This window comes from Ostrinia furnacalis, unplaced genomic scaffold, assembly GCF_004193835.3.
Source record: "Ostrinia furnacalis isolate ACB-3 unplaced genomic scaffold, ASM419383v2 OfSCF0710, whole genome shotgun sequence".
Taxonomy (NCBI): Eukaryota; Metazoa; Arthropoda; class Insecta; order Lepidoptera; family Crambidae; genus Ostrinia; species Ostrinia furnacalis.
Window position 1 is genome coordinate 1,200,921 of NW_021130949.1, and position 288,358 is coordinate 1,489,278.

Sequence of the window (288,358 nt, forward strand, 5' to 3'; positions counted from 1 at the left end):
ACCTTGCGGTTAAACAGTCAATACAATACACTCTTTAAACGCACTCCATTGCTTTGGCTTAGGATTATATTTACAATGTAACTATCTATGTAGCATTTATCTTATATTTAGCAATTTGGCAACATTTTTAACGGTAACATTTACATACGACATTATTTTAAAACTATAATTGACAGAATAAATTGGGTTTCAAAATTATAACCTTGGGATAGGAAAATGTAGGAATCGTTTAAATAATTTTCTTTTCTAAATAAATATTTAATGGAAAATTTTGACGTCATTTTAAGAAATATATCAATAGATTTCAGGAAATTAACTCAAAAACACACTTCAACCAAAAACTACATGATTTGGAAAGTGAATGACGTATCACAGCGAATATGAGGTTTACACAAGCACATACTAATAATATTATTTAAACCAATCATTATATACTGCTCCCTAAAGACACGATTGTATATACTTCACTCAGTCTTACTCTATATACAAAATAACTGTTATGATATTTAGTGCACTTTATAATATTTTATACGTGTGCAGTGACTTTGCTATAATATAATTCATGGCTTAGCAGATTTCTTAAATGGCAATTTAAATAAATTATATCATTCAACGAATAATAACAATATCTCTTAAGTAAGATTTGATTAAAAATCTGCTATACCATAAAATTTACTTACTCGAGGAACTGTTGTTCAATATAATAATTTTGTATAGTGTATATTATAATTAACAACAACGTTTATACATATTAATATAGTAAGATTGAAACTGAACTCTATCAACTATTGTATAAGAATGATAACGATGATGTCTACTATATTATAATTTATAATAATTTACCTGTTTTCCAAGACAATCATCGGATCTATTAAATTCATTACATGAAACTAACGACTTATCTTTGCATTCACAACATATAATAAATTGTGTCTACCTTAAGTTGTCAATAGCCTACCTATCTACAAATAAAAATATTAAAAGAGCGTCATGGGAATAACCATTAAAGAAGACTTACAAAAGTCCTGATTCATTTTGGCAAATATTTAAAAAAAGAAAATGGTGGAACGAATCTGTCTGTATCAGAAATAGAACACCTAAATGGCTAAGCTGACAAAAACGGATAGAAACATTTTCACACTGATCGTTTGTTAGCCTCGTGTGACCCTCAGTCAGCAAGTATGAAAAAAACATCCACCGATGGAAGTTATTGCCTCCCTGCCCCGTTACTGGGGAATGAATGTCGACACAATTTGACATAGATGTCCGTACAATAAATTGCTCCATTTGTATTGCGACACGTGTCCTAGTGGCTAAGAGGCTTTATTAGTACAGTACAGTCGATGGCAATAACATTACGTGTTGGTATGTCAGCTGAAGTTAAGTCTCTACTTATCTTGTCTCTACAAGATCTAAAAACATCGCATTTATGGAGTTAACTATACTTAGGTGTATGTATGATTTGCCGATAGACTTTCTTCAATTGAAATAAGCAACTTTTTTGTGAAATTAAATTATCTTTTGGTTTACATTAGCGCTACCATGGTATAAGCTCTAAGCTTTCTTAGACATATAAAATGGACAGTGTGAATTTGTATGTAAATCTGATATCTTAAACATATAAGGGTATTATTGTTAAAAGCAAAATAATGAAATGGCTTCTCCTCCAATCAGCATTATCTGTAAAGACGGATAAATTATCTTAATAAATTATTATTTGAAAAACAAATGATGTGTCTGATTACTAAGATTAAAGTTACATAACTATTTATTTTACATCAAAGGAGCAATATTGTAAAGGATCTTGCAATAGATCTTAAAAAGAAAAATTATATTTAAAAACAGTAGGAATCTTTTGAGAAAAACCTTTCAATTATTATTGCTACTTGTATATACCTAATATTAACTGACCTGTGACTTGTGGAGCACCAACCCAGTTGAGATGCGTTTTCCCGCCACCCTCGTCCGTCTTTTGTTTCTCCTTATCAATCTCGTTCAGATTCGATTGGTATTTTGTTCCTGAATAAGAAATTATAATTTAGTCACAAAATAGTAATAGTTTTGAATAATATAACGGTCCACAGAAAAGCTAAAAAATCGTAATGTTCATGAGATAATATTTATTTCGTACTCGTAGTAACTAGATACTTGAATGTATTCCTAAGTCATGGATTTATAAGACTGCAAAATTATTTCAAATACTTTTAAGAGTCCAACTCATATACTAAATCTGAAATGGATCATAAAATGACCCACATGCATGCTTATGTATGAGTAGTTGAAAACTTTTTCAATAAACTTATCGTAAAAGTAAAATCACGACAAAACTACGCAAAGAAACCATCATAAACGAAAAAGAAAATCCTTAAAGATATGATAAAACTCGGTGGGTAAAGGATTCAATATGGCTAGGGTTGTTGCGGGCAGTCACCGAACAGTTATTGAAAAGTTGCGCAATATTGTCGAGTGGCCGGGCCACCCGTAAATTCGTAATGGGCGCAAAAAATAAAACACGAGCCAGCCCGCGCGCTCGCAAAAACAACCCACGGCAAAACTTACGCCCTGCCGTCGGTATCTAATGGATTTTTCAAGTTCATCGGTGCATCGCATGCTCAAATGATATGCGTCGGGGACTTTTTTCATCGTCTATCTTGATGTTGGAAGCGTATTGCAGCTTGTGCAAATGTTTTCCAATGACGTTTTCCGTTTTTAATGCTTTATTCCAGATTTTTTCAGCTGTGTGGTTTCACATGAGACTGTTTTCTTAAATCAAGTTACAAAGGACTATGTAGGTAAGTACTTAATTTTAAGTAGTAAAATGATTCGCCCCCACAATCGTCATAAGTTTTAAAATAAAGTCCAGGACCAAGTCCTTTAGGTTTAGGTTATTCAACATTGATTCAAATGTGCCTAAGAAAGTAGATAAGTTTACACAGTTTTATAGGGCAAAGTTATGCAGACGTCCGTGACGGGCGCAATAAGGAAGCGGGATGAGTGGACACACTTGTCCGTAATAGGTTGTAGCAAGATGTCGTGCGCCGCCCAAGTTCCCAATAACAGGGTAATGACGCGAGACGGCTGCGCTGGCCACATCGCCGCCGCTTATTGGCAACAACTAACAATACTTGTAATGCGGGCTCAAAATTTCTATGTCATTAGGTGACTCTGTAAAGTCCGGCAGGCAAGAAATGGGACTTGGGGTTTGCAAGATTGCGCCCTGGTAAATAGGAGGTAAAACATGAATTTTGGGTAAATATAGAGTTTCTTGATGAGCCACGTTTTCTTTAGAAAAGAGAATATTTCCTGAAACCTATTCAATGTAATAAATTGCTTTCGCGTTTTAAATTCATCAAGTTTTTCTCTTCTGTTCTGGACAGTAACAGTAGTTCCGCATGATCATATGTATTTTGTAAGGAGCCAAAATATCATTTTACCTAACTATTTTCGTATCACATCAAACAAAACGTTTAATTTCTTTTATGATGGCCATTAATTTAACCAAAATCTACGAGACAAATGTTTATCATCAGAAGCATTTAAAGAGTGTCCATAAAGTTAATAAAAACTTATTTAATTGCTCCGAATGTGAATGCATCGCGTATTATGCCACTCCATAAAACGTTTGTGTATGATTTGTTAATGTTTTATAGCGCCATAACGCCGGAGCGAGTTAACAAGGTACATGGCGACAAGCAGATCGCCGTAACTGTTTACGATCTATAAACAAATATAACGGCCACTAATAATAACTGAAACAGCAACAAACAGTGAAAACAAACTGAACGCTCTCGGGGATACAACTCGTAAAGGTAATATTATCTCTTAATAAACGAAATCGCCGACGTAAAAACGTTGTATCGTGCATTTTATCGATGTCAGTATCAGATATTAATGGACCGTCCGACCGCCGCGTTGGTAGGCATTTAATATCAGGGCGGTAATTTAGTTTGTTTGCGTGTGATTTAAGAGTTGTAATAACATCACAGTTTTATTCGTCAGACTTTGCTTTCTTTGGTAAATGTTTGTGAAACATGTTGATGTGTTATTGATCGGGCAGTCGTTTCAATTTATGATTATCTACTATATTATGTTCAGTTTAATGTCAACACGGTTTTCGTATGAAAAACTTATTTTATTTTTCTTTAAGTTCTGTAAATGATGATATAATGACATAGGTATTTAGAATGTTGATTTTTCATTATGCTCTTTCATTTCTTCTCTCGTAAAATATAAATAATATAGTTTAGGATTCTTTGCGTAATCCCCTAGCTAGGTGATCTTAGTTCTTGCCACTAGTCGTATACTATCCCATAAAAAGTACAGATAGGGGGTAAAGCAAAGGTAGAAGAGGGGTTTGAGGTTCATATCCCCCCGAAATGCCTTAGTCAATTTACCGTATTATCGAATTTACACTTTATCATCGAAATGCATACTTTTTGACTTTATTTTGATTCTCCTGAAGATAATATGATTGGCGACTGACAGTGATAAATAAACAATGTATAAACGGGACTATTCCCACCGCTGCAACTCCTATGTAGCCAGCATCTACAGCTTGACCGCCAATAAAAACCCAACCATTCAGTGATTTGTCCCGGGGGAAAGTTAAACTGTCATTGGACCCGCAACGAAATTAATCAGAAGAACATAGGAGGAGTTCGAAGTTAAGTCAACAATGTATAGTGTACAATACCTTTGTCAGAGAGAGGAGTGTCGCGCCGCGGCGGCCGGGACGGAGGCGGCACGGTCACGGCACGGGGGTCCGGGGTGGTCGTCGGAGGCGACGAGGCTGTGGACAGGATATTGTGTTTGATTCGGCATGTACATATTCGATCAATTACAAAGCTACGGATCTCCAGTCCCTTTGCTTGCGTCATCAAAGCAATTAATAAATGATTACTGAACTCAAGTGTCCTCTATCTCTACATGTGGAGGTGTAGATTTTTGTAAGTATTCATAATCTGCATATATTTTTTTAGTGGTTAAATAGTAGGTACTTGCTCATTATTTTAAATAAATAGCAGCTATTCATGACACAAACCAAAAATCATTTAAATATTATTTTAAATTTTGCTTCTTAATTCTTATAGAAGCTTGTACAGGAATATTACACAGGAATAAGCAGTAAGTCAAAGGGTTAGAGGAAGCATTAAAAGAATTGTCTCTTTTCGAAATAATTCATTGTCATTGCGGCGCGTTCTCTTGGAGCACAAAGGAGTGAAATCTTCTACTTACTTCACTAATTACATTATTTTCTCGGACTCCTGCTTTTAGTTATACATATTTGTTAGGTAGATAGGGTTTGTTCACAAATATATTATGACATTTGGTAAGACATATACTTAAGTATTTATTAAGTAGTCATTTATGATTTTGTTTGAGACCAATATTAAGTGTAAACAAAAAAAGTAAAGAATATAACTTACTGTACAATCGGATCGTTCCATCGGACTCCCCTCGTGGATTTTTCGCCACGCATTTGTAAGTGCCGTAGTCTTCACTCGTGATGTGCCTGATGAGCAGTCTCATATGGGTTTTATATGCAGGCTGACCCACAGTGTTTTCCATATGATATTTGGAGCTTTCATGTATCATGTGGCCGTCGTCTCTAGTCCAATAGTTGAGGGATGTCGGATGAGCCTCGGTGAAACATTCAAGGGTAACGTTGTAGGCTAGCGGCGCTCCAACCAATTGATGAGGAATCCACAGCATTGGAGGGACTGAAAATTATGATTTTTATGAAAAATGCTCTTGAAATTTAAAGACAAAGGATTGCCAGCAATTTATCTTAACATTGAAATTGAGTCATAAAAATATGAAATTGAACTCACAATCAACGCTAACTTTAACCCGCTTGGAGACAGTGGGAGGAACGCCATTACTAGCAATGCAGAGGTAAGCGCCCATGTCCAGCCGTGATATACGGGCCATCTCCAAAACCTCGCCTTCCCACTCGGAAACTGAAAAAGTCATATTAACGTTAGATAGCGATTGGTGGGGTGTGAAAAAGGAAAATATTTTTTGCGGCCATTAACAAAATCGACTTCTAACCGGTGTGCCCTTTGCTGATGGATATTTTTGAGTTGTCGTCGCGTTTCCACTTGATGGTGGGCTTAGGGGAGCCATTAGCGCGGCACGTCAGGGTGACGTTGGCGCCCTCTCGGACGATAACGTCGCTGGAACTCAGCGAGTCGTCGATCGTCGGCGGCACTACAAACAAAAGTTAAAGCCACTTAATTGGACGTTAAACGACACTANTGGCACTAACAACGCCGCTTGCACAGCTGAGTGTCTGTCTAGCGTAGTTGCATTTATCAGAGCTCAAGATAGAGCTGGACGAAACTACTAAGTATTGTTTTCAAGATTTGATAGTGTTTTTGCGTATCTAACATTAAACTAACTTTAAAGTAATTTATTAATAGTACGCTGTTGATTTCAGTCCGTTATTTGATTAATAAATTCGTGATTACTAAACCATTTTTGAACATATATTTTTATTTTTAACGCAATCACGCTTTCAATTCGAATAATTTACCTGCATACCAAAATGTTTATAAAATTATTCTATCAACTTGAATAATTCAGTTAAAATAATTTTGTTCAATATCAATGCCGGTTTCGTTATTCGTAAACGCATGATCGCCTCGGCAAATATAGCATGGATTGAAATCAGAGCTCTGTATATAGTACTAGCGGCCGCCCGCGACTTCGTACGCGTGAATCCTGTTTTTCCCGCTAATTCCCGTTCCCGTGGGAATTTCGGGAATTCCTTTCTTAGTGCACCTCTACGGTATCTAAGCTACGTCCCTTCCAAATTTTAAGTGCCTACGTTTAGCCGTTTAGGCTGTGCGTTGATCTGTCAGTCAGTCAGTCAGTTTCTCCTTTTATATATTTAGATATTAACAGAACTGCCCCTTTATTAGGCAAGTTGTATTTGGCTTCGTTCCCACTCAACACTGAGCTAGTTAATTAATTGACTTAATAGTAGCAAATGTTAGTCTCATAAGCTCTATCACTCTTATTTGTAAAAATAAAATGTAGGTGTAAAACCGACTCAATAGGACATTACTTTATTACCTCTCTTCTTTAGAATTTACATATGACAGAAAGTGTAAAACATTGCATTTTTTTTAGCTAATACAGACTGTCTCTACCATAACCGGTATTGTTCGTTTGTTCCCAACGGATTTTTTAAAGTATTTTTCCCAACGAGTCACTGCACCTAAACTAGTAACACTGTTACTCAAACTAGTAACAAACGGTGTGTTGTTGGTATCTATAGGTAGAGCTATAAATAAGGGAGTTAGTATGTATTACACTTACCGACAACATGTAGGTACCCAAACTGTGTCTTAGCGGTGACAGTGTTGATTTGACACATGTACCTCCCGCGGTCCTCCTCGCGCACATCCGAGATGTGCAAGAACCAGGTTCGGTGCTTGTCGTGGGTCACGCTGACCCGAGGGTTGCGCGTGATCACGTGGTTGTGTACTGTTAAGATGGCCGACTGCTCGAAGTGCATCCATGCCACCTGGAACAAGTATAGTTACTTAGGCTCAGTTGCACCACCTAACTTAAACGGTAACTAATGACTACAACCGGTGCGTTTTGTATGGAGTTTCACAGATTTATGACTTTTGTAAAGTTCAAGTAAGATGAAGAATGTTTCGAAAGACATCGCACAAAATATAGCAAGATTCCATAATTGAGTTACGTCTAATAAACTTTTTTTCAATATAAGTAAGTAGTGTTCTTTTACTAGTAGAGAAAGTGTGTTAAAGTTTATGATATGAAATTACAATATACACGCACTTTCTTTTGAATGAAACACCCCCGCTACTGCGAGGCAGACGCGGGGTGTGGAGAATGTCGTGCCTCAATGATTTCCAATCGTTTTTCCAATTGGACCAGTGACGTAACGGAAATTAAAGAAAGCAACGATTCTTCTTAAATATTTTTTCTTGCTAAATAAAAATACATTTTTCGTTTTGCTGGGTTGGAAATACGTCTTCTTAATTGCAGGTAGATGGGCACTTCAATTTCGGTTGTAAACACCGAATGGGCCGTGTTGAGTCGTTATTCTAAGACCTTTATTTAGATTAAATGCGTATAATATTACATTATGGAGGCAAAACGGGACAACGGCAAGCGAACTTGAACTTTTACGAGTCGCCATTAGTTGTTAGTGGAGGGTCGGTGGCGCGGCATCTGTGTAATTGCAGCGAGCTGCCATCGCGTCCCGCTTCGCACCAATTTCCACGGCATTAAGCGCTCAAAATACATTTCGCAGAGATTGTTACACTTCCAGCCATCTCGCCACTTTAAGCTTTTTACACGCCAATTCAAAAACGCAAACTTTCCCTTAGAATTCTAATTAGCTGCCACAAACTATAAAACAGAACGAATCAAATTCAAAGATTAGCTCAAGTCTTAAGACAATCGAGAGTTATATTGTTTGAAACTTAGCCATCTTCTACAACTCATCAAGAAATTAAGTTCGCGGTTCAAAGTAAACAATTTTAACAAAGGAAAGTTTCTGCAGCTAGTTGCGATTTTGCTCCGATAAAATGGCAGTTTGACGCACGAGAAGAAATTTTGAAGTAAAATGTTATCTTTGGCTAGAAATTAAGAAATGTGGGATGCCGAAGCCGAAAAGTTCGACGTGCATCTTTTATCTCTTAATCCAGCTTTAAGTTTGAATCATGGTAAGCGGTAGTTCTTTTATCAAGATTGCGGCGGTAATATAGGGGAAGTTTGGCTGAAACTCGTGCCGGGTCACATCTTACCTATCTTAAGTGATGCGGCTCTCAGCCGCTGTCTAATTTATAATGGACTTGAGGAAACTTCGCCCATTTTATTATGCAATGGGACGGTAACCCCTCTAATGACGGCGACCTGACTCGTCGCCGTAACCTGGGGCTCAAAGATATTAAACAAGACTTAATATTTCATCTAATTTATGTTAAAATAATCGCATGTTAATGGGTGTGTGTTAACAAATCGTAAACTTCGTTCTTGTCAAATGTATTTTACTTACTAAACATATTTTAAATGTTTTAACAATGTTTATTCTGTATTCAATCACCAATAAATAATGGTGATTGATTACAGCTAAGCTCACCTACGCTAGAATACATCTAAAAAGTAGAATGTAAAAAGTGTAAAATATATCAACTTTCGGTGTCATTGTCATTATTATCATCAGCTCATTAATTAGTATCCACTGCAGGAGCACGATTTTCTAATTTTTAAAACAGAGGTAAATGGAGGTTTCCGAAAGCGCACCGAATTTTTTATCATTACGTGCGGAGAATAATTCAAATTAGAACAAACAGTTGAAAGTCGATGACCATTTAATTATACACATGAAGGTAGCAATCAAGTCAAACTACATAATGAACAAGCGGCGCGGGCGCCGAGGCGGAGAGGCGCGGAGACGGCGGATGTAAATCCGATCTGCCTAATTGTGGCCGGCGTCTAATCTAATCCCCGTGCGGGTGTCCCTCCGCGCCGCTCATTCAATTACAGCCGCAGCTTGCTACGTCGCGTTATCGCCGACCCGCCAAGGAAGCCTAATACACTGACAATTATTAATTGATGGAAATCTCCTTCGACAAATTGCCTATTTAAATATTTAAAAAAATACTACGGTCTCGCCGCTCAAACCCATAATGCTACCCGAACTAGACTCTAAATTAAACGCAGCTCTACACTATGCTGTTAACAAGAACAGATGGTGGCATTTTGTAAAACGACCCGCGCAAGGATTTACGACGACTCCATGAGTGATCAGACCCCTAGAAGCCCGTTTCGATAGAATAATAGCTTCGTTCATTAAATTTGACTAAGATTGGAAAACAAAACCAATATTGTTTGGCAGGAAAGTATTTGAGAGGATTACTATCGACCGATAGAGCATACAAGCGCTGCTGCCAAGATTGCTCATTTTTATGAACCTCTCTTTAAGCCGTGATTCACATAGCTTACCTAAATCTGAAATTCGCTATAAATGGTTATCTCAAATCCATAAACCATAAATGATATTTTCAAACTTTGCTTTTATTGTTTTGACAGTAAAGATAAAATTAAGAGGAAATCAAATTTTGGAAGGTTAAGAGATAAACGTGAACTTAAGGGATTCTGCATGTTCGGATTCGTACGAAATATTGTGGAATGTCCCAAGTTTGGTAAAATTAGGATTATAAAATTACTTGGTCGGGGTTGGAGAAAGCGTTAAGAACTGAATTGGCCCTTTAAACGAGCTTCGATTTCTCCCAGCTGACGTTACAAGTTGGATCATCTATGAATATGACTTTGGAACTAAGTATTTTTGTGATCCAAGTAGGGACCTAATAATAATAATTCATGATTTATACTTTTTCAGCATATTATAACTCTACCTAGTTATTTAGCACTGACTTGATTTCTCTCATTTTCTTTATATAAAAACCGCGTAAATCTGCCTTTTATTTAAAAACCGCGTCTAGTATTTATTAATGGTAATATATTCATAACTACGTAAAAACCACTGCGTTAGACCAAGAGAAAACAAAATAAACGTTCATCAGAGTTGATGAAGCTAGTAAATGCAAATATGATATTAGAAATGGCGGCAGCGGCTAACTAATTTCATTCGTCTGCGGATCCTAAACGAGTTAGGGACAACGTCACTCGGCTCGTTCCTGCCGGCTGTACTGCGTCTTGGTTAATTATGCAAAATTAGATACAAATTGGACAAGTTTCCCGATGTTTAATTTGTCGCAAATTGTAATGAAACGCAGTGGTTTTTTGCAGTAAAAAAAGTGTTTATGAAGTGGATGGAAGTTTTAAATAAATACCGGACCCGTAATAGCCTAAACATAACCAAGCGTGTGCAGAGATGGAGTTGAGGCTGCTCGCGTTTTCAGAACTCTTTTGTTATTGTTTCCAGAAAAACCATGTGATTCTAGACGTTTGTATGAAGTTCCCAAAATATATTTCTGTTTACACTGCCTTCGGACAGGACTGGTTCAAACATTTCTCTATGAATCACGTTATCGCAGAAGGTAAAGTGGTGCGCAATTAGGCCAATGGTCTGCCGTTCAAAATCAGCGCGTCCCAGGGAAAGTTAGAGCGGTCTATTAACTCGTTATCATTTAACCACCTTTAATTTTGGCCCTTCTTTCTTTTTATCTTAATTGTTGAGGCATTAAGGAGGCAAAGTTGAAGTTCTGAGGCGCGGCGGGAGGAGCTGGCGTCCCTCAGGACATGCCTCGAAGGCGTCGTTTGATTTATAATGGACTCGTTGCAAACTTTGCCCATTCTGCCGCGCACCGCACCGAACCTCTTTAACGACGGACCCTATCGCCCGAAGAGATGATTCGTAGACGTGTTTAATAATATTACGACAGATTTAATTATGGAACGTTTAAGGAGCCTCATTTTACGTTAAGTGCTTGTTTGTTTCAAGTTATTTGAAGCTTCTTTGTAAGTATTGTGTTATCAAGTTGGTTGCTCCACAATATTGAACTGATGCTACAAACGCAAAGTTAGGTTGCTAGTTGTGTAATTTATTATAAAATCAGACGTTTACGGTGCTGGTTAGGCAGATTTGAATCAAAAGCATCTTTTGTTTACCAACGCTTTCAGTTCGCTTTGTGGAGTGATTTATTTATCTAAAACCGCGAGCACTCACGCTGGTATTTCACACAGAAAATGTTTGATGACAGCTTTTCACGTTTTGCGGTACAATATACTCGTATAGTAACACTACCGTGGTGTTATACTATTTTAAAATCTTGATGATTGATTTTAAATAACTTTTTGTGATTTGACATAATCTTCAATATTTTTATTAGTAGTACCTATGTTCAAGCTCATTTTACTCGTATTAGGAAATCTCACATCCAGCAAGAAGGATATAAAAGGTCGACCATGAAATATAATAATACCATGTAAACTCCAATAAAATTGCAACGACTGTCAAAAGTATTTATTTACACTTTAGACCCTGTCGTAGGTATTTTTTTTTTTGTAAGTAAGTGCTATTGGAATGCACTTGCAATTGGAGCTAGTGGAGTACTCCAATTGCAAGGCAGTGATTGATATTAGAACTGTATGATTGTTTAAGTTTTGTTAAAATCTTTTAGACTGCTAACAATGTATGATACGTAGACTATTATTATTATTCAACTCAAGAAGTAATATTTATTTTTTGCATATTTAGATGCATATTGCATTAGAACCATTTTCAATCGGTGTATAATAATACCTTACATACATGCAACATCAAACGCTCTTCCCAAAATGTGCCATTAACAAAACATCTGCAGGCGATTTCCAAGCACTTTACTTTATAGTTTCCCGCGCAGTCGAATGTGACAAAACGTAGAGTTGACGCACTAATGCAGTAGATAGCAATGAGCTAACATCTCGCACGAGACGGTTTAGCTTACTGCTGCTAAAAGCCCACTTAGAGATCTCTTCAGATTCGGATTTACGCCGAGGGCACTCCAACTTTCGCGGGATCTTCGGCCAATAACTTATTTTCTGATACGTTTACTTTTTGTATTTTTGTAACCCTGATCATTATGTTTTGACATAGAAAACAACGTTTCAAAGAGTATGAGACATTTAAGTAGGTAAAAAGTATTTTCTGACACTGTTACACATATTAATTATACCACTACCTCCTGTAATGAGGGTATCTTGGCGAATTCATTACAATTTATGTTAATGCCTGTCCAATCAACCATGAGATTAATAATATCCCCTCCCTTCATTTCTTAATATGCAGCTCTCCATTTACATATTAAGATCGATTGAAATAACAATCTGCCTTTCACAATGTTATCTCAAATATTCTCTAGCGTGTAAACATTATTGCGAAAATGAACCCTCTTTTCATAAATTGGCTGAGGTAAGCCTTCTCTTCATTAGCACGTGCAAACGCCTTAATTAAAACGCGAATCGGGATTGACTAATTCCATAATTGCGATCATTCCAGCCGCGGCCACCGAGTGGCACGGTCGGTTAGCACGCTCTTGACTCCAGTCCGTATTACGGCACGAGAAATATGCCAGTATTCGAACAGCCGGCGCACACACGCGAGTGTAACATAGCTGCGACTCGTTGCGGCATGTTATTGCAAACCCACATACGTGGTACTGCCGACTATCTGACATTTCATGCCGATGAACCGGCTACGTGCGCATACTTCCTAACATTTGCATAAAATACACAATCCATTCGCATTACAGTCATGTCTATTGCAATATCTGTCTGCCCGTCATTCCATTATATCAAATTTCATTTGCTTTCAGTATCGGGAAAAGGGTTTTCAGTAGAAATATTTATTTTTATTTAGCGTAATCGAAGCTCTGCCTAGTTGGAAAATTAGTTTTCATACCTTAATAGAAATAGAGCCGTATTCGAAAAAAAAACTATAATGCCATAATAGAGCTCGTTGTTCATCGCAATATTCCGTGAAACTCAATAATTCTGAAAAACCGTTGAAAAGGCAAATCTTTTTAAGCGATGCGGGAAACTAATGGCAGAGGCGAGGCTTTCGGGAAAATCCGCTTCTTGTTGTCAATACAGGGCAACCGTGATGGCTCCCTCAGTTAAGCCTTTATTTCAGAACACTATTTTGCCTTTTATTGCGATCGCGTCTGGGAAGATGGTTGGAAAAACTCACGTGTATACGTGGTTTTTGATGTTACGTGTTACAAAAGCTTATTGTTGAATCAAAATTGTAATGTTTGTTGTTAAAATAAGTAATAAAATAGTGGATGAGCATATTTTTCTGCACCGTTAAAATGTGATGTGACTAGATACTAGTTCCATATGTTTATATTTAAAATATTCTGTAAAATAGTAAAAATGGCATGCCTTCAATAGTGACTTAACAAACAAAGCAAATGTAAAGGATTAGAATTCAAAGCTAGTTGCTTACTACGATCGTAATCTCGTAGTAACCGTAGCTACGAGTGACGTAGTACGTAGTAGCTATGGCTGCTACGAGATTGAATGAAAATTTGAAAGTACTGTACCTAGGTTACCTATGTAAACAAATACTTAAACTGATCATAACTACAAAAAAATAACGAAGTAAACTATTTGTAACCGAATCGACCTTAAATCCAACTGCTAACTACGATAGTAGTCTTATAGTTGCTACGGCTACTACGAATTAGAATGAAGACTTAATTCTCACAAATATCATTATGTAGGTACTTAATTTAATAAAATACAAATAAAAAACAAATGTTTAAGAAAAGATGTTTAAGGTCATATAAAGCAAAGCTTGTTACAACCGAGTCATCTCATAAAGTTGCCATGTAAAACGGGCATACTCGTAGATGCACGTTTTTAAAATTCACTGCGACCCACCGTGCTTACATTTTGAACTTCTCACCTCACCAGTTGTCTTAAGAATTACGATTCCTACGTGAAATTCATATCATTGCGCATTTTGCAGAATAAAATATTCAATCCTTATTTGAACTCTATAAATAAGACCACTATTCCTACTTTTTGTATTTTCAGTTGTTTATTTTGTGATATAAAATGTATCTTGTTATCTAAAGACTGATTTACAGGGTCAGTGGTAGTCATTGACTATGCCTCTACCGATTCTTTTACTATACAGATTCCAATAATAAACCTTTCTACCGAAAGCTAATCCAATCATCACGCACAATCATTACTCTTAAAACCAAAAATGTATTCTACAAGCACGCCGCTAAGGTTCACTTTGGTGTGCTATTATTCTAGTTTTTAAACCGTCTCAGCTATGCGAGAGAGGTGCAAACTCGACGTAGGGGTTGTAAATCATATCTTTCTCCATTTATATGGACACTTTATTACGACGGCGCGTTCTAAATCAAATGATAAAATGCTTCTTATTTTATGTTTCCTTTCGCCGCTCCACGCATATTGTCGTCTACCCCATCGCGGAGTGTGTCTGCGGTCTAAGTGGCGTGCCCCCACAGACGTGATTTCGTTCGTTTTGAGCAAAAATAAAATGCTTTCAGATATTTTACGAAATTGACTATAGCTTTTTCGTTAACTGCTGTTGGAAGACGTTTGATCTATATTGGCTGCTAACTATAGAAGGGAGAGGTTTGCGGAAACTTAAACTGTGGGTTAGATTCAATGTTTCTGTGTTGAAGATCTGGTACCTTTCTTCAAGCCGGAAATTAAAGATTTTCTTACAGTGTAGTAAAAGCTTTTTTTGGGTGACGAGATGATACTAAAAATATCCCAAGTCGATAAATAAAGTTTTTAGTTTTTGGGACAAATAATTTCTAAGCTTTTGAGTTCGAGATGTGTATCTTTATATCAATGTTATTTAATTAAGGCAAAAGAAAAACGGACTTACTTTATAAGAGCCGAGGTTCTTGACGGAGCACGCCAGCCGGACGCTGCGGCCAGCCGGCACCGTCACGTTCTGAATCACGTCTGTGAACTCCGGCTCCTCCACAACTGCAACAAAATAACCTCTTTTAAACTTCATACTTTTACTTAGCATACAAGCACAAATTCTTTCTCCCGACGTTCACGGACGGCAACATATTCCAAAGACATAAATTTCGATAAATTGGGAAGATCTCTCCCCTAAACCTTATCAAGACGACAAGACTTTACAGTTATGAGGTCATTTTTGTGTCAGAATACGATTTGTAATTTTCAAATTATCAAAGCAGAACGCTTTTAAACAAATTGAGTGGGCGATAAGGAATAATGTCGTCGTTTATCAAGCTCCAAGATAGATGGCTGCCGCTCTGCTCTGCCCATTTTAAATGCGTTTGTCTTCGACTTGCCAAATTACCACTCATTGTTTTCCTTTTAAAAATTTATTTACGTATCGACTCATATTGGTAGCTATTGTTTTACTTGCTGTTCAAAATATGTTGGAATAGATGTGAGAGGATATTGTGCAGTTTGAACAGTATTGTAAATATGATGTTATCCGGGGGTGGCGTATGTAAACATTTGTCGTTTGTGAGTCGCTGTAGGTCGGAAGAGCAAATGCGGACGCAAGCGGGGAGAGCGACCGCGCGAACGCAGCGACTGAATGTTTTGAGAATAAACTCTCTCGCGACGTCTGACGATATTCCGTCCAGTTCACACTTGTTTACGTATCACCGTCTCCCTTAGACCGACACCAATAGATTTATAGATCCTGTTCGCCGAGACTAGTTTTGTGTCCAAAAAACAATATCTTTGTCTGTTTACACATTGTTAGAAAAGTAAAAGCTGTAGTATAAGTCTGTTTATTGGAAACTAGCTTTTTCCTGCGGCTTCACCCGCGTGAAATTTAGATTGTCACATATCGTCATAAATTATAGCCTATATGTTATTCTGGGTTATAAACAATAATACTGTGAAGTTTCGACAAAATCCGTTCAGTACCTCTAGTAGGAAAAACTTTCGAGTTCGTTTCGTTGCGTATTCAAAGTGTCATCGAAAAATTTTGTATGAAAAATTAAACAGCGCCCCCTATATTATAGCCGCCCTAGGGCACACATACTTTCGCATTTATAATATTAGTAAGATTGTTATATGTATATTTGGATTATTAAATTATTACTTTTAGCCAGCTACTTTATCCTGTGTTTAAACCACCTTATTACATATTATCCTATATTGTAAATTTTTCAATGCGACACCGCAGGTATGCAGTCGCAGACGACTACCTATCTCATATTTCAATTTACACATTAATAGAATATGTATGACTACAAAATCAAATTAGTCTCGTGTATAAAAACAAAAATCACATGAGCACGTCGTAATGGAAAAGGGTTGCTTATTTTCGGGTTAAAGTTCGTGGATTTCTGCAAAATTAAATACGAATGCGCAATTTTCATGTGGCAACACACGCAGCTACATCTTTCGGATTCACACTGTCCGTGTGTGACGATACTCGAGTGAAGATGAAAGCCTCGCGTTACGTGTTTGCTCACGTGATCGTATTAGCTCTAAGCACCGCTCCATTTTCTACCCGGCTGCCCTGACTCAACTGATGTAAATCGTGCATTACTATCCACAGCTCACCCTATTAGCTGTCTATGCGTTCGACTAGTCTCAACGTAGTTTTATTGATTGCNTGAAAATTTAGCGTTCAATTCATTGATTGGTGAAAATTTAGCCTTCAATTCATTGATATTATAATTTTAACATTCGAGGTAGTTTTTGTGGCTCTATTTATATACAGAAATGTTATTGTTGTAGAGCTTAGATTAGTTTCCAGTTAGTGGTTTGTACGGACTTAGAACAAACGTAAAAATATCAAACATTACATTATTAACAGCAGAGCCTTACAGATATAATTATTAATTACTTCTTAACCCATTTACACATCATTAAAATTGTATTTACCTTTGGGTTGTGGCAAAACAAGACAAGTAAGCTTAAATTGGTAATCCTAATAATGACACACAAGTACGTGCAAATGAACATTAGGTTAATAAGGAGCTCGTCTCGAACAGAAGTTCTATTTGTTTCAATAATACCCTACATTAAAATTAACAAGGGTAACGTTGGCAATAATCTTACACACCGCATGAGCGCGGCATGCAGGGGTATTTAGGGGTTAATTAAGAAACCGCAGACAGCGGGCGTGCGGGGGAGTAATCCCTTTGTCACCGATGGCAAGACGTGGCTCCGGCGTCACGACAGTACGTAACATTGTTGTGGAACCAATCTAGCGCACGTACCCACGTCTATGGAACGGCTAGCACGCTCCAGATTTTCCAGTGCTAGTGCGCCGGATGTGTTATTGTGTGGCGCCTAACGTGGGGATTAAATTCAATGTAACATGGAGATTGATTAATTTTAATTGAACATAGGTACGAGTATACTGTCTTGTGGTAGCTTATGTGAATATCCTGAATTGGGTATTGGGGTCTAAAAATAACAATCCATAGGTCGCTGGTTCATATCCGGTTCGAAGGACCATATTTGTCGGGTGTAAGTCCAACAAATTAATAAGTATGAAATAATATAAAACGTCAAAATTGGTTAAACTTGGTATATTCGTAAAATGGTTAAAAATGGTTAAATGGTATGCTGAGTACACGCGGCGATGGTAACCGAACGCGAACTAACTTAAAGATATTAAAATAATGAAAAGGTTAAAATTGGGTCAGATTGGTAAATGCTGACCGCGCGCCCGTAAGCGGGCGAGTTGAATGCACTGTACTTCGTACATCATTTTAGGCCTGAAAACAAAATGAATTATCAAGGTATCTTGAATTTCAATTATCCCATAAATAATGATAACTACTTACAGAAAATTCAAAGCCTTGTAATAAAACTTGTAAATATAGGAAGCAATATTGTTGTTTACATATTATTATTGCCAATTGCCATCAACATCGTTACGAAACACAAATGTAAAACAAACTTCCGTGTGAGACTCCATAAACCGTTTTGATTGTTTTAATCGTAATTGGACAGCAATCGAAACTCGAGTGGCAATTCTAATAACGACTGGGATTGGGTCTACTAAATATTCCGAAACTAATAATGAATGGGACCGCTTCGCCGGGCGGTCCTAACTCGAAAATAATCTCATATTAAAGCCAGAGCCCTTATGCAAATCCGAGGCGGTCACTCGGAAGTCATCAGCTCGCGGCGCGGGCCGCGCTCGCCGCACGTCGCCGCAAATTGACAGACGCCCGCTCCCCGCCAGATTGATTGTGGCGGCCCAGACACCTCGTTATAATACCTTGACGTACTTGCCTCTAACAAATAATGTATCGCTCCTTTACTATCTACCCTAAAGCTGGCTGATCTTGTTATTCGGACGTGCTAGCAATTTAGTTGTTTAGCATTTTCCTTCAAACTACACGTTTTGAAATCAACTCGTTTCAATTTAATTTCAGTTTTTATCAAAGTCTAAATTGATTTGGATTTCAAGACGCCTACTTTTTTCCGTGGGCGATTGGTGTAAAGAAGCCAATTAAGCTCCAATTAAAATGTTTTCATGATTCGTTTTTTATTTTCTATACTAAAGTTTCATGCGACGCGATATGAAAAGGCGTTGACAAGTGTGCTAATGTACCCGAAAAAAAATTTGTCATTGTATAATTCTAATCTTTTAAGGAGTTAATATTTCTAAACTAAATATCTTGTTGCTAAACTAAAACGTGAAAGATTTCTATGAGTTCATACAAAATAAGAAACTTTCTGAAAAACTTATTTGATTTGTCTGCAGCTGCAAAAGTTTTATTGGTTTTATAAAAGTTCTGAGATGAAAAACTGCACCACGTTTCGTATACAAATTGACACCTCTACAATAAAATAATCGCGTTCAGTTTCTTAGCTCTCGCCGTCACGTCGGTGCTCTTCAAACAATGGGGAATCAAGACCATTATCCGCTTGTGAGATAAAGCTAGAGTGAGGTTGTTCATTTTGTACCGGGCGCCGGCAAACGACGACACTTTTAATTCACAGCTGATTAAAACAGTTTTTAGTCCATTTAAGATGGCCACTTTTAAATGTGTAGTTTTTTACTTTAAATTTAAATAGTGGCTAGTAACTAGGGGAAGGGGGGGCATAGTGGAGTACTTAACTTCAATCGAAAAAATAAAAAGAACCAGATAAGTTACGAAGACTAGTTTTAATCGAAATGATACTACAAGTATGGTATTATAGATAACTCTAAAAAAAATTTACGAATTATTCACTATTTTGGCACAAAATAACTTTTTTTTATAGTCTATAATTTTCCGCTTTGCCCTTATCACAAGGGTAAAGTGGAATTGCACTTTGGGCAAAGTGAAAAAGGCACTTAAAAAGCGTTTATCTACTATATTTGAGCATATTGCTAATGAGGTCAATTAAATGAAATAACATAAACAACTTATTTGGTAATTAGGAACTGTTTTAGGCCATATAAAACGTTGTCCCTTACTACTGCAAGATCATATATTTTTTGCTCCAGTTTTTTTGAAAAATACTGGACGAAACCTATCAATCTTCTTCGATGCATCACCAGATTTCAAATGACAATGAAGAGTTCCAATTAGGATACCATATTTTTTGATGCCGAACTAATCGTAGTAAGACTCGCTTCCTCCATCGCTCTTCTCATTTGATCTTCTGTCCATGAGCCTTGGTTCGTTTTACTTTTGTAATAATTATGAACCATCTGAAAAAACAAATTAAATATTTCCTTGTGGGAATCATTCNATACTCTCTAATCTGTGGTCTCATCTGTGATTCGCAAGTGACATTGCTGCATTGACAGATGACAAAACGAATTATTTTCATTCATTATTTCATTCAATCATTTTATAGATGACCCACGCTGAACTGTCCCACCAAACTCAATGACAGGGGGGCGCTACCATCGTTCAACTATATGGTTTCCAACATGGCAAAAATCTGAACCAGCGATCCGGTATTGACGGTGGCGCCCCACTGTCAATGTCATCGACAGGACAGTCCAGTATTTTGGAACTATAGTTTTGTCATCTGTCAGTACAAACCTTCTTAAAGATCAAATACACTGAATTGTCCCACCCGTGACATTGACAGGGGGCGCCACCGTCAATACCGGATCGCTGGTTCTGATCTTGTTATTCGGACGTGCTAGCAATTTAGTTGTTTAGCATTTTCCTTCAAACTACACGTTTTGAAATCAACTCGTTTCAATTTAATTTCAGTTTTTATCAAAGTCTAAATTGATTTGGATTTCAAGACGCCTACTTTTTTCCGTGGGCGATTGGTGTAAAGAAGCCAATTAAGCTCCAATTAAAATGTTTTCATGATTCGTTTTTTATTTTCTATACCAAAGTTTCATGCGACGCGATATGAAAAGGCGTTGACAAGTGTGCTAATGTACCCGAAAAAAAATTTGTCATTGTATAATTCTAATCTTTTAAGGAGTTAATATTTCTAAACTAAATATCTTGTTGCTAAACTAAAACGTGAAAGATTTCTATGAGTTCATACAAAATAAGAAACTTTCTGAAAAACTTATTTGATTTGTCTGCAGCTGCAAAAGTTTTATTGGTTTTATAAAAGTTCTGAGAAGAAAAACTGCACCACGTTTCGTATACAAATTGACACCTCTACAATAAAATAATCGCGTTCAGTTTCTTAGCTCTCGCCGTCACGTCTGTGCTCTTCAAACAATGGGGAATCAAGACCATTATCCGCTTGTGAGATAAAGCTAGAGTGAGGTTGTTCATTTTGTACCGGGCGCCGGCAAACGACGACACTTTTAATTCACAGCTGATTAAAACAGTTTTTAGTCCATTTAAGATGGCCACTTTTAAATGTGTAGTTTTTTACTTTAAATTTAAATAGTGGCTAGTAACTATACAAGTAAACTGTGGTGATTAAATTGCTTTGTCGTACCTACAAAATAAATGAACTGCAAAGTTGAGATATAGAGGAACATAAATATCAGATTTTTCTCTTTTTCAGTTCTGTCGCTCTAAGTCCGTCGATATAAAATAATTAGGCATCTATGTGCAAGAAACCTGCAGTCAATTAGGCTGCGAATCCACCTTATAAAAGAATTGGAGAAGTTCCAAGTCTTGGACCTCACGTGGCTCTAGATACGCTGAGTTCATTATTTGCCTTTTCGATAGTTGGGAAATGCTACAGAAGTTTAAAATATGTAAGAAAAATACATTTCCACATTTTCACAACGACGGTTGCTGGGTTTGAGTGAGGTACAAAAAACCGCTAAGAAGACAAAAGACAAAAACCATGTTTATAAAACGTTTCCAATTTTATGTTCAAATAATTTGCCTCCCTCCGGTCAAAGGTAAACACGGTCTGTGGTTGACCAGATGATTTTCTTTATGTTAAGTGCGTCCCTTTTATCCAAATATTTAAGTTTATACGCCCCTCGTCACAGATGTTGCTCGTAATATTCTCGTATGCGTTCAAATTCTTTTAAGAGATCCGTAGATAAAGAACACCGCGGCGGGTGTTGGCCGCTCGGACTTTCACTTATTTGTATGCTTTACCCTGCCCGAGAGGGGACGTGACTATTCGAGATACATAAACCCTCAGTGAATACAGAAAATAGAAATAAAGTAACATATTATCTTTTAGTGGACGGATTGTGGAAAAAATACATATTTGTTTTATTGCGTACCGCGTCATGGTTTCTATTTGAAGAATTGGTTTTCTTTTATGTAAACAAATAGGGATAACGGAAATATGTTTTATGTTTGCCTTTTACCTATTTGGCTTAAGGAATTGTAGGTAACTGTTGTTAGATTAAAGTTTGATTTATCAAACCTTAAATAGATTTTATACTGTTAATATTTCGATTAAGTATATTTCACATTAAAAAAAGAAACGTTTTCCTCACTATTTACGTGTTGATAGCAAAAACACACCTCACAATATTGTAAGCTAACTAAAACGGAGAGAAGATTTCTCGGTGTGGGGACGGGTCATGTCGCGGTCACATAGAGCGGAGTTGACGGCTGCCCGACTTCGTCTATTCAACGCGAGGTAAATACATCAAGCTGTCTTCAAAACTAGGTGAGTTTATTCTGACTGACGCGAAGTATCTTCTCGCACTAAAAGCAAATAAATATTTTAGAGAATATGACGTGATTCTTTACACATCCAAAGAGAATATTGAAAAACAAGACAACTTTATTTGAACTAATAACGAACGTTTTTTTTTACGCTACGAACACTGTAGCACTCGTAGTGAGCTATAGCTAGTTAAACAGGCGTTCGCATAAACCTGGCTCACTAATTGAACAAGTGTTTTGCGGCTCACGGGCGCAAGTCGGCGGATCTAATTAGCCACCTACCGCCCCAGTCGGCGCCCATTACCACGCCTCCGAACCTATTAGCATTGTCTCCTCGAGGGCGATACTTATCTTTATTTAAATTCACTTCTTGGTAATTGGGTTGACGAGTCGACAACGTGATTTGCATTGATGAAAATTGGCCGGTGCGCCCGGAGCTCGTAACTTACTTGTCGCCTAATTTGTTTTTATTGCGTTTGCACAACCGATTTGATGCTAACACCGATACGATATTGTTTACGCTAGATAATAGGAATTTGTGTTCTTTATTTGTAATTACAAAACACTTGCTTGCGTCGCAGCTTTTTCTGTATTAAACTTAAATATTTACGGGACTAATACGTTTAGCTATTATGTTCCGCTGCCTCAGGAAATAAGGTACAAAATTCGTCATAAAAGTTCACATAAAACTAAAGTATGAAGTTAAAAAAGCACTTGCTTAAATTTGTGAGGGTGCTCTTGCAAGCTTTGGCGATGTTTATCTCTTGTCTAAAGTGTAGTAGCCATACGTACTAAAGTAAATTACTTTATTCTGAAACATGACATTAATTTTGCTTCCTCTGTTTCACAAGCTTTTAGAGTTTCTTATCAAAAAGTTAAATAGTTGTACTGTAGATTTTGTGTATGTAGCTGACGCACTCGTAACTACGTGTTTCTTTCACGATGTTTTTATTCGAATTCAATGCGCTCGCAGTTCGACACGTCACGTCGCATACCTAAAGCTGTCACTTGTAGCATTTTTGCTGGCAGCGCTATACGAGTGCAGTCAAAGAGGACGCGCTTGGTTATTTCTCATTAAGGCACACGCGATAAAATCACACAGAGTCGTTGCCTCATTAAAATCTTCTGGTGCGCGCATCTGTAAGCCTTTTGTGAAGGCGGCAGCGCGCCGCTCTTGACGGCTTTCACGTGTCATTTCGGCACAATGCCGCAGACGCCGAGGGACGACGCCTGGCAATTTTTGTTCCGACACGCCCGACGTTTGCTTTTTATCAGTTTATCGAAGAATATTTTATGTGAATACGCTGTTATTATATTCGCCTCACGTTAAATCCGTATTCCGCGGATATGAGTGACATATCTCGCGGCGTGAGCGAACTATTACATTTTATCCTCGTAATACGAGCATGGTGCATGTGACTTTTATTTCACGATCTATATTTCTGGTGTTTCAAGTCTAACATGAAATATTATTTATCGAATGCTCATCAAGCACGATCACACTAAACACACAAGAGTAGGTATATAATAATATAGATTTTCAATGAAACTGAAATCTAACTTCAAAAAGCATGCAATAAACATATTTCACATTCAGACCAGTTTTCTCATTTCTCAGCAAGAAGATAATTCAAACTTTTTCTTCAAAAACAAACTAAACGTGATTAGAAAGATAGTGTTCGTATCTGCAAAGAAAAATGTTATTTCGACCAATCTCAAGCCAATGAGTGATAATAATTTCACATTTTCTCGGGATAACTGTATTTGACTTAGATTTTACTTTTTCACATTAAAATAGTTATCTGTTTATTATTTATACAAGTGATTTTTCTTAAAAAGTATTTCTTTCAGGAATATTTTCATGGTGAATTTTTCTACAATTCGAAAAACATGAGTATCAAAATGTTTCGCAGGCGACGAGTAATAGCAAATTAACGTTTTGAATTTGAATTTGAATTTGAGTTTTGCAATTCTTATGCTTTTCAGATTAACGTTTCTTTGGATTCAAGAATTTCAATGTGCAAGGTGTTTTCAATTTGTCGTTTAAAATAGAAATAAAACATTTCTAATCAAAATATTTCAAATAAATGCCTGAAATGTAACATAGCTTTCTGATTGGATAAAACTTGACGCACTAAATAATTTTAACACGGATAACAGAATTAAATTGCAGATTGAACTCGGTGCTGAAACATAAAAAACACTTCTTAGAGACAACAGCTCTGTTAGCTTTTAATTTTAATCAGGAAGAGTTCGTGAACTCCAAGCGAAGGTGTCATGTAAACAGCAGTAGCAGGCATAAGGTCGCATTTAGGCACAATACGGTGGCTCAATATTTAGCGCAGGCCGCTTTGCATATTCACAAGGCGGTCGCGCTCACCTGCCGACTTGGAATGGTAATGCGCCATTAGCCGCCGCACCGCACCGCGTCGATTACCTATTACCGGCGTTCACTGATCGTATCGCATTTATGTCTTTTTAGCCACTTATTCGACAACCGTTTATTGGTTTTGTAAATTTCAATGCTCTAGTTTTAACTATTCAATAATCACAGAAGTGTGACTAGAACATTTATCTTGTTTGTTTTTTTTTGGCTAGGAGGCAGTCCTCGTGTAATCTGTAGTGCTTTCTTTCACAAAGGTAGGTAGCAGATATTTAAGGTATAAGTTATGAACCTGTCTCTATGCAAAACTTTGAGTAACTAGGCTTGTACTCGTAATAAAAATATGTATATTGTTATATGATTTGCAGTCAGATACTTAATTTTATAAAACCTATTTGAAATGAGTAAAATCTTTAAATAAGTAAAATTTCGTAGTCGTAGTAGAACATTAATTTATTCGAAGCCGCTTTCCATATTCACAAGGCGACTCGCAATGGTAATGCTGCTATAAGCCGCCACCGCATCATGTCGAACACCTATTGCTAGCCTTTTTCAGACCACAAATTAGGACGTTAGTTCGACTGACATGGGTCACTTATAGCCAGTTATGTTGAGCTAGTCAGCTAGCTAATGCTTTGTAGAGACCTCTTAGGCTAATTTGTTGATCAGCTCAAAGCGAAATGTGGTAAAATGTTAGAATAAAACGATACTTCAAATCCAAAAGCTCTACATTTATAAATTATAGCTGTACCTCTAGCATGAACAACTTTCGTCTTCGAATCGTTTGAGTACTCGATAAAATTCGATACTCAATCTTCGAATTAGACGATAACGTGACAATTTTGATTCTCAAAATAAGTTTCGTGCAACCACATCTCATACTAAGTTCACTTTACGACACGTTCAAAAGGGCGCTGTTGAAGTTTTCTTACTAAATCTTTTGATGGCGATTCGAGTACGCAAACGATTTGAACTCGAAAGTTTTTCGTGCTAGCCGTACTGATCATGGTATGGTAACTGGTATCTCATGTGCTGTTTACAAGAGAGTACAACTGCAGCACGCCCTACTTATCCATAACAACTACATAGGTAAGTACTCTTAGATTAATAAAACCTAGATAGATAGTCAGTGCACGAAAGGTGAGGCAGATTTTAGTGAGCCAGAATGGCTTACTCGTAAACGTCACATGAACTGTCAAAGTGAAAAATTGGTAAACACGTCTGAGGACTTTTAATTAATTANTTGAGAACCTCCTCCTTTTTTTGAAGTCGGTTGAAAATTGACACTAATGACATAAGATTTTTGCCTCACTCTTGACGAAGCGTTTGTATGAAGACTATCCATCTAGGTTTTATTAATCTAAGTAAGTACTACAATAAAATATAAATTCGCAACTTATTTGGTTTAGCACGTATTTTTATAACAGTCTAACGAAAAAGTACAAAAATCACATGAGCTTCAGAAAGATAGCAGTGTGTGAACTTATAGCCTGACCAGGAACATACACGAACATGAGTGTACCAATTAATATATTCACTGCTTTTACATTAATAACAGAGCAATACAGCCAATATCGCACGTGTGCGGGCNATAGATAGCTGATCATCTTACACACTGTACAAGTGTACACTATACTGTGGTAACTGGTACCTTGTATGCTGTTTACAAGAGAGTACAGCTGCAGCACGCCCTACTTATCCATAACAACTACATACTACAATAAAATATAAATTCGCAACCTATTTGGTTTAGCACGCATTTTTATAACAGTCTAACGAAAAAGTACAAAAATCACATGAGCTTCAGAAAGATAGCAGTGTGTGAACTTACAAGATATGAGTGTACCAATTAATATATTCACTGCTTTTACATGAATAACAGAGCAATACAGCTAATATCGCACTTGTGCGGGCACACATCGATAATGCCGATTTAATCGACGTAATCACACACAGAACAACTCCATTCGGGAACTTTGCACAGCGGGAAACAAACAGTTTTTTTGGTCGGTTCATGCATCGCCGCGAGCGATCCCTGCATTGCGATGCCGCGCACGGATGCATGACGCGGCGTCTCCGAGGAATCAACGCGGGCGCGGACTCACCCTGCGCCGTTGTGTACACTTCCTGATTCGATTCAGTCAGCGAATATAAAAATGGATATTATCACTGCTGAATAATAAGCTCGACGTGTAAGTGTAACCTACACCTTAATCCATTCTAGGTAGTGCAGTGATATGCTAAGAGAAAGTTTCGAGATTTCTCAATTTTACTGTTCTTTGTCAACTGTAATGTATGTAGGGCAAACTTGCGGCAAGGAATAAATGTAGTAACTGAAAAGATAATATATTGAACGTGTAGCTATCGATATGGCAAAATGAATCAAGCGGAATGTGATCGCGACGACAACACTGACTGAGCACTTTCTCCCCGCTCGATATAGGGAATCTGTTGTGTTAGATACCTTTGATAGGCGAGCGTTCCGTTAGCATGTAGATCTATGCTTAGTGAGTGCAGTTACGTATTCTGTCGTCGGCAGTGGATCGTTATCTGTTTCCACTAAAGGAAACTGGCTTTTCTACGAAAGAACCACCCCGACGGTTTCGCCTTCCCCCCTCGTTCGCCTCGACTTCTCCTTTTTGCGTTATTTCATTTTTCTTTGCTAACGTGCACCTGCTAGTTAGCTGCCGCGGGCTCTCATTGCTCCGCCAATGTTGGCTGGACGATTTCTAGTATCATAAAGAAAATATAACTTGTATCATTTTTCAGGGCTTACAGAAATGTAACGCCATTTTAAAATGTATAATGCTTTGTAATAAATGTTTTGCTCCTGATAAGGTAAGAACAGCATGGATATCGGAGGCTAATCGTAAATGATTTCAAAGTTTAAAAAAAGAGTAAAGAAAAAGAAATATTGTATTGCATTTTTATTTGATTATTGTTTATAGATTTCGTCGATTCAAATCTTATCTTATTTATTATCTTCAAAGCATATTCCATCCACAAAACCATATCATCGGTTTTTCAAATAGTTTATATTATATTTTCTAGTCCCCTACTGAATGCATCGAGTGAGTATACAAAGTCTACGTGTTTGCGAACACTGGCCTTGTGTTTGGTATGAAGTTTAATGTTAGATGTCAGTACAAAGGATGGCTCTCTGAGAATCGCTAGAGCAGTTTCCTGATACATTTGTATTCCTTACAGACAAGTAATCAATATCCGTTCCGCCGCCGTACCGCGGACAGGGATGTCTCCTATACGGGCCGATTTTTCTCGTAGTACGTGCGCTGGCGCAATAGAGAAGCGTCGCTACGAGTCGTAGCTACGACGTAGCTAATGAGTCAGTGTGCACTTATTTTGCGCGCGATACAACGAGTATAGTATAAAATCTGTTATACCTACTCTAAAGGGTGACGATACGATATTGGTAAATTACGAATAGTGGGTTCTCAATCATGAAATATTAGGATAGTACTCCACTCAATGGTACCTTTCCTTAAAAGTTCTCAACCGCTGATCTTCCATTTAGTTACTTTGATAAATTATTATTATACGTGTGTTACTTTTTTCTGACATCGAAGACAACTCACCTGCATACTGTATGAAACATAAACAAAAATAAAAGACGATTTTGTTTGTCCAATAACTATTATTTTATGGATACCCATCCCTGTATCCGCAGCGTATAGTCAGAACAATATGATATTCTTATAACGTGAAAAAAATAAAGTCAGTGCGGCGTCACGCGTGGCAAATAAAATAACAAGGACAACGTGGTGCGGATGGGGCTTGATACATATTTGAATACATTACCGAACACGCAGATAATGCCGACGAGCCGTAGGTATTCATAACGCCTCTCCGCCGAGTATGAATACAGATATCCACGGCCACGGCTAGACCAAAAATGGATCGACAGGAGCAATGAATTTGAAGAGCTTAATTATTAGATTTCAGCTCTCTTATATTTTTTTATGTTAGAAAAATTACACAAAGTAAAATTAAAAAGTTAATTTTCCTAAAGGTCATAATTGATCCAATTCTATTAATAGGTAGTTAACAATTTTATTCGCCATTTTATCCGACCAAACAGGAAACAATACCCAGTGAATATACCCACCAAACTATGGCGTGACAATGTGTAAAATAATTAAATATTTTAATTACATGCTTCAAATTATTATGACGTTGCCTCTGGACATTTTAGCAATTTATTTATTGAGTCAATCAAGAGGATTAATAGTGAGAGTATAGCGAAATCGTTAACGGTGATTAAGGCCCAGAACAGACGGTGAAACGCAACTGCAACGAAACTGCAACATTGTGATGATTCTGATGAATGAAACTGAAACTGAAAGTTTCAAACTGGTCGCGTCATGTGTGGTCTCTCAACGGACGCTATGGCAGAAACTTAGATGCAACTCAAAAGTAACTAGCAGTTGCAGTTTCGTTGCAGTTGCGTTTCACCGTCTGTTCTGGGCCTAAGTATTTAAATTCATTAACAGTTTTTCTTGTACTATTTAGCAATTATTGAAATTAAATAATTCAAAATAAATATTATGCTTAATGCGGATCATAACGTAAATCAGCTAAAAGTAGTTGGAGCTTCCTATTGAGGAACTATAGTTACTTAAGTTTGCTTGAGTTAGTAGCCCCACCGTGGAGTGCATAACAGGGTTACATGAAGTTTATAAGTAATACCCAATTTACGTCATCCCTAAGAAAATACTACGTAGACTGTGATTTGTCGTGAACCTTTATACTCGTATGTATGCTAGTTACACGTACAGAAATAATTCTGAGAATTTCTTATTTGCCATAGAACGCTATGAAAGTCTTTGTTACGAGTATTTATTTTCCCTACTTGGAACTACAGTAAGAGAGAGCCTCCAATTACGTCAATACAGCTGCAGTCTTTGACTTGTTTTATTTGTTTTTGTCTCTAATGTTTTTGTTGGTTAATTTAGTTTCCATGAAAAGATAATTATAAGTATTTACAAATCACAACACAAAAAGTGGATTTTTAATTAGTTCATATAATTTTCGACCGTTTTTCGGTGTCTAGTGTACCTGTCTTATTTATGGACAGAGCATCTTCTTGCGTACAGAGAATCACCCATAGATATGTAACTTGCCCGTTGAACAGTGTTATAGTAATAAGAGTATCGTGTAACGTATTTGGCACAACTCACTCTGAACTCGCCTAATGACAAATAGTTACTAGTATATTGTGCATGAGCTCAAACTGTTTACGCGTGTGACGACGCTCGGGTTGCGCTCCCTGATTTCCTGTAAACACATCCATTGTGTGCTAGACGTGTAGACATCCCTCACACCCTTTGAAAAGCATTCAAATAATACCTACCTGTTTATTTATAAAATGTTCAAATCTCATTCACCTCATTTTTTTTAAACCTTAACACTTCAATGACAGCGGCCAGGAAATTTAATTTTCCATTCAATCTATACCCCATTTAATGGTAATTGTATATGCTCTGCGATTAATCTCCACTCGTGCGAAGAATTAATTTTAGCAAATGAATTGAAATCGCTTAATTATCACTTTATCGTTCACCAGATAATTAATTACAATATGGAAAGAGGTACCTACTTGTTACTTTGTGAATGTAACGTGATTTTGTAGTCGATTTATAAAGTCTTCGTTTTACTAGGCAGGAATAAAATGTGCAAATTACTTGCAAAACCTTGATCCCCGCCATCATCATCATCATCATCATTTCAGCCATAGGACGTCCACTGCTGAGTATAGGCCTCCCCCAATGCTTTCCATGTTGATCGATTGCGCTTCCCTGCTACCTTTATGATGTCGTCGGTCCACCTTGTGGGTGGACGTCACGCTGCGTTTTCCGGTACGCGGCCTCCATTCCATCCCCGCCAACTCGTAGAGTAGAAGTCAATCGTTTTATTTCTCCAAAAATACCTGTGAAGAAGCTTATAAAACATAAAACCTTAGTAGGAAAAGTGTCGGTTCCCTCTCGAGTCGATTGATGTTTTTATGCAAAATATTTTACGTTTCCTCAATCAATTTGTTGCCAAGTTCCTTTACTTGATCATGAGAGCGGAAAGCGCGAGTGGATCGGTGAGAAAGGGTTAAGCTGCGAAGATTAGACAGGGTTGTCACCTTTTGAGGAGCTCTCACTGAAGTGGAGTGGCCCTTGAGACGGCCCGCTCCCCGCCCCGACATTTGTGAGCAAACACAGCCCTGTCAAAATATGCAGAACACGCTCTCAAATTAAGGTCGGGCGTAGCTATAAAACATAAGTATAGTTTAATTAAGTCTCCTAAATAATGCATTCCGTCAAACACAACAAAGTACACGTGTGAACGTTGCTGTAGGTAGACGTTTTATGAAAATACGGAATTACTTTCGTCGATGTTGTGCCTTGATGATGTGGTTTGATTACATAATTAAGTCTTAACCTGCATAATGAATGACTGACTTCGAATTAATTTTTGCCAATTTTTCTTGATACTGTCTTTAGTTTGGGATCATAAGTGATTATTAATTCCCAAGAAACAAAGAAAACAATATAATTAAATCTTGGTAATTAAATACAATTCTAGTTTATTCACAAAATAAATTGCAGGCTAGAGTTTGGATTAAGACGAAATGCAGCTAAAATTTCACTTAGAGAGTTTCCTGCATCTGTGTAATCCACTGAATCTCTGTTTCTAGTCCACCTCTGATTGCGCGCGTTCTATCGCAATAAACATTTGAGCTGGTTGAAAGCGGGGCGAATAATTAGAAATGTTCAGGCGCAGCGTCCGCGTGATTGATGTAGTGGAAGCCGCGCGCCCCCTCCCGATCGCCCCGCGACAACTTGGAGACATTAAGAATATTTAAATTGTAAATTGCTCCCCTGCACTGAATACCTATTTGCCGAAAGTTTGCCCTTTACAAGTCGCGCAAACGTCGGATTTTTGGGTTAACGAACGCAGTTGACAAATAGCTGTTTTTAACTCTGTTCTTGTAGGTGTTGTTACCTACTTCTGGATACCTTTTTACATAAGTATCTCGTTTATAAAAGAATATCAGTGCGAAAATCACAGCAAACAAATTACCTGTTACAATTGAATAAACTATTCTATTTTGTATTGTGACCGGTCATAAATATTCAGACCGTTAACAGATACTACACAATCATTCTTCAACAAAGCATTTTAAAGACGCGAACAAACCGAAACTATTATATTTCGTTCAGGCAAAGAAACTAAACAAAAACAAATTATTATAAGAGACAGAGTCTGAACGAAATGGAGCTAAAAGAGAGAATGCTGATAACAATAAGACTGGATGGGCGCCTGTAACATGAATATAACAAACTAAAGAACCGGCCTGATTGAATCATCCGCCGTTCTTTGTCATAAATCCGACAACGGCCAGCCGTCCGACAATGCGTCCTGAAATCGTTCCATTTCTCATTTTGTTACTCTCCCCTTTAATCTCGCAACCGTAGAAAAGTGGATCAGCTCTGCAAAAGGGCATTGCAATGCAGACGCGCTTCTGATTAATCTATTGTGCGAGTATTAGCCGTTGTTATATTGTTACTTAAACAAGCTTCAATGTCACGTCCATTTGTGGGAGCACAAAAGACTTCTGAAATTGAAATTGGGATATTATAGCTTTGACTTTCGAGATTTTTACTTTTCTACTTTTAAAACTTAAATGTTTAATTTGTAAATATTGTACATATTGCAGATATCAGAGAATAATAAACAATAAATATCACCTCTATATTATAAAGATGTAGTACAATTAATAATGATTATTAAACCAAGTACCTAACTATACAAAATAAATAATAATCTATTTTTATAATAAGTACGATTATTACCACTTATTATCACGTTCACTTTCCCGCGTCTCAAAAACCAACACCCCTTTTGTTGTAACGCAGAAATAACGTTTCAAATCGCTGCTTCTGACGCAATTTGCTCAGACTGCCTCTGAAATCCACAAAGGTGTTTCCAAACATAATGCGACAATGTGAACGGTTAGTCCCGAAACACTATCCCAACGGCTGCTCTCACCCTGGCAGCGAACAAGGAGCTTTATTTTGTCGACCCCACGTAAGGTTACTTCCCGACGTCACATTCCAGAGGTAGACGTGTCGAGTCTATACTCAGTGTTAGTGTTGTTGGAGTATTTTAAATAAGAGTTTTGATTTATTATTTAAGTGTTATCATACTTTCTTAGCATTTGAAAAGGTAAGGAAATTATGTACTTAATTGTAAACGATTAAAAGACGATTACGTCTTTAACCATAAGATTAAAAGAAGAAATAACCATTTCTGAACAAGATTTCACTTGATACCTATTGTTGATTATAAAATTATATCATAATCATGTAGGTAATCATTTATATGTTTAGTGCCTAAAAGATAGTTTTGACTTGATGTAGAGCTCACCGAAATAATGAAATCTATAAGAATTAGTAGCAATCCCCTACGAATAGTATTTGTAACAAAATACCTTGTTCAAATTGTGTCACAATTTGCAGCGCATTCTCGCTCAGGAGCTATGTCAATAACAAAAAGAAAAATCTCAAAAATCCCTATAAATAAAGCTGAGCGGAAGGAGCATGGGAAAGCCACATAATTGTATAATTCCTGCTTGCAAAGAGCAGGAAATCCGAGACAGCCGAGATTACAACCGTTAACCAACTGATCCGGGGACGGAAGAAAACAGAATGTCTCGCGAGTTGGATAATGTTAAATTTATTGCAGCGCTAAAATGTTTACGGATATCGTGTGCGGGAACGCCCCGGGACGGCGAGCTCTACTCACCCTTGTAAACACGTTTTATTGGCTTTATAATATGTTTTACGCGTGACGTTTTACAAACGATCCCCGAGGAGCGTCGAATTATTTTTACGGCACGTACATACTCCCACCCGCGCGAAAACATCGGAAAATTCGGTACACGAGGGATTTTGTAATTACACCTCTTGAACAAACACTTTTTGTTCTTTGATGCGTTATGAGAGTTGAATTTTGGATTTTCGGTTCTTAATAAACAAAATGTTTAATTTGTTTGGATTACTTGTAACTGTATACAAAAACCTATTTGCGAAATAAATATTCATTCTTCAAGATTTCATAGCTTTTCAACAATTTCCTTTTATTGAAAAGGACCAAAAATACGTTTATTTTAAAATTTTCCGTTTACACAGTAACAGGAAAACCATTTATTTTCTTTCTATGGTTCTATAGTCAACAAGTTTTGCAATTATGAGCCCTTCTCAGACATGGGTGCTAATTTGTGAAATCACAGAGTGAAATATGTGTTGTATAGAGTGTGGAATGCGTCGTTGTGGAACAATTGCACGGCCTAATAGCAGTCAACCGCTTGATGAAGGTCCGTCCCGGCCCCCGCCTCCCCACTCCCCCCAACGAGGCTCCTACATATACTTGAGACCCTCTTTCAAAAACAAACACTAACAAAACATAAAAACAACATTTAATTTATATTGTAGACTATTCATGAAGTACAGTTATCGCACTTTGCGCGACCCCGTTTTGCGGTTTGGTTAATAGGCGATTATTTACTGAGCCGTGAAGCGGAGAGATTTGTAGGTTTGCATATTTTAAATACACAGTACAGCATTTGTACAATTACGCTGTTCTACTAAAATGATATTAACTTTAACCTGTGTTGTCTTTAATTTCATTTCAGTTATACTACTTTGCTATTTAAGAATGAATAATCCATTTTCATGAAGTAATCGTTTTATTTCAATTACAGCACAGAAGAATTAGATTAAGAATTCAATCACTATGCTTAACACTAAAGCATTTAATTTAACATAGGTAGATAGTTACTATAATGTTAAAATAAATACCAATATAAAATCACACGCAACCTTGCTTTACTTCTTAGCTGTCAGAAAGCGTCTGTCACCTTGTGAGCCGTGTATTAAGGTGAGAGCTGTTTATATAAATGCAAAACAGTTCGGCAGCTTGTCATATCGGCTCAGTGCCGATCCCAGTGATCGAATATGGATTTAGAATCTCCCCAGCCACCCTCCGGCCCCATCCGAGTCGGACAACCGAAAATAAATAATCAAATAGTAAGTAGTGAAGCCGTAGTCGAACTATTTTTCAGCCTGTAATTATAGGAAATGTAGAGTAAAAAATATTGTTGTTATGTAAAAGTAGTTAAAATTTAAGATAAAGAAATTCGGAGAATCTCATTTCGTCATCGTTTATTTACTTTTACATCAACACACTAAAATAAAGTGTATGTAGATACCTAAAATATTTTTGCACTCATATTATGGCTTATCATTCCAATATAAATAACTGTTTTCAGCCACAAATTTAAATCCAATTTATAGACCAGCCACCGAATGCAATCTCTACAAATTGGCGAGTTTATAGAAAATCCGATAAACATTGCGAAAAGCATCATCTGGGAGCTCAGCTGATTTGCTTATCGCAGATATCCGCATTTCGCGTTCAATGGTGAAACATTTCCCTTCAATCCGACGGCCGTACCTTCGTCCCTGCTTGTGGCTGAATCCAATCGGAGGGATATTAAAACTTTCCGTCCGCACTCCGCTGGCCCTTTGTACCTACCAGAGCGCCCCCACACCCACCCGTCTGCTTTTTAAAAAAATGCACAGAATACATTTCGCTAATACAACCTTAAATTAGATTACAAAAGTTAATTCTGCATTTTATTAACTTCCCATAATTATACAGAAAAAAATCTACCGTTAAATTAGACTAGCTTCCTTATCCCGCAGACATATTTTAACGTTTTTATTTTAAATTTGGCGCAGTGAAGCAAGAGTGTGTTCCTTATTCAGCCTGCAGCGCATAAATAATTAAGAAACCGTTCGACGCAGCCTGCCTCGCCCGGCCCAAGTGAGTACTAATTAGAATTACAACCTTCCTTTTTTGAACTTTGAGATGGGATAGGCAATGAAAATTAAATGCAAGAGCTCATTAGAAGGGATTACAAGAGGTTTTGACTCCCTTAACGTCTAAGACGTGCTTCACTCTCTTTTTAAAAGAAATAAAACACGTACTTTTAAGTTAAGGTAGAGAGACTTTTATAAAAAACGACAATAAAATTTGCTCAGCCAACATCAGTAAACTGTTTAAATTTTTAATCGGCTTAAAGTGGACTAAATAAAAACGTCGATATCAATAAAAGTGCAGCTGTAAATAACGGCCCGGGTTTAGAACTAGCGATCTCAAATCCAGACATTGCACACATTAACTACTTTTGCGAGAGCGAAGTCGGCTTCTTAATTTGTATTCGACCCTCGACCCGCCCAGGAGGCGCAAGCGTGTGCTCTTTTCTTTTGTAGCTTCAGAAACCAATTTGTATACTAGTAAGAAAATTAAAACTTTTAGTTTTCCTAGTAACGTTTGCCTGATAGAAGCGAATAGTTCCGATGCTATTTGAATATTAACATCGATGGTGTTTTTGTTTTTCTTAGATTCGTAGAGATCGAAATTATAAAATCCCTACTAACCACGAAAGACACAATATTTATGACACATTAATCCTATTAAAATTGATATCGACGCATCGCGTCACACATAGTCATAGTGGAAGCTCAATGACAAAAATGCAGCCCATTTAGTTATTTATCCTTTAAAATAGCATAGAACAGTGCAATGACACGACAAGAACACAATCACTATTACGAGCAATTGAGACAAGCCTGAAAATGAACATTCTAACATAACACCAAAGAATTTCTGAATTAAATGTAAAGTGACGTTAAGACAGATGTTAAGAGCCAGAACAATAATTAAGAGGCCGTCGGTTTGAAACCGCGTCGTCGGCGAGATTTAATTAGTGGGAGAACAGTACGGGCAGAGGACGGCGAGAAGAGGCGGCCCGCGGCCGGTCGCTCCTAGACGACTAGCGCAGGGAAGCCGCCGTATGCATCGATAGTACTTTCGAATATTCGATGGCTTAGATATGACTCTTTCACGCACTGTTCGGGTTGCCAAATGTACCTAGGGTGCATTAGCCGTAAAAGAAGTATCGCTTTATGATACTACAGCCTTGGCCAAAAGTATTGAGCACCCCCTAAATACTGCTTATACATGATAACTATAAAAGATACTCAAAGATATTTGATAAAAACCTTTCCTTGACAGGTTTTGAAACATAAACTCACGGCACAACGTATAAATTAGTACAATCTTTACCAAAAAGAATTTCTGCAGTAATTAAGGCGAAGGGTGGTCCAACAAAGTCTTATTTTTTTGTTGTAAATAAACAATATAAAACTGTTAAAAACTGTTTTGATTCAGACACATGTATAATTCCTTCAAAATTAATAAATAACATGGGTGCTCAATACTTTTGGCCAAGGCTGTATATTAGTTATTGTTGTTAAAGACAGAGGTACCTATTAGTACTATTAATATCACCATGACTTTAAGAAAGTAGGCTACTTTATTTGAAAATTATAAATAACTTGAAAAAATGGAACTGCCTAAGGCAAGAATTTTCAAATTAGTTTGAGATGCGACTCTTAACGCTAAAAAATTAAATAAATAGGTTACTTTAGTAAAAAAGAGATCAAAAAATATTCAAATTCTTTCTAGAACTTTCCTATTAGGAACAGATTAATTGATATCGATATGATCAAATTAAGCTAATAGCTTTTCCGATAAATATTTAATGCAACAACATTTGTATGAACTATCGAAAAACAATGATTATTATTCGGAAATAGTTCATTTGGATAACCTCGCTTTGTACATTTGTGTCCGAATAACTGAATGCGCAGTGATTCGTATCTGCAAAATTATACAAAGAACATGCTTTCGGATTTAACATGTTTAAATATCATTTTATCTGTACGAAGCCATACGTAAAGGGGATATAAAAAATATCAGTGGGCAGATAAGAGATACGTCGTACCTATGGTAGTCTTGTCTTATTAAAATGTAATAGGTATGTTTTACAAAAAGAGTCCGATAATACGACACGTCTGAGACTACTCGCAAATCCGATTTCCCTATCTCCCCATATTTGTATTCGAAGCCCGATTCATCTAATATTTCCTTCCAACTTCGCCGCGCGACGCTTTCTGCGTTCCTTCCTGACACTGAATCTAATCGGAATAGATATTAAAACTTTTCTTACCACTGAATCGTTCGCTTCCTGACATTGGTTAAATTACACCTAACAAAGTTTTCTTAATATATGAACTAAAGAGATTTAAATTCCAATTCTATTTACGATTATTATACTGGCTAAGTCACGATGATTCTCGTTGAAATTTAATTTGAATAGTTCCTATTTCAGAGCCCGAAATAAAATTGCGAAGGAATTGAAAGAGTCCTCAAATACTTTGGTTGAATAAACACTCAAAGGATGAGGTCTTGATTAAATGAAGCGTCCAAGTTTAGAATCGCGCGGCAGACAGTACTCGCTCCCCCTGTGCAGTCTGCGGTCGCTAGCTTTGTGAGACTGCTCCTCGAGGAAGTGATAAAAAGAAAACGCTTCTTTGATTTCCTGATTTATGCAAAACAGTATCAGCATACCTACAGTACACGTCAGGAGCTTGTAACGGTTCCTTGAGATTAACTTATTTGAGTTTCCTTTTCACATTTAAAGAAAATACCTCATTTCCGAGGCCACCGCGCTCTCCCTATATTATCTCGGTTGGTCGAACGAACCGTGTACATAATTACAATATTTTTGTACAAGCGTAGCCCTGATTCAGCGTAGCGGGTCAACCGAATACTGCGTAAAAGTGTTGACGTCACGGAAACTTGGTAAGTGCCTTCGTCGGCTTGTATCCCGTCTTATCTAATTTATTTAACTGTTAGCGGGACCGAACCGAAAACAAGCTTCCTAATGCTAAAACGTGGAAAGGTATACTCGAAGGTTTTCTTCTATCTGGGCGTATTTGTTCTAATTAACTTGCATCTACATATGATTAGTGTTTTAGATAGTAACTTCACTATTCAAAATGTATTTATTTAAACAGGAACCCTGGGCAGAGGGGACAGCATTATTTATTCTGATAAAAGCGTTGTTTAGTAAATACGAGAACCTTTATTTTAATATTGCACATTGGTATGTATTAATTTAAAATAATTTTTACATGAGGTGATATGCAGGTCAAGAGTTTCCTTCAAAAAAAGTAGTCTACGACATTTTGTCCACTGAAATAAAACAGTTTTCAGTTTTAACGTAGCACAAAACAACTACAAACCCTTTTTACTTTCAAACTAAAGACAGTGAAGAAGCAAGATGAATATCAATGACTAACGCATAAAGGGGATCCGAGAAACTATTTTAATCTAAACTAGAAGAAATATTGCAAGTTATGTGTTGTGAGTCACGCGGGGCATAAAATATTTATCAAAAGAGTCCCGACTGTGTCCGGGCCCCCGGGAGCACACTCCCGCCACTAACCACCTCTTAGCACCTCTGAATAATGATTTACCTCTCAGCGTGTGTGAATGTGATGGACTTCGTTGCTCGCCGTGATGAGTTACATCCTGGTAATCACGACATGGATATTTTGAAGCAATTGTAAAGCCGGGATATTAAATTTCCTTTGGTCATGATATCTATTCATAACATTCATGTAATAACGCTTCTACACCGTCTGCAACACTGTCCACGAATGTATTAATTGTAGTGAAGCTATAATGTATTATTTTATTNCTTTTATCAATTTATCCCCAGGATTTATTGTTTCTGATAGCTTGTTAGCCGGTCGTTTCATTCAATTTAACTTATCCGAGTACAGCCGAAGGCGTAATCAAATTGGAATTTGTCAATATTTATGCAGGTATCGCTACCCGTGAATAGGCCAATTTGTGTGGTGAGCGCTATTTTGTTTCAGTTAAAGGTCGAGAGGCGGAAAAACGGCGCGGTGCAGCGGTGCGGCAATGGCCACCGGGCTGCTTTGTATGGCGCCACTGTTTGGCTGAGTGCGTTGCGCGTTTCGCTCGCTCTTGGTTCAAAGTCACATTTATAATTGTTAGATTGCGTTTAAAATAACGATGCATTTTTGAAAACACCACTAAAATATTGATATCCTGGAATCACGGGTGCGGAGTGAATGCAGAGTGTCGTTTTCATTCATCACAGATATGCAAATTAAATCACGCTCACATACTGATTAAATACCCACTGCTTGACAACTTTACTTGCTTGAAAGATTTGTACTGGTTATCAATAAACCTTATTTTGATACTGTAAAATTAAAGCTTTGATAATTAATTCAACCCCTGATCTGCATCGATACATACAGGTTTACCTAAAACTACGTTCAACTACTACAGTTCAATCGCAAATAGCTCTTAGTTGATCTATTAAGTAGTTGAAAAACTTGTCCAGAAGGACATGGTAATAAAGTAAGTTTCGGAAGAGCCTGTATCTCCGGGGAAGTTATTGTCGATGTTTCGTCGCCCTAGTTTGTCGAACGCGGGTGCTCATCTGCCGGCCGCCGTCGCGGCTCAGAATACTTCGGACGCGGCGTTATTTTCAATTTAAATGTTACATAGAACTAAGTATCGATACTGACGGGTCTTTGCTGAGGTTTCGGAGAGCTATCTGAGAATAACAGTTATCAGTTACTGATGATTGGAAAGTTTTCAGGATAAATATTGTATGCATAGCATATGTGTAGCATAATGCCAAAGACATTGTAAAGAACCTATTGGATTAATTACCAATTTGTTCACTAGGAATCAAAATAATAACAAGCAATTCCTTAAAGGCGACCCTATTATGTAGCTCTAAAGCTTTAGTAAACAAACTTGTTTTATTGTAAAGCTAAAGTTTCATAGCTTCATGTATCTATTGAGTGCCTCACGGGTTGTCTCGCGCTGTTCAGCGATCAACTCCGAACTTTTTAATTAGTTTAACGACAATAATCGAAGACTGTCTTGTTACCTAGTTCGAGTCTTCGCTCCCGTACTCCCGAACCTCGTTAATGAAATCATTGAAAACTTCATAACTACTCGTATTCATCACAGATAACAACGTCGTTAGCAGCTGTATAATATTTGTTAAAAACTTTCCATGAAACTCACACATTCACTTTAACTTGTTACTTGTTAACATTGAATAGTTACTAGAGGTAAACAAAATCAAAAACAAATAAATACAAGGTGAAAAGAGCTCGAAACCTCTGTTCAGACTGACAAAAAAGAAGGTAACATGCGCATCGGCGTTTTGAGTTAACATAGCTGTGGTAATTGTTTTACACATGAGCACACCAGCGATTTCATGAATTTATGTGTGGTGCTAAGGGCGGGCGGCGGCGGCCGGCGGCGAGTCCGCGAATGAATGGCCATTGGAAAGTCATCAGTTATGTAGGGCGCACCGTCGCGCACCATGTGGCCGACGCGACCGCTCCTCTACGTAATTTTTCCGCGGGCAATTTTCCGCAATTTCCCAAACAACCATCAGCATCGCTTTACCCTCGCCCTTTATTTAAAAACGTACAAAAAGCACGCTTCAAACAAAACGTAACGTATCGCAACCTTTTGTGTGCGCAAAAAAAATATGCGTGCTGATTGTGTGACAAGATGAATGTAATCTAAATATATTACCTCTTAAAGGTTAACGAGGGCGTATCGCTGTAAATACGAAGCGAAAACATTGAAACGGAACAAAAATCAACAGGAAAGTACGTGTAAGTATACATAACAGGTAGAAATGAATCATTTTACCATTCTCTCGGTGCATGAAAAAAGAGAAGTAAAAAAGTTGCACACCAAAGTGATTGGTACTCGCATATTGGTTAATGGCTGCAACTGGACNACTGGACCACAGAACAGATTCATAATTATACGGATGTGCATCGATAATATGAGAAATTCATAAAACACGAGCGAGTTCAACCGCAGAACCTAAATGCCGCAAATAAAAATGGGTAAAAGCAGAAGCTCTCTGCAGTGGACTAAAATTCATGCAAATTGAATGAAATGTATTGATAGCACTTTGGAAATATTTTCTGTTTTAAAGTGGAATGTCAAATATAGGTATTTTTAAATGTTCCGTGCTTCTATCCATTTGTCCATTTTTTGGCTAACTCAATTATTTGCTTTTTATTTAACTTTCTTTCTTACCCATACAAGTAATATCTGCATACTTGTATTTTCCAATGTGACTAGAAAATGCTATTTCAAATTGTTTCTACACATTTGTTTTCTAAAACAACTCTAACATTTTTGATATGCAACGAATTTGGACAACATTATAGTATCGTCCGCCGCACAGGCGAAGTTTTATTAGAATTACCTAGTCGAAACAAAATTCCCATAAAAAGTTATGCCCCATTTAGTTCCGTCTAATCCAGCTACAGTTTAGGGCGCCGGTGCAACATATTGCCGTAGAAAATTAATAATATAGGAAAATGAAAAAGGCACCGCTGCGGTCTCCAACAAGAAATCATTACGAAACTTTATCTACGAGCCACAATTTGGTCGGTCGGTGTAAATAAATATTGGGAAACTTTATTAGACGGCATACCTTTTAAGAAATATATTTTTGATATAAAAAGAATAATGTATAATTTTACGATCAGAAACGCTGACGTATCGATATTGCAATCACAGCAAAGCAATACGGTCATGCCCCCATAAGAAATACGAAACGAGTAGAATTTCAGTTTTCATTACCATGAATCCGATGTTGAATGCTACGAAATTGAAGATTACAATCTCATACATGCATCTCTCATTCTATAAATGTGTACGAAATATATCAAATCGTCGTCCTTGAAATTTTTTGAAATATGCTTATACAAATGTAATACGTACCTACTTAGTACCTAACAAAAATATTAACATTTAGTAATTAATCGTAACTGAACTTATACTCGGTCAAAAGCTGAAAGTCATATAAGCAGTTGAAACCGTCTCGTGAGTCAGCGAGTTACATCACAAACAACGTACCTATCTATTGTCACGTAATTAATGTTAATAAATTAATCTGCTGTTACCCGAGACAAATTAGACGCAGGCTGCTCGACTAACGACGGACAATTTGGATTAAATGGGGGGTTGATGTTTATGATTTACGGAGGCCGGTGGCGGCGCCGGCGGCGCGGCGGCGACGCGGCGAGATGCGTGCGTGATACACTGCGCACTTACTGATTACACGCTCAGTAATTAATTTTCACTTAACACTTCATCGAGTACGACAAAAATTTATTAAACTGCCCGTCGTGAACACTAATGTAATGTAGAGTCAGTTTTTACACCAAGTAGAACAGCCATGTTTAAAAAGCTTACTCAATCATCCTTTGATATTTGTTTTTAGGGTTCCGTAGCCAAATGGCAAAAAACGGAACCCTTATAGATTCGTCATGTCTGTCTGTCTATCTGTCCGTCCGTCTGTCCGTCCGTATGTCACAGCCATTTTTTTCCGAAACTATAAGAGCTATACTGTTGAAACTTGGTAAGTAGATGTATTCTGTGAACCGCATTAAGATTTTAATGCAAAAATAAAAAAATAATAATAAATATTGGGGGCTTAGAACTGAAACTCAAAAAACTTTTTTTTCATCATACACATACATGTGGGGTGTTTATGGATAGGTCTTTAAAAATGATATCGAGGTTTCTAAAATACTTTTTTTCTAAACCGAATAGTTTGCGTGACAGACGCTTCCAAAGTGGAAAAAAGTTGGTCCTCCCCCCTCTAACTTCTAAAATAAGAAAATGAAAAATCTAAAAAAAGCATTATGATGTACATTACTATAAAAACTACCAACGAAAATTGTTTTGAACGACATCTAGTAAGTAGTTTTTTTTTTAATACCTCTTAAATCGTAAACCGCTTATTACCGCGTAATCTTTCATACAAATAACTTAAATTAAAAAAAAATATTTTCATAAATCAATGGTACGGAACCCTTTGTGCGTGAGTCCGACACGCACTTGGCCGGTTTTTTTTTAACATTACAGAGTAATTAAATTATTCGTAAAAAAAATAATTTATATAATATTAAAATGACATATTAACGTACCCACCCCCTTTACTAATTCAAGTTATTTACTTACATTACTAAAAAAAATGTTGCTCAATACTAAATTCGCAAATAGACCATGTTATTTTAGTTTTTTTGCTTAACCGTCTAAATTTATTCCGGTATCAAATCAGTGCTGGGTTTACTTCGTCGCCACTTCCGCGCCGAACTTTGGCAACAAACTTTTTAATTAGTCTGCGAGGACAAACACGCTGTCTCCTCTTCGATACATATGTATCTATTTGTCTTTTCCTTAAATAGAATAACTTGCTTCCTGTTACTTGTTTTAGGTGATTTATTGAGCTACTTGGAAATAGGTTATTTCAAAATTGGTGTTTGTTACAAACATTAATAAAGTGCCGTTTAATTAATTAATTTACAGATAAATATATTTTGAAAAACTGTTTGTTAACAGAGGAGGTATTGGAGGTTTGTCCAATGTCCATGTCCATAAAAGTTACGACTCTACATAAAGTAAAAATTGCCTAACCTTTTTCCTAACTCCGATAGATTTCCATTCACCACATTTTCAGCCTCTAAAAAAACTAATAGCTCTAATTAAGTTAATTTAGCTTGCGTTTCTCCTCTGCGGAATCTAATAACATGAGGTTTGTTTGCCCGCGGCGCGATGCCGTAATGAATAGTCAACAGTCGGTGACGGTGAATTGTGTTCGCTATGAACTTGATCGTCGTTATTTTACTATCATAGAGCAACGATTTAGCACTATTACGCATAAATATGAAGCCGTGCAATGTGTCCATTTCTTAGTAATTATCCTATGCTAATACTATATAATATAGCCTATAATAGTATAATAATGAGTATTGGTATTAGGCTATCGCTGTGAGGTATCAGTCAATATGCATCCCCACTACAAAATGCAGCTACTATCAGTGTTTTTATTTCTTCTTTAATGCCATAAAACTAGTACTGATAGCGAACTTAATGCCATTGGGCATTATCTGCTATTTATGACACTTGGTTGCTCTAAGTTCTGATCAAATACAATATGTAAAAGTAGGGCAATCCTTAAAACATAGTTAAATCAACATTGAGAGAATTATGACAATACACATCTTTGGCATAAAATTGTAAAATTCATTAAAATTTACATACCTAGTTTTGAAAATAGTTTCAACAAAATTTTTAATTCAATAAAAAGCTTTTACATAATGAACGAAAGGAAGAAAAGTCTCGATTCAGCCAGAACCGACGGTGGAATCGTAAAAATTAGTTGATATCGGGTTGATTTAGCCATGGCGGCGTGAGACTCGTCAGGCGTATGAATATGTATGGGCGGGTGGACACGATCCTACAGATAATGGAATCTGCACACGGAAGCGAATCAGATTATTCCCTGACACAATTAGTAGACGCAACAAAAAGATTTAAAAGTTGCCATTATTATGGGGCGGTGTTGGAGTAGATTAGGAGGAATGTAACAGAGTTACGAGTATCATATGATTTAAAATACACTCTGTTAGAGCTTATTTAGTCTTGTAGCCTTTTTTTTTTTGTTTTATTTGTGCACTGATTAGGCCATAGATAATGTGTTAAAAGTGATACTGCGTGAAAGGTTTAAATAAGGTAGGTTCGTTCGTTTCAGCCGAAAGACGTCCACTGCTGGACAAAGGCCTCCCACACCACAATACAATAATACTGCCTAATTTGATTGTCATTACAACTTAGAAATAATAAAACTATGAATTTGGATTAAATACTTATGTATATTTTAGGGTGAGTCTACACGATAGCATATAACGAAAATGCATAGAGGGGCCGTGTGGCACATTGCAAACAGAATGGAACGCTTGGCCGCAGTCTTAAATACCGCAAGTGCCACTTTACTCGTGTTCTAAATGTATTCAAATTACACTTTTAAACATCCTTATGGGTGGCCTAAGATTTGTGGGTGGCCTGGAATATGCGATAGTACGACCTCGTCGTAGGCACGTTCTCAAGACATTTTGTAGAGCAAACTATGTGTGCTTTCCCATCTTGGTTTCCCATAAATTATTAACAACTGCTAGTTTCATTATAGCAATGGTAGTTAGTGACATGATAATGTCTATTGGGCTATATTATTATTTACTGATAGTAAGCATTTGTCCTAATTTGAGTTGGTATTAGTTTTGTAATAGAAAAATGTCATTGTATTGGATAGATAGTACGAGTACTGTACTTTACTGTGATTTGACAATGGCCTGTGTATCTTTCATCCCACTTCTTAATATTTAAAATAAAATCACAATATTATTCTAAAATACCTAATAGTCTCGTCGATCAAAGTTCACCAACCTTCTATAACATTCAATTTTACTTTACAGGGTCGCAATATAAAATATCCCTTTGTCCGACCCAACCAATTTGTCCGGCGTAATAATATCCAATTCGTTACTAGGGTTTCTTCAATTATTGGTCGGCGAAACGCAGCGGGCACGTGCAATGTGGCTCCATATTGCTAGGAAGTCTGCGTGGGCCGCCGACGACCGACGCCGAGCGACCGACTCGAGGCGACGCCGCGCTCCTGCGAACACTACGAGCCACAAAACCGTCCTGGGCGCTAAGCCCACTGGTACGCCCTAATAAATTGCGATTTAACTTGTCTCCCGGATAACGCCAACTTTTCCGCGTTTGTTCCGCACCCGACACTTTTTTCCGCCTCTTCATTTCCTATCTCTTACTTTTGTATTTTCCGTTCTTTCCTCGCCGAGATAAACAGGCGAGAAACGCTGAAAGGGGCTTTACAAATTCAAATTGAACTTATCACACAACTTTTTACATTTGTTTCTGGTCTCGAGTTCGAGGGAAAAGAGCGAAGAGGCATTTAATAGTACAATCTCGGGAAAGATTGATGATTTTGTATCACACCTCGCTTCGGGCGGCTCGTAACGAGTCGGATGGCTCTCGACGTGGGTCGTGCTGCGTCTTATCTGGAATGGGATGCCGCTTTATCTCAAATTACATATTTTACTTGAGACGCTCCTGGAATCGCCGGTTTTTTCTTGCCGTATTAACATAAGAAAAAACTTACAAAAATTTAAGGGTTCTGGGGAGCCAAATTAGCTTATACGATATCCGAATTGTGCGAATATTTTATGGATGGTCTGATGGAAACGTAGCCACATGAAAAGTAAGCTTTTAAAAGGCATTACATGAAGACAAACAGTTTTAAAGGGTACCTACCTCAAACACACACCAAGGTAAAGAGATTTGAATACACTGGATGTGTATCCTAAATGTGACTTTAATTCGACTCCCACGGAGCGTGTCATCACCTATTATAATAATGATATGCAGACGGCGGCGCGTCGCCTTTGTGGGAGGTTTCGTCCCGGACAAACATGTTGCACTTAATACGGCGAAAGTAAACACAATTAAGTTAATAAAACGGGTAAGAAAGTTGGAGCTCGCAGCAAATAGCGCTCGCTTAATTTGAGGGCCATGTGGACACATAACCGCGGCATATTTATCCCATTATGCACGGCACGCGGCCACCGCCACGATGCGAGTCACGTCCCCTGAAACGAATCGCATGTGACATTATTTGTGAAGATCGTGCTCTATCTTCGTCGGCGACATAGCTGAGACGTGGAGGGATTACTCACAAAGAAGTACGATTTCAACGGTACGATAAAGAAGCGAGAAGTTACACACCGGCTATATTCTCTTCGGGATTAACGCACGGTTAGCATTATTTTATTTCTTGTACATGACATTGATTCGCCCTTTATCGATTTGTTAATTTCGGCAGTGTGATTTGCGCTATACGAGTATGTACATTGGATATCAAATTCATTGAAGTAGATGCTATATAGGTACAGTGTGTCCGGGCATGTAGTGATCAAACTTTAAGGGCGTAATCTATGGGCAATTTTATCGATGAAAATACTTCAAATTTGGGGCTTGACCCATTTCTCGCAAAATTACAAGGATTTAAGTTTTTAATTCTTAGTTTTCACCTCTTCCTTTAAAAACAAGTGAAAGCGTGGGTAACTTAACACTAATAAGCAAAAATTTTATATCATGCGATAGCCAATAAAATTATCTATTAGTAGAAGTAAAAAACAAACACAAGTTTTATACATTTTAAAAGAGTAAGAATGGATTTAATTAGAAAAAAACATGACTTTTTTCAGTTATTTTCCAACACAAGAAAAATCGGGTCGTTAATGTATGTTTTATTTGCATTGTATTTTTAGTATTTGAGCTATTCTACAAAACGAATGTAAATTTATTAGTCTACTGCCCGTTATCATCATCAATCCTTAATTTTTAAGTGACCCCTATGAAAACAAAATTACCGTTATATGTTACCATAGGGGTTACTTAAAAATTAGGAATTGATGGTGAAAACGGGCATACGTCTATTAGTTTCGACGCAATTGTTGAACAAAGCTACCCCTTCCCAGCCGGTTCCATAGCGCTGCTAACATGCGAAAATGCACTGCCTGAAAGAATCACACAACCTATTCCGATTACTATGGAACCGGCTGAGAAGGGGTATCTTTGTTCAACAATTACGTCAAAACTAATAGACGTAGACTAATAAATTTACATTCGTTTTGTAGAATAGCTCAAATACTAATAATACAATGCAAAAAAAATATACTTTAACGACCTGGTTTTTCTTGTGTTAGAAAATAACTGAAAAAGAATTGAAAAAAATTATGTATTTTTCTAATTAAATCCATTCTTACTCCCATAAAATGTATGAAACTTGTGTCTGTTTCTACTTCGACTAAAAGATAATTTTATGGGCTATCGCATGATATTAAATATTTTTTTATTAATGTTAAGCTACCCACGCTTTCACTTGTTTTTGAAGGAAGAGGTGAAAACTAAAAATTAAAAACTTAAATCCTTGTAATTTTGCGATAAATGGGTCAAGCCCCAAATTTGAAGTATTTTTATCGATAAAATTGTCCCTAAATTTCGCCCTTAAAGTTTGATCACTACATGCCCGGACACACTGTATATTAATACAGCTGTCTTGCATTTAATCCCACCTTCTTAAACATATAATTATACCTAAAATAACATACATACAGGTATCATATTAACTAACCTCAGCAATGTGGTGCCTACAATGCATTCAGTTATTACAATAATATAATTTGAATATCAAAACACATTAGGCATTCGATCATCATGGTGACATTCCGCAAATGTGTTTTGCCTCGTACGTATAATATGGTGCTACCTAATAAAAATGTTTTAAGTACAAAAATGTATTAACTCTGAAAAACAACTAAATAGCAAAGCTTTTTTACACTGATATTGATACGTATGTAATTATATTATATTCAAGCAGCAGAACCACAGGTTAAACTATCTTGTAGTGCTATATGAAGTGTAGTTTATGCCAATTTTTTCCTTTACTTGAATTTTTAGCTATTTTTTAGCAAACTACTCTTAAAAAACTATTTTTGTGAACATTTTAACTGCAACACTATATAGGTACAACCAATAATGGACAGCTTTGTTTTGTGACTGAGCAAATCAAAAATCATCAAGTAAACATATACACTACTATTTATAGCAGTCATTACAGATAAAGTCATAAATCGTAACCCCTGCCTAACATTCATTCGTACATTTCAACAACACAAACACATGCAATGCATTATTATGAAGCTCTACGTAATATAATGCGTCCGTGAATTCCTATCCCAACCGCATCCATCCGAGGGCATGCATACACGTACTGAATCACCGGAGCAGCGTCGCAATAACCCGTGTTATTATGCTCGTGTCTCAATCAATACCAAGCTATGTGTGGTCAGGTTTACAACACAGCTTACATTGATGTCCATCTACAGAAACACAGGCTTACCAAACTGTTTGGGCATAGATTTGGTTCTAGGCTGGAGCTGCAATCAGTACTGACTATACGATAGACAACAGTATAGTTAGTAAGATAATGTATCGTAGTACGAGTATTATTAAAATGCTAAATAGTTATTGCGTTGCTCAGAATTTCCAGGAGTTTAGATGATTAACGAATATACGCAGCGATTCAACCTATGCTGGATACACGCCAACAAATAACACAAAAGAACAAAGGCGCAGACTGATTGTTGCCATTACCCGACTAAGCCACAGTAACACCGATTCCGCTGGTTTGGCTTAAACTATTTTGACCCAATTTCGATAAACTTGTAGATAGAACACTTCTAACAGAGCATAGCGGTATACGAGTATTTTAAAATAGCTCGATCTCTTGAGTCTTGCCAAGACTTCCATGGGTATTACGCGTTCTATTTTTTTAATTTATCTAAGAAAATATTTTGTTAGTAGGTAGGTAGGTACGTCGATATGAAATCAGCTTTTTTAAGGCTGAGTTGTACCATCTCACTTTAACTTTGACAAACGTCAAAAATCTGTCAAACTCCATACAAAAAGCACCGCTTAATGTTAATGTTACGTTAGCCTAAGGCTGGGTTGCACCATCTTACTTTGACGTTGACAAACGTCAAAAACCTGTCAAACTCCATACAAAAAGCATCGGTTATCGTTATAGTTACCATTAAAGTTATGTGGTGCAACTCAGCCTAAGATTCCTATTTTATAAACAAATAACTCTATAGACATACGGCGTTAATCATAATATCAAATGTCATCGAATTAATTGTTCTTTAACCCGTACCATACTAATAAAAAGCGAACGTAATGGAAGGCACATTACCGGCATGTGAGTCAGCGTAATATTGGCGAGGTGGGCGCTTGGTATTCCTCGCGCCTGTCCGCACTGTGGTGATTGCAAGATTCGAGTATTTTATTGAACAAATACGCGCAGTCATCAGTTTGACCAACGATATTCAACCTTTATTGAAGCCACAAAGAAGTTTTATTTATGACATAGACCTTGATCTCTCGGTGACAGTCTGGGCTGTTTATTCACACGATGACTTTTTGGTAATCCTATGATTTGTTTTAGTTCGAAGGTAGTTGACCCAATGACATGGTATATGGCGAAACACGCTTAATAAGTGGGTATCTAGATTAGCCTTATTTACAGACATTTTCCTAGAGTTTCAAACTAGTCTGCTTTTTTTTGGTTTCTCAAGTAGAATAATTTGAGTGTCAAATATAAAATGTCTTAAAACCAGTAAATGCTCAAAAATATTTTAAGTCTGGTGGACATACATCGACTGCCCACTACACCTCGCCAAGGTGTGCGTTTGGTATTCCTCGCGTGGCAGCGTCCCGCTCGGCTTTAGCTATTATGTTACCAGACATAGCGCTAAACACGTAATGCACACATTCACTCGCCTGTTTGTAAGGTCATTGTTATAGCTAGGGCTGTCGTGACAGCAAGTAGAGCATAATTTTATCAGTCAGATCCAGATAAGTAAATGTTCATGAAAGAATACAGTGTGAGTCACGTTAAAGTGTACATATGAAAATAGATGAAACTAGACCTATTTTTATCGACAAAAAAGAGGTCAAAAAATTTTTGAGATTTTTTTTAATTTTTTTATTGAATTTTTTTTCTTCCAATTACTTATTGTAAAGAAAACGTAATAACTTTTAAACTAAGCGGTATATCCTGATAAAATAAAAACAGTAATAATGCTAAATAACAGGCGATACTAAAAAAATACATAAAATACACAAAAAAAAAATGCCAACAAATAATAAAAAATGTTACTTTTTGAAAAAAATCTGCTTTAAAATTCGTGTTTTTTTGGTTATTTGATAAATTTCTCCAAAAAATGCCCCTATAACAGGTGGTTTTTATTACTTTTTATTATTTTCTATCGTATTATCTTTGTAAAACCAAAAATCGCATGTCTCTATCCCTATCACAACATTTGCTATGAACGTTTGAACAAAGGCCTGCCACAACATTATTCTCCGCTACAGGTAGAGACTATTTTAATTTTAACTAAAATGCTTATTTTACTTCGAAATCTTTTGTTTTTATTTGAAATCTAACTTGTCTTTATCAAAATTACAAATCTAGAGCCATTTTCAGTTTCGTTGATAACGAAGCTTTGAATGGCGCGCCCGGAGAGGCTTAGTTCAAACGATCATTGCAAACGTTGTGATAGGGATAAAGACATGTGATTTTTGGTTTTACGAAGGTAATACGATAGAAAATAATACAAAGTAATAAAAACCACCGGTTATAGGGGCATTTTTTGGAGAAATTTATCAAATAACCAAAAAAACACGAATTTTAAAGCAGATTTTTTTCACCAAGTATCATTTTTTATTATTTGTTGGCCTTTTTTGTGTATTTTATGTATTTTTTTAGTTTCGCCTGTTATTTAGCATTATTACTGTTTTTATTTTATCAGGATATACCGCTTGGTTTAAAAGTTATTACGTTTTCTTTACAATAAGTAATTGGAAGAAAAAAAAATCAATAAAAAATTAAAAAAAAATCTCAAAAATTTTTTGACCTCTTTTTTGTCGATAAAAATAGGTCTAGTTTCATCTATTTTCATATGTACACTTTAACGTGACTCACACTGTATATTCTACTTCTCAATTAACTTTGCAATTTTTGTGAGTGATTAATATTTTATACTAGCTTTCTGCCCGCGGCTTCGCCCGCGTGGAATTTTGTCTGTCACATAAAAACTTTATCGCGCGCGTCCCTGTTTCAAAAACCGGGATAAAAACTATCCTATGTCCATTCCCGGGACTCAAACTATGTCCCTGCCAAATTTCATCGAAATCGGTTGCGAGGTTTAAGCGGGAAAGCGTAACAGACAGACAGACAGACAGAGTTACTTTCGCATTTATAATATTAGTTGAGTCTGGTGGACATACATCGACTGCCCACTACACCTCGCCAAGGTGTGCGTTTGGTATTCCTCGCGTGGCAGCGTCCCGCTCGGCTTTAGCTATTATGTTACCAGACATAGCGCTAAACACGTAATGCACACATTCACTCGCCTGTTTGTAAGGTCATTGTTATAGCTAGGGCTGTCGTGACAGCAAGTAGAGCATAATTTTATCAGTCAGATCCAGATAAGTAAATGTTCATGAAAGAATATATTCTACTTCTCAATTAACTTTGCAATTTTTGTGAGTGATTAATATTTTATACTAGCTTTCTGCCCGCGGCTTCGCCCGCGTGGAATTTTGTCTGTCACAGAAAAACTTTATCGCGCGCGTCCCTGTTTCAAAAACCGGGATAAAAACTATCCTATGTCCATTCCCGGGACTCAAACTATGTCCCTGCCAAATTTCATCGAAATCGGTTGCGAGGTTTAAGCGGGAAAGCGTAACAGACAGACAGAGTTACTGTCGCATTTATAATATTAGTTGGGATGGGATTTCAAGTAAGTAAAATGGGGCTTATTAAATCAACTACCCAGACTAAAAGCAAAGGATGTTCATAATAAAAACTAAAATCAATAACGCGTTGTATCAGTGTAGGCTCGCAATTATCGAAATAGTCATTCATTTTTCGGCCACCACGCGCGCGGCCATGCGTGCCTTTGTTTTTGTGCGTTTACTCAGTGTCTGTGCGCTTTACTGCGGTTGTTTCGCTGTTCGCAACCATTGCACAGATATAACACCAGTCGGCATTTATAAAGTGATTCGGACGACCCGAACTATTTACTTAACAGACTGTTAAATTTTGTTTTTATTAAACGAGTTAGACTTTGTGATTGCTTGAGGTTTTGTTCTTGGAAACTCACATAAAGCGTACGAGCTCGGAATATACGATGAAAAGATTGCACGATTCAATAGATTCAATAGAACAGATCCCTAAGTCCCAAATTAAATCATGAAACATCTTTGCACCTGGTGGGAGCTCCGGGGGGCACGCTCCGCGCTCTGACTGACGATTTGTTTTCATTATTTCCTCTCTGATTCTTGCCAGAAGCAACATTGTTTCAGATTGTTTGTTCTTCATAGAAAGACATACATTTGTGTTTACTCAACAAAACAACGCAAATGGCTTTATCATCTCAGCGACGTTTTATTTGTTCGTCTATTTATTAATTAGCTTAGTCATTGTTTTATTTTTACTAACTGCAAAATCTACATTAAACTTTTTGAAAGCAATGAGTATCAAAACAAAGGAAGTATTTTGTTTCACCCGTCGTCGTGTAGGTATATCAGATTTGGCTAAATCGAGCTGCAAGTCGCAACGGAGTTGAGTGTTAAGGATTTAGAAGGCGATTCGCCGGGAGGGACTACTATCTCTACCCGTCCATCGGGTGGGAAAAAAGCTGCGGCTTTAGCGGGACAAATTCTTTTCGATTCGGTCACGTAACGGCCAAATGGGCCTCTTAGCAGATTTGGTAAGCGTATGTTTAGGCTTCCCTTGCTGTTTATTGAAAGGGGCCGAAAGGAGATCTACGTGTGTACAGGCTTTGGTAAGCATTAATCGGTACGGTTTGCTTGTTGCAAAAATATGAATATCATTTCTCTGACCAAATGTAGGAATAAAATATTATAAGAAAAATAATTTTATAAAATTATATTCACTTAAGTACAAGGGTTTTCATATTTAGGATTGCTCATGCTAAACAAAATAAAAATACCTGTACATACGTCAACAATAATAAGAACTCATGAAGAAAGAAGAAAATGTTTAGCTCTTTCATATTAAAATGTAGAACAGATCATCGAAAATAAGCGAAAGCTCAACTTAAAACAATATGCGTTTCTTGACCTCTCACAAGCAAGTTTTGCAGGTCATCTAATAATAAAGACAGTTATTACTGTAACATTTCCAAGCAAACAAGATTACTAGCTCTAGTATGTCATGTGGCATGTAATTGCGAATTTGCGATGCGCAGATGTCGCGCGGGCGTCACGTGCTACGGACTACGAGTTTGCTACGGCGCGCTACGGCGTAGACAACGTTAAGTAAAGACGTACTCGTAGCTTCTTGATCTTTACTTAGTGAGAGTTCATAAATAGAAAGGGATATTATAAAGACAAACATTAGCAAATGTTATAGTTAATCCGCTTTGCATCTATTTTTTTGTAAAGAAAATTAATTTGATAAATCAGTGTTTATATCTTAGCGCACAAACAACGGTGCGGTGCAGTGAAGTACGAGTAAAAGCTCCAAACTACGCCTAAACTATTTGAGGCTGTTTTTGTACACTGAATAGTTTAATATTTTGACTACTTAAATCAAATTCAAGTTCCTTATTTGTGTATTTTTTTACACTAATGTCAGAGCACTAACATATCAGTCACTAAATTCCTTTGTTGCTAATCCATATCAACAAACAAAACATTCGTGTTTCAAATTCGACAGTTCACGAAGTCAAACATTTCCGAACTGGGTAATAGAATGTACAAAATGTAACAGTATTGTTGTTCACGGGAAACGTTAATGGCACGACGCATCGCCACCAGCGGTGCCACGCGCTGCATCGGCAAACATTCGTTATGAACTCACCTCTACTTACGGGAAATTGCAGTGCCACTAAGTAAACTAAGGAAAAATATACGGCGCTCCAACCGGGACACTTTTCAGAATTCGCTACCGAGACAGTGCTCCTTTGAAAACGTCTCAAAGAGCTCCGTCTACGGTAAATTAAAAACAAAAATACGATACTGAGACACATTAGTGCTTCTACAAAAACCTTAAGACTTTGCAATGTTTCCCAACGTAATTAGTGTTAAGTTATTAAAAGAGAAAACTAAAATGTGTACGAAAACACACGTGTTTGCTTTTATTTTATATAAATTAGTTTTAAACCATTTAAACATTGTAAAATTTTGCTTTAAATGTCCACTTTCAATGTCAAAATTTATTTTAAATGTAGCGCAAAACTTTCTGTGAGCGTACAAACATAGATAATTAAGGGGCATGAGATTTTGAATATTTTATGAATGAGAAATTAATATGTATGAGGACGTGGCTACTAGACAGAAATTATTAAAATTTGCATAGTTAATGAGTGAGTTTATAAATGTAATTGGAATGTTTAATTATTGTCTGTAACCTGTAATAAAAAGTGATAAAACAGAATGCCATAAAACACAACATTATAAAAAATGATCGTCAAAGAATTTGGTTTAGATATTTTTTTTATTCTTCATCATCATCATCATCATGATCTCAGCCAATGGACGTCCACTGCTGAACATAGGCCTCCCCCAATGCTTTCCATATAACCCGGTTGGTAGCGGCCTGCGTCCAGCGCTACCTGCTGCCTTTATGATGTCGTCGGTCCACCTTGTGTGGACGTCCCACGCTGCGTTTTTTTTTATTTTTATTATCTAGTCCTAAAGCACATATTATTTTAACTAAACATTCCTAAAGGATATTTACCTATATTTACATTCAATTAAATTCTTATATCTACATTCAATCCATTTTTTTTTGTATTTTAGACTTTAGTCGATACTACGCTTCCACGCAATCTATGCACATGTCGTGGCAGCTTTTAATTAAGGCTACACTATAAACATGTATTGTTTTCAATGTTTTTTTTCCTGTTAATTGTGTATGTCTTGTTAGCTGTCCTTAAATAAATAAATATATTAAACGGCTAAAGTTAGTGTTATGACTTATCACTCATAGGCCAAGTTAAGGTTTATTGGCTGAGTTTTGTCAAACAAAGAATGTTCCTAATCGGGGAAGTCCCGTCATAATCCCGGCGCGTTCCAATCTCGATTCAAGCGAGTCATTTCACGTAACGTTCGTTCATCAGCGGTAGACATAGTGATGAGAACCAACTCGTCCTTAAGAACTTCAAATAATAATATCGTCTACAATTCAGACTTTTTTTCTATAAAATAACTTATTTTAAGTCTAATAATATAATCGTTTAATGATTTTATTGATTAGGTATGTAGTGAAAGTTGATAGATTGTTAATATAATTTTATTCACAAAAACTTTAAGATTCGAATTTCAATTCGCTGTGATATCGTTGAATATAATTTTTGACAGCATTCCTAAACATTTACCTATTTTACTCGATACCAGAAATTACCGACACGGCACATCACTAGTCGGCGAGGCAACAAAACTATGTCGGCGCTCCTGGCACATTGCGCGTGTAATTGCCGCGAACGCGCGACGAGCCGCCATTAATCTCGGTAACACTCGATAAAACGCAAGTCACGATATAATGTAATACTTGCTCGGTACGCGCAAAGTTGCCCCAGCACTGAGCATATTCTGCAAAACTTTGACGATTCACACGACGAATTGTGGTGACTTTAATATGTCGCGACGTCACTATACTTCATCACAAACATTAATTATTACCTGCTTGTTAAATGCTAATTATTACATGAAACTTTTACAACAGAAATGCTTTCAAATTCTGTGGAGATTTAAAATAGGCACAAAAACTCGCATCAAAAACGGAAAGTTGTCCTGTCATTTGCGCAACCTTTCCCCGAAGTTGTCAGAAAGTTTATTCACAAGTCGTTTCGAATGCAACCGCGGTGCGGAGTAATTAATTACGGAGTCTTTCCGTGGGGTTCTTATGATAAAGGTATTTGACAATTATTGAAAGAAACGGGCAGCTCAGCGTGGACGTAGCCGGGCCCCACTCTCATGGAGCATTCGGCGCAAATTGAATTTGCGCGAACGCCGGCGACGAGCCAGTTTGCGCTGCTAACTAGCTGAGACGTGAATGCCACCCCTGTGTTCATATTATATCTATCTAACGATTCAGTCTTCGTTTCCTCTAACATATTCAGTGCGCACCGAAAAGTGTGGAATTTCTAACAACGTTATTAAAGTTGATATTCATAAAGGGAAGTATACCTACCTAGCTAGTACCTGAATGAATTGACTTTAGGTAACGTCTAATTGAAATTATTTTATGGAAATAAAAACTGACTCGACAATTTTAGAATTACGTAAACGAAGTATTTTGAGGTACAATTCCAAACCAATCAATTGTATTCATATTCTGTTGCACGTCCACAGCGTTAAAACCAAAATACGACAAAATGGAAATATTGATTAAATAACGCTGCTCTGCCGCGTATAGAGCACGGACGTGACAAGTTGAATAGAACCACGAACGACTATTTGTTACACAACCCACTACAACACTAAACCGCTGCCCGCGAGCTCTCGACAAAAATGAAAACGAGACGTGCGGGCATTTGTGTCCTTTACCCTATAATAACCTATTGTTTTCAATCAAGACCCCGGCGGCGAGCGAGCCAGAAAGAGTCTAATAGTGAGCGAGAGAAAGCACATTTGTCTTGTCCCGGGCCGTTAGCGTATATTACGCCGCTGAGACATTGCCCCTTTGTCCTTCGTTTTTCATCGTTAACGAAAAATTAGCAAGTTCCGAGCCAGTTTTGATACTGTTAGTTGAGTGCTCCAGTTCGAACGAAAACACAAATGCATCTGCTAAAATGGGTGCAAAGCAGCTTATAAATAGAGGCAAAAGCTCTTCAATACTAATATTATTTATATTTCAAGTTGCTTATGATTAAATAGAACTATGTATAGTTACCTTACACAGTAACAAACTTGGTATTAAAGTAGCTTTTTCTAAGATAGAAACGAGATTTCATTTAACTTATCTAGTCTCATTGCAATTTTAGTACCTACGCTCTGGAAGCAGAGATTTTGGCTAGCAAAATACTAAATTAAAGATTATACCTATTAGACAAAACATATTTTCTTTTAAGGCTTTATAGAAGTTTATTTTATTTATTTAGTGATTATAAGATGTTAGTAAACTTCTATAAAGCTAAGTTACAATAACTACTTTAATTAAGTAATTACAAAAAAAGTCGACAAATCGGCTTTATTGATAAGTTGTGCTGCTAACAAGATGCGCATGGTGCACGGCTTATTAAAAGTTTGTTTTTCAAATAAAGCACGTCTAGTGGTTAAACTTTGTGACAACAGCCCGCTTCAAGAGGCCCTGTAATGAGTGGGTAGGGGTGGCTGAGTGTGCTTGGATGAAAAAGTTAATTATAGACAGTTTTCTCAATCAAAGCTAGTCGGTATATTTTGACGTTACATCCAAATAATACATGCAATTGTTTAAAATGGTTATGTGTGTGTAAAATTGCTGTCAACCTTTTTGATAGTAAGACTGCTCAAGACCCCTGGTGCGGAATAGGCGTTTATACAAGTATATTTACTGGTATTATAGTAAACAATACATATGTCATTGATAAAATGCTTTGTTTTTCTTACTTGCACATATGACATTACTGGAACGCTCGGCATACCCAACTTTAGCGCACCCCTACCCTTGTCACACTAAACCTCGCTCCCCTGACGCCATAACAACTAACTACTGATCACTCCGAAAAGTATTCTTTATTATTATTCCAACGCTCATGTAAAACTCTAATAATTGTTGGAGAAGTTAAGCCAAATCTTATTAGTTAACTTTTAGCAAATTAAGAAAAGAAAAAATATTGTGCCGTCTACAAATCCATTACCGCGAGTAACAGATGGCATGATCAAGATTTATGCCGTAATTTACTCAATCGACGCATAACAGCTTTCCCGTTTTACTAACTACTACATGAAAGTAGTTATGAAAACGTTGACAATGTTCCCGGCGCCACGGAGTCTACTCACTTTTGTCCCCTCTAAATCTTGTAGCAACACCGTGTCATAATGCAAGCAAGACACAAACATCCCTACGTGCGCCAAGCTGGTTAAGTGGTTTGGAAGAAAAACATCACGAAAACTTTTTTATTGTTGTAGGCCATTTAAGCCATATCGTCTTAGAGGTGAGTAGTAACTTTATGTAACATCTTTCGCACCACATTTCCCTCCAAAACCTTATGCTAAACACAGTATCTTTCCAAAATTACAAAACAACTTTAATTACTAAGACGGCGAAAGATCGTCCGGTATCGCCCTCAAAAGTTCGTTAAACATCCCTCTGCTGGCAGTTGCCTTTTTTTGTTACCGGGACTTCGTAATAATAACCTTTGTAATTCTTCAAGTAAAACTTCATAAAGTTTGCAAGTGTACTGTGCCCAAAACGAGTTCCTCTTCTTTAAATATTAAGGAGAAATTATTTTGGTTTCAAATCTCTACATTACACGTGGGACGCTTTCGGACTATACTGTTTCGCAGTAGTAAGACAAATCTAGATAAGATTTTGCGGCGAAATGACAAGGATGCAGTGATTTCATCTGATGAGGAAGAGCGATAAAACTTTACGGTTTTCAAGTAGGTACTCGTAAAAGGATTGGGAGGTAATAAATACCGACTTTCAAAATCCCTTTTTTATGCAATCGTTTCAAATTGAGAATTTCAAATACGAGTTCCGACTACGAGACGAGGGGTGATGATATAGGTACATGTACATACCTACGTATATCTCTACATAGCGCATTTTTGTAAGTGGGGATAGATGTTTCGTATAAAAATCTAGTGTTTACATACTGGAAGAGTAATATTTATGTATATGTTTTGTGTGAATTTTTTTTTTTCATTTCACTCAGCTGAAGAACTTGCGAGAGAAACCTGTTTTTCTAGAAAGTCAACAAGAACCGCCTCAAAAGACAGTTACTTAATATAAAAGCTGCATCCAACCCGGTATTTGTGAGAAAACTAGCAGTTAGCTTGCAGCTGGAAGCCAGTGTGGAATGTCTCGAGGCGGGGTCGCCGGTTCGCACAACGCGAGACGTGTGCTCGCCGGCAGCCCCGCCGCCCGACTGAAGCGCCCGCGCCCCAAAGCCGACCCTGGCCCCGCTACACAGAATATTTTTTTGTGGGGACATCATAATAATAGCTCTGTATTACTTCAGGAGAAATTCCAAGAAGTTTATAACTCGAGATGAGTTTCGTGTTCCTTGTCATAAATAATAAAGCGGTCGTCGACGACTACAACCTTGTGCAGATTTTAAGTGAAGTAAAAATTCAAGAAATAATTTTTCACTTTTGGGGCCCAGAGTCAGAAGGACATTGTTGGAAGTTTCTTAAATTAATGAAGATTTCACGGAGATTGTGACTTTCAGAACCTTTGCTAATCGAGGGAAATTGTTCTTTTTGAGTTAGGAAGAAGAATGATATTTGAAAACATTCCAAAAGTTTTTGGTTGGACGACTGTATTGCATATTGTGAAAAAGTGACTCGCCATTATTAGACAGCTTACAGATGTCGTGAGCCACATTCTTGTCAAATTGAATACGTGATAAATAACTTGCCATTACTTCCTAATAACCATCCCTTTGTTAATCACAAACACGGCAAAGTAAGAACAAGTATACTTAGTGCGTATTAACTCAACTATCAATCTAACATCATAAATTTTGTTTAACGCTCAAACTCCTAACACGACGGAGGCACTATTCTCCCCGTGCTGTCTACAGATTCTACTTAAGTTAATGGATAAGTTGCGAAGGCACGGAGTTTACTTTGTGTTTTCAGGTAGACGGACTTGATCGAGAAGTTTTCTTCGTTAATTTGAACTAGTAAAGAGCTTCACAAAACTGACAAGGTAGTTTAGAAACAATGTTATCAGTTTGTCATGAATCATAAGAAATATTTAGCCAAGTTATTCAATTTACCTCCAATATTATTTTATCTCCAAGGTACTTTATATGCTAGTTATAGCACAAGTTTAATCAAATTATCTGATTAGCTACTCGGTTGTTACTCTTTTGTTCATATTCATACAAAGTTTCCTATGAAAATTCTCTAACATATTCAAGTAAGCAGGCAAGTATTCAACGAGCAACAAATTACGAGTGAATTACAAGTTATTTCCAAAAAAGCAACTTGCTCGGAACTCCCCGCCTAAAGAATTATGAAGATTAGCATAACAAAGTAAGCTGAAACTGTGTTCTGGGAATGCGTCGCCTTTCGGAACTTACAAATCTGCTACCTACTTTATTTACGAATTTTTAAGCTCGACAATTCAGAAAGAAACCCTACCAAATGGTAAAAAAGTTAAACAATAGAGGGTGTTTTAAATGCGTCACTTATTTTCATTAATAAAGCACAGATTCACTACCTTGTTTTTCAAAGAAACTCTATAATTTACAATGCGTTCGTTTTTACACAGTATGGTGCAATAGTTTTACAACATTAATCCATACAAAAAAAAATACTTACATGCTGCTGTAGTCAAATGCCTATGTTTTTTCAACGGAAAATCAGTTGGAAAGTATACAGTCTAATAAATTAACCATCGAAGCAGTACCTAGTTTCTCTAGTATAGTGCGTCAAGCGTTATTATAAAACCTGCTCAGAGCGTCGCGTGAATGCGCTGTCAAAGGGCTTCTTGATTAGCGCGTACCAAGAACGTGGATAAAATGGGAATTTAATAACTTGTCAAAGAAGAACCTAAGCTTTAAGAAAAAAATATACCTACCTAGTTACATTTTTTTTATATATTTAGTGATGGCACTATAAATAATCACCCCTCGAGCAACTCTAAGGCTGGGTTGCACCATCTTACTTTAACTTTGACAAACGTCAAAAATCTGTCAAACTCCATACAAAAACCATCGGTTATCGTCATAGTTTCCGTCAAAGTTAGGTGGTGCAACTCAGCCTTAGTTAAACCTTGTTTTACATCTAGATGTGCTGTAAAAGGAACAAAATAGTTTTCAGTCTGATTAAATTTTATAAGCTCTCGAATTTGGCCAGAAGGAAGTCAACATTTGTCCTGTTCAGAAAAAGTCTTTGTACGATTTTCTTTAGGTCTCAAAGCACAAAGCTCAGGTCAACATGTTCAAAAAGTCACGATACGAAGGTCCTGAACGTCTGATTTCAGTCACAATAAACATCGAGTGCAGTCGGCGCAGGACGCTGGTAGCGGGCCCCAAATGAAATAAACTCCATTAGGTAATTGGTAGCGGAGGCGGAGGCGGAGGCGATATCGAGGGGTAGCCGCGTGGTGCTGCTGCCTTGCCAAATAGCAAAGCGAAAGCTAATGTTACATTTCAATTTTTATGGAAAAATACGGGATTAATATCTCCAATCGCTGCTTACTTTTATCAAGGTACGTCCGAATACGGATGTTTGTTTTTGGGTAACGTTAGTCTATCCTTAAGCTGTGCTCACATAACACACTCAAAAAAGACAACGGACAGAAGAGAATAACATAGGTACATACATCTTATAGTACGTTATGTACACAGCAACATATTGGCAAATAAAATTTAAACGGCATTATCAAAAGAACTCTTAAGTGACGAGCATATCGACATGGAGCGGATCGTCCAAGTTCTCGTATTAAAAGTTAAAAAGTAGCCCTTACAAAGCTCGTACGTGTTCTTTGTCTCAAGTTTTGTACTCACCTCTAAGGAAGTTCCCCTCGCGGCAACTAATATTAGTCAATTAGGTATTCAGGGCGCGCGCGGTGAGGCGCACCCCGCTCGCTGCGTTCGACTGCGTCGCTGGCCAAACGGAACGGCAAGTCCATCGCAGACTGAGCAATCAGATTGGGCTACTTCTTCTTCAGTCTTGTGGGTAATGGACCTGGTCGTCTTCTTTCACTCACAGCTGAGTGTAAGCCTAAACTGTGTGACTGAGGTGCGGCTACTTGTATACCAAAACATCTATCTTTACTCACTAGATTTTTTTTAAATTAATATGGATGAATTACCTAAAAATAGACTTATCTAGACTTTAATTAAAGCTTGATTCTGTTTCTCAATGCTTAAAAACTTTTGTGCAAATGTGGATGTATAAGAGACTGTGCATCTTCATCTAGCTAGTGCATCACGTCAATCTTTACTTACCAATACGTAAAGAATTTTGGTAAGACTGTTATTTTGCATACTATGTCTGCGGTCCGCACCGAAGCCACTTTCCTAGCTACGTTCTGTAATAACGGAACCCCAGCCCGATATTGCCACACAAAGTGCCAGTTGATCGCCAGCCACTAATTATTTTTTTATTAAAAATGCGATCAATGAGCTTAGTTGATAAATGTAGCCTTTGATCAAGCAAATATACCGGCAAAATACAGGGTTAAATGTAAGGGACTGGTTGGCATAAATTGAAACATGTATTTATTTACCTACTAAGGCTGAGTTGCACCACCTAACTTTGACCGTAACTATGGCGATAACCGGTGCTTTTTGTATGGAATTTGACAGATTTTTGACAACCCAGCCTTAGTAGATAGCCAAAAATTAACATCACTAGTTTTTTTTTCCTGAAATGAAAGATGAGCTTTAGTAGTGTTGTAATAAAAAATATTTTGTAGCAGTTGATATTACCCTGATTTAGTTTATTTACATTTTAAAAACACTTAGTTCACTCACAATATACATACCTAACATGCAAAATACATTTGATAAAGTCAAGTATTATACTTTTCTTGAGAAACTTCATTGTAGATCAAGTAGATTTTAAAGTCAACAAAATTTATAGGAGTAGAGCTGATCCCATAAGCCGATACCAAGTCAATCACAACTTCCTCAGTGATTACGACTGAAACGTACGAAACTGCACGGATATTTTTGTGATCATATCTTAAGAGCGCTTTTTAGAACACTCTTGGGGTTACGACTTTTATCGTTAGGAAATCTCTACTCCCTGCATAATTCATCGCTATGAAGTTGAAACCAAAGTCGTAAAAGAAATCGTTCTATGATTTCATGTCTTCGACGGGAAACTTTTAACTCGTGTTTCTTTTGAATCGATGGTCGTTACGAGCAGTGTTGGGGTTGATAATAACCCATACTACGAATCCAACAACCTGCGTTTCTTGCCAATACTGGGTACTACCACAAAGGTATGAAAATAAGATTTACTAAACTTTGTTACTCTCCTAGGTCTTATCATGTCTATGGTATACCTAAATACATGTTATTGGACAAAACTCCAGTAACAAAAACGTTTTAGTTATGAATTTTACCTTTTTATTTGTTGCATATTGTGGTCCGTCTAACTCGGGATAACGTCGGAAGCTTCTTTGCAAGAAATGCTTTATAGTACATTCCAAAAATTTCCCCTCAACATTGCGATTCAAAGAAACAAACTTTAAAGTAATTTAAATGGCGTCTTTGTTATTCTTTGCCAAAAGTTCGAAGTTATGCATTTTGTATTTTCGCGTGAACGAAGTGAAAAACATGTTTTTTTATTTTCTTTTTAGGACTTGTGTCTCTGTAAATAAGCAATCATGTAAGTAATACTAAGAATAAATCCATTCATAATAATTTATAAACAGTTAGAAGGATAAGGTAGTAATATGACTTTGAGTAGGTTACTTTTCCTCTATGGTGCCAACATCGAAAACTTAACTTAAGAAAAGTTATAAGTAACTAATATAGATTCAAAAATCTTTTTAAAAAGCCTACTAATTAATAAATACAATATTTCAATGCCTAGACGCCAGTAATTTAATCTAAAATTATAATTTGATTAGCTTTGTCTTCGGTAGACCGGGGACGGTTTCAATAATAATTATTTACTACAGTGTACAAGTACATCTCAGAGGCAAAATTCCAACGTTTCGTGGACCACATTTTTGTCAAACAATAATTTGATTAGCTCGGGCTCAAAATTATGATAACGAAAAGCATCTGTCCATTTAAGCAAGCTGCTGCCAATATTAAATTTTAAAATCTGTCTACAAGGTATTATGAAATTGTTTTTCGGAGGTGAAATGTTTTAAAAGATACAATCGGGGTGTATTTTTCTTTGTAGTAATATGTATTTAATTTAATTCCAGGGCGTAGAAATAGTTTTGCAAGAAGACTACTTACGCTTGAGGTTGTAATTTAAAACATTACTTAAATTTAAGAACTTCAATCTTATTTTTATTTAAAAAGTAAGTATTAATTTATTCCTCAGGGGCAGTTTTTAAATACTGACAATATAAGAATTATGCCACGCCAGCAATAAAAATAATGACAAACAATTCCATCTTTTATTATTCAGCAAATCCGATTTCTATCAGATTTAATGTGAGGATTGTATTATAATATAAATAAAGCCAATCTCCCCGCAAAATGGACCGTGTGGATGCCTAATCCTGTAATAAATCAGCATTTAGAGCGAATAATCATCATAAACCGTGCGTCGGTGGCGTGTGAGTGAGCGACGAACGGCGATCGCCCATACATCATGTGCCGATTACATGTATCAAATAAACATTACGACGGACTTAGCTTCTCATATATCGGGACCGCGTGTGGTCTCGCCAATAACGATATCGACGTTTTTCGGCAACAAAATTGATTTACGATTAGATACGTCCACGCCTTATTACAAACTTGTTACCGGCGTAATGCGGATCGCATTACCTACCTACGATGCTACACAATACTAATAGAAATATAGTAATTTATTAGTTTTGTTGGTCAAAATTGCAAGTTGCAAGGACGAAAGGATGGAAGGAAGGATGTATTGGTATTTTATTTTGAACGTTTTCACGGAGTTCAACAAAACAATAAGTGCCTGCCCTATGTCATTTCCACAAACTATAAACAAAACAGCCCCAAAAGAATTGAGTGAAATCGAAAAAACATCAACATCAAACAAGACGGTAAATCGACACAGTGTTGTGCTCTTGAAGTAACTTTTATGGCTACTTTACATTATCACGACGACACAATAAAGGCCCCTTCCCACGGCCGGGTTTTGTTACGGTGGCGATTGGCGGGGAAGTCAAGGGGCGCTAAGAGCCCCTGCGGGCGCGAACCCAGAATGAAACGAGCGTTTTAGAATAATGACGGTGGTGATTTTAAAACCCAATAATGTCATATCAAGCCTAGCATTAAATAATAGCATAAATAAGCATAANCCGAAAAACAAATTTTACCCCTTTTTTCAACATGGCGGCGAAAGCTCCTAGGAAAGCTTGGTCGACAATCTCAAGTTAAGCTTTTCTAGGTATCCCCTACAACATATTAAAAAATTAGAAGCGCAAATTCATTTTCTTTTTTGAATGTACGTAATGACTGGACTATAAGTAGGCATTTTAGGAAAGAACTCTTCCTCTTAGTTTTTTAACGTTACATGCATAGAATACATACACGCAACACAATATCACAGTACTAATATAGTTTTAATAATTTTACTTCGCATCAGCATTGAAGAGTTTTCTCATTTTTTTTAGATGAAGGAGTAACACGCGCACTTCATTCGGGTTATAACGCTCTATGTGGATAGAGCCTTATGAGTTCACTATTTTCAGATGATTTAAGTAGCAAATTTCAAATTCCTCACTTAGAAGTATTGCGTATTTCATAAATTTTTAGACTCTTTGTAAAAATAATTATTATTAATTATTTTCTTTCAACTTTCAATCCTGAAAAAAATTTCAGGAAGCGGAAGACCGTTGTTATTATCAAATTCGTCATGCTTTCCCGCGAGGCCTGTTCTTATTAAGGCACTAACTCAACTTTCCTGCTAAGATCTGACCGAGATAGTGAACAGAGAAAAGTAATTTACGGAGCCAGTATGATATGAATTTTAAATTGGCGTGGGGTGCAGCCCGCGGGCGCCGTCACGGACCATGCTGCGCTAGTTGCCAGCCTGCACGGATTATCCGGAATGTCCTATTTCCAGGGTCACGCCAATTGCTATTTTCTCTGATTTAAACGTGGGAAATCTTGACTTGCTCTGTTATTCCATTGCCTGAAAGTTGATCGTCAAACCATACGATATTGAAGAAAAGAAAGTATGATGATATTATGTAGGTACGGGTTTGCGATCTGTCCCTTCCCCAGATGCTAAGATTTTTTGTGCGTAATCGAATATTTTGATATTTTCAATAGCACAGCTCTGTGTATTATTCGTGCCTGAAAACTGATATTTACGCAACTGGAACACATTAAAATCATTTATCTAACACCAAAGCACGATTCTTTATGTAACAACTACTAGTATATCCAAATGTAGCAAATGGTCAAATGGATCTAACGTATTCCTTAAAAAGTACTAGGAATATTTATTTATCCAGCATTTGTAAACACCATCATAAATTCTCCAAACGCTGGCAACCCTAACCCCAGACAAACGACATCAAGCTCCACGATTAAAAATTCGACAGGGGAGCATGTCCGCTGTGTTATCGAGCCGCATGCATCTCCGCACTGTGCCTTCTGAACACTACAATTCGGTTTGCTATACGTAGTTAGACTCCACATCGACAGGTATGCTTACTCGGATGTACCTTCGAAATGCCATATTTGACTAGCTAGAACAGACCGGGGCATTTGACCGTTTTGTTTTAATATGTAACAAGAAGTACTCGTAGGTAACATTTTGATATTTTCTCAAGTCGTGCCTTCTGAACGCCACTTTTGATATCACGAAACACATTGACTCAGGTGGAACAACAAAGCCATATTGAGTTAATTTAGATTAATTATGTACCAAAATACAGACAATACTTTTTATTCGCAGTTTTCGTTCTGCATACCTACATTAACTATGTTCGTATTCGTCTGGACGACTGAATTTTACAATTATATCTGTGCACAATGTGTTGTAGTCTGTAACGTCTCACACATCGCGGGAACTGATCGGACATCCATTGCTCATGCTTGCAGATCATTCCTATGACTCTGCATCTTAGTAATTTGGGTACATATTGTTCAAATGTAAATAAATATTCCGTATAAACCAAACCACCCTACATCATCAGGTGTGCTTTATATCGATCGGAAACACGTAATTTAAAAATTTATTCTTATAAGGCCAGTAGCAGGGGCTCACCCCAACGCAAATTAAAAGGCGCGCCGGCCCCTGGGGACTCCTATTTTGAGTCGCAAAGATTTGCAAGGGGCCGCAAACCATTCTCTATGGTCGGCAACAAGCTACAATCGATCATTAATTACGTTTAGTCACATTTACGCGCCACATGTTAACATACGAAACCCCATCGTTACGACTACTTAGCGGGACACCCGAAACGTCATTTGTTTTGGTTAGACAATGGTGCAAAAATTTGTTTTAGACCTTGAAACATTTTAAAGACACTAAAGTAAGAGTCTATCTATATAAATATAGATCGAAAGTAGGTAACTTAGTATAAATATAGATCGAAAGTAGGTAGGAAAGAAAAACATATATGTAATTATTAGTTTTTAGAAAAAATCTAAAGTTTGTAGAATAAATTCTGCGGTCTTATCTCTAATAGCGATCTTAGCCAGACAGAGTGGAGAGCGTCCGTTGTAATATGAGGGGAGCAGGATTGCAGTATTATTAAAATTTACTTCTGAGACATTCAATTAAATTCATAGAGATCAATATTGTAATCTGCGTTGTTTGGTATATTTTTGCTGCCGTTCAATCAATATACCTCAATATTCTCAATCACTCACAAAGACGTCAAAGAGTAACGTCAGCGTTCAGATAATTATTCGCATTATGCGAGCAGTAGGGCATGTATAATACTCGTATATCAGTGGTTCAGAATCCGAATGTTGATATAGGCGGAGAGCGTGTGTGGAGATAAGCATCTGCTGAGTGGTCCCCTTCTGTTTTCCGATCGGCGCACACTCGCTGTTGCTATTAATTTCTACGCCGTCACAAAGCTAATACACAGGCTTGGACATAATGTGATTATATTTGCAAGTAAAATTCGGATGGGACTCTTTCGTGCAATCGTGTCGTCACGTCTGAGGAATAAATCCAGGGGACTGCGCTGAATGATACTTATTGCATACATTACTGGTAGAGATTATGTAGAGATCGGTTTAAGAAAGTAGATGTGAAAATTATCTTTTGATTTTTATCCCATTCGTTCGCCTGTCATGGAAGTAATAAGATGGCAAACCAAAAATAATTGGAGCAAGGTTTAATATGGATTCTTGTCAAGATTACAAATTAATACCAGCAGGTCATAAATCCTATAAAAAAGGAACGCAGGATATTACACATAGACTTATGAAAGATTATAAAAGGGAATTTTAACAGTGCTTATTATTTGTTGTTACTTAGCAATAAAATGTTCAAAACAACATTGATTTCCCAAGTTTTGTTTCAGAAGGTGCAAATGTTTGTATACTTGAGACTTTTCCTGACTTCTTAAGAAAAACGAATGAGACAACAATGTTAAACTTCCTCCGCACCAGGCGCGCCAATAAGAACCACGTTCCTAAAAATGTAAAGTGAGGGGAGACGTTAATAAAAATTCCGCGCTGAAACAACAAATTAAACGAAGCCGAGCCACTCGAAAAGCCATAAGTACTCATCTCAATTGCCACCGATAAGAAATCCAAGCCTTGGCAATGTATTCGCGGCACGTTTCGGCTCACGGTTTTTTCTCGCTATGCCACGGTGGCGTTTAAAACGAATTGACTCTTAAATTCTTCAGAATGAAATGTTGTAGGAGTTTTATTAAATCGAGTGTAACCATTCCTGACATTACGCAAATGGCGGGTCCTCCCCTACATCTGTCGCAGGGATGCACCCCCTTAATAAGTGTTAACGCTCGCCGGCTGCGATGAACACTCCGCTGGCTCAAGCTAAATCTCTACAAATTCTTGATACAAATTAATGCCGCGAGAGAACTCCGCGAGCGTCTATTGTAATTTCATTCCGCGCGCGCCCTCACTACCCACGCGTTACAATAGGTGCGCGCGCTCCAGCGACGTGCCTAATACTGGATGCTTTAACTCCATTTTATGTGCCATGAAAGACTCGAAATGGGTGTTAAAACATTTATTTAATGGGAAACACAGTCTTACGACTCATCTTATGTTATGACGTCGATGTATGGAGAGTTCACTAGGCCAACCTGTCATACGACATTTACTTTTTTCCAGAATCTACATACGAGTATATTAATGTTCTGAGAAAATGGAAAAACACCTTACAAATTTTTAATTACCTAGAGTCTCTAGACCGTTCTTGATAAAAAAAAGGTAATTAATTACCGAGGAATTACATTTGATTGTTTTCACTTTCTGTTGACAATTTTCAATTACCATAGTGTACCATTCATATTATTTATTGACATTGCATATAATGCATTAACGAAATTAACGTTGGCAATAACTCCCATAGAGTAGTAACATCATACAAATTGCAATTCATTTCTATTTTTCAGACCATTAACCCTGGACAATAACACGGCAGCGGAACGGCGCGAGTAAAATAAACGCCGAGCGAAATAGTTCCGAACTGGTATCATCGTTGCAAATGTAAATGAACAATTAAAGCTCTCGCCGTGGCCAGGGACAATGATGATAATTATTTTAGTTTGCTGTCGGCGCGGTTGTCACTCGCCGGCTCCTGCTCTGGAATGCTCCTCGGACCCCCATTTTCGCCATTAAACAGCGACACTTCTGCTGTTCGTAAATTATTATCAGCCAGCGCTTTCATTACTCGGTTGCCGTAACAAAGGAACTCCGAATATACGAACTGATTCAACTTCGATTCGACTCGATTCCGCCTCCTCTGCCATTGTTAGCTAGAAGTCGTGACTCATATTAGGCCCGAGGTGAAATTTTGATTAATTCGTTACAGTGCTCCCGGTTATCATTTAGTTCCGCCCGAGAAACTTCCCTGAAAGGCGGGTCGAGCTTTGAAATAATTGCATTGGCATAATTTTCAATAGAACTGCAATGCAATCGTCGCCGTGTCAGCAATTTTAGATTAATCGGGAGCTAGTACAATATTGTTTCCAATTAACAAGGAGTAAGTACAGTTTATTTGTAGGCTATTACATTAATTGATTAAATTATATGTAGGTAGGTACGTAGGTAACGTATGGAACTTTAGCCTAACTGATTCAAGAACCCATGTAAAATCTTCATAAATGCAACCCCACTCGATACAGACTGAAGCAAGGGACTTTAATCTACCAGTGCAGATCCAGTGATTAATTTCTCCTTTTGACTTTGATGAAGCAAAAATCCAACCATGTATGATCATGTCCAGCTTAGGTAATTGGATTTTCATTTTTCAAAGTATCCTTTGATATAACGTAGTTTCCATTCAGTTTCGTCCTACATATGTGTTAGTACACCGCTTCTAATTAATTATAACACATTCTTTTTATAGTCGGTGAAATTAGTTACTTTGTTTAAAATATTACTTCAGTCATTTTGCTAATAAATAGCCTATCTCATTCATATGGAGTATTTGTATTTTTATCTTCTTTATAAATATAGGTAAGCATAAGCACTGTATAATAAACCAAAAGTTCACGTCGAAAATAAATCAATAGGTCCACGCCACTAAACAAGGGAAAACGAATGGATGTGCGTAATCTATTCAGGCAGGATTCACGAGATCGCATTAACTAGTCAGATCGGTGAACGTCAATGCAGTGAAGATGTGTTATTGGAAGCGAGTGCCGACTAGTACGCCGACGTGACACATTCGTGGCAAATGACTCGCTAATTAAATTTCATTGATTCAAAGCTCATTTGTGAAGTGCGCCGGATGCCTACATATCAGTGGGCACGCTAGAGTAGCAGGGAAATGGAAATGGCTCGAATTCGGGAGAACGGGAATGCTTTCAGCTCGCGTAATTCAGTTAAACGAGTAATTTATGACTGGCCAAATTACTGGCATCACTGTGTCCGGCTATCTGATACGAGCCTTAACAACAATGCAATCCATACAACATACCAATTTGATAAATGCAAATTATGCGTAATTCGAATGGCGTACGCTGTCGTCTGCGAATGTATTATGACGCACTGGGAATAGTAAGAGCCAATAATTATTATGGTAACTAGTCTATTCCCTGAAATTATGCATAACATGATTAAGGTAGGTAGGTACATCTAAGATTCTAATGAATAAAAGACATCTCAATGTTTTAGAAATATTTTTTGTCTGCTTGTAGAGCCAAGTTTTTTTTTTGTTTCTATTTTAGATTTTATGTTTATAACTAAATGTAGTACGGTTTTATACACTTAATTATGGACTGGTTTTTGCTCAGCGTTTCAAACTCATTTCATCACATTCCTTTCTCCATTCAACCTTCTCTGTTTCGTTGTTGTAGGAAAATGAGACTCGCACGTTTTCAACATAGTAACTATTCAAATGTATGTTTTATCGTTAGGTAAGTATTAAGGTTATAAAACATTTTAATTTTAATGTTAATATGAAGTATTTTGCTAGATTGAGAGGTCAATTTTTTTTTAATCTTGTGTAAATAGTATCCCCCCATGTCCAGTTTTCTACTTACTTACCTATGCAATTGAAAATATTTATTGATTGTTTTATAATTATAAATATTTGCCGTTGTACTCTACTAATACTTACTGTAGTGATGGATTTGATTTTTTATAAAGCTTTAGCATCTGTATTGATCCACTCGATGATCATTAATGGACATAGCTAACTTATTTAATAAATCCTTCTGGTGTGTATCATTTTATGTTCATTTTATGTTCATTTTATGTTCATTATGCTAGTAGAGCCACTTGAACACTTTAAACTTATTTTGATGTCGGCTTTTTACTTATTCATTTTATTTTCATATTCACATGTGTAAATTCTCAATTACCACATTATGAAAATCTTTTTTATTATAAGACACAACTCAATAAGTAACCTCCATTAATGTGTTCTAAGCGAGGTTAATGGAAGCTGACTTCTTGGTGTGTGATGTTTATTGTATCAGATCAAAGAGTATACACAGACAGGTAAGATTAGTTTCTCCCTCAACAGTATTATCAGGAGATATTTGTGTTCCATCTTGAGTTACTTACGTACAATAAATACGTAAGTAAGTAGGTGTTGTTCTATTTCGTCACCGCCCACCCGCCACTCATAATAATATAAATAACGAAGAGAAATGAAGGCCTAGCTTCGCTTTCATTAAGATATTCTTTCATTAATAAGCTAAATATTTTGATAACACTGTAATTTTATTTTGATACTCGATTTAATTTATGGAATTTAAGTACATAGTGGTATAATGTAAATTGATCATTCTGAAACATAGAGATGGTATTTTAGGGAGAAGCCATTGACACCTCTTGACACTAATTTAAAGCCATAGGTAAACTCTTTTAATACTGAGGAAATAAGTAGGTAGTTTTTGTTTTTTAGAAAATTGTTTCTCACAAACATTGGAAAACAATTTAAAAAGCGATTGTGGTGTCAGAGTTATGAATTTTGTAAACTGTCACCTTTAAGATCGACATGGTATATAACCTCTGTCTTCTTGGTAGCTCAGTAACATTAGTAACCCAGAGAGCGATTTTTTTTAATTCAAAACGGTCTAAGGCAGTCTGATTTTCCAATAGCATGAAAAATACAATCAAATCATTTAAAACCGACTGTTATATTCGTTTCCAAACTGCTTGTTAAAAATAAATTAAGTATGTTCAGATGACACGGGTCCACCGTGATGAAATATTCCAATAATCCATCAAGCATTTAAGAATAGCTTGACAGAGTAACCGATATAATAATATTTATCTCTCTCAATAATAAAAGCAGTCATCTGACAACTGAAAGGTTATCTTCTTTAGTATTGTTGCACTACACTATTTATAGCTATAATAATGATTCCAATCTACACACAAAATTGCATAAGTCGTTCCTAAAAAATGAGACTATAAATGCATGCACTTTCTTCCGCCATATACCTATATTTAGGTATTATTATGTAAGATTTTAGAAAGAGGTATTAAACATTGCTTCATAATCTACATATCTATACTTATAATAAATCTGTAGAGAGGTCAATTCTGTACATGAAATATATTTTCAAAATAACTATCAGGGGGTGATTAGTGATCGATACTGATGCAAAAAATTCAATCAGTAAAATTTTTGTCTGTCTGTATGTCTGTCTGTATGTTCCTTATAGAAACAAAAACTGCTCGACGGATTTTAACGAAACTTGGTACAATTATTCTTCATACTCCTGGGCAGGTTATAGGATACTTAGGAATTCCCACGGGAACGGGCATTAGCGGGAAAATCCTTTTGTATGAAAAATCTAAACCGCTTAAGTTAGACGCTTGAAATTTGGCATGCAGGTACCTTAGTAAACTTAAAACTTAGTTACAACAGGATATTGCAAAATTCCCACGGAAACGGGAGTTAGCGGGAAAAAACATTTGTATGAAAAAATCTAAACCGCGTAAGTTAGACGCTTAAAATTTGGCATGCAGGTACCTTAGTAAACTTAAAGCTTAGTTATAACAGGATATTGCAAAATTCTCACGGGAACGGGAGTTAGCGGGAAAAAACATTTGTATGAAAAAATCTAAACCGCGTAAGTAAGACGCTTAAAATTTGGCATGCAGGTACCTTAGTAAACTTAAAGCTTAGTTACTACAGGATATTGCAAAATTCCCACGGGAACTGGAATTAGCGGGAAATTCCTTTTGTATGACTGACTCACTGACATACCCACGCACAGCCTAAACGGCTAAACGTAGGCACTTGAAATTTATAAGGGACGTAGCTTAGGTACCGTAGAGGTGCACAAAGGAAGGAATTCCCGAAATTCCCACAGGAACAGGAATTACCGGGAAAATCCTTTTGTATGAAAAATCTAAACCGCTTAAGTTAGACGCTTGAAATTTGGCATGCAGGTCCCTTAGTAAACTTAAAGCTTAGTTACAACAGGATATTGCGAAATTCCAACGGGAACGGGAGTTAGCGGGAAAAAACATTTGTATGAAAAAATCTAAACCGCGTAAGATAGATGAAGGGGGTAAAACGGGATCCACGCGTACGAAGTCGCGGGCGGCCGCTAGTATAAAATTATTTTCTTTCTTTTTTAATCTTTGATGATGAATGTCCAGAAGGACATACGCAATGCATGTATTTATGTATTATTTACAACTTAAATCAAGGTTATTTCGTAGTGCTGATCTTAACAGTTGAGTACGTACTTCATGGTTTATTGTCTCTACAATTCCCGCCTGAAAAAAAAAGTAAGCCTGATAATATTTTTAATCATTTTACTAACGTATTTTAACGTGTTTTCTTAACTTCAAAGTCATTCATTATAATTTAGTGATTGTACAGTATTATCAACAGGGCTTGAATATTTAGTGCCGATAAAGTAAAAATGACGTCGTCTTGACCACAGAATGATGTTTTACTTTTGTTACTTTATTACTGTAATTTAAAATTATTATAATATATTTTTTTATCCACCAGGAGTAAACTCTTGGCCTGCATCTCGCCTGATGGAAAGTGATGATCAGGCTGAAGGTGGAACCGAGCTTCACCCAGAATCCTCAACCACTATCTTAACTCTAATTGCCGGAGCACAGCAAAGCAGTTAACAATGTTGTTATGGCGACAAACTTAGGTAAGATGGAAGTAGATAGCCAGGTGGACTTGAGAAGAAACCCAAGGCTACCACCAACCAAACCGAACAGGAAATATTGCCCCCACATTTCACAACTTAATTAAAATAAAAGTACCTACCGCAAGAGCAATAGTACCCGTTTTCCAAAAGTCGAAAATTAACAATATTCTTGTAAATGTGTCATTTTATAGATACTTTCTATACATTAGTAAAAATAAATCCTAGTACATACTCGTATAAGTAATTATGAAAATACAACAATTGAACAATCACAACGCTTGATATGAAAATATTAATCTGATTTTTTTTTAATTTATTGTTATTATTGATTACGAAATCATCCTATGGTAAAAAGTTATACGCATTAAAAGTTCGAGCACTGTGTTATTATTATTGTTATTAGTTATATTATAACAACGTTAACACAGAGAAAAATAATTATACTTCTAAAATTATCAAGTAAGTAGTAAAAATTAAAATTAAAAAGCCTAAATCTGGTAAGATAAACCATTAAATAAAATGTGGTTTTTCCTGCTCAAATAAATCAACTATCTTGTTGTCTATCAATTATATTGATTGACCTCATCAATGTGAACATAATTTGATTGATTAATCCCGTAAATAACCAAACTCCGAAAATAAATATTTTTTAATGACTTAAAAAAATCGAATTGCCTAAGGTTCGTACTTCTTAACGCCAGAAAATTTTAATCTATAGTAATATTATAAATGCGAAAGTAACTTTGTCTGTCTGTCTTACCTTCACGCCTAAACCGATTTTGATCAAATTTGACATAGAGATAGTTTGAGTCCCGGGAAAGGACATAGGATAGTTTTTATCCCGGTTTTTGAAACAGGGACGCGCGCGATAAAGTTTTTCTGTGACAGACAAATTCCACGCGGGCGGAAAGCTAGTAAATAAATAAAATTATCAACTACCTATATTATCTACCTACATCAATCAACAAGAAGATCTACTTACATAATTTAGGTATCATAAGCACATACTTAGGTAATTTAATATATTATTATTTATATAATGTTTAAAAACTATTAACTAGTATTCTTAGATACACGTTATTAGATCACATGATTTACTAAAACATAAGTAATATACAAATTGTTACTTTGTAACAATCTTCATTTCTTAAAGATAGTGTCCAATTCGACACAAAAAAGGAAAATTCCTGAAATATTAAAAGTAACTTTCGCAATCATTTCTAAAAATATTTAAATTTTTCCTTTCAGTGGATTAGTCATTAATAGGATTATTCTCCATGTATTTTTATAATGTGTAAAATGCAACTTTTTTGTACCTAAGTAATAGTAATTTCTTTCCATACTGCACCCTAGTAATTTATTAGTAATCTTCCTATTTCCATAACGCGTCCCCTTTGGGATCACAAGACTACAATATCCATAACTTTAATTAATGTCCACATTCAATAGTAGGTAATATAATAAACTTGGCTGTAACCCACAAGTGCCCAAACACAATGTGAAATTTTTGATTTTATTTTTAGGATTAGGTAATCTTTTATCCACTTTCCACGGTTACAACCAAAAATATTTAATTTTAACCTACTATCCTATAAAGTTAAATACATGAGTGTGCATTTGAGACAACACCATTCAGACTGAACACGTCACGTAAACTTTGAACTCAAGCCAGTTGGTAATAATTACCCAATTATTGGGTAAACAAAAACGATAATACGATTTCTCGTCATATTTTACATCACTATGTTTATGGATGTTAAACCTTTATCATATTAGTGTATACATTTTTGGTAAACAAATAAAGAAAAATTTAAATATAACCGTCCCGTACCTACAATAAATACCTAGGCTTTTTGAACGTTGACCGAATTATTTTACCCATCGGTATCTTTTTCCCGTTGGAAAATAATTAGTTAGAGTTTCCTTACCGAAACTGCTGCTGCATAATATGATAAAAAGTTACTTACCTGAGTTGGTAAGTGTATTGTCTCCGAGCCCGGTTGAGGTGTCAACGTCAGCATGAGCATCGGCGGCGGCGGCGGCGATCAGCGCGCATGCCCACGCGCACCCGGCCACCACCAGCGCGCCCGCGCTCTGCCTTCCACAGCGCTTCAGCTCTCGCCGCTTAGCCATATCACATCACCAACTACGTCTCTACTTTACTACCACTACGAAACTCAATGCAAAAGTTTTGCTAAAGTTGTTATTTGGTTCGGAATCATCTAAGAAAGTAACTTGGGAATACTTTTGAGAGTTTGTATGATGACGCACGTGGAGTGTCGTGCTTTGTGAGTCGTGCGCGGCGTCGCGGGTGGGTGCTGAGCGGCGGCGTGTACGGGCGACACTGGCGGCGATGCACATCGCGGCGTCCGGCTCCTCCGGAGTCGCAGCATCTCACACTCGGCGGCGAGGTGGGCCGCTGCGCGCGCACCGCCCGCTCCAGCCAATCGCGGGTCGGGGGAGGGCCCGCGCGTAAGATGCACGGAAGTATATGCGAAGGCCTATGTACAAATGATAGCGGACAGGTGGTTTCGCAGCCGTAATTAGGCCTCTGATAACTTATTGCTACATAAATATGCTTAAACGCTGGACGATTAAGATAGCGCCCGGATCCGCAAGCCTGCTCGACGACCTATTACTAACCAATTACCCGTCCGCGCCTACCTGCATTCTGAAAAGCTTTTTAATTTATTCTCAGATTAAATCCCTTTGAAACTCTTTGGATGTTCTCGTTAATTTTAAGGGCCATGGGAATTTACTGTCCAATATCTATCTTTTGTAAGGGATACATTTTATTATTTTACCACAAAAAAACTTTTTTTAATTCATTTAAAACTACTTCACTAACATTTAAAATGAAAATTGCAATATTTGCAAAAATCTTACAAATGTTTAGAAAAACCCACTAACTTTCCTAAATTATTTTTAAGCGACTGAAATTTATTGTTAATTTCTATTTGATGTGAAGTGAAGCACACTTACTTACCTCATAAAATGTGTGATTATTTTTAAAAAAACTGTTAGTAGTGAGGTGTTCCGACTATGATCTGTGCTGCTACAAAAATATTTTTTTTTTAATAAAAGTTTTTTTTTTTTTTTTTTTTTTTATCAACAACGAGGAAGCTCTTGGCCTGTATCTCACCTGATCATTTCAATTCCTACATTTACAATATTTATTTACCTGTACTTGTTTATTTTATTTTTAGATATTAACCTAAGTAGATAGTATTTCTAGGAGCTTTTTTTAGTCTGGGACGCACGAGGTCAAAAGTCATATGCCTGATGCATCAGTTTCGAGAAATAAGTCTTGTTGTCCCATCAAATTAAGGCTAAGGGTTTGATGAAATAAAAGTAAGTGTATTTCTAACCATTTATAAGGGTGTTACAGATGGCTCCGGCTTAACATGTGGGTGTACGAAACCTCAAACCATTGGCCATTTACTATTCAACCCAGAGTGCCAGTCAGCTGCACCCTAAGAGCGGCCAGTGGGCCAAAGTGATTTCCCTCGATGAAGATATTTAGCTAAATAATCTTTAAATATACCCCTCATCAAATATTGTGTAGAGTTCAACAATTCAACATGTCAATAAAGTTACCTAATAAAATAATACTAAGAAAGCATAATTCAATAAAAAGGTAAACTAAAGTACCGAAACCTGTAGGCTGTAGCCATAATGTGAACATGAAAATAATATCTCCTTTGGCTGACCTACTTTCCGGTCAAGGACAAATCGCTTTACTAAGCGAAAGCTTTTGTACATAGTACAAAAACGTAAACGAAATTTGATATTCCGGTAAAATATTTTCTTGTAAAAACATTACTTAAAATTATTTTCTCTAAAAACAAAATCAGGCATGAAAGTAAACGAGCATTAAACTAAGTACATAATTAATTTAATTTACGTCATAAAACATTTAGCTTTGAATTACTTACTCTCATATAATAAATTAAATCGTAAATTACTTCTAATTTATAGTAGTTTCTACTTTAGAATTACCTCAGTCTGTCTACTACATAAATTTACGTTCAGGCCTACTTGCAAAAACTTTTGCAGACGAAATAAATAGACTAAATTAGGCTAAGTTTAGGCAGGTGCTTAAATCATCATATTAAGTAAATAATTAAGTCAAAATATTTTAATTTTATGTTAAATAGTTATTATTTTGTGTAGACAATACTTATGTTTTGTTATGTTATGTTTGGAAAACCATTTCCATAAAAACGCTTTTTGGATCATTTTGTTTAAACCGTTTTAGGTAATTTACAATACTATTTTACTGTTTTGTACAATTCTAATTTTGCTCAAATGCTTTGTTTTTAATAATTGAAGATATTTTTCTCTTGAGCATAAATAATTCCAAAATCGTAAGAAAAAATAATTGCAAATAAGTATCATAATACCTATGTAATAAGTAGGACCCTATCCAAATAATTGTATATCAAGTTTTAGCAAATAATAAAATACTTTGGTATGTAAACTCGCAGGAAGAGTGAAAAACCTAACCATAATAATTTTCCCTTTCACTTCTCATAGTGAATTTTCACGAAGTTAGGTAAGTTACGTCATTGCTACGAATAAGTAGAAATGTTAAGTTTTTCGCGCTCGCTCTATCACAGCACTTTTCCAATTGTTTTTTTATGTAATAATGCTGCACCGCTAGTATTAGGAAAACGATATCATTTTATTATAAATAGCTTAATAGGTGATCAATGAAATACACAAAAAGCATATGCAGTGTGTCGCTATGTGGAGGCTACGAACTTGTAGGTGTAGTTACCTATCTACTTTTAGTTAGACTCCGCGCAGACTGAGCTTTTTGTTAACCGATACTTCAGTATGAATGAAAGAAAGGGCACACATTACACCGTTTGGTAGTACCTTATTTAGTTATTGGCCGATTCCGCATACAAATTAGCAGCCGACCAAACTATCTATCGATCGACAATAAGCCATATTCTGCGTGACCTTAAAATTAAAATTGGTTGACTGGCATATTAGATAAAGTAAGAGTAGGTACTTACCCACCTATTTTTTCCATCGATCATAAGAAAAATATTTATTAAGCTTTTCTGAAATTCGCACCCGTAAAAAAGTAATTGTTAAATAAAACACACGTAAAAGTACTTTTCTAAACTAACTTCAATGTAGGTAGCTTTAGACATACTCTCTCTCTCTCATCTGTGGTAGGTAGGTTGAGGTATAGATGACCCACGCTGAACTGTCCCGCCAAACTCAATGACAGGGGGGCGCTACCATCGTTCAACTATATGGTTTCCAACATGGCAAAAATCTGAACCAGCGATCCGGTATTGACGGTGGCGCCCCACTGTCAATGTCATCGACAGGACAGTCCAGTATTTTGGAACTATAGGTACTTTTTTAATAAAACTAAAAAAAATGTAACCTTTTTTTTTTTTTTTTTTTNCTGCTGGCTGACATTGACATTAATGACATTTTGTAAATTCTGTCTGATGATGATTGCGATGTTGCGCTAAATTATTTTGATTGAGATTAATACATTATGTTATCGTAGTAACTTAGATTAAAATGGATCAGAATAATCGTTCTAGAAGAAATGATCTAGATATAGATAGTTTTCGAAGTGATGAACCGGGTTTTGATAGGGCTCGAATGAGACGACAATCTGGTGGATTTGTAGACTTCGGGAATGAATCACAATATGGAACAGGCGGACACCAAGCCTCTGGAGCAAATGAAATATTTGCTGATATACAGGTAGCTGATAACTGAGTATACACAATAGATAATAAGCTTCAATTATAGCAATAGCCTATGGATTCTACTTAAATAAATTACTTGCAGGGAGATGTTCCTTGGTGGAAATCCAACTTTTTCATATCACAACCAGTGCTATTTGGGACCTGGGACGGAGTGTTCACATCATGCCTTATAAATATTTTTGGAGTAATCGTATTTCTAAGATCCGGTTGGATTGTAGGTCAAGCTGGTGTAGTTAATGCAGTTTTTATAGTAATATTTACAGGTATTTTTTTCTATTTTATCCTAAATTATTAACTATTTCAACAATTATCTACTAAATTTACTATTTCTTTTCTAGTATTTGTTGCCTTGATCTCAGTGCTGTCAGCTGTGGGAATATGCGAACGATGCAGAATAGAAAGTGGGGGAGTGTACTTCATTCTAGCACACACATTGGGCTCCCGAATGGGTGGATCTCTTGGCATTGTGTACTGCTTTGGACAGGTAGTACTTTTTAAAACTATATGTAGTATCTTTCTTGTACAGCAAAAGCATGATTGAATCATTCATAACAAGTACAAATATGTATCTATATCAATGTTCCTACTGTTTAACAACAAAATATATAAGTTTTTATTTGAAAATTAATTTCAGGCAGTGGGATGTGCTCTGAATGTTGTTGGTTTTGGGGAGTCAATGGCTGATCTTGTCAACCTGAACAACACATGGGCAGCGCAGGGCTTTGCCATTGCCGCAGTGCTTCTGTTGGGCACAATCAATGTTGCTGGAGTGAAGTGGGTGATAAAGCTGCAGTTTGTTCTTCTTCTAGTCATATTGTTGGCAGCCTTTGACTTTTTCCTTGGTTCCTTTACTACCATGCCAAGTAAGTTTATTAGTTTACTTATTCTTATGTATTCTCATTACTGTGTATTAGTTTTGTGAAATAACTTAAATATTACTTCTGAGCATTGAGCAATCCTGGATGAAATCATTATAACCTTCCATTAAATGCTATGGACTAACATGGAGCTTTAACTTCCAGCTGCTGAATTTGTTGGTTGGTTCAACAGTTCAATTGCCAACAACACTTGGTCAAATTATGAGCCAGGATACTCTTGGTTCAAGTGCTTTGGAGTTTTCTTCCCAACAATTACTGGGATTTTAGCAGGAATCAATATGAGTGGTGACTTGAAAAACCCATCTGTCAATATTCCTAATGGCTCCTTGGCAGCTATAGGCACTGGGTAAATATATTTTTTTATTTTATTAATTTTAAAAAGAGAATATATAAGGGCGATTCTCTGTAAGCTCGTAATCGGCTGTCCCGGCCGATTTTTTCAAAAAGCAATTAAAATATTTAAACGAAACACACTTGTAATGAAACTTTAATCCCAAAACTTTACGGGCCCTTTGTTTTTAGAACCATAACTATTTTTAGTTTTTTTCTAGACTCGATTGAAGCCCGAAAAATACAGTCCCCTGGCTGTCCCCATCACTACATTTCCGCCTAGAAATGAGATTTACGAAGAAGATATTGAAACTACATACATCTGGCAGCTCATAGCATAAAGAATAATAATAAAATTATATTATTTTCGTAAAACAAGCTCTCATTACCAATTTTATTTATTTAGTAAACTCCTGTAAACTTTGTCCCCAAAATTTTAATACAGTCCCCTGCCAAAAATTTAAATTCATAATATAAAAAAACTATAATAGCTACGATGTTNATTATTGGCAGCCTTTGACTTTTTCCTTGGTTCCTTTACTACCATGCCAAGTAAGTTTATTAGTTTACTTATTCTTATGTATTCTCATTACTGTGTATTAGTTTTGTGAAATAACTTAAATATTACTTCTGAGCATTGAGCAATCCTAGATGAAATCATTATAACCTTCCATTAAATGCTATGGACTAACATGGAGCTTTAACTTCCAGCTGCTGAATTTGTTGGTTGGTTCAACAGTTCAATTGCCAACAACACTTGGTCAAATTATGAGCCAGGATACTCTTGGTTCAAGTGCTTTGGAGTTTTCTTCCCAACAATTACTGGGATTTTAGCAGGAATCAATATGAGTGGTGACTTGAAAAACCCATCTGTCAATATTCCTAATGGCTCCTTGGCAGCTATAGGCACTGGGTAAATATATTTTTTTATTTTATTAATTTTAAAAAGAGAATATATAAAACTTATTGCTATTTCATTTTCACAGAACCTTCCTGTACCTCATGTTTATAATAACATTAGCAGCCACAGTCACCCGTGAAGCACTATTGAATACCTTCTCTATTACTGCTGACATATCTGCCGTAAGGGTCCTGCTGCTGGCAGGGTTGTATGTTAGCTCTATGAGCTCATGTCTTGGTGCAATGTATGGCACGCCAAGAGTACTGCAAAGTATTGCCAACGAGAAAGTTATACCAGGGTTAGATGCTCTTGGCCGTGGGGTAAATACTTCTCCATGTTTTTCAACTAACAACCATACTTTATTTTAATTCCAAATCATTGTTTGTTTTTTATTCATTTACAGAGAGGCCCCAACAAAGTACCCATTTATGCTATGGTAGTTGTAGCTATAATAACTATCACATTCATCATAATTGGAGGCATAAACCGACTTGCACCAATTGTAACAATGCCCTTCCTTATCACGTATGCTAGTATCGATTATTCTTATTTTGCTCTCGCCCAGACGTTTGATTTGCAACATAAACGTGAAATGAGGTATGATTTTCTTTCTTTTTATTCATAATCATCTTTACTTACAACATAAATTCTGAATAACAAAGTAGATTGACGAATGAATAATATTATTAAAATCTTTAAATAATTTCAGATTCCAAGGTAGTTCACCACGTGATACCCAAGTCTATGGAGCTACAGGAAGCGATCTTGATCTACTGTTTCCCGAAAGGATAAGACATAAGAATGTAGGAGTGAGTAATCCATGTTTTAAACCATATTCAAGTCATCAAGTGTAATACAGATTAACTGTACAATAAAAAGCTCACAGTCCTTATTTTCGTGCGCATTTTTCTTCTCGCGTGGAGAATTAATTAACTATGAGTAACGTGCATTCAAAACATATGTCTGTTACATTTAGCGGATCATCGGTCTATTTCTGGTTAAACAAACAACAACACTGTTACGCGGTCTATCGCTCGTATGCCATACATGACGTTTTTCACCGTGTCGCTCAACGCATTGTAGGTAGTAGGTACCGAGGTACCTACTTCATGTAGAGTACTTGACTTGCTCATTAAGGTTAATAAGCAGTGCTAAGCAGATTTTCTTCACTTTACAGGACTTCACTCCATCACCAACGGATCCCGCTATAATGAACGGTCGACAGTCGAATGGCGACGTGAGACGGCCCAGCGTCAGTGTTCATTCTAAAAACAAGAATTGGTACTCTCATCTTTGCAACAGATGGCTTTCTCTCGCTGGGGTGAGTATAAGAATCAATCACCTAAAAATAGCGCTAGTGAAAGGAGTTACAAAAATGGTTATGAATGCATTTTACGTAACGCAATACTTTGTATGTCGGTCAAACACTTTTATAAAATGGTAATTCGCAATTAATCACAAACATTGTTTTATTGCCATAATTCCGATGCGCGTCATAGATTACGATCTGTCTGATATAAAATTCGGATTTTGGACTGTTGGTTTTAATTTGCTCCATAGTAGATAGATTTACTGGTCATAAGCTAAACCTTAACTAATGTGTTGTTATAAAATAAAATGCATTTATATGAAGCACGATAGTCCATAAAACATTACGAGGGAGGCCTTTGTCCAGCAGTGGACATCTTTCGGCTGAAACGAACGAACATTAAAATAAGACCATGCTCCGTAGTTTTCAACCTAAAAGGATCTGTCGACCAATACATAAAATTACCGATGCCTATTCACACATATGAAGCACATACTGATGGCTTCCATGCCACGGAAAAGGGCAGCCTCTATGCTGAGCCGTGTGCGTGGGAGCTCCAACGACATTCTGTCTGACTGTCCATTTATCACGTAGCGGGTTCGGCTGCATGTGTAGAATTAAAAGTTTTTATTTTTATGATGTAAGGCTGACTGTTTTGGTTTTTAAATATTTCTCTATAGTGTGTTTTAATCTATTCTATCTATACTAATATTATAAATGCTAAAGTAACTCTGTATATCTTGCTTTCACGCCTAAACCACAGAACCGATTTCGATGAAATTTGGCATAGAGATAGTTTGAGTCCCGGGAAAGGACATCTGGATAGTTCTTATCCCGGTTTTTGAACAGGGACGCGCGCGATAAAGTTTTTCTGTGACAGACAAAATTCCACGCGGGCGGAAAGCTAGTAAAATTATCACTTCACGGGATTTGTTGCAACAATATCTATTTTAACGGTAAATAAAATATTTACCCTCCCGACGTTTCGTCTCGGTTGCACGAGTCATGGTCGCGGGCAGACTGAAGAGATGCGGCGTCGTATAAAATAGATATTGCTGCAATAAATCCCGTGAAGTGATAATTTTATAGTAAAAATGCAACATAATAGTTTAAAATATATAGCAAAACGGAAAGCTAGTGTCTGAAATTATTATTTATTGTTATTCAAACTATGTTTTGTTAGGTGGCTATCAAGCTTCTGCTGATGTTCCTGGTGAACTGGGCGTACGCGCTCGGCTGCCTGTTCATCCTGTGGGTGCTGTGGCTGTACGTGGGCGCCGCCAACCCCGCCGTCAAGCCCGGCCGCGCCTCCGAGTTCCGCTTCTTCCGATGGCTGAAGATATCCTTCTTGCACGCTATCGGGTAATTATTATCTTTGACTAAGGGTGGATTCGACCAAACGTAAATTGATCTCAGAATAAATCGTCAGTTATTCGACATTTTGACCAGGGTTCGAGGATATATATCAAGGGATATATATCAAGATATATATCGGATATATATCCGATATATATCAAGCCGGTTTTGATGATATATATCAACTTTTAAAATTTGTTACTGGATTTGTACTTTTTTCAGTATGGGAAATTATGTCAAAATTACAACTTTATTTTTCAGTTAAAAGCTATCTGACGATTGAAAAATCAGCCTTTAACATTTAAAATTAGATTTTTTTAAACAAGGGAGGTATTTGACCGCAATCGCACCTGGTGTTAAGTAAGATACAGTCTAAGATGGTACATATCTGCTAGTCCAATCAACGAGGAGATTCGTTGTATGGAGACATCCGAATAATTCGTCCGTCAATGAAACTTGGCACATGGTGAAAGTAGGTAATATAGATCATAGATATGCAAAAATCCAACAAAATTTTTTTTGGGAAGTTATGTTTTTTGACCTAAACATGAAAATCGTTAATAACTCTCTGTGTAAAAATTCTCAGCCTGAAATTCTTTCTGTATACGTACCTATGTACTACTTAGAATATGTATGTAAAAGAATCCAACACTTTTTCGATTTCAGAGATACCTGAAATTTAACTTTTAACATTTTGCACTATAACTTCTACTGAAAAATTGCTCTGCCTATTTTTATTTTTTAATACGCTTTTATATGTTCAAATACATAGCTTTTCACAGTAATCCAATAGATTTTCCTTTACTATATTATAGTTCTTATTTTTACGTAATTACGTCGTGTGAATAATTGCTCCGTCAATTTTAATACATCTATTGGCCATTTGATAATATATTAAAACAGATTTATCAATAATCCAACAAATTTTCGAACGTTAACTATACTTTTAATGATATAATGCACGCGGGCAATGTAGTTCGCGGACTAAAGTCAGCGATACACTCTTATTACTACTCCCGTAAGGTTGACATTTCAAGTAACAAACCCATCCTTATCACTCGCGCGTAATTGTATTGCTGTCGCACTCGCACACTCACTGCGGCCGCATGCTGCACAGTTGCTAAAGATGGGTCATTGGACGAAATTCTACGTACTCGGCGACCGGGCTTTAGTTGTTTGTAGTAGTTACTAATTGTTGCAGACAGGGAACATAATCCATGACATGCGCAAATGATAGCTGTTATGATGAAATAATTCTTTGACTGTACATTTATAAAATCGATTAAAAATAAATACTTACCCCCTTACTAATAAAACTTACACGCTCGTTGAACAGTGTTTTAAAGTGACGTTTAGTATGGAAATGTCATTTTAAAACAGTGTTCAACAACTGTGTAACTTTTTATTAGTAAGGGGCCATATTTCGGGTAATTTTCCCACGTAAATAACTAAGAACACTGGTCTTTGACGTATTATTTTTTCGAGTGAATGACGTTTGATTTCAATTAATTTCAATATTTTAATGTCGGGAAATAAGTGATTGGATTATTATTTTACCTGTGAAATGTGATTCCTTAATTTTTGTTTGTTCGAACAGAACGGTTTTTACACAATTTCATCACACAAGGCATGTCGTATTCGTGTTGTTTTTTCGCTGCTTAAATGTGTCAACTGTGTGAAGTTTGCTCTCGAAGTGGTGTAACAGGGTGTGAATGTGTGCGTGCCGGCCTGTACGTACAGGCAAGCTGGTGTATCCTAATGTCACAGTATTTTGTTGATGAGACTCCGTCCGACTTTTTTTATAGGTCCATGATAATAACTTTATGTTTTTATGTAACTTTTGACAATGCATGTTTAGTTTGTAATTTTGATAAAATTTAATCACCCAGTGTTATTTTTAAGAGAGGTAAATAAGTGTAAATAGAATTTACGTAATTACGTGAAATAAGCTTGTTTAATATTTAGGTATGTCGATTATCTAGGTACCTACTACAATCGCTATGTTAGTACATAATTAAACCAAATACTTGCTTAAAATTAAGGCGTATGGTGAAAAAACTCGCTATGGATACGCGTCTACCTTCTGTTACTTGAAATGTCAACCTTACGGGAGTAGTAATAAGAGCGTATCGCTGACTTTAGCCCGCGAACTACATTGCCCGCGTGCATTATATCATTAAAAGTATAGTTAACGTTCGAAAATTTGTTGGATTATTGATAAATCTGTTTTAATATATTATCAAATGGCCAATAGATGTATAAAAATGGACGGAGCAATTATTCACACGACGTAATTAAAAAACTCGCTATGGATACGCGTCTACCTTCTGTTACTTGAAATGTCAACCTTACGGGAGTAGTAATAAGAGCGTATCGCTGACTTTAGCCCGCGAACTACATTGCCCGCGTGCATTATATCATTAAAAGTATAGTTAACGTTCGAAAATTTGTTGGATTATTGATAAATCTGTTTTAATATATTATCAAATGGCCAATAGATGTATAAAAATGGACGGAGCAATTATTCACACGACGTAATTACGTAAAAATAAGAACTATAACATAGTAAAGGAAAATCTATTGGATTACTGTGAATAGCTATGTATTTGAACATATAAAAGCGTATTAAAAAATAAAAATCAGCAGAGCAATTTTTCAGTAGAAGTTATAGTGCAAAATGTTAAAAGTTAAATTTCAGGTATCTCTGAAATCGAAAAAGTGTTGGATTCTTTTACATACATATTCTAAGTAGTACATAGGTACGTATACAGAAAGAATTTCAGGCTGAGAATTTTTACACAGAGAGTTATTAACGATTTTCATGTTTAGGTCAAAAAACATAACTTCCCAAAAAAAAATTTGTTGGATTTTTGCATATCTATGATCTATATTACCTACTTTCACCATGTGCCAAGTTTCATTGACGGACGAATTATTCGGGTTACAAACGCCTCGTTGATTGGACTATGCCCTGTAAGTGCTTATACACTCTCGCCTTGAAAAGGCCCGGATGATAGTGTTCGGGAAAGACAGCAGCAGGCAGCAACTTTCAGTCCCTAGCTGTTCGCATTATAAAATTCGTTTCCTGGACCAAAACCCAAAATGTGACGTATTTGCAGAGGGGTGGAGTACGACTAGCAGAATGTTTGGGTTACTGTGAAAATAATCGCATCTGATTTATGTACTTTTCCTAAGTTAAATTGTTTATAAGGACTTAAATGTTTTTCTGAACTTTGTTGTGTCTTGTTTGAATAGTGCAATTGGTACTACCGTTCTATTCATGAATAAATAAATCAATAAATAAAAGAGTTATTGAAACGCTTAGTGTGAGTTATGCAAATATGCACGTTAGCAAATAAAGCTTAGCAAATAGCCACTTATTGCTCGTATAGTCATAACTAATGTGTTTTTGACAATAACATTCGGTACTTACTTAGAATTTAATTTAAGCACAATCGCAGCTGTAAACCCTATACCTACGGGCCAAGATAAAACCCTCGAAAATCGGTTATTTGTTACTGAGTCATCAAGCAAATGTATCTTATTTAAATTTAAACATAGCCATATTTCAAGTGTATTTCTGATAACATTTTCTTTATCAGATACGTGAACAACACATTTAAATTATTTCTTTGTCATATTAAGTGATATCTACGCTTTAATCATTGATACGTAATATTTGTAAAGTTAGTGACAGTATTATGATAAGTCGACGATAAGCTCCTGACAATACCGATTCAATTTTTTTCAAGTTTATCGGAGATACTTTTTAAAGCCTTCATAATACTTCTCCTTTCAGAAAGCGTCCGTTAGAATACGAGCAGTTGGTTGTGACGCCGATACACGCTGACATCAGCGTGGAACAAGAAAGGCTGAACGATGACAATGAAGACTTCGCGTCAAGGCGACGCTACCACCAGTCCACGCTGCAAAGCCACCTCGTCAACGTTGAGAGTTAATAACCAAGCTGACCAATACATCCCGGTAGATTCGGTATAATCATTTCCAAAACATAAACATGTAAGTTACAATGACATCACTGTGCATATCTGTATAGAGCAGCCTATCAAAATGCTTATACCTAACGCACTACACAAAAGCCTTTATTTTCATGCTTTTAATAACATTAATAAGACTGACTGAGTTCATAATGTAACACTTGCACAGGTTCAAGTTCTTACGAAATTTATTAAAAATATGAAATTTAGATAAGACCGTTTATAATAGACAAATAACTTTCTATCTGGCTTTAGTTGATAAACAACTACCCTTTGAACCAGTCTTAATCAATCTGATATAGTTACACAGTTTAAAAAATAAAACAAAATTACTGACTGACACATTCCAATATAAAAACAAAAGAATAATATTAATAAACCAATTAAATTTGACTAATTTAGGCTGGACTATCATTGAAAGATACTCGTTACATATTATGTGTTATCATCAGTAAATAAAAGATGCCTTCAGGATAATTTTATTAAATTAAGTATGAATATGCCTTATACTTAAAAACGCCAATGTTTATTTCAAGGCAAGGTATTTCAGCTGCTGCTTTCTAGGATTTCTATTGATTCAAATGTAATAGAACACTGCACTGGCTTGTTAAAAATAATAATGTGGTCGTAAGTTCTATATTTTAGGCCTCATAAACTCGTGAGCTACCTTCTGGTTTTGTGGCTCACTTTTCCAGTGCATGCGAGACCAAATCATAAAAAAATAGATAGATATAAAATTCCATAAATTATACTTTGTAGTTTTAAATTCCGTTTGAGACTGGCTTGGTCTTAATTAAAAATTGTTATTAATAGAGTGAGCGTATCATAATTCTACCTGATAAGAGAAAACTATTTAAATAATACGTAATTTTACTTTCATATTTCTATTTATTAATGATTCTTTGTAAGCTGTAAGTAATAATATTTTTATACAAATAAAACTTTTAAAATGAACCGTTTTCTTTTTTAGAACACTTTTTTGTTCCATTCGTTCCTTTTGGAACGGGGTTTTTAGAAGAACACGTCACGGCAATCCAGTTTCGCGGGATCCAGTAATGACACAAAGTATACTATGCATGAAATTCTCCAAGTCAAAACGCTAGCTCGCACACTGAAGTATGGACGACGCACGCGAGGAGAGAGGAGAACAGAGGCGAAAGTAACCGAGATGGTGTTCACACTTGGCCAATTTCCCGTATAGTGTACTTGCGCCAGAACGGGATCGGTTTTTTGCGGGAGACTGCAACGAATCAAATATTAAAAGAACAGTGGTGCCATCTTGTGTGCAAACCCGGAAGTGACAGGGTTAACCATAGAGGAATTTTAACTGTATTATACAGTCAATTTGACAACCTTTGTCGGAAACATTATTCAATGAAAATATTGTCCGAACCCTTAGTATTTCTCTTCGACAAATACTTTAACACATTGTGAACCACTTTTCTTTCACGACTATAAAAATATTTTAGCAATTCAATTCATAAAACCAATTGCGCACATTTAAAATAAAGTTTATTTACACTTTGACAGCAATAGACTGACATGCAAGGTGACATGTCAATGAAGTTTTCAGTTACTGTTGCCATTAAAAGAAATTAGTACCATTAGTTTTCCGCAACATGGCGAGGGTTTTTATGTTCCTGGTCAGGCTAACTGCCAACTTGTTACTGTAAGCAAGATGTAAGTTTTTATTACTAAATGAAACAAAGGATCTCGTTTAAAGCTAATAAAAAACGTCCATATAAGGCTCGTAGAAATCTTAACAGCAACAGCTGACGAGTGTAAAAAAATAGTTAACAACTAAAGTAAAATAGAGTTAGCCAATACGCTATCACTGCAGTAACCATAGATATTGACAGTACAGCTGTCATTGTCTTTGACTTGTATTGTGGTTGTGGTTTGGAAATGAAATCAATTCATTTCATGGATTCCATTTCATAAATTTATTTCGCTTTATTTTAAGAACTGTGCCGTGTGATTGGCTTAAAATATCAATTATTAATCCTCAGCCATGGCTGACGATCTAAGAAACTATAAATTGCAATTGCAACAGGTTAGTACCATCTTCAATAATGCCACTATCCATGGTGTTATTTTTATGTTAATACTTCTTTCATATAACTTGTTATCCGCACTTTTAACTCACTAACATGTTGATTTCTTTTAGGTGGAAGCGGCTTTGCTCACTGATCCGCAAAATGAAGAATTGCTGAAATTGAAAGGAGATTTAGAAGAAGTAATTGAGTTGACACAAGATCTTATAAAAACTCAAGACGGTGAATCCAAAGTGTCTAACATTCATAGTTCTAGTAATGATGATGATGTTACAGCCTCCCTGCTGGCGGCCGAGGACGGTGAGCCTGCCGAAAGTTCCGTAAGCAAATGGCGCATTGGCGAGAAATGCCTTGCAAAATGGAGAGCTGATGGCACGTAAGTAACATACCAGTTAATTGCTTACAATATTACCAAATTGTAGACTATCTCAAAAGACACAATAGTCAGTACACCACCAGGAGCTTGCATGAATATTTACGTTAGATGTGTTGTGTGTAAAGCATTTATGTTCGAAGTCTAATGTGATACTCAAATAAGTTTATTGTAAATGCAAGCCAAACACTGAAACAATAAACATAGTTATGAATTTGTTTCTTTTTTTAGTGGAGCACATCATACATCGGGCATCAGAAAGAAGATTTTGAATTTTACACAACTCTGGCATATTTTAACATTTTATTACAATGTTCCAGGTTCTATGAAGCACTGATAGAAGACATTGATGATGAGAGTATGAAAGTCAAATTTGATGGCTACAATACATTAGAAGTAGTTTCCATTCATGATGTCAAGCCTTTAAACTCAAGTTTGAAAAGACCTTTGAGTGGAGATGAAAGCAAGTAAGTCATTATAAACCAGAAATAAAATTGAACAGTTAATCTTAATTGCTTGTATTATAAAAATATATATAAAATGATACCAATGAATTCACAATTAAATATCTGCTCTTATATTACTATTATATTCTTACAGACATGGCAAAAGCTACAATAGAGAATATTTGAAGAAAAAGAAGCAGAAAAAGCAACAGAGGTTTAAACAAATTGAGGAAGAAAGAGAAAGTGAAAAAAACAAATGGTTATCATTTCATTCCAAAGCATCAAAAAAACCAGGTGTTCGGAATAAAAGTATCTTTGCTTCCCCTGACAATTTGACAGGCAGAGTTGGTATTGGCACATGTGGCATTTCCGGTAGACCCATGACTGAATATACTCCCGGAGAGAAGTGGAAGAAAGGTGGATAATATAATACATCAGCCATATTATGGCTGTGACAGTTAATTATATTAGTGCTATTAGATTTAATTTTATGATTATTACTCCTTTTTTTTAAGTATGTAATGATAATGCATGAGGCAGGTGTTTCAAGTCATATTTTAAATGATTTTATTGAAGATGTATGCATTCATTCTCATTAGTAATTAAAGTCATGATAAACTTGACACAAAAACATTAAACTTCTAAATTATTGTCTTTCTCTAAAATATGTCTCTGCTCTATCATTGTACTAATAGCCAGATTTTTTTTATACCTCATGGTACTGTCAATATAAGGAATGTTTATTGTTATCTGTTTAATATAGCAAAATATACTAAGGTTGAATACGCCAGAACTGAAACAAGTATCTTCCTGCATATTCACTTGAAATAGTACTAGTACAGCAAGTAGCAATATACATGTAAAATGTTAAGTACTGATGTCTTAAAGTACCTACCTATTTTAATATAAAGAAATTACAGAGCAATAAATGAGTTTATCATAATGTACTTCTTATTTATTTTACTCATAACAATTATTATCATTATCAACTAATGGTTTTTAATTTTATTATTACTAGATACTATCACTAGGTAATTATAATTAAATTTAACTACCATACTATAATAATTACCACGGGACCTTAAGAGTCATTAAATGCGAAAGTGACTCATCTGATGTCATTTTGATGATCAGAATTTAAAATCGATGTTGAACTGTCGGTAGTTCTTATCTGAATATGGAACTATAAAAAAATATAGCTCCGAAACTTATTAGAAAATACTAAATTATAACATAAAATTAGTCACAGGACGCGGGCAGTCCAGGACCGGTAACCGGTAATAGCAAAATAAGCAAAACTTGTAAAGTCCTACTATGCTTGCAGACATGCGCCCAGATAACGAATAATAAACATAGGTACTAGTGATGGGCCGACTATGGTCTTTGCCGACTTGCCGACTAATCGGCAATGCCGATCATTCTAATACCTACTTAACGGAAGATTAATATAGATTTCTTGCTAAAGGCGTGAGGGCACCCCCGCCAGCATTGCACGGTCCAGCACCACCGTCGGAATAGGCAGAGCCCGCCATGCAGACGGGCATTGGCGGGAGAGACTGTGTTATGATGCCTTTGTCTGGATTCCTATAGTTTTTTTTAATGCGTAACAAGGCAATCGCACCTCGTGTTACATTCTGTAACTGCCTCTCGCCTTGACAAGGCCCGGATTATAATGTTCGGGAAAGACAGTAGCAGGCACTGAATTCCAGTTGTTCGCATTATAAAAGAGATCAAAACGCTGGTGGAATGTCGACAATCTAGGGATGGTACGCTAACCTGCGTCTGGTTCCCTCCCCGCACGGTGTGTTACGACCTGGCCCAGCCACGGCGCCAAAAAAAGCCGTGGCAGTGTCAGTAGGTAGTACGGTGGCGTACTTTTCTGTACTGAAAAGAATAAAAAATGTACCGCTGTATTTCACCAGATATGGAACATTTTTTGTGGCCCAGCCCGGCCACGCTTCTATCTAAAAGAAATGGGACCTTGACGATATTATTTAGGTATGGGATGGGGCACGATGCGTACAATAGTACGCATCGGGTAACATCGAGTACAATTACATTTTCTTTGAAATCGGTAGTTAAGTAATACAGTTTATTTAACACCTAAGGACTCGCTAATGGGTCTAACCACAGATATGGATTAGAGGGTCTAACGGACCCAGTTCTTAAGTCTTGACGTTGGCGGTTTGAATAATTTGCGGGAAAACCCTAAAAACAACCCTTTTTTCACGCGGGCGAAGCCGCGGGCGGAAAGCTAGTGAACAATAAAAATAATACATATTCTTAATTCCGAATTAGTAAATAGGTATCCTATAACTACCTCAATCTAGCGACGTAGTATTAAAAAAATAAAAAAGGGACGATATTTTTATATGCTTCGTAAAAAAACAAAATGAAGTTACGGATTTAACCTTGAAAGCTCAAGCATGCTTGAAACATAAAAATGCTTAATACAGGATTTCGTAGCAATTGCTTCTACGGCGCCTACGGTGGCGTAGCAATCCCTTTACGGTCGTAGCAGGCTTCCGTCTGATGCGGCTGAATAGGTACTTAGTGCTCACTCTCCTTTAATTAAAATGCTTTTGCGTGCCAAATAAATGAAAGCTTTTTACTCTTAATAATTCCAAATTAGGTAAAATAACGTAACGCTTATAACAATGCAGTTAATGGACGGTATTGTTAGGACTGCGTACGTTAGATTTAAATAATCAGCTAAATGATATGTACTGGGTCATCGGGTAATTAATGGTTTAAATACACAAATTATTCTTATTCAGTGGACAAGCACAGCAATGGTTTTTAAATTGCTCTACCTACACCATTACTTCTCTATTAAAACCACCCCTCTTACGATGTGGATATAGAGACCAATGTCAATTTGGCCGTCCATCGCAGAGATAAGGGTCATCCGTTACACAACGATGTCGTTACCAAGCGCCTGTAATGTCATTTATCAAGTGAACGTGTTTGATGTTTCCGTGCACACATTCGACAACAGTTTTTCTTGTAGGAAAGCCTACTTTACCTTACCTGCTCCACTTTAATGGTTTTGTGAGTTACAATAAAATATTAGAATTCTTTTTAGGTCGCTATATTGGTTATTTTTATGGGAATGTCAATAAAACACCATGATTCCTTTTTTATTATTTGGTTTACCAGAAATTGTTACATTGATGCTTACACACAGTACCTATTACCACTATGCTATTACTTACATACAGCCATAGCGGTAATAACTAAATGCACAATTAATTTAAGATAAACATCGCATGCAATAATTTATTAGTACTTAACATCAATTGATTGACTAGACCGGTAGGCAATTATAAATTGAAAAAAAAAAGAGTTACAGAAATGGTTCGATACAGGATAATTGCTCAATTTATTAAAAATCCACTTCAGAGCTTCAGTCAACACTCGTCATGTTACACGCGCGGAAATTTTATGCGTAGGTAAATATTGGAAGTTGACACAATATCTCCTCAGCTATCGTACTTAATCACGATTGCTTACCAAACAAACGAACCGCGTTGATTGGTTAGGATATAAGCAGATAAGTAGTAAAAATTAATGTTTTGTATTCGCAGTATATTTATTCATCCTTTATTGGGTGGTTGATTCTCTTGCGAAAATGAACGTGACCACAACCTGACCTAAATAAAGGGTGTAGGCCCGCGATGGAGCGATGTTTCTCACTGCTTTGAAACTTGTGGGGGCGATAGGCGCTATATTTCTTTGTATTCCACTTTTCAGGCGTTATTTTCAAGCTTCGCTACTGTGTCCGTTTTATATTTTTAGTTGCCTCACTACACAAGTTTGCATTACGTGCATCTACAAAGCGCTTTCGTGTAGGCGGTTGTGTAAGCAAATCACTCATGTTCCGCTCATTGTTTGCAAAATATAGCATAAATTAGTATTGCTTTCGTTCAACTAGTTAGAATGTCAGCGAGCGGTATTGATCTCTTTCGTAACGATGCTCTGAAAGTTATTGCAAGTGTAGACAGCGATATTGTGAGTTTGTTATATTCACGTCTAGTCAAGTTGGTGCATGGTCTTAATTTCTTAGCATTCAATTACTTTGCGTGTGGTCTCCATTAAAAACAGTTATTTAATTACTGAATGAATAATGTTTGTACTTAAAGTAGATTATCCAAATATTTTTAGATGCCACATTTTCTAATGAACGACTTAAAAGCTCAAACTCATTAGTTCTACAATTTAATACATAACCTTGTTTGTATTGAAGTAACTACCTAAGTACGTGATACATTTTTAAGTAGGTAGGCTTACCTACTTTAGATTTCCAAGAAGAATGGTAATTTAAAGAGAGATTACTTACAAAAAGATAAGAAATTGTTTGAGTGTAGTCCAAATCTTCCATTTTCCTCTGGTAAATTACAGGGGTCGTTCTCCCGCAGTGGAGACTAAATTAACAACTTAATTCCTTATTTACATAATACCTACAAACATGCATAAGTAGTACCTACATACCTATAGCAACTAACTTTTATTAGTTGTATCGAGTTTATGTATGTAGCCTTGCTTACAAACATGTAATCATTGTCAATGCACACTATGTGCCTGTCCTAAGCCAGGGTAGAGGCGAGGGTCGGCTGGGGAAATATTTTTGGATTACTCAGATCCGTGAAAATGTTTCCCTAGCTCACTCATATTAATTTGAAATCTTAATGTAGAGACTTATTGTCACTCTGATTACAAGTGATCTTTGGAAAGTTTATTTGGGTGTGTTGTAATCTTACAAGAAGGTAACACTTACACAACACGCTTGTCACACTTAGTGAGAAAATAAAATACATACCGTTAAAAATCCATCACATATTTTATACATAAGTTACCTACTTGTACCTTAAAAGTTGCCACATTAAGGCCCGTCGACGACACTGATGTATGAATGAGTGTAATTCTTCGTTGTAGGCTCGCATTTCGTAATGAAACTCATAACTCGATTCAAAAGTTATTCCAATACCTACAATGGGATTTTGGCATTCATAAATCAAAATACCTACTTGACTTGGACTTTTAACACAGCTTTTAATCTACTCGTATTCTTGAGAGTTGATTGGCACTCGTTTTTCGAGTATAGTAATGTGATAGTAACAGCTCCTTTGAACTTGGAATGCAATTTGGACGCCTCGTCCATCGCATCGGTTCAATTATTTTCGGACTTTTGCGATGAGAGTAAAACTTGAAGCACAAAAAATATTGTTTGCCTTCGGCAACTCGTTTCATACAGAATTTTGCTATAATGCTGAAAAAATGCAAAAGTACTGAAACAAATTATGGCTGTTAAAGGCCTTATTAAATAATTAATTATGTGAGCGCAGATGTTCTTATATGGCCATAAATAAAGATTAGGTACCTACTTGTACTACTTGAGTATTGTTGCCACAAAAATATCATGAAATGATACAAAAGCATACAACTTCCCTTTATTTTTATTCATTCATATGACAGTGGCTTCCAAATAAAAACAATTTATTCCCAAAACGCCGACATAAACGAATACGACCAAATGAGGCGGTAGAATTACTTATGGGGCCAAACGTTTCGTATGACTGGAGCTCGGAATAAAAACCGGCCAAGTGCATGTCAGACTCACGCGCAAAGGGTTCCGTACCATTGATTTATGTAATTAAAATTATTATTCTTTTAATTTAAGTTATTTGTATGAAAGATTACGCGGTAATAAGCGGTTTACGATTTACGAGGTATTAAAAAAAACTACTTACTAGATCTCGTTCAAAACAATTTTCGTTGGTAGTTTTTATAGTAATGTACATCATATGTTTTTTTTAGATTTTTCATTTTCTTATTTTAGAAGTTAGAAGGGGGGGGGACCAACTTTTTTTCACTTTGGAAGCGTCTGTCACGCAAACTATTCGGTTTAGAAAAAAAATATTTTAAATACCTCGATATCATTTTTGAAGACCTATCCATAGATACCCCACACGTATGTGTTTCATGAAAAAAAAAATTTTTGAGTTGAGTTAAAAATGGGGAGCCCCCAATACTTATTATTATTTTTTTATTTTTGCATCAAAATCTTAATGCGGTTCACAGAATACATCTACTTACCAAGTTTCAACAATAGCTCTTATAGTTTCGGAAAAAAATGGCTGTGACATACGGACGGACAGACGGACGGACGGACGGACAGACAGACATGACGAATCTATAAGGGTTCCGTTTTTTGCCATTTGGCTACGGAACCCTAAAAAGTAGGTACCTACTGTATGTAGGTTTTGCAAAGACATAAGTGCCAAGGCACATATTTCTTTAATGGTATTTTCGTTCTAGATAACTTAGATACAAGCTTAGACTATCTCGGAGTCTAGAAATTTAAAAGTGCACGAGGAAACTATGTAATTCATGCCAATACCTATATTTATCTCCCTCCTACTCAAAGTACCAAATATCTTAACATGTTTTCTATCCTCGCTGCGTTTAAGTACGGTTGTTTATTTAATCTTTCACCATTGCTTACATTTGCTTACACAGGGTTATGCTTTCTATTACGAAAAAAGTCTATTCCACGGTCTCGAATCGACATTTTATCATATAAACGTAGCAGCATTCGCTCAATTGAACTTCAGTTACACTGGATATTGGAGAGCACATTATATTTCGTTTTTACATTTTCATGAAGGTTGTGTTTTTTTTTGTTTTATCTTCCAATCCCCAGGCGGCGCCACAATTAATTACTCTTCCAGGCTCGATGCAACCTTATGTAACAGTTTTATTCACTGAAAGAAACTCTACATTCTATAATGTTACTTATTAAGTCCAAATAAGTGCGAATTCGGATCGCGCAATGCTTGCTCCGCATCACCTATAAATAAATTAAGCTTTGAAACTGAAGATTGCGGCCTTATATGAGTAATACCTGGCTTTATTTACAATTATAAAGTTATGGTTACAAGTTTAATATTACTGCACTGAATATTATACCTACTTAATATTATGAAAAAACTAAGTACCTACCTACCAGAGATCACTTTCTCCAGACAATTATAATATTATATACCAACATTGGAGCAATAAAGAATTTGAATTATAATTTTGCACAGAACTAAAAATAATTCTTCAAAGTTTTTAGAACTTTTCATCATTTTAATTAAGGATAGCGAAAAAAGAACTTGGGTTCCGTGTTACTCCGAAAATTTAACCCGAAAAATTCTAAAGGTGTTTTCGAATTGGGCGCACTCGGTATAACATTCCAATATTTTACAATGTTACGTATTCATCACGTTTATTTCCGAGTCATTCTGAAAATGAAGGTGGTTTATTCAAGCAACAACAGACATATTTATGTTCTTCATATTTTACATATTCAATAGTATGATTTGTAAGTACACAGCGTAGGTCACGTAACTATTCTACTTCGTATTGTATGCTCTGTGACAAAGGCTAACAAGTTGCTGAACTAACAATTGAACAACAATTCCCGGATACAAATACCATTCATACTCGCCAAGCGCACCTGGATGCTTTTCTATGTATAATAATAGAAAAAGATTACGCCAGCCTTGCAGCCGATTCGACACATTTTAACTTTCTGTAAAGAGTGATGAGCAAAAGTTTATTTTAAATTGCACATTTACGTACAACAACCTTAGGTATTTAGTAAATTATTTTGGGACTTGACTATTTGTTTCAATGCGAGTATGTATAAAAGTAATTTCAATTGATTATCTAATAATAAAATAAATAAAATCAAATAATACAACAAAATAGAAACAGAAAAAGTAAATTAACGAATTTTATTCCAGCACATTAGCACATATGCCTCTGCGGGCAGCGACGCGACGGAACGTAGGGGAAGACGAAAAACGCGGACGTTGCAAGCTAGATACGGCCTATCCACCGTGCGTCGGCAGGGGCTTATCGGCCTTTTTACATAATTTGCGGCCCTACCGGCGCAGCTGGAGCAAAAAGTGACCGTTGCTTTCATAAAAACCCATCCTAGCTTTGTGGCTCGTTTTACATTGGACTCCACTGCGAAAGCAAATTGCAGCAGAATGTTTGAACAAACGGCTCCCTCGTCGCTGTAGTTACCATAACTGTCTAATGAAGATAATGCAGTAGGTAAATCTGCATAAGAGTGGATAAACGAACTTTGGCACTGTAGAATAACAAAAAGAGTTGATTAACTTTTCACATGAGTTTAATAGTGATTTAGGTAGGTAAGGTGGTACATTATTTTTATAAAATGAATATCAAGCAAGATGAAGACATCCCAATAAAAATGTCTCAATCCAATAACGTGATTCTACGTGACAACATAGACTACGTCTATAATCCAATTTGGTAGTAAAATTTTTACAATATTGTGACCCCAAGCCACGGTTACAGGTGGCGAGAGCCTCGTGCACTTCTTATTAATATTATACAAACATATAGAACGATACATACGAGTATGCATGACAACAAACAAGTATATTATTATTTCATTAGTAGGTACCTAGTTGTAATATAATGTACGTAGAAATAAAAGTTTATTTAATATGTGGACTACATTGCACTGTTTAAGTATACTGTTAAGTACGAGTTATGTTCAATTTCGTTTCACTAGGAAATTGTTTTCATTTCGTTTCTTGAACGTATATGTAGGTAACTACCCCTAGTAGTTACGTGCGCTTTTGCTTTGTAAAATATCTAAAACAATTCCAACAACAACAGTCAAGTTACTTTTCCTAAAGTGGAGCACGGACGCTACGTGAAACGCCTGAGCATTCATAAATTGCAGAATAGCCTTCACGTAGTTCTGCATAGTAGCTTTATCTGGAGATAGACGTAGAGCCTCTAGCTACAGCACACGTAGCTCTACGAACTACGACGCGGGCAAACAATAGGATTGGTAGGCTACTCCCTAGAGGTTTTCCTTTCCGCATTATCACATTTTTCTATAGATATGTTTTCATTCTCGGAGAGAATGCTCACATTCTGCCTGTGTAGCTGTGCTTACTATCGATACCATCTCATCTACAATGTAAATAAAGAAAACCTAATCTTTTCTTTTCTTTCCCGTTTCTCGTAGTGAGTGCATACCTTCGCTTCTTAAATAAATTATAAATTTATACCCTACTTACTTTTTATGAAATCAAGGTGCGCGCCTAATTTTGGTATGTACCGAAGATTAATGTTAAATATGCAAATTATAGCCGAGTTTTTCGTTTGGGGGGGAAATCAACTGCAGGTACGATGACCTGGATAGTCAGAGGTGGGCAACAATTAGAATTAGAGACGCGCGGGCGGGTGTTTGTCGGGCGGCGTGCGGCACGCGGTGGGCGGGCGCGGGGTCCGCCGCGCTCGCGGCGGCGGCGGCGGGCGGCGGCGGCGGNCAGGCGCCGTCCGCGCGGAGCCCATGCGTGCCGCGTATTATGCCGGCGCCCCGGGGCCGTTCTCCACGTGCCGCGCGCCCACCGCGCACCGCCCCGCACAACAACGGTTCTAGCTACACCAAAACGCACGCGATAGCGCGTCTCCACTCTACCGGAATGTAAATATTTATGGATGTCAGTTTTCAGTTGTTTAGATTGGCTGTGAATTTTAAGGTACGTAATTAATAACACGATTGCAATTATTGCACGACGTTTACATGTAATTTTAATAGGTGTCGGTATCTATGGGTGTAATTAATTAAATTGACAACTTAAAAAAATATAAGCATGCCACTTCGATATCGCATTGTGCTTTATGCCTTTGTACATAATTGCTACTGTGACTTCGGTTAATGGCGTACGAAGTACCCTTCTATATTTGGATCGATAGTTAACCATTAAACGTAGGTACCCAGTAGCGTTGGTTCGAACAGATTTTTGCATTACATTAAGTGATTAAAATTTGACGGCGGGCAGCGGCAGTGCGCCGCCGCCGAGGTGCCAATTTAGCTTTCATTATATCCCACTACCCAATGTTTACTTAACTTATCAAAGTTCTTTAATATGGCATGAACTGTAGTTAGACTTATCCTGTAGTTTATCTCAATGTTTTATAGAAATTACTTGCAAGCGATAAAACAATCTATAACAAGTAATTTTTATTTACGTTCTGACCTTCCGCGCCTGACCCCTGCGGAATTCTAAAGCTACTTTCTAATGGAAAAGTCAATAATTTAGCAACTAAAGGTTTTCGCACTGTATACCTACAACATAGACATATACTCATTCGTTGTACAGTACATCTGCGTTTACAAACACAACGTAAATTCGTTCTGAACACATATTACAGCCAATCGACTAGCAATTTTGTAAATAAGATTTAATTCCTAAAACAATTTCGTAATTTTATTGTATGTCATTATGCACATTTGTTTGCAAAATTAGCTAAGTCTATTGACGCGGACTCTACGTACATTGTCATAATACACGAGTATGCTATCGAGGGACTGTCTTTGTTTTGCCACGACCCAAACAAACACCGTGTCAATGATTGACTAATGGCGAGAAGCCTACCTAAGTACCTACCTACTCTAGCCTGTAGTGTCCTTTTCATAAATAACAATACGAGTAATTTAATTTGAAATTCCAACCCTTTTTTACAAATTACCAACTTAACATATTCATTGGCATAAAATGTTTAGGTGAGAATGAAATCGGCAAGGCGTGTTCGGGTACATGAAGATGCTATACGTCATAGGTAATACATTTGTTATATTTTCTTTTCATTTGTAGCTCTGCCTAGACAAAATCTTCATTTCATACATTTACCTAATCAAAAATACTAATATTTCCAAAACTCCTAGTACTTTCAACCTAATTGATTAATTTTATTTGCATTGTAGATAGTTTGCAAAATTATAACCTATTAGATATTAATTTAAATAGAAGCGTAATTAGCTCCTACAATAAGTTTATTTTAAGTTTTGTCCCCTTCGTCTGAATGATAATACTTAATTAGAGATGAAACGGATAGTTGTTTGGCCGGATACCGGATACCGGATATCCGGCCAGCTGCTAGGCCGGATAGCCGGATATCCGGCGGCCGGATAGTTGGCCCATTGTCTCGTTGCATGTCGTGACGAGTTTAACGCCGCACAGGTGCTTCGAACGCGACCAGTGGGTCTATTAGTAGACTAGACTAGTCAAACTTTTCGAAAATCGAATCCGTTCGAATAGAATATCAGATTTTGCCACTTGAAAAGGGGGCAGATCAATTCGGGCGATTTCGGTTGCCATCGTGAGTGTGTAATTGAATAGCGAAAATTAAATTAGTTTACTTGCTGCATAATCTGACTGAACTGCATCATGTCATCAGACCATCAGTGAAAAAAAGATCGCATATTTTATTTGGCAATATTTCGACATTAACAGATAATAATATTTACTATTTATGTATTTGTCCTTAGAGTGAATAGCCCAGAAAAAGAAATTAGTTTTTGAAAGGCCTTAATATGGCTTTTTTTGTAACTTTTTGGACTTTAAATAAAAGCCGCCGTTATTATATGCCATTTTATTGATATTTACCTCAAATATTAATGTATTTTATTTTATTAACAGGAAATTGTCGTAGTTTTTTAATATCCGGTATCCGGCCGGATAGTGAGCCACTATCCGGTATCCGGCCGGATAGTAAATTTAGGCCGGATATCCGGCCTACCGGATAGTTACCGGATATCCGTTTCATCTCTATACTTAATTACCCCCTCTAAGTAAAAATTTTATTAAACACTGAATCTACGTAATTAATTTTATTGTAAATATGTATTGTGTCCCTAACCTCAATACTCTTTAGACCCCTTAAATGCATTCTTCAGTTACACTTACACTGTATAATATTTCTTTTCACTCTGTTACACTGGGTGTATGTTTGATAATTGATATTCAATTTATTACACTTTAACACAAAAACTATCTACAAAGGCTCTTATAACTTTTAATAACAATTTATTTAAATTGTCCGACTCTATAGTTCTAAGACACTAGATTTTTGTTGTTTTGTTGTTGTTAAAAGGTACGCATGCATATTACATAGGTACTCACCGCATAAAATCTGCATTACCTCTACTTTAAAATAACTAAAAATATAATGAATTGCAGTTCTATATGACGAAATATGCTGCTAACAATACTGAATATTTCGCGTGCACTACTTAACAGGGCATTAATACAAAATTTCAACGATTTAAACTTTTATGCAAATATTTTCCTTCCATGAGTTAAAACACAACAATTGCAAGTTGCTTTTTCCAATAAATACACTAAAAAAATCAATGGAAATTTATATTTGAATGATGAAAATAATTAGGAAATGTTATCCATTACTCGATACACCAGAATGGAAATTAGATTACTTACACTTTTTTTTAAATAATCGACTCTACCACTGAAATTAAAATCTACTACTAGAATCAAAAATTGAAAAATAAGAAAATTTGCATTTTTCAAATCTGTCTGGTACGTTCTAATAATTATGTTGACACAATGACTTTCTTTTGTTTTAAATTAAAGAAAAATCTCAGAATCAAGGCCAATGAAACTGTTAGAAACGATTCCAAGAAGTTCGCAGTTAATGGGTTTCATAATAAATACAGTCATTACGTTTGCTGTTATTTTCTACACTAATATTATGAAGAGGAGAACTTTGTTTGTTTGTTTGTTTGGTTGTAATGAATAGGCTCAAAAACTACTGGACCGTTTTTAAAAATTCTTTTACCATTTGAAAGCTACATTATCCACGAGTAACATAGGCTAAATTTTACTTTGGAAAAAAATAGGGTTCCGTAAAATATGTAGATAATGTAGTCCACGCGCGCGAAGCCGCGGGCGGAAAGCTAGTCTTAAATATTATAGAAAGATTTGGTAACAGGGTTCAGACTCGGAAAAGTGTCAAAACAGGTCACTGTCTATTTTATGTAGTTAGAACTACTTTAAATCATTTATTAAACTAATGTTACTTATATTTTGAAGAACAAAGAATTAATGTGCACGCTTAGGGTGACTTACAATGTTGAGCGCGCTTACATTTCAGCTGATAAGTAATACAGTAAGGTTATAAGATTCATTTATAATAACTTTTTTTGGGTTGTATAAATTGTTTAATAAATTTTGTATGTTGTAGGTTTACTATTAATTCTGTAAAATGATGTGTTTGCTTTCTTTATAACAAATGCAATTTAATAGGTAAACATATCGAACAATGTAAATTAACGTAGTAACTTGGACACAAACTGTTCAACCTTTCTGCATAACACATTACCAACGCTTAATTAGTAATTAGTGCATATTTGAGAGGTAGCTCTATAAGCTCTGTTTATAGACATAGCTGCAAGTGCTTTCAGCTCCGCCGCAGACAAGGCATAATTAATGTTCAAATTAACGCGACCATGCAGTTAAAATGTTTTACAGTTTTACCTTATTCTTAAAAATCAAATATTTTTATTTACCCATTAAAAGTAAATTTTCCGACTCGGTCATTAATGTTTCCCTGGCTTGTTCATTTCCGTCACAACGCCAACGTCGAGCTTAAACCGCTGTAAGTAGTTACAAGCATGGAATTTAGAGGGTGGATTCCCTGTAATAATATTATTACAGAGTAAGCATTTACTTAGAAAATATTTTGGGGCTATTTTCTTTCCTAGAGTCCACTTGTCTTGGTTCCGTAACAAATTCCCTTGATATATTAGCAAGAATAATATTTGTTTGGGAGTATTGCGATAGTATTGTAGATAGCTTGGATTATTCATAGGTTCATGACTGCTTAAATAGATCTAAGTTAATATAATAATTGTGATATGATTTAGTTATAGTATCCGTATCCGTTTTTATAGTTTTACAAAACATCAACCACAAAAAAACATAGAATAATTAAAAAAAAATATTAATCAGTACCCATATCTCAATAAATTATGCAACTCCGTATTTTAAAAAATGTTTTCCACCCAAGTTTATCTACCTTTTACAGTTATAAGTAGTGCTAATAATCCTCTTGAAGTAAAAAATCACTACTCAAAGCATTCATGCACAATTACTTTGCCCTTTGGTTTAATTTTGTTTATCATGTTGTAACATTTCTGGTGCCCATATGTATAAAATAAACAAAAGTAAGAAGAGAAAAAGGAAATCAGGGAATTTCCTTATAAATTATACGGGATACTGGCTCGCCGCCAGCTCATGGAGACCTAAAGGCCACTCAGTTGCGAGAGTGGTCCACATTTAAGGACTTTCAATAAGCAGCCGCTTTGTGAAAGGAAAAGTCGCACACAAATCATAAAAATCGGTTCAATTTTGTTCTTCTTTTTAGTTATTCAAGTTAACGATTTCTTAAAACTTTTGTTACAATTACAAGTACCTAATTGAGAAGCGTAACAATTTAATTTACATCGTTTTATGAGAGGTGAACTGATAATAATTATTTTTACGTAACCAGTTCGAGAACAGTAGATACCTAATTATTTATAAAATACGAGTCTAGTTAGTGTGTGTGTGTGTGTGTGTGTGTGTGTGTGTGTGATGATTATTATAGTGAAATAAGCCGCTACAACCACAGAGGGCAACAATAATTACTGTGTAACTTTGAAGACAGTTTATAACTCTTGAGTATAGTTAGATACATCAGAGTAGTAGAGTCAAGGACAAAGGAACCTTTACCAAGAGAAGAAAGTAATTGAAAGATTAAGTTTTAAATCTCTGCTTTATTAGTTTGTTCTTTATCAAAACATCTTTCAACTAATAAATTTTCACGGATTTAATTATAATCCCATTCAACTCAAACATCCGTGATAAGTTGCGGGAAAAATCGTAATTTTAATTAAAGTAAGAAGAAGTAAGTTTAGAAATTGGAAGGTATGTTTATATAGGGAAGAAGGAAACCCCTCTAAAATATGAAGTTTAAAATATGTTTGTATAAAAAATAAAAACCTTGGCGCATAAATGAAGCAGGTAGGTATATCTAGTCGATTTCAAATATAATAACTAAAATAACGTAAGCCGGAAGACGTAGCGTGGGTAGGCCTCCCCACTAGGTGGACGATCTGGTGAAGGTCGCGGGAACAGCCTGGATGCGGGCAGCGCAGGGCCGGTTCAGGGAAATCCTTGGGGGAGAGGCTTTTGTCCAGCAGTGGACGTCATTTGGCTGAAGCGAACGAACTAAAAAAAATTAAAACCGACTCCAAAAAACCTGCACTAAAAAGTAGAAAATAATTACATTATTTATTTATTAGGACAAATGTATACCATGATTGATATTTTTGGAGTCGGTGCCAGCCTGCTCAGTGCCAAGCTCAAGAAATGTTCTAAATTTACAGGCACCGACCTCCTCCTTTTTTGAAGTCGGTTAAAAATAAGTGGTTTATTCGTGTTACCTATATGTTTTAAAGTGACCCTCGAGGGCTTAATGGCTGTCAGCTGTTACATGTGTTAAGTTGGCCGTACTTATCTGCTTGTCACAAAAACGGGAGTTCTGAACAACTTCAAATAGCACTTGAGATAAGAAATGATGCCTATACTCGTATAAAGTGTGAAACTTTCGCTAGTCGTGGCCTAGAGATTAATGTTGGCATCTTTGTGTGAACTTTTGTAAAGCTAGACCAAATAATAAAAAAGCGTGTTCCCAACTGATACTTCGTCCGCCTGGGATTTGGTCTGTCAAAAAACCTTCCTTCCCTTATCGAGCTTCCTTTGATAAAAAACACAATACGAGATAACACAAAATAAAAATCATATTATTGAAGTCATTCACACTACAACACAAAAGGTTCTGTACTTTACGGACTCTATTAAAATTAACAACGGTGACGGCAACGTTCGTAGCATTTCGCAGCGTGTCTCGTAGTATTTTCAATTACCTAAGTCTATCCGATTTGTAGCGTGACTCATGGAAGGCTTAATGGGTGTGTATAACAGTTTTTATGAACTATTAAACTTTGATTTCCTATATAAATTGATTGAGAACATTTATTCGTAAAGCCTACAATCTACATATAACTCATCGCTCCGTCCTATAGATTACCTAATCATCTTTATGTAGGTACCTATAGGTAGGAGTGGGTGTTAGTTCACTCAATTATTACCATTTGTTTTCAAATTGAGTAATTTTGTAGATTCTACTGAAAAACATATTACAACAGACTAATAGTAGACACATTATGGGTTATTAACGGATTTGAACATAACATGAAAACAGACGAAAAACGGTAAAACGGAGGTTCTGTTACCAAAAATACGGTAATTACTTGTATAAAGTAATAAATTAGCTACACTCTTTAGACCATTTCAAGTTAATTATAATTTAAAAGCAATTGAACATTCAATTCCAAAATTAATAATGAGAATAGATAATAATTTTAGATGCGCGTTATTTACAAATATAGCTTGTAAATTAATAACATCGATGAAATGAATGCTTAGTTATTATTTGCAGTAACTAGGTAGGTTAACCAAACTCGAGACAACTGTTCTTCTTCTAACTCTCCTCTGAGGTGATCACGTGCCATTGAGCAATGAGCGAGTCGATGGGAAGACGATGTAAATGTAATTGCTGATATGGGAGAAATACTATCCCATGGTTCATATTGTGTGTTGCCATGTCAGTTACTCTGGTATTTTTTTGGAAAAGGACTTCAGTCGTCTTAATCAACCACTCAGTTCCAAAGCATTTGAAAAGCTTAGGAATAGCAAAATGTTGTGTACTTAATATCTCAAATACTTTACATCCGCATGAATAACAGAAGTAACGTTTGATTTGATGTAAATATTTTACCAAATCTACGAATCAAATCTTCGTAGTACCTGATGTTATGTATATCTTGCAAAGGTCACTCGATCTCCCAACGAAGCTATGATTAATATTTTCACGCCGTTTACTTTACGACCACCTCCGTAACGAGATGCTCTCCTGTGAGTTATTAATGTTATTATACAATCTAATCTGCTATTCTACCACTAGGATCGTAAAAAAATACGTTTATTATTCGCTTCACTTTTCTTTAAGTGCACAATAAACACAATCATAATTTAACTTCAGTATGCAACCCAACCAATTGTAATAAATGATGGCACATAAATCGTACAGAATACTGTAATACCGTGTAATTAATGGTATGCTTCTTCATTGTACTTACCAATAAATATACAAATAAATTATGAGCTTTAAAGCTTTTCAAGCTATGTTTAATTAACACGTAATCCTTAAAGGATTGAATATGGTGTTATTTTTTTGATAAACTGAATATTAACTCTGAAGTTTTTACTATGATTGATGATAAAAATGTATAGTTTAAGATCATGAGACGGAGTTTTTAGTCGTATAATGTTCGTTGTATAAGTATTCCCATTACAAATTATGCCAAAGAGGCTCGGTTTCAAGAAATAGCTTTCCTTTCTGGTCGTAGGAGTACTACTACTGTTTCCTCCCTACCCGCGCAGGGGAAAACCGGCTGCTTAGCAAAATCTAAATCTAGGTAAGTATAGGCTAACCTAAATAAAAAAATACTCATTTTGAGAAAGAGTCGTAATCAGGAAAAAGAAAAAAAATCATTTTAACCGATTATGCAAAAAACTGAACACACAATTCTCAGTTTCAAACAATTCCCGTGTAATGTTTCCGTCATAATAAAATTAGTATAGGCAGGAGCAACGAGTAATACGCATTTGCTTATAATAATTTATATAAGTCTACAGTAATAACATGCAATCACCCGTAGATTACAGGCTATTACGGCTGAATGTTAACATTAACAAACATGCTACAAATTCAAGGTTGAAAACATCCAAGTGTTGTTTGTATGCGTAATAAAACAATAGAAATATGAATAACAAACCAGCGCATATCCTCGCTCAGGCAGACCACTGTTCAAGGAGACATTATATTATATGAACGACGTAGTGAACACCTTTTTTACATCATAACAAGTGAATTTGTATCTAAATGTCGTTGACTGTGACATATTTTGTATTGTGAATACGAGTACTTTTCCTTACTTTTCCTTTAAGTAATTAAAGAGAAAATTGCGACCACCACAAACATGCCAAAGTTCTATAAAAAAGTTCATTGCACCCGTTTGTAAAATTCCAACTTTGGAATTATATAATATTATAAAAGTCGATCTTTTAACACAAAATAAAGTTAATCCTACATCCAGAGTTCATGTTTCGGGCTCATACACAAAGTGCTCCGTTAAATCATAGTAGGTGACGGATGGTAACCACAGCGTTAATTTTCTCGGTGAAGAAAATTAACTCACGACGCTACATTATAAATTCATTGTGAGAGAATTATTAAAGGTAAAACTTTGACACGGACTTGTCTTGGGTAGCAGCGTTTATGACTTGTTTACGATGTTATTGGCTCAGGATTTGCTTGATACTCGTTCAAGCTAGAGAGAGCATTCTGAATCTTGCAATCTCTGAGGAGCTTATTAATTTCTAAGCACAACATACCTATGCACATTAGATTTCGTGGATTAATTAAACTATTCATCGTACTCCACGTACTCGTTGCAGCTAAGTGCAGAATATTAGCAAAGTTTATGTTATCACCACTTTGTTATCAGGTTATGCATTTTGAACAGTGCAAGCAGTACATACTAGTAAATGTAAGGGCGAAGTTCTGATTAAATGGAATATTGAATAAATTTTTAGAATGAACTGTCTTCATTTTGGGTGCATCCACTACATCGTTGCTTAAGATATAAGTAACTATAACTACTAATTAATTTGTGTTAGCCATAAAAATACTAAAATATGTATTCTTCTGTCTTAATAAACAAATATTATACTAGGTACCTTAGAGCCGTAAACCTTACGAGGTTTTGTACTGTACTTATACCTTATACAAAATAATGTAATAAAACATTTTTAATGCATGCAGGTTTTATTGTGTATACTTATTGGGAAATGTTCATAAAAATAGCACTCCATTGCGAGGAAAATGAAAACTGCGTGAATTTGGTGGGTACAAACCATTTGACCCCAAAAAAATAACTTCATCGTGGCTTCGATTTGATTTTATCGGCGATACTGTCGTCGTAATAATTCATGATCATTCAGTAGTTCCGGAATGGTGAACGCGACGTCGCCCCACTTGTTTACATTTCGATTCCGTGCGGACGAACTCGTGGACTACGACTACAAAGAAATGGAAAACAGCTCACGTATAAAGGGAAAATGTGTACGTTACGTTATGTTGACACAATAGTACTACTATTCAAACATGTTAGCAACCGAAAACAACTCGTAACTCCTGTAACTACAGTTTTCAGGCGAATTTCTCGTATGTTCGCAAAACAATCATAGTGATAATAATTTTCATAGTTTAATAACTAACTGTACAACATAACCAACTTTCACACTAGGAACTACATGCACAAGTATGCTCGCAAAATAATGGCATTTGTTTTATAGGTTGTTTTAATATTGACTAATGATAGAGCAGCGCTTTAGTACTTTCTGTTGCAAATGATACACTAACATTTTTCACTTTTACTTTGTATTTTTTATCACACCTTTATGAACATAGGTTTTAAGCGTTGTAAGTGCTGATTCGTTGCGCTTATATGGGACTTAAAATTTACGTAATTTGTTGAAACATTTATTAAATCGCGATTATAAAGCGAAATTTAACAATTTAATAGAAAATTGTATAAATGTATGTGTACAATGTAGAGACGATGGCCGTTGGGGCAGGAAAGTTCTCGAGTGGCGACCACGGGCTGGAAGACGTAGCGTGGGCAGGCCTCCTTCTAGGTGGACCGACGATCTGGTAAATGTCGCGGGAAGAGCCTGGATGCGGGCAGCGCAGGACCATTCATTGTGGAAAACCTTGGGGGAGGCCTTTGTCCAGCAGTGGACGTCATTTGGCTGAAACGAACGAACGAACGAACGATGTGTACAATATTGTAGGCATTTGTGCTTATAAATACCCAAAGGTAAACTACATACTATGGGTTCAACATATAAATAACATGCTTCATACATTATCGTCGAGGTAGAACATAAAGTATGGATGGGTAAAATTTATATGCGATTTCAATGTTGCTCCCATAGTAAAGGGTTTTGCCTTCGTAAATATTGTGCACGCTGAAATCAGTGCCCTGTTTTGTATTAACAAAGCAGAAATCTGCCGGCTATTAAAACAATTTGATGAAGGTTGATTTAGGTGTCCATTCATGTCAAATTAGTTATTACTATATCAATTAACCAGAGACAAACAAGACAGTAGTTGAAAGCGGGGCCTTTATCACGGCTTGACATAGTAGCGCTCGGTCGGGGCCCCCAGGGACGCTGCGTGATGCTAACGTCCAGACAATTTGATCACCTGCCAAGTAACAATTAACTTAACTACGTTACACTTTAGCTTGACATGCTTAACATTTATTCAAGTATTAAAGCAAACAAGGTTTTGAGCAATGGCTGTCTAGAAATAATGCACCAGCTGAATGATCCACACTTTCACACTTTCGCGATTTCTAATTTAGAGTCTTTTAGACTTTTATGAAGTTTTATTATTATATTTTTTTATAAGCTTCAAGAAAATTTACCATGCCAATTTATCTCACACACTGAATAAACATCAATCAGCCAGCAGATTCCATTAAAGGGTGTTTTCTCTCAAAAGAGAAACTCATTACGATTCGTGATTTTCAATTAGGGTTAAGGCCGCACGACGCTTCGACGTAACTCAGTTCCTTTTTTTCCTTTCCTTTCAAAATGTCTGAAAAACTTGGGGGCGGTACCCTAAGCCTCCCATCTTCCACTGCCTCGCTGCGTCACAACGCACTGTATGGGCACGCGTCTTTCGCATATTTATTTATTTGAAAATCTTTATTACACAAAAACACGGCAACTTAACATACCATAGTTAGATTGTTTTATTAGTCCTGTCACATTCAAAATTGTACGTGTTAGTAAATTATTAAAGCTTAAAAATATTTTACTTTCATTCAAAGGTAGGGAAATTACTACATAATTCTACGTAACTATCTCTATCCCTTTATAAGCTTTTACCTACTTAATCATAAAACTATTAATAACTAATTACAATGAGCTTCAATGTTGAATTCCGCTTTGTTGTATCCGTATTTAGTGCTTCCTTTTGTGTACAAACGTCAATGTGTCAATGTGCTGCTACATTTCGTAAACACGATGCGTAACGTAAACGTGGCTAATATGATCCCGGTAAACAATAGCGTCAGAGACTGTGCGATTTGTAAACAAGGAGATGTTAGTAACGATTACGGTGCGCAAGTAGGTAGGTGTGTGAGACTGATATTGGAAGTTGAACTGGATCACGAGTGATGCGACTCGCGGCGCGTAGAGAGCGCTCGTGAATGGGTGTCTCCGTCTTACAGAAGTGTTACTATTTCGTTTCCCGCCGGTCGGTTAAGCTCATAGCTGAGACGATTTGTTTACACACCGGTTTTCCGCAAGTCGCGTCGAGATTACTGAGATTGATATCCCGTCACACAAACGCGATAAGAGAGTCGCCTCATTCCGTGTGTATAAGTGCCACAACATCCGTGCTATTATACTTTTTAGTATCTTCGCTGCCCTAGTTCGCAAAGTTTGGTCGTTTAAAAGTGTTTGTGGGGAATTAATTTATTTTTATGTTTTATATCTTACTTGTGGGTCTTCGTTACACAAAATGAAAAAATGAATGGGAGAACAGCCTACCTAAATAACCGAAAATATCCAGATATGGCAACTAGTGACAGCAATTTAGTGATACTTTTACCCTTGATATGGGTACTAGTCATGTATAAAAGATTTTAAGTAAAAGTATTGCCTTTTGTTTTAAAAGGGTTAACAAAACAGTATATTTCACTTGGTCACTTTTCTCTACCTACGTCAGTAAATATGTCAGTACCACACACGCGTGCGGTAAATTGTAAAAACTTTGGTCCGAAGACAAACCCTTGTTACAAACATTATAATTGAGGCAGTTACGTTTGTGGCTTTAAATTAGCCACAGTTGGCATTTTAACTTAAACTGCCGCAAAAGCCGGCCTGTCCGCTTGAGCCATTACTGAAAAGTTTAACATTGTATGGGAAGTAAACTTCTTCTTGTTTAGTGAAATAAAAAGCAGTTGGTTAAGTGCACAGCGAACGATATAAAATGAGAGGAATTATGAAGAGGTATTTGTTTTTATTACTACAACGTGGAACTGGTTATAATTGATAATAATGACGATGCAAGTTTAATTAATAAAGAAATATTGAGCTTTATAATGACTAGGTGATATGAAAAGTAGAAGCTAATTATTTTTCATTTGTTATTATGTCTAATTATGTAGCATTATACCTAGTGTGTTTGATTTCAATGTTTTCAGATAGAAAATATTTTCATGATTTCTATTAGAATTTAGCTTATCAGTCTGAACATAGCAAACGTGCTCATTTAGTCTCAAGGTATGGAAGATGTCTGTGTCGAAGCATGTTAGTGGTGATACGATAGATAGATAGCTAGATAGATAGATAGATAGATAGATACCTAGCTTCGTTGATTTGAAATCTAGCTAATATACGTGCTAGAAAAGTATGTGATCATTTATTGTATCGATAAGTAACTTCGTTGTATTAATTGTTAATTATGGTATTTATATATGTAAATGTATTACGGCGATGAGCAATAATAATAAGGAGGCGGCAATACAACTTCATAATGTTTCCAATTATTGTCGTCTCCGCCCTGTGTAAACAAAGAGAAAAAACAGATGTTATCACTCCCATGTAAAAACCTCTGAACTAACTAATGCTTTGCTAATCCATCCGGTATTCCTACTAATCCGGATATCCTCTGAAGACCGGTAGTAAGTAGTGTTACGGAGCGGTGGTATCGTTGGTTGCAGTGAGAGTAAGAGTGGCGGCGACCGGCTGGCGACGCCGCGGATGTCGCTGCTCGGCAAGCCGCTCAGCTACCGCGCCACGCGACGCGACGCGCGCTACCGCCGCCTACAATCCAAGTTCTACAACTTCCTTGAAAGGCCGAGGGGCGTCAAAGCTGTCCTCTATCACATGATTGTGTAAGTCAACACACCCAATAGTACTCCACTCTCTTATGAAGGCTGGACCTGCAAAAATTGCGCAAATGAAAAAGGTTTATAGCATTTAAAATAGTAACAAGAACTATTTACATGTGTCCCTGAAAGTAGTAATAAAACTTAACATGGTGACTTTAGTTTCTTCTTCTCTTCGTTTCTTTATATGTACCTACATATTTCCTAACGTTAAACTTTAAACTTTTAAAACTATTTCACATAATATTTCGCCAGATGATTGGCGTACTATTTGTCTTATTTTCTTAGCTTATAGTTAATTGAAATATAAAAAAAAATATCATGGTCCTAAAGTATTGACTGTTTCCGCCCATTACATTTTCTCTACACTTCCAGGGAAATCGTACAGGATAGAAAGGTTTTTTCCATTCAAAACTTTCCTAGGCAAACAGTTATTGGTCCAATTGGTAAAGCTGTCCCAACCCTTTTCGTCTGTGAATTTTATTCCTGCTCAACTTTACGACAAATTCGAAGACACGAAATAACTATTGTTTGCAAGCAATATCTTCAAGGAAAGTTATTTCGAGCGCCTCCCGCTCAAACATTAATTGAACACGTGTGTTTGATTTGTCTGGATGCAAAGTGGCACACATAAACATAATATTATGCCAGAATCTAGCGATCATTTCTGGGAACAAATATTTAGTTAAGTATATTCTAATTGAATGTTTAATTGCGTATTCAACCTCCAAGGAACCGCAAACTGAATTAAGGCGGGTCGCTCTCGAATATATTGACTTTGCGTCGAGCCCCCTACGGGTTCAAAAGTTAGGGATTAATTTCTCAGTCTTATAGGCTGGGCTTATTAAAGTTTAATTGGCCTGTGGAGTGGCACCCATCAAACGAGTTCGCAGAACTTTTACTAATTATTTTTTCTTACAACATTATCTTAGACATTCTAAGCACTTAATGTTTGCAGGTTTCTGATGGTGTTCATGTGTTTGTCGCTGTCAGTGTTCTCCACTATTGAGGAGTACGAAGCGAAGGCTGGCATTGTGCTGTTCTACATGGAGACTGTTGTAGTCATTTGGTTCGCAATAGAGTTCTTTCTAAGGTTAGTACTAACATACGAGTTTGTATTATTTAAAATCGCTCAATAGAAGATTCTAAAACTCGTTACAACTTTCACATACAACATACGCCATAAATTCTTGAATGACTTTTTTTTTAAATACTTTATGTCCTTGGAAATCACTCAATAGCTAAAGATTAAGGGAATTGGCCCAAACGGAATGCCCGTACACCTACACAAACGCGCGTGCCAGTTTTATCATAAACATCTTATACGTTATGGTATAAATGCGGTAGTAGTTTGTGCGGGCAGCGACCGCCTCGTCTTTTTGCAAGAGCTTTTTAATATACGCTCTACCTACAGTTTTAAAAACGCACTATGGATAAAATTGCATTTTTCATCATTGTTTTACTTACAAATTATGGAATGATTGACATTGACATTCCATACGTTATTCGGGTAGTATTTTTAAAATAACGTTACGCCTTCCAGTGGGACTGCAATAAATGGAGCGAAATAAAACCGCATCAAGTTTTTTTTAATGTTGACAAAGGAAAGTAACAAAAATCCGAATAAGGCTTGGGCTACATTATATCTACAATTTATTAAAATACCAATCCTAATCAATTTTTTCGCGCATGGTGATCCTACCGCGTGGGCTGAAATTATACGTAGGTACCTAGTATACCTACTCGTAGTGCGCAAACAGTGAGCACTCGTAGATAAGCTCCGAGAGCTTTCGCGTGAAGTGATTCGTCACTCAATGTAGACGGATTGCTTCGCTTCAACAGGCTTACACAACATTATTTATTTATTTCATTTACACGCCGAATAAATACAGTTACTGAACTAAACGTTCCTCTAAAACAGACGGCAAGAAGTAGACGTAGTCTTGAAATTGATTGTAAATAATTATTTTATCTAGAAACAGGTATCCCATTAACATTAAAAATAAGTTATTTTACGAGTAGGTATACGAATACCTTCTACTCGCCATTAATGTCAAATATGATAAGTTTGAAATAACACTTCTGAGTTATTCAACAAAATGTTTGCTACATTTAACTTGCATAGCTAATTATGTGTCATGTCAGTTCTAAAAATATAATTTCAAGAAGTTGCACAATTTTGACTCATTTCAAGAGTCCGGCCGTTTGGCCTCTTTTAAAATAGACTGGATTCGAGACACTAAAAATAAAATTAAATAATAATAGTGGCTACTACTCAGCCGGCTCTACAAAGCGTCTGTATTTGCGAGCGCAGTCAAAGCTGAAGCCGCCCCGTGTAATGATCCTATTTCCCGGCCGCACCGCAAGCCGCCGCGTGGCCTGCCAAAGCGAGAATTCGTGTCCCACTGCTAAGTTACACACTCAATACGAAATAGAACTCGACAGAAGGAATTAATAAGGACTAAATTTTATATAATTAGTCCAGTAGAATTAGATTTTAAATCGGAAATAATTCCTACAAAAGATTTTATTGCTTTAATGGCTTCATTGGTTGCCCATTAAGACTCTCCTAGGTTTTCGACGTGGTGCATCGGTACTGTGGTACGTGTTATTGGCAGCGTTTTATACCTAATCCGAGACGATCTAACATCTGTAATAATGAAAAAGCATAAAAATCAAATTTTACCGTATAAGGGTGAAGAAGGTGGTAAAACTCTACAACAACATTGGGATTATGATGATTTCTTAGTGGAAGACAACTCATCTTTGACTCAGAACCAGCCCTTGGGCTCGAGTGAACAAACCACCATACCTTCATACACCAGAGAATCGGGCAGATTACGCAACATACCCAGAGTCGATTATAGGGCTTTCTTTTAACATTATTAACAGATTGAAGTATCAATTGATGTCTGTCAATCGGGGGAGGATTGTTATGTAGTTATAGCTACGTATGTACGCATGTATACGGTGGCTGCGCCCACCGTCCTTTTTGATAGAATAAACAGTGTGCTAATAGCAAGCAAGCGTTTCACTCGTATCCCTCGTAACGGACTTAACAATGATGACCAAGGGCCCTGAGATTTGATAGAACTAAAAAGTGTGAAATAAAATTTATAATAAAAAAAAAAACAAGCTTTATGCTGAAATGCAGTTGTACTAAAACGAAAAAAATAATTGTATGCTAGGTTCAAAGAATTTCGAAAGCTTGTAGCTCAAACAGAAAAAAAGAGGAATAAATTCCATGCGCGATTTATTATTATTTATTTATCGAGTTTGGGTTTGTTGGATTTGTCTTTTCGAGCACTTTGGTGCTAAATTGTATTGTAATTGAACCAAGGCTCTGAGATTGAGATACTAATAATAAAAAGTGTAAAATAAAATTATAATAATAAAAACTTTTTTAAAAACAAGCTTTCATACTGAAATGCAGTTGTACTAAAACGAAAAAAATAATTGTACTTATGCAAGGTTCAAATAATTTCGAAAGCTTGTAGCGCAAACATAAAAGAGGAATAAATTCCATGCGCGATACAAGCTTTCGAAATTATTTGAACTACAAGGTTTTTTTTTTTTATTATCATGTGTTAACGGATTAACGATTAACGTTAACTTGCGTTAAATCTTTCGAAATGTAACGTTTTAACGTTTAACGAAGTTAATTTTTTTATTAACGGTTTAACGATTAACGAAGTTAACTATTTGATTAACGGTGCCCAGCTATGCCTATAGCCTTCCTCAATTTATAAGCTATTCAACACAAAAATAATTATTTCAATCAAACTAGTAATTCTTGAGATAAGCGCGTTCAAACAAACAAACAAAAAACTCTTCAGCGTTTTAATATGAACTTGTTGTTGTTGATTTTTGGCGTCGAACCTTAGACTAGGCATACTGCTAGGAAACGTAGTCGTGCAGGAGGATACAAGGAAGAGGGATAGCCACAGTAGGTAACACAGAGTCGATCAGGTGAGTGCCAGGAAGAGGTGCAGCAACCGCAGTTAAGGAACGGCTGGGACGAACAAGGATAGGCGCATCCAGCTCGTAAGCCTTGATAGGGTTACACTAGTTGAGGCGCTCTTTTTCAAGACTTGGAAGCCTGCGGGTAACGAGCCATTGGATTAAATGCCCTTCAACCGTCAGGAAGACCACTTTTCGATAGGGTAAGTCCTTCACGCGGTATAACCGGAAAACCGAAAAAGCGCCCCTTTCGAGGGCCCCCACCACTTAAGCACAACTCCGTCGAAGTCGAAAACCTAGGAGAATCTTTATGGGCAACTAATGAAGCCATTAAAACACTAAAATCTTTAGTTGGAATTATTTCCGATTTAATTCATTTTTTTGTTTAATTCTACTGGCCTAAATACACTCCATAGTTTTCATAAAACCACGTTTTGTTGGTGTAGTAAAACTACTGAGTTTAAAGTCAGTAAAGGATTAACTTGAATATCCTTATGTGGTTTCCTTTAGCATTTACACACTTGTGTCTAAAGAGGTTATTTATAACTAAATCTTAATAGCAGTCACTATCCATATCACTACCTAACTATCCTATAATTTGACATTCAAGTAATTCTGAAGACGTTTAATGTATCTTAATACTGTCTAGATGTGTTCATAAACTGTGTCTAATGTAAATATTTAAACTACGAACATCAAACTTTTAGTTAATATAATAAATCCGGCTGCGACTGTTGGTTTACAGTGTATGGATGTATTTAATCTGTACGTTAACCTTTCTGTACACCTACCTACATATTTAACACGAACAACCTTGATGAACTAATCAAAACTAGAAAGAACTTTTTGTTTGTACAGGTTTGCTAAGACAGTGAGTTAACTTTTTAATGTTAAATTGCTCCTTTTAATATAAATTAATGATAGACCATGAATTGAAGTACCTATGTTTGTCATCAGGTCGTTTGTCCGAGTAGGTATTAAAAGCGTTTGAGTGTTCAAAATTCTAGCAGTTTAATTTGTGATTCTAGTTCTTTCTTTAGATGAATAAAATCAATGTTCTAAAATTCTGTTAAATTTTACCAACGCAATTTCAAATAAAAACCAGCTTTTAATCATCATAGTAATTTCATGAAAATTAAGCGGAGAGAGATTTTTTTACCTTCATAATGAAATTCCTTACCTATCCAATATTGAAAGGTGATTTCTATTACTCTTTTTCAATTACTTTTCCTCTGACTCGGAAATTAGAAAGTAATAAAGTATTTTAANTATTTTAATAAGTTTTCTTTCCCGTCCTTTGTGGCGGCGAATTGATCGAAGGATAACTGACATTGCGTGTTATTCCACAGGTTGTGGTCATCAGGATGCAGGTCACGATATCAAGGCTCAATAGGTCGCCTCAAGTTTTTGAGGCGGCCTTTTTGTATAATCGGTAAGTAAATACTTAATTACGTTAATATAAATAATAGTCAACTCGTAAACCTAAAAAAAGAACATTCTGTAACTAAGTAATTTTAACATCCCAAAACAATTTTAAATGGGCTTTTCTAACCTAATTATTTCTACAAGCTTAAGCCAAACGGCCGGTATGATAATAAATTAATTTGTTTAAAAACGGTTACAATCTACTACCGGTTTATGGGTGGTGTTACTTATTTATCATATGTAATGTATCTGATACCCTGTATTTTAGGAGGTTTATGGAATATATACCTACTCGTATGTGTACCTATCATATACGCGATTCATTCGAGATGAACTTTCGCATTGAACGAATCTTTAATTCGCAACATTTACCAAAATAAAGTGAGTATATAAAAAGTTTATAGCATCGTATTGCGTGTTTATTGACGGCAAAATCTTACACAATATGAACAAACGACATGAACTGTCTTATACCGTGACAGGGATAGCGAAACAAATATCATAAAGCTGGTATGAGGCGAAATATTAGGTGCTGTAGATTCGCATCCAACAGTACTTTCATCCTCAGCATTTCCAAGTAAAAGTCACGTTCCGTCTATAAACCGTGACGAAGTGACCCTATTTCAGGTGCGAGCAATCTGCTTTGACCTTCGCATTTGGGCCTCCTTCCCCTGGCACTAGTTTCGTGCCACCGCCATTTCACTCTCTGGGGAGCCGGCCCGCCCGAGACCGTACTAACCGCCAAACATAGCCGCACGATATTCCTACTGGGGACAATAAAATGAACCTACCCAAATTATTCAACCGCCCTTCCATTATTAATGTGTCACTTCTTTCCACTTTTCGCTCGTTTGGCGTGTGACGCGAATGAAAAGTGTGCCTGCAGCCGTGGCGTTGCGACCGTTAAGGCAATTAGGTAGGTAGCTGAATATCAAATAAGGCTATTTTTGGAAGTACACACACCAACCAAAATTTCACCTTGGTAGATATTCATAGGATTAAAAAGAAGTGTAAGCTGTTATTTAATAATATTACTAATTCCAACGACATGATTATTTTAAACACCTACTTTTTTACATTCAATAGGTACGATTAAGATTCACTTAGGTTTTTGTGTTTCACGAAAATCTTTTTAAACGTTATTATATCAAATTTTTCAAAAGCGCTGATTGTTTTTTTTTTATATCAAATCAAATAAATATAAAGTAAAAATAACATACGAGGTTCTTTTATTTCAATTGATTTGCCTATTATATTCTAAGAATCTTTTAAATACAGGAGGAAAATTCTATCGGTGGCTTTGCGATGAATATGATATTTGAATGCCTACTACTCGTATGCTTTGATCAAAGTAACTTGGATACGTTCCCAGGAAATACGAAATAAGTACATTTATTCGATATGAGCTCAGTAATATAATTTCCATTCTCTTTGAATTCAATGAATGAAGCGCTATTTGAGTAAAACTCTTGTGATTTATTATTGAGACATTGTCACAATATTTTTATCTGACTCTACATATTTACAAACTGTTTTTATGCTCAATAATACAGATGAAAATTTCTACCTACAATTAATACTGTACTTCTACCACGCGTACCATCGATAAATTGTAGAGTCAAAATTTTTATCTACTTTTTCAACTTATAAGTATTATATCAATCTCTGTTAAAGACAATCCGAGTAAGTTTCCGACACAAACTTTTCTTCTGCTGTAACAATGATACCTAACTTAAATCTATACCTACTTAGTTCCGGCCACGCAGAGTCAAATGACAGTGTTTATTTTAAGTAAAGAGAAGATTTAATAAAAGTTATGCCTTTTTTACGTTTTAATTAAAGTAGATCGAGGGCAGTTTAAATTCCTGAAATCAATCCTTCGCATTTAAATACTTTAGTAAATAAGTGCAAAGTATATATCGATACGTTTATTTGATCGAATAATACTTTGTTCAGATGTGACCACGATCCTGGCGTCTCTAGTGGTGCTGGGCATGGGCTCGTCGGGGCAGGTGTTCGCGGCGTCGGCGCTGCGCGGGCTGCGCTTCTTCCAAATCCTGCGCATGGTGCGCATGGACCGGCGCGGCGGCACCTGGAAACTGCTCGGCTCCGTCGTATACGCACATCGGCAGGTAAGTTCATTGAGATTTGGCAAACATATCGACTTTTCTGGGAAGGACGAGCCAGATGCTTATGTTATGTTACAGACCTATTAATTGTTTGACCCTTTTAATGAAAATCAGCTTACTGTACTATTTATATCATTGCGACTATCTATGTAACTCTTTCTGGCATTATTAATGCAAATATAACTAACACAAGACCTTGACAGACTCGAAATTCGTTGATACTCTTAGTAGCAACCATCTGCAAAATTTGAAAGTTCTGACAAAAAGCGAATAATTAGGAACGAAATAAAAACAAATTGCTCTCAACGTGAGTATTACAGAAATAGGTATACCGTGTGCGAGCACGGGTTGGGTAATTTTTCAATCTCCTAACGAATAAGTAAAAAAACTGAACAAAGCAAACATTTTACTTACTTACAAATTGGAGCGAATGGTGACCCTATTTTGTATTACCGTCAAGCCAAAACCGCTAATAAGCTTCTGCTATAAGCGCTGCCACACATTAGGCTGCCACAAGTCGTGGCGGATGACATATTTCATGCATTACTCGTAGTGTCATAGCCTGAAGTGACTAGATTAATTCCATGTGGGCAGATTTCCTTGAAAGCTCTCATAACATCGTCATATTCACAAAAACATGTCGAATTCGAAAACAAACTTAACCCTACTTAGTAGCCGAAATCTTGGGCTGAAATGTTACATACAAGCTGAAAATTTTATAGGTTTAATTGCCATCTGACGTAGTCGAAACATTTGAGTTTTAAATTCGTTTGACGAGCCGTAGGATACTGCTAAATACATATTTAAGGCCAGTTATCCTGAACAATCTCATAGCAACATCGTAAGTAGGTAGTCACTTAGAACATTGGATGGGGGATGGTTACTCAAACCATCAAAATAATTAATCACATTTATTTCCATACTCAAATCTTATTTCAGTTCCATTTTATATCGACCAGTATTCATCTTAATGACCGAGTATACGGCCGTATACTAAAACGTGTTGTTGGCAAAGCAAACTATTAAAATATGGGTATGTCAAACAATAATTTTGACATTAATCTAACCAATAACTTACAGTATATGTTATATGTATAGGAAGTCACCAACTCTTCAAGTACGAGCAGAGTACTCGAACAACAAGGGTCGGAAACCGTTAGGTATACTAAATATAGTTACTGTGTGCTTTGTTTCACTGAACTAAAACGAACTCAAACAATACCCAAGAAATACATACTGCATTTGAACAATTCGAAACTAATCTAATAGATATGTGCAATCTGGTCAAAGTTATTTATTACGAGTAAAGTTTAGAGAAAAGATTGAAATCTTCACACCTTACTCATTTTAATTTGCACTTTTGCACTAGTCACTGCTTTAATTATTCAGTTGTTACGCTACAGTTAATTTACAAACGAAAAAGTTTAAAAACTAAACGGGGTATTATTAATTAAATTCATCAAGATAAAGTCAAGTATCGCTACTAGTCTGAAATAATTGAGTCCAAATTTTAGTAAAATTATTCTCATTAATAATTGATTTTGGTAGGATACGAAGCGAGTCAAAGGTACGACTACGAGCCTTGAAGAAGAAAATTACCTTAAATATTTAAGCCAGAAAGATTTTCTCAAAGGAAGTCCTTACTTTATAATTAAAAATATGATTTGCTATTCGCGTTTCTGTATACTTACGAGGTGTACCTACTTAATGATAAAGATAAGGAAAAAAGTCATGGGGTACACACACACAAAGCTGAAAAAACACTTTCAAAGTACGAGTAAATGTCAATAGAGCTTAAAACGGTAAAAAGCGTAGCAAAAACTTATTCAAAACGTAGTGGTCGTTACGTTGTCCAAGTTTCTTTTTACACAATTTCATTAACCGCAACGCCTGCTCAACTATCTGGAGGAGTAATTTATGAAGCTTGCTTGATAAGTGCTAAAGGAACTGGAACGTTTTTCAAGAAATTTACATATCTAGGTCACGACAACGGAATTGCGGACGGAACCTTAATCTACTTAGTCCGAGTCCGTGCGACGTGCAATAACACGCGGCATTGTGTCCTTAGGCAACCCTTCATTCGGACATATTACTTTCCAGCAACTATAGCTCGCACATGAAATACAAATCAATATTTATTAGATATGCCTTTTAAACTGATATTTTTATGGTTTCAACAAAATGCATTAAAATTTAAGTCTCAAGTAGGTATTTCTGAACGTCTTAAATGGATTTTTATACTAAACAAAAATCTTTTAACGAGTTTTTTATAACTTTGTTAATATTGCTTAGTCTATTTTCAACTGCCGTATGAATGAGTATACAAGGTGTTTCGAAAGGTCAAACTGTTTGATCGATAAATTTGCAATTAGGCACACCACGTGTGAATGATTGCATCACTCACGAGGGCCGCTCTGCTGAAAATATAAATGGATTTTATATTAAATCGCATTGTCAAGAGCCTATTGGGTCACTGCATGTTACAATTTTAATAAGTACCTGATTACCTCGATTAATTGCTTGAAAATCTAATGTTATTAAAATAACAATTAGCTCCAACTATACAGATCATTGTTAAACCAATACCAAGGATGTTATATGACGCACATAAACAATATACTTACTTTGTGTAGTTTTCAATTTAACGCGAAACAATTAGCAGCCTGCTAGTAGGTAGGCGCAACGCAAGTGGCAACGACCACTAAGGCCCCCTATCATCCTGAAATTGCCATGCCCGAGCAAGTCCTTCATTAACTCACCAAGTTAAATGCCATTTAATTTGTGTTATTACATTTCCAAATCGATAAGATTAATCATCTTAAAAGCTGTCAGAACCGAAATCATAACTGTCATCTAAACAGTTAATGCTTTGTTTTTGTTACTTATTTCACCATTTATCAAATGGCCCAAGAGCTCGGACGTGATATTGCTTATAATTTACGTTAAAAAGATGGTTTGAAATATCATGTTTCCATAGAATAAGAATATAAAACAAGTACGAGTAAAATGATGAACTACCAGTCTTTATTTGATATGCATTTATTAATAATTACGGACCATAGACGTTGAATATTGTAAAAACAGATGTTCATTGTTAACTGATTTATTCCTTTACTGATTTATGTTGAACAGAAAACCATCTGTTAACTATTTTTGAATGTAATGATTAATGGAAGCAATCTATGTTGTTATCGTTAAATAATAACATGCACAATTTTTCTACATCTTCTTAGCAGTAATATTTTGAATGTAAAATGGGAAATTCTAAACTTGTCTAATAAATATAATTCAAAGTGTACATATCTTAAAAATGTATAAGCAGTGGATTTATCTTTTAATAATTAATTAGTCCCTTCTCCAACGCACATGCCATAATGCTATAGTCAATTTTGTTTCATAGATATAGTATTATAGAGCAAAATAATAAAACAATATGTTACGCAAGCGCAACGTCAACATAATATTTAAAAACATTTTACGTCAGTCCAGTCTATAGTTGCGATATATAGTGTACCAATAGCCCCCACCTCCCACGCCACCTTGGTCTTTATTGTCCGAACGCCTGTTAACGCAAAGTTTGACTCTTGCATAACGCTGCTGAGTAAGCAAAGCGGGCCGCAATTTCCTCCGACAAAATAGGTAGGTACAACAACACGAGGCGTGACTCAATATCTACTGCGATCGGTCCATGTTAAAGTTGCATGATCACAATGCAGAGCGAAAGACCGCGACCGCAGTCCTTCGCCACCTGCAGTGGGAAATGAAAAATGTAGCTGGAGTTTTCCATGTGCTAGGAATTTTTTAATCGTAGATATTCTTATCTACGAGTATTGGTATTTGATATCATACGTTTATATCTTTACGATGCCGCGATGCTTAATAAAACGTCGTGTGCGTTTATGTTATGTAGACCCTACATTGCATTTCTAAGATAGTAGGTACTACCAATCTCAGTATTAATAAAATGCTGGGCACAAGATTTAAATGACAAATAGTCGGTGAATAAACTTTGGAAAGATCATAGGACAAACAAGTGAATTCAATGAAGTACGTACAATATTTAATTAATGAATAAATTATGTTGCCAAGTTAATTATGGTTTTAATTACAAGAAGCCCCATTGGCACGTAAAATTACATCATTAATATTTTACGAGCTTCATTCTCAACGAAGTGCAATGCGGCGTGAGTTATTCAAAATATATCGAGTGCCCTAGAAACATTATGTTACATTATTAAGTAATGGGTGTATTTGACCCCATTACTTAGGAGTTCAGACACGGACAATTAGCATGTTTGCCACAGGATTCTAAAAATCGATACTTGGCCTCAACACCATTAAGGAGAGTGTCGGCGACGCTGGATTGTACGTCACTCAATGCTGTCTTTATTTTGTTGTTGTGCTGCTCGTAAAACATTATTATCTTAAATCAGCCCGCCTATTGTCTGTGGCTCGTCCTTCCCTTCACGAAGTCGGTCGGCTCATTTTTATAAATCACGGCTTTTACTGCATTCAATTTGCCTAATGTACCAAAACGCATTCAGAAAAGAATTTTACCTAATCCTGAAAATCTTTGCAAATCATTTTACATGGAAATCATAACAAGAATATTAGCTACGAATCATTTTTCCTGATTTCTTCTTGTCAACTACATGTTTTCTTACATATTTTTTCTATTTCAGGAATTAATAACTACGTTATACATAGGATTCCTCGGGTTGATATTTGCATCATTCTTAGTTTATTTAGCTGAAAAAGATGTCGCTGATACCAAATTCAAAAACTTCGCAGAAGCTCTATGGTGGGGAGTTGTGAGTACTATTTGTGTTTATGTAGAGATGTAACAAGTGTGAGATAATTAGTCAATCAATACAAGAATTTATGTGAATATCTAAATGTAAGTGGTATATTGCAGATCACGCTGTGCACGGTGGGGTACGGCGACATGGTGCCTCAGACGTGGCAGGGAAAATTCATAGCGTCCTTTTGCGCGCTGCTCGGAATCTCCTTCTTTGCTCTTCCCGCTGTGAGAACCACTTATTGAATACGTTACTTCACTCAGATTTTATTGTTATTATCACGTGCATTACTTCCAGGGTATTTTAGGTTCAGGGTTCGCTTTGAAAGTCCAACAACAGCAACGACAAAAACATATGATAAGGAGAAGACAACCGGCTGCAACTTTGATACAAGCTTTGTGGCGATGCTATGCGGCGGATGAACACTCTATGAGTGTCGCCACATGGAAAATTCACCAAGTTCCTCTTCCAAGCCCACAAACAAGGTAATTTATATTAAGTTTTCACTATAAAGAAGAGTTGATGCATTTAGGTACTATACAGAAACCATGAAGGTCTACATATAGTAACGGAAAAAAAAGAAACTTACTACTATAGTCCCATAAACATATTCCAAAATGTGCCTTTGACACAGAAGGATGTTTGTCGAAAGTCTTAAAACGCTACGAAGAATGACGAGTGTGTGTATATTGACAGCAGGGTGATGAGTGCGTCGTTCAAGAACAATGCGTCTTTTGTGTCGCGGCTGCCGACGATCCGGCGGCACAAGAGCACCTCCCTGCACTCCCCCGCGCCGCACTCCAAGCCGGCCGCGGCGCACCGCTACGACGTCAACGCCAGCGCTGAGAACCTCGGTAAGGCCCACCACAACCGCACCCCACAGTTTGCACACATTACCCACCGCCACCTTACGTATTAGTGTGCAATCGTAGCAGTTACGTGTTGTACTCGTTCTGTTTTGTTTATGAGACGTACCTGTGCATTTACTTTCCAAAACTAAAACGCGATTAGTAACATTCCCACTTCAATTCATTGCATTAAACTTAACCTACTTTTGATAAATTACATCATATTCTAAATACTTTTTTTTTAACGGTGCAGATCACATGTCGGCAAAAAGCTTCGGTTTTTGTTTTTCTTTTTTAAAACCAACACAAATCTGAGTAAAGGAATACTTACCTTCTTCAATGTCGTAAAACCGAATTGGCTTTAATATCAAAAATACACAACACAGAAACAACAATGAAGAGCTAAGTCGAATAAAGGACTCCTCGGGAAACATGGCACTCCATTAATTTTCCGAATACGAAAAGGAACAGAGAACGAGAAGATAAAGAAATTGACTTAATTTTTCAAAGATGGATATTGGAAATGAATAGACAGAGTAAACGATCGTAGTCGGGAAAATTACCATCATCAATCACATCACATACTGCGCACTCGAATATCGACACGTACGTTATAACCATAACAGTTTGCATTCCTGGTAGATGTGCTCTGGAGCGGAGTGTGATGTTCTGTGCCCTGTTCCGTAGATGCTCGCACGTCGGGCGGGGACCGTGCGTGTTGTCTACTCCATTGTTGGAAAAGCTGCTTTAAAGGTTCTATTCTTCATCTTTTAGACGGCACTATGGCATGACCAGTTACAGTCGATAAACTTCTGCTGCGTTTCTTATTAATTCTTTTTAGTAAAAACTTCCAGAAATATGTGAATACACGAAAACGAGTAATGTTGATGACGTAGCATTGAGTCCGGAACGAGATCTGATTCCGGCGACGATCGCTATGTTCATAGCTCGAAACACGATTGCTGACATTCTACCTACCTTCTACTTCTTTCTATTTTTCACTTTTTGAAATAAAATGCACCCGCGTAGATAAGATTCCGCTTCGAAATAATTTACAATACCTCTTGCAATCAGAAGCTTCACGTACATTTGACAAGGTGGCTTCTATAAATAATGATGGCTTACGCGTATTATAAATGCTTAGGTAGACTATGGAAATATGATTACAAGTATCAGAAGTTGCAACAGCTGAGTTTTAGCATATAGAGCCCGGTTCACACAGTGAATTTCCAGAGTAATACATGAGACGATATGCGAACCTAAAGTTACTGGAATGGCTTCGTTCAAAGCTTGTATTTTAAGTTCGGTTGACCTAAAATAAATGATATTTTACACTGCTTTGCATTATTTTATTATGCATGCCAGTTAGCTAATAGGAATCTTGTAAAATATCGATTTCCCTCAGTAATGTAGGAAACAGGTATTTTAAATTTGCAAAGAAATACATTACATATTAGCAGCAATACTTGCAAATTCACATTCACGGAACATCACTTTGATGTAACGGAACGTCGGTGTCCGCCTGTCTTCCCTTTGTCTGTAGGGCCATGTAACATTAACAAATACCTAATTTTTCTCTACCAAGAGATGTACATGTGGACTGACAAACATAAAACAGTCAAATTATATATTTTCAGCTCCATATCAGTGACACACAACGAACATTTCATAAACTATTTTGCTATATTAGGAACATCTGCTTGAAGAGTCACATATAAAATATTCATAAGAGATTTCTCTAAACGTAAGCAGATTTTGTTGAAAATTTCAACATACGGTCTCTACTTTTAGAGGGAAATTACTTTAGTGCCCGTCTCGACTATGCTTTCTCCGTCCCGTCTCAAAAGAGCGAGTAACGAGTCTAGACGATTCCATCTCGCGATAGGTAAACTACCTTTGATCTCCTTATATGGACGCTAAAGGTACATTGATAACTTAATGTAATCATAAATCATTTTCAAGAAACTTCCGGCTCGAAACACAAATTCCCTACTCAAACCATATCAATAATTGTAACACAGTTAACTTTTTATTAAAAAAGTGAATTAACATGAAACAAAAAGGAAACCTAGAACTTCCATATCAGTCTTACAAAAGACAAATGGCCTATTTAGTTCTACTCAAAAAAAAAAATTTCACTCGATGATATCTAATGAATACTCGTAACATTCGTTTACACCGAATTATAAACTTTCTTAAAATAAGATCTTGTGTTTATTATCTTTTGTCAAAAAATAGCTTGTTATTTGGCAAATACATTTGTATCTAATAAAAGTTAGATAGCCTCTGTGGCTTTCGTGACTACAAAAACAACAAAAGGAAAAGCTTTTGATGTAAGTAAACAACTTGTGCTGTCATAAAAACTCAGTCAGTTTCCTGCTATCATATAATGTTTGTAGTACAGTATCGAAGTTACTCATTTATCTTTTATTAGTCTCTCCATGATAGTAATAAATAAGAATGAAGTAACTAATGGACTAGTATATTGATTTATTTTGTTATACAAATGATTTGTACGATCTTCTTATAATGCAAAACAAACTTAATAAAATCACTGAAATTGCTTAAAATACCTATCTAAGAAATAGTCATATAGCTTGCTTTGTTATTAAATTGTACGCTTAATAAAAGCTATTGAGGAGCGTTTGCACCTAAGCAAGAAAGAGATAACAAATCCGATCGATAGTTTGTCGAGACATTAAATGGCAACCACTGCATTGACCTCCTTATTTAGGTGTTCCTTCAGTGCAACCTAAAGTTGAGCTAGTAGTTTACTGCATATATTGACCGTNCAGAGAATAATACAAAGTAATAAAAACCACCTGTTATAGGGGCATTTTTTGGAGAAATTTATCAAATAACCAAAAAAACACGAATTTAAAAGCAGTTTTTTTTTCAAAAAGTATCATTTTTTATCATTTGTTGGCCTTTTTTGTGTATTTTATGTATTTTTTTAGTATCGCCTGTTATTTAGCATTATTACTGTTTTTATTTTATCGGGAAATACCGCTTAGTTTAAAAGTTATTACGTTTTCTTTACAATAAGCAATTGGAAGAAAAAAAAATCTATAATTTTTTTAAAAAAAATCTCAAAAAAATTTTGACCTCTTTTTTGTCGATAAAAATAGGTCTAGTTTCATCTATTTTCATATGTACACTTTAACGTGACTCACACTGTATTGACCGTGTATTAGTGCAGTACAAGAATCCCACAAGAATAAGTAACTACTAAAGAAGTCCGAATATATTATTATAAGTATAGGTACTTATAATAATATAAAAATCTTTTAATGGTTTTTTCATCTCGTGTAAATAACCAATTTCATCTAAATAAATTAAGTATTATATTTACTCGAAGAAAATCAGAACGAAAAATAAAAACAACCCATTATCTTTTCTTGAACCCTGTAATATGGAACAAGATGAAAGACGGATCCTACTTAGCATAAGCTATAGGGCAGGGTAAATTTCATCTGGCGAATTTATTATTCAAAGCCATTTTGCATCAAGTGACATTTCAAAAAGCGTTTAATAAAGTAATCCGCAGAAAATACCATTTAATGTCGGTTATACTTGGTAAAAACGTAAGCAATTTTGTATTAAATTGATCATTTGCTAAACTTAAAAGTATAATATACTTCTGATGTAAGTGAAACAGTTTTGATATTCAAATAAAAGGCGTGACCTTCTTCAATAGACTCAGCTCTACGCATTTGCATTACAAAAACAAGAGACTGACAGGCAGACAGGCGGATTCGTGGCTTAGGAAGAAAAGCGGAGCCTGAAGTTGAACATTCAAAATAAGTCAACAGTTTTTTCAACATATTCATTTTTTGCTACGACGGTCATCAAACAGTTGCTTGTATTTCTATTTCACAAAATGTCTGATGTATTTTACGTACTGTTTGGCTTTTTTGAGTACGGACGTGAATAGAATCCACATTCCACACTATTATATGTCCCACAAAGTGATTTCCGCCTGCCCTTTTTACACATAATAATAATTCAACAATAATAGTCCTGTTTTGATAAAATATGTCAGTTTTTTATAGTAAAAGATACATATCTATATGTTTATCAGTATTTTGTGGAATGGAAAGTTACAACATTTGAAAAAAGCACATTAGTATTGAGTTTTGAATTCATTACACGCCATTCAATAATTAACTACTTAATGAAAAAAAAACAATCAAAGCCAATCAAAAAGTCCACAAATGGGCACAACATTACTTCTTATCAGTGAATTACAGCAAGTGAGCTTGAGTTTTTTAGGTTTAGGTATCATAAAGTAAGCATGCAGAAAATATTAGGTCCAAAGGTACGGGGTTGAGAGGTTGAGCCAGGTGTTGAAGTGAGCTGTGTGGGTTGGCAGGCGCGACCACGGGGCGCCCCGGCCGCGTCGGGCGGCCGCGGCCCGTCAACCCTTCGCACAGCGAGGACTCGGTGGCCGAGACATCACTCTCCAAGAAAAACTCCGACGGTAAGATGTGAGAACGCCTCCGAGGCATGTCTTGTGAACTCTAAATAGCATTTCCGTCCTAGAAACCTGTCTGTCTGTTGGCTCTTCTTGTGGCTTCTGAGTAGTTTCTTTAGGTGTATGTTTGTATCGACATAGTGTGGATTGATTATCTAGCTATCGTATAATACATCACTCAAACACTTATTTTGCCTGTATGTCTAAATATAATCACTGAATTAAATTAACAACGTAGTTTCTTCAACCATCAAAAACCTCTTCACGTACATGAATCTTTTAGAAATAGAATACTACCTCCAACATGATGTATAAAACTCATGATTATCCCTCCTTCTTACAGTCAAATTATTTCAGCATTATTGCTAGAAATAAGAGTACAAAAATGTATGCACAAGCACAAGCAATGTCGTAGTTTAATAGCAGTTTGATGATGTCACTAACAAGCCTTCTGAAATATATATAACATAATTATTTCGTATTACCATTATGCAAATATTTTTAGGTCACTCGGATCTTAGTCTCGACATAAAACCACCTTAAGTACCTACTAGTCATTAGTGCTATTTTAAGCCATGACTCAGACTTTATTCTTTAAAAATCATCAATGTATCTTTGTATCATGTGTAAGAAGTTATTATACGAGTACTTACACTTAGTTTAAGATTGTTACCATGCCTTGATCCTCGTCATAAATCAAATCTAATATCTTTTGGCGAATTTCAGCCTTTTCAAGAATGATCCATCACAAGTCATACTCATAGTAATACATTTATTGCATAATGTCTGAAAAAATGAATATGATAAGTGTGTACCTATTTAAAAATATGTAGGTACCTATATTGAATGGTTTTAATAAATAAAAAAAAACCTCTCGAATTTATTATCATTAATTCTTATAACAAACATTTTGCTCACAGAGTCACAGTAGTAACTAACACTCATAAAGCATGCAATCTGCCAAAAGTTAACCGAGACCCTTGATACCTATATCCTATAGGTTTATGATTATGAATGTGTGGAGTATATTAAATGAATTATGTATATGCAAGTGTGTACACCTTAGTTAATCTTAGAGGTCCCATAGGACGTAGATAGAGTCACACGAATCGCTTCAATTTCAGAAACACGAGTCAACTAGTGAGTTAGTAGAAATGAGACTTTGCCAACTAAGGAACTTATGAACGGTTAAACAATTCATAAATTAATGACGAAACTATTGAAACTATATCATATTAAGAAACATTTTATACCTTAAGAAGATAAACTGAATAAATGCGTTGAAAAATACTGACATACTTTATGCTACGACCGAAAATATCAACTGAAATGTTGCCTGCGTTCGATAATATTAATTACACTTAAGCGACTATTTAGTCACAATACTGAGCATAGACTTACACCCTAGTCTAGTACCTACGCAACGCGCCGTGGACAAAAATAGTTACATTTTTAAAAAGGTATACTTACAACAAATAAAGAAATTAATATAATGTATGTGTTACGGTTAATGTGATAAATTGAAAATTATTAATAATAACCGGTTATTATGAATAATTACCGACAGTCGCGGTAAAAGTGATAAATTAATCTGGGGGCACGGCAGTGCCCCCACCAAGTCGAGCAAAAAAGCGGCACGGCCGGACCATCCTTTTCTCGAAGCAATTCAGGCCATTTTCGACCGCCTGTAACTTCGTTGTGGATAAAACTAGAAGGCTGAATTTTCATTAGCTATGCAGGCATTGTAAAGACACGGTATATTTAAAATTTCATTCAATTTGAACCAGTAGTTTAAGAATTATAACGGGTCAAAGTTACTTAATTTTGTCACTCACTGACTNGTGGTCGTGTACAGCCAAACTTTTGAACGTTTTGATATCATATATTAATATAATTTGGCATAATGAGTTTGGAATGTTTCTTGCATAATATTACTTTTCCATGATGCCTATAACATAATGTTTTGTAAAAGTGAAAAATAGGTTAAGGTGCTAAGCCGCCTATTTACTTTTATACACACATAAATGACCTCATATTAATTACATTTACCAAATCATGCGGTAATTAGTCATAATAACCGGCGATTATTCATAATTTTCACATTTATCACTTTGACCGTAACATATGTATGACAAATCGTTAAAGTTATGTAATCACTATCTCATCATTTTACATCCATTATTAATAATCTTGTTTCTAAAGTACCTACCTTGTTAAACCACATACATAAGTAAACATCGTTTTGAGACTTATCTCAACTTCAAGAGTTAGTTTAGTAAAGTTTGATTAAACTAGCTTAAGACTAGATGCTATTTATGTTGGTGATGGACATTCAGTATAATTTAATTTTGGCGTGCACCTGCTATTTGAATAATAAATTAGTTTTTACCCGAATTTAGAAGTTAATGTTTTTCAAGTCATGGCATGACACTGTGTTTGTTGCGGTGCATCTTCCTATAAAATGTGTCTCAAAGATCGTAGGTACGGAAAAATATTATTATAGAACATCTTCAAATACTTACAGGCAAATAAAGAAAAAGATGAATTAAGTAATAGGTGTTAAATGAAATATTTTCATAAGGAACCGCGAAAGGTTTTAAAATCATATCCTCTCGCAAACAAAAATAGAGAACAATGAATGAATGTCATATTTCCTGACTCTTTCCAAAAATTCATACCCAGTTATAAAGTTACAAAATATGCTTTTGTCAGTTCATTTTAGATTCGTATATGGCTCAGCTTCTTGAGGATAAAAATAATGTCGGGAAACATTCAATCTAATTTATTTTTATTTAACAACTGAGCGTATTTTGTCTATTTATGAATAATACTAAAGATTATGATCAGAAACTAATCATTCAGGATGTAAAGTAGGTAGGTACTGTGGTATGTGGGCGATACAGTGATTACAGTCTGACTTTGTTTTTATGACAGCTGATGCTTTAGAAAACTGTTTAAATTATTTGTGAATGACGACAATTTTTAAGGAATCTTTTAATTTAATATAAAAGGATTAAACTTATAAATTGTACCTGAGTGCCGATGGCATTTCCATCCCGGCACTTTCTGGAAAATCTCCTCTCCATCGTATTTAACTATGCAAAATGGAGATTTACCTACAAAACAGTATACTATCAGCAAGGTAGAACTTCTGAAAACATAAGAGATGTCAACTGCACATATTCCTGACCTTCTGTCGTCTACCGCAATAACCGCCTTATGATCGTCGAGCCATCAGGCAACTAGATAGAATTGCGGGCATTTGGTTGTAGGCTTGCAAGATTCAGCAGTGGCCACCGGATTTTTGTCAGTCATGGCCAATCGGATAAGCTTGCTTATTCCAATTTCTATATTATTATATTATTTAATAACGACTTCAATTAATTGGTAGTGGTGCCATGGAACCTGATCTAATGCTTTAGATACTTACATATTTAACCCGTCATCTCTATATTGTAACAGTGCTGAAGAATACGTTACGTCATTCACAGTGTTTGCCAAGTTAAGATTTTCACTCTAGATTACTTCAACGTCTATCCGTCCTCGACTATCAACGTGTTTATAAATAAATATGTTTACTAAACACTAAATAAATAGGTATGTTTGAAAGTTATAAAGGGTACCTACACTTTTTTTTATGAGCTTTTTTATTTATTTTATAATGTGAGCTAATAAAATACTGTTACGTTACCGAAAACGACCTAACAATTATGTTATCCTAATTTTCAATATGGCTATTGTTATAAATCTTAAACTTACTTGCTTTTCTCTCATTTAAACTTTACTATAATAAAAGGAAAAGTTTCCCTCGAATCCCATGCAAATTAACCTGCATAGGTCGACAGAGATCCCAATAACAAATTTACATACACACAACTAAGTTCAACGTGATGTTTTTGTTTATTTCAATGACAAAGTTTTGTAATCTACTACCTAAACTGAATACTAAATAAACTTTATCTATTGTGACGTGGGCTACCGAAAGATACTGCACAGTAAGCGTACTTTGGACATCACAGCACATAAAAAGCAATCACACCATGATAATCATGCATCAATAAGTCACATAAAATATACCAAACAAGTCATAATTGAAGGTCAGTTATCAGAAAAAGTACTTAGTTTGTTTGTAATAATTAACTAAAGAAACGTATACATGTAAATTAAATCAAAAAGGAAAAGAAAAAGAACAGCTTAATTATTATTTTCTGGCAACTGACTGGCAAGACTCCATTGATTACAGTGCCAATAACAAGTTATTTTCAAGAGTATAAGAAAAGTCTTACACACAATGCTTAGTTAAATTGCATTTTTTTATCTCAAAACATTGCAGCCAAGTTGTTGTGTTATGTATATTATTGTTTTATGTGCTATTTCTGTGCAGACGAAGATGAGGAGCCGCGTTGCGTAACGTTAACGCCGCGCCATAAAGCCGCCATTCGATTTATAAGGAAGGTATGTACAAAATATTTATACATCCTGTTTAGCATTACAACAACAAACATTGAATATTTTTAAACAATAGTTGATCTCAATTCGGAATAATAGGCCACGATGACTTTCAATACAACATAAAATAAACCAACATGTTTACAAGTTTAGTACGATATTTATATGAGAAACAATCGATTATACATTTATAAATGTTTTTGATATAATAACAATAAGTATAGTAATTAGTACCATACAGTAAGTAAGAAACGTAATCTAAAATAGACAGATTTAGTACTCTAACGCGAATAATTTAAATACTTTTATATTATTTTTTGTTAGCCTCGTTTTTCTGATCCCTTTTCAAGAACGTCAAACCGGATCGAATGTAAAAGTTTAACGAATGATTGTGTAGATTATACACGTAACATCATATAAAATTCGTTCGTTCTCCTCTAACTTTTGGCTCGGCACATAAAAAATATTGAATATACCAAGTAAACTTTAGGTTAAATAACTGATTTGAAAATCTGTGACATATACGCATCTTTAGTAAGCGCTTTTTATATGAGATTTTTCGTATGAATATACATACATACAAAAATATTAAAAGAAAGTGTAGACGTACATAAAAATAGACCTCAGCAGGGCGCAGTACTACGGCTACGGCGTAGCACCAACGTCTACGACTGCTACGACCCAAGACTACGGCGTAGTATTAACTTTTTGCTACAATCTTAGATCTGCCAATTTGGGTTTGGTTATTTAAAAATGAATAATAGGTACCAACTTATTATATTCTTAATGAACACATTTCATAACATAAGTAAGCTGTTAAAAACATGTTATGCAAACATAATGTGCGAAATTATTCTCAACTAAACTGCTTAATAGAGCGAATTAAAGAGGTAGGCATTGCGGTCTCGTGAATTAATTATACTGTTTGTAATGTTCGGATCGGTTAGAACTTTAACCTTTGTTCGAATCACTTGAAAATAGGTCGGAGAGCGGCCAACATCGTTGTCAATACGTTCTTACAAATTACAATGGACTTCCAATAACAATAAGAAATTCAGGGAACCTCCTGAATAAGAAAATAATATTAATGCGATGGTGAATTTACTCGTACATTCCTGTTGGAATAATTACGGAAAAGCTCATATTTTAAGTGCTATCGCTGAAGCTATTAAAAATAAGTAATGGGATTAGAAATAAATTAATATACAGACGTAGATATCGATTAGTTGTTCATTATAATAAGTATGTATTGTAAAATTCTGACAGATGAAATATTTTGTGGCTCGTCGTAAGTTTAAGGAAGCACTAAAGCCATACGACGTAAAGGATGTAATTGAGCAATATTCCGCGGGGCATGTCGACCTGCTGGGCCGAGTGAAAAACGTCCAGACTAGGTACTCCAGCCCGATCCCTCACTCACTTGCACATTTACTTATTATGCGCTCTTTACCTTCCTATGTCTGGACTGTACCTACTACCTATGTCTTGCAATGTGATCTGTAGACGAGTTGGCATCCAACCTAATATCTACCCTTTATGTAGCTAGTGTGTGTGCAATGCTATTCCTAATTGCATATATTTAAAAATCTGTTAACTTCACTTGAAGGCAGCAACTAGTTACAACATTTACATCGAAATTATTCTTATACCTGGATAATGTAGTAAATAATTGCTTACATTACTTCACGTGAAGTTCACAGTACTTAATCACTATCATAAATTTATATAAAAGCGCCATAAATTATAAACCTAGTAATTATTTATAAGGTTAAGTGCCCCAGCCGTATGCATGGTTGCCTTTTCGACGTTATTCCGACTAGTGCCAGCGAATGGGATTGAATTGCGTTCCTAATCGTCTTCAGATATAAACATGTCTTATCTTAATTGGCAGTAACGTTTATCCGATTAGGTCATCTCATCTTTGGCATTGATTATATGAATAAATATGTATAATTACAAATTACGACACAAAACTAGTTTGGCTTTGATGAACCACCTATTGTGTTGTTTCCGTGTAGCTCAAGTATTTTGTGGCACGCAAGAGATTTAGAGAAGCGTTGAAACCTTACGACGTGAAAGACGTGATAGAACAATACTCCTCGGGGCACGCTGATCTGCTAAACCGAACCAAGAACCTGCAGTACAGGTGAGGCGAGACGAGGGCGCGCGCGCCCGCACCGCCGGCCTTCCGCCCTACCCGCTTCATCACCTGCATCAGCTCGCCTCTTGTGGAAGCCACTTACCACGCTGAACTACAAAACACTGTCAGCCTTACCCAAAATTCATTCACTAACCTAATGATATACTCATTAATTGGCCTTTGTAGGGTGATATCCGGTACAGTGGCAGCAACAGGTGGCAAATAATGTCAAAACTAGATAAATAGAAACAAATTATTACTGGACCGTACCTGTGGATTTGATAGTTTGTTCATGTAGATTATATTTAACTACTTTTATTGGTGTTTCTCGTATCAATGTTTAATTCTGTGACAATGCCATAGTAAAATGTGTCGATATAGTATTGTAGAAGTGTTTCTTAAATATTTTACTTATTTTTTGCCATTATTACTGTGAAACCTGTTTGCTTAAAAAATAAATGGGTTTTTTGCATAAAACTAAATTTATCACGAAAATTAACTTTTCCAGTAAGTAGCTACGCCATAAGTTAATCAATACCAGTCTTCCACAAATGACACTGACTTACCTACTCGTGCCTACCTTACAGTTAGCTTTGCATTTTACTAATAGTTGATTTTTGTTCAAAATTGCTTGTAGGTACTCGTGCCTCGTTAACTGAATATCTAAGTTGGAATGCAGTACAGTACGATCATTACCTATCGATTTTGCATTAACTGTGCAAATAATTTCAATAAATTTTCGTAAACCACTAACGTTAAATAATAACATTAAATTATCTTAAAGCTTTAAAACGTAGATCTCAGTCTATCATGCTTTTAGACACTAACTCCGCCATGCTTTTTGTTTATTATTAAAATAGACTAGATGTAAATGCACTGATTTCTTAGACAGCTTTAGGTTCATCTGACCTTTCCATCATCACGGGCTTCTCATTGCAACAACATATTGTTACTTCAATCAGCATGGTATTGTTATTGACACCTGAGAGAAGAGACAGTCGTGATAATAAATCTTTTATTAAAATAAACCAAAAAATGTGGCAAACATTGTTTTTTAAAGATTACTGTGTCATCTTCTCTTAAACGATTTCTCGGTTTGCACAATGCACATGCTTTGTAGCCGTTCGAGTGGATGTTTATTGTATATTTATGTAGAGACAGCTAAACTCTACGTAGGCACTATCTATACATATAGTTAGTACACTTTATTTTAATTAATGTGCATTACTTTTATCATATTACGTCGTTACATAATTTAATTACCTTACAAAAGCAGATGTGCTCATCAATGCTTTTATATTTTCTAGGCAAATACCTACGATTATACATAAATGTATATCAAAATTCATATCACAATTACCGGCTGTTATTTGTTTGTTGTATCTACATTTGATTGTTATTTGAACTATAAACATGATCATAGTAATGAGCATTTTCTGCTAAAACTAGCACTAATTGTTATAATATCCTTTTTTAATTGATTTTTTGTCTACCTACTTATATCTTACTTTATAATAAGAAGCAGATTCTCTTTGCCCTAAGCAACTTTACTTTGTAATCTTGCATTATTAATATCTGGCTAGATATTCAATGATTGCTCAACTACTTTGGTCATAATGATTAATTACAGATGCTAAAATAGTATCCGACGTAATAAACAGTTATTTCGAACAACAATTGAATATTGTTGATATTAGTCTTATTTGAATGCTGATTCTATTGTTTCCATGTTTTGTGGGTAAATTGACGTTCTGGCTGGAATGTTTTCGTGTTGTTCGAATGTTTTAAGTAAATATTTAGTGTTATTTATTATTTTATAGAGTTAATGTAAATACATCTCACCTTAAAACACAAAATAGAGCGTCAAAGTAAACTATTAACTTGATTAGTATTTGCTTTGATAACCTGTATTTTTAATTCCTAGTTTCTTAATTACTGTTTTGTATTCATTATGCTTAATATGATTCATACCTTACAGATTAGATCAAATACTTGGTAAGCAAGGATCGAAAGCGAAAGACGTATATGCATCCAAAATCAGTCTAGCTTCCAGAGTAGTTAAAATTGAAAGACAAGTAAGTGCTATCTTTTAATACGTAAATAAAAATGACTAAAGTGCATGACACAGTTAGACCAAGTGTGTGTTTTGATTTCAGGTAGACGATATAGAGAGTAAGTTGGATCATTTATTAGAATTATACGAGGAGGATAGAAGAATTTCAAGGAGGTTAGGGAACAGTAGTGAAAGTGGAGGTGGGGGTGGGGGCATTGCTCCGAGCGAGGGGGCGCTGGCGCTGCGCGTGCGACCGTCGCTGTCGGACAAGCAGTGCTCGGAGCCCAACTCGCCCGTGTCGCGCACCTTCGAGCCGCCCGCGCCGGCGTCCGCGCCGCCCATGCCGCACAAGAGGCCCATGAACAGAGGCTACTCCGACCTCGGCACCAGATTTATGCGCAAAAAAGTCATTGTAAAGTAAGTACTTTTAAGTAATTTGTATATTACTAAAAATCTACAAGATGGGTCTCAAATTGAGACTCTCAATAACCATATACATACATAGTTACATACATAATTGCCTACTTTCATATTATTTATGAACTTGGTTGCACGAGATACAACAAGTGTACGACATGCCTTGCGGTTGGAAAAACCACGTAACCACTAAAGCTCCTCGCTACAGCCTGAACTAATTCTAGACTGAAAGCAAAATTAATGGCTGAAACTGAAATGCATTTCGTTTTACTTAAACACTCTTATGAGTTGGTTTCATACTCGTCTTATTGAAGCTCATTATTCAAGGTCAAAAAATACATAAAAGTAACTTCGTGTTTCCGAATATTTCGGTATTAACAGAAACCTATAACAGACTGAAACTAATTTAAAAAAATACTTTCAGAACTTCATCGAGTCGAAATGGTGAGTCACCTCGAGACGACGAAGTAGTTATAGTGGTGCCGACGGACCGCGAGGACACTCCCCCGCGATTAGCGACGGATAGCTCAGGTTCGAATAGTTGCTCGCACTCTCATTTACCAGCATTTATCTCTAGTACACATGAATTTCACTTAACAATCGCATCATTTCACACTAATTAGAAAAACACAGTCAACGGATGATTTCATTTCAGTTTGTTATAGACATTCGAACTCTACATTTAGTTAGATTAGCTCTAGTAAATATTTAATGATGTTAAAAATCTCATAAATCATAAAAATAACATTCTGGAATGATATTCAACACAGATAATTATCAACTAACCCTTTTACAAAATGGAAACACACGATAATTTCCTATAATCTACATTTCAAAGTCAAAACGTTAAAAAATAGTAGGACAACCTATGAACATTTACCCAAATTAACTCCAGATTCACATATGTATATTATAGTAGGAAATGATTGTGTGTTACCACATACATAATAGCCACACACCTTCACGCACGTTTCGAACATTAACAATTTTTATTACACCAATGAAAAATAAATGACTACCAGTAGCATTGTAAACAGACAAACACGATGGTAAAAACACAGTAGAGACAATGAAAAATATGAATACCTAACTCACCTTGTAATAGTTGTTTTATATGTGTAGCGTGTAAATTATGCGATAGTTAACCAATTACACGTCGTTGCCATAGGTATAAATATGCGAATATTACAAAATTGCAGCATCTTATGAAGACTATTCGTCGTCGACCTCTCTCTGACCGCCAACTTGGGAGAGCCCCATACTAATCGGCCGCCGCCGGCTGCGTGAGTCCTTCTCCTTCCCCTATCGATGTGTGGAATGTTATTATAATAGTGGTTCTTTTCCACCCCGTGTCGTCCCTATCCCTATATTTATTCCTCCCAATGTAATGTGCCCAAAAAGGTGTTGTATTTAGTTTTTCCTCATCTACATTTTTTCATCTTTCGTGTATGCCTATCTCTGTTTTTGAATTTTTATTGTATTAAACAAGAGAAGTTGCAATACTACACTACGTATTCAATAATTTGATAATAGTCTTATTTACACGTTAAATAAAATTTGGAACTTCCGATCACAATAATGCGGTTTATATATTTTGTAAATCATTACTGAAATGATAGTTATACTCGTACCTACATAATAGTCAAACTATGAGTCATACATTTCACTTTTAGAAACATTCTTTTACAATACTCCTAAATGCTTATACATACAATGATCAAGTTAGTAAAACTGCATCGCAGAAGAAAATTACCTAAATTCGAAACAATTTTTACAGAAAAAAAAATAATCATGCCTTACTATGATGACGATTATAAAACTTCATTGCCTTGTCTTTTAAAATGATTATTCATGCAATTTTACTCATTTCGATTAGAAGAATGTTTCCTTAAAGTGAAATAGGTTATGCATTACCGTTAGTCATACGTAAAATATTTTATATTTTATTTAACGTGGAAGAAAAGCGATATTGCTATTGAACATAAATACCTACATATTTTTATAGTAACGTTACTCCACAACACGAGGATATTTTTGATCAATCAAACAAGAAAGATAAAACACTTTTCTTCCAACTTTAAACTTGACCTTTAATTATTTCTTGATTTTACTCAACTATTATTCGTTTTCTTAATTTTTTCAACACCTATCATTCTCAGCATGTTTTGTGAAGTAGAAGTAACGTTTATGAGTATGTAGAAATGTTACTGATAAATAAATATTAAGCGATACCCTTTCCTTCTGTTAGTAAAATCTGTCACTGAAATACAGCCCTACAAGGACTTACTCGTACCTACTCGTAGGTATGGTGTTTGATTATATGTAGTATAAAATAATCGAAAGCATGAAGACAATGTATTTTATTGGTGTTTTATTAGTAAACTTTACAGAAAAAGCGAAAATACTGGAACCCAGTATTTTATATAGGTCCGTCACAAAAATAAAATAAAGCTGCTACCTACATCTGTTTCCCTTAACTACTATCCCAGCGCCATAAAAAAGGAATCGGTAAATCAATAAAAGCTCTCGGGCTAGTGCGAATCCGGCGAGAAAATTAAGACCTCCAACTCGGCCTGCCTCGGCGGCTACTTTTGTTTGAGTTGTTAGTTTTATACAATTCTTTGTGTTGAGATTTTGTATTAAATACATATTTTAATATGGAAGATTTCTGAGCTAGTAGACTTTTAAAACCGATTCTAAACTAGTCCTAGTAGAATATAAAGTCCGTATACCTAACTTATAAAAGCGATGTAAACATATTTACCTAACCAACCAATTTGTTAACCTCTAACAACATAATTTATTTTTTATAGATTCTTAGAAAAGTAATGTAGGTATCTACGATAAATGAACCAGACACTTCCCACATGTATTTTATTGGGCATTGGGCAAGTGAATATGGGTAATAAAACGCAGAACTTCTCCGCCATTACAGTGTCTTCTAATTATGTTTACGATATAATTTTTACGTTACACAGCTCGGTCCCTTTTAGACATAAAACGGTAAAAACCACAGAAGTACTGATGGTTAAAGCCTGGTCCGTGAGCACGTAGAATTTTGTCCAATGACCCCAAGCTACCCATCCTTATTGCTCGCGCGTAATTATATTGCTGTTGCGACTGTGCGACGGGCGCCCGCTGTGAGTGTGCAAGCGCAACAGCAACATAATTACGCGCGAGCGATAAGGATGGGTAGCTTGGGGTCTTTGGACAAAATTCTACGTGCTCGCGGACCAGGCTTTAGTATTATTCAAGTCCTGAATACAATGTGGGTAAGTTCGAAACGAAAGGAAAGTGGTACATCAAGTGTGACGGATTTCAGAGGTGTGCGCGAGCTGCTCCGTAGAGGTGGAGACCGAGGCGGAGGGCGTGGGGTCTCGGTCGGGCAGCACGGGCTCCGCGTCGTGGTGCGAGGGCGAGGCCGAGCCCGACGCGGCCGAGGAGCGCGGCTACGGCTCCGGCGACTCGCTGGCCGAGGACGCCGCGCTGCTCGGCGACGCTGCGCACGCGCCGCGCATCGTGCGCGCGCAGCGCCGCGACGTCGCCGTCGACCTGCACCTGCTGCACCCAGACGCGTGAAACTTGCGCACGCCGACGTCAAACCAGCACTTTATATTCCAGAAACTGTAACGTACGTCAGGGATGGAAAAATTTATAGACCTGATAGGGTACATGATGCATCTTGTGGTTACGGAAAAACGTTAAATGCGGAGACCGCTGTAAAATAGCTGACATTATGAGTAATGGTATCCAGCAGTGTACCTACATATTATGATATGAGATGATGACAGTAATAATATAATAGAAATGATATTAAATACCTAAGCCTAGATAAGGCAGGCAGGTACAATACGTATATTATGACTCTTTTTCTTAAGAAGACTAACAATAACAAAATATTCTTTGATTTTTTTACCCACCACTTACCTCCTAATGAGGTACCGGTTCGTAGCAAGCTATGTGACGTATTGCTTTTCAGTAATGTCTTTAACGAAAAGAATGAAAAATAAAAAAGTAAGAAACATAACTTTTCATTGTTTTCATGTACCCTGTTAGGTATAAAATACAGTGAATTATATTTTCAGTGGACTAATTGCTCAGTACTACAATTCTGCGATTGTGTATTAAGACTAGAAAGTGCTAGACTGACGACGACTGGGCTGTCTCCCTTGTGATCCTAAACATTATATTAAAAGTAAATGTAAATACAATTTTAAAAGTGAAAGTATTTTAACTAAAAAATCATTATCTGACTCACACAAGCTGAAAAAAAACTGCATGCTACCACAAAGACTACCTTAATAAACGGATTTGGTATTTTGTTAAGTAAGTACCTAATAAACTAACTGGTAAACAAGGTGCCTACCCGATGTAGGTCATTGCAATTTCACCGAATAATGGCCTATGAATTATTATTGTGTGCNTTGTGTGCTTACCTACTTATGAATTATAATAACAGTATTTTTCGTTTGTTTAATAATTGACCATCAACGAATTTTTGAAACTATATTAAGTTGCTTATACTCGTACAACGTGTCGGAAAGATATTTTTTTAATCTTTAAGGGTTGAAAATATTCAAAATTACGTAGAAACAAATGAGAAACAATATCGGATTTCATCTTATGGACACCCTTACAATATCGCACATTTAAGAACGTCAATATCGTTATTATAACTATTATCTAAATCCAGATTTAAAACTTCAAAATGCAGAATGAGTATCCTACCTCCATAGAGGTGGGATTCCAGATCCCAACAACCTGCGCACAATGCTGACCACAAAAACGCTGTTCAAACTCGATCAAAAATAATGTATATCGTTTAAAAACATTAATAGATAGGTGCTTAAGTAATTCAAAGAGCAATCATTAGTTTTAGTGTGGTTGAGTATATTGATTAGTTATGTGTGTTACGTGCTGCTCCAATAAATAGTTAAACAACGAGTATAATTATGGTTAATGTAAACTAAGTATCATCGATTTCCATTCGTTTTATATTATAAAATAAAGACCAAAGACTCGAAAATAGTTACGATATAAATAGATAGTTTCAAGTATTATTACGCTTATTTTTTGTTTAATTTAATAGGTGCTTAAAATATCAAAAGGGTATTTCTCGTCAACAATGAAAATAATGACTAAGAGAATTAATATTATGTAAGTATTAGAATCGCAGGAGGAACTGGACACTATAACAAGTTGCTATGAGAATTCCCCTTTTGTTCTGTTTCAAATCATGACTGTTCGATTATATTGAAAGTAGTGAATGGATGACGATATTCTAATGAATCTATCGCAATCGTTTTCACGTGGATTACGATGATTGCGATATTTTTTTCTTAGTAACACAACGATTAGCTCTTATATTACACTTTTAAATGAAACTCCTTCAAGAAAACATACCAAGACTAATCCGACTCAAGATTTCAGAATCTTAAATGTAGAGTTTTGACATACTTAGCTAATGTTGCGATGACAACAGTTCAAGAAGTTGCTGTTCACCACGATAGGTGAATCTGATGTTGAAGCAACATAATGTATCCTCGAGTTCATTGTTAAAAAAAATCTACTCCTATTTCAAATAATCGAACATCTTGTGATAGAGGCTTCTGATATACCTAGGTAATAAGAAATAATAATTTAATATTTATTAAGTTGTAAATATTTTAAGACCATAAAAGTACCTATATTGTTGGATTGTAATTCCTTTGGTGGGCCANCTTTGGTACGAATATGTCAAGTGTGAGTGTAGCCTAGGAAGCTGGAAAGACATACATATTTTGAGAAAAGAGAATATTTACTCTATGTCCTTACAGCCACTGCTGATTTCACAATTGCCAATTGGCTTATTAGTAGGTATACAAATATAGTTTTTTCAGAGGATCTTTTTAATTAACCATGCCATAAAGTCATACTCTATAACCACATTACATATTTGTTTTGTTTAGTGAAATAGATATAATATTATCTTATGTTATACTTATCTATACTATTAAAACAATAAGTACTTGTATAATAATATAATACCTACTTAAAACTGCCTCTACCCAGAAAGAAAACTGGAACTAAAGTAAAGTGTGATGCATTGGGACCGAGTAAATAGGTTATATCACTTTATGATGATGATAACAAAATAGGTTAAATAAAATAGGTGATAATGATATTTCAAAAGTAAGCCAAAATATAAATATATTCGTATGATGAATAGCCCTAATCACAGCTTTTTATTTACCTACCTATATATTTGACTTAGAGGATTGGCTCATCTTTTTGGCTCATAAATAAATTGAATGCACTCGTGAAAGTTCATCACGCTCGATGTAAGAAGATTTATTGTCCTCCAATGATATTATATAAAATAATATCATTGTTGTCCTCATGAGTTACTTACGAGACAACGGATTCTAAGGGCGTCCCATCACATTCATACGTGAACCTAGGACCCACTGCATTCAATACGCGATCAGGCAGTCAGGCATGAAAGAAATACAACATTATCTAATGATATCCTCCAATAAATATTGTGCCTAAAGTGTTAAGTAGTTAATTAAAGTTTAACACTTGACATAACCGTACCAAATGAAATAATTAATATAAGCATATCCTTAATTAGATAAATAAATACCAACATCTGAAAATTAACTAAGATGTCAATAATAAACAAAACTCAGTTTTGTTTTAGCATGATACAAAATAATAATAATGCATCAAATGGTTCAAGTAAGTGTCATGTGCAATTAATACGACCTAATGTTTAATTACAAAAACATAATTAAGCATTAATACTAAAAAGTCAGTAAGCAGCTCTAACAATTTTCTATGTCATGATAGTTTATAATTTGTATTTTTTGTTTATTTTTCGCATCGCAGGTAACCTGTCATCTAATCGGATTTTTACATCTTCTTTTACATAACAGAAACAAAAATGAACAAATTATACTACCTACTTACCTATTTACAAACTTATTAGGGTAATTCATTTTAGGTACGTCCTTCAATCGAACCAATTTTTTCAAAAACTTGAAGTTTCTTAATAAATAAGCAGGGTAAATATTTGCCTGACATTCATAATATTAAATACCTTTAAGATTATACTACTTTTTAATATAGAGCACGCCAGCAGATAGGCTCTATGTATTATCTCTATTAAATGAAACTACACACACGCGACTTTTCAGAACGCAACTTACTTTAGACAATCAATCAAGGCAAATAGCGTATATTTTCGATAAAATGGAACCAATTTTGGCCTTACATTATTAGCTCCTGGTTTTTTAGTGCGGCCTATAGCCACATCACTTGGATTTGTCTACCTATACCATTTTATTAACCTATACCTAATACACAAAGGGACCTACTGTTGCCTATTAGATTTTTTATTATTGTGCATTAAGAATCTACAAATTAGGAACGAATGTCTAGTTAAGATTAAATCACTTCCATAAGGATCGCAGTTGGTAATCGTGACTACCTGATAATTACCCAACTTTTTAGTTATTTATAAAACATGCGCTTCTATAAGCTAATTAGGTAGGGACTTCATTTTTTGTAACGGGATAGGTAATTTGTAAAAAAATAAATCAAAAATACAATTTATTGTTTATCATTATCGTTTCATAAGGTACTTATATCGATTCGGGTAGACAATAGGGTATCTAAACACAATTTACATTTAGTATACCTAATAATGCGTTAGCAAGACGATCTATTTAACTATTAAATGTAGACAATTTATAAAATTATTACTACTAAAAGCACTAGGTGCTTCAATTGCTAGAGATTTGAACAACATTTTCCTTCTTTACTTTAATACGTAGGTAGTTATTTTATTCGGGTATTTTAATTTTGAAATCAATAAAACTGAAATGGATCCTATTTTAAAAGGCAGATGCCATGTTATAAAACCTTCAGGTTCGTATCGCAATTATTTTTTTATCGCCGTATACGTTTAGTACCCTCAATTTAAATGCATGGTCACACTCTTACATGCTAAGCATTGTCCACGCGGAGCACAACAATAGGGACATCGTTAATAATGTTCATAATATCTATTAGCTGTAAGTTATTTTGTTAATTGAATATCTGTAATGGATAGAAAATATTTCCTTGCGTTGTTAAAATAAATTTCAAGTAATAAATAAACTATTTGATAGCCTAAATTTGTTCTTATTTTTATTAATATAATAATTCATTATATGGGCTTTCTAAAAGCTAAAAAGTAGACCAGTCCAACCAAGAGTGAGCTGTAGGTGTACTTAGTGCGCGAGATAAGTAATAAGTAGAATCATGATTATTGTACATAAATCATTTTAATGAGGCTCAAAATGAGCCGTAAGTGTAAATAGTTACTAGGTTCAAACAACCGGGACCTCAGAAGTCAGTAGCGCGAAATAATCTTTCTTTTCTTAGCAGATTGATCCCCTAAAATTCTAAATCCTCAGTAATGTACAACATAAAATATGTAGGTAGGTACTTTAGGTATAATAAGTAATTACGGTTTAAAGGTACCACTTTTCGGTTTTTCGCTTAATCCTCGGAAACTATGCGTCCTAGTGACATGACTACTATGAACCAAAAAAAGCTTATTCAATTTGCTACAGGTGAGATAGTGAAGTTTTTCTACATCTTGTATAGTTTTCGCGGCATCTGCTCTAGAAGGTCTGTAATATTGAAAATTTTATTTTTGTCTTACATGTTTCCATCAGGAGAAAATCGACTAAATCAACATTGAGCTAATATTCTAGACATGCGGGAGCATGTTAAGCCTAGTTCCAGGGAGGGGACTGCACCGTGCGTATATTTAGACGAACCAATTGGAGCCACTTTTGACTCCTCATCACTCAAAAAGTACTGTGCATTAACACTTCAAATTTGGCTCATGTATTGAGACTTGCAAGATATACATCAGCTTCAAATTTCATAAATATACCTCAAACGGTTCTTTAGGTATTGACGTTCAAAAATCGATATTTAGAGCACTAAAATCTATCTATCACATGTGAAATGTTAAAATTTACTGGTTTTTTATTTGTTCCTTTGTATTTACATAACTACCTTTCTGGATGCCAANTAACATGTCACACGAAACTTAGGTATACAACACCTATTTGGCTTCATAACAGGGTGTTTAGGCTTGGGCCAAATTCCGTGCCGCTGAGTGTATAACGTCCCTAATTAGTTGACCACGACTGTAAATGGTATGGTGATGTCAGAAAAATTATATCATCATTTTAATAATTTTAATTTTTAGTACCAATCTGATTTTATTAATTTTATTTTGTATGAAAATTCAAAAAATAATATGATGATATCACTGACTTCACCATACCATTTAATGTTAACATGGGCTAGTGTCGGCTTATAAAACCCATTTACCTAACACTCTGTATAAATAGATGCTTGTAATTATTTTTATAAAAAAGAGCGCTTACTGTTTAAAAAACAACACATCTTCCGTTTATTACTGTGGCACATTCGCGACACCCCCGACTTTTGCATGTCGAGCGCATACCGAGATTTGAATTTCGAAGGAAAGCTCGCGTTTCGTCCGTTTATATGAAGTTACAATACTGTATGATAGTATTACCGTGACCGGATCGCAGGTTCCGATTTTTTGCCATGTTGGAAACTACGATGGTGGCGCCCCCCTATCATTGAGTTTGGTGTGACAGTTCTCTGTAGGTCATGGCTGCCAGGTGCGCAGTTAGGGCATAATTCGGGTGAGACCCCATTGGTCCCTTGCGCTGCGTCACGTCATAAAAACGTCGCAGCGTCGACGATATTTTACATACCATCAACGTGACGGTAATAATAATAAATACTGAATAATGCTATAAACGACTCCGATGTGTTGATTGATTGACACTTGAGACGGACTTCTTGGCGGGAATCTGAAGTAGGCCAGTAGAATTAAACACAAAAATTGATTAAATCGGAAATAATTCGTACAAAAGATTTGTTTGCTTTAATGGCTTCATTGGTTGCCCATTAAGACTCTCCTAAGTTTTCGACTTCGACGGAGTTGTGCTTAAGTGGTGGGGGCCCCCGAAAGGGGCGTTTTTTCGGTTTTCCGGTTATACCGCGTAAAGGACTTACCCTATCGAAAAGTGGTCTTCATGACGGTTAAAGGGCACTTAATCCTGCATTGAATAAGATCAAATTCATATGTTTTGGACAAACCGTTCTCGCGCTAAAGTTCGGCAAAGTAGAAAATATACGTATAATTAATGACCCTCTCCACGTCCAATGGCTTGTTACCCACATGCTTCCAAGCCTTGTAAAGGGTCGCCTTAACCAGTGTAACCCTAACAAGGCTCACGAGTTTGATTCGCTTATCCTTGTTCGTCCCAGCCGTTCCTTAACTGCGGTTGCTGCACCTCTTCCTGGCACTCTCCTGAACGACTCTGTGTTACCTAATGTGGCTGCCCCTCTTCCTTGTACCCTCCTGTACGATTTCATTGCTTAGCCATATGCCTGGTCCAAGGTTCGACGCCACAAAATCAACTTCGTACGAGTGAAAATAGTTTAAATACTATTTCCCGTGCTTGCAACATTTTTCTTTACTGCTTCGCCTCTATTAGTCGTAGAGTGATTGTATATATCCTATAGCCTTCCTCAATGTATGAGCTATTCAACACAAAAATAATGATTTCAATCAAACTAGTAATTCTTAAGATTAGCGCGTTCAAACAAACAAACAAAAAACTCTTCAGCGTTTTAATATGAACTTGTTGTTGTTGATTTTTGGCGTCGAACCTTAGACCAGGCATACGGCTAGGCAATGTAGTCATGCAGGAGGATACAAGGAAGAGGGGCAGCCACAGTAGGTAACACAGAGTCGTTCAGGTGAGTGCCAGGAAGAGGTGCAGCAACCGCAGTTAAGGAACGGCTGGGACGAACAAGGATAGGCGCATCAAGCTCGTAAGCCTTGATAGGGTTACACTGGTTGAGGTGGCCCTTTTCAAGAATTGGAAGCCTGTGGGTAACAAACCATTGGACGTGGACAGGGTCATTAATTATACGTATATTTTCTACTTTGCCGAACTATAGCGCGAGAACGGTTTGTCCAAAACATATGAATTTGGTCTTATTCAATGCAGGATTAAGTGCCCTTCAACCGACATGAAGACCACTTTTTGATAGGGTAAGTCCTTTACGCGGTATAACCGGAAAACCGAAAAAATGCCTCTTTCGGGGGCCCCCACCACTTAAGCACAACTCCGTCGAAGTCGAAAACTTAGGAGAGTCTTAATAGGCAACCAATGAAGCCATTAAAACAATCAAATCTTTTGTAGGAATTATTTCCGATTTAAAAGCTAATTCTACTGGACTAAAGCGTCATGTTAGCGGTTTTGTTTTATTTCCTCAAATTCGTGTTTGGGCGACTGTTAATGTGTAATAATGGTGGATTATTAACCATTAAGTGTTCATGTACGTGCATGAGTGTGGGCGAGTGAAGCAGAACAGTGCATCGTAATTCTTTTGGTTCTCTCAAGTTGTCCATAGGAGGTCTCAGTAAAGCACCACAACTTTACTGAGACTCAATGGTGAGAAGGAGTATCATCTATCATCCTTCATCTTCATTATATCATTACTTGATCTCATTTTGTTAAGAGTAGGCGCACACGGCCGCACACCGTTGAATTTTAGTTGGCCGATAGTTGTGCCCGATTTCAAATTGTATGAAGAATCGGCCAAATCGAATCGGTGTAGTGTGCGCACTCCCATACATGCCCATACTGATCAACAGCCCGACTAAACTATCGGTCGACGAAAAATCAACGGTGTGCGCTTACTCTAACTCGCACAAATCAAGTCGACCTCGACGTGTATTGCCAACTTCATCAAAAAAGAAGAATAAGAGAATATTTGACAGATAACTGACATCTCACAACTGTCATCCACTGTCATCTAACGCGTCGAGTTGTTTGAGTGGCAATATTTGTTATTTTTCATTTATTTGGCAATTTTTATCAGATTTTATGCCGTTTTCGTAACTTCACTAACAATGCCGAGCCAATACGAAGAAGAACGTGTGTGGGAATCATCAAGTCATCCTCATTATGAAGTACGGGAATGTTTTACTTGTGCTCCACAATTTTCCATTATTTAAAGCACTCTCTAACGTTAATGTAACACTTCCCAATCATTTATTTATTCAGGATGAAGGTGGTGATGATATTATTGAAAATCCAGAAGAAGTGTTGCAAGAATGTTTGGAAAAATTCAAAACTCCAGACTACATCATGGAACCTGGTATATTCGGCCAACTGAAACGATATTTCCAAGCTGGAGGCAATCCGGAACAAGTAATTGAGCAATTATCAATAAATTACAGCGCAGTGGCTCAAATGGCAAACTTGTTGGCAGAATGGCTCATACTTGGAGGTAAATTTTATTGATCAAATATGGTTATGTACTTTGCGCTGCCTATGTAATTATTTACTTACATCTATTTTTCTTTTTACATTAGGTGTTAAAGTCACAGAAGTTCAAGCTATGGTCGAAAATCATTTGAAGGACATGATACTGAAAACATTTGATCCTAAAAAAGCAGACACAATATTTACAGAAGAAGGAGAAGTATGTAGAATTTAGAGTATGATAGTTCATTTATTTTATTTATTTATTTAGTTTGATAAACTGATCATAAATTCTAAGAAGAGATTTATAAAAAAAAAACACTTTTAGGTATATCCTACTAATATTATAAATGCGAAAGTTTGTATGGATGTCTGGATGTCAACATGTTTGTTACTGTTTCACGCAAAAACTACTGAACGGATTTTGATGAAACTTTACAGTATTATTGTTTATAACCCAGAATAACATACAGGCTATAATTTTCGACGATTTGGGACAAACTAAATTTCACGCGGGTGAAGCCGCGGGCAAAAGCTAGTTATGTTACTAAAACTGAATTGTCAGTCAATATTAACATCAAAGTTATTGCTTTTAACTTGCATTTAATAAAATCTATGTTTTGTTGCTAAAGCTAAAGAAGGTTTAAGCTTTTTATGCTTGTTACAAGTACTCATAGCCAGCTTATAGAGCTAATATTGTTGTGTTCTAAGACTAAAACTAAGTGCATCTAATGAAATTTTTATGTATAGACACCCGCATGGCTGACAGAAATGATTGAACATCCAACTTGGCGGTCATTGATATATCGTTTGGCTGAAGAATATCCTGATTGTCTAATGTTAAACTTCACTATAAAGGTTAGTAAATAAATCTCCATCTATAAAAATGCATCTAACATAAAAATTATCCTCTAAAATAAGTCCATAACATTTTTTTTGTATTTCAGTTAATATCTGATGCAGGATTCCAAGGAGAAATAACAAGCATCTCAACAGCTGCTCAGCAAATTGAAGTATTTTCGAGGGTCCTCAAATCTGCTATTGTTGGGTTCTTACAAAGTTCAGATGACTGGCAAAATAGTGTTAATGAATGTGCTGTAAGAAAAAAAAAATTGCATTTAACCTTTAAAGTCCCAGACGGCATACATTAATGCCATAACAATTGATTATCTATTGTGTCTAGATTCGCGGGCCTTGAAGGATTAAACTAATATTCATTTGGCCTATTGCTCTGTGGCAAAGTTTTTATAATTGTTGTTCTAATTTATGATTATTGCTAAGTTTATCTAAACTACTTTCAGAAAATGGTTTGTCACGGTGCTCATACCTATGTATACAGCCAAGTGATAGTGCACATTTTATCTCAAGAGCCAAGGGGTGGTGCGATAATGAAAAGACTGGGACAAGAAATTACTCGATGTGCTCAACAAAGGTACTTTTAATACTTAAAAATTTGTATCTTATTTAAGTGTCATCACTTGTACGTTCTATGTTGTACCTATAAATCATCAGCAATCTTTAACATGTCTAAATAAATTTCAAATCATTAATGATGGCGGTAACTCTTAGGCATGATTCGACCAAACTTTTATCCGAGAATAACTCCAGGTATAACTGGCACATTGGCAGTTTCAGTATGGGAAATATGTTAAAATGTTGATTAAGTGACGATTTATTCTGAGATCAATATTTACTCTTCTTTGGTGGAATCCATGCTTAGTGGTTGTAATACATTGTAGTGAATAAAATATAATAACAAATATTCTTGTATATCTATGGAAATTAGTAGTTAAATGAAATATAAAATAACGTGCTATTATTTCCAGCGGCCATGACGTCACTCCAATAACACTAGCGCTGACAGCGGGCGAGTCCTGGCGCAACGCGCGCACGGCGCTGGCGGCCATGTTGTCGCGCGGCGCGCTCAACCCCGCCGACATATCCGTGCTCTTCCGCGCGTACACGCAGCCTGAACCACCGCCAGTACATCTTTTAAGAATACCCCAGTTTCTAGGTACGATGCGGATAGTTAATATTAATAAATCCTACGTATCATAAATACAAAAGCTTGATATGGCCCAGGAAATATCTGCTTATCGGATTACTATGTAACTTGTTGTAATATACAATAACCATATAATAAGTTGGTGTTTCAAAATTGCTTATACGACAGTCTGGCTTGAAGCCCGTGATATTTACATTTATGCTAAAGTCTGTTACTCTGTATCTGTCTGATACCTTTTACCACTAAACCCATAAAAGTTGGATAGTATCCCGGTGTTTGAAATGAGAGTTCTTGTTGTAACAGACTCTTGGTGATGCGGGCAAAAGTTACAATCAATAAGATGAACAAAATTTAATGTTGAATTAAGAGTTTAATAATTATTTTAAACAAATCCAAATTATGTTATGCTATATTGTGCTTGTACATGCAGATTTTTGTTGGTTTTAGAACTCCTGGTCGATGCGCTTTTTAAATTAGGCAGCAAGTTAAATCCAGAACACAAATCCAAATACATGTACTTGTTAGCCTATGCTGCTAGTGTATGCGAAGGGCATTCGCCTGGACGTCCAGTAAAAGATGAATTGAAAGCTACTGTACAGGCTATTGAAAAAGTCCACGCCGTTTGTAGCAGTTCTGCTAGCTCCAGCGAATTGATTGCGGAACTTCCTACTTTGTATCACTGTATAAGGTAACGACGAAACATTACTATAGATATTGAAGGGTACAAACAAGCAATGAACCGTGTATTTCTTTTACAATTTTAAAAACCCCTATAACTCATCCTAATATGAATATTTATGTCGCAGATTTCCAGTCGTTGGTATGGGAGTACTGGTGTGGGTGGAATGTGTAGTAACTGAACCCTCATACTTCAAACTCTGCACTGAACATTGTCCCGTTCATCTAGCACTCCTGGATGAGGTCGCATCGTGTCATCATTTACTTCATCACAGACTTCTGTGGCTGCTCGTTCAATTGTTCGAATCACCGCAAGACGAATTAGAAATTCTTGTTCAGGTTTGATAGCCTTTTCAAGTTACGTCATATATTTAAAAAAAGTTAACAATATTATGGTGGATCAATTGTTTTTTCAAATTTTATTTCAGCTTCAATTAAAGAAAATGCTTCTTGATCGTATGGTGAACCTGCTTAGTCGTGGCTGCGTGGTGCCCGTACTACGGTACATCAAGCAATGCTGGCAGCGTGGCGATACGGACATTTCCTTGATTCGATATTTTATTACTGAGGTATAGTTTGTTTTCAATCTCTCAAGGTGCTGATAAACTTGAGCATTCACTTGTAATGAGCATTTGTGCGAATGTTACATCAAAGAAAAATACGAGAATATTTTAGCATAGCATTCTAGCGAGCATTGCTTCGAGCTATTTGGCGAGCCAAGCTTCGGTCGTCGTTCCGCGCCCCGCCGCTCTGCGACGACCCTCCCCGCAACCCTGTTGCTCTCCAGCTCCAGTGTGTTGTAAAATAATTAGTATTTGTTATTTTAGAGCGTTCACTAGAATGCTCATGAAAACGTTCATAGCAATGTTTGGCTCTATGCTTGGACGGCTCGTTGTTCAGTTCGACAAATATAAAAACGGCGAATGCTCGATGTTCTGTTACAAGTGAATGCTCAAGTCTATCAGCACCTTTATGAATGCATAAATTGTCCCAATTTTGTTACATTGGTCATTTTCAGGCTTAATGTGCACCTTATTGCAATACCATCTACATTGTAAATTTTCAGGTTTTAGATGCAATAGCGCCTCCTTACACGCCAGAATTTGTGCAATTGGTATTACCGATGGTTGAAAATGAAGAAATTACTGGGACAATGAGAGCAGAAGGAGAAAATGACCCCGTTTCAGAATTTATTGGTAATTTTCACTTTAACTTTCGTTATGTATAAAATGTAGTGTGAAAAAGACGGAACCCGAAAAATAAATCTCTTCAGTGAAATAATCCAAAATAAAGAGTTAATTTTTATTTCAATAATATACGATACTTATACAGTGTCCGGGCATGTAGTGATCAAACTTTAAGGGCGTAATCTATGGACAATTTTATCGATGAAAATACTTCAAATTTGGGGCTTGACCCATTTCTCGCAAAATTACAAGGATTTAAGTTTTTAATTTTTAGTTTTCACCTCTTCCTTCAAAAACAAGTGAAAACGTGGGTAACTTAACATTAATAAGCAAATGTTTTATATCATGCGATAGCCAATAAAATTATCTATTGGCAGAAGTGTAAAACAGATACAAGTTTCATACATTTTAAGGGTGTAAGAATGGATTTAATTAGAAATAAACATTTTTTTTTTCACTTCTTTTTCAGTTATTTCCCAACACAAGAAAAACCAGGTTAAGGTATGTTTTATTTGCATTGTATTTTTAGTATTTGAGCTATTCTACAAAACGAATGTAAATTTATCAGTCTACGTCTATTAGTTTCGACGTAATTGTTGAACAAAGATACCCCTTCCCAGCGGTTTCCATAGCGCACGCGACATGCGAAAATGCACTGCCTGAAAGAATCACACAACCTATTCTGATTACATACTAGCCGCGCTATGGAATAGCTGGGAAGGGGTATCTTTGTTCAACAATTACGTCGAAACTTATTGACGTAGAGACTAATAAATTTACATTCGTTTTGTAGAATAGCTCAAATACGAATAATAAAATGCAAATAAAACATATCTTAACGACCTGGATTTTCTTGTGTTGGAAAATAACGGAAAAAGAAGTGAACAAAGTCATGTTTTTTTCTAATTAAATCCATTCTTACTCCCTTAAAATGTATGAAACTTGTGTCTGTTTTCTAATTTTACTAGTAGATAATTTTATTGGCAATCGCATGATATAAAACATTTGCTTATTAATGTTAAGTTACTCACGTTTTCACTTGTTTTTGAAGGAAGAGGTGAAAACTAAAAATTAAAAACTTAAATCCTCGTTATTTTGCGGGAAATGGGTCAAGCCCCAAATTTGAAGTATTTTTATCGATAAAATTGTCCATAGATCACGCCCTTAAAGTTTGATCACTACATGCCCGGACACATTGTATAGAGAAAACTTAGTTAAAACCTACCTCATTTGGTATGAGCTGTTTGTCTTTTGTGATATGGTACAAGCTTTCATAATTTAATACTAACTAATGCTCTTCTTTCTTTCAGTTCACTGCAAGGCCCATTATGTGGTGGTGTAACAAAAATTAAGTGTTTATTACTTTAAAGTACATGTAAATAATTTTAAAAATAAAAAAATAACAGTAACTTTCAAATATTTCTTCACCCTTTCACCTCCACCATCGTTCATAAAATTTTTAGGATTCAAAAATATAAAGAAATAACGAAATATGCTGTAAAGACTTTGATTTATTCTTGGAGTTAATTTACCAGAAACTCATTCTAATAAATGTGAGAATTTCAAGGAACACTGTTCAGTCTCAGTCTATTAATTACAAACTTCAATAGCGCTGCAAGAACCTGGAGCCCTACAGAACTAACAAAGTTAACATTAACTATGTTTGTGTTTTCAATTTTAAGAAGTGTTTACGTTATAGGTTTTGACATAGCCCCTTTTCCGACATCCGTTGTGAATTTTGCAAACTAACTAAACAATATCAAGAAATAATATAATGGAGAAGTTTCCTGATGTTGAAAACATTACACAGGCCTGCAAAATGAGGGTCATAACTTCCTCTCTGGAATTTGATAGCTGATTCTAAGGTATTTTGGTGCGCTGATTACGAATATGTACTTAGTTTTTCTCCATCACCTCCAGATTTTTCAAAAAAAAGGTACAGATTAGGAAATAGGAAAAAATCACAAGTTTTCACTTAAAAAAATATATATTTAAAGAAGTACATTACTTTTAACTTAAAAAACTACTAAAATATAATGATAACTATTTACTAGTCTAAATTACATGTAAATTTTATTTGTGAAACCTGGTCCTTTTTTTCTGGAAGCTTCGGTTGTTCGATTTTCGCTTAAATTTCCGGTTTGGATAGTCGTGCTTCAGTAACCAACAATAGTCCGTTATCATGCTAGTATTACATCTTGCTTGATACTGGACTTCAAGCTCTTTCAAATCTTGGTGAAATCTTTCGCCTTGTTATTCGCTAACGGCTCCTAGATTTTCTGGGAAGTAATCAATGTGCGAATTAAGGAAATTAAGTTTAATGCTCATGTTACAACCCATTACACCAAAACTAGCAATCATTTTGGCCACTATTTCTTTATAGTCGGAGCATAGACATATCCCCATAGCATAGGCGAAATGATTTTGAAGCATTTTTTCTATCCTTTTGACCACTTGGGNTAAAAATTATTTTAGCAATTTAATTCATAAAACCAATTGCGCACATTTAAAATAAAGTTTGTTTACACTTTGACAGCAATAGACTGACATGCAAGGTGACATGTCAATGAAGTTTTCAGTTACTGTTGCCATTAAAAGAAATTAGTACCATTAGTTTTCCGCAACATGGCGAGGGTTTTTATGTTCCTGGTCAGGCTATACTTCAAAATGGCACAAATCAAGTCGACCTCGACGTGTATTGCCAACTTCATCAAAAAAGAAGATTAAGAGAATATTTGACAGATAACTGACATCTCACAACTGTCATCCACTGTCATCTAACGCGTCGAGTTGTTTGAGTGGCAATATTTGTTATTTTTCATTTATTTGGCAATTTTTATCAGATTTTATGCCGTTTTCGTANCTTGACCCATTTCTCGCAAAATTACAAGGATTTAAGTTTTTAATTTTTAGTTTTCACCTCTTCCTTCAAAAACAAGTGAAAACGTGGGTAACTTAACATTAATAAGCAAATGTTTTATATCATGCGATAGCCAATAAAATTATCTATTGGCAGAAGTGTAAAACAGATACAAGTTTCATACATTTTAAGGGTGTAAGAATGGATTTAATTAGAAATAAACATTTTTTTTTTCACTTCTTTTTCAGTTATTTCCCAACACAAGAAAAACCAGGTTAAGGTATGTTTTATTTGCATTGTATTTTTAGTATTTGAGCTATTCTACAAAACGAATGTAAATTTATCAGTCTACGTCTATTAGTTTCGACGTAATTGTTGAACAAAGATACCCCTTCCCAGCGGTTTCCATAGCGCACGCGACATGCGAAAATGCACTGCCTGAAAGAATCACACAACCTATTCTGATTACATACTAGCCGCGCTATGGAATAGCTGGGAAGGGGTATCTTTGTTCAACAATTACGTCGAAACTTATTGACGTAGAGACTAATAAATTTACATTCGTTTTGTAGAATAGCTCAAATACGAATAATAAAATGCAAATAAAACATATCTTAACGACCTGGATTTTCTTGTGTTGGAAAATAACGGAAAAAGAAGTGAACAAAGTCATGTTTTTTTCTAATTAAATCCATTCTTACTCCCTTAAAATGTATGAAACTTGTGTCTGTTTTCTAATTTTACTAGTAGATAATTTTATTGGCAATCGCATGATATAAAACATTTGCTTATTAATGTTAAGTTACTCACGTTTTCACTTGTTTTTGAAGGAAGAGGTGAAAACTAAAAATTAAAAACTTAAATCCTCGTTATTTTGCGGGAAATGGGTCAAGCCCCAAATTTGAAGTATTTTTATCGATAAAATTGTCCATAGATCACGCCCTTAAAGTTTGATCACTACATGCCCGGACACATTGTATAGAGAAAACTTAGTTAAAACCTACCTCATTTGGTATGAGCTGTTTGTCTTTTGTGATATGGTACAAGCTTTCATAATTTAATACTAACTAATGCTCTTCTTTCTTTCAGTTCACTGCAAGGCCCATTATGTGGTGGTGTAACAAAAATTAAGTGTTTATTACTTTAAAGTACATGTAAATAATTTTAAAAATAAAAAAAAATAACAGTAACTTTCAAATATTTCTTCACCCTTTCACCTCCACCATCGTTCATAAAATTTTTAGGATTCAAAAATATAAAGAAATAACGAAATATGCTGTAAAGACTTTGATTTATTCTTGGAGTTAATTTACCAGAAACTCATTCTAATAAATGTGAGAATTTCAAGGAACACTGTTCAGTCTCAGTCTATTAATTACAAACTTCAATGGCGCTGCAAGAACCTGGAGCCCTACAGAACTAACAAAGTTAACATTAACTATGTTTGTGTTTTCAATTTTAAGAAGTGATTACGTTATAGGTTTTGACATAGCCCCTTTTCCGACATCCGTTGTGAATTTTGCAAACTAACTAAACAATATCAAGAAATAATATAATGGAGAAGTTTCCTGATGTTGAAAACATTATTATGTATTTCACTGAATGGGATTAAAATAGACGGTGAAGATTTTTTTTTTAATCCATCAAGAAATGGCCGAGAAATTAATTATTTAAATTACCACATATTTTCGCGTGGAACTCAAACATAGGCGGTGCCGTGACCACAATGCATACCACCCCTTGCCTGGCGCGTTGTCGAGAATGATATACAGTATGAGTCACGTTAAAGTGTACATATGAAAATAGATGAAACTAGACCTATTTTTATCGACAAAAAAGTGGTCAAAATTTTTTAGATTTTTTTTAATTTTTTATAGATTTTTTTTTCTTTCAAGTACTTATTGTAAAGAAAACGTAATAACTTTTAAACTAAGAGGTATATCCTGATAAAATAAAAACCGTAATAATGCTAAATAATAGACGATACTAAAAAAATACATAAAATACTCAGAAAATGCCAACAAATAATAAAAAATGATACTTTTTGAAAAAAATCTGCTTAAAAATTCGTGTTTTTTTGGTTATTTGATAAATTTCTCCAAAAAATGTCCCTATAAAAGGTGGTTTTTATTACTTTGAATTATTCTCTATCGTATTACCTTTGTAAAACCAAAAATCGCATGTCTCTATCCCTATCACAACATTTGCTATGTTCGTTTGAACTAAGCCTCTCCGGGCGCGCCATTCAACGCTTCGTTAACAACGAAACTGAAAATGGCTCTAGATTTGTAATTTTGATAAAGACAAGTTAGATTTCAAGTAAAAACAAAAGATTTCGAAGAAAAATAAGCATTTTAGTTAAAATTAAAATTGTCCCTACCTGTAGAGGAGAATAATGTTGTGGTATGCCTTTGTTCAAACTATCATAGCAAATGTTGTGATAGGGATAGAGACATGCAATTTTTGGTTTTACAAAGGTAATACGATAGAGAATAATACAAAACAATAAAAACCACCGGTTATAGGGGCATTTTTTGGAGAAATTTATCAAATAAACAAAAAAAAACGAATTTTTAAGCAGATTTTTTTCTAAAAGTATCATTTTTTATTATTTGTTGGCATTTTTTGTGTATTTTATGTATTTTTTTAGTATCGCCTGTTATTTAGCATTATTACTGTTTTTATTTTATCAGGATATACCGCTTAGTTTAAAAATTATTACGTTTTCTTTACAATAAGTAATTGGAAGAAAAAAAATTCTATAAAAATTTAAAAAAAATCTCAAAAATTTTTCACCTCTTTTTTGTCGATAAAAATAGGTCTAGTTTCATCTATTTTCATATGTACACTTTAACGTGACTCACACTGTATACTAATCAAAGAATATATTTACTCTGACGAGAAGGGTTAGTCCCAACGGCCCCGGTGGATCTGCCCCGTCAACGGGGTGGATGGGAAAAAGTGTTTCAACGACCCCGGTAGTCATAGTCTTAGCGTTCAACGGGGTGGATGGAACACATCAAGTGTCAACCACCCCGGTATATCGTTTAACGGGGCGGATGGATCAAATCAAGTTTCAACCACCCCGGTATTTCACTAAACGTGAAGGATGACACAGATCTAAAAGGTTCCACCTCGGTATTGCATACCGAAAATATAACCTGTTAATAAAATAAAAATAATAATAATCAGTTTTATTTAACAGTCACTGTTTAAAAAATCTTCAGCATAAAAGTAAGTTTAATTGTTACAAAATATTATGGTCATAAACCAATAGATTACGTTTAGAATCACAGATGCGCAATTGCATTAATCAGTCAATATTAATAACACTCTAATAGTCTAATGTCATAAAAATTAACTCCAAAATTGTTACAAAATATTATTATTTAAGTATCATAGATACGTAGTTACATTAATCAGTTAAACTTAAAGATTATTTTTAGAATCAAAGATGCGCAATTGCATTAATCAGTCAATAGCACTCTTATAGTCTAATGTGATAAAAAGTAACTCTAAAACTCCTCGTTTCGTTTCAGCCAAAAGACGTCCACTACTGGACAAAACTAAAACTCATCACTAACAAATAATAACAAAGAAATCTAAAATTGTTACAAAATCTTAAATAATAATCATATGATTATTATTTAAGAATCACAGACACGTCGTTACATTAATGAGGTGTTGATTAACAATAGAACTTAAACTACAACTTAAATAAATCACTAATAACGAAAAAAAGTATTCTAAAATTGACATAAAAATATTACGGTAACGAATTATGATGATTAGTTTTAGAATCACAGATGCGCAATAACATTAATAAGTCAATAAACACTTTAATGTAATTAAAAGTAACTCTTAAACTACTATTACTAACAAATAATAACAACAAAAAGCATGATTTTTCCATCGTTAGGGCTCTGAGCAGCTATGTACCACCAACCGTTAAAAATTTGATTTTGCCAAGTGTGCTGTACTGCCTCATTTGCCTCAAAATCAAATTTTTAACGGTTGGTGGTACAAAGCTGCTCAGAGCCCTGACGATGGAAAAAGAAAGCTTTTCCGCAAATATATGCTCAGTCAGTGGTTTTACGACGAGTTTATTTTTTACTGACGAGTTTATTCCAATCTGGTGCGTATTCGGAGAGAGACACCGGACTACTAATATGCTTGAGGCGTGGCACAAAAAGCTTAATAAAACAATTAAAAAAAGCAACCGAATATCATAGAGTTGTTAAACACACTGCTCAGCCTCCTCCTATTATGAAGTGATTTCAAAACAAGTAGAAAATCTGTCAGTATCTCAGCAGTGTAATCGTTTACAGGAGTCTTCACTTTGGGACGACTTTATTATAGAAAAAACAAAGGAATTTTTGAATAGCCAAATGACAGTAGGAAATTATCTAGAAACTTTACGATAGTTATTAATTGATTAACCAATGAAGACCGATTAAAGTGTAAAATTAATATTACTTGATGTTTCCGATAATACCTTTCTTGCTCGAGTTTTATCACCCGGCAGCACTCATCACCTTGACACGAACTCTCCCAGCAGCCAGCAATTAACCAACATCTGACTCGAACTCTTCCAGCGCCCAGCACATCACCAAACCTCCATCTGGCACCATCTACGCCCGGCAGCCAGCATATTTTCCATTTTCACTTTGTCTTCTTTAAAATTCTCCGATATTCGATTTATTTCACTTGTTCTTCAAATTAAATTCTTCATCTTCTTTATTCGATTTTATTTTTCACCAATCTCATCAATCAAAGTATCTGTGATTCTTGAATAATAATAATATTTTGTAACAATTTTGGAGTTAATTTTTATGACATTAGACTATTAGAGTGTTATTAATATTGACTGATTAATGCAATTGCGCATCTGTGATTCTAAATGTAATCTATATAGGTTTATGACCATAATATTTTGTAACAATTAAACTTATTTTTATGCTGAAGATTTTTTAAACAGTGACTGTTAAATAAAACTGATTATTATTTTTTTTTAATTTTATTAACAGGTTTTATTTTCGGTATGCAATACCGAGGTGGAACCTTTTAGATCTGTGTCATCCTTCACGTTTAGTGAAATACCGGGGTGGTTGAAACTTGATTTGATCCATCCGCCCCGTTAAACGATATACCGGGGTGGTTGACACTTGATGTGTTCCATCCACCCCGTTGAACGCTAAGACTATGACTACCGGGGTCGTTGAAACACTTTTTCCCATCCACCCCGTTGACGGGGCAGATCCACCGGGGCCGTTGGGACTAACCCGACGAGAAGAACGGCGACTCCCTAAAAAAAAACTGGACTTTTCTTAACGCCATCTAGTGAGTGACTTTGGTACTAACTTATTATCATGACATAAAATCAATGACATAATATTATGTCATTGATTTTATGGTCGTTCAACAGCGTACGTCAGCTGTTTTGACCAATCGTATTGCAGAATCAGAAACGCGTCTGGATTGTAGACGTTAAAAGTTACCGTAATCGGGGCTCAGGTCTGGGATATGTTAAAAAAAGGTTACAAAATTTTACTAAGATAGAAACTTGAGTGAAAAATTAAAAACTACTAATTTGAAAATTATAAATAACTTGAAAAAATCGAACTGCCTAGGGCGAAAATTTCGACGGGTTCATCCAGTGTCTAAGTAGATGAGTTGGAAGAGCAGTCACCCGGCAAGCGGAAGGTCGTGGGTTCAATTCCCGCCTTAGGCAGTTCGATTTATTCAAGTTATTTATAATTTTCGAAAAATTAGTTTGAGATACGACTAGTTTGCTAAAAAAATAAAAACACTATAAAAATTACTAGATTTTAAAAAATTGGATCATTCAACAGCACTTGACCAGGGGCGATTTACTGATTGACTGTCGTAACTACACCGATCAAATGGCGTGAAATATTTGTTATATGCAACTTTGGGGCCCTGTAACTTTTTTGTTTGTAGAGATATTTTTATGATTCTTTCACAATTATTATTAGTTTTACTTATATTTTCCAGATTGATTAAAAGAAAAAAATTGGAAACCTCCATTGATTGCATGTTCGGGTCATTAGTTGTACACACGGCCACACTGTTAACTATCCATTTCTGTTTTTGCTCTCGCTCTCATCAAATGGCGATTCTTTGCGATAGAACGAGACGACATGACAGGCAATGGATAGTTAACACTGTTGGCGATGGTACATATGGCTTCTCCCTTTCATAACTATTAACTGCCAACCGTCATTTAACCCTATACTTGGCAACGACGGTTTTGGTTAATATTTGTGATTTGCACTATAAATATTGGATTTATGACGAGTAAAAATCATGTAAAAAATACGAAAAAAAATCTTAGGTATGTAGTTTTGGAAATATAGTATGTATCTTTAAGTGCACATTGCCAGCTTTTTAGTAAATTAAAACATGGTTTATTTGTTAGTAGAAATTAGTTATTTAAATGAAAATTACTACAAAACCTTAAGCTATTCCTNTGTATTTCTGAGTATTTAATTTTAAATAATATTAAACTTTAATTAATTTGTAAAGTATTTAATGAACTGTTAATTAATATCCTATCCTTTATATATTTTATTCTTGTATACTCAACTTCTCACCTTCCAACCTGATCCTCATCCTTTTTTGTATTCCACTTCGGTTTGTTTTTTACCTAAACGTTTCCTAACCTTTTCTCCCACACCGTTGTGGCTAAACGCAAACCGCGAAAGCCAAGAAAAAAAAAAAAAAAAAAACTTTTGAAAATAGTTTTTGGTTTCTCCCCCATATTTTTGTTTTGGTCAACGTATCTTTAAATGCACAATGCCAAGAAAAGGGTTAAAAATATCTCGCCTACCTAGTTTATTACCTAAATAAGTAAGAGGTATAAAAAATATCATTTCTCAATTACTTCTTTATTGTAGGATAGATAACATCATCACAGAAGTAAATAATAGTACAATTTATGTGTTATTATAGTATTTTTTTATTTATTTATTACATTAAACTTCTGGCAGCTTTTCTCTCATAATATCTTTTCAAAGCCTGTTCAAACACTTCACCTACAGTTCTCTTTTGCCAAATGTTAACTTTTGGTTTTTTAGTTACAGCTTTTGGTTGTGTATCAGGAGTTTCATCAACTTTTTCCTTACATTCAATTTTCTCAATTGGTTCTGGTTTTTTAAAGACATCTTCATTAATTCCTTTGCTTTCACTTTTTTCAACTTTTTCATCTTCATCACTAGATTCATCTATAGAAAAGTCAGAATCAGCATCTAAGTTTGCATTATCTAATTTAGCTTTTTTAGCCATTTTAATGTCATCAAGGTTGATGCGATTGATTTCTTCATCTGAATCTTCAAGTTCTCCTTCTGATAGGTGGTTTTTATAATCTGATGAAGATTTTCTTTTACGATAATTTCTTTTCTTTGAACCATCCTTAATCTTATCCTTTTTACCAGATTCAATATCTTTGTTGGCTTTTTTAAAATCTTCTTTTAATACATGTTTTTCCTCAGTTTCAACAGGTTTCTGTACTCCTAGCTTCTGTTCATACAAGTGACGATAAAATCCACCTGAAAAAATTAAAGAATACTAAGATCAATCTGTTTTTTCCTCACCACTAGAACTATACAATGTGGACCCGGGCATGTAGTGATCAAACTTTAAGGGCGTAATCTATGGACAATTTTATCGATGAAAATACTTCAAAAGACTGCCGGAAATTGGCGTCTTTTTTTCGCGCGGCCATCGACCAAACCTTGTTTTTTGATTACAAAATAAATATGTAGTGTAATAAACCAAACTTACTATGACATGTATACCTCTAAACTCAGTCTGAACTGGGTTACGAGCATTAGAAGTTCAGACTGAGTTTAGAGGTATACATGCCATAGTAAGTTTGGTTTATCACACTATTTTGTAATCAAAAAACAAAGTTTGGTCAATGGCCGCGCGAAAAAAAAAAGACGTTCGACTTCCATACAAAATCTGGCATTGCCATTTGGGGCTTGACCCATTTCTCGCAAAATTACAAAGTTTTAAGTTTTTAATTTTTAGTTTTCACCTCTTCGTTCAAAAACAAGTGAAAGCATGGATAACTTAACATTAATAAGCAAATATTTATATCAGCGATAGCCAATAAAATTATCTATAAGTAGAAGTAGAAAACAGACACAAGTTTCATACATTTTAAGGGAGTAAGAATGGATTTAATTAGAAAAAAACATAACTTTTTTAACTTCTTTTTCAATTATTTTACAACACAAGAAAAACCGGGTAGTTAAGGTATGTTTAATTTGCATTGCATTATTAGTATTTGAGCTATTCTATAAAACGATTGTAAATTTATTAGTCTACGTCTATTTGTTTCAAAGCTATTGTTGAACAAAGATACCCCTTCCCAGCGGTTTCATAGCGCGGCTAGTCATGTAGTAGGAACTTTGCTTTGGACCACTATTTACGACACACCCTGTATATATCTTTCAAGTAGCACTGTAGAAACATGAGAGATGACATATTTTTTACACAGTGTATAACTTTTTCAAACCTAAATCTCGTTGTTTTGTCACATCTCCAATACTTTCTAGATATTCTTCCCTTTTTTCTTTTTCTTCTTCTAAACTCATTTCTTCTAGTTTCTTTTTGTAAGCAGAAGTTACAAAAACTTCCTTGTCTGCAAATTGATCTCCCTCTGATTCTCTTTCTTTCTGGATCTATGAAGAAATTCAAATGTTTCATTAGGTATATGTAACACAAAATACACATGTATATTAAATCTAAACACATATCAGTCTAGAGATAAAATTGTAAGAACCAAGCACAGCACAAAATAAAAAAAAAATACTGACCTGTCGTTCAATACGTCTTTCATTTTCAATTTTTCTTTTGTTTGCTGATTTTAAAAGATTTTCAATATATCTGGGTTTTTTAATTTCCTTATCTTTCACTTTTTTTTCTTCTTTTTCATTTTTCATTGCATCATAAACTTCGTCATATTGGAAAACCGTAGGATCTTCAACTACAGCTTTATTTTGGGCAATTTTAGCCTATAAAATAGTTCCAATATAAAAATCATGTCATCACAAAAATATTTAGGAACTGTTATTTTGCATAAATATTAGGTCACTTACTTGTCGATTTATATTATGACTAGGTTGTAGTAGCACAGGTTTTTTATTTGATTCATCATCTGAGTCCAAATCATCTCCAAAAACATTCCTTGATGCCTGAAAGACCAATGATGGTTGCTTGGGCTTTTCGGGTACAATAAGCCCATACCTAAAAAAAATGTAATTTGACTTGTAAGTACCTTTGGATAATAAAGGGACTTTACTCATAATCGTAAACTTGTGTTTGGACTCGCTGTAGCATTNTTCGCTGTAGCATTACTGAAGGACTTAATAAAAACCTTCCCTCACCAAAACAGGCTTTTAACAAAGTTACTTAATTAAAAAAACATTTATAAACTCACTTCTTATTAGAAGACATGTTAAGAAGACTCACAAAAATGCGAAATTTTATATAAAATTAATTATACGCGATTTTAAAAACTACAAACACAGCGTCCAAATGGTCCAAAACAGTCCAAAATCCTGACCTGACATGACACATTGACACCTGACGTACGTGCGTGACGACCATGAAGCTATAGATAAAAATGGAGGCCACACTCCGAATACCTACTTGAAGCATAAACTATGTATCACTATCTCGCTCTCTGTGGGCAGACTCTCTCTTTCTAAATAAACAAAAAATATAAATTTGCTCAAATTCAATGAAACTCAATGTAAAATCTTTATTATTCTTGACCTAAGTATCATTAAATGATAAGTGTAAATACTGGTAAGGCGTTCGATACCGTGAGCCATGAACTTCTACTTAGAAAGCTTGCAGTGATAGGGATCGGTGGCAACGCACTCAAAATGTTCACCTCCTACCTGAATGACCGGCTACAAATTGTTAAAATCGGCGATAGCCAGAGCAGAACTCTTCCAATTCATTACGGGGTTCCACAGGGATCCGTACTAGGCCCCCTGCTATTTTTAATCTACACTAGCTTTTCGCCCGCGGCTTCGCGCGCGTGGACATCTACCTACATATTTTACGGAACTCTATTTTTTTCCAAAATAAAATTTAGCCTATGTTACTCGTGGATAATGTAGCTTTCGAATGGTGAAAGAATTTTTAAAAACGGTCTAGTAGTTTTTGAGCCTATTCATTACAACCAAACAAACAAACAAAGTTTTTCTCTTTATAATATTAGTGTAGATAAATAGTATAGATAAAATTGGACTACACGGTCATATTACCTTATACGCTGATGACACCTGTTTGTTCTATTTTGGGCCATCCATGAATAATCTAATCTCACATGCCCAACATGATCTTGACACTCTCACAACCTGGTTGCAACAAAATCTATTAACAATTAATGCATCTAAAACTTCATACATTATTTTTAAAGCGAAGAATAAGCACATACCTCCATTCAACCCATTGACAATCTTCACTACATCATTACAAGAAAAAAAACACGAAAAATATTTAGGTCTTTATTTAGATAGCCACTTAACATGGAACGTTCATATTGACCATATTAAGAAAAAAATTTCCGCATTAATGGCTTCTTTACGCCCCATAGTACGATGCATACCCCGCAAATCAAGATACAATATATACAACTCACTTGTAAAATCCCACCTAATATACCTTGTTGAAATCTGGGGTAGTGCTTCAAAAACAAAAATATCCGAACTCCAAGTCTTACAAAATAAAATCATTAAATTATTATTTCATTATCCGTACCTCACATCCACTTCCAAGATTTATAGCGAAACACAAATTATGAACATTAAAAAATTATTTATGTATTATACCTGCCTGCTCATACGCAACGTATTGAATAAAACCATCCATACGTCGCTCACTCTGATGACGCGGTCAGAACAGGTTCCGAAGCGCACGCGCCGNGACGTGGCCACATTTTGTAGAAGCTAAAGGATTACTGCCCATCTTATCCCAGCAAATGGGGCACTCGCCCCAGTCGTATGACTGAGTTTTCGGACTGCTTCTTTTTTCTTTGTATGAAGATCCACCACTCCCCGTTTTTTCAATATGTTGCTGACGGTGCTGAAACAAAGAACAAGTACCTATCATATCATGCTATGATTAATTTACCTTCGTTTCGTCAGGAAATGCATGAAATTGCATACCCACTGGCCCGGGGGAACCAGTGGGTTATGTAAGGCTCTCCCTGCCAGATGGGCAGGGCCTACTCACTAAAACCTGACGGTGTCCTCCCGAAGTCTTTGGGACAGTGCTGCGAGTTATTGTCCGAGCTAGACGGCCTAGACATTCTTTCGCGGCTCCGCCCCAGACTGTGCCTCGCTCTGTTTGAGCAAGCGACGACTGGCTTCAGGGGAGTAGTACCTCCCCTGGTCTTCGCTAACGGTGCGCGTGAACACATGCGCGCGCCGCCGCCACGGGTCCTCCTTTAGCGGCCACCAAACAACCCCGTGTCTAGTGGCCGAGGACCCTTAAGAGGGGGCATGGAGATGGTAGTGTCTCCTACGTTAGAGATGGGTTTCCACCCGGGTAAAAACCCAATAAAAACCCGTTTCATTCCACCCGTGGGTGTTTACACCGGGTGAAAACAAATAATTTTATAATTATTTCAATTGGTATCTTTTCTTTATTTTTATTGAATTTTTCTCATTTAAGTTTATTGATTAATAAGTATTAAATCAAATTTAACACTAATATGCATTTATATCGTGGCCAAATCGTAAAATTGATCACGTTATAATGATGTGACCAATTATTTTATAAAATGGTGTTATTTCAAGAATCGTTGAACCGATTTAGAAGAAATTTAGTAGGAACACAATAATTTGTGATCATGGCAAGGACATGGAGGGGGGGGGGCGGGGGGGGGATGTCAAAGATGCCAAACTCTCTCTTTGATGACATTACGGTATAAAGTTACAAATAACAACACCAACTACAAAGTACTTCTGCTTAAAAACTTGAAATCGAACCGCCCTTCCGCCACTGTAACGCATTGTAACGTTTTTCAAGACCTCCTCTCCCCCCAGATTGCATTACGTATAGGTGTACCAGAATCTCATGGCAAACAAAAATATTGGAAAAGTGTGTTTTTCATATGGCAATTGTCTATGGTTTAATTGTCACCTGTCAAAGAAAATTATGAAATCTGTCAGCCGCTGCAAAATTTTTGGAATCTCTTCTTGACTATTTGTTATTTTTCTGAAAAAGTCGAAAAAGTTCAAGCAACGCATATTGTTTTCAATGTGAATTGTAAAATAAGGCATAATTCAAAGTCAATCTTTGATTTTAGAGCGCGTCGTCGAGTTGACAGTAAGTTGGACTTAAATGTTTTGATACATTCAGTTTATTACCCAACTGCGTCAGAAGGAGGGTTGTGTTTTTTATATTATTCTTACTTGATAGCTGCTTTATCGGGGTTTTCAGGTATATCTCATAAATTGGTGCAGATGTTATTATGACCATGTAAAGAAAATTGAAAAAGATTTCATCAAGCAAGATTGAATAATGGAGAAGTTTCCATTTTTTTCTTTTAAATAAACCTGAAATAAATATAAGTAAAACTAATAATAATTGTGAAATAATCATGAAAATATCTCTACAAATAAATAAGTTACAGGGCCCTAAAGTTGCGCATAACTATACACGCCATTTTGATCGGTGTATTCACGACAGTCATTCGGAGTACAAACAGTAAATCACCCCTGATCCAGCCAGTGCTGTTGACAGGTTCATTTTTTTTAAATCTAGCAGTTTTTAATTTTTCAGCTAGGGTCACTTAAGATTCTTTCTTAGTAAAATTTTGTAACCTTTTTCTTAAATATCCCAGACCTGGCCATATACAAAAAGAACGGCACCGCCTATGTTTCAGTTCCACGCGAAAATATGTAGGTAATACAGTGTGAGTCACGTTAAAGTGTACATATGAAAATAGATGAAACTAGAACTATTTTTATCGACAAAAAAGAGGTCAAAAATTTTTTGACATTTTTTTTTTAATTTTTTATCGAATTTTTTTTCTTCCAATTACTTATTGTAAAGAAAACGTAATAACTTTTAAACTAAGCGGTATATCCTTATAAAATAAAAACAGTAATAATGCTAAGTAACAGGCGATACTAAAAAAATACATAAAATACACAAAAAAGGCCAACAAATAATAAAAAATGATACTTTTTGAAAAAAATCTGCTTAAAAATTCGGGTTTTTTTGGTTATTTGATAATTTTTTCCAAAAAATGTCCCTATAACCGGTAGTTTTTATTACTTTGTATTATTCTCTATCGTATTACCTTCGTAAAACCAAAAATCGCATGTCTCTATCCCTATCACAACGTTTGCAATAATTGTTTGAACTAAGCCTCTCCGGGCGCGCCATTCAATGCTTCGTTAAGAACGAAACTGAAAATGGCTCTAGATTTGTAATTTTGATAAAGAAAAGTTAGATTTCAAATAAAAACAAAAGATTTCGTAGTAAAATAAGCATTTTAGTTAAAATTAAAATTGTCTCTACCTGTAGCGGAGAATAATGTTGTGGCAGGCCTTTGTTCAAACGATCATAGCAAATGTTGTGATAGGGATAGAGACATGCGATTTTTGGTTTTACGAAGGTAATACGATAGAGAATAATACAAAGTAATAAAAACCACCGGTTATAGGGGCATTTTTTGGAGAAATTTATCAAATAACCAAAAAAACACGAATTTTTAAGCAGATTTTTTTCAAAAAGTATCATTTTTTATTATTTGTTGGCCTTTTTTGTGTATTTTATGTATTTTTTTAGTATCGCCTGTTATTTAGCATTATTACTGTTTTTATTTTATCAGGATATACCGCTTAGTTTAAAAGTTATTACGTTTTCTTTACAATAAGTAATTGGAAGAAAAAAAATTCTATAAAAAATTAAAAAAAAATCTCAAAAAATTTTTGACCTCTTTTTTGTCGATAAAAATAGGTCTAGTTTTATCTATTTTCATATGTACACTTTAACGTGACTCACACTGTATAAATAATTTATTTCTCAGACTCTTGATCGATTTAAAAAAAAAACTTCACCGTCTTTTTAGTTTTGGTATATATTTTAATCCCATTCAGCGAAATATAGTGTTTTTAACATCAGGAACTTCTCAATTGAAATGCTGGAAGAGCAATTTATTTACAATACCTCTTTATCTTGATCATCTATCTATTGAAGAACAAGAAATGCAAGTGGAGTTCTTATAATCGTTTTCTAGTTCTGAATGAAGTGATAAGATAAAAGTATGATGCATAATAAAATTAGATACTTAAAGTAATAATACGATTTATTTAAATTCCAAGACATTTTCCTATGTTAAAAACCTGATGTTTATCAACATTCTTCATACACATACCTACCTAAAATGTATATTCGTACTTCATGTTCATTAATATTAAAGTCATAAAAGTAAAAAATTAAACAGTATCAAGATTGTTTATTCCAATTTCCCCAGTATTGCTCTCAACAAAGTTTATTTTCCCTATTTGCCATGAGATTCTGGTACACCTATAACACTAGAACGCCCCCTTAGCAACAAATACCACTTCTCACTTTAAAAAAACGCTATTTTTGTTTTCACCCACCAGAATGGGTGATAATGGGTAAAAACCGGGTTTTTACCCAAATCACCCAGTTTTAACCCAATCGAGTGAAATGGGTTTTTACCCACTACCCATCTCTAGCTTCAAGTAGGTATTCGGAGTGTGGCCTCCATTTTTATCTGTAGCTTCATGGTTATACCATAAAGTTAATATTCCTTCGGAATATTAACTTTATGGGTTATACTCTCTAGTCTGTGGGTGGCATACTAATCTGTGGTTGGTGGTGCCGTGGTGACAAATCACAGATCACTATAGTTCCAAAATACTGAACTGTCCTGTGCATGACATTGACAGTGGGGCGCCACCGTCAATACCGAATCGCTAGTTCCGATTTTTACCATGTTGGAAACCATATAGTTGAACGATGGTAGCGCCCCCCTGTCATTGAGTTTGGCGGGACAGTTCAGCGTGGGTCATCTATATTATATACCTATGTAGTGACAAATTTTGTGTTTCTTTGTTTTGTGACGAGACGAACGACTACTGCATTTTGAGTACCATTTGTAATAGTTGCATAATAATTAACAATGGCAAAACCCAAAACTGAAGACTCTTCAGCTGAAGATGCCAAGAAAATCGTTGATGATGCTAAAAATTTTATTGAAAAAGCCATTGCTGACATCGGAAAAACTTCGGCCACAAAGCAGCTAATTTTAGGAACTGCGTCAGGATGGTAAGTTTTAAGTGTCTAACATGCATTGATACATTTTCAGATTTCTTTGTACTTACTTTTACTAAATCATGAAAACTTTATTCCTTTCATCCTTGATCTACTGCAGTTTTGTCGGTACACACACTTTAAATTTACCTACTATGGAAAGACCCTCACACATTACCTAATTAACTCTCAATCTTTTTACAGGATTACTGGATTTATAACCATGAAAATTGGAAAAGTTGCTGCTGTTGGTTTAGGTGGAGGAGTAATATTACTGCACATAGCGAGCCAAAAAGGATACATTGATATAAATTGGGAGAAAATCAACAAAAAAGTTGACAAAATAAGTGATAAAATTGAAAAAGAAACAACAGGAAAATCTGCAGACTGGTTTGAAAAAGTAAGTTGTGTTGGTTTGATGACATTTTTTTCTCAGTTGTCACCATCCACAGAACACATTTTGAACCCTATGACATGATCTTTAAGTTTACTTTTATGCCAAGGCCTATTATTCTAGTCAATATCTACCAAACTCATTCATAACCACTAGGATGTTTTTATCAGTGTTGTACCTGGCGAAAGCTGACCTTCATTGGTAACAACTGAGAATCACCCATGAAATATAAAGCTTTTAGTACTGCTTATCCCACTCGAGATGCTCTCCATTGAAATTAAAACAAAAAATGATAATATTTGGGACTTTGGGACATTTATTATTTTTGACACTCTTTATAAAACATGCATTTTGTTCCAGGTATTATTATTTGTCAAAGATAATTCATATTATTCAGCAGGGTTTACAGGAGGATTTTTATTTGGTATCGCCTCATCATGAATATTATAACATTGGATTTGATTATACATTAGGTATTGATATTATAATAAATTGATATGGTGAGTTTCTGGGAGTATGTGGGATTTATTTAATGCAATAAGTCACATTATTGCTCAGGGTTCGAGGATATATATCAAGGGATATATATCAAGATATATATCGGATATATATCCGATATATATCAAGCCGGTTTTGATGATATATATCAACTTTTAAAATTTGTTACTGTATTTGTACTTTTTGACATAAGATTTTTATTTTTTTAGTTGATTTTGCCGTATTTGAAAGATATTTTATGTTTTTGCTTTATTTGTCTGATTTTAAGTTTTAAAAACATTAAAAACATGTTTATGTAACACATATGCAATAGTATTCATGAATAATACAATAAAATAATACTATGGCTCTCATACAAAATTGATATATATCAAAGTTGATATATATCGGATATATATCATAAATATCCGATATTTTGATATTTATTATAAATATCGGATATTTTCGAACCCTGTTATTGCTATAGTATTCTTCTATAGTATTATCACAATAAAAAAATAATGGCAAAGCATGCAAGGGTAAAAGAATAAAAAGTACATAATGTGAGGGAATATTTTTTATTTCTATTCTTACAATTTATATACTCACCAAAGTATGCTCATTAGACATATTTAGGTAATTGATATAAAAAAAAGAGTATGAGATGTAGTCCATTTTTCTGCAATATTGAACGGTAACAACAGCTTTCTCATAGACATGTTATGCTTATCTGTAATGTTTGTAACATATCAATATTATTTGTTATAGGTAGAACGATTTGTGGATCGCAAATTGGATAAAGCTGAAGATTTGTTAAAGAAAAAAGAAGTTAAAGCTAAACGTTGGTATCACAACTTCACTGGGGATGAACACTATCGCGCTACTGAAACTCATGTGTTTGTAGCAGCATTTTTTGCTGGAATGGCTCTTGGACTCATTTGCGGAAAATAAGTTACTAAGTTTAACCAGCTATACTCGTTTATACGAACACTAATTATTAAGTAGAGATTTTATGTTCATCACAATTATTTAATCACAGAAGAAAAGAAAAAATTTAATGTAGGTATGTTGTCTAACAATTGGTAAAAAATTAAATAATATAAGCTTGGTAATTTCATCTGTTTTGCACTATTTAATACAAAATGTTCACAAAATTTTTGGGCTTCATTACTGCACCTATTTAGCATCATATCCCAGATTGATGTAGAAAAAGTAAAAGTATTTATATTTAGATATAATTGCTCCTGAGTCCTGAATATTGTATAATATTTATTTGTAATATAAATGTAATCATAAGAGATTTATTGTTTACTTTTAATTTGTATCTCTGCTAATTCTGTCCTTGGTTTCCTGAGGTGGAATTGTGTAAAGCAATTGTTATCATTTGATAGTTCATAACATACGATTGTTCTGTCAAAAGCTTTGTTTTACTGACTTTATCGTACGTTTGAACTGTCAAATGATTACGATTGCTTTATTTATTTATTACACACAATATAATAATAAATATAATACACTACACAATTCCACCTCTGATTCCTGTCACCACACCAATTTAGATATATGATATGCTAAGCAAAAATCAAACATTCAAGAGGCTACAATCATAATTTTTTGCAAAAAGGGAGAAATAATATTTAAACTATTATTACGCGTATGAAATCCCAGGCACAGCTAGAAGAATGATGAAAATTAAATCATTTGAAAATGTAACAATGGAAAAGTTCTTTCCAAAACTAATTCTCATATTTATTTCTGGATAGAGGCCCTATATTCAATCGAAAAAGTTGTTATAACAGTGGAAAAGTTCTTTTGAAGATAAACTTTCTAAGTATTGTTTATACTTCTGGATGTAGTCACATTTGAGCAATCGCAGAGCACGTTGATATCGACTTTTCTGTTGACTTGGCAGCTTGGCCCATGATTCTTCATTCATAACTTCAGCTTTACCTGTACCTCTTAACATTTCAAAAAGTTCTCTTGCGGTTCTGAAATTGAAAGATATTGGGAGTATAGGCCATGAGCATTATAAAAAATACTGTTGTGTTATAAAATAATATGTATGCATTTACCTTACACTAGGAGGAGCTGGTTCAGCCAATTTAGGCCTTGATTGATCCCTACTTGGCGAACTGCTTTCCGTATTTGAAGGATTGTCACATATAATTTCATCATTGTTTACACCAATGTCAAGGTTGTGCTCAATACTGGTTTCAGGATCTAGTCTGTTGGATTCTTCCAAATCATTAGCAGTTTCTTCTACAGATCCTTCCAATTTTGCTTCCTCCCATACTGCTTGGTCACTGTATTACATTCACATTGTTTACTTAGCGATATGTTACACACATTTAATATTAGTGATATTTTGTTGAAAAATTTCCTAAATCATTGGGTCTGACATGACTTTCATTTATACATTAAATAGCTGGCTGTTTGCTACTCATAAAATCAGTTAAATAATTATAAATATTGTTTGGTCTCTTTAGCATTGTTTGCAGGGTCATGGAATCAGTGACACTAACCTGTTGCATTGTTGTTGTTCTGTCACATTTTTGGGATTTTCTCGTTGATCATTTTTGGGTTGACTACCACCAGTTGTTTTGTTATAACTAAAAATCAAAAGGTAAATAATCAGTTTCATACTGCTAAAGGACTTATTAGATACCAGTCAATTGAGGTACTTTATTGAGCCATTAATGGCATTGGCATCTCGAATAAAGTATACTGTAAGTAGGTATCATCACTTTCATATTATTGACTTGCAGTGTATGTGAAAAAATAATGACAATATAGTCATTACATTTCAAATTTTACAAATATAAGAAAAATGAGAATGTCATTCTTGGTGAGGCCTTTGTCCAGCACGTTTGTGGACGTCATTTGGCTGAAACAAACGAACAAAACTTTACCTTACAACATAATAGTTAATAGTGTTAAAAAACTACCTTTTAGCTTCCTTTTTTTTCATAAAAGGCTGGGTCTTGCTCAAGTAATTGGCTAATTTAATCTTATGATTTAACCGGCATTCTTTATACTTTTTATAAAATTTTTGCTTTTCGGACTTGCTAAGAGTAATCCATGATTGTATTCCCTCCAACATTTTATTCTAAAACAATATGCCTTTTTGTTACAACTGAGCCTCAGGGTTGTTTTGCTAGTTAACAATTACATAATCACGAAAATATTTCAGATTTAAATTGAACAGACTTTATTAATAAATGGTTTAATAATTACTAACAGACTTGTTTCTTCTTTTGCAATAAAGTTTTAGATACAATGTTAAAACAGATTTCGGGTATCTTATCTTATTTGTCTTGGTATCCATATTTCGTTTTCGTTTTTTAATGTATTTTGCCAAAATTAAAATCAAATCAGAAAATTATCACAACATAACCTCAATCACCAAACACCACATCTGTGCACCATCACATGATCACAAACAACAAAAATGTGACAAATTGTTGACATTGACAACAATCTAACCATGAAGCTACAGATAAAAATGGAGGCCACACTTTGAATACCTACTTGAATGAAGCACAAACTAAGTATCACTATCTCGCTCTCTGTGGGCAGACTCGCTCTTTCTAAATAAACAAAAAATATAAAATTGCTCAAATTCAATGAAACCAATGTAAAATCCATGAAGCTACAGATAAAAATGGAGGCCACACTCCGAATACCTACTTGAAGCACAAACTATGTATCACTATCTCGCTCTCTGTGGGCAGACTCTCTCTTTCTAAATAAACAAATAACATAAATTTGCTCAAATTCAATGAAACTCAATGTAAAATCTTTATTTCTTGACCTAAGTATCATTAAATGATAAGTGTAAATACTGGTAAAACGTTTTAGGAAGAAATTACTGTAAAAATGTGAAAAATGTTTACAATGATCCAATGTCGGAAATCACGAAATAAACACTTACGCGTGGAATCTTATGTCACTTCCAGGACACCACGTACTACCGCAACCACGCACTACAAAATTTTGCACCAATTCTTGTGATAAAACAATGATTATTTCCTGTAAACAATCTCAAACGAAATTAACTGCATAATAAACAAAATAGTAAACAACCGCCATGTTGGGTCGGATTGGGCCGATGTTGCCACATGGTACCGATTTCCCAGGAATTGGGATTGTAATTCCCTGATTCGCCAACACATTAAGCCTAAATGGCCGAAAATTTTGTGATTTTTTATTTAACTAGGTAATCTTGGTTTCAAATATTAATTATTTATTTGTTTAACTTCTGATTTGGTTAGTGTATTGGCTATTTCGAAGAATTTACAAGGAGATTTAAATAAGAAGATAGCAATACTACAGTTCACAATAAAAAGAGAGGTAGGGCCTCAGAGAGCGAGATAGATATATGTAGGTATTTGACTCAAGTTTTTGTTCCAAGCTTGCCCTCCATTTTTATCTTTAGCTTCATGAATCTAACCTACCTTGCACAGATTAATAAATAGTATGGGTGGGTTGTGTTGTGGTCGTGGTCCGTAATGCGCTTAAAGCGTTGAAGCCGCGTTCCACCCGTGACATCATAGAGTTATTACGTGACATTGACTGGGCAGGGGGGCGCCACCGTCAATACCGGACCGGATCGGGTTCCGATTTTTGTCATATGTTGAAAACTATAGTTGAACGATGGTGGCGCCCCCTGAACCAAACACTGCAATATGGCTTCCAAAGAATTGACCGTATGGATCTTTATCCTAAAGCCGGGTTTTCACAGTTCGAGTTGGCTCGGACCTGAGTGGACTCGTACGAGTTTAGGTCGTATAGGAGTACACTCGTATAGTGGTTTTCACATCGAGTGTTCACTGCGGTCCGAGTGACATTCGTATCCCTCCATCCGAGATGACGTCGAGTGATTTGCTGCTGAGAGGTGTAGAAGTTGTAGCAGATAAGTTAATAGAAGAAGTTCAGAATCACGAAAGGGAAAAAGAATGAAGAAAGAGACCAATTTGGACCCGAAAATGGGTTTTAAGACGTAATGAATTTGGTGCATCAGATATTTTTTTACGTGAAACTGAAGAAGAAGATCCAAAAACATATAAAAATCATTTTAGATTAAGTAGTATCGCATTCACTCCACTTTTTCTTAGTTAGTATTTTTCTTAGTCGCCATTTTGTTTTTCTGAAAACCATCCGAGTCAACTCGAAAAGTTGAGTAAGATCCGAGTCCGCTCGGATTGAGTACCGACCATGAAGCTACATGGAACCGACGTCCGAGTGCACTCGGATTAGGTGTTTACACGATACGAGTAGCGTCCGAGCTCCGAGTAGTCATCTGAGCCGACTCGGTCCGAGCTGGTCCGAGCCAACTCGTAATGTGAAAACCCGGCTTAAGCCGTAAAAAACTTCTATTAAAAAAAAAGCTGTCAATAAATGTCAGTATTGTCATTTGTCAGTTTGGGTCAGCTGTTCCGACCGAGCGATTTTGATTGATTTTGGTGGATTTTGGTTTTTGCTCGAAACCACATCCGATGTTTATCTACATCCGTGTAAGAAGAAAACACATTTATTTAGACGATATTTTCTTTTAGTAAAATAATGTATAGCTATCTCAAAGTATCACGCAATTTTCTCATAAATTGGAGATACATACATAATTCAAAAATAATAGAAAAACATAAAAAAAGCCTTGGGCTATGGGTGAGAAACAAGTTTATCTTTTCGTATTTTGATTGAAATTGGTGGCACACGCACGATATATTTGTTGTACCTATATTATTTGTATTTTATTCTAGCATCTTGACATAACTACAGATATCAAGTTGAAAATTGAAGATCATTGGGCTAAAGAAGTTGTATCATCTCCTGAAATTAAGGAGAATGTTGACACTTACTATGTGCTACCCATGTTCCCATATCCCTCTGGTAACTTACACATGGGGCATGTTAGAGTTTATTCAATTTCTGATACAATAGCAAGATTTCATAAATTGAATGGCAAAAATATAATACATCCAATTGGATGGGATGCTTTTGGACTACCTGCAGAAAATGCTGCGATCGAAAGAAACATTCTCCCTCACCACTGGACTCAAACAAATATAGATTCTATGAAGCAGCAGCTGAAAAGTCTGAAATATAATTTTGATTGGAACCGTGAGCTGTCTACTTGTGATCCTCAGTATTATAAATGGACTCAATACATATTTTTGAAACTATTTGAAAAAGGGTTGGCTTATCAGTGTAAGGTATGTTATAATCAGTTAAAAATAGTTGACATTTATATTAATAACTAGCTTTCCGCCCGCGGCTTCGCACGCGTGATATTTCGTTTGTCACAGATCGTCATAAATTATAGCCTATAATGTTATTCTGGATTATAAACAATAATACTGTAAAGTTTCATCAAAATCCGTTCAGTGGTTTTTGAGCCTATTCATTACAAACATACAAAAATAGGTATAAATCTTTCCTCTTTATAATATTAGTATAGATGAATTTTTTACTCCAAAGTTTAAAAGCTAATAATATAATGTGACATTTACTTTATTTATTATAAGTACCTATAGAACTATTTGAATTCTACAATTAATTTAATAAGCCCAAAGCTTTAAAAAATAATGTGAAAATTTAATATTCCAACAAAACATAAGAGACAAGTTTTTATGTTATTATTATTTACATTTCCAACACACTATTAATTTTAATGTTAAAAAGGGTATTTATTAATTTTTTTTCTGCTTAGTTCAATGTTAATGTTCAATGTATGAAGACTCTGAACAAATGGTTGTTGGTTCAATTCCCACTTAAGGCAGTTGATTTTTGAAAGTTTTGTAATTAGTTTCATTTTCATTTATTCACTTCACAATTTCTGATCCTTATCAGACACCAACTTCAGTTGTCCTTAGTTTTTTTTATTTAGGTAGAATCGAGGTAAGTATACATAGTGCTGTGAGGCACCATGTCGATTGTAAAGGCGGATACAGCTCTCCACACAATCTTCCGCCATCTCCATGTTGGAGTCAGATAGATATGCAGTTTCCCACTACAGATTTCACTCGGTCAGTCCAGCGCATAGGTGAACTTTTCCCTGAACTACTTGAGACATATTCAAAGTATTGTAGCATGCTAGATCTTCCCTTATACCTTATACAATACTGTCCACGTCTCTACCGTGTAAATAAAAATGAGGAATACAAGCACTCGCACCAGTATGCATCCCTGTCGTACACCCGAGCTTGAATGGAAACTATTTGTGAGGATCTGTGGTCATCTGCACTGAAGCAGTTCCCCCAGCCCCCGCCCCCTCTACGTAGAGTTCTCTGAGCAAGTGCACGATGTGTTGCAGTGATCTCCATAAGGTGGGCCATTTCACTGAGTCAAATACTTTAGAGAAATCAATGAAGCAATAATGTACTTACATCGTCTCGAACGATGAGGATTTCTTCACGGATTCCTTTACCTTTAACAAAACTGCCCTGTTCTGGCGCAATTTCTCTTAGTAAATAATAATAATAATAAAATTTATTAAGAGATTGGATTTGATGGCCGCCGTGCAGACTTATCGCCGCCGTCACGGCGTAGTGTCGTGTTTAAGGCTCCATATAAATGATAGGGTATTTAAGCAGAGGCGCCGTGGCGGTGACAAACGGTGCGCTGTGTCGTCTGAAACAGCCAACAGAGTCTCAAGCAAGTAATATTTTTGTATTTTAAATTTTAGGCCAAAGTCAATTGGGATCCAATTGATAGAACAGTTTTAGCTGATGAACAAGTCGACGAATTTGGTTGTTCCTGGAGATCTGGGGCTAAAGTAGAATCGAAAATTTTAACTCAATGGTTCATAAAAACCACAAAATATGCTAAAAAACTCTATGATGGCTTAAAATCGGAGAGCTTAGAAGACTGGAAAGATATTATAAATTTGCAACGCCATTGGATTGGGGAATGTAATGGTATAGTAGTAACGTTTAAAATTAAATTAGGCGACGAATTCAAGTCATTGGATATATGGACTTCTGACCCATATAAATTTATCTATGGCGAATTTATTACTATGAGTAATAATAACATTCTTTTACATGGTATAGAGTTGGATAATTCTAGTCTTAAATGCTTGAATCCCATAACGGCTCAAGAAATGCCAGTATATGTGACAGATAGTGCTAATTATGCCCCAGAAAGGGACGTGTATATAGCATCACCAGCCCTTGATGAGGAGGATTTTAAGTTGGCGAAAACTTTAAACATACCCTTAAATATTAACAAAGGCATTACGTGTGACAAAGAAAAAGAAAATCAACATGCCATTGAAATAGCACAAAGAAAATGTGTTGGCGGTCATTATGTGAGCTCCAAATTAAAAGACTGGTTGATATCCAGACAAAGATATTGGGGTACACCGATACCAATTGTACACTGTACAAAATGTGGTACAGTCCCTGTACCCTTTGAAGATTTACCTGTAGAATTACCAATTGTGGAAGCTGTGGAACCTGGAATTCAAACATTAGCAAATTTAGATGACTGGGTTAACTGTAAATGTCCCAAGTGTCAGTCTAATGCAAAACGAGAAACTGATACTATGGACACATTTGTGGACTCATCTTGGTACTACTATAGATTTTTGGATCCTTCTAACAAAGAAAAGGCATTTGATAAAAAACATCTTGTTGGTAAAACTCCTATCAATGTTTACATTGGAGGGAAAGAACATGCTGTCTTACATCTTTATTATGCTAGATTTATGAGTTACTTTCTGCATTCTTTGGGGTGGACACCATCTGAAGAACCATTTAAAAAGCTAGTAGTACAAGGCATGGTTATGGGACAGTCTTATAAATTGAAGTCATCTGGAAAATATTTACAGCCGAATGATGTTGAAAAAGTAGGCAATGAATTTAAAGATAAAACAAGTGGCGAATCAGTTTTAGTACAATGGGAAAAAATGAGCAAATCTAAATACAACGGAGAAAATCCTGAGAGATTGCTATCAGAATATGGATCTGATACAACTAAACTTCTTATGCTTGCCGATGTTCCTCCTGCCACCAGTCGACGATGGTCTGATGCAAGTCAGTATTTTTTTAGTAATAAGTTAAATTTTGTTCTGTTATTTTTAGCAACATGCTTCAGAATTATATTAAATATTACTTTAAGCTAAGTCTTAACTGGTACTATTGAATATAGAAAGAATGTATGTAATACTGGATATTGCCTAAAGTTTCCGTAAACTATTAAATCGCGATCGGTTGGAGTTTTTCCCACGCTGCGCATGGCCAGTGCAAGTTTTCCACAATCTAAAATTGCCACTTTAGCTTATCTTTATCTCAGGTTCTACGATATTTGCTCTTTTATGAATTTGCATTCATGTGAGGCATTATTGTTTGTTGTTCATAAGACAACTTAGTTACGATAAGGTTATAAATCACCGGCACCGGCCAACCTGATTAATCTAATGTTGATAAAGAATACATTTTCTTTTTCTTTTTCAGCTTTACCTGGTGTCCTAAATTGGCAGCACCGTTTATGGTTAACCTTAAGAGATTTCTTGAAATATAGAACATCTAACGTATCTAAAACCATTGCTGATGTTGATTTCAAGAAACATGAATCAAAAATTCTTGATGCAAGAAACTATTACACAGCAACTGCTACTTACCACTTCAAATATACGTATAAGCTTAGTGTTGGCATATCAAGACTACAGAGTTTGACAAGTACCTTAAGGGTATGTTTATATAGTCAAAGTAGGGATTTTAATCAAGTTCAGGAATAAAATCTTAGATCCCGTTTCACTTTACATTAGACGAAAACTTTTAAACATATTTTTTTTATAATTTCAGAATAATGTTCCAGCAGAGGTAATTGCCTATAGTAAAGAATATGAGCAAGCATTAGCATCCTTAATAATTATGCTGTCACCAGTGACGCCACACTTCAGCTCCGAGCTGTGGGCCGGATTTCTATCAGCGCCAAACAGAGTCTCTACCCATTTACCAAATTATATTGATTGGGAAAAAAGTGTCTTAGACCAGCATTGGCCAGAAGTAGATGATGACTATAATCTTTCGTTTCTTTGCAAGGTCTGGTTTCATACCTCTTTATTTTTCGTCTTTGTACTTAACCTGTATAATTTCATGAGTTGACAGTTTTCGTTCGTTTTAGGTTGATGGAGCTGATAGATGCGAGATTAAAATAAAGTCCATAGATCTGAAAGAAATTAACCAGGAAACTGCTTTAGGCATGATGATCAATAAAGAACCTGTTGCTAAGTGGATTAAAACTAATATAATCAGGACAAAGTTTGAATTATATCCTGGCTGTCGGGCGATACTCCATATATCTACAAACAGACAACAAAAAGGTAAAAAAGGTGACTCTAAAGTAAAAGTTTCTAATTCCTAGAATATAATTAAAATTATATAAGCAGTAAGAAATATACGAATTGTTAATGTTTTTGATAAATAAAAAGTAAATATTAAAATAAGTATTTTTTTTATATTGCTTGGCTGCTTCGATTTTCCTGTTTACGAATGCGAATAATATGTATAATTTATCCTACTAATATTACACTGAACAACAAAATTGCAACTTTTGGCTGATGATTGACTTTCATTACGTGATGTTTACTAATTTGACGTCGCTGATTCTGAATCTGCCGTCCATTTTTTCGTAGCAGCTCTTGTTTACGTGTTATAGCTTTCACTCAAAAAATGCTAAATTTCAGTCTTAATTCGCCGACAGTTCAAAAAATACTATGTTTTCTTTGTATAATTAATTTAATATGGTAGCATTAAGAAGTGTTTGTGTGAATAATCTAAATCAATTTTGTTTCATTTGCGGAGAGGATATGTTTAAATAATCCGTTTAAATGTGACAAAGTTCGTAAAATTGGCTTACAAAAATTAGTTTGGGGACCCAGTGCAAATGAAAGATAAGCCTTGAATTCCGCAAAAGGTGTGGAAAAGATGCGTTGAGTTTTTACGTTTATAAACAAATAAGAATATGTGTAGATTTAGGTACGAAACCGCTATGATCTGAAAGGAACCCTTGAACCATCGCGACGACTGTTATTTTTATTTTTGAACAAAAATGGTATTAACCAAAAAATATTGAACTAAATGGTAATTCCTTGTATACGTTTGGCATGTAGACGTCTTTTCAAACCTGAAAAGTCACCTGAACCTCATGTGGATACTTCACATGAGGATTTTGAGGCGAAAACTGTCAGTGTGGTAGAGATTTTGAATGTGACCCGAAATTTTCAAAACCATATAGCCAAGATGGTTTAAACGATCGTTTTAGAGATTTAGGATCTTCAAATCTTCCAAAAAGACATGGAATGAGTTATTTTGGCATTTTAATTTTTTTTTTGGAAAATCCAAAAAAATCTTACTATTCTTACACATCGAAGAACGTATGAGTCACTTACAAACATGTTTTTTTGGTTGGATGTAATATAAACATCGAATTACACTCTCTTCGCAATCACCTGAACAATTTTATCACAACTCTTAAGGATCTAAGTGAAGAACATGGCGAGCAAATCCACCAGGGCCTTCGTACGATAGAGGGACGCTATCAGGGCCACTGGAATGCACACATGATGGCTGACTGCTGTTGAANCCTCTTTATTTTTCGTCTTTGTACTTAACCTGTATAATTTCATGAGTTGACAGTTTTCGTTCGTTTTAGGTTGATGGAGCTGATAGATGCGAGATTAAAATAAAGTCCATAGATCTGAAAGAAATTAACCAGGAAACTGCTTTAGGCATGATGATCAATAAAGAACCTGTTGCTAAGTGGATTAAAACTAATATAATCAGGACAAAGTTTGAATTATATCCTGGCTGTCGGGCGATACTCCATATATCTACAAACAGACAACAAAAAGTTAAAAAAAGTGACACTAAAGTAAAAGTTTCTAATTCCTAGAATATAACTAAGATGTTTATGTAAATATATTATTACAAGCAGTTATGTAAATATATTTGCGGAAAGAAAGTATACGTATTGTTAATGTTTTTGTTTTGATAAATAAAAAGTTAATATAAAAATAAGTATTTTTTTTATAGTTAGTTGCTTGCCTGCTTCCTGATTTTCCTGTTTGCGAATGCGAATAATATGTAGGTATGAGATTTAAAAAATAATTTTATTTCACTACATTACGTAAGTACCTAGTTACTAAAATATTTACAGTCTTTATCACTTTCTTGTTTTAAGCTTGCTATTTTCTTTTTGACGACTTTTTTCCTCTAAATATTTCATCTTTATATCCACGTAGGTTAGCCATGGAATCCTGAAACATGCGTAAAATAATTTGTTTAAATATATGAGTAGGCTATTGTTTTAAGACATTAAATACTTGTTTAAACATTCATGTCATTTACCTTCTTTGCTTCTCGCCATTCTAAATTTCGTAATCTCGCAAGACCTTTGAGGTTTCGATCAAGAATTTTTAAGAACTCTTGTCTTGATATCTTAGGAGTTTCGGTACTGCCATTGATAGACGGGGCGGGTGAGTTTGTTACAGCCTGGAAAAGTTACAATGTGTCGGTTAAAGACCCACATCATCCATCAGGAATCGTTAACTTTTCAGGAAAAAAATGTTACTTACGTTATCATCTACGAACTGGTTGGTTAATAGGTCCGATATCTGAGTATAAGCACTTTTGGTGTCATTGATTTGCTGAAAAATAAAGACATTGCCTTTTTAGATAGCTATACGAATAACAGCCTATTGAGCCTGCACACACAAGCTGAAACGACTATACTTCAGTGTAGATTCATATCGTCCAAGTTTAGTTTAGAAACATAATTTTGGTAAGTACTTGCATTTGCAGATACTTAAAAATAATTAAGCCACAAAAATCAATGATTAACAGACAAACACAAATGCAGCATATACTTAATATTAAAAACTGAAGAGTTTGTTTGAACGCGCGCGAATCTCAGGAACTACTGGACGTCCAATTTGAAATAATATTTTTCTGTTGGATAGCCCATTTATCAAGGAAAGCTTTAGACTATAATGTAACATCACCCTATAGTCAATAGGGGCGGAGCAGTAAAGAAAAATGTTGTAAAAACGGGAAATTTTACTAAAACTATTTTCATGCGTACGTCGCGGGCACAGATAGTGGTTAAATAATGGACTTTACGGATGACCCTACATTATTATATCATGGCGTTCGTATTCAGTGCACCGAATCGAATGGCACATAAATACAACTGAGACTACATAATTGCACAGATATAAAGATAACTTAAACATAAACGTATATTTCATTTTGCATAAGAAAGAAAATTTATGAGCGCATAGACATATAAATGAACAATAACGGAGTCAAATAAAAGCTTGTAAAAACATAACCCTCCTTCTGGCGCAGTCGGGTAAAAATAGTGCCCGTCCAACACGCGAGGTTGACTTTGTAAGTTACCGTTCTGCGCGTAACGCGTTGATGTCTTTTTCAAGAGTCGTGTGAATTCAATCCCAATAAGCGTTTTTACGACGAACTTTTCGCGTCTGTGTAATAATGTGACACCAAAGTTTCAAAGAAGCTTTGTAAATGCTATCTTTATAAAATCATGCACCTAATATTATATACCTACTTTTTGTTAAAAGATTAATAAATAAAATTGATAAGTATGGTGCAAAAGACATTAGCTTTTACTTATCCTAAGCGCATTATCAGTTTCCTTAGAAAGGGGGAAAAAATATTATCTTACCTCTAAAATAAGATGAAATATGGTACCAAAAAATCCCCATTTCGGCGTTGTGGCAACTTGCTTACCAGCCTTGACCGCTGCTTGTCTCTGCGTGCGATCCTTTTCGATGGATTTCTCAGCAGTTGGCTAAAATTACAATGCATAAATTTTACAAGAAATAATAGTGGTTTTTATTTGGTCTAATTCTGAAACTGTAATTTCTTAATTTAACATAATGCAAAGTTCCCTCCACCGCATAAATTGCGTAACTTAGTGCAATTATTCCAAGATTAAAAGATTCTAGGAAGTTTTATTTACACATTTTACAAGTTATCACATTTATTTACAAGAAAATGTTGATAAACTATCCATCCCTCTAAAACCATGCGCTGGGTTGGGTGACCGTGACGCGCACTCGAAACCGAAATTCCCATTGATGAACTAACCCCTAAAAATTAGCCAAAGTCATTAGATGGTTAAAATGCCTTTGTTCGTGTACACTATAAATACATACTAAAGTTGCTAACACTGGAACTTACCGCAATTGAGAAAATTGAGAGGTAGGTATGCTGAAGGTCACCTCCTCTATCAAAATCCAGTCGCTATAAATATGAGAAGACAGTGGAGGCCAATCTAATGTGAACTATTTATTTCATTAAAACATCAAGCTGCATAAAATATGTACCTACTTATTAAGCACAAACGTCGGGTTACTTAAGTACTTTATTTTGCGGTTTGCGGAGCAAAAATGTTGATCGCTATTACCTAGAATATTCTTAACCTGTAATGCTACCATACCACTTCACTTCTAATTCTTATTATTACTACTATTTTGGCCAGGAATTTCATCTGTATCTGTTATCAAAATCAAATAATAAATTAAACTCACACCTAAACATTTATTTATGCAAATTGTCAGTACATCAGAACATATCTCCATATGCAGCGAATAGAGAAAACCTGCCACATGATTTAATGGAAGTGTTATGATTGATTTATTAGATCTGACTCTTATTAGTGTCATCATCAGTCCTTGTCAGGCCACTGATAGACATAGGCCTCCCCCAAGGTCCGCCACTGAGACCCTCGGCTATTCTCTTTCAATCTTGAAAGATTGATAAGTTTAACTTATCACCTGAAAGCACACCAATATTTAAGATGATACAAGAAAATGCTATAATACTAACTGGTTGAGCAGAGAAGTGCGGAGCCATGATTGTGACGACCATAAGTGCAGCCAGCACCAGCCTCCGTGAACCTTGCGCCATCTCGCCTGGCTATTTTCTCTTGTCTAATTAACCTGGATAGACAAACGTTGAACCGTGTTAACTCCCATGATAGTGATTACTAAACCCAGTTGACATTTCGTGAATCTTGAAAGTGAAACCAAAAGACTAAGTATTTACTTAATACTGACTTATTTAGGTAATATTATTTACATAATATCGACAAAGAATTACAGTGCCTAGCTATTTTAACAAGTAAAAAGTGTAGGCAGGTACAAATACCTACCGTATTTGTTTCTTTAACATACTTACTTTTGCATCGTATTTTAACACACTTTGCATCCCAACTAATATTATAAATGCGAAAGTAACTCTGTCTGTCTGTCTGTCTGTCTGTCTGTCTGTCTGTCTGTCTGTCTGTTACGCTTTCCCGCTTAAAACTCGCAACCGATTTTGATGAAATTTGGCATAGAGATAGTTTGAGTCCCGGGAAAGAACATAGGATAGTTTTTATCCCGGTTTTTGAAACAGGGACGCGCGCGATAAAGTTTTTCTGTGACAGACAAAATTCCACGCGGGCGAAGCCGCGGGCGGAAAGCTAGTCATTAATAAATATGAGTTTTGTTTGCTTACATAACAAAAATGGGAAGGTTTTTATGTGAATGTGGTCTCAGGCAAGGCAACGAGCTAGAGACAGGCAAATAAACTTCATTCATTATTATTAAAATAATATCGTCGCCTTTAAGTAGTATGTCTGTGTCTCTAATCAATAGATTTTCTAAGGTGATAGTATACATTGTTCCGTAACATGAGTGTTATAACGCTTTTACTCGCAAGTTGTACTTATGACGTGAGAATTTTATAAAAACTAGTTTTAACATAGATTACGCTGCACAATGCTTCCGTTAAATACAGGAAAGTAAGCACTAGTACGATGTCATCAACAGTGATGTCGCAAATGGGTCCAGTGAATTTAGCATCGCAACTAGGTCGATCATTATCCGTATCGTATACTAATATCCTTATTGTTTGTTCTAATTTACTTTGTAATAAATACCATAATGCCCATTAATAATTACAACCGGTAAACTTTCTTGTTATTATTGTTAGAACGATGAGGAAATGAGCGTACATTGCGAAACTACTAAATCTTATACCTAGTCGCGTAATTTGTATTCTATCATCACATTAAAAAACTTTAAATGTAAAAACTTATAGGTACTTTTAAATAGTCTGAAGCCAGCTACTGTTTAAGTACTAAACTTATTATTTTCTTATTTATTTTATGTCCCAAAAAAGGTACCTAACATAAGGCACTGATTGTACCAACGACAGCACATCAAGCTAAAATACTGGCGTATTATGTCGTCGTAGTAATAAGTACCTACAGGCTAAGTATTTTGCAACAAAAAATCGTAGTTTGATGTACTGTTGACTGTACCTACCTACTACAGTCGGCATCAAAGAAATCGCACCTCCCGCGACCATGGACCTTTATAGGTCCATGCCCGCGACAATAACTTTAAAGATTTTCTTCTTCTGACACAATCATGGTGCTCCTCCAGTGACCAATGGCAATAGGTATGTAGAATGATGCATACCTGCATACGTTTGAAATTGTCGCGAGAGGTGCGATTTCTTTGACGCCGAGTGTATTTTACATTTCCACATTATTTACATGAATTTAAGGTTAACAGCTTTTATTATTACTTGCATCCTGTAACATTCAGTAGATTGATTTACATTGCTTAAATTATGATTAGGTACCTACATATTATATACGGTTTTTGTTGTCTAAAGGTAGTAATTAAATATAGGACCTATACCCAGCAGTGCCTACAGGCAAAATAACGACAATACCTACTTAATCCTAGAAAGTTAATTCGATTGCAAATGTCATTAATTCTGTTTTTAGACAGGGAACTCTAAAAACGAGTTACATATGACTTGTCTAGGAAGTAAGCTAAAACATTCCACATCGGCATGTCAAGTTCCTGTGACTTGCACCAAAGTGGACTCGTTGCGGATTTCCTCATCTTCAAGCATGAGCAAGGCTCAATTTAAACTACCTTACCTTTCACGTGTAAAGAACCCTTTTTTAATTTATTTTAGTCTGATCAAGGTTGTTGGTATACGTACATTTTTTAAGCACACAGAGCCCACCTCTTCGATCGCGGGGAGGACCTCCAGAAACTATACACACTTGCTATTTGCATTATTTTGCAATGTTAATACCAGTGCTACCAAGCCTCTTTTGCTCCGACTATGAAACCTACCTACTCGTAAGTGTGACTTTCTTGACGTAAGTGTTATAAGTATTGCAGGTTTACTCGTATGTGTGGAAAACCTTGAACTTTTATGTAGTTAGGTATTTGTTCTAAATGTTTAAGTTTAATCATAGTTGGATGAAAGTTAGCATTTAACTTAACGTTGCGTGCGACAGATGACGTTCATAATGTGCCCTTTGGAAATAAGTTGACTATTTTTTGATGAAGTTACATAACGAGGAATAGCTAACGCCAAAGTAAGTACCTATCTATCATGCGTGTCTGTCACGCACTCTACATACCTACCTGTATAATGGCTTCGTAATGTAATCGTCAAGGAGGTACTAATTTTCAACAGGATTAAAACAATATTTAAAAGCTTGTAACAAACATGGTTTGCAAAACCCTTACTTAAGTATTAGCAGAAAAAAAACGATTTGTTGCAAACTCTTTACATATGAATAAATATGGAAATGAACAAATAGATTAAGGTAGGAGGTAGCTACTTATTTGGAAAACAAATTACTTACGAGAAAACCAGGAAATGTCACGATAAATATGTATTGAGTGTACATACTTTACCAAAGAATCTTTCTATCGGCGTAACGGGATATTTCGGCATACTTTTCTAGGCTCTAGTTATGCTAGCTACCAGATGCATACGGCCAAGACTGAGTGGGAATACTGGGAATTTGTTTTTCTTCCATCTATTAGAGAGCCCAAATAGCTATAGGGAAAACCAAACAACCTGTAATCTGCCATGATTTTGGATATGTTTAGCTATAAATTAATTTCGGAAAACGCCGTTGTTTATCTTAGAAAATAAATAAATAACATAATCTGAACATCATTCTTTAAAAAGTTCTTCCATGGGGAAAAAATATTATGCTCGTATTAAAATCATTGATTACCTACCTGTTCCTCAATACAGGAAAAGCCTGTAATCGGGGTCCGGGAAACTTCATCGAAAAATAAATGAAATGTGACGGGCACTGATGGCGACACTTGGAAAACTTCAAGCTCATTAGCTTATTAAAAAAACTTCACTTGTTTTATGGTCGTTTAGCACAATGCTTTGTTGATAGATAGAACACCTTTATTGTACACCACACAAGACAAGAAAAGAAAGAAAATGTACAAGAGAAATAGCACAATTTAGGCGGTATTATCGCTTAAAGCGGTCTTTTCCAGACAACCTGGAGGACAGGTTTAGTTACCGGATAGGGTGGTTGTGTTAGAATTTTAAATGAGATGTTTATTTACCTAAGGGCGATGGGCGGTCACACACGTGAGGCACAGCGCGTCGCAGCAGCGGCCGAGCGCGCGGAGTGGGCGAGTGCACTGCGCACGCGCCGCGCGCCGGCAGCATCGGGGCCAAGGCCGCGCTGGAGTCGGTTGCGAAGTTGTTATGTCAGCTGGCGTTCTACTTATGCAATGCTTACAAATTCAATGCAGTTGAACGAACTAAGTCCGTAGCATCGATTTGTAATTAATTATTACTAGTTCCTAATTAGATGAACTGTTACGCAAAACAATGCGTTTACTAATTGAACATTTTTTTGAATTCTTTTCAATACAGGGTGTTCATAAGAACTGCACCCTTTCACAACCGGTGAATTTTAATGGGTCAATAAATTTATTCACTACACAGTTACAATATGCTCCCATAATTTATCCGTTGACGTTGTTTGAGTGAGGAGCTAACGGTCTCCACAGCATTTATTTATTACCATAAAAATATGAACAAACAACAACTTTATCTCTAACTTTAAATCAGCATTGTTAACACTCGTAAGTGATGGTAAGAATTTTAAGTACAAATGTTACCCTGAATATCAATGATGTTTTCTATGTATGACTGACAGTGGCCAAGGTTTATTTTAGACACTAATTTATCTAATTAGTAGGTATTTCATGAAAATAACACCATAAAAATAGCAATAAAGATATTTATTTAAATCAATTTTATAATAGTGATAACATTACAGAGAACGACTGAATTAAATGCATTTCGTTTGTGGCATACGGTGCAATCAGGCAGTGCCACTCAACACTGCCTAAAGATGTATAATTATTATAATCAGCTGTAGTTTTAATAAATAAGTACAGAAAATGGGCCTATTCCTGGCTCTACGTTACGTATAGTACAGTCGCCAGCAGATCAACATAAAGCGAAAAATCGAATTATCCAAAGCATACAGAAATAGTTCTGTTCGAATCTAATGCTAGGTAGTAATAGTAGGTGTGTAACGTAAGTTTTAAAATCGAGGTTTTATTATTTGGATGTGCAAGCGACTGTATTTAACATTTTACGAATCACCTGCCTATAAATTTATCATCTTCCTTCCTTAACCAATACAATGTTATTAATAAGACTAATATTTGGTATAGGCATGAGTGAGTAGAACAAAAAAATGAGAATCTTCTCATTTACTCATGTACTGAGATGAGTACATCTTTCATAAACAAAGAATTACTACAACCCCTAGGTTACAAAAGTGTAACCCGAAGATTCACGCTATTGCATTCATGTGTGTAGACAAGTACTTATTCGCGTATACTTCGGTGCTGTTTTGTATAGTCGCAAGAACTTTGCTGTTGCTCAAAATGTTATCGCCATGTCAGCCATGTGTGTGACCCAGGAGCAAGTGGCCCTCTACATATATTAATAGTTCCGGTAAAATTCACTTTAGTTTCTCTGGGTCTGAATTATTGTGTCAAGTTTTATTATCGAACATTAAAAACGTGCGTTTCAACAAAATAAATATAAATATTATAATATCAATAATAATACTTCAATAGTATTCAACAACAGCTCAGTTCATTATTGCTTATCACAAATTTAAATGAAAACCATTAAATTTAATAACGTTAATTAAAGCTCAAAAACAAAATAATCTGATTATTTTTGATCCAATTGCGAAACTGTTAAGTCGTGACGTCTAGATCATTAATTTACAATTTGATTATTTTGCTGAATAACAAATTTTATTATGGAGATGCCATTGCAAATGTATGCGTTGACTTCTGAAGACTGACGTCAAAAATTTTTTCTTTTACTACCACGAAAGCTGAATCTAGCTCCCTCTAACAGGCTTTCACATATTTCTTGCTAGCTTAGCTCCCTTATGAAGTCACTAATTCCATTTTCCTGTATTTCTTCCTGAGCGTAGAAACGGGATCTTTAAATAATATGGGGTCTAAGCGGAGGACGGAGCGCATGAGCGGCATGTAGCCCCACGCCGTGGCGAAGGTGTTCAGGCAAGACTGTCGCTGCACGAAATGCTCTGGATCGCTCCAAGAGGATCTGAAAATAATTATTTCTGTTATGTACTTGTCAGTTTCTTTTATGTTTGTGGTTAAAGTAAACGTACTTAAGTGTATTTTTAAGCAATATTGTATATTGCAAAAAATATTACATGTCGAGTAGGGTCGTAGTTTTGTACCATCGATTGGTGTGTAAAAAAGCGCATGAGAGCGCGACGAGTCGCAGTGACTCAGTAGGGAGCGGCAGGCGCGTTCTGAAGGACTCCCAAAATTTGTCTATGATTCAGGAGTAGCCTTGTATGTTGTCGCAGTGACGTCACGCGACAGGGTGCCGTCCGTCACGTCAATTTATCATTGGCGTATTTTGGGGGACCTGACCGTACTTACGGGGGGTACGTACGATTAGTATCATAGCTCATGAGTAAGTAGGTACTATCAAACTATCATATTCAAATCAGTAGCCTAACATCCTGGGGGGCAACAGACCATTCTTGGTGGATCCGTGCCACCACAGAATATTAACAAGTACTACGTACAGAAGATTTTCTTCGAGAAGGTATTTAAAAAAATGAATGCTTAATGTCGTTAGCAATATGGTGTAATTTAGCCTGTCTCTTGAGTCGAGCACCATTTTGTTGACAAACGTCAGTGATTGGTACTGCGCCGAAGCCATAGGGCTGACTTCGGTAAAATGATGTGTGACGTGAGGTGCCAAACTGCGGAAAATGGCGGAGGAAATACATGAATAAGCATGATTTGTATTTTGTGTTTCTATTTATTATTCAGGCAGTTAACATACTGCATTACACCACCGTTTTTACATATTAGTTTATTGTCTTTATAATGCAAATGGGTGAAGAATACACGTACGTGCGTCAATACTCGCTCGTGATTGTCCTGTCGATAAGGTATCTCAGGAAGGGTAGTCGCGCGTGTTTTGTTTTCGATGCAAACTCGCGGAGATGACCAGGCCAGAGCCCCGATTACGGTAATTTTTAACGTCTACAATCCAGACGCGCTTCTTCGATTCTGCGATACGATTGGTCAAAACCTCAGATCATAGAAGGGAATAGATGTGAAACGGGGGCGTGGCGCGTGTCTCCGCGATATGCCCAGAAACGAACATCTTGAATGTGTGTGTGGGAGCTGTGGTGGGGGAAATGTGGGGACACTGGTTCTCGTTGTAGTTACGCGCGACTTCATATCTACTCTCTTTCTATGATCTGAGGTCAAAACAGTCAGCTTTCAGTCAACGTCAGCTGTTTCGACCAATCGTATCGCAGAATCGATGAAGCGCGTCTGGATTGGAGACGTTAAAAATTACCGTAATCGGGCTGCTGGTGCCACCCGACCCCCGTTTGTTATTGCACTCACTTGTAGCGGTGGTGCGCGGCCTTGTAGCGGCGGCGCTGCGCGAGCTTGAGCGGCGGGCGGCGCGTGAGGTGCGCCACGAGGCAGTTGAGCAGGATGTCCTCGCAGTTGCGCGCGCGGCGCACGGCGTGACGTAACGCGGGCGCGCCGGCCGCGTACAGCGCGAGCGTGGCGCGGTGCACCAGCGCCGCGCCCGGCAGCACCATGGAGTACGACCCGCCCCACTTGCTGCTGTACCCCCATGCGCTCTGGGAAACAATNATCCATTGGTATTTTGCTTATAAATAAAAAAAACTAAACATTTTTACGAACGAATTCAGTGCCGTAACAGTTACTGCGATATCGAAATCAGTGGTGATAAAAATTCTAACACACTTGTACATTGACGATTTAGTTAGCAACCACTTTATGTCATGCTCAACTACTGCGCAATGTATTTAATTTCTTCCGATATCCACTGTCGTGTGAAAATACACAGTACGGCCGCATGTGCCGGTCGTAACATAGTGCCGTGCTCGTGTTCTAATGCGGTTTCCTATTATCGATAAATAGAAGTAAATTATAATTTTCTATTTTGTAATTTTAAATAAAAAAATGATGTGTTACTTTCGATTATAAGATTTTACAAAAAAAATAATAACAGTAGAAGTAGCTAATTAGTAACTGTCAACTATGTAATTATTATAAGAGCTAGTTGAAAGCCTAATATATGCATTATTTTTGATAAACATATGCGGTACGCAGATCGCCATAATTAAAAAGTAAATGCGTGATAGTAGTTAATAATAACGTATAATAATAAAAAGGTTTCATACATAAGCATTTTGTGAAATCAGTTTCGAGCCTTTCCCCTAGCGATTTAAAGTATCGATATCTTGTCGACTCCATTTTATCTTTGTTCTCTCACTAGCGTTTTCAAAGTGTGCGTCACGTCACGCGGCCATTGATTGGCCATAAGGCATGCCTTCTGGCCAATCACAGCACTTTTAAGCCGGTTGCACATGTTGGCGTAGACTCTCAGTCGCTTTGTTTTTACACAGTTGAATGTGTGTGTGGGAGCTGTGGTGGGGGAAATGTGGGGACACTGGTTCTCGTTGTAGTTACGCGCGACTTCATATCTATTCTCTTTCTATGATCTGAGGTCAAAACAGTCAGCTTTCAGTCAACGTCAGCTGTTTCGACCAATCGCATCGCAGAATCGAAGAAGCGCGTCTGGATTGGAGACGTTAAAAATTACCGTAATCGGGCTGCTGGTGCCACCCGACCTCCGTTTGTACTCACTTGTAGCGGTGGTGCGCGGCCTTGTAGCGGCGGCGCTGCGCGAGCTTGAGCGGCGGGCGGCGCGTGAGGTGCGCCACGAGGCAGTTGAGCAGGATGTCCTCGCAGTTGCGCGCGCGGCGCACGGCGTGACGTAACGCGGGCGCGCCGGCCGCGTACAGCGCGAGCGTGGCGCGGTGCACCAGCGCCGCGCCCGGCAGCACCATGGAGTACGACCCGCCCCACTTGCTGCTGTACCCCCATGCGCTCTGGGAAACAATTGAAAATAAAAAAGATATTATTTAGTAAAAAATATTACAGTACATGATCTGGTTACTGTTACATTCAAGATAAAAACGGAGTACAATTTAATTTACTGTACTAACAGCAATACAGCATCACTGGACTCCACACTAGGATTCCCTGTGTCGTGGAGACCAGTCTTCCCATTGAAATTTCGAGATAAAGTGCGTGCATGACTTTGTTAAATTTTTCTTTGATAATTTGATACTTCAATATGGGCGATGGAGCGTGCCATGCTCGGAGTTCCCTGCGTGATCGAATCAGGGGGGTAAGTCAGCCCATGGGAACGGCGAATAGATAGGTAGGTACGTAGGTTAAACTCAGAAAAACTAAATAACAGGTAGGTATTGCGTGTACATCGAAATGATCTTCATAGCAATGTCTTGCTTGTAGCCCAGGCAGAGTGTATCTGCCTCAGCTATGCCTTATTCTTAGAAGTAAATCAATTAATACTTATACATTTTTATATTTTACTTGGAAGAAGATATGACTAACAATACTTATGAACACTTTATTTGAATAAATCGCCAAATATACCACCGCGGAGACCCCAATCGCGTCTCCGCGTTCTATTGAATCGTATGAGCGTATGGATTTTTTGCTATATTTTTCACAATTTCTATTTTTTAAAATTACCTATCGATAGCTTACTTTATTCTGATGAATAAATGTCATTACAAGTTTTTCTCTAAAACTGATAGTTTGGCTAGAAAAAAATATTTTCTATCCACGCAGTACGCCGGCAGCGTTCGGATCGGATATAGTGACGTCATCGTTCCCGCGCCGGGCGGTCAGTGAACTTTTTTAGTAATTTGGCCATAACTTCGTCAATTTTTGTCGTAGAACAAAAATTTTTGGACTGTATATTAAGGATTTCTTAGCCCTATAAATCTGCATTCACAGCTAAAAATCGAAATGATACTCATTGGCGCCCAACGTGGGAGCGACTCTGAAATAATTTTGTCTACTGTAAAGGTTTAGGGCGGTGCATTGTACGGAGTAACATGCTCATGTACCTTAGCTTCGTCCCAGTAGTGACTTCTTGCTGGATAGCCAACAATTCTTTCGGGAAAATGTTGCCATACGCGGAACGCGAAATCCAATTCTTCAGCGAGGAGTGGCGCGTCTCCGTCTAATGAAAAGACGGCAGCTGTGGGCACTGCCCATAAAGGTTTCCATCTGGCCGACACCCCTTCCCTGTAACAAAAAACTTAGCTTCAGTTTCACCACCTTAACTTTAACGATAACTATAACCGGTGTTTTTTGTATGGAGTTTGACAGACTTTTGAGCGAAGGCAACGGGCAGGGCACATAGTATGCAGAACTGACGGCTTATGGGGCAGCAAGGTTCTGGAGTGGAGGCCACGCACCGGAAAACACAGCGTGAGACGTCCGCCCACAGGGTGGACCGACGACCTCATAAAGGTTTTCATCTGGCCGCTGGCCACATCTGGAAGGCGCTGGTTCAGACCCCTACCAATCGCGTCATTAAGGGGGGCCTATGTTCAGCAGTGGACGTCCTATAGCTGAAATGAGATGATGATGATGGTACTGACCCAGGGTAGTGCGTGGTGGCGTCTATGACGAGCACGGGCAGCGGGTCGCGCGCGTCTCCCGCCACGCGCGCCAGCGACTTCAGCGACGGCGCCGCGCGCTCGCTGTCCCACACCAGCACCACCTGCCGGAACGGCATTTACACATTTGCTAATGAAGATAACATTGGAAGTCATCAAAATATGATGTGACTCCGGACTAACCGGACCGTGTGCGTTTATGCGACTATGGTGTAAGCAGACAAAATAAAACATTCTCTTTTTAATGCCGAGAGCAATTTAAAATCTATACTAATATTTATGAATGCGAAAGTAACTCTGTCTGTCGATCTCTCTTTCACGCCTAAACCACTGAACCGATTTTGATGAAATTTGGCATAGAGATAGTTTGAGTCCTGGGAAAGGACATAGGATAGTTTTTATCCCGGTTTTTGAAACAGGGACGCGCGCGATAAAGTTTTTCTGTGACAGACAAATTTCCACGCGGACGAAGCCGCGGGCGGAAAGCTAGTAATTAATATTTTTACCCCATAGCAATACAGAAAACCCTTGCTTGAACGCAAACTGCTCACAGTAAATAACTTTCAAGCTACAGGTCCGCAAAAGCGCAAAGCTACTACGCTGAAAATGACCTTTTCGCAGAACTCGCTGGACGCTATATTGGCGAGCAGCTTGTGCAGCGCCGGCGACGTGGCCTGCACGTACAGCAGCGCGGTGTAGGCGCGGCCGGCGGTGGGCGGCGGCGCGGCCGGCGGCACGGCGGGCGCGGGCAGCGGCGCGGGCGGCGCGGGCGGCGCGGCGGGCGCGGGCGGCGCGCGCGGCGCCTCCGCCCCCGACGGCAGCTGCGCCCGCGAGTCCCCGTACGAGGCCAGCGTGCCCAGCGCCCCCGGGGACGTGTTCCATATCAACGCTTCGCGCTCACGCGAAGTCTTGTGTGCTGATATCCTCTCCAGTATTATCTTCGATACGATTAACGATGACATTGAATCGCAAAAATTATGAGTAAGTTTAATTAATTAATTAATCGAGACAAACGATCCCACTGTGCCAGACCGGCAGTGTTCCAAATGTGCTTCATATTTTTATGTTCAGCCACTAGATCATGGAAAAACAGCCGGTCCGATATAGTGGGATTGGAGCTTGAAGTTATAATTGGTCATCATACCTCTATTGTGGTAAAGACGATCTTCTCAATGGATGAAAAATATTGCTCCCATAGCAGTTGCGTCTGCTGCCGTAAAGCGAGTACACGCTCAGGAGGAACTGAGCGCACGAGCTCCGGCACCTATACCGATTACAGAAAAGTATTTGAATGTCCAAATCGAGATACCTGTGTACTTAATGGCACTAAATCTGCTTTACCTGCAATAACAGTCTCTCATCTGCCCAGATCACAGCACGGCGCCAATCAATGCGTTCATCGAATGGTAACCGCCAGCCATTGCTGAGAAGAACTGGAACGCACCCTGCTGCCAATGCCTCGAGGAAACGGTACGACCCCAAGCGGCGCCCGCGCGCCACCAGACAAAACGTGGAGTTCGCCAATAGTTGCTCGTAATCAAATCTAAAAATGCAGTAAAAATACTGAACTGAACAATTTTATTGCCCGTGTAAGCGCATCATTATATTTGATATCTAAACTGTGAATAGCTAAAAAATAGTCATTATTCTTACTTGTCGTATTCTCGGTTATCTTCATCACACCTCTCATCTCTTAGATCTTTCCATGACTTTCCATGACGACACGTCGTAACCAAGATTAGATTATTGCCATCGTGTAAATGCCAAAGTGAATTCCTGGTCTCACTGCCAATCCCATGAACATAGCGTTTTCCTTTAAATGCGAGTAAGTGTCGTCGTGGTGCAGGAAAAGGGTTAGCTGTGGCCGCAGGCGGCACTCCACCGCGTTCTGGGTGCTCTTTATGAAACAACGGCAGGGACACGTCGAAGCCGTCACGAAACACCGTTTCCGAGGCACTAGCTCGAGCCAATATCGCGTCGCCCGGATCAAACCCTAACGCTCCTTCAGCATAATCAGGCCAAGTGCCAGCATATAAGTTGAATATTAGGTGATTGCGACCTTTTTTCCAATATGGTAATCGACTTAACCTAGCTTGAACATCGGGAACATGTTCCGGGGACAAAGGATCTGCATCTAGAGTATCCACTGCTGGCAGGAATAAACAAGCCTCATTCGGATCTCGCGTTGCGTAGCGTGATTCCCTAATAACTGATAAAACTTTGCGGTAAGATGCACTTACGGGGCCTTCTGTTGGATATATGTAGATTTTGGGATCATCACTACACTTTGAAAAATCAAAACACGTTTCCATTCGACAAGGCTTTGATGTTGAACGAGGCTGTCTTTGTAAAGGAGATGGCGCTTCAAACAAATCTTCCATGGATGCATAAGTTGGTAGTAGGTCGCGTCTGCTACTTTGGACCAGTTCAGATTTGAAGCTATATCCACCATAATAACCATATGCTAAAATGGCAAAGCTAACAAATAGGAGAATATAGCGTTTCTTTGCTTGCATTTTGAGTACCAAGCTGATATCAACTGGTTTAGTGCTATCCGATGGAATCTGAGGATAACAAAACAAATTAGAAACTGAAACCCCAATATGTAATGTATACTGTGAATTAGTTACTAATTCTGTGGTATTAGTTACCTACTAATAAATCATTTATTATAATTTTCCAATATTATGCTTGGTTTTGGATGATTTGTTATTTCAAATAGGTGCCCTAGTAGGGCCTATGAACTGAATAAACTATTTGAATTTGAAAAAAATAATTCCAAATCCCTGACTACATAAAGAAGGTAGGTTTTTATTCTTGGGGAAGTGTTAAAATGTTTAATAAAATACTACAATCTCTTATAGAACTACCTATTCATAAATTCAAAGTACAGGTTAAGAAAATCCTTATGAAAAAAGGATACTATAATTATTTAAATAACAAGAGTGCATAGATTTTACGTGCCTAGCTCGCACTTATTGCGTGTCATGTAAGCTATAAATTACTGTATTTTATTAAAAAAGAGGCTGACAAAGGTGCCTGAGTTTATTCAGCCACTTCTCAGCACCAGCCCATATGTTGTCCCGAAGTGGTGGTAGGGCAAGCTATATTGGGCCGTGTATAAGTGCCCTGGAATGGGCCAATGTACTGAATAAACTATTTTAATTTAAATTTGAATAAAAATCAGTTTGAAATGATTAGTATAAAAATTTCATAGANATCATAGAATGACAAACTTTTCACATTTCATTACATAAAAAGCATATTTTTTCCTGTGGATATTTGAAGTTCAATGGCAGCTTTTATACAGCTGCCATAGTGGTGCATGAGATTTGCAAAACATAAAGAGTCAAAATAGCCAAATTAGAAAAGAACTGAGATAATCACGTTACACTGTCTCTCACATGACCCTACCTACAGTTACTGTTTAGTAATTTTTATCTATTCAGAGCACACTAGAAACTGATTCTACACATATTAACTGTTTTATTAAGTAGAGAATTCACTCCCAGTCAACTTTTGAGCTAAGAAGAAGTAGGAGAAAATGCTAAGTATTATAAGGAAAAAATAATTAAATTGATTAATTAAAAATAGTTCTCAGGCACTTACCTACTATTAATTTTTCATAGATATAAGTTGATGGTACATATTTGAATGTTTTGTTAGAAATTACTTCATTAAAATCCCTAATATATTTATTAATTTAAACTTTTTTGCACGTAAGCTAGTGTGTGCAAGTGGCAGACTTAATACTGGATGACAATCTCTACCAGTCAACCACAGGTCAAGCAAGAAATTGAATAATTTCAGAATAGCATTCTTACATTCCATAAATAATGTAAAAAACAATACTTTCTCTGCCATTTAAATATTTGATAAAATAGTTTAATTACTAATAACAAATTCTAAAATGATGATTGTTGAAATAAGCAGTAACCTACCTGTAATCAAAGTTGCGTTCTAGCGGCTACATACTTTTATCCTTATAGCCAACTGCTCACATTATCCAGAAATATTTAAAAATGAGTACGTATGTACAAATAAATTCAGTTTTTCTTTCAACATTCAATTCAACAATCAACTCGTCCGTTTCCTCATTTGACTTTTTGTTTCGTTTTTACAAAATTTACAAACATTTTGAACGTCGACTTGAGAAAATAACATTTAGCCAAGGTTCTGTGCCAAGGTTATCTGTGTTGTGTTGAGGTCTATTGGTTAACTTTGGTAAAATGTTGTCAACTTTCAAGGTGGGCACTACCTAAGTATTTTCAAAAACATTGTTGATGCAATCAAAAATTTATAGTGGAATTGCCTAAAATATTGAATATGACATGTTTTTGTTGATTGTTTAGCTTCATGGACAAAACGTCCACGCGCTGAAAACGCGGTTATGCATAATGTTGACACGTGTCTGTGACCGGCGTCCGGCATGAATCATGATTCATGATCATGGAACCGGACCTTAAACCGGATATCTTTCCATAGAGAATTTAAAAAAAACTGTGACTTTTTTTGTAGTCTCCTCCCTCCCTCTTTAGTCTTTGCTCTAGTCTGTGGTTTAAGTTTCTCTATGGTTTAAGTTGCTTGATTGAGTGACGTGCTTTGGTGTGGTGTCTTGTGAATATTTTGACTACTTTCCAGTTTTGTGGACTATTAATGCGGTAAGAACGATAAAATAATTATGTATGTTTTCTTCCTGTGTAATTATACGGTATCATGGTGAGAAAATAACCTATTTTTAATGACGCGGACGGAGCGCGCCCGGACGCCATTTCGTGTGTCGCACCGGCATTAATTTTCCATGTCATTAAAAAACAGAATCATTATTTATTGTTCAGAACAATACTAAATCTCGATATTATTTATTGTTTATTACATTTGGACTGCCAAGCATTATCATAGATTATCATCAATCTATTATAATTTTTATTCGAAGATGTCATCTCGCGGACGCGGCTATGGAGGATACAGCGGGAGAGGCAGCTTCAACCGGGGAAGTAGTTATCGCGGATCTTACCGAGGGAGCAGCAATCGTGGGTCCTACGAGAGTCGTGGAGGACGTGGTGGTGGCTACTCATCATACAACAATGATTCCCGCTACAACAATAGTAGTGGTCATAGATACTCCAGCAGCCGTGACAGGATGGAAGAACCTTATTCCAAAAAAAGTTATAGATCGGTAAGTTAAAAATGTGATAAAACTCTAATTCTACTTAATGTCTGAACAAAACCAACACCATCCCAAATAATACTATGCCTTTACCTTAAAATTATGCATCACTGTCTAGTTTTTAATATCAACAATACTTTTTTTAGGAAAGTTCTGCGAGTTATTCAAACCGAGACTATGGCGGAAGATCTGGATCTCCTGAGCGTAAGAGAATGAGAATGGAGGTTAGTATTTAAATAATATATTTCTACATAAATATAGCTAACAGCAAAAATGGGGAGGATATTGTATAAACAGTGGCGGCCTTAGACTAATTAGGCATATCAGACGAGCACCTGAATGTCTTATCCAAATATGATTGACATGCCTCGACTCTTCAGTCCTCTGAAAACTTGACACTTCTGGTCTTCAATGCTTGAATGAGAAAAAAATGAGTTCAAAGAGAAAGCTTCTTTTTGTACAATTTTGCCATTACACAAAGAGAATCCTTCTACCTAATCACCACTGTCATGCAATGTAAGGCCGCCTCTGCAGAGACAAATTTGTACAAAGAAGAAAACTGATGAATTTCTATAAAGATGCCATGGCCTTAGGATCTATGATGATAAGATTAATGTGACATGTTACAAGCTATCCAAAAGAGCTAAAATGTTAATTATTCTGTGCTAATGATTATTGAAAATGTTAACAGGATTGTGATTGAAGTTTCATTGCCAGTCATTCTCAATAACCCGCAAATCTAGAGGAAAGAGGTTATAACTTCAGAGATATTCATGTGACATATTATTTGTTGAATGTTATGGACACTGAAACATGTAGTAGAATCGTAACAGATTAAAAAGTGATATCAGTTAGACAAAATTGAGGCCCATATGAGATTTTATTATCTTATCACATGTATTTTCCTACACAAAGGTTTTAGTAACGAAGTCGCTGATTAGTATACTTTAACAAGGTTTAATTGGTATTTTACAATCAATAGACCACAAGAATTTTGGTTAATTGATTATGTGGTGGAACTGAGAGAGATGTAATGTTGTATTAATTGTATTGCTAATCGATTTACCATACCAGTCGGAAGAAACATAGAGAATTTGTACAGGGATCATCGAGCGATAGACGTAGCCATGATGGCGGCGGACATTACGGCGGATCGTACAGCGGTAGACAAGAGAGTTACAGCGGTGACAGGAGGTCGTACGGCGGCGAGGAGAGAAGGCGCTCGCCCAACCGCGAAGCGTACCGCAAGCCAAGTGGCATGGGCCCGCCGCGAGAGCCGGCGCGCTCGGCGCTGCGGCCGCGCGCCTCGCGCCGCTCCTTCCGCGGCCGCACGATCCGCTCGCGCGCCTCCTTCCGCGGCGCGCCGCGCTCGCGAGGCACGTTTACCTCTAGGCGGTTCAATGACCGGACCCTCGGGTATACCCGCGCGTTCAGATCTATCAAAGGAAGAAGGTAATTGAATAACGAAAATAATACTTTAGTTTGTTTTGATGATTGCAGTTGCGCCGTTGAGATGCGTTCGAAACCTAAGTGAGAGATTGATAGGTTCCAGCGTCTGTCACTGAATGTGAAATGACTGGTATTCTATTGCATTGAGCAACAGAGAAAGAACAGATCTTTTACCGATGAGTAACTGATGATTACTAGCACAAAGAGGTAACACTGAAAGTGTGTGAGGTTTGTATGCAATGCCAGATGAAGATACTCTTTGTATTTTATGATGGATTAAATTACTTGCAATAATTGTATCCTGTTATATGATTGAATTATGTTTGGTCTAATTTCACTTTGACTATCAACATATTAATTNATCTTCTTACTTAGATATAAATTTGTTGTAATATTAGTTCAAAGTTGTGCCTTCGCGAGTTACCTGGAAAACGGGCTTTCGAAATTCGCTGTTTTCGTAGGCAAAAATCCAATTTGAACGAGATTTTGTCAATAGACATTCCGTAAAAACGTATGATAATTACGATGATATAAGTCAAAAGAAGCTATAACAATAAATTATATGACTAAAATCATTTCGAAATCTGCCAAATTCTCGATTTCTGCATGAAAAATGTGACAACGCTCTTAATTCTAGTTCTAATATTCATATAGCAGAGACAAATAATGGCCTTAATTGAAAAAAAAAGGTATATAGAAATTGAAAAAGTAACTATGCCTGTAGTCTGTATAAAAATTTGATAAAATTATGTAAGCCCAAATAAAACTGCATGGTCATGGGAATGATCAACCTATAACTATGATTATTTTGAGATATGTAAAAGATGATTGAAGTTAAAAGGAGATAAAACAGTTCTTAAGTAAAATGATATTAGGCCAAATGTTTTTCTACTTTGTTACTACACAAATGAAGAACTGCTACTCTTTAAATACTTTAGAAAAATATTTTTAGATACTTCTTGTTTTCTTATGAATAATGGGAATTTGTGTTAAATGAAATCTATTGTAAACAGCTCTATCAAATCTAAAGAAGATGCCTCATCAACTGAAGAAGATTGGGATGCTGATGAGAAAGAAGAGGAAGAAGAAGAAACCACCGAAGAGAAGAAGGAAACCAAGATCAAGTCACCTAAGGTGGGTGTAATGGAAGGAGTTCAATATAATCGCCTAATCAAGCAAAAATGTGTGTTGAACTGAAATTGTGACTTAAATTATTCATTGTTTAGATACAAAATAATAATAATCTTGTTCTTTGTGTAGCCCGAAGCGGAGGCGTCCGACGGCGAGCCAGCGGACGGCGGCGAGGACACGGACAAGGAGCCGGACACCGCGTCCGACGCCGCGCCGCCGCGCGCCCGCCCATACGTGCATTTGTCTTGCGTCCATTGCAAGGATAAGTGTGCTACTTTCGCAGTCAGTATATTTCTTGTTTACTTACCTATGTTTTAATAATACTATCTCAATATACATCGAAATATCAGTTAATTGATAATAATGCAAATTACATGCCATAATAAGGTAGAGGCACCCTTAAGAGTAAGGCACCCTTAAGAGTAAGGCACACCGTTGATTTTTCGTCGGCCGATAGTTTAGTCGGGCAGTTGATCAGTATGGGCATTTATGGAAGTGCGCACACTACGCCGATTCGATTTGGCCGATTCTTCATACAAATTAAAATCGGACACAACTATCGGCCAACTAAAAATCAACGGTGTGCGCCTACTATAAGACAGTTAAGCCTTTCTAATCAGGTAGTACTAGCAGAATAAATTATGTAAAGTGCAAGAGTTATGTAGTCAAATCAAATCTGTAGGCTAATGTAAGTATGTAAGGTCATACCTAATCACTGCGTTCACAATTAGGAATACATGTATTACCGTGCAATATTTTCGATATACCTACATGCTCCTTCACAAACAAATTTCTGCATAAGCACCTAACCGGGTCGGTGTCGCAGGGCTACGCGAAGCACCTGGTGTCGAGCAAGCACCGCGCGGCCATGAGCGCGGTGGCGCGGCGGCACAAGGCGCAGCTGCTGCGCATGCGCGTGGCGCAGCGCGGCGCGCAGCGGGAGCTGGAGGCGGCGGCGGGCGCCGAGCTGGCGCCGCGCACCACGTTCTGCCTCGTGTGCCGCCTCAACCACCGCACCACGCGCCACGCGCACAACCTCACCGACACGCACCGCGCCATGAAGCGCTTCCTCATGCCCTTCTGCCGCATCTGCCGCGTCACCTTCCGCTCGCCGATGATCTACGAGCACCACATCTGCTCGCTGGAGCACTTGAAGGTAATTCCTGATAATTATCGAATTGTGTCTGTGTTATATTATTATTAGTATTGGCTTATGTTCGTGTCCACGTACCCCGCGACTAATAGTTGCTGCGTATCCCTTCTGTGCTGTTTTAGTTTTAAAGGACAGTGCCAATCCATGTATGGAAGTTGGACCAAGTGCTGCCCAGAATGAAACTATAGTGCATTTTGTTCCTCAGGCCAATACTAATTTGTAAACCGGAGCGCACTGAAATCTATCCCTGGAGTTAAGAGAAAAAAAGAGTTTTGTTTTGAATTATTTACATACAAAATATCATCGATGTATACCTACTACGCATAAGATTTGGCGATTTTGGCATTAAATAACAATCGCTATGTTGAACTTAACCATACTGCATCCGTACACCTTACTTTAGTACGACTTCGACATTATTTATAAGCGATCAAGCGCTGTTTCAGTAGTTTAGTTAGTTGACCGAAATTAATTATTTCCTAAATGGAGCAAGAAGTTTTAACTTACAATAACTTCAATAATCGATTGTAATACACCAATAAATTGATTTTTCAGATGATAGAGAACTAAAACTTCTTGCTTCATTTTGGAAATAATGATTTCTGTCAACTAACCAAATTATTGCAACAGCGTTAGATCGCTTATAAAGAATGTCTAAGTCGCACTAAAGTAAGGTGTACGGATGCAGTATGGTTAAGTTTAACATAGCGAGTGTTATTTAATGCCAAAATCACGAAATATTATGCGTAGTACGTATATATCGATGATATTTTGTATGTAAATAATTCAAAACAAAACTCTTTTTTTCTCTTAACTCCAGGGATAGATTTCAGTGCGCTTCGGTTTACACATTAGTATTGGCCTAAGGAACAAAATGCACTATGGGTTGATTCTGGGCAGCACTTGGTCCAGACCCTGGCACTATCCTTTAAATTTATATTAACATTATTTTCCTTTTACACCAGGCTCGCCGGTAGGGATGCGCAGTAGCTAATAGGGCTTCCCGCTGAAAATCAGTGTCGGGACATCCTATAAGGTGTCCCAACTAAAACTGAGCGGGCGCCCTATTAACATGCATTCGTCTCTTTCTTTTTAAAATCTGTTGTATTGTTTTTTGTAATGTGTGTTAATAAATAAAGTTATTTATTATTATTATTAAGGTGACTTTCGCTAAAAAACTCTCATCGTCGTGATGGGTCCCGAGTTCGAACCTGTTATTTTATTTAGTGTCGCTCTCCACCTTATGACTGATTATAATTTTTATGTTAGAGAAAAGCCAATCAATCGGCCCGGCGGGCTAGCCCTAAAGCCGAGGCCAGCGGCGATGAAGGCATGGACGTCGACTTGGACAACTTTATGACTCTGGACTCTGTCGGCGACGTAGATGGTGAATATTATGTATTTAACATTTGCATAATCTAACTAATCCAAAACATGCGTGAGACAAATTGGTTTTGTTATTGATATATTTTCAGAAGTCGAAGATGAAGATTCTGGTGGTGAGAAAAAGGAGGAAACGTCGCCCAAGAAACCTAAGGTTGAAATAAACATTGGCAGCGAACACATCAAGAAAATGGAGGTAAGAGGAAGGAGATTACAGTTTTAAGCTCGGTAATAAAAGTGCATAGACATATTAATCATGGGCTAAAAATGATGGTTGAGTCCAGGGTTCGAAATTATCAAGATAATTACGCTTCGTGATAATTATCAACAGTGTAATATACATTTGTCATATTGTTTCATAAGAAATCTGATGTTACATTGAGATTGTTGCTTTATGTTTTTGGTTACTGATTGTTGTCAAGTAGTCGCTAGTCGCATAAAGCGTTGTGGAAAATAGATAAATATTTTAACGCTAGTTAACAAAGATCGTTATGGAGCTAAATAGATAGGTTTTAAAACTATCAATGTTAAATAACGTTCACCACAGTCGCACGAGTTTGAAAACTTCGAATACAGTTCACTTTTACGAGCGCATTTTTTTGTTATTATCAACTGATAATTATTATCCATCTGTCATTATCAAGATAATTATCCTTTCGAACCCTGGTTGAGTCGTATTAATTCGTAACGGTGTCGTTCAGGTATGGTGGTGTGAGTTGTGCCGCGTGTACCTGCCGCGCGCCGAGGCGGGCGGCGCGGACGAGGCGGAGGCGCTGCGCAAGCACTGCCGCCTGCGCATCCACCTGGGCCGCTACGTGCAGCACCGCGACACGCGCACGCTGCGCAAGCACGCCGAGCGAATTCACCGTCAGCTGCACCAGCAGAAAGGTATCCTACTATTTTGTTTCTACAGGCTGTTAGGTAAATGGGTATATGAGCCGGCACTAGCCCGTGTTAACATGAGCATATAAATGGTATGGTGAAGTCAGAAATTTGATATCATCATTTTCATTTTTTTAATTTTCATACAAAAATGTTTTTATAAAATCGGTTTGTATGAAAATTAAAATGAAGATATCAATTTTCTGACTTCACCATACCATTTATATGACCATGTTAACATGGGCTAGTGTCGGCTCATATACCCATTTACCTAACACCCTGTATATTCTACACAACACTCGATAATAATTTGATTCACCGACGAACTGATCGAACTGTGACGAATGCGCTCAGGACGACTGTCTCACTATCCGATTAAAATGCATGCAGGAATGCAGCTGGCAGCACAAATGCACCCTGTCTAATTGAGTGACCCTAATTTAGATAGGTAATAATAATTACGTCATTGTGGTCTGTCAAACGTAAAAATTGCTCATTACTTTTTTATTATTTGAACCAACAGAAGATGAAGAGAAGGATGCAGCAGTCACAGAAGATAGCGAAGTCAAAATTGAAAAAACGGAACCTGCAGAAGAGTCAAAGAAAGTTGAAAATGGAGAAACTGCTAACACATCAGGTGAGTGTTAAAATAATATTGCTCAACTTCTTTATTTAATGTTTGCTAAAGTAAAGGTTCAGTGTAATATTTGACCATTCTCATTTTGCTCTTTCTGTTTTGCACCTTTTTTGTGATCAAACAGATAAAACTAGTTTGTGTTAGATCTTAATAATAATTCTGATATCTACTTCTCTGTAGTCTGGTATTGCCAACGGATTTTCAACTATAAATTTATTGCCAGGCAATGAAGACAAGTTATGGGCTGATGTTGACAAAGATATTGGAGAGTTGTTACGAGAGGTCGACCCGCAAGGCAATGAAGGCAGTGACGATGACGATGACCTTGACAGGTATTTTTTTTTAATAACGGTCTAATAATAAATGGTCGCCGAATGTATACGCGAAATTCCCCTAAGGGTTGATTTCCTTTTAGGCTGACATCGGTGACCGACGTCAGCGGCGCGCACGATTACACACTAGTTCTATGTAATCATCTGCCGCTGACGACGGCGTTGCATTGCGGTGCTTCATAGAACATTGTGTTTATTCGTACGCTCGACCGATGTACGCGACCGACGTCAGCGTAGGAGGAAATCAAGCCTAAAACAGCCACCCAGGTGGATACTCGAAAACGCGTGTCCATCTATCCAACCTGAATATTCGTCATTCATAAAATATCTTTCTTCCGAATTTCAGAATACAGTCATTTACAGAATCATACACTAACCCGGTCCAAGAAACTTCGTGAACATTAAAACATTTTAGTTTTAACATTCACGAAGTTTCTTGGACCGGGTTTGTGTATGATGTATCTGTCACCTTCTGTAATTGGTAGAACCGCTTAGAATCTTACGATCGCAAATTTGTGAAACGTTCGCTTTGTCCCCAGAACTGTAGCACTTTAATACCTACTTTTACATGATAGTACATGCTAATACTATAAACTAAATACACTCAACATCAAATAAACCGCACCTTCCACGACGCGAAATTTAGATTTTCTTCTGACACAATCATGGTGCCCCAACAATATTGGTGTTATTTGAAAGCCCAATAAATATCCTTAAAGAAAAACACATTTAATTTCTAAATAAATGATTATCATATACCATAAATGTGACTTGAAAAGAGACCTCACTTTGGGCTCACCTCTGGGATCAATTAGACCAAATTTTATGGATATAAAACCAAATAATGATCACACGTGTCCTCTTTAACAGATGGATACCGATTAATCCCATCTTAACAGATTTATAGCCATAAAAGTTGGCTCAAGCATAATAGCCTATTTTTTTAAGAAGTGACTCTGGATTCTTCTAAAGACACATTTTTGGGGTAAAAACCTTTCCTTTAGTGAAATGAAGCTTAGAACTAGAGGCTTTTAAATGGTGCCAATGTTGGTGGGAAGTGGGGATGCATACGATTGAAAGTGCTTGTTGCGGGAGGTGCGATTTATTTGATGTTGAGTGTATACAGGGTGTCCCGTAATGTAACGTCAAGCCGGAACTGGGTGTTGAGGAAAGTTATGCTGGTTATCAAAAAAATATAAAAAAAATCTATGTGGCATTTTGTCAAAATAATAGGCATTTAAAAAAAAAACAAAAAATTCTACTCCCGGTGACGGTCTTTTTACTCGTGTTGCCACAAATCTTCACTTTTTCCAAATTTTTTTTTTGTTATGTAACCCTGAATAATGCTTCTCTAAATTGTTATCAAAATTACAAAACCAGCTGCTCCAGCTTGGATGAAAATAATTAACTTTTTAAAAAAATAAAACCGACTTCAAATGAGTGAACACAAAAAAAAACTAAAAATTAAAAATATTGCGTATAAAAAATTTCATCCCCAATTTTCCACCCTTGGGGGTGAAATATTTTCTTCAAATTCGCATGAAACCACCCTTTTGATAATATCTATTCAACCAAAAAATAATCGTTCAAATTGATTTATAATCGGCGGAGATATTGCGTATAAAAAAGTTCATCCCCAATTTTCCACCCTTGGGGGTTGTTTTTTCTGTTATTAAATTCAAATGGGACCACCCTTGAGGTATTACCTATACGCCAAAAAAAGATTTGTTCAAATCGGTTCATAATTGGCGGAGTTATCGCGTAACAAACATAGCACGCATCCTTATCGCTCTAACGTCAAAACAAGATCGCTTTCTCTTTCTTAACTTGAACATGGCGCATGGCGTCTTGATTGTTTGCATAAATAATTGAAAATATAAATACTAAATAATTTTGCATAATCACATGTGGTAAGAGATCCCTTGTATTTTGTTTACTTTAGAGTCATAATTGGTACACTTTCGAAACACACACGATGGCATTTTTTATTTATTTTGGTAAGAACACAGGAACTTACGGTGTGGTACGCACGCGATTGCGCACGACGCAGGCCACACGAAGACTAAACACAAGACGTCCCAATTGGGACGTATTTGAGTATTCACAGCGCGAGCGCTTATAACATATCTGCTTTTGTTTTTATATAATATCATTGCCACCAATAAACCAAAAACACCAATATTGTTAGGGCACCATGATTGTGTCAGAAGAAAATCTTTAAAGTTCGCGTCGCGGAAGGTGCGATTTATTTGATGTTGAGTATAGTACAAAAATGTAAACGATCTACATAATTACACCCTTAGATTAATAAAACCTAGATGGATAGTCTTCATACAAACGCTTCGTCAAGAGTGAGGCAAAAACAGTGTTGCCAGTCGGGTCTACTCAGAAATTACCAGAAATATAAAAAAGTAACCTTTTTGAATAAAAAGTAACCTTCATACTGGGGGGTGCGGAGCGATGATTGTGTAAGGTTGTTCATGGATGGAAAATGAATACAATTGATCATCTAAATTCGAAAAGTGACCAGTCGTATAAAAACGTTTCATGGATTTGAGTTTTATTATCGAAAAACATTTGCTAAAACTCATTTTTTTAACAAATAATAAACCAAATTCAAGTTTAAATGCACTTCATGACATAATTTTTACATTGTCACTATTAATATTTTTTACTGAATAACCTGTAAAAGTTAATTCTACAATTTCTGAAAAATCACCTAAAAGTAACCTTTTCATTAGTGTAACCTAAAAGTAACCACTGCAGTTCAAAAGTAACCTAAAAGGTTACAAAAGTATCCTTCTGGCAACACTGGGCAAAAATCTTATGTCATTAGCATGAAGCTAAAGAAAAAAATGGAGGGCAAAGTTGGAACAAAAACTTGAGTCAAATACCTACTTATATCTATCTCGCTCTCTGTGGCCCTACCTCTCTTTTTAGTGTGAACTGTAGTATTGCTATCTTCTTATTTAAATCTCCNAGACCTCACTTTGGGCTCACCTCTGGGATCAATTAGACCAAATTTTATGGATATAAAACCAAATAATGATCACACGTGTCCTCTTTAACAGATGGATACCGATTAATCCCATCTTAACAGATTTATAGCCATAAAAGTTGGCTCAAGCATAATAGCCTATTTTTTTAAGAAGTGACTCTGGATTCTTCTAAAGACACATTTTTGGGGTAAAAACCTTTCCTTTAGTGAAATGAAGCTTAGAACTAGAGGCTTTTAAATGGTGCCAATATTGGTGGGAAGTGGGGATGCATACGTTTGAAAGTGCTTGTTGCGGGAGGTGCGATTTATTTGATGTTGAGTGTATACAGGGTGTCCCGTAATGTAACTTCAAGCCGGAACTGGGTGTTGAGGCAAGTTATGCTGGTTATCAAAAAAATATAAAAAAATCTATGTGGCATTTTGTCAAAATAATAGGCATTTAAAAAAAAAATTCAATGCCGCGGGCAAAACGGCTTATTCCACTATTTGTGATTTGTGTGTGTTCCACTATATGTAGTGAACTTTTTGTTCACTATTCCCCGTTATTATAGGATTTTATTTTTAACATTATAAGCTCCAATTGGCGTTAACGGGGAATAGTGGAATAAGCCGGCAAAACCTAGTATGGTATAAGTGGAAATTCGTTATTTGTACCATATTGATGGATGGTCTGCGTGTATGATATGTGCATTAACATTTTTATTTAATACTTGCTTCCCGCCCGCGGCTTCGCCCGCGTGGAATTTTGTCTGTCACAGAAAAACAATATCGCGCGCGTATTTGCTCACCGTTTAGACCTACCCTGGACTACGACAAACATTTTAAAACCAAAATCAGCTCAATCGGCCCAGCCGTTCTCGAGTTTTAATCAGACTAACGAATCATCAATTAATTTTTATTTATATAGATTCCTTATTTTTTCAGGTATGACAAATTCCGCAAGAGCGATAAGAAACTTAAAATTGATGGGTTAGAAGAAAATGATACCAACGTAACTGAAAACGTTAACGAAAAAAACGACATTGAAGTTAAATCATCGGCGTAGGAGTGTAAATCAATTCTTTAATGAATTCCTAGGTTTCTTGTAGGTGTAAATGCTTATGGTTTTCGTTTAGCATCCGTTGTGGTATTGGATGTATTTTCATTATTTTATCAATGTATGTGTATGTAATATAGATTAATTAATAAAGTATACTTAAGAATATTACGTTTTTAATTTATTTACCATAAAATGTACAGACGACAGCACATCAGACTACCCATTTTTTTTGCAAATTCGCATCTATTACGACTACATAAGACCCCACAGTGTTTACCCTGACGTACCGTTGTCTGTACATCTACGTAAAATAAAAACGTTACATAAACCATAAACTTATATAGTTCCAAAATACTGAACTGTCCTATGCATGACATTGACAGTGGGGCGCCACCGTCAATACCGGATCGGTAGTTCCGATTTTTGCCATGTTGGAAACCATATAGTTGAACGTTAGTAGCGCCCCCCTGTCATTGAGTTTGGCGGGACAGTTCAGCGTGGGTCATCTATACCATTTGTAACCCAAGCTGGACATATATTTTTTGATATTCGTTATGGAAAAAGCTGACCTATTATTGTATAGGAGGCCGCAGTCGGGTAAAAAGGAGATTTTAGATTAGTGTATTCTGTCAGTGCCCGAGTTATGAGAGCGGCACGAGAAGGCGTTTTTGTAACGTCAACCGTCAACGACGAGACTTCAGACTTCAGATTTATAAGCTCCGCACTTCTCTCGTGCCGCTCTAATGCCTCAGGCACTGGCTGGCCGAGTTGAGTCGGCTGTTAGTACGCACACTTGAAGTATCAATTACCTATATCGTATTTTGGCAAATAGCACCATGCATGTATTACGAGTAGTGCTTTCAGTTTCTATAGCCGCAGCAGTAATAATACACTCGGCATCAAATAAATCGCACCTCCCGCAATAAGCACTTCTCTAACGTATGCATCCCCACTTCCCACCAACATTGGTTCCATTTGAAAGCCTAGTTCTTAACTTCATTTCATTAAAGGAAAGGTTTTTACGCCAAAAATGTGTTCTTAGAAAGATCCAGAGTTACTTCTTCAAAAAATAGGTAGTTACGCTTGAGCCAACTTTTATGGCTACATAACTGTTAAATTTGGGATTTATCGCTATCCATCTGTTAAAAAGGATACGTAAGATCATTATTTGGTTTTATAACCACCAAAATTGGTCTAATTTATCCCAGAGGTGAGCCCTTTTTTCAAGTCACATTTTTTGGTACCTGTTAATTGTTTATAAAAAAAAAATGTTTTTCCACCAATCAATGATATTACAGAACTATAGATATGTTACGTTCATAGAAATTACGATTTTAATCCGTGCCGAGCTATTCCAAATTGCACACATTGACAAATGTAACTGATAAGTGAAACAAAAGNAATTACACCTTAATTAAATTATAATTTAACTGAAACTGACTTTTATGTATGTACTACTGTAAAAATAAAAGAAAAAGCTAGGATACGAAATAGGAAGGTAAGGTGAATGTACGTTACGTCCGCTTTTTTTATGGCTTTTCATAATTGGTCAGAGTCTATTCTTAAATCAATTAAGTTCTTAGTCTAAAATGAAACCACTTTAATGTTAACTGGATGTTAATTTTATTTAGATCACTTCTTAGCCTTAGGTTCCTTCACTGATGTTGGGGCTTTAGTAACATCATCTGGATTTTCAGCAGCATCCTTCAGCCTCTTGGCGCGGATACCAACGAGTTTGGCGATTGATCGGGCCTGGAACACAGATAAATTAAATGAAAACAGAAATTAATTATTTTCTTCTTCATAAACAAATGTTTTATCTAAGAAAAGACAATGGCCTAGAATGTTTTTCACAAGATTACTAAATTCATAGGATGAATGAGCCCCATAATTACATGGCATACATAATCATCAACGAATTGGAAGTAATTTATCAAAATCCTTGATATTACCATAAAATGAAAATATGAGATATTTTGTTCTGGCATCAGTTTTTTCATAATTTATGTTACTCACCCCTCTTAGGTATTGGTAGGCTTTGAAGTCCTTTTCTTCTTCAGTTATCGCGCGAGCAGTGGACTTCGGTGCTGGTTGCTGGACTGGCATCAAAGGACCACGGAGCTGAGAAGCCAGCTTGCGTTCCTCTTCAGTGGCCTCACCCTTAAGAACCTGAGAACAATATTAATTTATAACCATATTCTTCATTTTATGACAAGGGCATGAGGACTCCTCAAAAGAAAAGTAGTTACTGATGCTAAGAAAATACAAATAATAGAAAATTAAAATCAACACAAATTCAATAGCATTATGTTATGTCTCTCGAGATTGATTTTACTACTTGTTTGAATATTAAGAAAAACAAATTAATTAAATAAAGTCTCATAACTATGTTATTGTTATTGCTGACATAATAATATAATTTGAAAGTTGTCTGACTTTAATTCATAAGCTTTTTACATAAAATTATCAATTGGTTATTGAATTACTACTTTTATAGCCATTTATTTCTATTATACAAATATGTAAATATTATTTAAATAATGTATAATTAATTACCTTTTTGCCCTTAGGGAAGAGGATAAGTCGTGCTCTGTACTCCTTCAATCTTTGGACATTTGTCTGCAGGGACTCAACCGACTTGTTGCGTCTTCGTGGGTCCACTGCAATGCCAATAGTTCTAGCAAATGCAGGGTTTAATCCAGCAGCCTGAAAAAAATTAAATTGTTAATATGGTTACCACAGAAATTGGTTTGACCTAGGGTNCCCCTTCATCATAAGTAAGTCTTAACTGTAAAACATAATGCTATTGATTGCAATAGTTAATGTAATTACCGAGACAACATTAGACTCAACATTACAGTTTACTTTGTCTTTACTGCCTTACATCAATATAAATACTAACTATAATACTTTAAACATGGGAAGCATTTGTGGAGGCCTATGTTCTTCAGTGGATGTCCCATGGCTGAGATGATGATGAATACTTTTCAGCACTAGGCCACCTATTGTCCCATAGCTGTTGTAAGGTCAAAATTAAACTGGGATATATAATTGTTCAGGTTCATTAGATTATTACTCTTGTATAGTCAATAAAATTGGTAAAACTTATTTATGCTGATGTTTAATTAACTCTGTGTGCAATCATACATTTGTGCTAGTCGAGATATACTTCCTTAGTGTTACGGAAATTCATCGATCGGTCGATTAATTAATCCAAATAGAAAATAAATCGTCTGAACCAGACGAGCTCATCCAATAAAACAACAATGCTTTTACCTACTTGCAATAAAATTTAAGTGCTTACTCTGATTTCACGAAGAGTAAATCCACGGCCAGCGCGGACCTTCGTGTGATAACGAACGGTCGGGCACCGCACAACCGGTCGCAGAGGTCCTGCAGCAGGACGAGGTGCAACAGCCTTAGCTTTCTTGATGCGATTCTGCTTCCTGCGGTGTCTTCTAGCAGGCTGGTTAAACCAAGTTTTCACAAATCGTTGCCAGTCTTTGTGAAAATGACCAGTAGGGATCATATTATTACCCTTCCCCATGTTTGGTTAGAGATACACAACTTCCCTAAAAACAAAATAAAAACACAAAATAATGATGTGGACTATTAGGGTACTAAATATTTTATTCAAAACATGATTTGCAATTTATTTTACACTTGTTTTACACAAGATTTTTGTCGATTTATTATTAACACTAACCGATAGACAGTCACGATCCCAATAAAAAAGAAAAACTTAAAGCTGTCGTCAGTGTCAATGTCAAAATTATTTTTCTTTTTTACATTTAACGTAGGCAATGGACATAGGCTTTTGGCCACCAGTGAGTCTAGTAGACAAGTGGCACTTTTTGATCGAATCGAAAATCGAATCCGTTCAAACTCTTTACAAAAAAAGGCTTTTCGACTGTGAAAAACTGTCGCAACATTTGGCATTCTGTCTAATGGCCATGGCCAAGCCGTGTAGCCTTAGAGGCTTGAACACAGACGGATTAAAGAGTATGTCTAAAGCCGGGTCTTCAGCGCATGTTTTGCCCTCCTACCACAATTAACAAAAACATGTCAACATTCAACAAAATAAAGAATAACAACTACATATCTAACTAAACTCAAACAAATCACTTATATTAATATTATGTGACGTCTCCCTTGTCTAGAGCTAAGCTCAATGCTTTAGGGAGGGCTCAATTCGGCAAACGGAAGTAAGTCAAATCAATTCCTATTAAATAATTGCGGAAATGACGTCATTTAAGGTATAAAATGGTAAAAAACTACACCGGAAGTAGACGCATCTCTCACCAGATGCTGTGCATCGTCTCTGCTCAATAATACAAGTTTTATTGTTTTGTAAAACTTGTACTATTATGTGACGTCTCCCTTGTCTAGAGCTAAGCTCAATGCTTTAGGGAGGGCTCAAAATTTGTTTTCTTACCACCATAATTCCTCTATGCTTACTACAAATAATTGTCTATGACATCCAGAGAGCAGCTCTCTGATGANTCTATGACATCACGCCGCCATTTTGCTTTTCCTACAACTAAACGTCACCTTTCCTTTTGGTGAGCAAGGTGTGTTCACGTGAGGTTGTGTGTGCCCTCGAAAATAGGTCACACAATCCTCATAATTTCGTGAATAATTTCTTCTAAAATATAAAAAAAAATATAAAATTAATAAAAAACCAAAAAAATTGTAAAATATAAAATAAACAACGGGAATCACTCGATTTTAAGTTAGTGTACGTAAGCGTGCAACGTGGTCTAAGGAATGCGATAGTCATTACGAAGAGAAAGTGAAGTTGTCCGTAATAATTGAGGCCAATTTTAATGTTCATTAAAATACTGAAGTAGTGAAAATATCAAAATGAATCCAGGCCCACCTAATTACCCCATGGCATCTTTGTATGTCGGGGACTTGCACTCCGATATTACTGAAGCCATGTTGTTTGAGAAATTTTCAACGGCTGGTCCCGTACTCTCTATTCGAGTCTGTCGCGATATGATCACGCGTAGATCCCTAGGCTACGCTTATGTGAATTTTCAGCAACCTGCCGATGGTAAGTCTTTTTTACTATTTTCAAGGTCATTTAATATTTTTTTAATCTTAAAATCATGTTCCTACACAGTGCATAACAAATAACACGTACCTACATTCCAGTGCCATAGCATCGCTTTCTATTCACTAAAAAAACAGGAAATGATTGGGTCATGATTTTATGTTACACTTTCAACACATACTGCATGAAGGCTGTGCAATTAGTCTGTTACAACTGAACTGTATTTCATGCTTTTTGTTGAAATATAGAATGGAAATGAAATTGCCAATTTGTTGCTTCAATAATTTCAGTTATAGATAATCCCATTATTGGTTTCGTTTTACATGTAATTTCAAGACCTATAGACCTAGTTAATATTTACTTTTGCATTTTTATTAGTATGATTTTTTTAGACAGTTTGTCTAAGGCTTAGGTCTCCATTAATGTATACTATAGCCTAGGGGAGGCCAAACTTTTGACCTGAGCCCCGATTACGGTAACTTATAACGTCAACAATCCAGACACGCTTCTCGATTCTGCGATACGATTGGTCGTTCAACAGCGTACGTCAGCTGTTATGACCAATCGTATTGCAGAATCAGAAACGCGTCTGGATTGTAGACGTTAAAAGTTACCGTAATCGGGGTGCTGTAAGGTCTACTTATGCTCGCAAATATTTCTTACAGTCGACTGCAAGGTACAGTTAGGTACACTTTTCTAAAGTGAAATAAAACATTTTAAATTTTCCATCATCTGTTCAGTTTATTTAACTCTCTTGGGCTACCAAAATCGTCTTCGCGGTCGACCTCTTGGCCATCACTGCTATAGCCTTGTCTCAATATACATACTATGTACCTACTTTATTAAAAACATTAGATACCTACATATTATGTTGTTCATGAGAATCTGTTAAAATCATTGTGCTAGTTTTCATGAAATCTATACCAAATGGGAATTTCATATGTAGACTAAACCCCATTATTAAACTAGCCTGTTTATTTTTATCTTATTTCCCTCCCATTCACGCATGATATAATATATTAGTTAAAGGCATATTATTTCTAATCTTTAAAAAAAAGTACCTAACTATCTAATTAAAGATGTATAGAAATAACTTATTTTTCTATTGAGGACGTTTAATGCTAATCAATCAGGCAATATACTCCATATTTAACAAATAAAATCCAGTTTTTATTATATAAAATTTTCTACACAGTGGAAATGTTAAGTGATCTCACTCGATTATTTCCAAACTATACAAGATATCGAAAAACTGATTACTGATTTTAAAAGTGCTTCACAAGCTCTATGCAACGGTACCAATAATAAGTTACAGAATAAACTGGATCTATCCGAAAATTCAATGTTTCCAGCTATCATACATTTAGTAAAACCACATAATATTAAAAACTATAAGAGATATTCTAAAACTGGTTACTGATCCTGAAAGTGCTTCACGAGCTCTATCCAACGGTACCAAGAATAGGTTACAAAATAAACTGGATCCATCCGAAAATTCAATGTTTCCAGCTTCCATACATTTAGTATAGCCACAGTCATGGCACTCATGTCTTGATAATATTATAGCAGGTAAAGCCTAAAAACCAAGTTTTCCAAGAATAATTTTTAAAAGAATGCAATTTACGAGTTCATTTTAAGTGTTTATTATTAATTTAAAAAATTGTACTTGGGTCATTCCATGACAAATGTTACCGAGGGTGAAAAACTAAATATGTTCTTTTCGCATTAAATCTGATTAATTTTGAAAGTAAACATTCCAAATTATAATGTGCAAGAAACAAGTAATTTTTAAGTTATTAGTCTTCAAAGTCTATACTTAAGTCAACTGTCTGAATGATCATTTTCTCTCTAATTATTGGTAATACAATGAAAAAAAAACTATCAATCTGTGNTACTCCATATTTAACAAATAAAATCCAGTTTTTATTATATAAAATTTTCTACACAGTGGAAATGTTAAGAGATCTCACTCAATTATTTCCAAACTATACAAGATATCGAAAAACTGATTACTGATTTTAAAAGTGCTTCACAAGCTCTATGCAACGGTACCAATAATAAGTTACAGAATAAACTGGATCTATCCGAAAATTCAATGTTTCCAGCTATCATACGTTTAGTAAAACCACATAATATTAAAAACTATAAGAGATATTCTAAAACTGGTTACTGATCCTGAAAGTGCTTCACGAGCTCTATCCAACGGTACCAAGAATAGGTTACAAAATAAACTGGATCCATCCAAAAATTCAATGTTTCCAGCTTCCATACATTTAGTATAGCCACAGTCATGGCACTCATGTCTTGATAATATTATAGCAGGTAAAGCCTAAAAACCAATGTTTTCCAAGAATAATTTTTAAAAGAATGCAATTTACGAGTTCATTTTAAGTGTTTATTATTAATTAAAAAAATTGTACTTCTAATATTGTTTGGGTGGCATACATTTAGTATGGAGGCTGAAAAATTTTAATTTTCAGATAGATCCAGTTAATTCTGTAACCTATTATTGGTACCGTTGGAAAGAGCTTGTGAAGCACTTTCAGGATCAGTAACCAGTTTTTCGATATTTTCTATAGTTTAGTAATAATCGAATGAGATCACTTATCGTTTCCACCCTGTATATACCTTATGTAGGTACTTTCCCTGTAGTCTATCTTTATGTAACCAGCAATTTATAGTGTAGTTACTAGTCTTTGTACAGAATGCTTAAAAATATTTTACACTACTGCTTTAGAAAAGTTATCCTTATCCTATTTATCTATCTATTATCCTTGCTATGTATGTTTATCTTGTTAATCAATTTTTTTAAATAAGTAGATGACATAGGTACATTATAATCTGTCTTGTAAATGAATCTAAATTATTTTAACTACCAAGAACAGGCTACTATAACAATTTATTTTTTAACAACAATTTAATAATGTAATTATTTTTTGTTACAGCTGAAAGGGCACTTGACACTATGAACTTCGATATGATCAAAGGAAGACCTATTAGAATCATGTGGTCCCAACGAGATCCATCTCTACGCAAATCTGGAGTTGGGAATGTTTTTATTAAAAATCTTGACAAGACAATTGACAACAAGGCTATGTATGATACTTTTTCAGCTTTTGGTAATATTTTAAGTTGTAAAGTGGCCCAAGACGAAACTGGTGCCTCAAAGGGTTATGGATTTGTTCACTTTGAAACTGAAGAAGCTGCCAATAAATCTATTGAAAAAGTGAATGGTATGTTACTGAATGGAAAGAAAGTGTACGTTGGCAGATTTATTCCTCGTAAGGAACGCGAAAAGGAACTTGGAGAGAAAGCTAAGTTGTTCACAAATGTGTATGTGAAAAACTTTGGTGAAGATTTTTCGGATGAAATGCTCCGTGACATGTTTGAAAAGTATGGTAGAATAACTAGCCACAAAGTAATGTACAAGGAAGATGGATCCTCTAGAGGATTTGGATTTGTTGCATTTGAAGATCCTGATGCAGCTGAACGTGCTTGCATGGAACTTAATGGAAAAGAGCTTGTTGAAGGCAAGCCATTATATGTTGGACGTGCGCAAAAGAAAGCCGAGCGTCAAAAGGAGTTGAAACGTAAATTTGAACAATTAAAATCTGAGCGTCTGACCCGCTACCAAGGTGTCAATTTATATGTCAAAAATCTAGATGATACTATTGACGATGAAAGACTTCGCAAAGAATTTGCGCCTTTCGGGACAATAACTTCAGCTAAGGTTTGTTTCAATTAAACACTTCATCATGTTACACCTATCTTAATATTTTTTTATAAGATTACAAATATTGTAAGTTAGGGACTTATTAATTGTTGAAATAGTAATGTAATTAACTTCTTTTGTTACAGGTAATGCTCGAAGATGGTCGCAGTAAAGGTTTTGGGTTTGTATGTTTCTCATCACCGGAAGAAGCCACTAAAGCTGTGACAGAAATGAATGGACGCATAGTTGGAACGAAACCACTATATGTCGCACTGGCCCAACGTAAAGAAGACCGCAAGGCTCATTTGACATCTCAATATATGCAGCGAATGGCAAGTATGCGCATGCAGCAAATGGGTCAAATATTCCAGCCAGGTGGTGCTGGAGGGTATTTCGTGCCTACTATTCCACCGGCTCAACGCTTCTATGGCCCAGCACAAATGACCCAAATAAGACCTTCCCCACGATGGACAGCACAGCCTCCGGTAAGACCAAGCACTCAGACTGCAGCATCTGGCTACCCCAACATGCAGGCTCCATTCCGTCCTGCACCCAGAGGCCCCACCCAAGCCGCCCTACGTACGTCTCTTGGGGCTAGACCTATTACCGGTCAGCAGGGTGTAGCTACTGCTGCGTCTATTCGAGCTCCGCTGGTCACTCAAAGTGGGCGCCCGGCAGGTTACAAATATACTGCGAACATGCGTAATCCTCCTGCACCTCAACCAGCTGTTCATATTCAAGGTCAAGAACCTTTAACCGCGACTATGTTAGCTGCAGCACCACTTCAAGAGCAGAAGCAAATGCTTGGTGAACGTCTTTTCCCATTAATTCAAAGAATGCATCCTGATTTGGCGGGAAAAATAACAGGAATGCTACTAGAGATTGACAATTCGGAACTTCTTCATATGTTGGAGCATGGAGAGTCTCTCAAAGCTAAAGTAGATGAGGCAGTCGCTGTTTTGCAGGCTCACCAAGCTAAACAACAAGCTACTAAGAAAGAGTAATATTTTACAGTACTGGCAAAAGCAAGAGAATTTTGCCAGATTTATTATTATTAAATAACAAGAACCGTAATTATAGCAGTGTTCTTGGTAATTTTTATGCTTTTAATATTCTTCTTACAAATATATATGTATAATGGTCCCGATTATAAAAACACAAAATAAAAATTGAAAAAAGAAAAAGTAGATTGCGTCTTCCCACAAGAACTAGTAATGTAACAGATAAAATGGGAGAGCATTCTACAAACAAAAATATAATGCAACTGTCAACATTTCTATGTTCGAGTAAGAGTTATACTTCTGGACTCTTTGACTTTTTACATTGACTAGGAGAGGTAGTTCGGTTAAGTTCTTTTATTATAGATTAACTATTAATTATCATTCTTTTTATTTCTTATCTTGAAAATGGAGTTGGCTTATGTTCTTGCAGTATCTTTTATTTTCTTATCAGTTCACATTGGACTTTACCTCGTATTGTAAGCTTGGTCACCAATGTAACTGTTTGAATATTCCTTTGTAATTTGTTTCATCTTAATATATATTTGGGATATTCAACTTAGTAAATGGCGTTTTATTTTTCCTTCTTCCTGTATAATCTACTATGGTCTCAAAAGAGATAGGACGAGGGACTTTTGTCCCTCAGGAGGATAGAGAAATCCCTGAATGAGGATCAGCCAATCAGATCAAGTATCAAGCTTCTGGCCTAGGCCTAAGGCCTCAGCCTCGAGTTTGGTGGGCAGCGGGGCGGGAGCGGCAGGATCTTATGCGTAAGTAAAATCAAATAGACCGGTTCTCGAAAACAGCGGCGCGGGAGCGGGCAGCGTCAGCGCACTCCTTTTGCCCGCAATAAATCGAGCGTTAGGAATAAATTTGAATCGAAATAAAATTGTCGCCGTTGTTCAAACATTTCGTTTGCGAATAAAAACAAATATCTCGACAACACAACCCCGAACCCTCAGAATACAGAACAAACCAGAAGGAGTGTTCGATAACATTTCTACGCGCCCCTCCCGCGCCCCTCTACCCCCTTTAGTGTTACTAGCGCCGTGTGACACCCCCGTTTTTGGGGTAAAATTATGTAATTTTTTAAAGAGATGTTAAACAAGTAAAAAATAAGTAAGTGAAATAAGTACACACGGCCACAGTGTTAACTATCCATTTCCGTTTTTGCTCTCGCTCTCATCAAATGGTGATTCTTTGCGATAGAACGAGACGACATGACTGGCCATAGGCATAGATAGTAATACTACATGTAGGTATAATATGTTATTTATAGCCTGACCAGGAACATAAAAACCCTGGCACAGAGGCGCTTCAATTGCATTTGATAGTGCAACACTGAGTACAGTCGTACATGTGTTAAATTAATAGGCTAAATTTATGTATCAGGATTCAGGATTACGGGCTAATTTGATATTTTCATAAATTAACGAAAAATATTATTAAAGATAACCTGGTTTAAATAAATTAAATGAAACCATCAATCGAGCTAGTAGGATTTATTTTATTATTCATCAATAATCAAATTCAGAACATGAATATTCAACTGCAATGTCTGCTCATGAACGCTTCNTTTTTCTAAATTTAGGTAAGAAACTTGTTTAAATCTTTTTGATATCATTTGAAAGCTAATTTTGTTAGCTTTCAAATGATATACCACAATCCATAGTTATTGTATTGTAGAATTGGTTTTAAGTTAATAATTCAACTACACCCTTTTTTTTACACAGTGGTCGAAAACTAGCGTACACTAGGACGAAAACTGATTTTTTTGGACGAAAACTAGTGAAATCGCCTCTTTTGCATAAAATATTTTTTATAAAAAAACCCGTGGTATTTACTTATTGTCATATAATATTAACGTAAAGTAGACTATATAAGGACTTAAATGACATATGATACATATGAGTAAGGGTATTTTAAGATATTCATTTCGCATTACAAAGTTGGCAACTCCGATAATTGGACGAAAACTAACGCACTTACCCTATGTTTTATTTGCATTGTATTATTAGTATTTGAGCTATTCTACAAAACGAATGTAAATTTATTAGTCTACGTCTATCAGTTTTGACGTAATTGTTAAACAAAGATACCCCTTCCCAGCTGGTTCCATAGCGCGTCGGAATAGGTTCTGTGATTCTTTCAGGCAGTGCATTTTCGCATGTTAGCAGCACTATGGAACCGGCTGGGAAGGGTTATCTTTGTTCAACAATTACGTCGAAACTACACACACCGGCAGATTTAGAGGAACGGAAAAAAAAGCATCAATATCATCATTATTTTAGGAAAAAAATGCCTAATTATGACATTATTTTTTAATTTAATTCTAAATATGAAAAAAATAATTGCCAACAGTATATTTTTTTAATTATTTTGTTTAAATTACCCCATCAACAGTTTCGTTGAGTGTTTTGAATTGAATGAAGCTTTTGCTAATTTGGATTTCTTTTACGTGAAAGATGTTTTTTTCTGAGAATTTTGTTGTGTAAGCATTCAGTTACTTATAAGGGTTTATTATGCCCAGCTTAGCACCGTCAGAAATCATTAAGGCAGATGAAATGAGAAGTAACGGCCATGCATACAAATCGGCTGCCGTAAGACGTCGTTGATCAGTATCGACCACCCATGGCAGTAACCAACGGTACAGATTGATCATTTCTGTCGTTAGGAGGAGGGTTCAAGTCAGAAAAAGGCGTACTTCGCGACGGGATGACCGTTTTTTACAACTTCGAGTTTTCAGAAAGTCGCGGTTACCTGCTGTTCAAGCCAGAAATAACCTTAAAGACACTCGAGGAGTAAGAGTGACTGAGCCCACAGTTCACAGGAGATTTACTGAAGTTGGTATAGGGTCGTGCATACCCGAGAAAGCTCCAACTTGTGACACNGTTTTAATTAGTCCGTCAGTTAACTTATAAAAAAATACTCTACACGTATTTTTCACTTTTTCAAACTAATGAAAATTTAAAGAGATAAAGCGCCCCAAAGTTCATAAGAAGAGGCCCGTGACGTCAACGCTTGCTTAAAAATGTCGCACATTGTGACGTCGTGCGCAACTTCAACGCACCATTCTATACTTCTATACTCTATACTAATATTATAAAGCTGAAGTTGTGGAACATGACGCTCAAATACCATAAGGAAGCTATGGTGTTAATACATCTAATTTACACCATCTTGGTTTGTCTATACAGGGTGACTGGAACTGAACCCGCCATAGCTAATAGGCGTATAGAGGAGGTCATTTGCTAATTATTGAACCTTACTTTCTATGGCTAAAGTTTTATAGTTTAGGAGATATGTCAATTTTTATACTTTTTTCAGATTTTTCCGAAATTTGACCTAAAAACTGCTTCAATTTTTTTTCTCGCGTGATTTCAACAGTTTTTTTTATTTGATATTAATATCGAATATGTCTTTATTCAAATAAAATAAATTTCTGATCCAGATAATGATTGAATAGCTAGTTACGAGCCGCCAAAGTTCAACAGAAGTACAAACCACGATAAAAAATTCTACTTCAAATTCGATTGAAACAAAAATTAATGGTGATAATGGATTGCCAANTACCTACTTATATCTATCTCGCTCTCTGCGGCCCTACCTCTCTTTTTAGTGTGAACTGTAGTATTGCTATCTTCTGATTTAAATCTCCTTGTAAATTCTTCGAAATAGCAAATTCACTAACCAAATCAGAAGTTAAACAAATAAATAATTAATATTTGAAACTAAGATTACCTAGTTAAATAAAAAATCACTAAATTGTCGGCCATTTAGGCTTAATGTGTTGGCGAATCAGGGAATTACAATCCCAATTCCTGGGTAATCGGTACCATGTGGCAACATCGGCCCAATCCGGCCCATCATGGCGGTTGTTTACTATTTTGTTTATTATGCAGTTAATTTTGTTTGAGATTGTTTACAGGAAATAATCATTGTTTTATCACAAGAAATGGTGCAAAATTTTTTAGTGCGTGGTTGCGGTAGTACGTGGTGTCCTGGAAGTGACATAAGATTCCACGCGTAAGTGTTTATTTCGTGATTTCCGATATTGGATCATTGTAAACATTTTTCACATTTTTTAAAGTAATTTCTTCCTAAAAAGTTTTACCAGTATTTACACTTATCATTTTTAATGATACCTATGTCAAGAAATAAAGATTTTACATTGAGTTTCATTGAATTTGAGCAAATTTGTATTTTTTGCTTATTTAGAAAGAGAGAGTCTGCCCACAGAGAGCGAGATAGTGATACATAGTTTGTGCTTCAAATAGGTATTCGGAATGTGGCCTCCATTTTTATCTGTAGCTTCATGGTTTAGTCGAAATATAATCCATTATATAATCCATAGAGAAAAGTAATACATAGGAAATAGAGAACCCTCTCTGTCAAATTTTTGAGCCTACTAATTGACAGCCTGGTGTTTTTTTTTTTTTTTTCTTCTTTATGGCTCTCGCGGATTGCGTTTAGCCACGACGGGGTTCTTGATGTGGTTCTTGACTGTTCTTGACAAAGATTGTTCTTGACTTTTGCGTTTGGTTTTTCGGACATTGCGTTTTGCGTTTAGACAGGGTGGGATTAGGTTAAAAGGTAGGGAAACGNTATATGGAAAGAGTGTTCTTGACTTTTGCGTTTGGTTTTTCAGACAGTGCGTTTTGCATTTAGACAGGGTGGGATTAGGTTAAAAGGTAGGGAAACGAATTATAATTACGGAAGGAAACGGAACATTGTGTGATAGGATGGGATCAGTGTTTATAGTGGTTAAGGATAATAAGGATAAAAAAATAAAATATTTACATAAAAATACTATCATACACTATTTACAGCTTGATGTTATTATGAGTAATAAATGCAGCTAAAATATTATAGACATTACTATCATTAGAGTTTAAGAGGCAAGTAATAGAGGTTGGGAAAGGAACATGGATGGATAAAAGCGAGCTAATAAAAGAGGAACGGTCATAAAGGCTACAATTAAAAAATATGTGGTTCATATCTCCCACATCAGATCCACAGGAACACATATCACTGTCTATAACATGAATTTTGGCCAAATGTGCTGGAGTGCACAAGTGACCAAGTCTCATTCTCGTCAAAGTGGTAGTAACTCTTTTTGAAAGGTTCATTTTAGCAAACCATGGCTTAAAAGGAATAGATGGTTGAATAAGTTTATAATGCTTCCCCTTAGATTGAGTAGTCACTTCCCAATTCTCCTCCCAGGCAGATCTGAGATAAGTTTTGGGAAGGGCTGCTGTTAAATCATGACAATAATTTGTATATGGATAAATATCTCCACATTCAATCGCTTCATTGGCTAGCTTATCGGCTTTATCGTTCCCTGTAATGTTACTATGACTAGGTATCCAAGCAAAATGTATTGAATAACTGTTTAAATGGCATTTATACAATAATTGTCTGCATTCCATGATAACGGGATAACTGGTATTACTCTTAAACGGAAATTTTAATAATGCCTGCAAAGCACTTTTGGAATCGGAAAAGATAACAGTCTTGTCTAATCTCATGAGAAGAACGTACTCTAAGGATTTAAATATTCCATAACATTCCCCTGTAAAAACAGACGACTCAGGAGGAAGTTTCACTTGTTGAAAAATTCGATATTGTTGATGGAATACGCCAACTCCAACGTGACCCGTTGGTGAGTGTTTAGATGCATCACAGTAAAGATGATGCCAACCATGCCAGTTTTCACTTAATATCTGTCGAAATTTAACATCAGCATTTATGGGAATTCTGAGATATGACGAGTCTAAGTTGAAAATATATTTGCCTAAAATGATTTGATATTTTTACATGTTATGTTGTTTGGCATTGCAGAGTAACCAATAAAAGTAAATAAAATAATATAAATAAATAAAAAATATAAATAAAATAATATAAATAAATAAAATATTATAAATACTTAAATTAATATTAGACAACATCTCATATATTATTCCAACCCAAAATAAGTAGCTAAGGCATTTGTGTTATGGAAATCGGGAACGACGAACCACAACACACCCAAACCAGAGACAATGTGAAAATATCGTTTTCTATATTGTCCCGGCCGGGAATCGAACCCGGGACCTCAGGATTGGCCCGGCACACCTTGAAAACCGATGTGTGCGCCTCTCCGCCACGGAGGTCGTCAAAAATATTACCTGAATGTAAAATAAAATAAAATATTAAAACTTCATTTTCTCAATATTCCCATATAAGAGAGAAAAAAAAATGCACGGAAATTCATTGGATATTAGTATGTATCATCTGTGATAGGTTTCGTTTGTGTCCGCTACTTTTCGAAAAGTGGGGCAAAAAGTTCCCAATGTCATTTGGCAGGTAGGTTCCTTATAGGGTGGTGTAGACATCTGCCAAGAACTAATTTTATTTATCTATTTATTTAGGAAATAATACGAAACATATAATAGGATTTTACGAAATTCCACACATAAGGGGGTAAAACCAGAGCCCCGATTACGGTAACTTTTAACGTCTACAATCCAGACGCGTTTCTGATTCTGCAATACGATTGGTCAAAACAGCTGACGTACGCTGTTGAACAACCAATCGTATCGCAGAATCGAGAAGCGTGTCTGGATTGTTGACGTTAAAAATTACCGTAATCGGGGCTCAGGCCTCCGTCATCGCGTCACTCGCCTATGCCGGCCGAGATAATTACCTACAGTAGAGATGGGTTTCCACCCGGGTAAAAAACCACATGAGGGCAAAAACCCGTTTCATTCCACCCGGGTGAAAACAAATAATTTTATAATTATTTCAATTGGTATCTTTTCTTTATTTTTATTGAATTTTTCTCATTTAAGTTTATTGATTAATAAGTAATAAGTCAAATTTAACACTAATATGCATTTATATCGTGGCCAAATCGTAAAATTGATCACGTTATGATGATGTGACCAATTATTTTATAAAATGGTGTTAAGTATTTCAAGAATCGTTGAACCGATTTAAAAGAAATTTAGTAGGAACACAATAATTTGTGATCATGGCAAGGACATGGAGGGGGGGATGCCAAAGATGCCAAACACTCTCTTTGANCGGAAGGAAACTTGCCCCCCCTCCCCCTGCTACCACAGGGGGGGCTCCCGATGTCTACCGACGGAAATCCACTCAGGAGCACCCAAAGAAACACTGTTGCAAAAATGAGCCTTCTATACCAAAGTGGAGGGGTCTCCATACAAATCATTGCACTAAATTCCCTACTATCAAGCTTCTGGCCTAGGCCTAAGGCCTCGGCCTCGAGTTTAGCGGGCAGCGGGGATGGCGCGGCAGGATCTTATGCGTAGTGCGTAAGTAAAATCAAATAGACCGGTTCTCGAAAACAGCGGCGCGGGAGCGGGCAGCGCACTCCTTTTGCCCGCAATAAATCGAGCGTTAGGAATTTTGAATCGAAATAAAATTGTCGCCGTTGTTCAAACATTTCGTTTGCGAATAAAAACAAATATCTCGACAACACAACATTTATATAAATTTTGCTGCGGTAATGCACTCCTGTCCTCTGTCCCTGTAATATCCAGGATCTACAGCTTGACCGCCAATAAAAACCCAAGGGGACGCCACCATCGTTCAACTATACAGGTGGAATTTTGTAATGCCACCTGAAGGGAAAGTACTCTTAATACTGAATAGAAAATTTTACTCAAGGAAAAAATCCTTTATTTTTTGAAAAGAAATAGAACTGCATTCATAGATTTCCAAAAATTTGCTTACTACACCCGGGAATCGAACCAACTAAATTAAGTTAAAAATTATACCCTGTATTTTTATTGCATCGATCGTTATGCTGCTGGCTTATTCCATTATTATCTTATAATGGGGAATAATGAACTAAAAAGTTAATTATTCCCCATTTAAAAGCTCCAATTGGCGTTAACGGGGAATACTTAGTGGAATAAGCGGTGCAGGACTGTTGTCCCCCCTGGCGAATGTTATTTAAAAGCCATGTATTTTTATAACATAACTATTAACTAGCTTTCCGCCCGCGGCTTCGCCCGCGTGGAATTTTGTCTGTCACAGAAAAACTTTATCGCGCGCGTCCCTGTTTCAAAAACCGGGATAAAAACTATACTATGTTCTTTCCCGGGACTCAAACTATCTCTATGCCAAATTTCATCAAAATCGGTTGCAAGGTTTAAGCGGGAAAGCGTAACAGACAGACAGATATTTCAAGAATCGTTGAACCGATTTAAAAGAAATTTAGTAGGAACACAATAATTTGTGATCATGGCAAGGACATGGAGGGGGGGATGCCAAAGATGCCAAACTCTCTCTTTGATGACATTACGGTATAAAGTTACAAATAACAACACCAACTACAAAGTACTTCTGCTTAAAAACTTGAAATCGAGCGCCCTTTCGCCACTGTAACGCATTGTAACGTTTTTCAAGACCTCCTCTCCCCCCAGATTGCATTACGTAACACTAGAACGCCCCCTTAGCAACAAATACCACTTCTGCTCACTTTAAAAAAACGCTATTTTTGTTTTCACCCGCCAGAATGGGTGATAATGGGTAAAAACCGGGTTTTTACCCAAATCACCCAGTTTAAACCCAATCGGGTGAAATGGGTTTTTACCTACTACCCATCTCTAGTTGGTGGGGATGATTTTTCTTTTTCATCTTCGACCCCATCGTGTGGTGTATCGTTAGATAGGTCTTTAAAAGTGGCTTAGGGGTTCCTCATACATTTTTCCATTTAGGGATCTGTTTGCAAATTATTAAAGTTTAAAGTACCAATTTTTGTTCAAGTAGGGCGTCCCCCCCCCCTCTCTAAAAACTAAACTGTTGGCTTGAAAAATCTGGAAAAATTCGTGATAATACTGCTATTCATGAACTTTCAAGGAAAACTATAGCGGTTAAGATACATCAATTAGTTTGAGAGTAATAGTCATTTAACTCATGTATTACTAAATTTCTTAACTAGTGAAAATTCCTTAGAAGAAAATATGAAAAGTGACTGTAGATGAAGTAATTGCTTGCTTCTGAAATATACTGTGGTAACGACGGACCACTACGGAACCCTACACTGCGCGTGGCACGACACGCTAATTATTATAAATTTTATTTTACACTTTTTAGTAGTATCTCAATCTCAGAGCCTTGGTTCAATTACAATACAATTTAGCACCAAAGTGCTCGAAAAGAAATCCAGAAAACCCAAACTCGATAAGTTTCCACCGTTTCGTTTAGGAATTCCTATGGCCACCTCCTGACTCCATCATCAGGACCCTGGATATCATCTAGCACTAAAGTGTTCGAAAAGACAAATGCAACGAACCCAAATTCGATGCGATGCCGCCATTTCATTTAGGAGTTCCTATGGCCACCTCATGACTCCATCATCAGACCAGCTCAATGGTACCAAATTTCAGCTCAATCGGTTGGAGGAAAACTGGTCTTAAATTCAGTTGCAAGAGTTGTCCCACACATACTTGGTAACAAGACGTGTCGTTAGTGATCTGGTTACAAAAACTGTTGTTTTAGGTTCTGGAAGTTTCGAAAGCCCGAATGTACTTGTCAGAACGCGTTTTTCAGCGTGCTTTCGGTAAATAGTAGGTACTGGATTAACGATTAACGGACTTAGGATAATTTAACGGAAGTTAACGAGTCCGTTAACATTTTTTAAAGTTAACTTAAAAGTTAATCCGTTAATAGAAATGTTAACTTCGTTAATTAACGATTAACGGATTAACGAGTTAATGCCCAGCTATGACGAACACAATGGGTAATATAACTAGTAATAATAACCCAACCCCTAAATAATAAGTAGTAATAACCCACCATTATCACACAAACAAGAAAATAAAACAAAACTGCTGAACATGACCACAAGTCGACAAAATGTGATGCTTAACTTTCCCGCCAAGAAGTCTGCTCTCGTGATTTGCAATGCCCTCCACCAGGGTGCGTAAGTGCTGTTTTAATTTTTACCACAGTTTATAGTGATTTTTTTGTTGATAATACTTGATAAGTGCTTTATAGATGACCCACGCTGAACTGTCCCGCCAAACTCAATGACAGGGGGGCGCTACCATCGTTCGACTTTATGGTTTCCAACATGGCAAAAATCGGAACCAGCGATTCGGTATTGACGGTGGCGCCCCGCTGTCAATGTCATCGATAGGACAGTTCAGTATTTTGGAACTATATCTGGCTTTATCCGACATTACTGAAATTCTCATAAACTTTAATGTTTAATAATCATAATTTTTAATTTCATTTATTATTTTTACGACAAAATGCTTTTATCACATTTTAATTAATACTAAGCATCACAGATTAGAGAGTATGTCTAAAGCATTAAGCGCCGTAACGAAAAGAAAAAAAAACATTCTATGGTTTATGGGCAATGGGCAGTTTAGTCATGAAGCTAAAGATAAAAATGGAGGGCAGAGTTGGAACAAAAACTTGAGTCAAATACCTACTTATATCTATCTCGCTCTCTGCGGCCCTACCTCTCTTTTTAGTGTGAACTGTAGTATTGCTATCTTCTGATTTAAATCTCCTTGTAAATTCTTTGAAATAGCAAATTCACTAACCAAATCAGAAGTTAAACAAATAAATAATTAATATTTGAAACTAAGATTACCTAGTTAAATAAAAAATCACTAAATTGTCGGCCATTTAGGCTTAATGTGTTGGCGAATCAGGGAATTACAATCCCAATTCCTGGGTAATCGGTACCATGTGGCAACATCGGNTTTATACTCTTTCATGTAAAAACTACCTACTAAACGGATTTTTAGTCAACTTCACAGAATTCATTATACTTAGCTTTTGCCCCACGGCTTTGTCCGCATAAAATTTTGTCTGTCACAGAAAAAAAATATAGTAGAGCGCATTCCTGTTTAAAAAACCGGGACCCGGCACTCAAAACTATCTCTTTACCAAATATCAAAACAACAGTCCTTAAATCATTGATTGAAAATCTAGTCCTGTTGTCTCCCCTAGCCAGGGGGGACAACAGGACTGCACCGAATAAGCCATGCTGGGCAGGCTGGGCTTGGCTTTTACACTGCGCGGCAATTAGCCAAGTCAAGTCAATGTGAACACACACCGAACAGTGGGGTGACTTGACTAATTGCCGCGCAGTGTAAAAGCAGCATTAGGGTTAAGTATAGGGATGAAATCTCTCAAATAAACTTGATAAATGAAATGAAAGGAAAACCATGAAAACTTAAATTATTGTAATTAGGTATTTACAGAAAATAGCATGGTATGGTGGTAAATTTTCGAAAATCTTTGAATGCAGTTCTCTTTCTTTTCAAAAATAAAGGAATGTTTTCTTTGAGTAAAATTTTCTATCTACAGTATTATGGGTACTTTCCCTCTAGATGGCATTACAAAATTCCACTCTGTATAGTTTCCAAAGTGGCAAAAATTAGAACCAGCGATCCGGTATTGACGGTGGCGCCCCGCTGTCAATGTCACATCCAGCGGGAACAAACTTATACACTCAACATCAAATAAACCGCACCTTCCGCGACGCGAACTTTAAAGATTTTCTTCTGACACAATCATAGTGCCCCGACAATATTGGTGTTATTTGAAAGACCAGTAAATATCCTTTAAGAAAAACACATTTAATTGTTCGATAAATGATTAACATATACCATAAATGTGACTTGAAAAAAGACCTCACTTTGGGCTCACCTATGGGATCAATTTTATTAGACCAATTTTTATGGTTATAAAACCAAATATTGAACACACGTGTCCTCTTTAACAGATAGATAGCGATTAATCCCAACTTAACAGTTTTATAGCCATAAAAGTTGGCTTAAGCTTAAGTACCTATTTTTTGAAGAAGTGACTCTGGATCCTTCTAAAGACACATTTTTGGGGTAAAAACCATTCCTTTAATGAAATGAAGTTTAGAACTAGGCTTTTCAATGGTGCCAATATTGGTGGGAAGTGGGGATGCATACGTTTGAAAATGCTTGTCGCGGGAGGTGCGATTTATTTGATGTCGAGTGTATATAGTTAAGCACATTCATTACATGAAGCAATAAAGATATTATGATTATTATTATGATTATTCACGAACACAATGGGTAATATAACTAGTAATAATAACCCAACCCCTAAATAATAAGTAGTAATAACCCACCTTTATCACACAAACAAGAAAATAAAACAAAACTGCTGAACATGACCACAACTCACAAGTCGACAAAATGTGATGCTTAACTTTCCCGCCAAGAAGTCTGCTCTCGTGATTTGCAATGCCCTCCACCAGGGTGCGTAAGTGCTGTTTTAATTTTTACCACAGTTTATAGTGATTTTTTTTGTTGATAATACTTGATAAGTGCTTTATCTGGCTTTATCCGACATTACTGAAATTCTCATAAACTGTAATGTTTAATAATCATAATTTTTAATTTCATTTATTATTTTTACGACAAAATGCTTTTATCACATTTTAATTAATATTAAGCATGCGCCGTAACGAAAAGAAAAAAAAAAACATTCTATGGTTTATGGGCAATGGGCAGTTTAATCGAAATATAATCTGTGCAGTCGAAGTAAGTTGTCATAAACGTCACAAAAAAGAAAATTGGACCCATCGTGTGTGAATTCATTGAGCTAGCTAAAAAAGAATAAAAAGATAATGGAAGACGGTAAGATGAATCAGTCCGGTACTTATCAAAAAGAAAATGATGATAAACATACTAAAAAGCGGAATAAAAACAAGAAAAAGCGTAGCGGTGGGGATGGCGATCATGAACTTACAGCCCCAACCGACACCTTGGTATCATTACCAAATTCTGGCGATATACATCAAAATATATCTCTCAAGGATTTAAAAATGGCTATGGAAGTCTTGAATTTGCAGCAGAAACCAGCTAAAACTGCGGAGGAAGCGTTACACAAATCTTATCAATTTTGGTCCACCCAACCTGTACCCAAGATGGATGAGAAAATTGTTTCTAATGAACCCATTGAACCGCCTAAGTCTTCTGAAGATATTCGTGCAGAACCATATACTTTACCTGATGGATTTCAATGGGACACTTTGAATTTAAATGAACCATTGGTATTGAAGGAACTTTATACTTTGCTCAATGAAAACTATGTCGAAGACGATGACTGCATGTTTCGCTTTGATTATCAAACCGAGTTTTTGAAGTGGGCACTACAGCCACCGGGTTGGAGAATGGAATGGCACTGTGGAGTAAGAGTCATAAAGTCTGGTCGACTTGTTGGGTTTATTTCAGCTATTCCAGCTGATTTGCGAATATATGATCATGTGCAGACTGTGGTTGAAATAAACTTTTTGTGTGTGCACAAGAAACTAAGAGCTAAGAGAGTTGCACCTGTATTAATTAGGGAAATCACGCGCAGAGTTAATTTGACTGGAATTTTCCAGGGGGTTTATACAGCTGGTATCGTCTTACCTAAACCAATTGCCACATGCCGATATTGGCACAGATCATTGAACCCTAAGAAACTGATTGACATCAAATTCAGTCACCTATCTAGAAATATGACTATGCAAAGGACTCTGAAGTTGTTTAAACTTCCAGATGCACCTAAAACTACAGGTTTCCGCAAAATGGAACCGCAAGATTGTGATAGAGTTGTTAAGTTGTTAAACAGCTACTTGAAGAAATTTGATCTGGCTCCAATTTTTTCTGAAGAAGACTTCAAACATTGGTTTGTACCTCAAACAGGTATCATTGATAGTTTTGTTGTAGAATCTGATGGTGAAATAACAGACTTTGTTAGTTATTACACGCTGCCCTCAACGGTTGTATATCATCCTGTGCACAAAACATTGAAAGCAGCATATTCATTTTATAATGTATCTACCAAGACCCCATGGACTGACTTGATGCTTGATGCATTGATAACTGCAAAAAATTCTGGATTTGATGTATTTAATGCACTGGACTTAATGGACAATAAAGAATTTCTGGAAACTTTGAAATTCGGTATAGGAGATGGAAATTTGCAATATTATTTATACAATTGGAGATGTCCAACTATGACACCAAGTAAAATTGGCTTAGTCCTGCAATAAGATCATATTTTGTAAATGCTAGCCAGTGTTTTCTTACACTTTGTGTAGTGTTTTTATTATAATATAGCTATAGTACATAAATTGCGCCTTTTACTTTCAGGTATAATACTGATATTATATCTAATATTTTTTGACTGTCTTGCCTTACTATGTACCATAAGTAGCTTTGAGTTTATCTTCCTGATTTCCGGCATGCCCACAGATGTGGATTAGGGCATGCCTATAAATTCTTGAAGATATTCTTCCATGGCTATCATTGATAAACAAGGTCCTATGTAAAATAGTTTTAGTCAAGTAGGTATGGTCTTCAAATAAGTATATTTAAAAAAAACTAGCTATGTGCGAAATCTAACTTGAGTGCTTAACTATTCCATTCTCATAGCAAACCTTTTATGCTATACATAATTTTAAGCATTCTCATACCATTGTCCATAATTCCATTGAAACAAACAAAAATCAATAATTTTGTATTTTTAGCTTTCTGTGTTCTCTGTAGGCATGGAACATTTCATGAATAGCAGGTGAAAAATCATATGAAATGAATTTCATTAATCACACCTGCTATTTTACTTCACAGCTTCACATAGACTGCTATAATTTCATAGTCAATAAAATCACGAATCAGATGAATTTCATTCATTCATTCGAGCGAAGTCCGTGAGCGCAGCTCTGCGAAGCGACCGAGCGAGTAAGAAGGAATGATTTGATCATGTGCGTGTTAGAAAAGGACAAGAGATGTGATGACGGACGAAACTGGGCATTTTAAATATGAACTTTAAACTCAATGGTGTAAGGTTTAGATTTCCTTGTCGTGGTTCGTATGATTTCATTAGATAGCAGACAGATGAAATGAATGATTTTTCACTAGTCGCGCGGTTATTGATTGTTGCATACATACTGTTCTGTGAAACTGTTTGTTTTTTGTTGTGTGACATAAAATGAAACAGATATTGTTACATTTCATATTTTAGCTAATTAGCAATCGTTCATCATAATTCATACTTCATTAAAAGTAGCACATTATATGAAAGAGCTACATTAAAACACTGCGAATAAAAATCATTGCCTGTGAAATTTCGCATGTGAAATCATAAGAAAAAGAATCATCATTTCATATAATGAAAATGAATGAAAAATAGCAATCATTTCCATGCCTAGTTCTCTGTTGAAAATAAAAAATACACGTGAAATAATTATTTCGTACGTCAATTAGTTTCCAAGATACTGAATTTTAAAGGTGCGGGCGGCGGCCGGCCTGTCCCTGTCTCATCTGTGGCCTGCGCTCCATGCCACAGATTATAGATGACCCAAGCTGAACTGTCCCACCAAACTCAATGACAGGGGGGCGCTACCATCGTTCAACTATATGGTTTCCAACATGGCAAAAATCTGAACCAGCGATCCGGTATTGACGGTGGCGCCCCACTGTCAATGTCATCGACAGGACAGTTCACTATTTTGGAACTATACTTATTTGCTCCATGCGCGTGACGTCGTTGGTCGTTGTACAGAGCCCCGATTACGGTAATATTTAACGTCTCCAATCCAGACACGCTTCTCGATTCTGCGATACGATTGGTCGTTCAACAGCGTACGTCAGCTCTTTTGACCAATCGTATTGCAGAATCAGAAACGCGTCTGGATTGTAGACGTTAATAAAAGTTACAGACCAAGTCCTAGTCGAACTCGCAGAGCACGTAATAGTCGGACTCGCACACCGAGGGTTCCGTACAAACCTGCGGATCGCCCCCATCCCTAGCCGCTATTCTCTATCGTAAAACCGATTTTTGGTTAAACCTTTAACCATTAGTTCAAAAATTATTACGTTTTCTTTACATTAAGTAATTAAAAGAAAAAAAACTCAGATTTAAAGTGTATAGCCTGACCAGGAACATAAAAACCCTCGCCATGTTGCGGAAAACTAATGGTACTAATTTCTTTTAATGGCAACAGTAACTGAAAACTTCATTGACATGTCACCTTGCATGTCAGTCTATTGTTGTCAAAGTGTAAACAAACTTTATTTTAAATGTGTGCAATTGATTTTGTGATTTAAATTGCTAAAATATTTTTATAGTCGTGAAAGAAAAGTGGTTCACAATGTGTTAACGTATTTGTCGAAGAGAAATACTAAGGGTTCGGACAATATTTTCATTGAATAATGTTTCCGACAAAGGTTGTCAAATTGACTGACATGTTTATCGTATAGTACAGTCCACTATGAAAAATAGCTGTAGTCTGTTTCAACTACCTATTTTAAAGTTTTTTGTCACTTTCTAAGTTTTGAATTTTATGGAATTGGGAAAGAAGTACCGAGTTTGAAGCGTTAATGAGCAGACATTGCAGTTGAATATTCAAGTTCTGAATTTGATTATTGATGAATAATAAAATAAATCCTGCTAGCTAGATTGATGGTTTCATTTAATTTATTTAAACCAGGTTACCTTTAATAATATTTTTTCGTTAATTTATGAAAATATCAGATTAGCCCGTAATCCTGAATCCTGATGCATAAATTTAGCCTATTAATTTAACACATGTACGACTGTACTCAGTGTTGCACTATCAAATGCGATTGACGCGCCTCTATGCCAGGGTTTTTATGTTCCTGGTCAGGCTATAATCTGGTCTGTGAGCACGTAGAATTTTGTCCAATCATCCAATGACCCCAAGCTACCCATCCTTATCGCTCGCGCGTAATTATGTTGCTGTTGCGCTCGCACACTCACTGCGGGCGCCCGTCGCACAGTCGCGCGAGCGATAAGGATGGGTAGCTTGAGGTCATTGGACTAAATTCTACGTGCTCACAGACCGGGCTTTTAGGTATAAGTTGTCTATTCGTCTAGTGTGAATTTGGCCACCCTCTGAAGTAAATGATAAGTTGTCCATTTGTCTGTAAAGTGGGAATTTCGCCTTTTGTCTATTTACAAGTACAACTTAAAATGTATATTCCAATGAATTTGGTATGGCGAAGTACACTATGCGGAATATTGTCCAAGTCGAAGCGCACCGAAGTATTGGTGACGCGCGGGTGAGGCAAGGAGGAAGTAGTAGAGTACTTATTATTATTCTGTGGTAGTAGTCAAGATGGTGTTCACACTGTTATAGATGACCCACGCTGAACTGTCCCACCAAACTCAATGACAGGGGGGCGCTACTATCGTTCAACTATATGGTTTCCAACATGGCAAAAATCGGAACCAGCGATCCGGTATTGACGGTGGCGCCCCACTGTCAATGTCATCGATAGGACAGTTCACTATTTTGGAACTATAACAAAGAGCATCTATTACCTACCACAGAATACCTAATAGTAGCAAGTAGTAACAGAAATTACAATCCTTTGATCTGAATAACTACAACGCGACTAGACGACGAACGAAATTCACAAATTCGTATCGCGGTGTCGCTTTCACCACAGCTAGTTCAAACGAAAACAAAACGCAACTGCTTCTTTGTGTAAAAACAGGTAAAAACTGAAAGAAAGCTACATTTTTATTTTACATTACATTTAATTTTGCTGTTATTTAGTGAAAAAATTAGGTGGTCTGACTTTTATTGGAAAGTGATTAAATCCGTTGTTTCGTCTTTGTTTGCGCGTGAACTTTACCGCCGTAGACAGAATGAATTTGCACCTCAGCGCCAATGTACCTATTGGTGACGTTATAGATGACCCAAGCAGAGCCCCGATTACGGTAATTTTTAACGTCAACAATCCAGACACGCTTCTCGATTCTGCGATTGGTCGTTCAACAGCGTACGTCAGCTGTTTTGACCAATCGTATCGCAGAATCAGAAACGCGTCTGGATTGTAGACGTTAAAAATTACCGTAATCGGGGCTCTGAACTGTCCCACCAAACTCAATGACAGGGGGGCGCTACCAGCATCGCTTATATATGGTTTCCAACCATGAAGNACGAACGAATTCAGTCCCGTAACAGTTACTGCGATATCGAAATCAGTGGTGATAAAAATTCTAACACACTTGTACATTGACGATTTAGCTAGCAACCACTTTATGTCATGCTCAACTACTGCGCAATGTATTTAATTTCTTCCGATATCCACTGTCGTGTGAAAATACACAGTACGGCCGCATGTGCCGGTCGTAACATAGTGCCGTGCTCGTGTTCTAATGCGGTTTCCTATTATCGATAAATAGAAGTAAATTATAATTTTCTATTTTGTAATTTTAAATAAAAAAATGATGGTGTTACTTGCGATTATAAGATTTTACAAAAAAAAATAATAATAACAGTAAAAAAATAAACTGTCAACTACGTAATTACTATAAGAGCTAGTTGAAAGCCTAATATAGGCATTATTTTTGATAAACATTATGCGGTACGCAGATCGCCATAATTAAAAAGTAAAATGCGTGATTGTAGTTAATAATAACGTATAATAATAAAAAGGTTTTCATACATAAGCATTTTGTGAAACCAGTTTCGAGCCGTGCCCTTAAGGCACGCCTTCTGGCCAATCACAGCACTTTTAAGCCGGTTGCACATGTTGTCGTAGACTCTCAGACGCTTTGTTTTTACATAGTTGAATGTGTGTGTGGGAGCTGTGGTGGGGGAAATGTGGGTACACTGGTTCTCGTTGTAGTTACGCGCGACTTCATATAATCTATTCTCTTTCTATGATCTGAGGTGTCACACCAAATGGCAATGCCAGATTTTGTATGGAAGGTGGCGTCTTTTTTTTTTCGCGCGGCCATCGACCAAACTTTGTTTTTTGATTACAAAATAGTGTAATGAACCAAACTTACTATGGCATGTATACCTCTAAACTCAGTCTGAACTGAGTTACGAGCATTAGAAGTTTGATGATTTTCATACTAGATTTGCTTTTTGCGCGCAGGTTTTGTAAGAAATTGCAACAAAATATTGCGCTATTTTTTATTGCGCTGATTCTGCTGCATACTGATGTCTGGAGCCTTTAATGGATGGTATTGTTTGTTCACACATACAATGTCACTATTTTGTTGCAATTTCTTACAAAACTTGCGTGCAAAAAGNCCTCATTTCGCCTTTTGTCTATTTACAAGTACAACTTAAAAAATATATTCCAATGAATTTGGTATGGCGAAGTACACTATGCGGAATATTGTCCAAGTCGAAGCGCACCGAAGTATTGGTGACGCACGGGTGAGGCAAGGAGGAAGTAGTAGTCAAGATGGTGTTCACACTGTTAAAAAAGAGCATCTATTACCACAGAATACCTAATAGTAGCAAGTAGCAACAGAATCTGAATAACTACAACGCGACTAGACGACGAACGAAATTCACAAATTCGTATCGCGGTGTCGCTTTCACCACAGAGCCCCGATTACGGTAATTTTTAACGTCTACAATCCAGACACGCTTCTCGATTCTGCGATACGATTGGTCGTTCAACAGCGTACGTCAGCTGTTTTGACCAATCGTATCGCAGAATCAGAAGCGCGTCTGGATTGGAAACGTTAAAAGTTACCGTAATCGGGGCTCAGCTAGTTCAAACGAAAACAAAACGCAACTGCTTCTTTTTGTAAAAACTGAAAGAAAACTACTTTTTTATTTTACATTACATTATACATTACATTTAATTTTGCTGTTATTTAGTGAAAAAAATAGGTGGTCTGACTTTTATTGGAAAGTGATTAAATCCGTTGTTTCGTCTTTGTTTGCGCGTGAACTTTATAGTTCCAAAATACTGAACTGTCCTATCGATGACATTGACAGCGGGGCGCCACCGTCAATACCGAATCGCTGGTTCCGATTTTTGCCATGTTGGAAACCATAAAGTTGAACGATGGTAGCGCCCCCTTGTCATTGAGTTTGGCGGGACAGTTCAGCGTGGGTCATCTATACCGCCGTAGACAGAATGAATTTGCACCTCAGCGCCAATGTACCTATTGGTGACGTTATGATGACCCAAGCTGAGCCCCGATTACGGTAACTTTTAACGTCTACAATCCAGACGCGTTTCTGATTCTGCAATACGATTGGTCAAAACAGCTGACGTACGCTGTTGAACGACCAATCGTATCGCAGAATCGAGAAGCGTGTCTGGATTGGAGACGTTAATAATTACCGTAATCGGGGCTCAGAACTGTCCCACCAAACTCAATGACAGGGGGGCGCTACCATCGTTCAACTATATGGTTTCCAACATGGCAAAAATCGGAACCAGCGATCCGGTATTGACGGTGGCGCCCCACTGTCAATGTCATGCATAGGACAGTTCAGTATTTTGGAACTATTTAATAATTACCGCAATCGGGGCACAGACACAGAGCCCCGATTACGGTAACTTTTATTAACGTCTACAATCCAGACGCGTTTCTGATTCTGCGATACGATTGGTCAAAACAGCTGACGCACGCTGTTGAACGACCAATCGTATCGCAGAATCGAGAAGCGTGTCTGGATTGTAGACGGTAAAGTTACCGTAATCGGGGCTCTGGTCTGGGCCAATTTATCTGTGGCCAATTTCACGCATAGTGTACTTGCGCCAGTACACGGGCAGGGTGACTTTATCAAGGTCGCTAAGAAAGATTGATTGTACACTATCGCTTTGTAATCTGTGATTTACTTCAATTTACTTGTGTACATTTTCGCATTATTCGGACCAATTCGGAGTATTCGGACTGGTTTTGGTGTTGGTGCTTGCTGGTAATTTGACTTTCAGAGAAGGGGTAGCGAAATTTAGTTTCGGCATCGTAAAATATTAACTCTGTTGTAGTTTTGACTGGTAAGAATTTTCGAACTGTATTCTTAATAAAGCATTTTATTAATTATTACACACTTGGACTAATGAGAGAAAGTGATTGTATGTATGTAATAGTCGAGTAATTGTTCGTGTTGAAACGGATTTCTCTTGCTTACACGTCACAAATTATTTTCAGGGAATTGCTAATATATTAAGTCTTCAGATATTAACTGTTACCGAAATGTAACCCAGTGTCATCTTTTTTGTGAAGCGCAATAAACGAAATCCCCCGGCGAATCCACGGTAGGTACCGACATAACATACCTACTCTTTATGAGTATCAAAAATACCCTTTCCAAATGGTGAATTTTATTGTTATAAAACTATGTAGTAATCGTCACAAGGAAACACAAAAGTACACAGTTGTTTTTTACATTAATGCTTAACTTCAGAGCTAGATATCTTGATGATGATGAGATTCACACTAAAATTGTTATTTTGTTTCCTGTAATATAAACAACATACTACATCAAGGGAAAAATATTATAAATAGATTTTGAAACTGATAACTTTTTTACATCCCACTGTTTCCTAAGTGACTAATTATTTATTTTCTTCGCCTTGTGCACAAATTATGTCAGTGTTAAGCTGTTTATGAGATAAGCATAGAGCAGGATAGCGGAGTGGTATGGGGTAAACGAAGTCTGAATGCATTAATGTGGCCTTTTCATGTACATATATTTTTATTCAATTTTTATTTTCAGTTCAATTAACCTGAATCCATAAAAGTATCCAGTATCCATAAAATGTTTGATGCGATTTGTCTGTTGTTGTCTCTTTGCTAGGTTACTATTGTACATGTAATAATGAGATCATTACAGTTAATAAATAGGTATGCCCCAGCAATCTTTTTCAGTCTGAATTAGTTTTGCCATTATGTTGAAAGTTTCAAAACTTCAAGTGTTAGGGGTATTTTAGTGTCTCATAAAAAACTTTGAAATCTAAGAATACTTAATAGGAATTTACTTGCATTTGAAATTACTTAAATGATGACATTTATGCAAATATAGTAACTACATAATATGTATTATAATAATAAACAAACCATACGTTATAAAAAGTACCTAGCTAAATAAATATATATTTTTTATTTCTAGGTTTTAATAATGGCTGATAAAGAACAAGTCATTCAAGCACTTCGTGCTACCCTTATATCTGTTAAGGGTGCATTGACAGTAAAACAGTGCAATCGTGAGTACTCAATTTTCTTAATTAAAGAGGAATATTAATCTTCTTCTTCTTGTTGTGTCAACAATTAACCTACACAGCGTCGGCCTAAAACTCCGCCACAAGAATGGCATTGCCTTCATTAAATCTTCCTGCGTGCAGTTCTTGGGCACGCAGGGCACGACATCACGACTGAACTAATCAAAGAGACCAAAAAAGGTACAAACATTTTAGTAGTATATCCTTGAGTGCCCAGTATGAAAGAGGCCTATGCTGTTCAAATTTATTAATGTAATAGGATGAGGTTAATATCCTCACAGTTATTTAAATCGGGAACTGATAGCTAAGGATGTGATTTTAAGGTTTGGTTAAATATTTATATATTTTCTTTTAGGGGATTATAGGGAACTTCAAGGGGAATGGATCCCTTTCAAAAAGTTGGGTTATCCATCTTTAGAGAAATTATTCCTGGATGTTCCTGGATTCAAAGTAACTCAAATTAATGGAGAATGGTATGTGGATGCCATTGCAAGCCAAGAAACCCAACATATTGCTGCCATGGTCGCACGGCAAAAACCAAGCAAGAAAACTAATATAAAACTGACTAATCCAGTAAGTACTTTAACATCATAGGTGCCCAATGAGTGGTATTGCCCTCCAAGGGTGATGGCGCTTTTCGGGGAAACGGTAGTGGTTTCTAAGGCAGGATTCACATTGACCGGTGCGAGTCGGCGCACAGTGCAGTGTCCGTTCGGTCAAAAATGCGATGGCGCTATCCGCTGATATGCGCTCGGAGCCGACCGGCTTCCGACGCATGCTCGCGCATCGGTCCGGATTGAAATGTCAGTTAATCAGTTGTAAGCAATTACGATTCTAAGGCTTGGTTGCACCATCTTACTTTAACTTTGACAAACGTCAAAAATCTGTGAAACTCCATACAAAAAGCACTGGTTAACCCATAATTACTGTCAAAGTAAGATGGTGCAACCCACCCTAAGAACTGTTAATATGGCAGGATTCACATTGACCGGCGCGAGTCGGCGCGGGCATGTAGTGATCAAACTTTAAAGGCGTAATCCATGGACAATTTTATCGATGAAAATACTTCAAAAGACAATGCCGGAAATTGGCGTCTTTTTTTTTCGCGCGGCCATCGACCAAACCTTGTTTTTTGATTACAAAATAGTGTAATAAACCAAACTTAGTATGACATGTATACCTCTAAACCAGGCCTCCGTCACTCGCCTATGCCGGCCGAGATAATTACCTACAGCGCGCGACAACTTCAAGTTGCAAATCAGTCCGGGCCGCCACGCGCCTGTTTGCACACGCGTATCTATACACGCTCGGTCGATCATAGTCGCAATCAAGGTTTATTGTTCCAACAGCACTGTTATTCTTCTTTAAAGAAAAATTGTAATATTTAGGAATAATATAACTGTAGTGAAAAAATAATAAAAAAAAACTACACTTTTTAAATAATAAATTATTTTGAAATACTTATGACAAAAAACTATAGCAAAAAAATTATTTTAGCTAATAAAAACATTAACTTTACTTCACCGTGTCTATTTTCCGACACTACACCTTTTAAAACTGTTTGTTAATTTCGAATTATCGCAACACTGAAGTTTATTAATAGGTACTTTAGAGATGGTACGATTATACAAACTCCACTAGATTAAAGTTTTCAAATCGTAAATACAATAAATACTTCTTAAAATTAAGTTTTTATTTATTTTACTTTGCTCATACAACCCTGACGCTTGAGCGGTGACGTAGATCAATTCTAAACACAAAAAAAATGCGCTCTTGTGAGCGTAGTAGTAAGGTGCGATTTCGAATGCACCATGTGCGTTGGATATTTTGCATTATTATTATTACCGTTAAAATGTCGGCATCTGATCCTACACAAAGAAGTGCAATTTCTGTTGCTACTATTATGTATTCTGTGGTATAACCACCCTGTATAATCCGGCTGTATCTCCAGGTCACCTAGATACATTCCATAGCAGCTGTAATAGACATTTAAGTACATACATTTACCAATTTTGGTGATAAATAGGCATTTTGTATTAGTTTTTGTATAACGCCTGAACAAAAACAAAGGGTAATATTTTAGTGTTATACATAGATTTCGAATATAAAAAATATATAATTTAACTAATTAAGACATGACAAAAAAACTGAGGTATGTCTCGTTTCTGTCGGGTCTGGGTTTTTTTTGTATGGGGCGTGACCGTTCTTCTTTTAATTTAAAATGTCAATCTTATTATTTAGCTATACGAATACAACAAAAAAGTTAAGATTATTCCGTATTCTTCATTACAAGGGTACATTTTAACATAAAAACTGGAGATTTTTTAAAAAATACTCAAATCTTGAATAACTTGGAAATGAACAAGTTTCGGACATGGTGTCATATGACTTAAATGACTGCAAATAAGCTCTACTTTAACCCCTTTCAAGGAATGTATCGCTTTACCTGTCACCCTGTATAGTAACTACATAATATGTATTATAATAATAAACATAAACCATTCGTTATAAAAAGTACCTAGCTAAATAAATATATTTTCAACCGACTTCAAAAAAAAGGAGGAGGTTCTCAATTCGACCCGTATGTTTTTTTTTTTTTTTTTNTCTAGTATGAAAATAATTAAACTTGTAATGCTCGTAACTCAGTTCAGACTGAGTTTAGAGGTATACATGCCATAGTAAGTTTGGTTTAAAACACTATTTTGAAATCAAAAAACAAAGTTTGGTCGATGGCCGCGCGAAAAAAAAAAGACGCCACCTTCCATACAAAATCTGGCATTGCCATTTGGGGCTTGACCCGTTTCTCGCAACATTACAAGGATTTAAGTTTTTAATTTTTAGTTTTCACCTCTTCCTTCAAAAACAAATGAAAGCGTGGGTAACTTAACACTAATAAATATTTTTATCATGCGATAGCCAATAAAATTATCTATTAGTTGAAGTAGAAAACAGACACAAGTTTCATACATTAAAGATACCCCTTCCCAGCGATTCCATAGCGCGGCTAGTATGTAGTCGGAATAGGTTGTGTGATTCTTTCAGGCAGTGCATTTTCGCATGTTATCAGCGCTATGGAACTGCTGGGAAGGGGTATCTTTGTTCAACAAAACAATAAATTTTTGCTTATTAGTGTCAAGTTACCCACGCTTTCCCTTGTTTTTGAAGGAAGAGGTGAAAACTAAAAATTAAAAACCTAAAACCTTGTAATTTTGCGAAAAATGAGTCAAGCCCCAAATTTGAAGTATTTTCATCGATGAAATTGTCCATAGATTACGCCTTTAAAGGCTTGGGCAGACCAAACGCGGGGCAGTAGCAGCGCAGTTTGAATGCGGGCCCGCGCAAGTTGTAATACAAAAAAGAAACTCTTTGAAGTGTGTCACACTCAGATCATAGAAGGGAATAGATGTGAAACGGGGGCGTGGCGCGTGTCTCCGCGATATGCCCAGAAACGAACATCGGCCGCGTAGCTAGGTTAGTCGCGATTCAGTCGTACTAAGGAAATGTTCTCCAATATTTTGGATAATGCGTCGTTACGTGCAATAAAACAAGTGAAACGAAGAACTACAGGAACAATGGAGTCATTTACTACATGTAAGTATTGCAAATCCATTGGTATTTTGCTTATAAATAAAAAAAAACTGAGCCGAAAGTGTGCTGTGTGTGTGAAAGCTTCGTGAGCGCATTCAGAGGGCAGCTCAAGATATTCAGCAAAGTTTGACAACAAGAGTCACAAAAACAGAAGTGAGAAACAGACTACGAGCTTGTATTAGAAGACGGGGCTCACAGTTTGAGCAGGACTTAAAATAATGATAGATGATGACCTAACTAAATAAAATTAGGTGATACAATTACTATTAAAATACTAAGTTTTTCATTTATTGAGACCCAAGAATAGTTGTTAGTGTGACTTTTATTTATTAATTTTTTTATGAAAGTATCTTACTAGAAGTTTAAATTCAAATAAAAAAATAATTATGTAGTGTTTGTTAAACACCTGTACCTTTTTGAATAGCTAATGAATCAAGGAACTAAATTCTGTAATTTGTACACAACATTCCATACATTTTTTCTTGGTAATTCTTCGTTTAATTACCTAAAACGTATTTTTTTTGCAAAATAATACATGTTTTTTTAGCTTTTACTTGAGTAATGACGATTCTTTCTTGCAAAGAAGAACGGTCATCTGTGACCCAGGCCCGACAGAAACGAGACATACCTCAGTTTTTTTGTCATGTCTTAATTAGTTAAATTATATATTTTTTATATTCGAAATCTATGTATAACACCAAAATATTACCCTTTGTTTTTGTTTAGGCGTTATACAAAAACTAATACAAAATGCTTATTTATCACCAAAATTGGTAAATGTATGTATCTAAATGTCTATTACAGCTGCTATGGAATGTATCTAGGTGACCTGGAGATACAGCCGGATTATACAGGGTGGNGCAAAAAGCAAATCTAGTATGATCTTCCTATTTTTTAGAAATATCTCATTTCCTGTGGGTTTTTTGCTATTTGTATTTATTATCAATATTGTAGAATACTAAATTCTACAATATGTGTACAAAATTTGTAGAGAATTTAGTATTCTACAATATTGATAATAAATACAAATAGCAAAAAACCCATAGGAAATGAGATATTTCCACAAAAAGCGCAAAAAACCGATTTTTGTGACCTTTGACCTTAAAATTTAATAGTTGCTTACACCCAACCAATCCTACCATATGTAGGTTTTGAGACAACTTTTAGGGTGTCAATATACAAGTATTTACAGACTTACAGCTGGGTATCTCTAATTCCGAGATTCTTACCTAATTTAAGCTTAAATGACTGGACTAACTGCCGAACGACAAACGAGGCGGTGCGGGTGCGGGACAAGCGGCTCGAACGCGGGCGCGCGCTGTTGTATTACTATGGCGGCCATATTAGCATGACACACCGGACGCAGGGCGGTAGCAGCGCGTTGAAAGCGGTTTTCGAATATTTAAATTTTTGACAACCGCCCGCGTTGCAACTGCTTTGAAACTGCGCTGCTTTCAGTGTGCCTCAGCCGCGCTGCAACTAACCCGCACTGCTTCTGACCTGCGTTTGGTCTGTGGAAGCCTTGAAGTTTGATCACTACATGCCTGGACACTTGTATAATGACCATGTATGTAGGATTGTAGGCAGATACGTTTTCTAATATTCATGTTTTCTTATTTTCAGCATAGATTACCAAAAAAGCAAGGATCTTGGCGTAAACCATTTGCATCATCCAGTTATTCTTATAACTACAACAACCAATACTCAAACCAATATTATAGAGCCAAAAGTGCAGCACCTTTTAACAATAATAGTTATAATAATAAGGTAAGGGAACCCCAGAATAGTGTAGTGCCCACCCCAGGATGTTGGGCTACCGATTAGAAGATGATAGTTTGCTATCAACTATTACTCACTCATGTGTTTTTATTAGAAAAAGCACAAAAACCTATTCATATAAAATATTTCTTTTTTCACTTCCCAATATCACTTTAGTATGCTGTGATTTATCCCGATTTGATTTATAGATTTATCAAATTTAAATAAAAAGTGTAAAATCGAATATTTACAGCTAACGCAATATAATGTTACCAAGTCGATTGAGACTGAAGAACCGTCTTCTTTGGACTGTTATTGATTTTTCCTTTTAGAACAATCTAGATTACAATTTATAAAATAAAGACCTACATAAAAACGCAGATGGTCTCGAACATAGTAGCTTTTCACGTTTTGTATGAAACAAGGTTATTTTTGATTGTTTTTAACTCTACACGACGGATCAAACCAATTGCATTGACCTCGGTCACGAGCGAGTTTCTGTGCCTGCCTTCATCAGAGGGCTCGACGAAATCAATGAATTAAAAATATAATATTAATAATCTTTTTCTGCAGTGTGTTTTAGTCTTTAGACCTAAATCACATTATAGGATTTTATACAACCCAATATTCCGACAGATAAACTGTTAGAGTATGCGCACACCGTTGATTTTTAGTTGGCCGATAGTTGTGCCCGATTTTAATTTGTATGAAGAATCGGCCAAATCGAATCGGCGTAGTGTGCGCACTCCAATACATGCCCATACTGATCAACTGCCCGACTTAACTATCGGCCGACGAAAAATCAACGGTGTGCGCCTACTCTTAATCTAAATCAAGCGAATCCAATTTTATACTCTTCAATTGATTCAATATTTCAATGCCAGAACCCAGTCGTGAACAATTAATGTTAGTTATTCATTTAAATTATTTACTGTTTTTAGTATAATAACAAATACAGTTATAAAACCGAAACGAAAACTGCGCCTCAAGCGAAACCGGTAACTAGGACAGTGAGTGAACAGCAATCCGATAAAACTGCATTGAATTCCGCCAAAAGTTACAATACAGCTCCAGGAGTGCGGGAAGTAAATATTCTGTCTGATGAGGTTTGTGATCTTTTTTAATTGTATGTTGTAAAAAAATCATTGTTATAGCGCCAAAAATATCTAGAAATATTCTTTAAAATTGTTATTATGTAAAATATTACTATAATAAAATTGAAATGCAATTTATTAATAGGAAAGAATAATTATGGGTTTATTATTTTTCGAAACAGTTCAAACATTCCGTTCGCACTGAAAATGAAACAGACACCAAGTACAGCAAAATATCAGCCTCCCAAAGATTATCAAATTTGCGAGATCGCCTTAGCACAGTAGATCTAATCCCTCTGCAACTACCGGCTACTAAAAACGAGTGTCTGGTAAGTATACTTTGTATTAATTAATAACTTCTTAAATAGTTCATAAATGCAGTCGGAGGCATCAATGACTAATTCTTTTGTTGGTGATATGTAATTGATGCCTCCGACTGCATTTGTGAACACTAATGCTGGATTTCTATAATATTCTATCCTAGTCCAAGTCGGACGGATTTGGATTGTCAACTGTCAAATTTCATTATGTTTTTGGCCAAAATATCTGCGGTTTTCGATGTTTTTACATTTTCATATTGTTTACAAGACTATTTCAAAAATATTAAAGTGTAAATTCACCGAACATTTTGGATATTTAATCTAAAACTTAATTCAATTTGACAGTTATAATCCGGATTTGGACAAGGATTGAATATGGGAAACGGGCGTATGTTGTCTGGTTTTTATCTTTTTAGTTCATTTTTACGCAGTTGGGTTTTTTTTTTCAATAATAATTTTATTTAAATCTTTTTAGTTAAGTGTACTATACATTTTGTAAGCTTCTTAAAAAGCCCTTTATTTTGATACCCCACGTACGGCGTCTAAAATCCGCCAATTTGTTGTTTTTTTTTTCAATTTTAATATAGCCAGTGTCACTCTCATGAAATAAGATAAATCTAACGACACCTCTCACGCTAAAATCGGTCAAGTCGTTAAGGCTGTAGGCCGTGCCAAAGAAATATACATACCTACATACACTCGAAAAACATAAACCTCCTTGTGGCGCAATCGGGTAATAATAAAAAATTTAAAGGACGTTTTAATTGTATCGAAATAATTATTTCACTGATGTTCTTAATATTGAAATCCTTCCAACTTTTTTTTACGGCAAATAAAAAATACATATTATTATGACATCATGCCTATTGAACTTCTTGGATGACTGCGATAAGGAAACAAAACACAGGCTATGTATTAAAAATATTAATTGAAATAAAATGTATAATTTACTCATCACATCAATGTTGCACATCTTACTATATAATTTTGTTGCAAAATTGCCTGTATTACAATGAGATAAGACGTCATTGTGTTTATTGGACACCAGCCACAATACTAAGTATAGTATTGTGTTTTTTTATAAAAGTATGTTTTTTAATTACAACATTTTTTACTTCAGGAAATAAGTGGCCCGGTCACTAGCGTTACCCCCGCACATAACTTAGAGCCGCCTCCAGACTCTTCATCTTCTGTATTAAAATTAGAGTGGACATGTCGGAAACTTGGACTGCCACTTCCAGTCTACAAAGTACACAACATCAGGCCGAAGCGAGGACCTGTCAGCTACGATTGTACAGTTAAAGTGAGTTCTATGATTATGAAATGATTTTATTGTCAATATTATATTGACAATAAAATCATATTATATTATATTTAATAAGTCTGGAATATTATGGTGAGCTATTCCAAATGTTCCAAGTTATAATACGTTGCTTCAATTGCACATCGAGGTTCCTTTATAGTTATAATTATTATTGTTATGTTTTCTTTATTTTTACTCGGAAGTCCCTATGGTCTTCGGTTTTAACCATAACTCACGGGCACATGCCAAGAGAGTTGAGTTTTCAGAATTGATAGCGGAGTTGGAGTCGTCCTGCATGAACTTTCTGACGATACGACAGGTGTTGAGAATCGCAGCCTTTTGCATAGTCATATAAATATTTTCTTTAATGTCTAAATTGCTTAGGGCAGTTAGCAAGTGGTTTGGGATGACACTCGTGCTGGAGAGCACCAACGGTATAATGTATTATCATTATAATTATTATTACTGACGGGATTGCTACCATGTACCTACCTTAATTTTGTGTTTCCAATATTTCTGCACTGTTGCCGAACTTTATACACTCAACATCAAATAAATCGCACCTTCCGCGACGCGAACTTTAAAGATTTTCTTCTGACACAATCATGGTGCCCCAACAATATTGGTGTTATTTGAAAGCTCAATAAATATCCTTAAAGTAAAACACATTTAATCTATACTGAATAATGCGAAAGTACCTGTCTGTCTGTCTGTCCTGCTTTCATGCCTAAACCACTGAACCGATTTTGATTAAATTTCGCATAGAGATAGTTTGAGTCCCGGGAAAGGACATAGGATAGTTTTTATCGCGGTTTTTGAAACAGGGACGCGCGCAATAAAGTTTTTCTGTGACAGACAAAATTCCACGCGGGCAAAGTCGCAGGCGGAAAGCTAGTTTCTAAAAATGTATACCATAAATGTGACTTGAAAAAAGACCTTACTTTGGGCTCACCTCTGGGATCAACTAGACCAATTTTTATGGTTATGAAACCAAATAATGATCTCACGTGTCCTCTTTAACAGATGGATAGCGATTAATCCCAACTTAACAGTTTTATAACCATAAAAGTTGGCTCAAGCGTAACTACCTATTTTTTGAAGAAGTGACTGGATTCTTCTAGAGACACATTTTTTGGGGTAAAAACCTTTCCTTTAATGAAATGAAGTTTAAAACTAGGCTTTTAAATGGTGCCAATATTGGTGGGAAGTGGGGATGCATACGTTTGAAAATGCTTATCGCGGGAGGAGCGGGTAATTTGATGTCGAGTGTAGTTAAACCTGTAAAACATGAGTTTAACCGTTACAGGTTGGGACTTCATATTCCTCTTCATCGTATCCTGACTCCTCTCCTTCCGAGGAATTAGCTAAGGAAGTGGCAGCTGTTAAGATGTTAGCGGTTATCGAAAGTTCAGAAGCTGGCGGCATGCCCACGTCATCCAGTACCGACGCTATCGCGTGCCTCACCGAGCTCGTCTCCGAACACGAAGCGGGTCTTTGGGCGAGTACTGTGCCACATTTGTACAGGTGAGAACTTTAATTATGTTACGTAAGGAATTCGAAACACAATTTAAAAATTACAATTACATTGGAATCTATTCAGATTGGGTTTTCAATTGATAAAAATATGCTTTATAATTAATTTATGCGTATGCGCGTAATATGCCATACCTATGGGCAAATCAATTTTAATTTATTTGTTTTTTGATCACGTATTATTTATACAATACCTTTAGAAAAACTTGTTTAGCTTTCAAAATTCTCGTTGATTTTTAAAGATGTCTGATAATTAAATAATATAATAAGTTCATATTGTCGGCCGTTTGGTGTAGTGGTTCAGAACGGACTACTATGCCGAGAGGTCCCGGGTTCGATTCCCGGCCGGGCAGAAATTGAAATGATGAATTTTAATTTATGTGACGGGTCTGGGTGTGACTATGTATAATATTTATGTATTAAAAAAAAAAAAAAAAAGGATATAAGTAGTATATCCGTTAAGCTAGCACCCATAACACAAGCATTAAGTTGCTTACTTTGGGGCTAGCTGGGTAGCTGGCGCTGTGTGAAATTGTCCAAAGATTTATTTATTTATTTATTTTGTATTACTTTAAGGGAAAAGTATGGCGAGAATTTACCTAGTAACTGGCAAGAATTGGTTGAAAATTGTCCCCGAATTATCAAAGACCGAGTTGTAAATGGGTTGTTAGTTCTTCTTCCTAATAATGAGGTAAGACTATTCTATTTCATTAGAAAATTCAATTATGCAACCTTACCAACAGTGTGTAGATACTAAAACAAAAAGAATCTAATTGTTTTGTTCTAAATGTCAGTGTTACGTACGCTCGTAACACCGAAAACGCTTATTGAGCGAAAATAACAGCTCATAACGCATTGTGTCACTGTAAAAGATCCAAGTTGTGGCAATGAAGACAAGCCTTGACGCGTTCTAAGCACTAACTTAGCCGTGTATTTCCAACGAACTGTATAGTTATAAAAAATCTCACTTACAGGAAGTGGTTATACCACCACAAGTAGAATCCAATATCTCCGATGATACTATCGACAGTGATCTGCCACCTTTGCAATTCCCTGAAGAGGACTTTTGGAACGTATTTGTAACTGTAGCCAACTCCACCCTTGAAATCTGGCTTAGGATTATTGGACCTCAGTATAGTGTAAGTATATATTAAACATGTGATAAACGTCTAAAAATAATATACAGGGTGTTAGGTAAATGAGCCGACACTAGCCCATGTTAACATGGGCATATAAATGGTATGGTGAAGTCAGTAAATTTATATCTTCTATCTAAATCAATATAAAGCGTGGCACCTAAACTAACGCAAATTTAAACCGTTATTTATTTTTAAGGACGCCTTCGAAACACTTCTGGCAGATATGGCAATATATTACGAGCGTTCGGGTACTCCCGTGGACAAATCTATGTTGATTAAAAATGCTTGGTAAGTTTTTTACACTATATGGATAGTACTAAATACTTTTAAGCTCGTGATTGTGAAATAACTTTTTAAATTGTTACATCAATTTACAGGTACGCGGTGAATTTAGACGATGGCGGGTGGCAGCGCGCTAAGATCATGGATATAGACGAAGACAAGGCAACTGTTTTTCTAGGGGATCATGGCGACGACGATATAGTCAATATACATAAAATAAAAATACTCGAACCGCAGTTTAGAAGATTGCCTGCCCAAGTAAGTTTTCTGTTTGGTGAAAATATCTCGCACATTTTGATTTGAGCTTCTTCAGACTCAAAAGTCTTACCTACTAGGACTTAATTTTTTACTGAACCAGTTAAAAGATCAGGCTGTATCGTGCTTCATTACCGTAAATATGTCACTGCGGTTAACGTAATCATTTGCTATTTTGCATTTGCAACCTTGAAATTATGTGAATAATGTATCACAAACTATAAGTCCTCGTTTAATGAGACGCCAGAAGGTCTGTAAAGAATAAAAGTAGCTGCAGGCGATAACGTATTCTCATATCGGGTCGTCTGTAGCGGCGCGTGTTCAACAGGCGATAACGTATTCGAATCGAGTGACATCGAGAGAGGTCGTCAGTGACAACGTGGCGTCCTGCCATTCTCTACAAGGCCAGAGCGCGCGGTTGTTCAGTGATGACGTGTCGGCAGGCGATCCTGTGCCGGCTGGAGGGCGCGGAGGAGCTGGCCGCGAGCGCGGCGGGCGCGGCGCTGGTGCAGCGGCGGCTGCCGGGCGAGGTGCTGGTGGCGGCGCCGGGCCCGCGCGCCGACCCCGCCGACCCCTCCGTGGCGCTCGTGCTCTACGACACCTCCACGCAGCGCGACCTCAACCTCAACAAGGAGATCGTGCAGGACTTCTGCATCGCCGGCGCTTTTAACCTCACTCAAGTAAGACTCCGCCCGATTTTAGCATCCGAGAAATTGTATGAGCAGCGCAGTTGTGGCGCGGACGCGTGCGACGCGTCTCGACGTGCGCGCCGGTGGCGGGTACTCGCCGCGGATGCAGACTGGCGATTGTCAGGTGACTGGAGCGGGCACCCGCGCAAGTTGCCCTTAACCCGTTTTTTTCAGCCGTTCTTCTCCGATGCCGGATTAAATGATTTGACAAAAATCCAGAAAACAGAACTTTTACTTTATCTAATTCCGTATTATTGACGTGTAACTTTGGACCTAGAAAAGGTAAGTATCTTTTGGGATTCAGCCTTTTAAAATGACTAACAAGTGCTCTTATGTATATCCGCTCGCCAACATGAAATGTCTGTATTTAATATTAAACTTAACAAAAAGTTGCTCTAAAGAGCTCAATACGTGTCTTTATCTTTTAGGCTCTACCAGCACGAGACATCAAAGACAAAACAAGTGCTGAAAAGGAGGATCCGGAACCAAATCAGGCACCAGTAGTTGTTAGTTTTTATTTATAGTATTTTTTGTAATATTTGATTTAAATAGCATGGTATTTTGCTCAATATTTATAAATTCATTCAATTAATTGTATTGTGTGAATTGGAGACTTGAACCATTTGCCAGTCAGTGAATTCTTTGCAAAAAAAGCATCAATTATGTAATTGGTTGTGTCAACTGGCCAGTTGTTGCGTAAAACAAGCTACTGGCCACCAAGTAACAGTTATTTGTAAGAAACAATGTTCATTGCTCATTCGAATGAGCACAGTATTAATTACTAATTCGAATTAGGTGGTGCTTGTCTGCCCAAAACTACAGTTTAAAAGTTGGTGGCAACTGCATGTTTGATTTTTGATTGTGGTCAAGTCTTACGACTTGTGATTTTTAGGTCATGTTTTTATGTACCTATTATTTTAATGTTATTAATAAAGTAATGGTTTGGGGCGATAGATTTATATTATTAGTAACATTAACTACAGAAATTAACTGAATTCGATTCTGTACAATTTACGAAGAACAATGAGTTTGTCGACGTTATGCTTCATTCTTATAATTTTATGCGACCAAATATAGACTCATCATTACAACAAACAAACAAATTAATAGCAAACTAAAATGTCATATTGGATTCTTTAAAATTGGGTGTGTGTGTTCATTATTGAAGTGTTTGCATGGTCTGTACTATTTAAGTATGTAAGTATATTTGTCTTTCCAGTTTTTACTTCAAATCAGTACACTGACTTATTAATTCAACAACCAACTTAAATATGCAAAAATCGGCCAATCAGAAATGATAAAGTGAGTTATAATGTCAAGTTAATTAACTTACTGATTTGTCCTAAAACTGGTGTGTAGTTTATTTTGCATTTAGCAGCAAGTTTTTAGTAAACTTTGAGAAAGAGCCTTATTTACATCATCAAATATTTTCTTCCTTCTGTCTGTTCCTCTACGTGCTCCACGACATCTGGACGCAGCGCAACATCAACCAGGAAATCATACAAGAGTTCTGCATTGCCTGCACTTTAAATGTAACTCAAGTAAGGACATAATTCTTTACACGTCTCGTCTGTATTTGTTTTTGTTAATAAGAGCTATTTTAGCTCTGAATGTTTCAGATGACAATATACCTATGCCTTTTGGAGTTCGAATGTATATTGTACAATCACGGAATTATCTAGTATGTTAAGCGTGTAAGGGAAGAATTGGTTTGTTTTACTTATAAATACTAAGTTTTTCATCGCAGTAAGCAAGTTACATAAGATTGCGGTTGCATACTGTGGTTGGGCTACCACCTTTTAGTGGTTAAAAATATATTTACTACTTAATTTATTTTTATGTAAATACACAATTTAGAAACGGCACTGTAATTATGTAAGCATGACTCAATCCACTACTCTTTGTTGTCAATGAACTTATTTTTTTCTATAATGCCCAGATATAGCTGCTGTTCCTTCCTGTGTATCTTTTGAGCCTTATGACTCGTAAAGTCATATTGTAAGAATCTTGATCGGGTCTGTAGCTTACCATGAGTTTAATCGCTTTCGAGTAAAATATCTATGACAATTTGTAGTTCTTGGCAGTTACCGCTAGGGGCGTTGTACAATTTTACGTTTACGTTTAATGTTCGTTTGTTAGTTTTAGCCAAATGACGTCCACTGCTGGACAAAGGCCTCCCAAGGATTTCCATAACGACCGGTCCTGCGCTGCCCGCATCCAGTCTCTTCCCGCGACGTTTAATTTAAACTCATGGTAATAAGCACACATAATCCCAACTAATATTATAAATGCGAAAGTAACTCTGTCTGTCTGTCTGTCTTTCCCGCTTAAACCTCGCAACCGATTTTGATGAAATTTGGCATAGAGATAGTTTGAGTCCCGGGAAAGAACATAGGATAGTTTTTATCCCGGTTTTTGAAACAGGGACGCGCGCGATAAAGTTTTTCTGTGACAGACAAAATTCCACGCGGGCGAAGCCGCGGGCGGAAAGCTAGTTATGTATATAACAAAAGAAGCGCGTTGACGGTCTGCTTTTGTTTTGTGATCGTAGAAGCCATGCGAAGTGGAGGTGGGGTGCGTGAGCGAGGAGGGCCGCGTGTGGGTGTCGCGCGCGGGCGGCGCCGTGCTGGTGCGCGACGCGCTGGCGCTGCTGACGGCCGGGCCCTACCGCCGGCCGCTGCCCGCCGCGCCGCACGCGCCCTCGCCCAACGCGCAGACGCTCTACATCGTGCGCACGCTCGCCGGCGACTGGTGAGAGATTTGCGATTCTTAGAAGTACTTATCACAAACAAAGTGTGATTATTTACTATGGTGTTTATTTTAAAATAGCGTATTGTGTAAGTAAATCCATATCTATACTAAAGCCCGGTCTGTGAGCACGTAGAATTTTGTCCAATGATCCTTATCGCTCGCGCGTAATTATATTGCTGTCGCGACTGTGCGACGGGCACCCGCAGTGAGTATGCGAGCGCGACAGCAACATAATTACGCGCGAGCGATAAGGATGGGTAGCTTGGGGTCATTGGACAAAATTCTACGTGCTCACAGACCAGACTATAACATGATAAAGCTGAAGAGTTTGTTTGTTTGCAAAATTAAAATGTTGCAAAAACGCCAAACATTATTCAAACTATGTTCACGCGTACGAATCGCGTTCACAGCTAGTTACTAATACATATGTGGCGGCTATCCGCCACATTCCTAACTTGGACCACCGCCTTAGATATTGATTAGACGTGAGGGTAAAGTGGAAAATAATCCAATTTTCATTACGATCCTCATCAACTATTATAAAAAATACCTTTATATGGTATGGTATTCACCCCATTGTATTCTGTATGACGGTCCATAAAGATCTATTTAGCTTTAAGCGTTATCTACCTTATGTTACATTATGGTGATGCAAATAAATAACTATCTNTGTATGTTCACGCGTACGAATCGCGTTCACAGCTAGTTACTAATACATATGTGGCGGCTATCCGCCACATTCCTAACTTGGACCACCGCCTTAGAGGCTTAGATAATAATGATTAGACGTGAGGGTAAAGTGGAAAATAATCCAATTTTCATTATAATCCCCATCAACTATTATAAAACATACCTTTACATGGGTATTCAACCCATTGTATTCTGTATGACGGTCCACAATAATCTATTTAGCTTTAAGCCTTATTGTTCCATTATGGTGATGCAAATAAATAACTATCTATCTATCGACTTTATTTGTGACTTCAACAATAATAATTAATTGCCTTTTTACTCCTCATCTATATTCTTATTTCTTTGCTTGCCAGGGTACGATGTACGATCATCAGCGGCCTCGACGGTGAAGGCACTGTAAGAACTCAGCTGGTGGACAGTGGACTGATTTTGCGAGCACCGTTGTCGTCCCTGGTGCCACTACAAACATTCTCTCCGGCCCTCAACGCCTTTCCGTGGCAGGTAAGTTCCTGAATTTAGGTGCTTTTTAGAAGTAAACAAATGTGACCTTGTCGCAATATTTTTTCCCCTTATAGCCATTCTTAACAAAGTCTACTGTAAACTGTAAATCCTTGCACCAAAATTAATCTCAAAGGCTCTAGGTTGATTTTGTTTGCAAAAAGATCTGAAACGAATAATTTTAATGTATAAACTTGAAAGAGTTGAGGTGACTTGTGTGTCAGGTTACAAAACCAATGTAAAGAGTGAAAATTAAACCTTAGCCAAAACAATTTTTTGTACTACTAAAATTCTTACAAGTTACTTGTGAGATTAGCACTTTGTATCAGTCGCATCGCGTAGCGTGTTGTCGACTAGCGCTAACCGCAGTGCGTGCGCAGGCGATGCAGGTGCGGCTGGGGGCGGCGGAGCGCGCGGTGGGCGGCATGGTGGGGCGGCTGCGCGAGCTGCTGCTGGGCGCGCGCGTGCTGTGCCGCGCGCTGCCGGCGCCCGCGCCCGCGCCCGCGCCCTCGCCGCCGCACGTCGAGCTGTTCGTGCGCACCGGCCCGCAGAACATCCTGGCCTCCGTCAACAACGCCATCCTCATGGAGTTCGAGTATCTCCAGCTGTGAGTCGCCTGAATTATTACGCGTTGTGAAAGCTTGACTTACTCGACTTATGGTCCTATGTCCCCTAGATGGGGCAGAGGGCGTCCACAACGGTCCTCCATCTCGTTCGGTCATCATCATTGTGAAAGCTTGCCTTGGAAATATCATCTTAGTGCTTGTTCACGTTGACTCGCGGGCGCGGTGGCGGGCGCGGTCACGAAATATCAAACATATGTGCGCGCGATTCATTCGCGACGTCAGGTAAGTTCAACCAGTTTGAACTTGTCGCAAGAAACGATAGTATGTCACACTCGCGCGAACGCCTGGTGGTTAATGTGAACACGAGCTCGCAACGTTTCCCGCGCCCGCGCGTACCTACGTGAACAAGCACTTAGGCTTCTTATACACGAGCGGCTCAACCCGACGGCAGTGGCAACGGCAGCTGTCGCCAACTTTTGGCGGCTGTAGCTTGTCGCATCCTGTACAAAGAGACAGCTACAATTGCAGCTAACGCCACCTGTCGCCTGCAGCTAACGTCGATGAGTCGACAGCTGCCGCCAAAGGGTGGCTGCCGTTGCCACTGTCGTCGGCTATGAGCCGCTCGTGTTTAAGAACACTTACGATTTTACACCCCTGATATGTAGATAAAAGTGTGGTATGAAACCATAAAGTTAATAGACCTAGCGGAATAGAGTAATAAAGGACTATGCGAGCGAGATGTTGGTTAAAAAGAGATGCGTGATGCGCCATGACAGAACCAGAACCGAACCGTTTTTTTTTTTCAACTATTTGACAGTTCGTTAAAACTTATAGGCACGCTGAAAATTACAAATTTTACGTGAATGAAATTGTGGATGTTTATGAGAAATAGTGCTTCAGAAACTTGGTGGCTGGTTCAGTGATTGATTGTAAAAAACAGTGAAATAATCCTGACAACTGACACACAAATGACATCAGTGACTTCTGTTAGGATCTGACTAGACTTAAGATATATAAATTAAAGGCGGACTGTATTTCATAGGTATAATGATTATAAAATATATCGCTAGTTCGCGCCTACGTGGGAGGGCCGCGTCTGACACCGGTGACGGTCGAGAGGCTGAGTGGAGCGCGGAGCCGATGATGGCCGATCGATGTCGATGAAGTCCGAGGACCCGAGAAGCGCCAACACATCCTTAAATCGGTTTCGTTTCACAGCTCGTGGTTGTTGCTCTATTCCGAACGAATATTAACTTTATGTATGAAACATTGATTATATTCTTTCACAATGATCTGGTGTAAATTTGCTCTGTATTCAAGCATGCACAGTGGTTCCGCTGTAGGACATTCGCTATGATTGATTCCTTGAGGGATAATAACACACACATTTTAAATTGCACCCACAGTAAATAAACATTTGGTATTGATTTTTGCTACAGAAGATAACATGTTTTACGCGCTCAATCATTACCGTAATTAATGCAGTGTTTTTATTACATCGCTGTTTTCAAATAGCTTGTGACAGTTGTTTTGAAATGGGAGTTTTAAGTAAAAGGTAAGTATTTGGTTAAATTTATTATTTTGCATTTATTAATTTTTTATTTTGTAAATGTTATGCTTTTTCGACTAAGGGTGTAATAACAGATATATCATTGCCGCCAAAAAACAATAATTAATATATTCGCCAAAAAGGCACCATCAAATTAGAGGCGTGATGACTCGTTGCAGTGGCGCAACTGTGGCGCGCGTGCACCACTTCCGTGACTAACGCAAACTCTAGTGGCGCTGCAACTACGCTAAGCGCAAAAATGCCGCGCCACTAATTTGAAGGCTTCCTAATGCTCCATAATTCATCTCTCTTTTTGGGTACTTATTTGTGATTTTTTTTATTGTTAAATAAAACAAGCATCGCCATAAATTGAACAGGCATAACCAACACGTTCTTTTTTGTTTACAGCTTTTTTTAAAATTCAGATGGTTTGATGAAAGTAAATGTATGTATGTATCAATGTGGTAGATAGAAACGTTTAACTTATAAAAAAATAATATGTAAATAGATTTCTTGTAATATAATTAATATTTTAAGATAGAGAAAGAAATTATAACTTAAAATAGTTAACAATCAACAATCTGCCTCAATAAAACAATCGTTAAGTATTTTGGTCTACATTTAAAGTTGAAAAATAATTTCGGTCTGTTGATAATATCGATAAAAAAAATCAATATTTTTATTTACTCCAGTTTTTTATTTGTTTCAGGTAATTGCCCCTAGGAAAAGCTTTAATCGGCAATTTCTATTAATATAATATAAAAACAGGTGTAGTCTCTATAATGGACTTTAAACACTACAAGTGGCTTAGAATGGTAGAACCACGTATAGCAAAATTTGTATACGGTATAATTAAATTCAAAATGGTAATAAATATTTTCAAAAGTCCTTCCTAACGAATTTGAAAAATTTTGTGTAATCTGAGTCCTAGTGCTTTAAAACTTGCTCAATGTTTGGTTAGTATTTCATGGTTGGTTTTAGCTGATAACTATAGAATTCTTTCATCAACAACCACCAATTCTACATTTTATCTATTTTTATCATTTTATTTTATTGTTACTACTTATTTCAAAGTATTTACTTATAAAGATGAACGGATTTTGATAAAATTCAGGTTTCTGTACCTCATCGGTTGTCCGTTGGTTATTGATAATGTCCAACAAAAATATGTTGTCATCTTAATATTCAAAGCAAACTGTATCTTTTATCAATGTTTACCTTTTACAGGCTTTGTAGGCTATTCTAATAGAAATGAAGGGCTATAAAAGACTTAGTTGGTATTTAGCTTAGAATATCTTACTTATCATTCCAATTGTGAGTACATTATACTCATGTGTCTTGCCCTCATTAGCCTATCTAGGGTTCTTTTTCACCCTGATATGCCATGTCACGTGCGATGTGTACCGATAGCTAGTTTTTATTTAAAAAATTGTCTAACAATATAATAGACACCATGACAAATTATATTCTTATACAACGTGTTAATGTAAAAGCGCAAAACCTTTCCAGAAATGTGTAAAAAAGAGATAACAAGTGCGCGAGGCGAAAACAAAAAGAGTGAATATCTTCGTAAATAATCCGCGAAAATTAATTTTAATAATTTACATAATTATTTTATAATATAAATAAGTTAGGGTGTCTGAGGTTTTGCGCTTTTTCATTAACACATGGTATACGATGAACTGGATCAGTTCATTAATTGCGAGACTTCCACGTAATATTCATAAATATAATAAAATTATTATTATAGATGATAGTTTACATTACTTATAATAAATTTTATTATAAGTAATTGCAGTCGCATTATAGAATAAAATACCAAAACAAAAAAAAATAAAAAAAATAAAGCCTGACAAAACAGGAGCGCTAAAAAAAAAGTTTTTAATTTGTATAGTTATAGACTATATACTTTGTGTAGTTATAGACTATTAATTTATTGTTATTTATTTTACTCGAAATTATAATGAAATATAAGATTGAATTATATTCCTTATGTTTTTCATTTTTATTTCATCTAAGCTTGTGTTTTTCGTAATAAATTGTTTATATCCTGCATACATGTTTCATTTGCCACAGTGTAGTAATTCTTAACTTAATATTACCCTTTCAACAATTTTCCTATGCTCATTACGTTGATAAGTGCGTTTATCGTTTCGTGTATCGATGCTGAACTTTTCACTAGAACACTGTGTGGTGGTGGTGGTGGTGGTAACTTAACCCACAACTACAACTAACAAGGTCATAGAATAGAGTTGTTAAGTTGAAGAACTGGTAGTAAGATTAGTAGTAACAAGGGCAACATAGAAAAGAGAAAATTCCTTGATATTACCCCCTTACTAATAAAAAATTACACGTATATTGAACACTTATTTAAATTTCATTTCCATATTAAACGTCACTTTAACCTTACTATACCTACTCGACGCAGAATCGTGGCAGGCGGGGCCATAAGTAATTTTTGAAACAGAGATGCACACTCGCCATTATTTTATTAATTATTGCGTAATATGAACAACTCTGTGTGACGACGTCACCCATAACCAGTGTGAGTGCGAGAAAAAACGTGATATGCACTGTCTTAATATACACCGGCTGCCACGAGACTTTGCGCCGAGTATAAGTATGGACGCAGACACTGTTACCAGAGAATTCGTGTAACACACGTAGATATAGCAATATTTCAACCGTCTCATTTCCAATTCGGACGCAGCGGCAAATCGCAAGACGAGGAGAAGGACGCGACGAACCACGTGGAGGCGCTGCACAAGAAGAAAGAGCGCATCTTCCGCAGCCTGTCGGCCGCCGGCGCGCTGGACGCGCCCGCCAGCGCGCTGCCGCCGCCCGCGCTGCCCGCGCCCGGCAAGTGCTTCGACGTCTACATCGCCATGGCCGCCAACCCGTGGAACTTTGTGGTGAGTCCTGCAGCTGCAGCTGTTAGAAGAAGGAGCTATCTTCCGCAGCCTGTCGGCCATTAACCAATCATTCTAAGACACACTTTATTGTAGCACTGAAAACAAAGTTCAATTTTCTGTTTTAAGTAAATTGAATTCCTTAATTAGTGACGTCATCATAGGCTCCCTTTGCCACGAGAGAGAGAGAGTTGCGTTTTGACAACTCCTTTTGAGTATAAAATATGTCAATTAAGAGAAAAGAGCAAGACTCTTTATCTGATTGCGACTACGGCTACAGCAACACAGCTACAACGTTAAGGTGTAAATACATGATGCACTTACTTTTTAACATATTTTTAATTTACATGTCTCTTTATGTGGATTCTTTGAGTTCATTAGTATCCTTTAGGTCACAACGTATTCATACCATCTTGTTTGTCATTTTCTTTGCGACGAAGGGAAGTTTATCCCTGAATTTATTCCCTTTTATTGGTTTACTGTCGTTTAAGCTGCAGATACTAGCTACACACAGTGAAAATAACGAAAACTTAATTTAACTGTGTGTGTCTCCACTTATCTAAACATTAGGTTAAAAGCATCTATTAGTGGGTGAGTAAATTATATTTTTCTGGAAGATATAATATTATTTCCCCGATTTGGTGACAGAGCAAGGCATATTTGAGACGTGTATAAGTAGTCGAAAAAATTACATAAATACTTTTTCCAGCGATAAGCCTGCTTTAATTGTGTTGTTCCAATAACTTGTTTTTTTTCTATTACCTTGTTATTAAGACAATAACTAGAACTCGGAAGACGTTATGACTATGATATCATTTTGTCCTTACAGGTGCAGCCAAACAGTACTAGACACACTCTACAAACTATGATGTCATCCTTGCAAGCAGAATGTCCCAAGTTGTCGGAAGCAGATTCTCCCACTAACCCAGTTAGTGGAGAGTTATATACTGTTTATTATGACAAGGACGCTTCTTGGTATAGGTATGTGTCAAGATTTCTGCCTATTAAACCTACACACATAATGCTTCTATTTAAAAAAACCTGGTTTAATTTTTGAATTTATGTTCTTGACAGAGTCACTATTGCGGGGGCAGTTTCTACAGAAATGGTGTCTGTGTATTTCTGTGACTACGGAGACTTGGCACTCTTCCCCACCAAGTCGCTGCGCCCGGTTCCATCGGCAGCTCCCCTGGCGCGCTCGTTGCCGCCTCAAGCAATCAAAGCGCGTCTTTACGGTAATCCTCATAAATTACTGCCTGTTTATATTATACTATTATTAGAAATCTCTTTTTACTCACAGGAAAAAAAAGAAGCACAAAAGATCCCATATGGGTCGCTCGCTGACATCGCTGAGCACTATGCTTAGGCTCTACATGAGGTACTCAGAAAGGTTTTTTTTGTTACAGATGTGTGGCCACTTCATCAAGACTGGACTGTAGAAGATTGTATCCGATTTCAAGAACTGTGTGTAGAACAGCAATTCGTAGGTATTTGCAAAGAGGTTGGCAAAGATCCTTTGAATCCCAATGAGCCATTATTGACTTTAGATCTTATCGATACATCGACAGACGAAGACATATATCTCAATAAGCAATTGGTTGCTGAATGTAGAGCTCGTCTAGCATCATCTTCTACTTCTTCTTAGTATTTTAATAATTATTGTGTATAGTGTAGTGTATCCTGCTTTTTTATTGTTATCGCACTGTTTTTTATGAGATATGATTTAGTATTTTCTGGCAAAAGTAAAGCCACACTTTATAGTTTTGTATTAGTGGCATACAAAATTTAGCATGCTGTGAATTAATTTATGTCGACTTAAGTTGTGATACGTTTAGAAATATTGCCAGAAAAAACTAATGATTATATAAAATTTGTTATCTGTTATGTTTCATTATTATATAAAACAAAAGACTATTTGAGTTTCGTGACAAGGGATTCAATTTTATTAATAGTAAAACCTGCACTGAAATAGATATGTTTAGGGCTTCCTAAATAATGTCTATTCAAATATGAAATTCTGTCAACGTTATTTTACATTTACTCAAAGTTTGTAGTTCCCTTTGATGCGCGACTAATTATGACGTCTATGTATGAACCATTTCAACATTGATACGCATGACTTAAATTCGTTACGACATTCCGTTTATTAAATTCATCTGCTTGATAATTTAATAATTATATCTGAAACCTGCGGTCGGATTATTATAGTATAAGCACTATGATAATGAAGGTAGCACAAGACATTACATAAAAATCTAGATAGTTTCGAAAAATATTAATTGAAATGACGCTTGTGATTGTTGTACGAATTTCTATATTTAATAGTTTTCGTGTCGGCTTTAAAAACATCGCGCACAGATTAGTATCATTAAAGTGCTGACTAGTAACTATTATAACGTTTTTGTTTAAGAATTCTCACTCAAAATCTATGAAATATCTGTATTTGCACTCACCAGTTGGCGCCACTGGCTAGTAGGGCCTGTGGCGCACAGCTAAGCGGTATCTCTCAATCTACAGCAATGGATCACTGGTCTGTTTTCATTTAATATAAGTATCATTTTATTTGCAAGGTTATTTATAGGTTGCAGTGCTTTTAATCACATTATACAGGAACGAAATTCAGTTATAGGTTTCTTCAGGTATATTTCAACTTTATGTTATTAATAACAGAATAATGTTATTAATTATGTAGTTTAGTTCTGTGATTAATGACATAGGGACATAGTTATATAAGCAAAATAATATTTTGCAGATTATGCATAATGGTTGTATCAGATTTTAATTATCACGGTACGACAGTTATTTACTCCAGTTACTTATAATTCCCAGGTAATAAATATATTGCAAAATATATTCTTGACTGTGCATATATCTACATACATGATTGGCTTCTAGGTGTCGTTTTATAATTATTAATTGTCATACTCGTACATAGCACATGCAAACAAAATAAAAAAACATACATTTAATATTTTTGTTTTATTTATACTTGCTGTAGGTACCCCCGCGACTTCTCACGCGTGAAGTTTGAATAAAATTTCAAGTTTTTCTTTACTGCTCCGTGTCGCTATTGGCTGAAGGGTGAAGGCACGTGAAGGTGAAGTTATACAGGGTGGAAACGATAAGTGATCTCACTCAATTATTTCTAATCTACATAAAATATCGAAAAACTGGTTACTGATCCTGAAAGTGCTTTACGAGCTCTTTCAAACGGCATAAATAATAATTTACAGAATAAACTAGATCTATCCGAAAATTCAATGTTTACAGCTTGCAGCAATGAAGCACTTTCATGATCCGTAACTAGTATTTTTATTTATCTGGTATAGTTTAGAAATAATCGAGTGAGATCACTTATCGTTTCCACCCTGTATAGCCTACAGCCGTCCACGATAAATGGGCTATCCATCCAACACATTTTTTTTTCATTTCGGACCATAGTTCCTGAGATTAGCGCGTTCAAGCAAACTAAACTTTTCAGCTTTATAATATTACTAGCTTTCCGCCCGCGTGAAAAAAGGGTTGCTTTTAGGGTTTTCCCGGAAATTGAAGACTAAACTAAAATAAGCCAAGTGCGTGTCGTGCTTGGACGAATATTTATTCGTCCAAGGCGTCGTGGCACGCGCAGTTTGGGGTTCCGTAGTTGTCCGTCGTTAACACAATATATTTCAAAAGCAAGCAAGCAATAACTTCATCTAAAGTCACTATTAGAATTTTCTTCTTAGGAATTTTCACTAGTTAAGAAATTGTATAATACATGAGCTAAATGACTATTACACTTAAACTAACTGATGTATCTTAACCGCTATAGTTTTCCTTGAAAGTTCATGAAAAGTAGTATCATCACGAAGTTTTCCAGATTTTTAAAGCCAACAGTTTAGCTTTTAGAGGGGGGGGAGAGGAAAAAAATTTTTAGCAATACGGCAGTCCAGTGTAGTAAATATTTTTGTCTCTTACTTATTAACAATCCAATATGCCAATTTTTAATAACAAACTAATTTTGGTGAAAAAGTGCCTAATTAATAGCTAAATAAGTAATAAAATAAAATGCTATATTTATATAAATATTTATTTCTTAAGTAATGGAGATATTTCACTTTCGCAGTTCTTCTGTAGATATTCCATATTTCTTTTTGAGTGCATCAATTTCTTCTTGTTTCTTTTCAACATCCATACCTTTAAATGCTTTGTTAGATCTGTAATACAGAACAACTAAATATCTGTTACAAACGTTAAATCCAGATAAATGATCACAGGCATTTTTGGCATCAAATATGTCCTCATATACAATAAATGCTGTTCCTCGCGTTTCTGGTGTATTACCCCTGTAACAAAATTAATAAACTTTATGAAAAGTGACAAAGTACTTTTGCAAAGTATAAAAATGAAGTTTTTGATATGGTTTTATTTTGTTCATTTTCTAAGATATTTTAGCTTGTTTAACAAAACTTACACGCGTATTTGGCGAATGGCTCCATATTTTCCAAATATGTCATACATTTCCTCGGCTGATATTTTATATGGCAAGTTTCTCACATATAAAATTCTATTTACTTCGGGTGGAAGACGCACCTAAAAACATACAAGTTGATATGAATTGGATGATTTGCTAACAAAATTATTAATTACATGCCATTTTCAATAAGAAAAGGTAATTACTTACCTAATTTATTACTAAAAATTTAGGTTAAAATTAGGTTATTGCACAAAGAGTAAAACACTGAGAATGGTGGTACTGCAGTATAAAACATTTTGCAAATACATGCTATACATAATGTAATAACGTAGCTTTCATATTATCAAAATAGGAACATTTAAACTTACATTTGCTCGCCTTTGAAGTGCTAAAGCCATAGTTTTCAATTGCAATCTAATACAATTAGTGTACCTAAATATTGAGAATGAATGACCAAATTAATATTCAAAATCGAGATAAGATCAGCAACTAGTAATCAAACAATTGTAATTATTTATGTAAAGAGTCGAAATTATTTGTATCAAACTCAAACAATGAAAAATCATAGCATTTTTCGATCAAACTCAAACTGACGCACAGACACAGACTGACATTAATGACACTTGTGTCTTGACAGTTTGTTTTTTTCTTTGATTCTCGTGAAGTGGTTTTAGCATTTAGCCAAAAGACAAATTAAAAAAATGTGATGTTTTACGGCTCTGGGTACAAGCCCTTTTATGCCAATCTTTGAAGTCCGTTTAATGTTTGTTAATGGTGAAAGCACAGATAGTGGGTGAAAGGATTTTTCTTATCGGTCCACTGTAGTACCTGAGATTAGCGCGTTCTAGCAAACAAACTTTCCAGCTTTAATAATTTACATTAGTTGTGCATGTACAATTGTATTTTATTAGTACCTAACATTTTATTTACGATGCATCTAAGCCTACGCTTGAGAGAATCTAGAAACCTCTGTGTAGCTGAGCAGCGACGACCTAGTGTATTACATAGGTATTAAATAAGTATTTAGTTTAAGTTAATGTTTCTCAACTCTCTTCCCCCTTGGACGTACACGTATTAAGCAGGTAACTTTTTAACTTAATTTTAAGCGATCAAATTGCATGTAAACAGAACTTGCTATTTAAAATTTAGTTGACAATTAAATTTTAACATGCAACTTGCTACTAAATTCTTTGCTTAGGTACAATTTTTACTTACCTAGTAACCCACATATAACTACTTAATACGTGTAAATCAGCCTTTGAAGATTACTTATTGTGTAACTTTCTTCGTAAACGAAGAAAGGAACAAAAAATCATAAGACTGAAGAAATTAAAGAAAAAGCTTAGTTAAATTATATAAAACATTTATTAAATAAGTAGGTACATTGATATTATTTATAACATTACTAACGATGAATATCTATTGATGCACGACGAGCACGTGTCCTATGTAGAAATATTATACTTATTGAGAGTAATAAAAGCAATACGGCCGACACCCCGCACATTGCGAATACGCCACCACGAAGTCTGTTTTCTCCTGTGTGTAAAAATTAAAAATTAACAACAAGCAAGTCGTAACGTAAGTTGTAATATTATGACGTAATACTACTAGGGTCCAGTCAATGTAGTCATAACTTTACCATTTTGAGGCGAGTGGCTGAAACTAACGCCGAAAGTTGTGTAGGTAGGTATTGCTTTCACAATAATAGTTTAAAAATTCAGGGTCCTGAATCACCACGTAATATTTAAAAAAATAAGGAATAAGTACTTTTTCCTTAACATTTGTATATCCGTTACAAATAGGAGAAAACGTTGCTAAGACGTAAGAAAAATAGTTTGAAAGTAGGCCTAATTTTTTCCTACCTTGTTGTGAAGCTACTTGTTCAGTATGCACTGGAGATGACGAAATGCTATATAATTGTGGAAGATATTGAAGCCAGAAAGCTGCATCTCGGTTAACATTTTGCACGTTTTGTGAAGTGATATCGTCGTGTATTCCATGTACGTAACCGTCCCCAACTTTGTACCGTTGCCAAACTGTTTCCACTGCTGGAATGCTGATTAAGGAAAAAAACACATTTATAACTAAAACTATCGTAGCCGTCGTGATTTCGATGAATTTAATACTAAGTTCAAATGATAAAAAAATATGTTTACCTATACCTAGTACCTACTTTATACTTACCCAAATTTTATGAAATTTACAATGTACTGTCGGAACTTTACAGATATCCGCTTTTGTTCCTGTGTTGCTGGTCGACGAGCAATTTGTAACATAAATGCATCTCCCAGTAATGCGATTAGATCTGTTCCATGTACCGCTCCTAAAATATTATGAGGAGTTTAATACTAGATGCTTTGCTTGCAACTTATTAAATGTGGAAATAGTTTTGCAACTTATTTGTTTTCGGCATTGTTGTGTTACTTAATTACCTGTATAGTTAAGCTGATGTCCATGGAGATCAGTAACGCTCGGTTGCAAGTAGCGGTAGACGTAAAGCCGACTTATGCGTCGAGCTAATCTAGCTGCCAATAATGCGTTACCAACGCTCCACCTTGCCGACGACTCCATTCGAGCCAGCCCCTCTACAGCATCAAGTGACTTGTTACCATAATCTTTATTCGATTTTACTCGCCAATATTCCCAATGAATTGCCTGTGATAACTGTAATAAATATGATGTAGGTATCGATGATCGATAAGGTTGACGGAAATAATTCTACATAGCATTAATTAAACTCTTGTTTTGTATTCTGCGGCACGGCACGTTTAGTCTTAACTAAATACTTACTCACCAATGGCGCAGAATCTGTTCGGTAAATTAAAAACATCTTCAATAGTTCGGGTATTCTTTCTATGTTTGCGTATTCATTTATTTGCGATGGACTCCGTTTCAACAACTCAAGGTAGTGATCATCTGTATGAAATATTATAATGGTTTATGGGTGCGATAGGCTTTATACTGGGTGGAAACGATAAGTGATCTCACTCGATTATTTCTAAACTATACAAGATATCGAAAAACTGGAAGTGAAAGTGCTTCACGAGCTCTTTCAAATGGTATCAGTAATAGGTTGCAGAATTAACTGGATCTATCCGAAAATTCAATGTTTTCAGACTCCATACTAAATATATGCCAGCCACACAAATAATAAACACTTAAATTGAACTTCAAATTGCATTCTCATTTAAAAATTATTCATGGAAAACATTGGTTTTAGGCTTTACTTGCTATAATATTATCAAGACATGAGTGCCATGACTGTGATAGTACTAAATGTATGGAAGCTGGAAACATTGAATTTTCTAGTTTATTTTGTAACCTATTATTGGTATCGTTGGATAGAACTTGTGATGCAATTTCAGGATCAGTAACTAGTTTTTGGAGTTTTTAATATTATGTGGTTAAATAAATGTATGGAAGCCGGAAACATTGAATTTTCGGGTAGATTTAGTTTATTTGGTAACCTATTATTGGTACCGTTGCACAGAGCTCGTAGAGCACTTTCAGGATCAGTAACCAGTTTTTGGATATCTTGAATAGTTTAGAAATAATCGAGTGAGATCACTTATCGTTTCCACCCTGTATAAAATAGTAAACCAACTTAATGCTTTACCTCTGTGGTTTATATCTTCCAAATCGGTGGCGCCCAACAGTAGATCAATTGGCATAATAGGTTGCTTCGTAGCTGAGAGTGCCATTGCCAATGAAACCGGCAGATACTGTTCAGAGATCGGTAGGAAATTGTCGGGTACGGGTTGCAATGTTTCATTCCAATTAAAGCGCTGTGTAAACAATCGGTAATCAGCTAAATCAAATTAATCCAGATCGTAAGTAAACTTTTGTATGTGTGTGTCTACTCGTGTAATAAAATTAGTTGATTTTTTTAAATAAAATATACTTACCGAATACAAAGACATAATATCAAACAAAGGCTTGTCACGCATGCAGTGTAATATTTCCTGATCATATTCACTCATGCATCCAGTTGATTGAGCAATTTTGCGAGACACTTGCTCCATTTCAGTAGCGTTAACTGCTCTACCTTCATCTACCGCTTTCCAAATATATCGTGGTGCCATAAGTATTGCTCTTTGAAATAGACCTATAAATAAAAAACGAAGTAATTTTAGCGGTTAACTTGATCACATAAAACTAATTAACTATATATTTTGTTTAAATGACTAAAATACCAACCGACGGACCGCGGTGAAACCATGTGATTTAGGATACTATCAGCACCAGCTGAATGTCCAATCAGCGTAGTAGCAGATGGATCGCCTCCAAAGGCGGATATGTTGTCTCTTACCCACAACAGTGCCAGATACTGATCAAGCAGCGCAAGATTACCACGAGCCGACAAAGACCGCAGCGTGAAAAATGCCAAAACTCCTAGGCGGTATGCTACGGTGACCACAACTAGGCCTTCAGCCGCTAACTCCTCGCAGGGTAACGTCACTCCTCCACGGTCCCAGGTTTCGCTGTAAAATATCACCACAACCGGCATTGATTTACCGTCTGCCCGCTAGCTGGAACATATTTTAGTGGGTTACAATTTGAAATTAATTTAGATAAACTTAATATGTATTACTTAAATTTAAATAAAATCGAACCCGAGATGTCCATATGTTTAAAAACAGGCAGTCTTCATTGTAATTTTCGCCCGTATTCTCATCAATGACTTGCGGACAACGAGGCCTCATACGATGAGCTAAAAATGTCTTTCTCCAGCCAGCGTGTCTCTCTGGTGCCTATAAAACCAAATATACAATCAAATAAATATTGAAAAAGAAAAACATACATGTTACATGTATACCTCATTTATGTTTAATAATGATGTCAGGCAACTATAATATAATATTATTGTCGAGTCTCCAAAATAATTCTTTCAGTCGCGTGGTGTCACGTGTAAACACACGGGTAATAGATGTTTACAGTCGATATCAAAAATGTGGATAGGAAGGGTGGATGGTTACGGACGATGGCACATGAAACCTAGCAATATCCTATGTAATGGCTACATACATAATATTAATATTATTATGGGTGTATACTTACCGCAAACCTGTATCTTCCAATGGGTGGATTTGCATATGGGATTCCATAAAATATTTCTATAGGCGTTAGTGAGTTTTCTGTGTAAACTTTTGTCTGAAAACCATGAGAAAATATAAATACATATTTTACTTACATTACCTTCGTCTTTCGGTAAATGTTTATTTTCGTTTGGTGCATGAACATCCACAATTTTATTAAGGATAAATTATTTATTTCCAAACTTTTTTTTGTAATAGGTGTCTATGTTGTATTGTACCTGTTTCACAATGATATTAATGATTATGATAACACTCCACTCTGTCAAAACGAGGTAATCATCAGACATTAATATTACCGAAAAGCGTGTCGAGATACGATTTATTTATAGATGATCAAAGGACACTAAAGAAAAATTTTACTGGACTCCAAGGACACTAAATTGTCGCTGGAAGTCCCCTTTGATCACCTGATCAAAGCCAGGTGATCAAAGTGGAATAGACCTAACACCCAGACGCGAATTTAAAAGTTTGTTCTGCACAAAAATCGAACTGGGTTAAGAAAGAACCACAGTATGTTAATTCAACGATAACATGTAATAAACATAATTTATGCACTACTAGCTTTCCGCCCGCGGCTTCGCCCGCGTGGAATTTTGTCTGTCACAGAAAAACTTAATCGCGCGCGTCCCTGTTTCAAAAACCGGGATAAAAACTATCCTATGTTCTTTCCCGGGACTCAAACTATCTCTATGCCAAATTTCATCAAAATCGGTTGCGAGGTTTAAGCGGGAAAGCGTAACAGACAGACAGACAGACAGACAGACAGAGTTACTTTCGCATTTATAATATTAGTTGGGATGGAGAGTTAACAATGTCTTCTGACCCCGTTAACTTATTCGCCGATACGATACGAAAAAGAGGAGAGGAAGGAAAGAGGAGAGAAAAATCCAAAACCATCAACTGAAAGACCATTAAAGGATTATAAAAGAAAAAGTAGGTTAAAAAATCACTTACACCGGCTATCCGTCCTTGTGGTATGTTAACGACAGGATCTTGTGCTAACACGCAGGAAACGGCAACAACACACCAAATAATATATTTAGGTATACACCTCACGGTTTCCGAACAGAGCACACAAAGGTTACATAATAACATTTTAGGCAAATATATTTAAAAATATCTGAATACCGGACTCGTTCGCTAGGGCCAGCTTGTGACAATACTGTGGTGTGTACTGTGCACGGATGGTCATCATATTCGACACAATACAAATTAGATTGTACAATGATTACGCTTTAACCATGACGAGAGGACCGTAACGAGTGGAGGAGACCATTGTTCTAAATCCACCAACGATGGTTTTTGTGACAATTTCGAAACAATAATATGGGCATGCATGTGAAATGTTGTTTGTATCAATGGTTACGATCATTTAGAAACTAATAGCTAAAGTACCTTTTTTTTCACGGAGAAAAATGGGTTGAATCGCAATACCTGAGGAGACAGGGTAGGTTATGTGGGGCTCACCAAGCAGAAGGCTGAAGCATACCCATTAATAGACCCCGGTGAGAGAAACTGTGGGATTCCGGAATCCGGACCAGCCTTCACTACCACATCCTCCCCTCCCGGAGATTGCGCAGCTGGGAGCACACAGCCGTTTCCTGTGGTGAATACCTATACCTATGTGGTATGTTTTCTTCGTACATTTTAGAGAAAGTCTGTTAAATTTATTCATTAAAATTTATTAAAATCACTTTATAAATTTGACAATCTTCACCACACTTCACAATACGATACATTATTATGTAGGTAGTCAAACTTTCACACTGCTATATGCTATGTCCAACTTTTTCAATAGCATTTTGTAGTAGTAGTGAACTGGTTGGTTGTTTGCAAAACCAATTGTAGCCAACATTAACCCGTAGCCCAATAGTATGGAAAAAAGTTTGTGCCTAGATAGCCATTGTCGAAGACCTCCAACTGAAAAAGAAGTCTTTTTTTTATATCAGAAACACATTTTGTTCTTTAGGAAAGAATAGATCCTTATAGATCCTCATAGAATCTAAACGCAATAAATGCCGTAAACGATTTTGTTATTGGTAAAAATTTGAAGGTAATAGATATTTTAAAACTATGTTCTAATTTTTTTCTATTTAATTTAAAGCAAGCAAGAAAGTTTTCGAGATAGCTAGAGAGCCGCAGCAGGGTATGAGATTGGTAAATCGTACCAATATTTAATGTAAATTTAAAATTAAGACATAATTATCAGCTGCACGCCATAAAACCATTTCAAGAGTTAACGTTCTCCCGAAAATTCGAATTGAATTAGGTAATATCCTCCGACTAGCGACTGCCTATTCCGCTTTGTATATCTCAAAGCATACCTTCTGTTTGGAAAGTGAAAAATATGATTTATACAGTGTGTCCGGGCTTGTAGTGATCAAACTTTAAGGGCGTAATCTATGGACAATTTTATCGATGAAAATACTTCAAATTTGGGGCTTGACCCATTTCTCGCAAAATTACGAGGATTTAAGTTTTTAATTTTTAGTTTTCACCTCTTTCTTCAAAAACAAGTGAAAGCGTGGGTAGCTTAACACTAATAAGCAAAAATTTTATATCATGCGATAGCCAATAAAATTATCTATTAGCAGAAGTAGAAAACAGATACAAGTTTCATACATTTTAAGGGAGTAAGAATGGATTTAATTAGAAAAAAACATGACTTTTTTCACTTCTTTTTCAGTTATTTTCCAACACAAGAAAAACCAGGTCGTTAAGGTATGTTTTATTTGCATTGTATTATTAGTATTTGAGCTATTCTACAAAACGAATGTAAATTTATTAGTCTACGTCTATTAGTTTCGACGTAATTGTTGAACAAAGATACCCCTTCCCAGCGGTTTCCATAGCGCACGCGACATGCGAAAATGCACTGCCTGAAAGAATCACACAACCTATTCCGATTACTATGGAAACCGTTGGGAAGGGGTATCTTTGTTCAACAATTACGTCGAAACTAATAGACGTAGACTAATAAATTTACATTCGTTTTGTAGAATAGCTCAAATACTAATAATACAAAGCAAATAAAACATACCTTAACGACCTGGTTTTTCTTGTGTTGGAAAATAACTGAAAAAGAAGTGAAAAAAGTCATGTTTTTTTCTAATTACATCCATTCTTACTCCCTTAAAATGTATGAAACTTGTATCTTTTTTCTACTTTTGCTAATAGATAATTTTATTGGCTATCGCATGATATAAAATATTTGCTTATTAATGTTAAGCTACCCACACTTTCACTTGTTTTTGAAGGAAGAGGTGAAAACTAAAAATTAAAAACTTAAATCCTTGTAATTTTGCGATAAATGGGTCAACAAGCCCCTTTGAAGTATTTTTATCGATAAAATTGTCCCTAGATTTGGCATATAAAGTTTGATCACTACATGCCCGGACACACTGTATAATGTGCTTACCATTTCGTCCGTTAGGATTTGTGGTAGGAAATCGCATCGATGCAGGCTGCTTTGCGTAAACTAACAGATATCTTAGTCTAACCAAGTCACAGTTTGTCACGATGTATTGAGAAAGATTTTGCCCTTCCAAACCAGTATCAAGAATCTTGCTTTTTTCGTCTTCGTATATGCCATCACCTGAAAACGTTTAAAATTTTCTTTACTTACTTTCTAGTATTTTCTTTCAACTAACCTACTTTCTTGATTTCCGCGTAAGAATCAAAACCTATCTCAACGACGACGCAATAGTAATTTTATCAATGTTTGTTTGGATTTTATCGTTTAAACACTCCACCTTGTCGCAAAACCCTAACAAAACACTCGCCTTCATTGGTTACAGGTTTCTGGTAATTAATTCCTTCAGGAGCATCAATAACTTCACACATTGCTATGCAGGACAAGTGCCCTCCGATACAACTTGCGCCCCAACCGAAACCTCCGTGGCTATAGGGCAGACTTATGTTTAAGTCAGTGGATAAATATACTCCGTTACCCAATAAAGTATTCTGCAATAAACATTTAAATTAGATAGGTAGGCCACACATGCCATTTCCTGACACTTTTTTACCAGGTGTGTTATTTTATCTTGCCTTATTTAAATGTTGCTGAAGACCAAAATTCATTATAGTATAAAAGTTTTCTAATCTGTTTCCATGATATGCATAAAAAGTGTGATGGTTTCTTGCTAATTCTTTCCATTTCGCTTCTGCGGTAGACTTCGGTGAATTACACACTTGAAAAACATATTGGGGCCTTGGTGTATTCGCAAAGCTGGGATGTGCATTAGATAAGACTGATTCATGCTGTAAAATAAAGACTAGCATAAATATTTATGTATCGGCAATCTATTAAAGTACCTACTTAAAATTTCCCTCTGAAAAGACCTAGGTTGCTAAACAATTTAATGGATAGGTATTAGGTACAAACCGCTTCCTGAGGAATAGTTTTCAGTGTTGGTTCTTTTAATCTTACGAGCACGTAGAATAAAAGATCAATAATGTCGCTAATATTAGTTAAGTTTTCTAGGTTGTCCAATTGCTGCAGAACTAGGTCCAAGGCTGGAACATCCGTGATTACACTTAGCTGAAAATAAAAAATCAAATCGCACTTAACAGCAGCTACTAGGGCGATAAGAGCGACTAAGGAATTAAGTTTATGTAAGTAATTCCTACTACACACAGACTTCGAACTTTTTAGTAAGACGATTGGTTAGCTTCTGCTTGTAATGGAGGGGGGGTATAGCTGTTACTGTTGCTTACCAATTCGTCCATATCCTTGATGCCATTTTTCATGAAGGCTGGAGGAAAGGGTCTGAGACAACTTTCATATCGAAAACTAAAAGCGGCAGCTACAAATAAACTCCACTTGATATCAGCTGCCTTAAAATCCTTTTCCAGAACTAATCTGTATGAAATAACAAAAATGTTTAACTGCCTAAGTTAAGTAACATAGCAATCTCTTTTAAATTTCACTATCACACAATAACCTTAAGTGAACTGCTTTTTTTTCCAGTGAGTCAAGTTTTGCCTGATTTACATCGGATAAGGTTTCAGATGCAGACCCCAAATTACAGTTTGTTGCGGTATCAGACAACGCTTCTGGTTCGCCGTCCATGTTTTCTAATATTCTCTTATCGGATTGTTTATTACACAAAATAATTTATCTTGAATTCAGTAAATTTATGTAAACATTGTTCTATTTCAGTAAAGTCAGTAAAAAGGGATGAAATATTATGTCAAATGGACTTTATTTTTAAACAATTGAAAATCATATCAGTCAAATATCAAAACTGGTTAATTTTTAATTTAGATTTTAGACTTAACTGTACATGGTGTTTTATTGGTGAGTGCTCAAAGGGGATGGATTCTACTGCTCGAATGCTACAAAACCCATGAGCATGATGTTCAAATTTTACAAAAAAAACCTGTTCAATCCTACACATTATAGGCACAGAAATGTATTTGAGTAGTAAAATTATTATTTTTATTTCTTTTTCTAAGGAATATTATGGAAGCAATAAACTTATTGAGTAGAGCGGCAGCGGGAATCGAACCCGCGAACTCCGACATCTTCACTGTTATACTTACTACTACTTACAGTTACATGTTAGCCTACTAGACATACCTACATACATATATTTCTTACGTGCGATCGTGCGAATAAATCATATAATCAATCTGGCTGAAATGTAGGTAACTTATTTTTTTTTTTTGGTTATGTTCAGTAAATCCAGATGGTCATTCGGAAAAAAAATGAATTTGAAATCCTCATAACAATGTGTTAAGGGAAAGGTAGTTAGGTACATACTACAGTAGAAAAAATTGAGCGTTAGTAAATCGTTGAAACGAGAGCAGCTGGTTGGGCAGCATTTGGAAACTCTCCCGGACTCCCCCTGCCTACTAATGATGATTTGAGACGTGGAACATGGACAGTAAAATAACGTTTCAGAATAAGTTAAATAAGACCTATTGACTACCGTTCGTTAAGTTATGGAATGGTTTTATATGCTTCTTATGATCTCGTTGCGACATCATGCGGTACAATGTCATCTACACTAATATTAAAGAGGAAAACTTTGTTTGTTTGTATAGGCTCAAAAACTACTAGACCGTTTTTTAAAATTCTTTCACCATTCGAAAGCTGCATTATCCACGAGTAACATAGGCTAAATTTTATTTTGTAAAAAAATAGGGTTCCGTAAAATATGTAGGTAGATGTCCACGCGCGCGAAGCCGCGGGCGAAAAGCTAGTTGTAAAATAAGTTAACGAGTAGGCTACATATCGCTCACCTAGCAGTATAATGGCACATTTACCAAAAAAGCGAAATTGAGTTTTTACGGCCTAAGTGTTTAAGAGTGTATAATTTATAAAGTGGTAAAACGCCACGGTGTTAGTTTTACTATTTTTCGAGAGAGGGCGTTTAGTGTCATTGTACCACTTGCTACGTTCCCCCTGCTTCCGCGCATAACAACGGCTTATTTGTCAGTTGTGCGGGGCGCTCCGCGAGGTGCAATCCACCAAAGTGCTTGAAAAGACAAATGTAACGAACCTAAACTAGATGCAATTCCGCCGTTTCATTTAGAAGTTCCTATGGCCACCTCCAGACTCCATCCAGCTCAATGATACCATAATATTGCATTGTCATCGTACTTACATAAGTATACCAAATTTCAGCTCAATTGGTTGAGGAGAACTGG

At 36.3% G+C, this 288,358-nt stretch overlaps 19 protein-coding genes across 30 annotated transcripts in view; 10 read left to right on the top strand and 9 right to left on the bottom strand.

Annotated features, from left to right (window-relative positions):
- Nucleotides 1–699: 699 nt before the first annotated feature.
- On the bottom strand, nucleotides 700–78,358 carry LOC114349885 (lachesin). The gene is made up of 9 exons (XM_028300477.1): nucleotides 77,950–78,358; nucleotides 15,362–15,465; nucleotides 7,324–7,531; nucleotides 6,052–6,210; nucleotides 5,832–5,960; nucleotides 5,427–5,720; nucleotides 4,694–4,789; nucleotides 1,912–2,019; nucleotides 700–1,680 (listed from the first exon to the last, which is right to left on the bottom strand). The coding sequence occupies exons 1-9, from the start codon at nucleotides 78,113–78,115 to the stop codon at nucleotides 1,613–1,615; spliced, it is 1,332 nt and encodes a 443-aa protein (XP_028156278.1). The 5' UTR covers nucleotides 78,116–78,358; the 3' UTR covers nucleotides 700–1,612.
- Nucleotides 78,359–81,439: 3,081 nt separating this feature from the next.
- Nucleotides 81,440–91,390, top strand: LOC114349813 (solute carrier family 12 member 8). Its single transcript, XM_028300358.1, has 11 exons — nucleotides 81,440–81,721; nucleotides 81,809–81,989; nucleotides 82,065–82,210; nucleotides 82,361–82,589; nucleotides 82,749–82,950; nucleotides 83,921–84,155; nucleotides 84,239–84,432; nucleotides 84,545–84,644; nucleotides 85,013–85,156; nucleotides 86,328–86,506; nucleotides 90,300–91,390. The coding sequence occupies exons 1-11, from the start codon at nucleotides 81,533–81,535 to the stop codon at nucleotides 90,457–90,459; spliced, it is 1,959 nt and encodes a 652-aa protein (XP_028156159.1). The 5' UTR covers nucleotides 81,440–81,532; the 3' UTR covers nucleotides 90,460–91,390.
- A 983-nt stretch (nucleotides 91,391–92,373) lies between these two features.
- On the top strand, nucleotides 92,374–94,314 carry Spf30 (Splicing factor 30). The gene is made up of 4 exons (XM_028300448.1): nucleotides 92,374–92,551; nucleotides 92,666–92,928; nucleotides 93,246–93,392; nucleotides 93,526–94,314. The coding sequence occupies exons 1-4, from the start codon at nucleotides 92,510–92,512 to the stop codon at nucleotides 93,794–93,796; spliced, it is 723 nt and encodes a 240-aa protein (XP_028156249.1). The 5' UTR covers nucleotides 92,374–92,509; the 3' UTR covers nucleotides 93,797–94,314.
- Nucleotides 94,315–102,759: 8,445 nt separating this feature from the next.
- KCNQ (KCNQ potassium channel) lies at nucleotides 102,760–149,208 on the top strand. 5 transcript variants are annotated; one of them, XM_028300427.1, is made up of 16 exons: nucleotides 102,760–102,946; nucleotides 116,176–116,349; nucleotides 117,302–117,436; nucleotides 121,653–121,735; nucleotides 123,685–123,860; nucleotides 128,540–128,668; nucleotides 128,773–128,883; nucleotides 128,954–129,141; nucleotides 129,353–129,510; nucleotides 133,877–133,984; nucleotides 138,363–138,433; nucleotides 139,694–139,821; nucleotides 142,546–142,642; nucleotides 142,724–143,037; nucleotides 143,462–143,568; nucleotides 146,360–149,208. In XM_028300427.1, the coding sequence occupies exons 2-16, from the start codon at nucleotides 116,216–116,218 to the stop codon at nucleotides 146,614–146,616; spliced, it is 2,196 nt and encodes a 731-aa protein (XP_028156228.1). In that variant the 5' UTR covers nucleotides 102,760–102,946; nucleotides 116,176–116,215; the 3' UTR covers nucleotides 146,617–149,208. The 5 variants fall into 5 exon arrangements, with proteins under 5 accessions (XP_028156228.1, XP_028156227.1, XP_028156229.1 ...); XM_028300426.1 differs by lacking the exon at nucleotides 139,694–139,821 and adding an exon at nucleotides 140,446–140,573; XM_028300428.1 differs by lacking the exon at nucleotides 139,694–139,821 and adding an exon at nucleotides 140,446–140,573 and having other exon boundaries at nucleotides 129,356–129,510.
- A 5,714-nt stretch (nucleotides 149,209–154,922) lies between these two features.
- Nucleotides 154,923–160,678, top strand: TH1 (negative elongation factor complex member TH1). The gene is made up of 12 exons (XM_028300432.1): nucleotides 154,923–155,104; nucleotides 155,199–155,424; nucleotides 155,510–155,619; nucleotides 156,150–156,257; nucleotides 156,347–156,496; nucleotides 156,701–156,831; nucleotides 157,226–157,413; nucleotides 157,852–158,092; nucleotides 158,211–158,421; nucleotides 158,511–158,651; nucleotides 159,149–159,278; nucleotides 160,580–160,678. The coding sequence occupies exons 1-12, from the start codon at nucleotides 155,045–155,047 to the stop codon at nucleotides 160,609–160,611; spliced, it is 1,728 nt and encodes a 575-aa protein (XP_028156233.1). The 5' UTR covers nucleotides 154,923–155,044; the 3' UTR covers nucleotides 160,612–160,678.
- An 8,433-nt stretch (nucleotides 160,679–169,111) lies between these two features.
- LOC114349786 (nuclear speckle splicing regulatory protein 1) lies at nucleotides 169,112–171,728 on the bottom strand. Its single transcript, XM_028300299.1, has 5 exons — nucleotides 171,596–171,728; nucleotides 171,255–171,402; nucleotides 170,973–171,170; nucleotides 170,672–170,837; nucleotides 169,112–169,697 (listed from the first exon to the last, which is right to left on the bottom strand). Exons 1-5 carry the CDS (start codon nucleotides 171,610–171,612, stop codon nucleotides 169,120–169,122), a joined length of 1,107 nt encoding a protein of 368 aa, XP_028156100.1. The 5' UTR covers nucleotides 171,613–171,728; the 3' UTR covers nucleotides 169,112–169,119.
- Nucleotides 171,729–177,251: 5,523 nt separating this feature from the next.
- On the top strand, nucleotides 177,252–179,634 carry LOC114349791 (FUN14 domain-containing protein 1). Of its 3 annotated transcripts, none has more exons than XR_003655656.1 (4): nucleotides 177,252–177,480; nucleotides 177,670–177,865; nucleotides 178,220–178,359; nucleotides 179,105–179,369. XR_003655656.1 is itself a non-coding variant. In XM_028300309.1 (4 exons), the coding sequence occupies exons 1-3, from the start codon at nucleotides 177,335–177,337 to the stop codon at nucleotides 178,298–178,300; spliced, it is 423 nt and encodes a 140-aa protein (XP_028156110.1). In that variant the 5' UTR covers nucleotides 177,252–177,334; the 3' UTR covers nucleotides 178,301–178,332; nucleotides 179,105–179,634. The 3 variants fall into 3 exon arrangements, 2 of the variants coding, with proteins under 2 accessions (XP_028156110.1, XP_028156109.1); XM_028300309.1 differs by having other exon boundaries at nucleotides 178,220–178,332; nucleotides 179,105–179,634; XM_028300308.1 differs by lacking the exon at nucleotides 178,220–178,359 and having other exon boundaries at nucleotides 179,105–179,615.
- On the bottom strand, nucleotides 179,478–181,792 carry LOC114349788 (uncharacterized). 2 transcript variants are annotated; one of them, XM_028300304.1, is made up of 5 exons: nucleotides 181,575–181,792; nucleotides 181,282–181,442; nucleotides 180,859–180,945; nucleotides 180,409–180,639; nucleotides 179,478–180,324 (listed from the first exon to the last, which is right to left on the bottom strand). In XM_028300304.1, the coding sequence occupies exons 1-5, from the start codon at nucleotides 181,659–181,661 to the stop codon at nucleotides 180,111–180,113; spliced, it is 780 nt and encodes a 259-aa protein (XP_028156105.1). In that variant the 5' UTR covers nucleotides 181,662–181,792; the 3' UTR covers nucleotides 179,478–180,110. The 2 variants fall into 2 exon arrangements, with proteins under 2 accessions (XP_028156105.1, XP_028156106.1); XM_028300305.1 differs by having other exon boundaries at nucleotides 181,731–181,766.
- Nucleotides 181,793–183,767: 1,975 nt separating this feature from the next.
- LeuRS-m (Leucyl-tRNA synthetase, mitochondrial) lies at nucleotides 183,768–188,738 on the top strand. 2 transcript variants are annotated; one of them, XM_028300255.1, is made up of 6 exons: nucleotides 183,768–184,000; nucleotides 184,096–184,548; nucleotides 186,021–187,371; nucleotides 187,792–188,027; nucleotides 188,143–188,382; nucleotides 188,465–188,738. In XM_028300255.1, exons 1-6 carry the CDS (start codon nucleotides 183,899–183,901, stop codon nucleotides 188,702–188,704), a joined length of 2,622 nt encoding a protein of 873 aa, XP_028156056.1. In that variant the 5' UTR covers nucleotides 183,768–183,898; the 3' UTR covers nucleotides 188,705–188,738. The 2 variants fall into 2 exon arrangements, with proteins under 2 accessions (XP_028156056.1, XP_028156057.1); XM_028300256.1 differs by having other exon boundaries at nucleotides 183,817–183,849.
- A 1,697-nt stretch (nucleotides 188,739–190,435) lies between these two features.
- LOC114349792 (uncharacterized) lies at nucleotides 190,436–196,942 on the bottom strand. Its single transcript, XM_028300311.1, has 6 exons — nucleotides 196,764–196,942; nucleotides 193,195–193,307; nucleotides 192,029–192,154; nucleotides 190,917–190,988; nucleotides 190,690–190,833; nucleotides 190,436–190,598 (listed from the first exon to the last, which is right to left on the bottom strand). The coding sequence occupies exons 2-6, from the start codon at nucleotides 193,273–193,275 to the stop codon at nucleotides 190,527–190,529; spliced, it is 495 nt and encodes a 164-aa protein (XP_028156112.1). The 5' UTR covers nucleotides 193,276–193,307; nucleotides 196,764–196,942; the 3' UTR covers nucleotides 190,436–190,526.
- Nucleotides 196,943–198,160: 1,218 nt separating this feature from the next.
- On the bottom strand, nucleotides 198,161–207,729 carry ttv (exostosin glycosyltransferase 1 ttv). The gene is made up of 9 exons (XM_028300269.1): nucleotides 207,214–207,729; nucleotides 204,926–205,836; nucleotides 204,614–204,815; nucleotides 204,417–204,536; nucleotides 203,884–204,210; nucleotides 203,255–203,376; nucleotides 202,715–202,895; nucleotides 201,420–201,664; nucleotides 198,161–198,807 (listed from the first exon to the last, which is right to left on the bottom strand). Exons 2-9 carry the CDS (start codon nucleotides 205,786–205,788, stop codon nucleotides 198,627–198,629), a joined length of 2,241 nt encoding a protein of 746 aa, XP_028156070.1. The 5' UTR covers nucleotides 205,789–205,836; nucleotides 207,214–207,729; the 3' UTR covers nucleotides 198,161–198,626.
- A 93-nt stretch (nucleotides 207,730–207,822) lies between these two features.
- On the top strand, nucleotides 207,823–219,611 carry LOC114349771 (Ciz1 zinc finger protein). Its single transcript, XM_028300277.1, has 13 exons — nucleotides 207,823–207,933; nucleotides 208,209–208,451; nucleotides 208,589–208,666; nucleotides 209,545–209,894; nucleotides 210,905–211,025; nucleotides 211,152–211,304; nucleotides 211,849–212,178; nucleotides 213,445–213,562; nucleotides 213,651–213,754; nucleotides 214,260–214,446; nucleotides 214,964–215,077; nucleotides 215,301–215,409; nucleotides 219,332–219,611. Exons 2-13 carry the CDS (start codon nucleotides 208,209–208,211, stop codon nucleotides 219,450–219,452), a joined length of 2,028 nt encoding a protein of 675 aa, XP_028156078.1. The 5' UTR covers nucleotides 207,823–207,933; the 3' UTR covers nucleotides 219,453–219,611.
- Nucleotides 219,612–221,050: 1,439 nt separating this feature from the next.
- Nucleotides 221,051–223,258, bottom strand: RpL13 (ribosomal protein L13). Its single transcript, XM_028300306.1, has 5 exons — nucleotides 223,153–223,258; nucleotides 222,751–223,018; nucleotides 222,003–222,152; nucleotides 221,463–221,615; nucleotides 221,051–221,198 (listed from the first exon to the last, which is right to left on the bottom strand). The coding sequence occupies exons 2-5, from the start codon at nucleotides 222,991–222,993 to the stop codon at nucleotides 221,079–221,081; spliced, it is 666 nt and encodes a 221-aa protein (XP_028156107.1). The 5' UTR covers nucleotides 222,994–223,018; nucleotides 223,153–223,258; the 3' UTR covers nucleotides 221,051–221,078.
- A 1,051-nt stretch (nucleotides 223,259–224,309) lies between these two features.
- Pabp (poly A binding protein) lies at nucleotides 224,310–229,468 on the top strand. Its single transcript, XM_028300281.1, has 3 exons — nucleotides 224,310–224,502; nucleotides 227,448–228,232; nucleotides 228,361–229,468. The coding sequence occupies exons 1-3, from the start codon at nucleotides 224,310–224,312 to the stop codon at nucleotides 229,216–229,218; spliced, it is 1,836 nt and encodes a 611-aa protein (XP_028156082.1). The 3' UTR covers nucleotides 229,219–229,468.
- A 12,272-nt stretch (nucleotides 229,469–241,740) lies between these two features.
- On the top strand, nucleotides 241,741–243,343 carry Nmt (N-myristoyl transferase). The gene has a single exon (XM_028300290.1). It carries the CDS (start codon nucleotides 241,850–241,852, stop codon nucleotides 243,260–243,262), a length of 1,413 nt encoding a protein of 470 aa, XP_028156091.1. The 5' UTR covers nucleotides 241,741–241,849; the 3' UTR covers nucleotides 243,263–243,343.
- A 6,541-nt stretch (nucleotides 243,344–249,884) lies between these two features.
- Nucleotides 249,885–275,118, top strand: tapas (tudor domain-containing protein 7 tapas). 4 transcript variants are annotated; one of them, XM_028300242.1, is made up of 23 exons: nucleotides 249,885–249,998; nucleotides 250,153–250,259; nucleotides 251,114–251,207; nucleotides 251,578–251,795; nucleotides 256,434–256,577; nucleotides 257,510–257,674; nucleotides 257,845–257,991; nucleotides 259,103–259,285; nucleotides 260,592–260,809; nucleotides 261,395–261,509; nucleotides 261,793–261,957; nucleotides 262,154–262,245; nucleotides 262,335–262,497; nucleotides 262,938–263,174; nucleotides 263,612–263,689; nucleotides 264,662–264,724; nucleotides 265,735–265,934; nucleotides 266,981–267,128; nucleotides 267,506–267,732; nucleotides 271,951–272,152; nucleotides 272,979–273,130; nucleotides 273,224–273,384; nucleotides 273,556–275,118. In XM_028300242.1, exons 3-23 carry the CDS (start codon nucleotides 251,123–251,125, stop codon nucleotides 273,792–273,794), a joined length of 3,402 nt encoding a protein of 1,133 aa, XP_028156043.1. In that variant the 5' UTR covers nucleotides 249,885–249,998; nucleotides 250,153–250,259; nucleotides 251,114–251,122; the 3' UTR covers nucleotides 273,795–275,118. The 4 variants fall into 4 exon arrangements, with proteins under 4 accessions (XP_028156043.1, XP_028156045.1, XP_028156046.1 ...); XM_028300243.1 differs by lacking the exon at nucleotides 249,885–249,998 and adding an exon at nucleotides 250,007–250,076; XM_028300244.1 differs by lacking the exon at nucleotides 264,662–264,724.
- A 1,114-nt stretch (nucleotides 275,119–276,232) lies between these two features.
- Nucleotides 276,233–277,226, bottom strand: Sf3b6 (splicing factor 3b subunit 6). Its single transcript, XM_028300312.1, has 3 exons — nucleotides 276,974–277,226; nucleotides 276,603–276,721; nucleotides 276,233–276,474 (listed from the first exon to the last, which is right to left on the bottom strand). The coding sequence occupies exons 1-3, from the start codon at nucleotides 277,001–277,003 to the stop codon at nucleotides 276,243–276,245; spliced, it is 381 nt and encodes a 126-aa protein (XP_028156113.1). The 5' UTR covers nucleotides 277,004–277,226; the 3' UTR covers nucleotides 276,233–276,242.
- Nucleotides 277,227–277,989: 763 nt separating this feature from the next.
- LOC114349772 (carboxylesterase 4A) lies at nucleotides 277,990–283,307 on the bottom strand. Its single transcript, XM_028300278.1, has 11 exons — nucleotides 282,659–283,307; nucleotides 281,667–281,759; nucleotides 281,222–281,359; nucleotides 280,806–281,133; nucleotides 280,514–280,713; nucleotides 280,225–280,393; nucleotides 279,403–279,524; nucleotides 279,041–279,272; nucleotides 278,793–278,931; nucleotides 278,471–278,664; nucleotides 277,990–278,144 (listed from the first exon to the last, which is right to left on the bottom strand). Exons 1-11 carry the CDS (start codon nucleotides 282,797–282,799, stop codon nucleotides 278,011–278,013), a joined length of 1,890 nt encoding a protein of 629 aa, XP_028156079.1. The 5' UTR covers nucleotides 282,800–283,307; the 3' UTR covers nucleotides 277,990–278,010.
- A 63-nt stretch (nucleotides 283,308–283,370) lies between these two features.
- Parp16 (Poly(ADP-ribose) polymerase 16) overlaps nucleotides 283,371–288,358 on the bottom strand; it is a 6,158-nt gene continuing 1,170 nt past the window's right edge. The window contains exons 2-8 of the mRNA XM_028300295.1: nucleotides 286,648–286,790; nucleotides 286,421–286,565; nucleotides 286,089–286,244; nucleotides 285,752–285,964; nucleotides 285,487–285,667; nucleotides 285,123–285,299; nucleotides 283,371–283,624 (exon numbers count right to left, since the gene is read on the bottom strand). Of these exons, the coding sequence (XP_028156096.1) occupies nucleotides 283,458–283,624; nucleotides 285,123–285,299; nucleotides 285,487–285,667; nucleotides 285,752–285,964; nucleotides 286,089–286,244; nucleotides 286,421–286,565; nucleotides 286,648–286,775 (1,167 nt within the window). The 5' untranslated portion in view covers nucleotides 286,776–286,790 and the 3' untranslated portion in view covers nucleotides 283,371–283,457. The remainder of the gene's footprint in view (nucleotides 283,625–285,122; nucleotides 285,300–285,486; nucleotides 285,668–285,751; nucleotides 285,965–286,088; nucleotides 286,245–286,420; nucleotides 286,566–286,647; nucleotides 286,791–288,358) is intronic.

What these genes read in the sequence shown, in the direction of transcription:
- LOC114349786 (XM_028300299.1), bottom strand. An exon ending in GTCATAATATAAATCGACAA is followed by an intron (nt 171,171 to 171,254) that starts GTAAGTGACCTA and finishes ACTATTTTATAG; the next exon opens with GCTAAAATTGCCCAAAATAA. An exon ending in GACAAAACAACGAGATTTAG is followed by an intron (nt 169,698 to 170,671) that starts GTTTGAAAAAGT and finishes TAATTTTTTCAG; the next exon opens with GTGGATTTTATCGTCACTTG.
- LOC114349813 (XM_028300358.1), top strand. Translation starts at nt 81,533, where the DNA reads ATGGATCAGAATAATCGTTCTAGAAGAAATGATCTAGATATAGATAGT. An exon ending in AAATATTTGCTGATATACAG is followed by an intron (nt 81,722 to 81,808) that starts GTAGCTGATAAC and finishes AATTACTTGCAG; the next exon opens with GGAGATGTTCCTTGGTGGAA. An exon ending in TAAGACATAAGAATGTAGGA is followed by an intron (nt 84,645 to 85,012) that starts GTGAGTAATCCA and finishes TTCACTTTACAG; the next exon opens with GACTTCACTCCATCACCAAC.
- KCNQ (XM_028300427.1), top strand. Translation starts at nt 116,216, where the DNA reads ATGTCGCTGCTCGGCAAGCCGCTCAGCTACCGCGCCACGCGACGCGAC. An exon ending in GCGGCCTTTTTGTATAATCG is followed by an intron (nt 121,736 to 123,684) that starts GTAAGTAAATAC and finishes TACTTTGTTCAG; the next exon opens with ATGTGACCACGATCCTGGCG. An exon ending in TAGTTAAAATTGAAAGACAA is followed by an intron (nt 142,643 to 142,723) that starts GTAAGTGCTATC and finishes TTTTGATTTCAG; the next exon opens with GTAGACGATATAGAGAGTAA.
- LOC114349788 (XM_028300304.1), bottom strand. Translation starts at nt 181,661, where the DNA reads ATGGATACCAAGACAAATAAGATAAGATACCCGAAATCTGTTTTAACA. An exon ending in GCAAAAGAAGAAACAAGTCT is followed by an intron (nt 181,443 to 181,574) that starts GTTAGTAATTAT and finishes ATATTGTTTTAG; the next exon opens with AATAAAATGTTGGAGGGAAT. An exon ending in AAAAAAAAGGAAGCTAAAAG is followed by an intron (nt 180,946 to 181,281) that starts GTAGTTTTTTAA and finishes TTTGATTTTTAG; the next exon opens with TTATAACAAAACAACTGGTG.
- LOC114349792 (XM_028300311.1), bottom strand. Translation starts at nt 193,275, where the DNA reads ATGGCGCAAGGTTCACGGAGGCTGGTGCTGGCTGCACTTATGGTCGTC. An exon ending in TATTTCATCTTATTTTAGAG is followed by an intron (nt 190,989 to 192,028) that starts GTAAGATAATAT and finishes TTTATTTTTCAG; the next exon opens with CAAATCAATGACACCAAAAG. An exon ending in ACCAGTTCGTAGATGATAAC is followed by an intron (nt 190,834 to 190,916) that starts GTAAGTAACATT and finishes TAACTTTTCCAG; the next exon opens with GCTGTAACAAACTCACCCGC.
- Nmt (XM_028300290.1), top strand. Translation starts at nt 241,850, where the DNA reads ATGGAAGACGGTAAGATGAATCAGTCCGGTACTTATCAAAAAGAAAAT.
- LOC114349772 (XM_028300278.1), bottom strand. Translation starts at nt 282,799, where the DNA reads ATGTTATTATGTAACCTTTGTGTGCTCTGTTCGGAAACCGTGAGGTGT. An exon ending in TAAACATATGGACATCTCGG is followed by an intron (nt 281,134 to 281,221) that starts GTTCGATTTTAT and finishes TGTTCCAGCTAG; the next exon opens with CGGGCAGACGGTAAATCAAT. An exon ending in GGTTTCACCGCGGTCCGTCG is followed by an intron (nt 280,714 to 280,805) that starts GTTGGTATTTTA and finishes TTTTATTTATAG; the next exon opens with GTCTATTTCAAAGAGCAATA.
- LOC114349885 (XM_028300477.1), bottom strand. Translation starts at nt 78,115, where the DNA reads ATGGCTAAGCGGCGAGAGCTGAAGCGCTGTGGAAGGCAGAGCGCGGGC. An exon ending in CAATACACTTACCAACTCAG is followed by an intron (nt 15,466 to 77,949) that starts GTAAGTAACTTT and finishes ATTTTGTTGCAG; the next exon opens with TTGTGGAGGAGCCGGAGTTC. An exon ending in TGGTGCTCCACAAGTCACAG is followed by an intron (nt 1,681 to 1,911) that starts GTCAGTTAATAT and finishes CCGTCTTTACAG; the next exon opens with ATAATGCTGATTGGAGGAGA.
- LeuRS-m (XM_028300255.1), top strand. Translation starts at nt 183,899, where the DNA reads ATGTATAGCTATCTCAAAGTATCACGCAATTTTCTCATAAATTGGAGA. An exon ending in GTTTGACAAGTACCTTAAGG is followed by an intron (nt 188,028 to 188,142) that starts GTATGTTTATAT and finishes TTATAATTTCAG; the next exon opens with AATAATGTTCCAGCAGAGGT. An exon ending in ATCTTTCGTTTCTTTGCAAG is followed by an intron (nt 188,383 to 188,464) that starts GTCTGGTTTCAT and finishes CGTTCGTTTTAG; the next exon opens with GTTGATGGAGCTGATAGATG.
- LOC114349771 (XM_028300277.1), top strand. Translation starts at nt 208,209, where the DNA reads ATGTCATCTCGCGGACGCGGCTATGGAGGATACAGCGGGAGAGGCAGC. An exon ending in GTAAGAGAATGAGAATGGAG is followed by an intron (nt 208,667 to 209,544) that starts GTTAGTATTTAA and finishes GAATTTGTACAG; the next exon opens with GGATCATCGAGCGATAGACG. An exon ending in TCAGCTGCACCAGCAGAAAG is followed by an intron (nt 214,447 to 214,963) that starts GTATCCTACTAT and finishes TTGAACCAACAG; the next exon opens with AAGATGAAGAGAAGGATGCA.
- TH1 (XM_028300432.1), top strand. Translation starts at nt 155,045, where the DNA reads ATGCCGAGCCAATACGAAGAAGAACGTGTGTGGGAATCATCAAGTCAT. An exon ending in AGAATGGCTCATACTTGGAG is followed by an intron (nt 155,425 to 155,509) that starts GTAAATTTTATT and finishes TTTTTACATTAG; the next exon opens with GTGTTAAAGTCACAGAAGTT. An exon ending in ACTTTGTATCACTGTATAAG is followed by an intron (nt 158,093 to 158,210) that starts GTAACGACGAAA and finishes TTTATGTCGCAG; the next exon opens with ATTTCCAGTCGTTGGTATGG.
- Spf30 (XM_028300448.1), top strand. Translation starts at nt 92,510, where the DNA reads ATGGCTGACGATCTAAGAAACTATAAATTGCAATTGCAACAG. An exon ending in ATAAATTGCAATTGCAACAG is followed by an intron (nt 92,552 to 92,665) that starts GTTAGTACCATC and finishes GATTTCTTTTAG; the next exon opens with GTGGAAGCGGCTTTGCTCAC. An exon ending in AAATGGAGAGCTGATGGCAC is followed by an intron (nt 92,929 to 93,245) that starts GTAAGTAACATA and finishes ACAATGTTCCAG; the next exon opens with GTTCTATGAAGCACTGATAG.
- tapas (XM_028300242.1), top strand. Translation starts at nt 251,123, where the DNA reads ATGGCTGATAAAGAACAAGTCATTCAAGCACTTCGTGCTACCCTTATA. An exon ending in ATATAAAACTGACTAATCCA is followed by an intron (nt 251,796 to 256,433) that starts GTAAGTACTTTA and finishes TCTTATTTTCAG; the next exon opens with CATAGATTACCAAAAAAGCA. An exon ending in TCAACGCCTTTCCGTGGCAG is followed by an intron (nt 267,129 to 267,505) that starts GTAAGTTCCTGA and finishes GTGCGTGCGCAG; the next exon opens with GCGATGCAGGTGCGGCTGGG.
- ttv (XM_028300269.1), bottom strand. Translation starts at nt 205,788, where the DNA reads ATGCAAGCAAAGAAACGCTATATTCTCCTATTTGTTAGCTTTGCCATT. An exon ending in ATGAGAGACTGTTATTGCAG is followed by an intron (nt 204,537 to 204,613) that starts GTAAAGCAGATT and finishes TAATCGGTATAG; the next exon opens with GTGCCGGAGCTCGTGCGCTC. An exon ending in TCGTCTTTACCACAATAGAG is followed by an intron (nt 204,211 to 204,416) that starts GTATGATGACCA and finishes ATCGTATCGAAG; the next exon opens with ATAATACTGGAGAGGATATC.
- Pabp (XM_028300281.1), top strand. Translation starts at nt 224,310, where the DNA reads ATGAATCCAGGCCCACCTAATTACCCCATGGCATCTTTGTATGTCGGG. An exon ending in TTTTCAGCAACCTGCCGATG is followed by an intron (nt 224,503 to 227,447) that starts GTAAGTCTTTTT and finishes TTTTTGTTACAG; the next exon opens with CTGAAAGGGCACTTGACACT. An exon ending in GGACAATAACTTCAGCTAAG is followed by an intron (nt 228,233 to 228,360) that starts GTTTGTTTCAAT and finishes CTTTTGTTACAG; the next exon opens with GTAATGCTCGAAGATGGTCG.
- Sf3b6 (XM_028300312.1), bottom strand. Translation starts at nt 277,003, where the DNA reads ATGGCTTTAGCACTTCAAAGGCGAGCAAAT. An exon ending in CACTTCAAAGGCGAGCAAAT is followed by an intron (nt 276,722 to 276,973) that starts GTAAGTTTAAAT and finishes GTATGTTTTTAG; the next exon opens with GTGCGTCTTCCACCCGAAGT. An exon ending in GCCATTCGCCAAATACGCGT is followed by an intron (nt 276,475 to 276,602) that starts GTAAGTTTTGTT and finishes ATTTTGTTACAG; the next exon opens with GGGTAATACACCAGAAACGC.
- RpL13 (XM_028300306.1), bottom strand. Translation starts at nt 222,993, where the DNA reads ATGGGGAAGGGTAATAATATGATCCCTACTGGTCATTTTCACAAAGAC. An exon ending in TTACTCTTCGTGAAATCAGA is followed by an intron (nt 222,153 to 222,750) that starts GTAAGCACTTAA and finishes AATTTTTTTCAG; the next exon opens with GCTGCTGGATTAAACCCTGC. An exon ending in CCTACCAATACCTAAGAGGG is followed by an intron (nt 221,199 to 221,462) that starts GTGAGTAACATA and finishes TCTGTGTTCCAG; the next exon opens with GCCCGATCAATCGCCAAACT.
- LOC114349791 (XM_028300308.1), top strand. Translation starts at nt 177,335, where the DNA reads ATGGCAAAACCCAAAACTGAAGACTCTTCAGCTGAAGATGCCAAGAAA. An exon ending in TTAGGAACTGCGTCAGGATG is followed by an intron (nt 177,481 to 177,669) that starts GTAAGTTTTAAG and finishes ATCTTTTTACAG; the next exon opens with GATTACTGGATTTATAACCA. An exon ending in CTGCAGACTGGTTTGAAAAA is followed by an intron (nt 177,866 to 179,104) that starts GTAAGTTGTGTT and finishes TATTTGTTATAG; the next exon opens with GTAGAACGATTTGTGGATCG.